This window comes from Scyliorhinus canicula, chromosome 1 (assembly GCF_902713615.1).
Source record: "Scyliorhinus canicula chromosome 1, sScyCan1.1, whole genome shotgun sequence".
Taxonomy (NCBI): Eukaryota; Metazoa; Chordata; class Chondrichthyes; order Carcharhiniformes; family Scyliorhinidae; genus Scyliorhinus; species Scyliorhinus canicula.
The window spans coordinates 280,319,242-280,548,237 of record NC_052146.1 but is presented as its reverse complement, the minus strand read 5'-3'; the positions used below and the strand labels follow the sequence as shown (position 1 = coordinate 280,548,237).

Here is a 228,996-nt window from a genome sequence, read left to right as displayed (position 1 = left end):
TCCTGCCAGTTCCCCAATGTGCTGTACTGCTTTCCTTCTTTAAACTTCCGCATGCATAGATATCCACCTACTAATAAGTTAAACGTCTCCCAATCCTTTGCTGCTTTCATGAGGACTATCAAAATTAAATGCCCTGAATTAAGTCATCTGTGTCAGTAATCAATTACTCGATCCAACATCATTTAGTGATTATTATCTCATAAGTGCTGCTTCCGGCCATGTAACATTTATATAATGCCACTAAAATTATAATGAAGGGGTATTTAGACCAAAGAAAATAATAATGCATTTAATAATTACACACTATGGGAGATTGTGGTATTAAATTCTAAAGACTTATTGTTGCAGCGATAGACAACTGATGATTAAACATCTTATCCAAAGTGTCATCCTCCCTCAGTGCTACAGCAGGTGTCCCCGCTGGTCCATGTGCTCACATTTTCCCAGTAGGGTTTAAACCAGGACATTGTCACAGGTGGTCCTGGGAAGGCCATATAACCCAACCAATTAAAATTCAGACCTTGCCAAATGTGGCCTTGTGTGAATGTCACTCAGGCAAAAGGCAGAGGAGCGTAACATAGATTTCCTCCAAATTAATCACACAAACATATTTGTGACGCCCAGCTTTAAAATACAGGCAATAAGGGAGACTGACACAGCAGAAAAAGAGATGAATAAAATGTGTAGGCCTGAGTCAAAACTCCATATGCAATGTCCTGTATTTTTAATGCTTTATCATCAAGTCTGTTGGGGTTGATGGGGTGGGGGCAGCATATAAAACAAAGTGGCAACTTGAGTTATTCATGTATAAATAATTGTATAAATAATTTGTCATGATGTCAGACCTTTGCCATAGCCTATCCACCATGAGCTGGGATGCACCCACATTTCTGTTCTTAGCCACAGCACAGGTTTAAACACAATCTTTTGACTTAACTGTCGTGCTACTCATAGTTCTAAGGCTGACACCTGTTTCACGCATTTCCAACAACCCTTAATCATTGTCTGAGATACTTGAGCTATGAAAATGCTGCACAGGAGATAATATCTTCTTGTTATGTCGGGCCGAATGGCCTTCTTCTGCACTTAGGGGCTGGTTTAACACACTGGGCTAAATCGCTGGCTTTGAAAGCAGACCAAGGCAGGCCAGCAGCATGGTTCAATTCCTGTACCAGCCTCCCGGAATGTGGCGACTAGGGGCTTTTCACAGTAACTTCATTGAAGCCTACTTGTGACAATAAGCGATTTTCATTTTCATTTAATTTAATTATGTTACATATCGAGATGTGTTAATTGTTTGTATTGCAGGATTTTGAGGCGGATAATAGCATATCATAGGAGGAGGCTAATCAGCCCATTGAGTCTGCACCGGCCCCTGGAAAGAGCACTCTACCCAAACCCGCGCCTCCACCCTATCCCTGTAACCCCACCCAACCTTTTTGGACACCTAACCTACACATCTTTGAACTGTGGGATGAAACTGGAGCTCCCGGAAGAAACCCACACAGGCATGGGGAGAACGTGCAGACTCTGCACAGACAGTGACCCAAACCAGGAATCGAACCTGGGACCCTGGAGCTGTGAAGCAACTGTGCTAACCACTGTGTTACCGTGCTGCACAGTCATTTTTGGAATAGATATATATTCAGGACTTGGAAGTTAATGGTGGAGGGAGCACAAACTGCCAGACTGCAAACTTGGAGAGAATACAGTCACTTCATTTTAGACATTTAACAGCTCTCACCATGTTCTGCCTGTACAACTTGCTTTTTTTTTGGTAGATGATATGCACATTAAACAGATGTTTAAAAAAGTGCTGTCCATATAATCATGTTAGTACGGAGGGGCGGCACAGTGATTAGCACTGCTGCCTCACAGCGCCAGGGACCCGGGTTCGATTCCGACCTTGGGTGACTGTCTGTGTGGAGTTTGCACGTTCTCTCCCTCTCTGCATGGGTTTCCTCCCACAGTCCAAAGATGTGCAGATTAGGTGGACTGGTCATATTAAATTGCCCCTTAGTGACCAAAACGGTTAGTCAGGGTTACGGGGATAGGGCAAGGGGAGTGGGCTTGGGTAGCACACTCTTTCAGAGGGTCCGTGCAGATCCGGCGGGCCGAATGGCCTTCTTCTGCACTGTAGGAATTCAGCGCATGGTCCTTTTTATCACCCCTGGTGACTTGAGGGGAGCTGGTCTGGCTCGCAATGCCAGGGGGAACCCAACCTTTTCTTTTTGCATTGACAATATTTTGAAAGGAAGTGTGTTTTGGAGAGAGCTGCGCTCGCCTCCCCGCCCCACGGGGATTGACCGACGTCACAGATGGGGGCCGATGTGACAATCAGAGGCTGGGCCGGGCCGTGGGTGCTGGGTTGCTCGGGGCAACGGGAGGCGTGCGCCAGCACCTGGGGGGGCCAGCGCCACGTGCTCAGGTGTCAATGGGTCCCCATGCTGGGCAATGCCTCTTCCATCTTGGTGCCATCCTGACTTTGCAACCTCATCCAAAACCCACATTGCGCTCAATCCCCAAAGGGCGATTTCATCTCTCGGGGAGGAAGGGGAATCGTGGAATAGTCATCCTTCTGTGAAACCTAAGGGCGGGTCAACGAGAGCAGGCTAAACATGTCGGTGGATAATTTCGTAGATCACGGCCTGGATGCACCATTCCTTCTGCCCATATTCAAGGAGCGTCTGGATCAATTCAACAATCTGATCGCATTGATAGTGCGCCAGATAAAAATGATTGACAGCAATAAAAGGACACCAGAGTTAGGTGAGCAAACGTGCATTGCAATAATTCCAATGAATATTCATCCATCCCTTAGTTTAGGAATGGAAATTGGGTTAGGTTCTACGGCACCAAAGATCATTCACATTTCCTACGAATATTTCGAAGTAGCCTCCCTGATCTTGCATGCTGCCCCCTCTCAATCACCCCAACTAATTCAGTGTTCCAAACAAAAAAGGTTTAGAGATAGGTACACAGGCAGATATACCTTTCGGCCCATGCACCCTCGTGTTATCCGTCTCTTATCCTTATTCCAAACATCTTTCTCAGTGGTCGACAGATCTCCTTCGTTTTTCTTCGAAGGCTGGACATCCCCTTTTCTGTTAACTTCTTGGGACTCGAAGTCATTCTCCCCTTTCCACCTCCTGTGTGGCATTCAAGTCAGTTCAGCTTTGCGTGGTCCTGGATGCGAACAGTTCAGGGTTTTAGACACCCAGGACTAAACCCCTGGAAATTTCTGCCCTCTGTCAGAAATTGTAAGAATGAGGGAGATGTGGAGATTTCTGCTGCTGCCTCCTTCTCACCTGCATTTTTGCCTGTCTGAGTCAGCAGGTTATGCGTTGAAGGACCTGGGTATAAAAATCAAGGCTCGCAGTGCTGCATTTTTTATGTGAGTCGCGTGTCAGATGAAAAATGCTGAACTAAAGCACTCTCCAGTGAGAGTAAAATATGTCATGGCAGTATTCCAAAGAAGAACAGCAGTGTTCTGCTGTCCTGACCAATATTTAGCCTACAATCAACATCACAGAAACAGATGATCTGGCTATCATCACATTGCTGTTTATGGGAGTTTGCTATGCACAAATTGGCTGTTACCTTTTCTACATTACAACAGTAACTACACTTCAAATGTGTGACTCCTCAGATAATGAAGCAGTTCATATCCAAATGCAGCAAGGCATGGACAGTATCCAGACTTGGGCTGACAAGTGGCAAGTTACATTTGTGCCACACTAGTGCCAGGCAATGACCACCTCCTACAAGAGAGGATCTAACCACCGCCCCTTGACATTCAATGGCATTATCATCGCTGAATCCTCCACAATCAATATCCTGGGGCTTACCATCTATTAGAAACAGAACTGGACTAGCCATATTAACACTGTGACTTCCAGGGCAGGTCAAAGGCTAGGAATCCTATGATGAGTAACTCACCTCCTGACTCCCCCCAAAGCCTGCCCACCATCTACAAGGCACAAGTCAGGAGTGTGATGGACTATTCTCCACTTACCTGGATGAACACAGCTCGGTCAATGCTAAAGAAGCATGACATCATCCAGCAGCCCACTTATAGCTCCCCCTTTCACAAACATTCAAACCCTCCATCACCGACGAACAGTGGCAGCCGTGTGTACCATCTACAAGATGCACTACAGGAACTCACCAAGGTTCCTTAGACAGCACCTTCCAAACCCACGACCACTACCATCTACAAAGACAAGAGTAGCAGATACCTGGGAATCCCACCACCTGGAAATTCCACTCACCACCGTGACTTGGAAATATATCACCATTCCTTCACTGTCGCTGGAGCAACATCCTGGAACTCCCGCCCTAACAGTACTGTAGGTGTACCTATTCCTCAGGGACTGCAGCGGTTCAAGGATGCAACTCACCACCACCTTCTGAAGGGTAACTAGGGTTGGGCAATAAATGCTGGCCTAACCAATGATGCTGTCAATGATGTAAAAAAATATGTTGTTGGCTGTAAATTGCTTTTGAGATGTTATGAAAGGAGCTTTATAAATAGAATTTACAGTGCAGAAGGAGGCCATTCGGCCCATCGAGTCTGCACCGGCTCTTGGAAAGAGCACCCTACCCAAGGTCAACACCTCCACCCTATCCCCATAACTCAGTAACCCCACCCAACACTAAGGGCAATTTTGGACACTAAGAGCAATTGATCATGGCCAATCCACCTAACCCGCACATCTTTGGACTGTGGGAGGAAACCGGAGCACCCGGAGGAAACCCACGCACACACAGGGAGGATGTGCAGACTCCGCACAGACAGTGACCCAAGCCGGAATCGAACCTGGGACCCTGGAGCTGTGAAGCGATTGTGCTATTGACAATGCTACCGTGCTGCACTGACTTTGTGAAAAATTTGTTGAGAGGAGGGCTCCACACAGAGGAACACTGGACTATTTAAACAGTTAGAATTTTTGTATGTGAAATGTGTTGGCTTCTGTTGTGTCTGGAAACAAATATGTTTATTCGCCACATTTTTGAGAACACCTCTTTGAAACAAATCTGACTGTGATGCATTATGCGGAACCAAATTATACTATGTAATCGTAACATAAATCTGTTAACATCTTGTACTGGAATTGCTTTTCTCTTTTAATGAAGTTGGATACTTGTTTAAAAAAGTACCTCCATTAAAATCAAATTACTCGTAACTTGATTGATTCCCCATGCATTGCATCTAAGGAGTCAAGACCGAAATGCAGTTCTCTGTCTAAAAGACAGTGGGTGGGGATTTTTGGGTGAAAGGAGGAGGCAGTTGAGTGAGGATGGTGGGGGTGGAGGGGGGGGGGGGGGGGGGGGGGGAGAAGATGCGGATAACTGGATCCAGGCAGAAAAGGAAGTAATGGATGAGAGAAGTAGACGAGGAAGAATACAGGATGGGAGGAGGGGAGGCACGATTTGAAAAAGTGTTCTCTGAGTCCTGGACAACAATTATTCCTCAAACAATGCTGGTAGAAGCAGAGTTTTAGTCATTTACCCAATTTCTGCTTTGATATTTGCAAGTTGACTGCTAAATTGCCTGCATGGCAACAATGACTACATTTTAAAAATATTTCACTGTTCATAAAGCACATTGGGGGCGACTTGAAATCATAAGTGTTTTTCTTTTTTTTCTATTTAAAATGTTTTTAAAATAGCAACTGTGATTATTTTATACATGACTTTGATATAAGTTTCTTGTGTATACATATGCAAACATCTTACAATGTATTGTTTTCACCAGAACCAATGACGTATGATGAGTTTTATGATACAGTACAAGATCTCTTTCATGATGAATTGAAATCTGAGTACATAAAGGCCATTTTTAAGAAGATTAACATTAATCTCGAAGCACCCATAGACTGGTGTGAAGTAAGTTTTTATGGCAGTTAACTTTATTCAAGCTGTTATACATTCTCCTTTAGTCTTGTTGATGGAAATTTCCACACTAGCTGTAAGTAGAAGACTTGAGTGATCAGTTCTTTCATTATTTCCCAACAAATGTTTCAGCATGATGTTTTGGGTAGTGATCTATGAGCAGCACAGCTGAACATAGATGTAGGCTTTCATTGCAAAAATTCTTAGTAATGGTAGGAACCGGCATTTGTGAAATTCATGATGCAAAATTGTCTTTATACATTAGAAGAGTAAGACACTCGGGTGGGTGTCGGTAGCACAGAGAATGGAAAGTAGTGGACAGGAATCATAGAATTTACAGTGCAGAAATAGGCCATTCAGCCCATCGAGTCTGCACCAGCCCTTGGAAAGAGCACGCTACCCATGCCCTCACCGCCACCCTACTGTAACCCTACCTAACCTTTTGTTTGGACATTAAGAGCAATTTAGCTTGGCCAGTCCACCTAACCTGCACATCTTTGGGCTGTGGGAGGAAACCGGAGCACCCGGAGGAAACCCACGCAGACACGGGGAGAACGTGCAGATTCTGCACAGACAGTGATCCAAGCCAGGAATCGAACCTGGGACACTGGAGCTGTGAAGCAACTGTGATAACCACTGTGCTACCGTGCCGCCCAGTCAGGAAGACCAATGCAGCATAGACGACAGGATTTTTCAGTCCCATACAGTGCTGGGATAATCCAGACCCGCCGAATGTCAATGAACTTTTGGTGGTCTGTCGAACATCCCGCAGCGAGTCCTGCCATGACAGGGCCAGGAAACCCCAGCTAGAAATTTAAGGGACTAAGCCAAGAACAGAAGGTGAGCACGAGCAGGTCAAGGCCTTGGGAGAGCAAACATAAAGAATTCTTTTGAATTCTACATTTTTATATAAGAAATGAACCTTTGTGTGCACTGTTACAATCCGCATAGAGGCCAGTAATCTGAAAAGAAAGGAATCAACAAACAACTCTAACAAAAGGAGCTGATGTATAAGATTTCATTATTTGAAAGGTTTACCATATCAGTGTCACGAGGCTGTGCCCCATTATATCTGAAAATATGACTTTTGAACTTTCAACTGGCTGGAAATTCTGCAATTTGAAATGGGAAAGAACAAACTTAAAAATGCAAAGCCACCTTCCGAGGTGAAATTGAAAAAAAACAAACAAGACATCCCTCATGGGAATGTGAAGAGATGGACATTTCCTGTAATTCAAAGATCCATGAAAACTCATCACTGTCTAAGGTAGAGACATTAACATGCAAACTACTGAATAATGAAAAACAATGGCTGCCACAGATAGACCCACACAAAACATCCTTGGAAATACACAATGGGTGAAGTATAACAGGCCAATCCGCCGCTATTTCTGGGAGATTGCAAGTGACAAAGTGGGTGGCTTGAGTTTTCAGCAGGGGAAATAGGCTGAAAAGCTGCACTCTCTCCCTCTCCATTTTTAGAACAAGAGTATTAACTGGTTTGGAAGACAAATTTACTAAAAATCTACCATCAAACTGAGATCTTGTAATTATTGCAACATTTTCTACATCTGGCCAATCCGTGAAACCACCTATTCCAAATCAGCCCAACGTTTAACAAGCAACTCCCCCCCCCCCCCCCCCCCCCCCCACCACCATCAACAGCGAGGCTGAATGCAAGGTTTAGCAGTTGGCAGCAGGCGGGGTTTGAGCGTTTTGGGAACTTGTTTATAGGGGCAAGTTTGCGGGGCTGGAGGACTTGGAGGAAATGTATGAGTGGCCCATGGGCCATGTCTTTAGGTACCTGTAGGTTTGGGACTTTGTGAGGAAGGAGGTATTGTTCTTTCCAGGGCTGCCGCCCCTGGGGTTGCAGGACAAGGTGCTGTCAAAGGATGAAATGGGGGAGGGGGGTAAGGGGGTTAAAATGGGGAAGGCAGGGTATGGCGTGGGGTTGGTGTCAGAGGGGCTTGTGGTTGTTTATTGAGTTGTTTTGTTCTTCTGATATCTTGTGTATATATGTGAAAATGCCAGTGAAAGTTAAATTATGCATGCATTGACAGACAGAAATATAGGAAAATTGAAGTTCACTTTAATTAGTCAATGCAACAAAGATGATTCTCACAAATGTCTCAGTGTCAGTCTCACAACAGATTTCACATAACGTGCCTTTAAAACTCTTGCTCCTGTAGGCAAGATCTCGCATTGGTTTTGCAGGATTTGACCCTGGAGTCACTTTTACCAGCAGCGTTAGTCCTTTAACGTCTGCAGATACATTAACCGCAAGAAGGTATACTTCTGTGAACCCAGTTTCCCTTTGATCACGACAGTCCCGTTGGTATAGCTTTCCAGACTCCTTTTCATCCGACAATCCAGCAACACCCTTGTTCAGGGCCTGGTCACCGCTGGAATGAACAGGAAGCTCTTCAACATGTCTCAGCTATTCACACTGCTTTTTGGTTTCAGCCCCTTTAATTACCTTGCACAGAACTCTAGCTTTCTTCTTGCTGCCAAACAGAAAACTGACCTATGTGTTACTGGGATTTGCTTCTTCTCCTGATCACCAAGAGTTCTGTGTGCCTGTGTTCTGCACACCCTGCCTCTTCCCCCCCCACCCCCCACTCCCTCCCACTGCCAACCATTAGCTTCTACTTTCCATTTTGATTGCCCAGCTGTCATCTCCATTTCTCAGCTCTCATCTTTGTAACAATGTCAAGTCAAAAGGTCACTTCCCGGAAAGGACCTCACAGCTAGGAAATCTAATTTCAGTTTCATTTCCCAGAGCTACAGTTTGGTCGGAAGAATGAAGAGAGACAACATAAAATAAAAGCAGCAGAGTGACTTTGGCCTGTGCGAAGTTGGCAAGATAGGTTGAGAAAGTGGTAAATAATGCACACCACATCTTTGTCAATCGATTCATAAGAGTATAAAAGCAAGGAAGTTATGTTCAACTTGGATAAAATGCTGGTTCAGTGTCCACTGAGGTATTACGCCCGGTCTGGGCATCACACTTTAGGAAAGATGTGAAGGCATTAGGGAGCAGATAAGATTGTTCTCCTTGGAGAAGAGAAGGTTGAGAGTAGATTTGATGGAGGTGTTCAAAATCATGAGAGCTCCTTTTTATTTTATTGGAGTGCAGGTACCTCTGGCAAGGCCAGCATTTGTTGCCCATCTCTAATTGCCTTTGAACTGAATGGCTTGTTGGGCATTTCAGAGGGAAGTTAAGAGCCAACCATATTTCTGTGGGCCTGGAGCCGGATGTAGACCAGAACAGATAAAGATTGTGATGATATGATCTGCATACTCGTCTGCCATTGGGCCAGAACGTCGGCTAACCATTGGCCCTGGTCGGTCATGTGCCTCTCGACCGATTGGCCGAGAGGCTGAGTTAACCACGCCTCTATCAACGAGGTATAAATGCTCAGAAGCCTGACGATCGTCCCTTTCCACTGTAGACGATCGCCAGGCTGTGTTCTAGTTAATTAAAGCCTGACATTGGTAAATCACTCGCCTCGCGTGCAATCGATGGTACATCAAAGATGGAACCTTTTCTTCCTAAAGGATATTAGTGAATCAGATGAGTCTTTACCACAATTGATAGTTTCATGACACACTACTGAGACTAGCTTTATATTCCAGATTTATTAACTGAGTTCAAAGTGCATCAACTACCATGGTGTGATTTGGACCCATGTCCGTGGAGCATTAGATGGCTCTCCGGATTACTAGTTCAGTGACATGACCTATTATTTATTCTTTCATGGGACACAAGCTGTGCTGGCAAGGCCAAAATCTGTTTCCCATCCTTAATTTCCATAGAGAAGCTGGTGGTTAGTCACCTTCTTGAACCTTTATCTTCTGCTGTAGATCCCCCACAGTGCTGTGTGAAGGTACAGTGATATATTTCCAAGTCAGTGCAGTGTTTGTCATAGAGGCAGATTGTGGTTTTGGTATCTGCCGCCTTTGTCCTTCTAGGTGTTAAGGACATCTGGTTTGGAAAGCACTGTCAAAGGAGGTTTGGCAAGTTTCTGCAGTACATCTTGTATATGTGGCATACTGCTGTTACTGGGGTTTGGTGGTGGAGGGAGTGAATGTTTCAGTCGGTGGATAAATGAGGTGCTAATCAAGGGAGCTGCTTTGTCCTGGGTGGTGTTAAGCTTCTTGAGATTTGTTGGAGTTGTGTTCATCTCGATAAATGGATTACTACAGCTCCACATACTTCTTCTAATGTGTGCCTTGTAAATGGCAAAAGGCAGGCAGGCCTTTTTGTGTGTGTGTGTGTTGGGGGGGGGGGGGGGGGGTTTGCAGTAAATTACTTCCAGCCTCTGACCTGCTCTTATAGGCATCACATCTATATGGCTCATCTAGTTAAGCTTCTGATTAATGATAATCTCCAGGGTTTTAATGGTGGGGGCTATCTTCTCCATCAACATCCCACACATCCAGACTGTGGAATAGGTATCATGGGCAAAATTCTCCGACCCCCCCGCAGGGTCGGAGAATCGCCCGGTGCCGTCATAAATCCCGCCCCCGCCGTGGCCGGAATTCTCCGCCATCCGGGAATTGGCGGGGGTGGGAACCGCGCGGCGCCGATCAGCGTGCCCCCGCGGCGATTCTCCAGCCCGCGATGGGCCGAAGTTCCGCCACTGAGAGGCCAATCCCGCCGTCGTGGTTCCAACCACCTCTGGTGGCAGCGGGATTGGCGGCCCGAGCGGGCCCCGGGGTCCTGGGGGGGGGGGGGGGGGCGTGGGGTGATCGGACCCCGGGGGGTGCCCCCACGGTGGCCTGGCCCGTGATCGGGGCCCACCGATTGGCGGGTGGGCCAGTGCCGTGGGGGCACTCTTTTTCTTCCGCTGCTCTCCACCATGTCAGCGGCCGCTGACGCACCGGCGCATGCGCGAACCGGCGAAGGCCTTTCGGCCAGCCCCGATGCCGGCCGGCGGGCGTCAAAGGCCGTTGGCGCTGGTTTTGGCGCCAGTCGGCGTGGCGCCAACCACTCCGGCGCGGGCCTAGCCCTTAAAGGTGCGGAGAATTCCGAACCTTTGGGGAGGCCCGACGCCGGAGTGGTTGGCGCCACTCCGCTACGCCGGGACCCCCCGCCCCGCCGGGTAGGGGAGTATCCCGGCCCATGTGTTGGAAGCGTGGAGGTGTGATTTTCACTGTCTGCAGTCATCTTCAATGCCCAGAAAATATCATCCTTTGTCCTGGGCAGTGTTGAGCTTCTTGAGTGTTGTTGAAGCTGTGCTTATCTAAACAAAGTGGATGAATACAGCTTCACACACTTCTAATATGTCACCTTGTAAATGGCAGGCAGGCTTTTTGAGGGGTGGCTGGAAGTTGTCAATTGCAGGCTATTAAAAGCCGGTTTAGCTCACTTGGCTGGACAGCTGGTTCGTGATGCAGTGCCAGGCCAGCAGCGCAGGTACAATTTCCACAGCGGCCAAGGTTATTCATGAAAGCCCGCCTTCTCAATTTTGCCCCTCGGCTGAGGTGTGTTGATCCTCAGCATAAATCATCACCAGTCAGCTTCCTGCCTCAAAGGGGAAAGCAGACTATCGTCACCTGAGATTTTACCTTCACTAAAAGCTATTTATCTTTGAAGTGAAAAGAAGCTTTGCAGATCAAAAGATCTGAGGGGATTAAAGCCTTGTGATGCGTTTTTGGCTTTCTATTAAGTTACAGGTGCTGCTTTCAGACATCTGTCTGAGGCAGCAGGTGTAAAGCATAGGTGAGTAGAAAAGCAATTTAGTTTTTCACTTTTTCTGCCTTGACTGCTCTTTAGCTTCAAGGCAGGGGTGACTTGTTTACAGGGAGGGAAGGGGTCTCTGTTATGGGGATTATAGGGGGTTCTCTGAGATGGTGGGGTGGGTTCCTGTTATGGGGAGTTTCCTGTTATAAGGGGGTTTTCTGCTTTGGGGGGGTTCCCTGTTTGGGGGGGGGGGGGTTCCCTGTTATTGGGGATTCTTTGCTCTGGAGGTTCCCTGTTATGGGCGGGGGGGGGGGGGTCTCTGATGAGAATCTCAAGTGGGGGTTTCAATGGGGTTTCTGATGGGGGTGGTCGGCTCACTCTCATGCTGGGGGAGGAGAGAGGGTGCCTGTATCTGTCGCAGAGGTGTGTGTGTGCAAGATTTGCATTATAGTGAGTGGGGGAGGGGGGGGGGGCGCAGCCGCTGGATCTTGCTATAGGGCCACACACTCATAATAGTAGCCCGATAGCGGATTTGCGACAGAATCCTTGCATGGCAAGGGACACTGACTCTCTTCTGGGCATCATTCCCCACGCCAGTGTGAAACAGAAGTGAGAGAACCTTGTCTTCTGAACGGAGAATTCAATGGCAGATGTTTAGCTTGGGCAAATTAGTAGCACTGGGGGACAGAACATGATTGGATTTGAATACGTTGTTAAGGGTTTAAAGGAAGATAAATAAGATGTGAAAGAAAGGTATGAAGAAAGGTTCATAAAGAGTATACTTTGTTTTTGCACTTTAACTGAATAAGAAATTAAGCTAATATATCTGAGTTCTAAAGAAATTAGGTTATATTAGGTAAGACGAAAGGAAAACAGTATTTAAGGAGATGATTAAAACTATGCAGAGAGTTGTGTACCTCCCAGCAAGAAGTGTCTGTGAAGAAACCCTGTCTTGAAAAGTTAGCTGCTGGTTTTACCACAGAAGCGACCCCGAAAAGATGAAACAGCCTTGGGTGATAACAATTGCTGGATTTTTAGAGATTCTAAAATGTATAGGGTGTTGTGGAACAATTTGGGGAAAGTTACCTCTGAAGATAGTTAGGTTAACATTGTTTTGGATCTGTTTAAATTAGTGATACTGTGTATAGCCATTGGCTGATTTAATGTGCCTTTTCTTTAGTTTACTTTATTGTTGCTTCTTAAAATCATCAGAAAATGTCGGGGATGTCTTTCACTGGATTTTGAATCTTTCCACATACTATACGGCGGATTTATGCAGGAGTAATGTTTCATAGGACAGGGAGCCCAGGGACTGGTTTTGAGCAACGTGTTTCTGTAATGACACGCATGGTAACATTCAACTAGGTGTCAACTGTGTATGTGTGTGTGTGTGTGAGATGATCTTGACTAAACAGGGGCATGGTATTTTGAGGATGATAGCAGGAGTGCTGAGGTTCAGAGGGTGTTGGGAACAGCACCCTCCATGTTGAGACTGCTAGTTTGGCAATCAAGTTGTTTCTGGACATGACCTTGGCTGCAGTTAGTTTTAGATGTTCCCAGAAGGTCAGTGCCCTCTCTAAGGTCACTCCGAGGTATGTTGGAATTGGGTGGTGCTTTAACTTGTAGCCATTCATTTGGATGTTCAGCTCTTTATTGGCTTTTGCATTGTAAAGATGGAATAAGCCGGATACTGTTTTCCAGGGCTTGGCTTGAGTCACCATGTTTTGCAATATGGTTCAAGTTTTGACAATTCTTCGTTTAGGGTCTGGTCCAGGTTTGAGTTGCAAGAAAAATGTTGTCGGCATTTTTGAACTTTTGGAGGTAGCTTTTGGGAGATAATTTGTGTACAAGCTGAATAGGGCTAGTCCCAGTACTGAGCCTTCGGGAGTCCATTGGTGTATCTTTTCTTTGTATGTTTTGCCTGTCCAAGGTGAACACTGAACCTTTGATTGTTCAACAGTGTTCCGATGCTGTTAGTACACACAGCCACACACAGTAAATGTGTGTGGGGGGGATAGAAACAAAATAATTTTACAGAAATTAATATTAGTTCACATATTTTCCAGAGTCTAAGTGTCAAAGACCAGAGGGTGTTTCCTTTAAAGCAGAGTTGTTCTGACGAATTTCCGCTTGAACTTAAATCCGGAATTCTTCTTGTGACCATGGAGTGATTGGTCACATAAAGGGTTGATCTTGTTCAAAATCACAGAAAAGGGTTCTAGATCCAGGTGGAATTTTGATGAAAAGGCGTAGGTGAATGTTAGAGGAGTAGTTTACCCCTGGAATGGTTTGTCTTCTGATCACCGGACCCGGCAGAAAACAGTGAGAGGTTTGGCTGGAAAGTTGAAACAGTCTTGTGCTTCACAGACAGTCTCTTCTAGCATGCGGGAGGGGGGGGGGGGGGGGGGGTCAAGCTGTAAGGCCCCAGATACAGGAACTGATGAATTTATCAAGGAGGAATTCCATAAACAGAGGAAAGAAATGCATGAGAATCCTGCAATGGCCATTGCAGAAGCTGTGGCACCCCTGAAGAGTACTTTGGAGCGGATGGAGAGGTGTTTGGAGATGCAGGGGTCACAGATTCGGGAGATTGAAGGCGTGATCTCAGACCACAGCGATCGTGTGGTGGCTCTGGAGGCAGAGGTGGGGCTCCTAGGAGACCTCTGTAAAACGCTGAGGGCAAAAGTTGAGGAGCAAAAGAATACCTCGAGAAGACAGAACCTGTGAATAGTGGGCCTGCCTGAAGGAGTGGAAGGTGTGAGTGCCACGAGGTACGTCCCGAGGATGCTGGCGAGACTGGTGGCAGAAAGGGTGCGAGATAAGGCACCTGAAGTGGACCGAGCGCATTGGTCTCTGTGGCAAAAGCCTAGAGCTGGGAAGCCGCCGCGGGCGGTGATCGTGAGACTCCATAAATTTGTGGAGAAAGAGTAAATTCAACGGTGGGCCAGGCTGAAGCGTAGCTGCGACTGGGAGGAGGGGGGGGGGGGGGGTAGATGGAGGGGGAGGTCATTAGGATGTGCCTTTGGGCAGCGGCAGCCACACTAGGCTGGTGAACGGAAGTGAGGTGGTGGGGGAGAAGGCCAAGAGGGGTGGCCAGGGGGAGGGGGGAAGGGGTAGTTGGGGGGAAGAAGGCGAAGGGGAAAAGCCGGTGTGGGGGGGTGGTTTCTGCGACGTGGCAGGGGGTGAGAGATGACATGGTCAAGAGCGAAGAAAGGGGCCATATGTGATGGGTTAGGTACAGAGTGGAATTAAAGGGGCAGGAGATAAGCGGGGAAGATGACGGACGGTAGAGGGATTGGAGGCGCAAGCCTCCGGTAAGGTTGGTAACGTGGAACGTCCGTGGGCTGAATGGGCCGGTTAAAAGGTCGCGGGTGTTCGCGCACCTCAGGAGCTTGAAAGCGGGGGTTCACCTCCGTGTGAAGGACCAGGTTAGGTTAAGGAAGGGGTGGGTCAGGCAGGTTTTTCACTCGGGGTTTGATTTGAAATCGAGGGGTGTGGCGATTTTAATGAGCAAAAAAATGGGATCATGAATGTGAAGGAGGTGAGGGATCCAGGTGGGAGATATGTGACTGTGAGTGGGGTATTGGAAGGGGCACCTGTAGTGTTGGTAAACGTGTATGCCCCAAATTGGGATGATATGGGTTTTATGAGGGGGTTGCTGGCAGCAATCCCGGATTTGGCCATGTTCCAGTTGATCATGGGAGGAGATTTTAACTGGGTCCTGGAGCCGAGGGTGGATAGATCGAGCCCAGGTCGATGGGTAGGGTATGAATGGCAAGGGAGCTGGGGGGGTTTATGGAGAGGATGGGTACGGTGGATCCATGGCACTTTCAGAACCCAGTGGGAAGGTACTATTCCTTTTCACACGTCTATAAAGTGTATTCGAGGATTGATTACTTTGTAGTGAGTCGGGAGATTTTGGTTGGGGTGGAGGAGGCAGAGTATGCGGGGATAGTTATCTCGGACCATGCACCCCACTGGCTGGATATTCGGTTCAGTACGGGACGAGAACAGAGGCCGGGGTGGAGGTTTGACTCGGGGTTGTTGGCGGATGGAGGTTTTTGTGATGAGGTGCGGTTGGCGATTAGGGATTATGTGGAGTTCAATCAGAATGGGGAGGTGTCGGCGGGCATGTTTTGGGAAGCACTGAAGGCAGTGGTCCGGTGAGAAATTATCTCATTTACGGTTCTTGTGAATAAGGAAAGGAGGGCGGAACATGACCGTCTTGTGAGCGAGATAGTGGAGGTGGACAGGGAATATTCGAGGGTGCCCACCGTGGAGGGATTGGCGAGGCAGAAAAAGTTGCAGGGGAAATGTGACAGGCTGACAACGGGGAGGGTGGTAGGGCAACTGTGTAGGGCAAGATGGGTGCAATATGAGTATGGGGAGAAGGCGAGCCGCATGCTGGCGCACCAGCTGCGGAGGCAGGCTGCGTCCAGGGAAGTATTGAAGATCCGGACTAGGGCTGGGGATGTGGTGTCAGAGCCAGGGAAGATAAATGAGGCATTTAGGAAGTACTGCCAGGGACTTTATGAGGCAGACCCAGGAGGAGAGGAGGGGGACATGGGATGGTTCCTGGACGAACTGGAGTTTCTCCAGGTGGAGGAAGCAAAGAGGCAGGCATTGGAGGAGCCCCTGGGGCTGAGCGAGGTGCTGGATAGTATTAGGGGTATAAAGTCGGGGAAGGCCCCTGGGCCGGATGGGTAACCGGCAGAATTTTATGTGGAATTTGCGGCGGACCTGGCACCACATCTGTTGGCGTTTAATGAAGCACTGGTGAAGGGGTGTTGCCGGAGATGAGGAAGCAGGCAGTAATCACACTAATCCCAAAAATAGGGAAGGATCCAGTGGAATGTGGGTCATATAGACTCATATCACTATTGAATACGGATGTGAAAGTATTGGCTAAGTTGTTGACGGGGCGGATGGAGGGGCGGGGTGGTTGCAGAAGATCAAACAGGCTTCGCGAAGGGATTGCAGCTCGCGAGTAATATAAGACGGCTGTTGAATGTGGTGATGAATCCGTCGAGAGCTCTGGTACCGGAGGTGGTGATGTCCATGGACGCGGAGAAAGCATTTGATCGGGTGGAGTGGCGGTACTTGTTCGAAGTTTTGGAATGTTTGGGTTTGGGGCGAGATTTGTGGCATAGGTGCGGTTGCTGTATGTGGCACCAAGAGCGAGGGTGAGGACAAATGAAATGAGCCCACGAAGCTTTGACTTACACAGGGGTACGAGGCAGGGGTGCCCACTGTCGCCGCTGCTGTTTGTGCTGGCCATAGAGCCATTGGCGATGGCTCTCAGGGGATCGGCAGAGTGGCAGGGGACAATGAGGGGACAGAGGGCGCATCGGGTGTAGCTCTATGCCGATGACCTCTTGCTGTACGTTTCAGATCCGTTGGAGAGTATGGGAAGGATTATGGGCCTGTTGGGGAGGTTTGGAGGGTTCTTGGGATACAAGCTGAATGTAGGGAAAAGCAAGGTATTCCCGGTGAATGAGCTGGCACAGCGGGCTAATTTAGGGGGCTTGCCATTTACGGTAGCGAGGGATAGGTTTAGGTACTGGGGGATTCAGGTAGTGAGGGAATGGACAGGGCTCCATAAGTGGAACTTAACGAAGCTGGTGGAGGAGGCCAGGGAGGATCTTAAGAGGTGGGATACACCGCACTTAACATTGGCAGGGAGGGTCCAAGTGGTGAAAATGAATATTCTGCCATGGTTCTTGTTTATCTGTCAGGCTTTCCTGATCTTTATACCAAAGGCCTTTTTTCGGAAAGTGGACACAATCATCTCTGACTTTGTATGGGCGGGGAAGGTGCCGAGGGTGGGGAACACCCTGTTACAGAGGCAGAGGCAGCGTTACCAAACTTGCTTCATTATTATTGGGCGGCGAATGTGGACAAGGTGCGGCAGTGGTGGGAAGGAGAAGGGGTAGACTGGGTTTAGGATGGAGGAGGAATCTTGTAAGGGGTCTAGTTTGAGGGCTATGGTGACGGCAACATTGCCAATGGCCCATTCAGAGAGCCCAGTGGTGCAGTCCACGGTGAAGATATGGAATCAGCTGAGGAGGCATTTTAGGGTGGAAGGGATGTCGGTGCTAACGCCTCTGTGCGAGAATCATGGGTTTGAGCCGGGGGGGGAGGGGGGATGGAAAGTGTATACAGGAGGTGGAGGGAAGTGGGGCTGGTCAAGGTGAGGGATTTGTATTTGGAGGAATGGTTCGCCAGTCTGGAGGAGCTAAGGGAGAGGGTAGAGCTGCCGAGGGGGAGTGAGTTGGTATCTACAGGTTAGGGACTTTGCACAAAACGTCTGGAAGGGGTTCCCTCGATACACCCTGCAGGACCTACTGCTGCTTCCGGATGTGGAAGGGGAGGGAAGAATTGGGGATATATATAAGTGGCTGGGGGAGCAGGGAGGTGAGCGGGTGGTGAAGATTAAGGAGAAATGGGAAGAGGAGTTGGGAATGTAGATCAACTGGGGAGTATGGAGTGAGGCACTGCGAAGGGTAAACGGGACCTCCTCTTGTGCAAGGATGAGCCTGATACAGTTTAAGGTGGTTCACAGGGTGCATATGACTCGGGCGAGAATGAGTGGGTTCTTTCAGGGGGTAGCAGATGAGTGTGAGAAGTGTGGGCGGGGGCCAGTGAATCATGCGCACATGTTTTGGGGTTGTGAAACATTGGGAAGATTCTGGGCGGGAGTGTTTGCGGTCTTAGCCAGGATAGTGGAGGAGGGAGTGGAACCGGACCCGTTGGTGGCGATATTTGCGGTTTCAGATAAGCCGGAGCTCATGGAGAGGAGGAAGGCCGATGTGATAGCCTTTGCCTCTCTGATTGCACGGCGACAAATTTTGTTGGAGTGGCGGTCAGTTTCACCACTGGGGATAGCAGCATGGTTGGGTGACCTGTATGACTTTATGTGGTTAGCGAAGGTAAAGTATGAGTTAAGGGGCTCAGTAGGGCAGTTTGAGAAAAGGTGGGGGATGTTTGTGACCGTGTTTGAGGAACTGTTCATCGCAGAAGGGGTGGGGGGTTGGTGATGGGGAGGGTGTAAAAAAAACCAATACGTAAATCCTTGAAATGAATGATGCTGCAGCACAATGGGCTTTCTGTGCTTAGATCCCTTGGCATGTATTGATCAGAAACTTTTAAAATCACGCAGGCATTGTGTTATTGAGAGATGGTAGCCGATTGCTTGTTCAGCATGTTTCTGCAGTCCTGTCCAGTTGATGGTGAAACAACAGTCTGAGTGCTTCTCAGTTCTCAAAGACCTATAGAGATTTCGATATGGTCACTTGGGTCATCTGACTTCTTTTTCCACAATGACTTCAATCGGGATGTTTATCCAGTATCTGGAACTGGCTTTCATTTCAGGACTCATAACATCCCAGTCATTAGTTGTTGAAAGAGTTACCATCCATGTTGAGGGAACTGGTGTTGGAAAGCCATTATCTGGGCAGACCTACTGACTCCTGTAGCAAGGTGAGCTTGTCAAGTGCAAATGACATCTCTTTGAAATGAGCTTGGAAAGTCACAGGTTGACAAATGTGAGGTTATCCATTTTGGTAGGAATAACAGCAAACGGGATTATTATTTAAACAATAAAATATTAAAGCATGCTGCTGTGCAGAGAGACCTGGGTGTGCTAGTGCATGAGTCACAGAACGTTGGTTTACACGTGCAACAGGTGATTAAGAAGGCAAATGGAATTTTGTCCTTCATTGCTAGAGGGATGGAGTTTAAGACTAGGGAGGTTATGCTGCAATAGTATTTTTTTTTAAAAATAATTTTTATTGGAATTTTTTACAGAAAATATAAAAATATAACAACAAGTATAGCAACAAGCAGTAATATGCAACTAACAGTCCCATAACACCCACAATTCCCCCCAAACCGTAACATCACATGTATCACACTCCCCCCACCTCCCCCCCCCCCAACAAGAGAACTTAACCATAAATTTAAATTAAATAAATCAAATTTAAATAAAATAAGCAAACATAATCACGTCCGTTCCCCCCCCCCCCCCCCCCCCCCCGGGTTGCTGCTGCTACTGTCCCAATACCCTATCGTTGAGCCAGAAAGCCAAGGAAAGGTTGCCACCATTTAAAGAACCCTTGCACCGATCCTCTCAGGGCGAATTTGACCTTCTCAAGCTTAATGAAGCCCGCCATGTCATTGATCCAGGTCTCCACGCTTGGGGGCCTCGCGTCCTTCCACTGTAGCAAAATCCTTCGCCGGGCTACTAGGGACGCAAAGGCCAGCACACCGGCCTCTATCGCCTCCTGCACTCCCGGCTCTACCCCAACCCCAAAGATCGCGAGTCCCCATCCTGGCTTGACCCTGGATCCCACCACCCTTGACACCGTCCTCGCCACCCCCTTCCAGAACTCCTCCAATGCCGGGCATGCCCAGAACATATGGGCATGGTTCGCTTGACTCCCCGAGCACCTGACACACCTGTCTTCACCCCCAAAGAACCTACTCATCCTCGTCCCAGTCATGTGGGCCCTATGCAGCACCTTGAATTGAATAAGGCTAAGCCGCGCACACGAGGAGGAAGAATTTACCCTCTCCAGGGCATCAGCCCATGTCCCGTCTTCGATCTGTTCCCCCAGTTCCCCCTCCCACTTCGTTTTCAGCTCCTCTACTGACGCCTCTTCCACCTCCTGCATAAGCTTGTAGATATCGGATATTTCCCCTCCCCGACCCAGACCCCAGAGAGCACCCTGTCACTCACCACCTCGCGGGGAGCGCAGGGAATCCCTCCACCTGCCGTCTAGCAAATGCCTTTACCTGCAGATAGCTAAACATGTTTCCCGGTGGGAGCCCAAATTTCTCCTCCAACTCCCCCAGGCTCGCAAACCTTCCGTCGATAAACAGGTCCCTCAGCTGTCTCATGCCCGCTCTATACCATCCCTGAAATCCCCCATCCATGTTCCCCGGGACGAACCTATAGTTCCCCCTTAACGGAGCCTCCATCGAGCCCCCCACTTCTCCCCTATGTCGCCTCCACTGCCCCCAAATCTTGAGGGTAGCCGCCACCACCGGACTCGTGGTATACCTCGTGGGAGGGAGCGGCCACGGCGCCGTTACCAGGGCCCCCAGGCTTGTATCCCCACAGGACGCTCTCTCCATCCATTTCCATGCTGCCCCCTCCCCTTCCATCACCCACTTACGCACTATCGACACGTTGGCCGCCCAGTAGTACCCCGAGAGGTTGGGCAACGCCAGCCCCCCCCCATCTCTATTCCGCTCCAAGAAGACCCTCTTCACCCTCGGGGTGCCATGTGCCCAAATAAATCCTATGATGCTGCTGGTCACCCTTTTAAAAAAGGCACTTGGGATAAAGATGGGCAAACACTGGAAGAGGAATAAGAACCTCGGGAGAACCGTCATTTTGATGGATTGCACTCTGCCCGCCAGCGATAGCGGCACCATGTCCCACCTTTTAAATTCCTCCTCCATCTGTTCCACTAGTCTGGTGAAGTTAAGCTTATGAAGAGCCCCCCAACTCCTGGCCACCTGCACCCCCAGGTACCTGAAACTCTTCACCGCCCTCCTGAAGGGGAGCCTCCCAATTCCCTCCTCCTGATCTCCCGGGTGCACTACAAATACCTCACTCTTTCCTAAGTTTAGCTTATAGCCCGAGAAGCCCCCAAATTCCGCTAACAGCTCCATCACCCCCGGCATTCCCCCCTCTGGGTCCGCCACATATAACAGCAGGTCGTCCGCATACAGCGATACCCGGTGCTCCTCCCCACCCCGCACCAGACCCCTCCATTTCCCTGACTCCCTCAACGCCATGGCCAGCGGTTCAATCGCCAGTGCAAAGAGCAGGGGGGACAGGGGACACCCCTGCCTGATCCCACGATAGAGCCTAAAATACTCCGATCTCCTTCCATTTGTGACTACACTCGCCATCGGCGCCGCGTAAAGCAGCCTCACCCATTTGATGAATCCCTCCCCAAATCCAAACCTCTCCAGCACCTCCCACAGGTACCCCCACTCAACTCTATCAAACGCTTTCTCTGCGTCCAGCGCCACCACTATCTCCGCCTCCCCCTCCACTGCCAGCATCATGATAACATTGAGCAGTCTCCGCACATTCGTGTTGAGCTGCCGCCCCTTGACAAATCCTGTCTGATCTTCATGAATTACCTTTGGCACACAATCCTCTATCCTGGTAGCCAGGATCTTCGCCAGCAACTTAGCGTCTACGTTAAGGAGCGAGATAGGCCTATATGATCCGCACTGCAAGGGGTCCTTATCCCGTTTTAGGATCAAAGAGATCAGTGCCCGCGACATCGCCGGGGGCAAAGCCCCCCCCTTTCCACGCCTCATTGAAAGTTCGCACCAGCAGGGGACCCACCAGGTCCGCATATTTTTTGTAAAATTCTGCCGGGAACCCGTCCGGCCCCGGGGCCTTACCTGACTGCATTTGCCCGATCCCCCTGACTAGCTCCTCCAACTCTATCGGCGCCCCCAGCCCCTCTACCAGCCTCTCTTGAACCCTTGGGAAACATAGCCTGTTCATGAAGCTCTCCATCCCCTCTCTCCCCCTCGGAGGTTCCGACCAGTACAATCCCTCGTAAAAGTCCCTAAAGACCCCGTTTACTTCTGTCCCCTTCTGCAATACATTTCCACCCCCATCCTTCACTCCCCCAATTTCCCTAGCCGCATCTCGCCTACGGAGCTGATGCGCCAACATCCTGCTCGCCTTCTCTCCATACTCATATACCGCGCCCTGCGCCCTCCTCCACTGTGTCTCCGCCTTTCTGGTGGTCAACAAGTCAAATTTGGCCTTCAAACTGCGCCATTCTCCCAGCAACCCTTCATCCGGTGCCTCCGCATATCTCCTGTCCACATCCAGGAGCTCTCCCACCAGTCTCTCCTCTCCTTCCTCGCCCTCCTTCCTGTGGGCCCGGATGGAGATCAGCTCTCCCCAGATCACTGCTTTCAGAGCCTCCCAGACCATCCCCACCCGGACCTCCCCCGTATCATTGGTATCCAGATACCCCTCAATGCTTCTCCGAACCCTCTTACACACCTCCTCCTCCGCCAGCATCCCCACATCCAGGCGCCAGAGCGGGCGCTGGTCCCGCGCCTCTCCCATCTCCAGGCCAGTGCGGGGCATGGTCCGAAATCGCTATGGCCGAGTACTCGGCATCCTGCACCCTCGGAATCAATCCCCTGCTCAGGACAAAAAAGTCTATCCGGGAATAAACCCTATGGACATGAGAGAAAAAGGAATACTCCCGCGCTCTTGGTCTCCCAAACCTCCAGGGATCCACCCCTCCCATCTGGTCCATGTATCCCCTCAGCACTTTGGCCGCCGCCGGTCTCCTACCCGTCCTTGAACTGGACCAGTCCAGTGTGGGATCCAGCACTGTGTTAAAATCTCCCCCCATGATCAGGCCCCCTGCCTCCAGGTCCGGGATGCGGCCCAACAATCGCCTCATGAAGCCAGCATCATCCCAATTCGGGGCATATACGTTCACCAGCACCACCTTCTCTCCCTGCAGCCTACCCCTCACCATGATATATCTGCCCTCCTTGTCCGACATCACCTCAGCCGCCTCAAACGCCACCCTCTTCCCCACTAGAATCGCCACCCCCCCGGTTGTTCGCGTCCAATCCTGAATGATAAACCTGCCCCACCCACCCCTTCCTCAGACGGACCTGGTCTGCCACCTTCAGGTGGGTCTCCTGGAGCATAGCCACGTCCGCCTTCAACCCCCTTAGATGGGAGAACACCCTGGTTCTCTTAACCGGCCCGTTCAGCCCCCTCACGTTCCAGGTAATCAGCCGGATCAGAGGGCAACCCGCCCCCCTCCCCCGCCGACTAGCCATAGCTTGGCAGATGTTCGCCCCAGGCCAGCACACCCCGCTCGACCCGTTCCCCATGGCGATAGCGCCTCTCCTCTTCCCCCCCGGCCCCCATCGGCTCCTTCCTAGTCGTTCCAGCAGCAACCCGGTATCCCCCCCCCTCCCCCCCCACCAGGCTAGGACCCCTCCTAGCTGCGATGCACCCTCCATGGTACTTCCGTGAGTTAGCTGACTTCTGCTGACCCCTCCCGCCAAAACCTATCCCCTCCCGGCATGGGGTCATCCCCCTCTTGCCACACCTCCTTGGCATTGCTGCAGCGCGTGAAAGAAAACCCGTAGAGGCCCCGCCCCCACCGCAAGCTCCACCCCCCCTGCCCCGCAGCGCGGGAAACCAGAGGAAAGCCCGCGCTTTCACACTGCCACACCCCACCCTTCTGACGCAGTTCCCCAAAATCCAGTTTCCCCTCAATCCCCAGCCCCGTACAGAAGAGAACATATAGAACACAAACCCCCAACATTCCCCACTTAACCCACAACCATGCCCAACAAACAAACCCACCCGTAAACAGAGCAAACAGAAAAGCAGCATACATAACACACATGTCGAAGTTGGAAAAGTTGACACAGTTGGAACAAAACAGCCACAGCGGAAACAACGCCGGCCAAAGTATGTCCCCAGGCCCTAGATCGAGTCCAGCTTCTCCGCCTGTACAAAGGCCCAGGCCTCCTCCGGGGACTCAAAGTAATGGTGCCGGTCCTTGTATATCACCCACAGGCGCGCAGGCTGCAGCATTCCAAACCTGACCTGCTTAGCATGAAGCACCGCCTTCGTCCGGTTGAACCCGGCCCGCCGCTTAGCCACCTCCGCACTCCAGTCCTGGTAGATCCTCACTACCGAATTCTCCCATTTACTGCTCCTCTCTTTCTTGGCCCAGCGCAGCACACACTCCCGGTCACTGAATCGGTGGAACCGCACCAGCACCGCCCGCGGGGGTTCATTTGCCTTGGGTCTCCTGGCCATCACTCTGTGCGCTCCCTCAAGCTCCTGGGGCAAATGGAAGGACCCCGCTCCCATCAACGAGCTCAACATCGTGGTCACATACGCCGGGAGATCCGACCCCTCCAGCCCCTCCGCCAGGCCCAGGATCCTCAGATTCTTTCGCCTCGTGCGAACGTCCAGCTCCTCCAAGCGGTCCTGCCACTTTTTATGAAGTGCCTCGTGCAACTCCACTTTCCCCACGAGGACCACGGCCTCCTCCTCTCTTTCAACGGCCAGCTGCTGCAACTCCCGAATAGACACCTCCTGGGCCGCCTGGGTCCCAAGCAGCTTGGTCGTAGTTGCATTCATGGAGTCCAGCAGCTCAGCCTTCAGCTCAGCAAAACAACGTAGGAGCAAGGCCTGTTGCTCCTGCGCCCACTTCCACCAGTCCTCGGGTATTGCGCCGGCCGCCATTTTGTTTTTCTTCCCCCGTTTTTTTGGGGGAGTTACTGCAGCCTTTTTCACCATATAGTGTGGGGCAAGTTCTTCCAGGCACCTTCCCCCACCGGGATGCGTAGAAACAGCGCCGTTTGGAGCCCTCGAAACGGCCCAAAAGTCCTTAAATAGCGGGAGCGCCGGCCGCCATTTTGTTTTTCTTCCCCCGTTTTTTTGGGGGAGTTACTGCAGCTTTTTTCTTCTTCCCACTCCGGGTGAGCACCATATAGTGTGGGGCAGGTTCTTCCAGGCACCTTCCCCCACCGGGATGCGTAGAAACAGCGCCGTTTGGGGCCCTCGAAACGGCCCAAGAGTCCCTAAATAGCTGGAGCTGCCGAACGTGCGGCTTAGCTCCGCATAGCCGCAACTGGAAGTCCTGCTGCAATAGTATAAGGTGTTAGTGAGGCCACACCTGGAGTATTGTGTTCAGTTTTGGTCTCCTTACTTGAGAAAGGACATACTAGCACTGGAGGGTGTGCAGAGGAGATTCACTAGGTTAATCCCAGAGCTGAAAGGGTTGGATTACGAGGATAGGTTGAGTAGACTGGGATTGTACTCGTTGGAATTTAGAAGGATGAGGGGGGGATCTTATAGAAACATATAAAATTATGAAGGGAATAGATAGGATAGATGCGGGCAGGTTGTTTCCACTGGTGGGTGAAAGCAGAACTAGGGGGCATAGCCTCAAAATAAGGGGAAGTAGATTTAGGACTGAGTTTAGGAGGAACTTCTTCACCCAAAGGGTTGTGAATCTATGGGATTCCTTGCCCAGTGAAGCAGTTGAGGCTCCTTCTATTAAATGTTTTTAAGGTAAAGATAGATGGTTTTTTGAAGAATAAAGGGATTAAGGGTTATGGTGTTCGGGCCGGAAAGTGGAGCTGAGTCCACAAAAGATCAGCCATGATCTCATTGAATGGTGGAGCAGGCTTGAGGGGCCAGATGGCCTACTCGTGCTCCTAGTTCTTATGCTCTTATGTTCTTATGTATGATGTGAGCCTGTCGACAGCTCTGTCAGCATGAAGAGCATGCTATTGGATTCTTTAATTTTATAGTTTTCATGCAGTATTATGATATGTAACATGGATTGAGGACAGGTTTAGGCAACATGGAGAGAACTTTAATTAACTTTATGTCAGGACAGAAATGCATTAGTTTTGAAAGGAATTGTCATGTTTCATTTGAGAATAAAGAATTATTTATCTTCTCAACTATCATCAGGCATTTAAATCATGTATTATAACTACAGCAATATTTGTAAAAAAAAGTGCACATTAATAACAATGTAATTTTTTTGTTATGCAGCTTTTTGGGTATTTTCCATCAGATGACAGTAATATCTTTGACATACCACCTGTATTTTTGGTTTCCAAGCGACAACAAGTTGAACTGAGAGAAGGTATTGCAATGATTCCTACAAAATGTAATTGGTTATTCAATTATGTTGATACTCATTTTGGTTTGAACTGCTGATAAATAGCTAAATGTAACAGCCTAATTTTCCGTTTCTAAATTATAAAATTATGCCGAATTAGACATGGTTTGGACAAGAAATGGTGCTTAATTTACAATGAGTTGCACATGAAGATCTGAAATATGTTAATATGTAAAACTTTATTTGTAACTGAGTAGTATGTTTTGATAACTTACCTTACATGAAACAAACAATCACGGGTAATTTTTTCATCACGGTTTAGCTCAGTGGGTTAAACAGCTGATTTGTAATGTTGTAAAGCCCAGCAGCATGGGTTCAATTCCCGTACCGGCTTACCCGAAGAGGTGCCCGAATGTGGCGACTAGGGGCTTTTCACAGTAACTTCATACTTGTGACAAAATAGTCTAAAAAAAATAAAAGAAATTGTCTTTTGTATGAGCGATCTGCCAAAAGTAACTTGAATCCATAGAATACCTACAGTGCAGAAGGAGGCTATTCAGCCCATTGAATCTGCACTGACCCTCGGAAAGAGCACCCTACCTAGGCCCATTCCCTCCTCCTATCCATCCCCGCAACCCAAGTAAAACTGCACATCCTTGGACACGATGAGGCAAGTTAGCCAATCTACCGAACCTGCACATCTTTGGACTGTGGAAGGAAAGTGGTGCACCCAGAGGAAACACACGCAGATGAGGGGAGAAGGTGCAAACTGCACAAAGGTTGTAATTGAATCCGAGTCCCTTGGGCTGTGAGGCAGCAGTGTTAACCACTGTGCCACCCTGGAATATGAGGACATATTCAATTGTAATTCAATTGATTGGTGGTCAAGGTTGAAGGAGGATCAGAGGGTGGCAGGGTAGAATTCCAGGACTTTGAGCGCAAAAAGAAAAAACTTGCATTTACATAGCACCTTTCACAACCACATCATGTCACAAACTAATTAAGCCAATTGAGTTTTTTTTTAAAGTGTTGTCACTGTTGCAGAGTGGCAAAGGTGGCACCCAATTTATACAAAAGAATATGCCACAAACAACGATGAGATAATTAATGGCCAACTAATCTGCTTTGGTGATGTTGGTTGAGGCATAAATATTGGTCAAGGCGTTGGGAAGAACTCTCCTCTTTGTTGAAATAGTGTTATACGATTTTCTACCTCCATCCAAGAGTGTAGATAGGTCTTGGTTGAAAGTTGCATATGAGAGACGGCATATCTGACAGTGCAACACCACCGGAGTCCCACACTGAAGTAGTTATTTGCCCGTTATTTTCAGTAGAGGTCTTTTTTTTGCCTTACGAATTTGGGTTTACGAGAGTGTTTTTGTTTTTGCTTATAAAACACTGCCAAATGTTTCAGTTCAGCAGCTGAAGTCAGCCAGCACAGCAGAGATGAGAGATAAAAACTGGGACCTTCTTTGTCTGTGTAATTTAAAACAAAATGGCTAGGTCAACATTCTCATCCCTATTCATCCTTGAGAAGGTGGTGGTGAGCTGCCTTCTTGAACCGCTGCAGTCCATTTGGTGTAGGTACACCCACAGTAGTAGCAGGGAGGGAGTTCCAGGATTTTGACCCAGTGACAGTGAAGGAGTAGGAGTGGCAATATATTTCCAAGTCAGGATGGTGAGTGACTTGGAGGGACATTTCCAAGTGGTGGGGTTGCCATGTATTTGCTACGCTTGTCCTTCTCAATGGTAGTGGTCTTGGGTTTGGAAGATGCTGCCTAAGGAGCCTTGGGTGAGGTGCATATTGTCTTAGAGCAGCTGAACCATTGCAAAATGTAATTGCTAATATATTAACTCCTATTTTAGTGAAGTTTTGGAAAGCTTGTGTTACGTTAAAGATTTAAGATTGGTTAATCTGTCTGTGTCTGCATTATTTTGGAATTGTTGCTGTTGTCAGGACTCAAAGCTATGTTAAATCTTTTTTCTTTATTTGTGAAATCCTTGCTTCTTAAGATGATTGAATTTAGCACAATGGGGCGGGATTCTCCCCTAACCAGCGGGGCGGGCCGTACCAGTGCCGAGGAGTGGCGTGAACCACTGCGGCATCGGGCCGACCGGAAGGTGCGGAATCCTCCGCATCTTCAGGGGCTAGGCCGGCGCCGAATGGCTTGGCTTGGCGCCAACCGGCTCCGAAGGGACTCCGCCAGCCAGTGCGAGTTGGCGCATGCATGGGAGCACCAGAGTGTGCAGGCGTTATTCCAGCGCATGTGCAGGGGGGTTCTTCTCCGCGTTGTCCATGGCGGACTGTTACACTGGCCGGCGCGGAGGGAAAGAATGCCCCCATGGCACAGGCCCGCCTGTGGATCAGTGGGCCCTGATCGCGGGCCAGGCCACTGTGGGGGCACCTCAAGGGTCCAGATCCCCCCGCACACCCCCGAGGACTCTGCAAGCCGTCCGCAGAGCCAGGTCCCGCCGGTAAAGATCTGGCGTGATCTACACTGGCGGGACCGGCCAAATACGGGCGGCCACTTGGTCCATCGCGGGACGGAGAACTGCCGGTGTGGCGTGATTCCCACCCCCGCCGAGAAACCGGCGCCGGAGAATCCGGCAGCCGGCGTTGGGGCAGCGGGGCGGATTCACGCCACCCCCGGCAATTATCCAGCCTGGTGGGGGGGGGTCGGAGAATCCCGCCCGTGGAATGCAAAACTTTCAGTTTGAAACAGTTGCCTGTGAGTGTTCATTCTCTTTCATTGCCTGTTGTTGGCAACAGTAAGAGAGTTAGTCAATTAGCCAATCTTTCACCTCATTGCTGTTTCTTGGAATTCTGGGGTCCCCCGGCAATGTCAGGAGATGTCTGCACACCTTTAAGTGAGCTTATTCAAACAACATATATACGTTTTTCTTCATGAATGCCTTGCCAAAGCTGTCAGTACTGTGGGTGCACCAGATGAACTGCAGCAGTTCAACGAAGTAGCTCACCAGTCCACCGCCCTTTCAAGAGCAATTGTGGATGGGCAATAATTCCTGGCCTTTCTGTCAACGTCCACATTCAATGTAAGAATGAAATGGGCAGCAGGGTGGCATAGTGGTTCGCACCACTGCATCACAGCGCCAGGGACCCGGGTTCAATTCCAATCTTGGGTGACTATGTGAGATTCCACGTTCTCCCCATGTCTGCGTGGGTTTCCTCTGGGTGCTCCAGTTTCCTCCCACAGTCCAAAGATACGCAGGTTAGGCGGATTGGCCATGATAAATTGCCCTATAGAGTGGGCTTGCAGGAATAGGGCGGGGGATTGGGCCTAAGTGGGGTGGTCTTTCAAAGGGTCAGTGCAGACTCAATGGGCTGAATACCCTCCTTCTACACTGTAGGGATTCTATAATTCTATGGGAAGGAAGGAAGCCATTTAGCACATTGCTTCTGAACCAGCCATGAAAGAGCAATCCAGTTTAATTGCACTTTCTAACCATTGGTCAGTAATCCTGTGGGGTGCATAGCCAAGCATTTCTCAAATGTGACAAGGATTTTTGCCGCAGCCAACTTTTCAGACAGAGTTCTAGACTCCGACCATCGTCTGGTTAAAAACATTTCTCCTCAACTCCCCTCAAATCCCTCAAGCGATCACTTTAAATCCACATCCCCTGGTGATTGATATCACTGCTCAGGCAAACAGATCCTTCCACTCTATCTGGGCAAATTGATTATTTTATAAATATCAGGGGTGGCGGGACGAGGCTGTTGACTCTCACAAAAGACCTCTCGCATGATTTGCGATGCTCGGAATGTCTCAAGATTTAACAGAGTCTCGCGAGATGTTGCAAACTGGGGGCGGGATTCTCCGTTGCCCGTCGTAACGCGGGTTTCCGGCGAGAAAAATCGGTGTTAATCACTCCGGCGTCGGGGCCTTCTTTTAGGCCGCTATTCTCCGTTCCCGGAGGGGCTAGCAGCTGACTGACGCGATACGCGTCAGTTTCACCAGCTGCGGAAGTGGTGAGACCCGGCGTTTTTTGGAGGATAAGGAGGAGAGAGACAGACCCAGCATTTGGGGGGGGGGGGGGGGTTCCGGCATTTTGGGGGGGGGGGGGTTCCGGCATTTTGGGGGGGGGGGGTTCCGGCATTTTGGGGGGGGGGGGGGTTCCGGCATTTTGGGGGGGGGGGTTCCGGCATTTGGGGGGGGGGTTCCGGCATTTGGGGGGGGGGTTTGGGGGCAGCACCGTGCAGAGAGGGGGGGTGACGGAAGCCCGGGGCCAACGCACCGTCGCCCCCCCCTCTGAACGCCGCTGCCCCCTAACCCAACCACCCCCCCCTCACCACCCCTACCTCCCTCCCCACCACCCCTACCTCCCTCCCCACCACCCCTACCCCCCTCCAACGCCGCCCCCCATCTCTCGCAACGCCGCAACCCCCCACCCCAACGCCGCAACCCCCCACCCTCAACTCCGCAACCCCCCCCTCATCGCCGCAGCCCCCCCTCTCAACGCCGGGTCCCCCCCCCTCAACGCCGGTACCCACACCCCGGCCCCCTCCCTCTGAAGGCCGGTACCCACACACACCCCCCCCCTCTCTCCTCCCCCCCCCTTCCTTCCTCCTCCCCCCCTCCTTCCTTCCTCCTCCCCCCTCCTTCCTCCTCCCCCCCTCCTTCCTCCTCCCCCCTCCTTCCTTCTCCCCCCCTCCTTCCTCCCCCCCCTCCTTCCTCCTCCCCCCCTCCTTCCTTCTCCCCCCCTCCTTCCTCCTCCCCCCCTTCCTTCCTCCTCCCCCCTTCCTTCCTCCGTTAGTGGGGGGTGGGGGTGGGGGGGTGCGGCGTTGGAGGGGGGTAGGGGTGGTGAAGGGGGTAGGGGTGGTGAGGGGAGGGGGTTGGGGTAGGGGCAGCTGCGTGCAGAGGGGGGGCGACGGTGCGTTGGCCCCGGGCATCCGTCGCCCCCCTCCTCTGCACGCCGCTGCCCCTACCCCAACCCCCTCTCCTCACCACCCCTACCCCCTTCACCACCCCTACCCCCCTCCAACGCCGCACCCCCCCACCCCCCACCCCCCACTAACGCCGCACCCCCCCACACCCCACCCCCCACTAACGCCGCACCCCCCCCCCCACTAACGGAGGAAGGAAGGGGGAGGAAGGAAGGGGGGGGACGGAGGAAGGAAGGAGGGGAGGAAGGAAGGGGGGGGACGGAGGAAGGAAGGTGGGAGGAAGGAAGGGGGGGGACGGAGGAAGGAAGGGGGGGAGGAAGGAAGGGGGGGGACGGAGGAAGGGGGGGGACGGAGGAAGGAAGGGGGGGAGGAAGGAAGGGGGGGGGACGGAGGAAGGAAGGGGGGGAGGAGGAAGGAAGGGGGGAGGAGGGAGGGGGGAGGAGGAACGAAGGGGGGGAGGAGGAGAGAGGGGGGGGGTGGGTACCGGCCTTCAGAGGGAGGGGGACGGGGTGTGGGTACCGGCGTTGAGGGGGGGGGGACCCGGCGTTGAGGGGGGGGGACCCGGCGTTGAGGGGGGGGGACCCGGCGTTGAGGGGGGGGGGGGGGACCCGGCGTTGAGGGGGGGGGGGGACCCGGCGTTGAGGGGGGGGGGGTTGCGGCGTTGCGAGAGATGGGGGTGGCGTTGGAGGGGGGTAGGGGTGGTGGGGAGGGGGGTAGGGGTGGTGGGGAGGGGGGTAGGGGTGGTGGGGAGGGGGGTAGGGGTGGTGGGGAGGGGGGTAGGGGCGTTGGAGGGAGGTGGGGTGGTGAGGGGGGGGTGGTTGGGGTAGGGGGCAGCGGCGTACAGAGGGGGGGGCGATGGTGCGTTGGCCCAGGGCATCCGTAGCCCCCCTCTCTGCACGCCGCTGCCCCCAAGCCCCCCTCCCCCCGATGCCGCAACCCCCCCCATGCCCCCCCCCGATGCCGCAACCCCCCCCATGCCCCCCCCGATGCCGCAACCCCCCGATGGCCGCAACCCACCCCCCCCAATGGCCGCAACCCACCCCCCCGATGCCGCAACCCACCCCCCCGATGCCGCAACCCACCCCCCCGATGCCGCAACCCCCCAATGGCCGCAACCCACCCCCCCCGATGCCGCAACCCCCCAATGGCCGCAACCCACCCCCCCGATGCCGCAACCCACCCCCCCATGCCCCCCCGATGCCGCGACCCCCCGATGGCCGCAACCCACCCCCCCGATGGCCGCAACCCACCCCCCCGATGGCCGCAACCCACCCCCCCGATGGCCGCAACCCACCCCCCCGATGCCGCAACCCACCCCCCCGATGCCCCCCCCGATGCCGCAACCCCCCGATGGCCGCAACCCACCCCCCCGAATCCGCAACCCACCCCCCCGATGCCGCAACCCACCCCCCCGATGCCCCCCCCGATGCCGCAACCCCCCGATGGCCGCAACCCACCCCCCCGATGCCGCAACCCACCCCCCCATGCCCCCCCGATGCCGCAACCCCCCGATGGCCGCAACCCACCCCCCCGCTGCCGCAACCCACCCCCCCGATGCCGCAACCCACCCCCCCCGATGCTGCAACACACCCCCCCTATGCCGCACCTCACCCCCCCGATGCCGCAACACACCCCCCCCAATGCCGCAACCCACCCCCCCCACCCCCATGCCGCAACCCACCCCCCGACACTGAACGGCGTCAACCATCATCAATGGTTGACGCCGTTTTAAAGCAACTGTGATTTTCGCCGACGTGACCCGTGGCCACGTCGGCGGGACTTCGGCCCATCCGGGCCGGAGATTTGGGGAATCTAAAAATATAATGACATCCCGCCGGCGCCAGCTGTTTTCAGAGGCTGCCGGCGGGATTTGCACAACGCCGGTTTTTGGCCGGTGGGAGATTTAAAAACCCTGCGGGAGCGGGAATAATGCCGCTGCCGGCCGATTCTCCGACCCTGCGTGGGGTCGGAGAATCCCGCCCCTGATCTCGCTCTCACAAGGCGTGACCCAGATCAGCGTATTTAAATGAGCCATTAGGGGTATTCCAGGAGGCCTCCCCAAGGTTGGGATGGAGGAGGCAGGTGGGCACAAGATTGGAGGGGGGGGGGGGGGGGGGGGCAGCTGAAAAGTGGAAAGGGGGGGGGAGAGATCAGGGCAGCCAGACAAAATGTCGCCCCGGTCTGCCGGGAGCTTTTCCTGCTCGGGTAACCGGCAGGAAATTACTCAAATGTGGGCTCGGTGGAGAGAAACTTCCCAAAGCCAAAAATAATGGCAAAGTGCCATTGAATAGCATGGTGTTTCTTGGCACTGCAGCTGCTGAGAAATACCCCGTTAGACGTGCCCAAATCCGGACATAGATTTTTTTTTTTCTGTTGCATTGTGTCCCAGATCTCTGTCGCAAGAAAACCACTCCAGCAGTTCCAATATATCCTCATAACTAGAATTGTCCATTCTGGGCTACATCCTATTAATATGTTTAGTGCTGTCTCCAGTACGATCAAATCTGTCCTGTAACCTGGCGACAACAGCTGCCTGCAGTCCTCTAACTGTGGCTGAACTAGTGTTTCATATGGTTTTAGTTTAACCTCCCTGCTCTTATATTCTACAGCTCGGCTAATGAAGGAAAATATCCAGCTTACATTTTTTTTTTCCAGGTTATGAAAATAAATGTTTATTGACAATAAATCTTAAATGGGACTTCACGTCATTCCACAGAATTATAAAATAACAAATACATAAAAGAATCCTGGACCTTCTTCTGGGTGACGGCAAAGGCAGAAACAGCCTCACCTCCTCTTCTGGAAGATGCTTCCATGGCTCCTCCCACGACCTCGTCCTTGGGCAGCCACTTGAGCTTTGAGGATTGCAGCTTTCCCTCGGCCAGCCCCTGTTCCTTGGTTTTTATTCTTCATGCTCTTTAACATGGGGGCATTTTTCAGCATGTCTGGTAAGATGAGGAAACAAATCTTGCTGCCATGGATGTAGACCTGCTCCAGCTGAGCCACACGTCCATCGCGATAGGTGACTGTGATGTTAGACATCTGACAGTTCGTGTTGTCCTCGGCCTCGATGAGCTTTCCCCGGTAAACCTCTCCGGTGTTGGTCTCGCAGGTTACGACATGGCCCTCGGCCCCATGCAGCACTTTGATGGGGACTCCGATCGACATAATTCAACCTTAGAGCAACTGCACCGCGCGCTTACCCAGCATGCATTTTTAACCACCCTATCTACCTGGCCTGCTACCTTCAGGGGCCTATGGTAATGCAAACCAAAGTTCCTCTCTTGCTGCTATCCTTTTCATTATTCCACCAATTATTGCAAATTCCCTTGCCTCATCCGGAGAGCTGGTGCAGCCACAATGGGCCAAATGGCCTCCTAGAGTGCCACAGCAATTCTCAGATTCTGTTTGCTCTCTCCAAATGCATCACCTTACTTTTCTTGGGAATAACATTGCAAAGAAGGCAAAGGGCATAAAATTTTAGGGCTGGATTTTTCGGCTGCGTCGGCCACAAGATCGCCACGGACATGTCGGGGACCATGCAAAGGTCAGTTGACTTTGGGCTGGAATTTCCAGTCGTCAGCGGGCGCGGCCGAAAAATCCTGCCCTTCGCGTCGCAGAGTACAGATGATTGTGGAGTGATTGATTGTGCTCAGTCAGTGCACCAAATTTAGACATAGAATTTACAGTGCAGAAGGAGGCCATTCAGCCCATTGAGTCTGCACCGGCTCTTGGAAAGAGCACCCTACCCAAGCCCATACCTCCACCCTATCCCCATACCCAGTAACCCCACCTAATACTAAGGGAAATTTAGACACTAAGGGCAATTTAGCATGGCCAATCCACCTAACCTGCACATCTTTGGACTGTGGGAGGAAACCGGAGCACCCGGAGGAAACCCACGCACACACGGGGAGAACGTGCAGACTCCACACAGACAGTGACCCAAGCCGGGAATCGAACCTGGGACCCTGGAGCTGTGAAGCATTTGTGCTAACCACTATGCTACCGTGCTGCCCACTTTCAAGTTCTTAACATTTAAAGCTTTGATGGAGATAACTAGATGCATCCATTGCTGCAGATTGACAATATCGCCCTGCATCCCATCCAGCCCCGGTGCTGGGTGAATTCAGGTGGGATTACCGTCATAGATGAAAATTTTGGCTGCAGTATCAGCACCCAGCATTCCCAAATAGTACTGTCATTGGTTAAGCTCATTAAATCACTATATTATTACACGACCATTTCTACTTTCGGGGCAACAGAGCGTTGGCAAAATTATTGATCTAAAAACAAACCCATTGATAGACAGTAGTATTTGTCGACAAAATGCAAAAAATGTTTTTTTTAAATGGATTATCTTTATTGAAATCTGCTGTTTTTGTTTTGACAGAAGAAAAAAGGAGGCACGATCATATTCAGTCCATAGTTAAGGTGCCCCAGCTTGATCAAGTGTTAGCAGCTACACTAAAAGGAATGATTTTACTTTACAGCAGCCAGGTAATACTGAAAGTCATTGCCGACGTTTGCAGGGCACTGTCAAGTAACTGTCTGGTAAAACTAGTCAAATGCAAATTTAAAATGTAATGGATTACTTACTCAATGGTCCTCCGTTTGTAACATCAACAATCTTCCATGCCAGGGAGGTTGAGTGTTATGGGTTACAGGAAGATAGATATGGGATGGTCAAATGAGTGGATAAGTGGCAGAGGTGATAGACTTTGGTAGGAGTAATTTGACAATCTGACACTGGGAAGTTCCGAAAAACAAAGGGACCTTGGCATGTTTGTCCATAGAACTCTGAAGGCAGAAGGGCAGGTTAATAGGGTGGTGAAAAAGATATATAGGACACTTGCTTTTATCAATCGTGGCATAGATTACAAAAGCAGGGAGGTCATGATGGTACTGTTCAGATCTTTGGTGAGGCCACAGCTGGAGTACTGTGTGCAATTCTGGTTGCCACATTATTGAAAGGATGTAATTGCACTGGAGGGGGTGCAGAGAAGATTTACCAGAATGTTGCCTGGGATGGAACATTTAAGTTATAAGAGAGGTTGGATAGGCTTGGGTTGTTTTCTCTGGAGCAGAGAAGACTGAGGGGTGACCTGATTGAGGTGTTCAAGATTATGAGGTGGATAGGGAGCAGCTGTTCCCCTTAGTTGAAATATCAGTTACGAGTGGACACAAGTTCAAAGGGAGGAGTGGGAGGTTTCAGGGGGATTTGAGGAAAAACCTTTTTACCAAGAAAGTGGTGACAGTCTGGAATAAAGTGCCTGGAAGGGTGGTAGAGGCGGGATGCCTCACATCCTTTAAAAAGTACCTGGATGAGTACTTGGTACGCCATAACATTCAAGGCTATGGGCCAAGTGCTGGCAAGCGAGATTCGGTGGGCAGGTCAGGGCCTTTCATGTGTTGGTGCAGACTCGATGGGCTGAAGGGCCTCTTCTGCACTGTAGTATTCTGCGATTCTGCCGTGGCCATTTTGTGACTCAGCTGTGGTCATATATTGCTGTTCCTTCATTGTTGCGTTGTCAGATTGCTGGAATTTTTTCCTAAGAGCATCGCAAAGGCACCTACACAGACTGACTGCAGTATTTCCATGTAGAAAGCTCAGCATGTTACGTTAGTAATGGGCAGCACGGTAGAACAAGTGGATAGCACTGTGGCTTCACAGTGCCAGGGTCCCAGGTTTGATTCCCCGCTAGGTCACTGTCTGTGTGGAGTCTGCACGTTCTCCCAGTGTCTGTGTGGGTTTTCTCCGGGTGCTCCGGTTTCCTCCCACAATCCAAAGATGTGCACGTTAGGTGGATTGGCCATGATAAATTGCCCTTAGTGACCAAAAAAGGTTCGAAGGGGTTATTGAGTTATGGGGATCGGGTGGAAGTGAGGGCTTAAGTGGGTCGGTGCAGACTCGATGGGCCGAATGGCTTCCTTCTGCACTGTATGTTCTATGTTCTCTTTTCTATGTTCTGATGACCAATAAATGCTGACCTTAGCAACATTGTCCACACCCTCAGAACATTAATGCAGCTCATGTTGGGCTGGGCTCCAAGAAAGTGATAATTTTAGTACAAAATCAGCATGAGTGTGAAATACGAAGCCCTGTTCTGTAGTCATGATGATGTTTTTGTTAAGTCTTTTGTCAACGATGTCAGCAATTTTTTTTCTCTTGGTCGGATTTTTGCAGTGACTTCTACAATATTCCCAACATAGTCAAGTATTTGTCAAGACACCCCTTAAATGTCACTATCGTACCTGCTTCCACTACCTCCTCTGGCAGCGAGTTCCAAGCACCCATTACCCTCCGTTTAAAAAACCTCTCTCGCACATCTCTAAACTTTGCCTCTCGCACCTTAAATCTCTGCCGCCTCGTAATTAACTCTTCCATCCTGGGATCAAGCTTCTGATTATCCACTCTGTCAATGCTCTTCATAATTTTGTAGGTTTCTGTCAGGTTGTCCCTCAACCTCTGTCATGCCAGTGAAAACAAACCGTGTTTATTCAACCTCTCCTCATAGCTAATGCCCTCCTTACCAGGCAACATCCTGGTAAACCTCTTCTGTACACTCTCCAAAGCCTCCACATCCTTCGGGTAGTGTGGCGACCAGAATTGAACACTGTACTCCAAGTGTGGCCTAACTAAGGTTCTATATCATTGGTAATTACTCGTGAAGTTAATTCTTAGAAGAGTTGTAACTGCACCAGGCCTAGAAAATCAGTTATGTGGAGGACTTGTATTGTTTAAAAGTGATTTTGTTGAAAAAAGGGATTCAAAAGAAGCTTTTTTGAAAATTTTATGTACCCAATTTTCTTTTTCCAATTAAGGGGCAATTTAGTGTGGCAAATTCACCTACCCTGCACATCTTTTTGGTTTCTGGAGGTGAGACCCAAGCAGACACGGGGAGAATGTGCAAACTTCACATGGACAGTGACCCGGGGCCGGGATCGAACCCGGGTCCTCGGTGCCATGAGGCACCAGTGCTGACTACTGTACCACCGCACCACCCCAAAAGAAAGTTGTTTTGCAAGCTTACGAATGAATCTTTCACTGTAATCAATAGGTTAAAATAAAAGTGACGTCTATTTGCACTTGTTTAACATTGAGCCGAGCACTGACAACATGTTCCGGAATGTGTTTGAAATAACACTTGTAAAATGAAATTAAGGAAGACTTGATGAGTTGTGTGCAATTTTCATTTATTGAATCTTCCACATTCTTGAGAGAACGGCATATACTTTTGTCAGGGTCACAACCAGTAATTAATTATATATTTTTCATGATCAAAATATTCAGAATGATATTGGATCACAGATTTTACACTATAATAACACACCATCTGCTAGAATTAATTTTCATTTCACAATTTGTCTCAGCAAAATATATTAATCTCTTTTACGTGATCTCATTGAAGAGACATCAATAAATTGGAAATAGAACCAATTAATGCCCGTATCAAAGAAAGGAGAAAACAAACTCAGACACTGGAGACCAATTACTCTTACTTCCATTCTGTATAAAATAACGCCGTTGACACAATTGACCACACCATTCTCTTCCAGGACCTCTCACTTATTGCCAAGCTCAGTAGGATTGCATTTGCATGGTTTCCTCCTTATCTGTCCAGTCACAGATAAGAAATCAACTGCAATGGCTTCTCTCTTTGCCCTGCCCTGTTACCTCTGTTGTCTCCCAAGGATCTATCATTAAGCCCTTCCTTTTCTCATCTGCAAGCTGCCCTTTTTCCGGCCTTAAACAGGGACACACAAGCCCTCCAAAATGGAGCAACTGTATTTAGATAAAAGAAAAGGCTAAGAGCCCATGGTTTTTCTCCGTGATCAAAACGTCTTGGTTCTGATGCTTATTAACGGCAAGTAACTTGGTTGTGTTGTCGCTCTACAGTGGTAGACGTGTCAGGCGGTAAGAGGAAATCAAATTTGGTTCTCAACATCCTTTAAACAAAATGTTTCTAAAAAAGGGGCAATTTTAGCGTGGCCAATTCACCTACCCTGCACATCTTTGGGTTGTGGGGGTGAGACCCACGCAGACACGGGGAGAATGTGCAAACTCCACCTCGGGAGTGACATGGGTCCAGCATCAAACCATGGTATCGCCCTTAACTTTCTTTTTAAAAACAATATTGCTGGCGGGTTTGGGTTGTCGCATGGGCAGTGTTTCCAGAGGATATGAGAAATGTATTTACTTTTTAGCTAAGTCCTTCATCCTTTGATGCTTTAATGACTGTACAAATCGCTCTGCCAATTCATTGGTGGAAGGATGATAAGGCACAGTTTTTATATGCTGTATACCGTTGTTTCTTAGGGAGTCCACAAATTCCTTTGACATGAATTGAGTCCTGTTATCGCTAACTAACTGTTGCGGTTCACCAAACCGTGCAATGGTCCCGAGAAATAAAAATGTGCTCTTTACCACGGCTGTTTTGGCCAACCTCAAGAGTGAGGTGGTTGAAGAGGTGGAGTATTTCATATCCTAGCTCAGTACCGACATTGACCTACTCTTTCTTCAATCTGTGAATCTAGCCTCGGCCACCAGAAATAACTCCGTGGAAGCTCTTGCATGGGTACAAGTCCTGGATGTCCTTTGTAGAGTTGATCCAGTATCCAAACCCACAAGCATGGAAGAATGATGAATCGGATTCCCCATAGAAGTACTCCGTTTTTTCTTGTTAATTCAAGTTTCCTTGCTCGGTACAGCTTAAATTCCAGAACCCTCCTCTGTTTATCTATTGGTAAACCTTTCAAAATCATGCCCTTGACCTTCCCCGCCACCGGATCTGACTTTGCGTGTCTTTGCACCTGAGAGGCTGTAATAAGTACACTATCCACGTGGAAAAAATATATACAGTTTAAATAGTTCTTCTGTGATTCAGCTTTGTACAGAATTGGTAGACATTTTATAGCTTTGCCGTTCACATGTGGCTCCGATCTTCTTTATTTCATCTCATAATTTTGCTTTGATAAGTTGAGGGACCATCTCCGCAAACAACTCGCAGTTAGAGACGGTGTTTCTTTGTACAGTGATTGTTGTCAAAGGCCTGTGGTCTGTTGACAAGGTAAAACGTCTTCCATACAGAAAGTGATTAAGTCGCTTGATTCCAAAAACTATCCTCGAGGTTTCCATTTCCAATTGAGCATAATTCTGTTCAGTGCTTGTCAATGTTCTAGAAGCAAAAGCTATTGGTCTTTTGTCTTCAGTTTGCATTATATGAGAGACAACTGCACCCACCCAAAGAGGCAAAATGTCACATGTGAGCTGTATTTTTAAATTAGGGTCGAAATGCATTAAGATTTGTCCAGAACATCTTTGACTTTGTTATATGCCTCTTTGCAGTTTTATGTCAAAGTTGATTCGCGTATTATAATGTATGAAGTACACAGAGCTGGCCTCGCTCTGCAACATGAACCAGCTGCCGAACCAAGTGAGCTATTGCAATGTACACTTGATTGGCCTCCCATATTTTATCCTCTATAAACGAGGTCATTCAAACCTTTGCTGGGTCCTAATCTGCACCATTCTCCCGTTCGCCCACCACCCTGTGGTGGCTGACCTCGGCTAAGCAACAACTCAATTTTAAAATCCTCATCTATGTTTTCAGATGCCTGAGTCATCACCTTCAGCACCATCACCCTCGTATATCTTCACTCCCCTTGCATCAGCTAAAGTCCTAACTTCCAGAATTCCCTCCCTGTGAGCAGCAGGGTAGCACAAGTGGATAGCATTGTGGCTTCACAGTGCCGGGTCCCAGGTTCGATTCCCCGCTGGAACACTGTCTGTGCGGAATCTGCATGTTCTCCCCGTGTCTGCATGGATTTTCTCCGGGCGTTCCGGTTTGTTCCCACAGTCCAAAGATGTGCAGGTGAGGTGGATTGGCCATGATAAATTGCCCTTGGTGTCCAAAAAGGTTAGGAGGGGTTATTGGGTTACGGGGATAGGGAGGAAGCGAGAGCTTAAATTGGGTTGGTGCAGACTCGATGGGCCGAATGGTCTCCTGTACTGTATGTTCTATGTTCTAAACTTCTTTGCCTCTCATTCTCTCTCTTTTAAGAAACTGCTTTGAACCACCTGTCAGACTCTTTTTCTGCTCTTAAATCTCTGAGTAGCTCAGCATCAACTTAATACTCCGGTGAAGCCCCGAGGGACATTTTACCAAATCAAAGGTTCTGCACAAGTAGAGATTGTTGTTGGAATTAAACAATCACAGTTCTCTAGTCAGACTATACCTTGTGTATTGTGTCCACTTGTTGACAATGAAACAGAAAGAAGACAATCAAGCATTGCCTTGGAGAATCATGAAGTCAACTTAATATCAAAGGTGTGGGTTATAAGGGAAGGTTGGGGAATCAGCATGAAAAAGAGGTGTCTGATCCATGACTGTGAAGAGATACACAAAATGTTTAAGATTATAGAAAAGTTGAATCCAGTGTATTGAGGGTAGGATTTTCCGGCGAGCTATGCAAAAGCCCATAGACGTCCATGGAGCTGGAAAACCCTGCCAGCAGCCAATGGCTCACCACTTCTGTTGTGGGAAAACTCATTGCCCAGAGGTGGGGCGAGCGCTTTCGTTGTGGGGGGAGAGAATTCTGGCCAATGAGCGGACACAGCCTTAAACCAGATTATGGAGATGGGTACGAGAAGTAGGGCGGGATTCTCCCGCAACTGGCCGGATGGCCCGACGTCAGTGCCAAGTGCGGCGCGAACCACTCCGGCGTCGGGCCGCCCAGAAGTTGTGGAATCCTCGCCAACTGCCTCCGAAGGGCCACCGTGGGCCGGCGCGAATTGTCGCATGCGTAGAACCGCTGGCGTGTTTCCTGCGGCCATGGCGAAGCCGTACAGAGGCCGGCATGGAGGGAAAGAGTACCCCCACGGTGGGCCCCGATTGTGGGCCAAGCCACTGTGCCCCCCCCCCCCCCCGGGGCTGGTTCCCCCCTTGCCCCCCCAAGGACTCCGGTAGACAGCCGACAAGCCAGGTCCCGCCGTGATGGACCATGTCCATTTCATGCCGGCGGGACTGGCCGAAATTGTGAGGCCACACGGCCCATCGGGGCCTGGAGAATTGCCAGGAGGGCTGCTGCCAACGGCCCCCGACCGCGCGGCGTGACTCTGCCGAAAAATCGGAGAATCCCGCCCGTAGTTTACACTAATAAATGACAATATTTAGAACTGGTATCAGGAAGCTTTTCACTCAAAGAATTAATAATTAAAACCTATCCTTTGAGGTGTGGCAAATTACATTGACAATTTCAGTGGAAGGAATATTGAGATTGGGCCTGATGTGGCTATCATTGTTGTTTGTGCAATGGTCAGTACCTCATCTGTGAAGTTTGGATGCTATGTTATATTTATTTTCTATTTCCCAGAAGCACCACTGAGAAAGGCGGAAAAGCTGAGACCCGGCCAGCCTCCAGTGAAGCCCAAATAGTAAAAGCAAAATAGAGAGGATGCTGAAAATCTGATATAAAAACAGAAAATGCTCGAAAGACTCAGCAGGTCTGGCAGCATCTGTGGAGAGAGAAACAAAGTTAACATTTTGAGTCTGCATGCCGGCAAGGTGGCTAGTGGGCTGCCCTCCAATTCTCCCACCGGAGACAGCACTTCCTGAAAACAAAGTCATACAATTCTGCTCTCTGTCTTCCATTAGTTAGCCAATCCTCTATCTCTGCTAATATACTACCCTCAGTTTATTTATGTCCTCTTGCAATTTGTTGCTGCCTTCCAAAATGTTGACTCGTCTTCCAAATTTGATGTACTCCACAATTTTAAAAATTGCATTTTTAATTTCAAAGCCTAAATCATGAATATAAATTGTGAGGAAAAGTAGTGCCTGGCCAGATCCTTGTGGGACACTTTCCTCCACCTGGCACTCTGAATAGCTATCCTTTACTCTTACTCTCTGCTTTTTCTCTTGCAACTATTCTGCTATTTGCCCCATGACCAGGCCTGCTCTGATGTTATTCATCGGTCTATTATAAGTTATCTTATCAAAGGCCATTTGGAAATCTAAATATATAACATCTAATGCATTACCCTTGTCTAATCTCTGTTGTGTCTTCAAAGACTCACTGACATTAGCCAAATGCGACTTCATCCGTTTTGACTTATATATTTTGTTTCTAGACGTTTTTCTATTTTTTGCCTTAGGGATTGTATTATTTTTCCTACGACCGATGTTAAACTGACAGTGTGACTGATTTATAGTTCCCTGCACTAGATTCTTTGTTGGCGATCAGTTTGATTTTTCATTGCAGTTTACAATTTGTTTTCCAGATGAAGCTTCAGGCATATACTGACATTGGCGTGAGTATCGTATGTTTCCACTTACTTGAAAAATGACAGTCATTTACGTCCAGTCCAGCAGCAATAACATGCTGTGCGGGTGCTTTTAAGCAGGTGAGGGTCGGATCTCCGCTGTTTAGTGAGAGGAGGACCCGACCTTGCTGTCTCAGCAGCGCCAGAACTCAGTAGTGGGCACTCCGGGTGCTGCAAGAAGGCCATGGCAAAGATCTTTGGTCCCGGACGAAGGTAATTTTAGTGCTTTTAGAGTAGGAAGGAATCAGAGAACCTCGGGTCAGTATGAGGAGAGTGGATGGCAGGTTTTGAAGGCTAGATTGGGAGGAACAATGTGGTGGTAACATTTTACAGGGAGGGGGAAGGTTGCAAAGGGCTGCATCAAGAGGTGCAACCCCCCCCCCCCCCCACACTTACTTCCTGCATTTTCCAGTTATTTAAAAAGCAGCCTTCTAAATCTCGCATGTCTGTGACCGTTTAATGGCATGGGCAGTGTATTATTCAGATCAATCGACTTGTCAACAGGTTCAACACCCTCCTACCTACTGTATAATGCGACCAGCTCAGGGGTGGGTGGGCTCACCACCTGCCATATCTTCTGTGCCCCATCGTCAAAAACATCTCCAGCAGGGGGCTGCAAACTCCAGCGTACTGTGTCTATGGCCAGAAACAAATAATATCCAACTGCCTAAACACTGCAGATTCAAATGTTTGAAAAGCTTTATGCTTTTTATTACAGTTAGGCTCACTTCATTTAAATCCAAATTATTGATTGTGTAAATACATTATTCACCATTCCTGCCTGCGCTGAAAATGTTGTTGCAGTTTAGGTCCATTTTGCTAGCCTTCACATGGTGGTGAGCCTGGACGTTTGATCATACTAATTTATGTGTTGGTGTCCATACAACACATTTAACTTCCGTGCTGTGAGTAAAATTGTTCACTTCCAAAAACAGTCACTAGATGACTACCTCGGTGCTTCCTGTTTGTTAGCTGAGAAAATGGGGAAGGGTACAAGCTTCATATGCAACGAGCAGGATCTTCTGGCTGTTCACGCCAGTGAATTATCCGGACCCGTCGATGGCGCACCCCCGTTGCGAGTTTCCCGGTGATGTGGGGTGGATTCAATGGGAAATTCCATTGACACGGTGGAACCAGGAGGCCAACGGCGGGCTGCCTCCTGCCGCTGAGAAACATGCTGTGGGAGCCCAGAGAATCTTGCCTAACATCTTTCTGCTGGGTTCCCTAATCTGAATTCCATTATCAGAACTCAGCAGCCCTCCAGAGTGGAATCCTGTGGAAGCGACAGGGGTCTCAACGTTGGCAGGAGAACTAGTCAGACCCTTGCGTTACCTTTCTTTGGGTCAGCCTACTTCATCTTATGCCATTCAGGCAGCAGGCATTCCACTGGGATCAACAACCCCAAGGTCGTCAGCTCTTCTGTAGTTATAATAAATCCCCTAGTCGCCACACTCCGACGCCTGTTCGGGGACACTTAGAGAGAATTTGGAATGTCCAATTTACCTAACAGCACGTCTTTCGGGACTTGTCAGAAGAAAACGAGCACCCGGAGGAAACCCACGCACACATGGGGAGGATGTGCAGACTCCACACAGACAGTGGCCCGAGCCGGGAATCGAACCCGGGACCCAGGTGCTGTGAAGCAGCAATGCTAACCAATGTGCTACAGAACCCCCACCGGGAAGGCTACTGCTGGATTGAGGATGAACCCTAGGCAAAGGTGAGTGATGGCGCAAAGGGGGTCACAGTGTAAGAGCATCGGCAGAATGATGACACTTAGGGGTCTTCTCCTACTCCTGGTGCCAGATCCTTCGATCTAGGCAGAATAGCTATGCTTGCGACATGCTCCTGGGAGCCTGCAAGTAATCACACCGGAGTTTGTTTATCATGATCCCTGCATGTCAAGCAGCCCCCCCCCCCAACAACCTTCTCCCACTACCTCACCCTCCTCCACCTCCCAGCGCTTGGTAAATGCCAGTGGGTGCAGGATGAAGCTCTTAGGTGGACATTAATGGAACATTTAAGGGTCTTAGTTGGTGGGGCTGGGGAGGAGGCTGTCCTCAGGCCTGCCTTTCAGACTCAATCAGGGTGGAGGTGGGAAAGTGTCGTGCAGATTCCCCAGTTGCCACACTCCTGCCTTATTAGAACTCAACGCCAGTCCACCATCTATAAGGCACAAGTCAGGAGTGTGATGGAATCTCCCCACTTACCTGGATGAGCACAGCTCCGATAACGCTCAAGAAGCTTGACAGCATCCAGGACAAAGCAGCGTGTTTGATCGGCACCCATTCCACAAACAATCACCTCCTCCACCATTGATGCACAGTGCCCACATTCCATAACAAAAGGGAGAGGTTGTACGATTGTGGTACCCTGGTTTCTTTTCATCTGTTGATGTGGGATGAATCTGCCAGAGGTTGATGTAAGTGTATATAGGACCTTCACTGGCCAAAGTGTGTAATTATAACATGATGAATTATATCGGGTGCAATCTTCCTTAAATTGCACAGTGTTGGATTGGCTGTGAAATGCTGTGTGAAACTCGCTGGCTTCACAGCCGCCTTTCTTCACAGCCGCCTTTTTTCGGATGATTCAATGTCACTCTGCGCAATTTCTGAGTACTGGCGAGGATAAATAAAGCTAGCTGGAGGGGCGGGGCCAAAACACACCAAAAATGTCGGTATCTGAAATAAAAGACGCCCCACCTCAAAGTTAAATTTAAGGCCTCCCCCACCCCAATGGACATCGCGAACCTCCCCCACCCCACACCGCCCTAAGGACATGGACAACCCTCCCCCCCCCCCCCCCCCCCCCCAAAGGACATCACCACTCTGGCATTAGGGGGAACATTCCCCAACCCCCACACACAGAAGGGGAACTCCCACCCATACGCTCTGCCTGATTCATAAGAGGGAGCCACCCCACAACGCAGAGATGAGAATTACCCCCCCCCCCCCCCCCACCACCTCCATGGAGGAGTGTAACTTCTTGGCATGGCCTCTTCCCAGTGCCCCTTGGAATTTTCCTTAATAGTTGTCAAAGGCACTGCCAGGGTACTAGGGGACAATGCTCTGGCATGTACCTAACCCCCCTGGGACTACAGGCACCTTTCCGCCTCTGACGTGGTCATCACAACTGGTTTTCTCTTTTGAAAACCAGTAGCAATTCGCGCTGGCATGCTACCATGTAACAAGGGGTTGGGGGGGGGGGGGGGGGGGGGGGGTGCGGAGGAAACATTGTGGGCAGACGTTATGGTGTCAAGCCCAATGATTAAATGTAATTTATGAAAATTTATAGAAATGTGGGTCTCACCTTTTCACGGCCAGTTCAACACGCTGCAATTTGGGGAAGATTGCACCCGATGTAAACTGATCACATCACTGATGGAAGAGGGAAGATCTCAAACTGAGACCTCGCTGGCTGAAAATCCCCTTTTTGTCCGCTTACGAGATTTAGCGGCCATACGGCGTTTGCGCCCATGGCTAAAGGGGCTGCTCGATTGCGTCCATGGTGTGAGATTCCTGGGAAATCTCTAGCTCAGATTTTCTAATCAATGAAAACTAAAATATGATGAATCTTTAATGCCATTGTTCTATAGAGTCTTAATGAAACTTAATTGTTCCTGCTTGTAATACATCCTGGGTAAAAGTGGTTGAGAGGTAACCTGAAGGACAATTGTGGTTTGAACTTCCTTGACCAAGTGTTTTTGACCCTGAAGGCATTTAAAGGGGCCAACTCATAAAAAGAAAACTCCAATTGGAAACCGACAGCATGCCGGTTGACAGCTAAAAGCTAAGTGCTTTAGCAGAGTCTCAGAGGTACAAATGTGTATTGAGCTGAGACAAAATAGCCCGGTAGCAAGGCCATTATGTTTCCCTTGCTTTAGTCAGGCACTAACATTGAAATGCTGATGAACATCCGAACGGACAGAGAAGCCGATCCGGCTTGGGTGGGCAGATGGGTAAATGAGTCATCTGCCCCAGTAACAGTGAGGGTAAAGATTGGGTTCAGCTGGCCTCACTGCAAACAGAATGTGTCGGAAGGGACCCCTGAGCTTGGAGATTATAGAGGCATTAAATGTTGTATTCACTGACCCAAAGATAGCCGAGACATGACCAGGGAACAGCTGCATAGAGGTTGTGCTTCTTCGCAGGATGAAATGTTTATACAGTTGTGTCCGGAGATTATTGCTCTGACATTAGCGTTTCTATCAAGTCTTACTTAGATTGAACACAATATGACTACTGTCACTTTAAATTATTTTGGAATCTGGGAATAAAGGCTTGAATGGTAAATTGACTCTGCTATTCTGAATTTGAAAAATAGACAATTTCCATTTATATACCTGAACCTTGAAATTGAATGAGGAATATCGATAGGAAATGTGTGCAGGTGTAAGATTTTATATGTGTTTGTGTATACTATAGAATCCATGTTTTGGTAGCACTATACTTGGAAATCAATATCAAACCCAGGATCAGGTCGAGCTGAGTTAAGAGCAGGCTGGTATTAACTCATGGGGAGTAAGGAAGGGCAAGTGCAGAATGAAAAGTCAGGGGAGGGAAATGATGAAGGCGGGTGGAGTGGTGGAGGGTTGCAGGACAGGAGAGGAGGATAGGGAAAGGAAGGTGGAGAATGGAGGAGAGGATTTAATGGGCAGACAAGAGGGTTGAGTTGTACTGGAAAGTTTATTTTCCAGTGTGCCTTTCTTTGCAGAGAGGGAAAAATGGGAATCAGCCACCGGGAAGCCAAGAGGGGTTGAGTGGCATTGGGTCGGCCTGTTTTCACTTTGTGGTGATTCTAGAGGACCAGTCTATATGGAGACTGGCGAAGAAGGTCAGAGGCAGAGGAGGCTGAAGGAAGGAATGGCTGTAGAAGAGAGCAATGACTGGAGGATGGGGATACAGTAGAAGACATGGGGGTAGGGGATTATATTGGGCACAATTCTTCCACCACTTTACGCCAATCCGGGTGTGCTGGGCAAATCACAGGAGAGGCCCAAATTGAGAGTCATGTCGGACGCAAACCATTTTGTAATTTACCTGGCCTGGATTGGGGCCAAAATTGGCAAGAAGATCATTAAGCCTAATTTGCAATCATTTCAATCTCATTAGCGAGATTGTGGTCAAATGCCAGACACAATGCACAAAACCCTGCCCAAACCCAAACCGCCCCAAAACCTCCCACTCCACCTGATAAAAGGTCTTCTCTACATCCATGGCAACCACCACCTCCACCTCTTGTTCCTCGGTCCCATCATTATCGCATTTAGTAACCTCCTGATATTAGCCACCTGATATTAACCACCCTGAGCACACAGTCCTCAATTCTCGAGGCCAAGATCTTTGCCAATAATTTGACAACCACATTTAACAGTGAGATCAGCCTATACGACCCACATTCCTTATCCTGCTTCAGAATCAAGGAGATTGAGGCCTGTGATAACGTCGGGGGGAGCACCCCCTGCTCCCTCGCCTCATTAAACGGCCTGACCAACAAGGGCCCCAGGACCCCTGAGAACTTTTTAATAGAACGCCACCGGATTTCCTCCGGGCCCGGGACCTTGCCCGACTGCATAGCCTCCCCAGCCCCTCCACCACTTCTACCAGCCCAATGGGGGTTTCCAATCTTTCCACCAGGTCCTCCTAAACCCTTGGGAACTCCAACCCCTCCAAATACCGCCTTATCCCCTCCACCCCAGCCGGGGCTTCCGACTCATACAGCCTATTGCGCAAATCCCTAAACAGCCCATTCACCCACACTGGGATTCCCCCCCCCCCGTCCTTCACTTTCCCGATCTCCCTCGCTGCCTCCCGTTTCCTCAATTGGTGTGCCAGCATCCTGCTCACCTTCTCGCCATGTTCATAGTCCGTCCCTCTCGCCCTCCCCAGCTGCCCAACCGCCTTCCCTGTGGATAATAGCCCAAACTCCATCTTCCGCTTCTGCCTCTCCTTCAACAGCCTCGCCTCCGGGGCCTCCGAGTACCTCCTGTCCCATTGCAGAATTTCCTCAACTAGTCTTTCCATCTCCACCCACTCCGCCTTCTCCCTGTGTGCCCGTATCGAAATGAACTTCCCTCTCACCACTGCTATCAATGCTTTCCACAAAGTGGCCGCCTCACTCACCCGCTCACACACTTCTTCGAATGACAGAGTCCCACATCTAGCCTCCATTGTGGGCGCTGGCCCCCATCCTTATTCACCCGCAGGTCCACCCAATGCGGAGCATGGTCTGAGACCACCATCACTGAATACTTCACATTGACCACCCCCACCAACAGCGTCCAATCTAGGACAAAAAAGTCATTTCAAGAGTACACCCTGTGCACGTGCGAGAAGAACAAAAATTCTTTCACTCTCGGCCTCCCAAACCTCCACGGATCCACTCCCTCGATGTGCTCCATAAACCCCCGCATCTCCTTCTCTACCGCTGACACCCTCTCTGACCTCGAACTTGACCGATCCAACCTCGGGTCTAAAACCATATCAACCGATGCAAATCCAGATTGGGGATCATCCCCAACACCCACCTCATAAACTCCACATCGTCCCAGTTCGGAGCATAAATATTCACCAGCACCACCGGCATCCCCTCCAATTTCCCACTCAGCATCACGTATCTCCCCCCAAAGTTGGCCACTAGACTCCCCACTTCGAATGCCACCCGTTTGTTAATCAAAATTGCCATCCCCCTCTTTTTCGAATCTAATCCCAAATGGAATACCTACCCTACCCACTCTTCTCTCAATCTAGTCTAATCCACCACCTGTAACAGAGCTACATCCGCCTTTAGACTCTTTAATTGTGCGAACATACGGGATCAGCCTCCAGCCCACGTCCCGCACTTCCTCAGGCCCGCCCTCGAGTGCCCACCATCATCGACCCTCTCCATGCCACGTCCGAGCAAACCCTCCCCTGCCAGCAGTCCCCCCCCCCACCGCAAAATAACAACCCCAATCCCACCAACACACTAACCACCTGCTACCCCCACTGCACTTCCGTGAACAAGCCCACCCAGCTAACCTGGTAGCCCCCGCCCATGGCGCCGAGCATCCTACCTCCCATTGATTCCCTTCCCCCTCCGGTCAAACACTATCCGGGTGCACAGTTAACAACACCCACCCAACACAAAGAAAAGAGCAACCCACCACCCCCACCAAGAACACACACAGAGCAATGGCCCCAACACGGCACCAAAATAACCCAAAAAAACCCAAAGGAACAGAAAGAGAACCTCTCCTCCAAAGTTCAGTGTCCTCCATCTCCTGCCAGTTCATTGTCCCTGACAAATTCCATTGCCTCCTCAGGCGTCCAGAAGTACAGCTCCCGACCCTTATAGGTCACCCACAGGCGTGCCGGGTACAGCATGCCAAATTTCAACCCCTTCTTAAAGAGGGCCGCCTTCACTTTGTTGAAGCCCGCCCTCCTCTTGGCCAGCTCCGCACCCAGGACCTGATACACACGCAGCTCATTACCCTCCCAGATACAGCACCTCATCTGCCTGGCCCAATTCAGGATCAGCTCCTTGTCCAGGAACCGGTGCAGGCGCACCACCATTGCCCTTGGGGGCTCATTCCCCTGTGGCTTCCTCATCAGCGCCATGTGCGTCCGGTCTACTTCCAAGGGTCGTTCAAATTACCCCTCACCTAGAAGCTTCTCAAACATCCGAGCCACAGGCGCGCTGGCGTCCGCTCCCTCGCTACCCTCCGGGAGGCCCATGATCCTCAAGTTTTGCCTGCGAGACCGATTCTCCAGGTCCTCCATTTGCTCCTGCAGCTGACTTTGTTCATCCCGCATCACCCCCATCTCCGCTGCCATCGAAGCAAGCTGTTCTTCGTGCTCCCCCCACCATCTTCTCCACTTTCTGGTTTGCCTGGCTCTTGGCCTCCAGTCTCATCTCCAGGCGGTCGATCCCTGCTTTTATCGGGTCCACGACCCTTGCCAGGTCCTCCAAATTCTCCTTCCTCTGCTGGGTGAACTTCTCGTTAAGGAAGCCCACCAGCTGCTCGGTTGACCATTGAGAGGGCAGGGCCGATCCCTGACCCTCCGCCATCTCCCCTGTGTTGCAGGCACCACTCCAGCAATCTCCAACTGTTCCTTTCTTTTTCGGCCACTTCTGTTCCAGAAATCCATCCACCAGTCGGACACTCTCTCCTACCACCCATCCTGCGCCTTTTTAAAATCAACAAATCCACCTGTTAGCTGGGGAAAATTCCACCACGAGTGACCACTCACAACATGGCCACCACTGGAATTCCTTACAAAGGGTCCTGAAATAGCACCTTTCAAATCCGCGACCTCCACCACCTAAAGGACACGGACAGCAGATGCATGGGAACACCATGGCTGTAAGTTACTCTCCAAACCACACACCATGCTGACTTGGAACTACATCACCATTCCTTCACTGTCCCTGGGTCAAAATGCTGGAAGTCCCGTACCAGCCTCCCCGGACAGGCGCCGGAATCTGGCGACTAGGGGCTTTTCACAGTAACTTCATTGAAGCCTACTCATGACAATAAGCAATTTTCATTTTCAGTCTTTTTTTTTAAACAAACAATTTTATTGAGGTATTTTAGGCATATAGAAAAAGTGACACTGTACAGTACAAAAAAAACCAAGAAGTCAAGACACAAATTAAACATAGTGCAAACCACGGCTCTGTTCACGCACAGACCTGCCTCAATATTCCCCCTACACCTACACCCCCCCCCCCCCCCAACCGCTTACTCCTCTGCGATGAAGTCATAAACGGCTGCCACCTTCGCGAACCTCTCAAGGCGAACTTGACTTTCTCCAGGCCAAGAAAGCTTGCCATGTCCGATAGCCATACCTCAGCCCTCAGGGGCTTTGAGTCTCTCCATGTCAACAATATTCGTCGCTGGGCTACCAGGGAAGCAAAAGCCAGAACGTCGGCCTCTCTCTCTTCCTGGACTCCCGGGTCCTCCCAAAGATTGTCACCTCAGGGCTCATTACCACCCCAGTTTTCAACACCCGGGACATGACATCTGCAAATCCCTGCCAATACCCCCTGAGTTTAAGGCACAACCAGAACATGTGTACATGGTTAGCCGGCCCTCTGGCGCATCTAGCACACTTGTCCTCCAGCCCGAAGAATCTGCTCATCTGGGCCCCAGTCATGTGGGCCCGGTGCACGACCTTAAACTGGATCAGACTGAGAATGGCACATGTTGCGATGGTGTTCACTCTGCTCAGGGCTCCTGCCCAGTGGAAGTCCCTTTCTAACAGTGCTCTGTGATTATCCACTCCACATGGATTGCAGCTGTTCAAGAAAACAGCTTACCACTCACTACTCAGGGGCAATTATCGATGGGCAATAAAACGAACAATGCCTGCATCCTGTGATGGAATATTTTAAAAGTCGCTTCATTCAATTTTTGATGTTACATTGTGTTTTACACTGCCACCTACTGAATTAATGAAATCTTGAGTTTTTCCTATATAATGGATATTTCTGTATGAAATTCCAATCACCAGGAGAGAAGCTGGTTTACCCGGTTAACTGTAAATGTGCCTCGCCTTATTGTGGCCTGTATTCATACCAACTTGTTTCCCATTTGGGGTTAACAATTTGGACTTTGATTATGTTAAGTAGTTCAATCATTACATGGCGGCCAGTGTGGGTGCCAGCATGTGGTGCAGAGTGGGGGTTTGGCTGGCCTCGGGCGGGGGGGAGGGGGGGGATTAGTGTGCCAGGGGCACAGTGCTGCCTACTCACCCTGGCCGCCTTGAGGAGATTGTGCAGTTTCTTCCCGCACAGCAGTCTGGCCCGGACAGTGTTACTGACGGCACTGACACCTGCTGCCACTAGCACCCAGGCATGGCGAACGGCTGCGGCTGGCAGCCTCCTTCCCAGGCTGGGGTACAGGGTCAATCGCCTCTCCTCCATGCCATCCAACAACAGGGTCTTGAGCTCAGTATCCGTAAAACAGGGTGCCACTCTCCTCACTGCCATCATGTTGGTTGGGATGGTGTTTGTGGGGAGTGAAGTGTGTATAAGCGGCTGCAGCTTGTCAGCCATCTCTGTGCCAATCGCAAATCCGGAAAATCCCACACCGTTTTCCATTGGAATCGATTATGTTCCACGTGGCATCGGTGCTAGCCCCTCAACAGCCGTTGAATCGGTCCAGGTTCAGCACCAGTTTTGCTGTCATAGAAGTCCACAAAACCCGCCCTGGCATCAACACTTAGTCTCAGGAATGGCAATTCTGCCGAATGACTTTGTTCTTCCCAATGTTTAACTGGAGGAAACAATGGCATACCTCAGGCTTCATATCAGATAAGTAGACTGGCAATTCATGGTGCAGCAAGGGGTTTGAGAGAAGTGATGGAGAGGTTAAAGCTGGGTGTCATGAGATAGCAAGATTGAAGTTGTCTATGAATATGGATATGAGAGGTTATACGGAAGAATTATTGAAGAGGACAGGGGGGTTGTGTAAACGATAAGCCTCTCTCTCTCTCTCTCTCTCTCTCTCTCTCTCTCTCTCTCGACATGTTATGTTGATTGAGGGACACCCCCTCCACATCAAGTATGGGGCAAGGCAAGGAAACAGCCACCATAAAGTACCACAGCCGGTAGAGGGATCAAACCTGTGTCGCTGGCAACATTCTACTCCACATGCCACTGGAGCTCACCAACTCCCACTGTGAGATAGGGAACAGGACAGCTAATATTCCATTGAGCATTCAGTTGCTGTACAGACCACCCTTCTCAGTGTGTAGTCCCTTCAATTTCTTTTGGTGCTGCTTTGCACTGGCGCTGTTTATTCCAGAACAAGCCCCACGTGGTACCTTCCATACTGCTGCATTATTGTACATCACATAGTTTAGTGGGAACATAACAGCAAATTTGCACATGGAAAAGTTCTACAGAGGGCTTTGTGGTAATAACTGCTCCCTTAGACATGTTGCTTGAATGATAAATATTGCCCAGGACATGGAAGAACCTCCCCCCCACCACACACGCTTCTTATGCTATATCACCCATTTTATAGACAGACAGGTGTGGACTCAGTTTATGTTTCATCACAACCTTCTGTCTCCCATCCAAAAGCACGACTGCTGAACCAAGGCTGAACATCTAGATTTCAACTCAGCGAGCAGGTTATCAGTAATTGCGTTATGGAACATTTTCTGAGCAGCTTGTTCAAAATTAGTTTTGCATACAATGGTTTGCTTGCTTAATAAATGTTTGTGCCAAGTAGTGATAAATGAGTAACTGTTCCGCTCCGTCAATGCTCGACACTGGTTAAGGATTAAAGCAAATTACTGCGGATGCTTGGAATCTGCAATAAAACCAGAAAATGCTGGACAGACTCAGCAGGTCTGACAGCATCTGGGGTGAGAGGACGGTGCTAACGTTTCGATCATGGTTATTTGTAGATATGCTATTCATTTCTTCACATTCATGTAGGATATTTCCCAAGTGACTGGCTGCGATTACCTCAGCCAGCTAAAAAGAATCATAACCGTTACTGAGACAAGTATCGTTATCTGGGATCATAAACCAAAGACTAAAAATCAGGTAAACCTTCTTGTTTTTCCTACTTAATGGAGTGTAGAGTTCTTTATAACAATCATAGAAAGGTAGCACACAAAAGCATGACTTAGCCTATTGTTATTATATTAGTACTAATTGTAAACCGAGTCTGGTTATTCATGGAGGCCCCGCCTCACAACCCCCCCCCCCCCCCCCCCCCCACCTTCTCAACCTTACCCCTCGTCTGAGGTGTGGTGATCCTCAGGTTAAACCACCACCAGTCACTTCTCCCCTCTCAAAGGGGAAAGCAGACTATGGCCATCTGGGACTATGCCGATTCTAGCTTTACCTATAAACAGAGTCATCAATTTTATCCACCCTGCCACATTTTCCTAATATCTTTTGAGAATTTTCTTCTAAATACTTATTCAATTTTCTGTTACATTATGTTATCGACTCCGATCCAATGGTCACAAGTAGAGAAGTATTCTGAAAGGTGGCGGGGGGGGTTCAATGCTTGTCATAGATGGACGGAGTTATTGAACATAAGTAACCAGCTACCTCTTGCTATCCTTGCCCCCCCTCCCCAAACTTACCCAGAAGTACATTAAGAAGTCTTACAACACCAGGTTCAAGTCCATCAGGGTTGTTTCAAATCACTAGTTTTCGGAGCACCTGAGGAAGGAGCAGTGCTCCGAAAGCTAGTGATTTGAAACACACCTGTTGAACTTTAACCTGGTGTTGATAAGGCTTCTGACTGTGCTCACCCCAGTCCAATGCTGGCATCTCCACATCATGGCTACCCAGAAGTAGAAAGAGGAGATAGTATTTGTGGGAACATGGTATTAAGACATGTAAATTGATCAGATGCATTTTGGAATTCACTGTAATAAAATAGTGGTACCTTGATAGTAATGGAGCTGGAATCATACAAGCAAAAAACACACTTAGTAGTGGTCTCACCTTCACTTTGTTGGCCACAATTAGCCATATTGGGGCAAGGATATTTGGGGTGATTCTCCGGGCCGTTAGCCCAAGCCAGGATTCCCACTGGCCCATTGAATCAGGCATGCGTCCCAAAATGGGATTCCCGCCGGAGTCCCATGGCCCGCTCCCCCTGGTGAGAGCAGGTTCTCGCCCAGAAACGGCGATAACCTGATCAGTACCCATTAACATCCATATAAATCTCATTAGCAAGATTGAAGTGAAATTCTCAGGCCTCCCGTCATTCTCCCGGCCCCCCAGCTGGATGTCTACTACTGCTCCCTGAAAGCGGAGACCAGGCACCAGGGTCACTGAGGGGGTGCAAAGGGGCGAGTACCCTGTCTACACTTACCCTCAGGGTTCTGAGGGGGGGTCCTTCAGGGAAGGTGGGGCTTGGGGGGTTTGGGCTGGGCTGGGCTAGGCTGGAGGGACTGTGATCCACGGTCTTTCCCGGGACAAGGGTTGTGTGGGGAGTCTTCCCTTTGCAGCCTTAAAAATCTTTAAAGTCTCTGCCAGCCTGTCAATTTCAATGGTCTGTTGGATGAAGGTAAAAGTTTGCCTTCTCTGGCCTTTAAACCGTTGATATCCATCCCAGCATGTAAATATCAATGATCTATCAGATGAAGATGTGTTGGGAACCTTTAAAGCATTTTTTGCACATTGGATTTCTTTCCCCTTTAGCTTTTTCAAGCCTCTGGGCTTGCAGAGAAGTCTAAAAGCTTTGTGCTGCATTATTTACATTCAATTTCATATTCCATTCCCTTTTATACGCCTCTTGATTGACAGGTCCAGACTATTTCAATGGAATGGTTTGCTTTGATTGTTTTGAAAGCTCTTCACAGTCCATTGTCTTTAAAAAAAAAAAATATACAGAACCTAATTAATTTTTTCCAATTAAGGGGCAATTTTAGCGTGGGCAATCCACCGACCCTGTACATCTTTTGAGTTGTGGGTGTGAAACCCACGCAAACACGGGGAGACTATGTAAACTCCACACGGGCAGTGACCCAGGGCTGGGATTGAACCTGGGACCTCGGTGCTCTGAGGCAGCAGTGCTAACCACTTTGCCACCGTGCTGCCCAACGGTCCGTTATCTTTTACAAGCCTCTTTATTGACAGGGCTAGGTTATTTCAAAGGAGAGTTTGGCTTTGTTTCTATAGCTCTTCACAGTCCATGAACTCCGAATACTTCTTCTTTTGAACAGGTATTGTTTCTAAGCGTAGTTATTTCATAAAAACATTTTATTTGTTCTGAAATGTTTCCCAGAAAGAGCCAGTGTTGTTTCTAACCACACTTTTTTTAAAGAGGCTGTTTTTTGGTTCTGATCCTTATTAGAAAGACCAGGGGTGGGATTCTCCGACCCCACGCCGGTCCTCCGGTGGCCGGCGTCCTGGCGATTCTCCCAGCGTGATGAACTGAGTGCCGGCCGATTTAGGCCGAGTCCCGCCACCGCTGTTCTTGTGTGGTCCTACCCGGCGGGACCTCAGCATTCATGTTGCGGGGCGGCGGCCTGGTGGAGGGGGGTAAGGGGGAATCTAACTCTGGGGAGGGGGGCCTCCATGGTGGCCTGGCCCGCGATCGGGGCCTACCGATCGGCGGGCGGGCTTATCTGGGTGGGGGCCTATGTTATTCCGCTCCGGGCGCCTGTAGCTCTCCGCCATGTTGCATCGGGGCCGTCGTGGAGAAGGCAACCCACGCGCATGCGTGAACTCACGCCAGCTGTAGCACGCATGCACGGTCCTGGGGCGCCCGTATCAGCAGCTGGAGCAGCGTGAGGCACTCAAGTGCCGTGCTGACCCCTTGTGCGGTGCAGGATCGCTGCTCCCAGGGGCCTGTTGAAGCCGTCGTAAAATGTTCCGGCGTTTACGACGGCGTCAACAATTAGCCCCACGATCAGAGAATCCCGCACCAGGTGCTCTGTCTGACTGCTTTTTTTTTGTACTTGGATTTCCTCTGTTCTGAAGTCCTTCCTAGAAAGACCAGGTGTTTTGTCTGAGTGCCACCACTGGCAACCTGACAGTGCCAGTGTGGCAGGGGCCAGTGTCAAGTTGCCATTGCTAGGATGCTATGTTGGCACTGCCAAAGGGTGAAGCATGAAACAGAGGGGACTGAGGGAGGGGCCTGAAGGGGGAGCCCTGAAGAGGGGTTCCTTTGGCAAACCCATAGCAGGGTGTGGCTCACTTGAGGGGTCCTTGCCAGTGATTTGGAGGGTGGAAGCTGTAGTGTTAATCTGTGATTAGGGCCCACTTTCAAAATGGTGCCCCAATCTCTGAGGGTCCAGCCTTGCCGGCCTTTTTGGTTCCCACAGCGTGAATTACCCCGGCATCAACATTTTTTAAAGTGTGGGTGGATTGCGATCTGGATCACGCTGATCCACCCAACGGGCATTGTACTACTTTTCCAGCCGGAGACCACACTTAGAAATTTTTTGGAAGCATTGTGCCCACTGTTCATGATTTCAGGAAATTTGCAAGAGAGGGAGGCTGGCTGTGGCGGACTTTGTTCTGCAGAAGGAATAAATATTTTACTGATGAATTTTGCTTTGGTACCTTTTTGTAGTAAATCTCTATTGCTGCATCCTTCACCTCTTCCATGAAAATCGCATACAGCTAAATACCCGTATCCTCAGAAACCCCTCACAGTGGGTAAGGCGTTGGGAGTGTGGGGGCGTCCGAACACCTGCTGTTGGTCTGACTCTGAGAAAATTGTCTGCTATCTGTGGGTAAAAGTGTCAAAGAAAAGCATTTCAAAAACAATTTGCCAGAAATCCAAACTCAAAATCTCTGGACTATTTTGAGTCAGGAATCCCCGACCTCGATCCCATTAGCCAGAGCACCTTAGAACGCTCAGCCAATTCCCTCTACTGTTTCAGGAGTTTAAAGCTAGGAACATAAGAACTAGGAGCAGGAGTAGGCCATCTGGCCCCTCGAGCCTGCTCCGCCATTCAATGAGATCATGGCTGATCTTTTGTGGACTCAGCTCCACTTTCCGGCCTGAACACCATAACCCTTAATCCCTTTATTCTTCAAAAAACTATCTATCTTTACCTTAAAAACATTTAATGAAGGAGCCTCAACTGTTTCTCTGGGCAAGGAATTCCATAGATTCACAACCCTTTGGGTAAAGATGTTCCTCCTAAACTCAGTCCTAAATCTACTTCCCCTTGTTTTGAGGCTATGTCCCCGAGTTCTGCTTTCACCTGCCAGTGGAAAGAACCTGCCTGCATCTATCCTATCTATTCCCTTCATAATTTTATATGTTTCTATAAGATCCCCCCATATCCTTCTAAATTCCAACGAGTACAGTCCCAGTCTACTCAACCTCTCCTCATAATCCAACCCCTTCAGCTCTGGGATTAACCTAGTGAATCTCCTCTGCACACCCTCCAGTGCCAGTACGTCCTTTCTCAAGTAGGGAGACCAAAACTGAACACAATACTCCAGGTGTGGCCTCACTAACACCTTATACAATTGCAACATAACCTCCCTAATCTTAAACTCCATCCTTCTAGCAATGAAGGACAACATTCCATTTGCCTTCTTAATCATCTGTTGCACCTGTAAACCAACTTTCTGTGACTCATGCACTAGCACACCCAGGTCTCTCTGCATAGCGGCATGCTTTATTATTTTATCGTTTAAATAATAATCCCGTTTGCTGTTATTCCTACCAAAATGGATAACCTCACATTTGTCAACATTGTATTCCATCTGCCAGACTCTAGCCCATTCACTTAACCTATCCAAATCCCTCTGCAGACTTCCAGTATCCTCTGCACTTTTCGCTTTACCACTCATCTTAGTGTCGTCTGCAAACTTGGACACATTGCACTTGGTCCCCAACTCCAAATCATCTATGTAAATTGTGAACAATTGTGGGCCCAACACGGATCCCTGAGGGACACCACTAGCTACTGATTGCCAACCAGAGAAACACCCATTAATCCCCACTCTTTGCTTTCTATTAATTAACCAATCCTCTATCCATGTTACTACTTTACCCTTAATGCCATGCATCTTTATCTTATGCAGCAACCTTTTGTGTGACACCTTGTCAAAGGCTTTCTGGAAATCCAGATATACCACATCCATTGGCTCGCCGTTATCTACTGCACTGGTAATGTCCTCAAAAATTCAACTAAATTAGTTAGGCACGACCTGCCCTTTATGAACCCATGCTGCGTCTGCCCAATAAGACAATTTCTATCCAGATGCCTCGCTATTTCTTCCTTGGTGATAGATTCCAGCATCTTCCCTACTACCAAAGTTAAGCTCACTGGCCTATAATTTCATGCTCTCTGCCTACCTCCTTTTTTAAACAGTGGTGTCACGTTTGCTAAATTCATAAAGATGCAGCTACCAAGGCACTGGCTGTTTTCTGACACTTGGAGATCAATCTTTTGGGAAATTGGTGGAGTTGCTTTAGAGATGTCAGGAAACCTGGGAATTTGTTACCATACAAAGATGACTTTTATCCCAATTTCTTCCCGTTCACCCTCTTTATGCATTGTTAATGTAGATAAAATAGCAAGCAAATGCATCCCCAGCATATTTTCGGCAAAAGGACAGAGATTAAATAGCAAAATTCCCAGTGGGGTGAAAGATTGAAAGGATCCAGGGGTTTAAATGCATAAATGTCTAAAAATAGGATTTACAAACACTAAAGGCCACCAAAAGGATAAAGTAGATTCTATTTTTTTATACACAAGGGTGTTGAATTCAGGAGCAAAGAGGAGACAATAAACATATATACTTGACCTTGCAGCACAGAAAGGATATAATAGCCACAAAATATTGCATCCTATATGCATTTAAATAATATCAGGGATAAGAAGGCATTTATGATGAGATTTGGCAAATGGTATTCGCTGGAGCAGAGAAGGTTAAGGATGAACCCAACAGACCTGGAACATTTGAAATGATAATTAGCGGAAGATCATTTCCACTGATAGATGAATCTATGGCAAGTGGGCAGAAGCAAGGAACAAACACTGGAAGCATTTTCGTGAGGGAATAAAATATTTTTTCATGTCATTTTATTAGAATATAGAATGCATTGCCACAAATAACTATTAAAGCCATGTCAGTTACACTATTTAAGACAATTAGATCAGAGGCAATTGAAAATAATATTAATGGGTACAGGAAATAGTTATGGAAGTAGGAATTGCAGTAGTCATTTCAATTCTAAAATGAACACTATAGTAAATAAGGGGTCAGATCTTCATTACCGAGGTGGGCAACTCAAGTGGCGAAATTTCATGGGCAACTCAGTCTCAAAGCCAGCTAGTTTAAAGGCCTAACTTTGTCCAAGTTGTTTTGTTAAATTTTAAGCCCTCTGGAACTCATTCCTCACAACCTATAACTGTGACATCCATTCCTCATCCCAAACCAATGGCCTCCATCCCCTTCATGTCATCTCCAGACCCCACCCACCCAAGTGGTCCCTTATGGACCCTATGATAACTCAATACCAACCCATGCCAACACCTGTCCCCCCACCCACCATCCTTGGCCCTTGTATCCTTGATGCCAACTCACCCAGAATCCACCTTGGGTAGACCTCAGGAGCCATTTAGAGATTAAATAAAATAAGTCTAAATATCTATTGGAGCCTTCACCAAATTTTGAAAAAAAATTCTCATTCATGAAAGCCCATTCAAAATTCTTAAATGTCCTCAAGTGCTTAATACTTTATAAAAGCAAACAAGGGGGTAATTTAACAGCCTTGTCGCAGGACTCTTCCAGTGCCCGGGACCTAACGGCCGTGCCTGGGAGACCTCGCCAGGGTGCCATTTAGTACTGGTTTCCGCAAACATGGCCAAGGTATGGCACCTGGGGATGTCTCCCAGGCCATTGAAGTCCTCCAGAATGGCTGGTGACAGGGCAGGGTAGCACCCTGGCAGTCCGTCTGACACCTTGGTACTGCCAGCCTGGCAACATCAGCCTGGCACCATGGAAGTGCTTGCTTGACACTGCCAGGGTTGCTGAGTAGCAATGCCAGACTGGCAGGGACAAAGCCAGGGTGCCAGGTATCAGGTGGGGGGCCTTACCAGGTGGAGGGTGGGAGAGGGGGTGTTTCCGGGGTTCCCCCAGAGGTTGGGGGGTTAAAAATGGGGATGGGATGCTGAAAGGAGGGTGAGATCAGGCTAGCCCCGATCTGCAAGGAGCCCTTCCTGCTGGCGAGCTTCAGCTTGTAAGTCAAACTGAGAATTTATGATCCCACTGCTGAGTTAATTATAGCCTGTGGAAAGCAGCCAAGTATGCTTCATGACAGCTCATTGGGAAATGTCAACAGACAGCTGTTGTAACCACTGGAACAGAGATTTTCAACTATCATTAACACAGGCAACCTGATTTTTTTTTTCATTTTAAAGAACTGTGGGTTAAAATAACTTCAAGACCGTTTTACATACATCATTCACCCTTTAAGAGCATTTACATCTACTCTAAAAATGTGTGACTATGGATTAAAGCACTTGTTGCAACAAAAATGGGGTTTGCTCGCAGCTGCTTCAATGGTCTTTTATCCCGCCCTTGGATGAGGAAATGCAAATATCCTAATGGGCGGCCAGAAGTTTGCTCGTGCGATGAGCATGGCATGTGCAGCGAAACGTCCCTGTTGATTGGACTTTTAATGGCCTTAGTTGGTCTTTTAATTGTCGGTGGGTGCGCATCCAATGCGTGCTTGTGTCTGCCAAAATTGAAAGCACCTGTGTGTGTGGGCGCAATGATATTGGGTAATTCTCCCAATGTCTTCTCACAAGATTTTATGCACTTCTGGGACATGCCCAGACACGGGCAGCATTGAGATCTATAAAAATATGGGAGGCATAGATAGAGTAGACAGGAACAGACATTTTGTCTTGGTGGTGGAGTCAAAGACCAGGGGCATATATTTAAGGTGAGGGGCAGGAGGTTTAGAGGGGATGTGAGGAAAAACGTTTTTACCCAGAGGGTGGTGGGAGTTTCGAATTTGCTGCTTGAAAGGGTGGTGGAGGCAGTGACCCTCATAACATTTAAGAAGTATTTAGATATGATCCCAGGGCATACAAGGCTGTGGGCCTTCAGATTAGAATGATTAGGTGGTTGTTTTTGATCGGCGCTGACGTGAAGTGACTTTTCTGTGCTGTGTGACTCTATGTAGAATTCTGACCCCACTCTATTCCTCAGGTGTGTGGAGGGATTTAAATGAATGACCTTTTAAGCCTTCTTCAATTTATGCAATGATTCGTATTCTTCAAACACTTTGAACTCACTCATCTTTCCTCGTTGATCTTGCAATTTTTGTTTCAGAAAAGTCAAATGATGCAGTAATATATGTTATTTATAACAGTGTATAAAGAATCTTGTGGCATCACCTTTTTGCATATTTAAGGAAATATTTTCATTTGCATAATCTGCATTTGGATAATTGCCACTTTGTGATCAATATCTGCTCTTCTGACATTTTGGGCCCAATTTCAACTCAATACAAGTTGGTAGGTTTTGAATAGGTCATAATTGAGCCTGATGAGCCATAGCTTTCTCCAGCTGAATAGTGGTGCAAGGTTGAGGAATTGAATAATCTACTGTTCCCAATACAGATGTTATTGTTCTCAGCCGTCAACATCACTTCTGCATCACTGGCACTAGTTCAAGATCACTTCCCTGCCTCAGTCTGTGTGCGAGAAGCCATGACATCCTACTACAGTCCAAACGGAGCTTCGTCCCCCAAGTCCTTTTCATCCAAGGATTGGCTTTTTCACTTTTGCAACATAGAATCCCTACAATGCAGAAGAAGGCCATTCACCCTATCGAGTCTGCACTGGCCCGGCCCTTGGAAAGAGAACGCTACCAAGCCTTCACACTGTCCCCGTAACCCAGTAACTCCACCTAACATTTTGGACACTAAGGGGCAATTTAGCATGGCCAATCCAACTAACCTACACATCTTTGGACCGTGGGAGGAAATCAAGCACTTGGAGGAAATCCACACAGACACGGGGAGAAGGTGCAAAGTCCACACAGACAGTCACCCAAGGGCAGAATTGAACCCGGGTCCCTGGAGCTGTGAAGCAGCAGTGCTAAGCACTGTGCCACTATGTGGCCCTTCTTTTGCCCACTTCTTTTCCTACTTCCGCCCATCTGCTGCATAAACTGTCATTCAACCCTGTTTTCCATGGCTTTAGATTTAGAACTCTCATCCTTGTTTTTAAATTTGTTCAACACATTTAAGATGATACGCTGATGGAGATTGCCTTGTATTGAATCTTGTGCATTTTATTGAACAAGGTATATTAAATTTTAACACGAGTCTCAAATGATATATTGTTCTTTTCCACCTTCACAAAATATGCAAAACATCTGAAGAGCTTTTGACTGGTCTTTACAATTTTCAACAGACTAATTTTTTGACGATTAAACCGATGAAAAATATTATACTTTGTATCTGTACGGTGAACCTGCCTGAGTATCTGAATGAAGATTGCATGCTGATTGGTGATGATGCTGGGTTTCTGAATCAAATCATTGTGGGAACTGAAGACCTCAACCTCCAGAAATCCAGAATGGAAAGTAATGTTCTGCAATCCCAGGCCCTGGATCCACGCCTTCTTCGTCGGTAGGTTATCACATGCATTTAGATAGTTTTAATTTGTCTTTGAAAAGTAGAGGTTTAGCTTCTGGTCATTTGTAAAACTCTGAAAGAGCCAAATCATTTTATAATACAGGCTTCTTTCAATGTTGATTATGTTAATCCAAAGCTTGTAATATGAATTTATAATGACCCGTCAAATATAGGGCCTGCGAACCAAGCAAATTAAGTCAATGGAACCAATTTGGTGGGAGGGGACAAAACTTTAGTGCCCTTCACAAAATTACAATATAATTACGTGGTACGGTGGCACAAGGGCTAGTCCTGCAGCGTGAGGGATCCAGGTTCGATTCTGGCCTTCGGTGACTGGAGTTGCAAGCTCTTCCCGTGTCTGCGTGGATTTCCTCCAGGTGCTCTGGTTTCCTCCCACAGTCCTAAGATTTGCAGGTTAGGTGGGTTGGCCATGATAAAATTGCCCCTTGGTGGCCAAAGATGCACACGTTAGGTGGGGTTACAAGGTGATGGGTTCAGACGAGGGCACTATCAAAGTATGATCCTGTGCAGGAAAAAAGCTCAATGCGTGCAAGTTCATGTTAGGACAATTCAATAGGCTGAATGGCCTCTTTCTGCACTGTAGGGATTCTATGGATATGGAGATGAGAAAGATCATTCAACCCACATTAGTTCTTCAATCCTGCAGCAGTCTGCTATTTCCCACTTCTTCACTCTGCCCCATACCCATTGAAAAACCTAGAAAATGCATAAATGCATCCACGGTTTTCACTGCCACTGCACTGCTGGGAAGTTGGAAGCAATAATGTAGGACTAGTTATGTTATTGGACTAGTAACCCAGAGGCCTGGACTGATACACTTGCTACTGCAGTAAATCTGCATCTCTGTAAAATAGGCCTCCATCTTTGCGAGGTGCTAGAACAAAACCAGATATTTTAAAATGTTGAATGAAAGAAGATAAGTGGCAATATATTTTTCAAAGAGTTTAATTGAAGCTTTACTACTTTGCCTGACCCGGTAAAGTCATGAAACCTTTTACAGTTTTCAGTACATTTGAGGACCACAAAAGTGGTATATACTGCTGGTACAACCCCTGATGTGTTTGTGCCGTTCATTTTCATGCCTGTGACTCCAGTAGCATCCGGATCAATCATCAATACTACAACATATCAATGACCCAACACTAAGCTGATTCAGAGAGGCACTGGGGTGATCTTTAAAAATATGAAGGGATTTGATAGGATAGACATGGAGAAGATGCTCCCATCTGCAGGGGAGACCAGAAGTAGGGGCCATTAATTGAAGATAGTCACTAAGAAATCTAATAGGTAATTCAGGGGGAACTACCCTTCATCATTAAAATGGGGAGTAGTTGTGGCAAATGGTATTGACAAATTTAAAGGGAAGCTTGGTAAACATATGAGGGGCAAGGAATAGAAGAATATATTTTGAAGAGTTTGATGAAGATGGGTGGGAGGTAGCTTGTGTAGAACATTAGCACTAGCATGGAACTGGTGGGCCAAACATCCTGATCTAGATTGCTTGTAATCAGGTGAGGAGGTATTAGGAGAGGTGGCCAAAGGCTTGGTCAAAAAGATGGATTTTAAAGAGAGCCTTAAAGTAGTAGAAGGACATGGAGAGTTGGAGGAGTTTGCAGAGGCACTTCAAGAGCATAGTTGATGGTTGACGGCACCTCTGCCAATGGTGAGAAGGAGAAGGCAAGGGATGGGGGACACACATAAAAAGCTATAGAATAGGTGTATTAGTATGGCTGGAGGAAATTACAAAGATAGGGAGGATCAAGGCCGTGAAAGCATAGAATCATAGAATCCCAATAGTGCAGAAGGAGGCCCAGCGAGTCTGCGCCAATCCTCCGAAAGGGCACCCCACCCAGCGCACTCCTCCACCCTATCCCTGTAACGCCACCCAACCTTTGGACGCTAAGGGGCAATTTAGCACTTCCGACCCACCTAACCTGTACATCTTATGACCGTGGAAGGAAACCGGAGCACCCGGGGGAAACATGGGGAAACAGGGAGAAGGTGCAAACTCCACACAGACCGGAATTGAACCTGGGGCTCTGGCATTGTGAGGCAGCAGTGCTGACCACTGTGCCACATTCACAAGTGAGGAAGAACATTTTAAATCTGAGGCAGTGGGGGGGGGGGGGGGGGGGGGACATGATGGTGATGGATGAATTTGGTGATGGCACCATTTCTCCCAGTCTCCAAAAATATTACCCTTTTTTCAAAAACGCAGCAAGTGTTTAGGACCTGGAATGCATTACCCGAGAATGTTATCAGTGCAGATTCAAGCGTGACTCTCAAAAAGTAATTGGACAATTACCTGAAGAGAAAATACTTTCTGGGCTATGAGGAAAAGGTGGTTGTGTGGGACTAGCAGAGTTACTCTTGCAGAGAGCCGGCACAGACCCAAGAGGCCGAACAGCAAGCTTCTGGACTGTAACAATTCTGTGATTCTGCGGAGCTTACTTTCATTGGTTTTAGCGACATGGACAATCTAGCAATTATGACCAGTGAAGAAATGACTTCCATTTATATAACATGTCTTCATATCATCCCAAAGCTCTTTAAAATAGCTAATGCAGCACTATATGGAAATGTGACAGTCAGTTTGTACACATCATAATTTCACGAACAGCAATGACCAGGTGATCTATTTTAGCACTGTTGGTTGAGGGATAAATATTGGCTTGGACAGCAAGGAGTACCTCTCTGATATTCTTCAAAACAGCATCAGTGCATCTTTTTTATCCACCTGAGGGGGCGGGCGGAAACCCTAATGTCTTACCCAAAGAATGCCACCTCTGACTTAATTGCACTGAATGTCTGCCTATCACCATCTGCAGCCATGATCAGCAGGACCACGACGCTAACCTCCACAGATTTCTCCAAACCGCCCAAACGCTAAACCTCACGTACAACAAGGAGAAATGCATTTTCTGCACAACCAGACAAGCCATCCTCGGCTATGTCGTGGAAAATGGGGTTCTAGGACCCGACCCTGACCATATGCGACCCCTCCTGCAGCTTCCCCTCCCCCACTGCCCCAAGGCCCTTAAGAACTTCCTCGGGTTCTTTTCATATTATGCCCAGTGGGTCCCCACCTATGCGGCCAAAGCCCGCCCACTAATGAAGGCCACCATCTTCCCACTGGCAACTGAGGCCCGCCAGCCTTCAGCTGCATCAAGGCGGACATCGCCAAAGCCGCGATGCACGCGGTGGAAGAGTCCGTCCCTTTCCAGGTGGAGAGCGATGCATCAGAGGTCGCTTTCACCACTATCCTCAATTAAGCAGGCAGACCGGTAGCGTTTTTTGTGCATACCCTCACCACCTCCAAAATTCTGCACTCCTCAGCCGGGAAGGAGACCCAAACCATTGTGGAAGCCGTACGGTACTGGAGGCACTACCTCGCTGGTAGGAGGTTTACCCTCATCACTGACCAACGATTGATAGCCTTCATGTTCAACAATATGCAGCGGGGCAAAATCAAGAACGATAAGATCTTGAGGTGGAGGATCGAACTCTCCACCTATAATTACGATATAGTATATCGTCCTGGGAAGCTCAAAGCCCCCAGATGCCCTGTCCCGCGGCAAATGCGCCAGCGTGCAAGATGACCGACTACGGGCTATCCACGATGACCTCTGCCACCCGGGGGTCACCCGGCTTATCCACTATATCAAGGCCCGCAACCTGCCCTACTCCACCAAGGAGGTCAGAGACATGACCAGGGACTGCCAGATCTGTGCGGAGTGTAAACTGCACTTCAATCGACCAGATAAGGCCCACCTGGTAAAGGCATCCCGGCCCTTTGAGCACCTCAGTATCGATTTCAAATGGCCCCTCCCCTCCAATACCCGCAATACATATTTCCTCAATGTTATTGATGAGTTCTCCTGCTTCCCCTTTGCAATCCCCTGCCCCGACATGACCACGTCCACCGTCATTAAAGCCCTACATAGTGTCTTCACCCTGTTTGGTTTCCCCAATTATGTCCAAAGTGACCGGGGCCCGTCGTTCATAAGCGCCGAACTGCGTCAGTACCTGCTCAGCAAGGGCATCACCTCGAGCAGGACTACCAGTTATAACCCATGGGGAAATGGGCAGCTGGAGAGGGAGAATGGGACGATCTGGAAGACCGTCCTACTGACTCTGCGGTCCAGGAATCTCCCAGTTTCCCACCGGCAGGAGGTTCCTCCCCGATGCGGTCCACTCTATTAGGTCCCTACTTTGCACTGCCACAAACGAGACCCCTCATGACCGCCTATTTATTTTCCCTAGCAGATCCACCTCAGGGGCCTCGCTTCCGGCCTGGCTGAAGACACCGGGGCCAGTCCTACTCAGAAAGCATGTCAGGAGCCATAATTCCGATCCTCTGGTAGAGACGGTCCAGCTCCTACACTCCAACCCCCAGTACGCTTATATCGAATACCCCGATGGCCGACAGGATACGGTCTCCCTCCGGGGCCTGGCGCCCGCGGGTTCCACCACCACCGCCCCTCCACCATAACTCGCCCAACCTACCATGACCAGCGCCCCCGCCCCTATATGGCTCCCGCACTCACTCCCGCCCGCCATCCCCCTTCACCGATCCACAGGAATGAAGTTCCAGAAGAGATGCTCCCAGAGTCCACGTCTGTACTCGCACCGGCGCTCTCACTACTGTTGCCAGCATGGAAGAGTTAGACACCCGGGCCAGCAACAACGCCACAGCTTCGGCGATCACAGCGCACAATCCGTGCGCCGGACCGGCTAACCTTATGAGCCCGTCAGCCCCGCCGGATTTCATTTTTTTAACAGGGGGTGAATGTGGCGAATGTATTATGCCAATAATCCACCATTGTATTTGTATCTGTGCTGTTGCCCTTGTGGGCTCATCCTATGGGCCATTGTATGGCATTATCCATAGGGGAACATGTTGGGGCATGTATGGGCTCCACCCATGACTCCTCCCCTTGAAGGGAGGTACAAAGAGCAGTCGACCTGTCGGCGGTTCTCAGTATTGGAGCAGTCGCAGGCAGGCACTGTTCTAAGTTGATTAAAGCCACGGTTTACTTCTACTCCTGTCTCGAGTGAATTGATGGTCACATCATCTTCTGTTATCATTTTTCTTTTTCAGCCCTATTTTGCGTCGAAAACTGCATGACGGCTGGGTATTGAGGGTGAAGTACATTCCCCATTTGAACTGCTTTGCATGCTGTTCTCCAGACAGCATTCACTCTCTCGTCCTGGATGACATCCGCAAGCTTGGAGACTGCCAGTGAGTCACAAACATATCTGCACAAAACTGTAAATTGGCTGAGTAGAAATATGGGGTATTCAGTGATGTTAGCATTCAGACATGTCAGCTCTTTCAGGATGACGGCAAGGGGGACAGAACCAAGCCTGTTTCATGATCTGGTGAGAGAACTCGGAAAACTTGGGATTTTTCCGTCGTGCATCCATCTTGGGAGAAGGGGGCGTAAAAACGCAGCGTCCTCTGTGGCAGCTTGTCTTTCTTTTAGTAAACATTTTTTTTTTTTAGGGAGGGAGGGGGATGGGAGGGAGGGAGGGGGATGGGAGGGAGGTAGGGGGTGGGGAGGGGGATTTATTTTAGTAAACATGTTCAACTCAGTGTGAGGGTCCCGGCCAGCACAGTCAGATCTCAGGGCCGGAAGTGCGGCGCTGGAAGTAGGGCTTTTCTGGGTACAGACAAAGAATCAGTCAGTCTCCAGTATGCCCGCCCCACTCGCCGGCAGCCTCCTGTGTTGAGATGGCAGTTGTTTTTGTTGGTTTGGCAGCAGCATTTGAAGACTATCATGCTACGCTGCCCATTAAAGAGCCTGATACTGGAATGCAAACCAGAAAGATCTCTTTGCAAAAACAGGTGCCACTGCTCAGAATGCAGACCTGAGCCCTATTGTCAAAGAATTTCAGACGGCTTGCATGGGTTCAAAAGCAATTGTTCGAGTTTTTGAATTTTTTTGCTGCTGGTAATTTAATTGTGAAAGAAATAGTAGGATTTAGATCTTAAAAAGTATGATCCAGTGCAGGAAAGAGGTTCAATGCGTGAAAGTTCATGTTAGGACAATGTTGAAGGGTTGATGAAGATGTGCATTGGATGTGGCACACATGCATTATAGCAAGGCACTTGACAAAGTTCCTGTGGCAGATTTGTCAAAAAAGTGAAAGTGCATGGGTTACAGGGCAATGTGGAAAAATGGGTAAAATGTTGATGTAGTAACAGGAAATTAAAGGTGATGGTCAATGGCTGCCTTTGCAAATGGAAAGTTGCTACAACTGGTGTTCCACATAACTCGGTGTTGGGACCCTTACTGTTTGTGTTATATATTAACGATTTGGACGTGAATGTGGGGAGCCTGATTGGGATTGCAGATGTCGTAAGATTGGACAACTGGTGGACAGTGTCGAGGATAGCTAAATTCTCCAAAATGATATAGAGGATTAGTGGAGTGGGCGATTAAGTGGCAGATGGAATTTTACACAGAGAAGTGTGCGCTCATGCATTTTGGGAGGGTCTATTCTGACCCTCCAAAAGAGCATCAACTAGGCCCACTGCCCCACCTTATCCCATTGATCATGGCCAACCCACCTAACCTGCATATCACTGGACTCTAAGGGCCAATTAAGCATGGCCAATCTACCAAACCTGCATCTCTTTGGACTGTAGGAGGAAACTGGATCACCCGGAGGAAACCCATGCAGACACGGGGAGAACTTAGAAACTCTACACAGCCAGTCACCCAAAGCCAAAATCGAACCCAGGTCCCTGGTATTGTGATCAGTGGTCGTCAGTTCTAATCACTGTGCCGTCTCAAGTGCAAAGGCACACAAGGTCAGATCCAGTGGTGGGGAAGGTCATGGGCATGATTTTGAAAAGTAGACCACTGGATGAACAAAGGAGGACTCCGGGATTCAAGCCGTACTGAACCTGAATTAACCATACAAAATGGAATAGTTCTATGGGGGACGAAAACAGAAAATGCTGGAAAATCTCAGCAACTGTGATAGCAACTGTGGAGATAGAACAGAGAATATAGCTGATGTTTCGAGTCTGGATGACTGTTCGTCAGAGAAAGGGGGCTCAGGGTTTTCATTCCTCCATGCTTGCGGAGTTGTACACTGGATCAGCTCCACGAAGGACATCCAGCAATCGTACTGATGAAAGAGCTTGCAAGGAGTTATTTCTGGTGCCTGGTACTAGACTCACAGATTGAAGGAGTAGGTTAATGTCAGTCGTGTGCTAGGATATGAAATGCTCCATCTCTTCAACCACTTCACTCTTGGGATTGGCTAAAACAGCCGTGCCAGAGTGTATGTATTGATTTCTCGGGACCAACTGAAGGTTATATGTTCCCCGCCCTGGTGGATGCACATTCCAAGTGACCTGAAATAACGATGATGAAGCAATAACTAATGAAAAGACAATTGAATGAAAGGACAGAGTATTTGCATGGTTTGACAAACCAGAAGTTAGTTAGCGATAACAGGACACAGTTCACATCAAAGAAATTCATGGACTGCCTTAGAAATAATGCCATGCAGCATATTAAATACTGCTCCTTATTATTGTTGATCAAGACCCTGCTCGATCGGCTTAGACAGACACAATAAAGATACCTGAATTTGATACAACTCTACTCTATTTAGAAGGGCTAGCTTAATCGCAATTTCTGAGAATGCAGTACAGAGTCCAGACTCACCACTGAGATCTAGATATTACCCACACTAGTGAAGGAGCTGGTCAGGTGGGGATCACTCAATGTGGATGTCTTCTTCTCTCAGCCAACAGCTCAGAGTGCCTCTTCTGCAATGGTTGCTCCCAGGTTTCCAGTTTGTCGCTGATTATGTGTTCCGATATCCCTTTTATACAGGTTCTTGCAAGTGCTGAGACATGATTCACACATAAAGATTGCCTGAGTTCCATCGTCTCATCAAGACTTAAACTGATTAACAGAAATAAACAGGATACTCCTGTTCAACCAGGGTGATTTAATCAATATCCATTGTCTGTTGAAGCACTCTTGTCTGACCAGCTATTAGCCAATTATAGATTCAGATGGCCTCTTTGTTTATCGTTCTTCCTGTTGCAAAGTTGATCTTTACTGTCTTGAAATTAGTTACATATATATAGCATGGTCTTTCTGTCCTTTTGTGTTAATGTGATAAATATTGTAATTGGGTGATCATTATTGGCAATAATTAGTTTCTGTGCTGACTTGAGTGGGTTGGCAGACAGCCAATATCAATCCCAATCAGGGCCTTATTTGGTTGTTTCTGTTTTTGGCCTATATGTCTTTTCCCCTCTGTCAGCCTGGCTTCGGAACCACATCATCTTTCCACCAATGGATTGGTGGAGATATTGGTGCAGTCAATGAAGATTACCATTAAAGCATCAAAGGATAATGGACTGTTCAAGTAAATAAATTTCTCATATCCTACAGAAACACTGCCCTTGCAACAATACCAAGTTACTTGTTGTTAACAAGCATCAAAACCAAGACATTTTGATCACGGAGAAAGAGTTTTAGCAAGAAACTACTCATGAACTGAGAAGTGGGTACCTGCCACAACACTCTTATACGGTGCAAACCGGTGATGAGAGAGTTTGGAGGAGACATACCGATCGAATCCTCGCGTCAAAGCGAGAATTTGCAGAGTGGGTGTCTGAAAGACCAACATTGGACACTCAATGTTGGAACATTCCTGAACCGATAATCATGACTGAGCTGAATTCAGATTCTACACCAGTTGAACCAACGGCATATGGAGAAGCTGAAGAAGAACCAACTTTATCAGATAATGTGCCTGAGCCATTGTGGAACAGACTATCAAGAGTGTGAAAACAAAGACTCCTCAACAACGGATTCTGCCAAGGCGGAATCCATGTCCACCCAAAAGACTCTTGTAGTGATGTATATATATGTATATTTAACTGTGTATAATGATACTTGGTAAAATAATTATTGTTCGGAGTAAGAGTTAAAGATTTTAAAAAATTTTTAAAGATTAATTTGGAGTACCCAATTCTTTTTTTCCAATTAAGAGGCAATTTAGAACACAGAACACAGAACATACAGTGCAGAAGGAGGCCATTTGGCCCATTGAGTCTGCACCGGCCCACTTAAGTCCTCACTTCTACCCTATCCCCATAACCCAATAACCCCTCCTAAACTTTTTGGACACGAAGAGCAATTTAGCATGGCCAATCCACCTAACCTGCACGTCTTTGGACTGTGGGAGGAAACCGGAGCACCCGGAGGAAACCCACGCAGACACAGGGAGAACATGCAGACTTCGCACAGACAGTGACCCAGCAGGGAATCGAACCTGCGACCCTGGTGCTGTGAAGTGGACAGCACGGTAGCATTGTGGATAGCACAATTGCTTCACAGCTCCAGGGTCCCAGGTTCGATTCCGGCTTGGGTCACTGTCTGTGCGGAGTCTGCACATCCCGTGTGTGCGTGGGTTTCCTCCGGGTGCTCCGGTTTCCTCCCACAGTCCAAAGATCTGCAGGTTATGTGTATTGGCCATGCTAAATTGCCCTTAGCATCCAAAACTGCCCTTAGTGTTGGGTGGGGTTACTGGGTTATGGGGATAGGGTGGAGGTGTGGACATTGGGTGGGATGCTCTTTCCAAGAGCCGGTGCAGATGCGATGGGCCGAATGGCCTCCTTCTGCACTGTAAATTCTATGAAGCCACAGTGCTAGCCACATGTGCTACCATGCTGCCCAATTTAGCGTGGCCAATTAACCTACTCTGCACATCTTTGGGTTGAAGGGGTGAGACCCACGCAGAGATGGGGAGAATGTGCAAACTCCACACGGACAGTGACTCGGGGCCAGGATTGAACCCGGGCCCTTTGTGCCGTGAGGCAGCAGTACTAACCAATGGGTCAGCGTACCGCCCAGTAAGAGCTAAAGTTCATGTTATTTGTCGTAACACTGAAGTAAAGAGGGAGGGATGTTATGAATTGTAAACCAATGCATCTGTGTGTAGTGTGTCACATGATTACGTGGTGACATCATCAGAGGAACTTGGGAGATTTTCCCTCACTGTCACTCTGGACTGTGAGCAAACAATGACTCACGAATGCCTAACCCTAGCTGCAAGTAACCTTTCATCCTTTATTTCTACTGTAAGTAAGAACAGAATCCCTAAAATACAACAATAAAGAATAATAACACAAATGTGGCTCGAGTGTTCTTCAAAATTAAATTTCAGTTATAATATTTCATATCATTTTGGTCGCAATTTAGTAGTATGTGCATCGTCAATATTTAATGAGACAGGGCAGCACGGTGGCACAGTGGTTAGCATTGCTGCCTCACGAGCTGAGTTCCCAGGTTCGATCCTGGTTCTGGGTCACTGTCACTGTGTGGAGTTTGCACATTCTCCCCGTGTTTGCTAGGGTTTCGCCCCTGTGGTAAACCACAGTTGCACCTGTATTAGGTGATGTACGGTAGGACCTGTACTACAGGTTCGCCGGTAGCCTCTGCCTGCTGTATAAATATGCGTGTCCTCCAGCAGCCATTTCGCCAGCTGCTGTGGGAGGCCACACATCTTATAGCAATAAAGCCTCTGTTGGATTCAACTATCGTCTTTGTCCAATTGATCGTGCCTCAATTTATTGCTATAAGATTTTCTAAAAGATGGACCTCCAAATCAAACCACATCGCCTGCAGTTGGATCCGCAATCAAGCGACGCCAAAAAGGACTTTAATCACTGGCTAGCTTGCTTCGAGGCCTACATCAACTCAGCGACCACCCCTGTTCCGGAGGCTCAGAAGATACAGATCCTGTACTCAATGTTGAGCTCCAACGTGTTTCCGCTGATCCAGGATGCCCCGAATTACGCCGACGCCATGGCACTCCTCAAAGAAAACTACGCACAGAAAACGAATACGCTCTTCGGCAGGCACGTACTCGCCACTTGCTCTCAACTCCCTGGTGAGTCCATAGAAGACTTCTGGTGGGCCCTAATCCCACTCGTCCGGGACTGTGACTGTCAGGCCGTTACGGCCACCGAACAATCTTATGCGCGATGCATTCGTAACGGGGATTGGGTCGGACATCATAGGCCAGAGACTGCTGAAGGGGCCACGCTCGACCTAGCTTAGACAAAGAAGCTAGAGCTCTCCATGACAGTTGCCTCATGTAACATTCAGGCCTACCCCGCCAGCTGCGTGGCCCACCCCTCCTACCCCTCGTCGACCCCACAGACACCCGCCCCAGCGGGGGCCTTACCCAGCCAGTATGCCTGCGCCACACGACAGCCCGCGCATCCCCGGGCGTCCCCGATGTTACTTCTGCGGCCAGCAGAAGCACCCTCGCCAACGCTGCCGGCCCGCGCTGCCCTTTGCAAGGCTTGCAGCAAAAAGGGGCACTTCGCCGCGGTGTGCCAGGCCCACGCAGTCGCCACTATCGCCCCCACCCCTCTAGTCTACACACAATTGGCGCTGCCATCTGCATCTCCCCGGACCAAGCGCGGCCAGTGGGCACTGCCATCTTCACCTCCCGGGGCCACACGCAGCCAGGGGGCGTCGCCGTCTTCACCTTCCGGAGCCACGCGCGGCCAGTGGGCGCTGCCATCTTCTCTCCCCCAGTCCACGTGCGACCCATGGGAGCCGCCATTTTGTCCCCTGCAGGATCTTCAGGCGCCGCCATCTTGTCTCGCCCAAGGGACATGGACACCGGCAGCATTCCAGGACCTGGGCCCCCCAGACTCCCCATCATCCGACGTCAGCGACGACCGACCACGACTCGCCTCAGTAACGATCGACCAGTCTCGTCCGCACAACCTGGCCACCGCGTCGACCAGTGTGAAAATCAACAGCCACGTGACATGCGTGCTGGACTCAGGGAGCACCGAAAGCTTCATACACCCGGATACGGTAAGGCGCTGCTCCCTCGCGTACATCCCGCCTATCAAAGAATTTCCCTGGCCTCCGGATCCCATTCCGTCGCAATCCGGGGGTACTGTACTGTCACACTCACGGTCCAGGGCGTAGACTTCAGCGGCTTCCGCCTCTACGTCCTCCCTAACCTCTGCGCTGGCCTGCTCCTAGGCCTGGACTTCCAGTGCAATCTCCAGAGCCTAACCCTCAAATTCGGTGGGCCCCTACTACCCCTCGCTGTGTGCGGCCTCGCGACCCTAAAGGTCGATCCGCCTTCCCTCTTCGCCAATCTAACCCCAGATTGCAAACCCGTCACCAGCAGGAGCAGGCAGTACAGCACCCGGGACAGGACCTTCATCAGGTCCGAGGTCCAGCGGCTGCTTCCGGAAGGCATCATCGAGGCCAGCAACAGCCCCTGGAGAGCCCAAGTGGTTAAAACTGGGGAGAAACACAGAATGGTCATGGACTACAGCCAGACCATCAATCGGTACAGGCAGCTCGACGCGTACCCCCTCCCACGCATATCTGATATGGTCAATCAGATTGCACAGTACCGGGTCTTCTCAACGGTAGACCTCAAATCCGCCTACCACCAGCTCCCCATTCGTAAATCGGACCGTCCATACACCGCTTTTGAGGTGGACGGTCGTCTCTATCACGTCCTCAGGGTTCCCTTCGGCATCACTAACGGGGTCTCGGTCTTCCAAAGGGAGATGGACCGAATGGTCGACCGTTACGGTTTGCGGGCCACCTTCCCGTACCTAGACAACGTCACCATCTGCGGCCATGACCAGCAGGACCACGATGCCAACCTCGCCAAATTTCTCCGCACGGCCACTCTCCTCAACCTCACCTACAACAAGGAGAAGTGCGTGTTTAGCACGACCCGCTTAGCCATACTCGGCTATGTGGTCCAGAACGGAGTTCTGGGGCCCGATCCCGACCGCGTGCGCCCCCTCATGGAGCTACCCCTCCCTCACCTCCCCAAAGCCCTCAGACGCTGCTTGGGGTTCTTCTCGTACTACGCCCAGTGGATCCCAAACTATGCAGACAAGGCCTGCCCACTCATTGAGTCCACCCACTTTCCCCTGACGGCCAAGGCGCAACAGGCCTTCGCCCGTATCAGAACCGATATAACTAAGGCCGGGATGCACGCAGTAGACGAGACACTACCCTTTCAAGTAGAGAGCGACGCATCGGATATCGCCCTAGCCGCCACCCTCAATCAGGCAGGCAGACCCATGGCATTCTTTTCCCGCACCCTTCATGCCTCAGAAATTCGGCACTCATCCATCGAAAAAGAGGCCCAAGCCATCGTTGAAGCGGTGCGGCATTGGAGGCATTACCTGGCCGGCAGGTGATTCACTCTCCTCACTGACCAACAGCCGGTAGCCTTCATGTTCAATAACACACAGCGGGGCAAGATCAAAAACGATAAAATCTTGCGGTGGAGGATCGAGCTCTCCACCTATAATTATGAGATTTTGTATCACCCCGGCAAACTCAATGAGCCCCCAGATACCCTATCCCGAAGTGCATGTGCCAGTGCACAAGGAGACCGACTCCGGGTTCTGCACGACAGCCTTTGTCACCCGGGCGTCACACGTACCACTTCATTAAGGCACAAAATTTGCCCTACTCCGTCGAGGAAGGCCGGACAATCACCAGGGACTGCCAGGTCTGTGTGGAGTGCAAACTGCACTTTTACCGGCCGGACCGTGCACGCCTGGTGAAGGCCTCCCGCCCCTTTGAACGCCTCAGCGTTGATTTCAAAGGGCCCCTCCCCTCCACCGACCGAAACACGTATATTCTCGGTGTGGGCGATGAGTACTCCAGGTTTCCCTTCGCCATCCCATGCCCCGATATGACGTCTGCCACCGTCATCAAAGCCCTAAACAATATCTTCGCTCTGTTCGGTTTCCCCGCCTATATCTACAGTGACAGGTGATTCTCGTTCATGAGTGATGAGCTGCGTCAGTTCCTGCTCAGCAGGGGTATCGCCTCCAGCAGAACGACCAGCTTTCACCACCGGGGAAACGGGCAGGTAGAGAGGGAGAATGGAACGGTATGGAGGGCCGTCCAACTGGCCCTATGGTCCAGGAACCTCCCAGCCTCTCGCTGGCAGGAGGTCCTCCCTGATGCACTCCACTCCATTCGGTCACTGCTGTGCACCGCTACGAACAGCACACCCCATGAACGTCTGTTAGCCTTCCCCAGGAAGTCCACATCCGGTGTGTCGCTCCCGACTTGGCTCGCAGCTCCAGGACCAGTCCTGCTCCGTAGGCACATCCGACTCCACAAGGCGGACCCGTTGGTGGAAAGGGTGCAATTGCTCCACGCCAAGGCGTTCCCCGACGGCCGCCAAGATACTGTCTCCCTCAGGGACCTGGCACCAGCAGGTTCCACACACACCAACCTCTCCGGCCCAGCGCCACCCTCCCCTCCCCCGGCGCTCCCAGCATTAACCCCACCAGGACCATCCGTCCTTCCCCTGCCCAGGCCAGAGGATGAAGAGGATTTCGGCACGCTCCCAGAGTCACCGAACATCAGGCCAGCACCGATATTGCCGACACCACTTCGTCGCTCTCAGCGGAACATCAAGGCACCGGACCGGTTAAATCTCTAACTGGCACTATACTTCAAAAGACATTTGTTTTGATCAAATACTGTAAATATTAACTCATTGTTGTATATATGTTCTCCACCACCCCCGCCAGACTCAGTTTTAAGAGGGGGTGAATGTGGTAAACCACTGTTGCACCTGCATTACAAAGAACAAAGAGTACAAAGATAATTACAACACAGGAACAGGCCCTTCGGCCCTCCCAGCCTGCGTTGATCCAGATCCTTTATCTAAACCTGTTGCCTATTTTCCAAGGATCTACTTCCCTCTGTTCCCTGCGCGTTCATATATCTGTCCAAATGCATCTTAAATTATGCTATCATGCCCGCCTCTTCCACCTCCGCTGGAAAAGCTTTCCAGGCACCCACCACCCTCTGCGTAAAAAAACTTTCCACGCACATCTCCCTTAAACTTTCCCCCTCTCACCTTGAAATCGTGACCCCTTGTAATTGACACCCCCACTCTTGGAAAAAGCTTGTTGCTATCTACCCTGTCCATACCTCTCATAATTTTGTAGACCTCAATCAGGTCCCCCCTCAACCTCCGTCTTTCCAACGAAAACTATCCTAATCTACTCAACCTTTCTTCATAGCTAGCACCCTCCATACCAGGCAACATCCTGGTGAACCTCCTCTGCACCCTCTCTAAAGCATCCACATCCTTCTGGTAATGTGGTGACCAGAACTGCATGCAGTATTCCAAATGTGGCCTGACCAAAGTCTTATACAACTGTAACATGACCTGCCGACTCTTGTACTCAATACCCCGTCTGATGAAGGCAAGCATGCTGTATGCCTTTTTGTCCACTCTATCGACCTGCGTTGCCCCCTTCAGGGTACAATGGACCTGAACTCCCAGATCTCTCTGTACATCAATTTTCCCCAGGACTCTTCCATTGACCATATAGTCCGCACTTGAATTAGATCTTCCAAAATGCATCACCTCGCATTTGCCTGGATTGAACTCCATCTGCCATTTCTCTGCCCAACTCCAATCTATTTATATTCTGCTGTGTTCTCCTCAGTCCTCCTCACTATCTGCAACTCCACCAATCTTAGTATCATCTGCAAATTTGCTCATCAGACCACCTATACCTTCGTCCAGATCATTTATGTATATCATAAAAACAACAGTGGTCCGAGCACGGATCCCTTTTGAACACCACTTGTCACCTTTCTCCATTTTGAGACACTCCCTTCCACCACTACTCTCTGTCTCCTGTTGCCCAGCCAGTTCTTTATCCATCTAGCTAGTACACCCTGAACCCCATACGACTTCACTTTTTCCATCAAACTGCCAAGGGAAACTTTATCAAACGCCTTACTGAAGTCCATGTATATGACATCTACAGCCCTTCCCTCATCAATTAACTTTGTCACTTCCTCAAAGAATTCTATTAGGTTTGTAAGACATGACTTTCCCTGCACAAAACCATGCTGCCTATCACTGAGAAGTCTATTTTCTTCCAAATGTGAATAGATCCTATCCCTCAGTATCTTCTCCAACAGTTTGCCTACCACTGACGTCAAGCTCACAGGTCTATAACTCCCTGGATCATCCCTGCTACCCTTCTTAAACAAAGGGACAACATTAGCAATTCTCCAGTCCTCCGGGACCTCACCCCTGCTTAAGGATGCTGCAAAGATATCTGTTAAGGCCCCAGCTATTTCGTCCCTTGTTTCCCTCAGTAACCTGGGATAGATCCCATCCGGTCATGGGGACTTGTCCACCTTAATGCCTTTTAGAATATCCAAAACCTCCCCCTTCCTTATGCCGACAAGACCTAGAGTATTTAAACATCCATCCCTAGCCTCAACATCCATCATGTCCCTCTCCTTGGTGAATACCGATGCAAAGTACTCATTAAGAATCTCACCCATTTCCTCTGACTCCACGCATAAATTCCCTCTTTTGTCTTTGAGTAGGCCAATCCTTTCTCTAGTTACCCTCTTGCTCCTTGTATACGAATAAAAGGCTTTGGGATTTTCCTTAACCCTGTTAGCCAAAGATATTTCATGACCCCTTTTTGCCCTCTTTATTGCGCATTTGAGATTTGTCCTACTTTCCCGATATTCCTCCAAAGCTTCATCAGTTTTGAGTCGCCTCGATCTTATGTATACTTCCTTTTTCATCTTAGCTAGTCTCAGAATTCCACCCGTCATCCATGGTTTCCTAATCTTGCCATTTCTATCCCTCATTTTCACAGGGACTTGTCTGTCCTGCACTCTAATCAACTTTTCCTTAAAAGACACCCACATTTCAAATATGGACTTACCCTTAAACAGCTGCTCCCAATCCACATTCCCTAGCTCTTGGCCGTTCCCCAATTTAGCACTCTTCCTTTAGGACCACTCTCGTCTTTGTCCATGAGTATTCTAAAACTTATGGAATTGTGATCGCTATTCCCAAAGTAATCACCGACTGAAACTTCAACCACCTGGCCGGGATTATTCCCCAATACCTGGTCCAGTATGGCCCCTTCCTGAGTTGGACTGTTTACATACTGCTCTAAAAAAACTCTCCAGGATGCTCCTTACAAATTCTGCTCCATGTACACCTCCAACACTACATGAGTCCCATTCAATGTAGGGGAAGTTAAAATCTCCCATCACAACCACCCTATTGCTCCTACATTGTTCTATAATCTGTCTACGTATTTGTACCTCTACTTCACACTCGCTTTTGGGAGGCCTGTAGTAAAGTCCCAACAATGTTACTTCACCCTTCCTATTTCTTAGCTCTATCCATATTGCCTCAGTGCTCGAATCCTCCATCATGCCCTCCTTAATCACAGCTGTGATATCATCTCTGACTAGTAATGCAACTCCTCCACTCCTTTTACCTCCCTCTCTATCCCTCCCGAAGCATCTATACCCTGGGATATTTTGTTGCCAGTCTTGCTCTTCCCTCAACCAAGTCTCAGTAATACCAATAACATCATATTTCCAGGTACTAATCCAAGCCCTAAATTCATCTGCCTTACCTGCTACACTTCTCACATTAAAACAAATGCACCTCAGACCACCTGTCCCTTTGCATTCATCATCTCTTCCCTGTATACTCTTCCCCCTAGTCACATTGAGTTTATTATTTAGTACCTTTCTGGCTTTAGTTGCTGCCGCTTTACTGACCTCTAACTTCCTAATCTGGTTCCCATCCCCCTGCCACATTAGTTTAAAACCTCCCCAACAGTGTTAGCAAAAGCACCCCCGAGGACATTGGTTCCAGTCCTGCCCAGGTGTAGACATTCCGATTTGTAATGGTCCCACCACCCCCAGAACCGGTTCCAATGTCCCAAAAATCTGAACCCCTCCCTCCTGCACCATCTCTCAAGATTCTGAGAGTTACCATTCTGACTATTCTTGAATTTCTACTCTGACTGTCTCGTGCCACTGGTAGCAATCCTGAGATTACTATCTTTGAGGTCCTACTTTTTAACTTATCTCCTAACTCCCTAAATTCTGATTGTAGGACCTCATCCCGTTTTTTTACCTATATCGTTGGTATTAGATGATGTACGGTAGGACCTGTACTACAGGTTCGCCGGTAGTCTCTGCCTGCTGTATAAATATGCGTGTCATCCAGCTAGCAGCCATTTTGCCAGCTGCTGTGAGAGGCCACACATCTTACAGCAATAAAGCCTCTGTTGGATTCAACTATCGTCTTTGTCCAATTGATCGTGCCTCAGCCCCCACAACCCAAATGTGCAGGGTAGATGGATTGGCCACGCTTAATTGGAAAAATGAATTGGGTGCACTAAATTTATGAAAAAAAAATATATTTAATGAGACTATCTTAGTCAGAGAGCTAATTGTGCTGGCACATCTCATGTTTGGCACACACTGATGGTTCGAGGGACATTACCTTTATTTTGTTTTAAACAATTTTTATTCAAATTTTTCAACAACAAATTTTCTCCCAACAATAAAATAAACAAGGTATAGAAATAAACAGAAAGAAGGACCCCCCCCAATACAAAGCAATAAATTAACAACAATACAAAAAAGAAGAAAGTAGCAAACAAACAGTCGCAAAAACAAACCCCTTCAACAGACCCCTAACCCCCACCCCCCCCCCCCCCCCCACCCCCGGGTTGCTGCTGAGATTGACCACCCTCTAACCCTCTGCCAGAAAATCGAGAAAGGGCTGACACCGCTGGAAGAACCCTTGTACCGACCCCCTCAGGGCAAACTTGACCTTCTCCACCCTGATGAACCCAGCCATGTCGTTAATCCAGGCCTCCGGGCTCGGGGGCTTTACGTCCCTCCACTGCAAAAGAATCCTACGCCGGGCTACTAGAGGCCTCTCTCGCCTCCTGCACTCCCGGCTCCGATGCTACGCCAAAGATCACGAGCCCCCAGCCTGGTTCCACCCTGGAACCGACCACCTTGGACAAGGTCTCCGCAACACCCTTCCAAAACCCCTCCAACGTGGGACACGTCCAGAACATGTGCGTGTGGTTCGCCGGGCCTCCCGAACACCTCCCACACCTGTCCTCTCCCCCAAAGAACCGGCTCATCCTGGCCCCAGTCATGTGCGCCCTATGCAGCACCTTCAGCTGAATTAAACTGAGCCGTGCACAAGAAGAGGACGAGTTAACCCTCCCGAGGGCGTCCGCCCATGTCCCCTCGTCGATCTCCTCCCCTAGCTCCTCCTCCCACTTCGCTTTCAGCTCTTCCACCGAGACCTCCTCCTCCTCCTGCATCACCTGATAAATTGCCGGACATTACCTTTATTGTGGAAGAAACAATGTTGTGTTTATTTTTTTGTTCACTCCTTATTGAATGTTCATTTTAGTGTCCAGTGTGTTCGCCATTCTGTGGGACTTTGCTGAATTTTCAGGCTCAGCTGGTCCTTCTATGCATTGGAAAGGACATTATCCGTGATCACTTTCAGCAGGTGAAATGAAGTATTATCAGTGAACTCAAAGCCTGTGTGGACTCTACCAGCCAGCATCCTGAGACAGACACATATTTGGACAGGACTGACACCCCCACCCCCTTTTAAGCCCAGCATTACCTTACCTTGACTAAATATTCCCACCACCCCTCCCTCCACCACACCATGGACATTAAGCCCTTCTGGTTTTACCCCTCCATGCTGGTGGTGGAGACTGGTAGTGATTCCTGCCAGCTTTAGCTGCAGCGACGGGGTGAGGGGGGTCAGTGGATGGATGGAGAATCCTGGGAGCCGGCAGAATCCAGCTTTAAATTTACCAATAATATTTAAATACTTATTTAAATATGCTAATCTGGTTCATGCCCTCGTGTGAGCAAGTACGAAACAGTAAATTCCACCATATGTGACCTTTATTATCAAATAAATATCCTCAACTACAAAATAATATTCCGCTACATTTGTTCTGGCTATGTAAATTGCACGGCAGTTGCTATTCTGTTGACATATTCTTTATCTTCAACTACAGGCCAATTAGAACACTTTCAACCCCAAGAGGTGTTAATGCATTTGATTATTGTGTGAAAGCAAATACCATTGTTACTGGAGGTAAGTGCCAAATTAGATTTTTTTCAGAGGTTCAATACAGCTTCAAAATTTGTTGACACTATCCTCTCACTGTATTTGATCTAATGTGCATCCATTTTATCAGCAGGGTCAGTTAATTGTGGCTCGTTAATTGTGACTGCTAAAAATTGCAATCTAGAATCTTTTACGTAATTCCTTATTTAAAAATTACTCGAGTCCAAAGATGTACAGGATAGGAGGAGTGGCCATGATAAAATTGCCCGTTTGTGTCTGGGGATGTACAGGTTAGGTGGGGTTCCAGGGATAGGGGGGGTGGGCCTGGGTAGGATACTCTTTCAAAGGGCGCTGTTGCTGAAAAAAGAAACACGTTGAGGCTGTTCACCGTACACTCATCAAGGTATGTGCAAGGATACCAAATGTAAAGGGAACAACAATTTATACTTCATGAGAAGAGAGTGCAGATTGGTTGACAGGCTGACTCTGATTGGTGGAGGTGTTGCCACGGAGAATGCACCAGTTAACTGAAGACTGACAGTCAATTGCCAAGTTTTGTTTTAATTCAAACCAGGCAAGTTGACTTGGATTGATTAAGTCATTGCTCTCATTACATCTTGCCTGAGGACAGGTTGGGTGAAGTACAGAGAAAATTGCATTTGAGCTGAATACACGTGTGTTTCTGTGTTCAGTTCATACCATAGACCTGATGTCCTCCTGCGAAAAATGCCAATTAAAAATGTGGTTCATAAAAAAACAGGAACCAACTTTAAAATAAGGATAAGAACTTTTTAAAACTTGGATGCCTTTCTGGACCAGGAGCCAATGAAGATCATTGAGCGCAGGGGTGATGAGTGAATAGAACTTGGTGTCAATTGGGATACAGGCAACAGAGTTTCAGATGAGCGCAGTTTTATGGCAGTGGAAAGTGGTCACTCAGTGAAGCAAGAACCACAAAAAGAGGAGGGAATCCAGGGAGTATGAGTTTGCATGTATTGACACTGATTTGTAATGAGGCTAATGCACTCAAAGCACTGCTGTGGAATTGTCAGGTCAGCATCACATGTGCTCCTGCATACCTCCCCAAATCTTCACATTACATACCTTGTTGGAGAGGGATTGCGGTATAATCATTCCGTATTGGAATTTTTCTCTGTATCCCCAGTCAAGCAAAAATTCAACTTCAGCTTATATGATTCAAAATTTGAACATCTCATATTTCCTATCCAGGAGAAGATAAAATTCTCCGCCTTTGGAACCCTAATATGTTCTCCAAACCAAAGGCATTGTTGTATGGCCACAGCTGCATCATTACTGAAGTGGTAATCAATGAATCAGATCAACATATCATCAGCCTGTCCACTGAAGGGGTGAGTGACTAAGGGTTAGATGTTGCCAATGGCGTATTCGTTTCCGAGTCAGTATATAAAATGAAAAAACTGCATGTATGTCCACTGACCGAGCTGACATTCTAGAACAGTACAAGGGAAGGAGGCGCCACAACATGTGAAGTGCTATTTTTCGGGTGAGATATAAAACCGAGGTCTTGGCGACCCTTTCGGATGGATTGAGTGGAGTGAGCGAGTGCCTTTGGCATCTGACCAATATTGATCGAACTGCCAGAATCATCATGAACAGACAGGCTGGCCATCTAAATCATGTTGGTTATGGGAACTTGCTGTGAGCAAATTGGACATATGGTTCCCTACATTCCGACAGTGACTGCACTTGAAAGTGTGAAGTGCTTTGGGATGTTTTGTCATTAAAGACACTATCAAGTGCAAGTAATATTCACTATTGCATGTGAGTTCTTGTTTTTGATATTTTTGATTCGTGGATCTTTAAATTCTTCCCCCTTTTATCTCTATTTATCCATACTTAATAAAATGACAGTTGTCCTTTTAGTCTAGAGTCTGATAAAGGGTGCATGTCTGAAACATCACAACCTACCTTTTCTCTTTATAGATGCTGTCTGTCCTGTTGTGAATTTACAATGTTTTTTGTTCAATCACTCATCAGTGGGAATTCACACCAGTGCTTTGTACAAGCAAACATTTCAAAATGTATTTTCAACTATTTCCCTTTCACCTTTTAAAATGTCATCAATAACTCCTATTAATATAACGTGAAAGAAATTTACTTGTTGAATTAATTGTTGGTTAGCTAACTGGATTCAAAATTGACTTGGCAAAAAGAAACTGATTATGAAGACAAAACCGTGAAAGGTGGAGTTCGGTAGCTTTATTCCCTAGGCTCTCAATTAATAGTAGACTATAGGGAGAAAGACGCTTTTTGCATTATAATTGTGAATACTATAATGTGCTTGAACAGCAAGTCATGTGGTGGGGAGACAGGGGCCTGAACTAATTAGTAGGTGTTAAGAGTTTAAAGATATGAGGTTGCTAAAAATTGGGAAGATTCTGGGTGGGAGTGTTCGCGGTCTTAGCCAGGGTAGTGGAGGAGGAGGTGGACCCGGACCCTTTGGTGAAAAAGGGGAAAATCTGTACAGACTGTATAGTTGATTGTTGGGAAGTATGTTTCCTGGAGTGTTTATTGGCTGTAACCTGCTTTGATACATGTTTGTAATAAAATACATTTTTTTAAAAAGAGTTTGAAGATAGATTTTAATGTGAACAATTCAGACGGATTAGCCGTCCTTGAAAAGGCCAATTCCATCAGGTCCAACCACAAAAGATTTGTTCCAGAGGGGACACTGCAGACAATAACAAGGGCGCTGTATTGGAAGCAATCCTAAAATAAACATAATGGGCAGGAATTTTGTTCCCGGGTCCCAATCCCACTGTTAGGATGAAATGCAGGTTGAGAACTTGTGAGTGGCAATGTTGAAGATGGGGGGAGGGGTTATGCACAGAGGATCATTTTGCAGGAGACAGCTATTTAAGTGGCCAACTCCAGTAGCCCATTAATTTAAGGTTCTCCAGCATCAGAGGTGGATGCAGCATTAGGCTGCCTTCATTCTGCAAGAGAACCAAAAACGAATGGCCATGGGCGAAAGAGCTGCCCACATTTACGGGCATTGCCCTGGTTGTGATCAATTTTTGGCCTTCCACTTGCCTTCCATTTTGAATGGTGCTCTAGCTACCATGGCTAATCTGCCACTTGGCACGTAATTGTTCTACGTGTCTCTAGGGGCTTAATGGTTTACCATTGTGGTATAATCCTCTAGAAGTGGAAATGTGTCACGGAGCTGGCCAAGATTTCCCTCTAGCTTTGGACACCCCTCATCTCCAATGGCCCAGTGTTTGCTGAAGTTTGTGTTTTTCACCCTCACCCTTGAGCTCCAAACATTTTCGGTGGAAATGCAGATGATAACAGCTTGGTAAGAGTAAAGGGGCGTCTGATACCTTGGCAAATGTTTAGTGCAGTAAGAATTAAGGAATGAAGAAAGATCAAAAAATGAAGGAGGAAATGGGGGGAATTAGAGTCAAATAAAGGGTGTAATTCTCCCAAAAGTGTGGTCTCTGGCAGGAAACATGGTGCAATTCCCATTGGGTGGTTAGCCGTAATTCTGATTGCAATCCACCCACACTTGGACAATATTTTGGAGGTTTGCGTGATTTACGCCATGAAAGAGATGTACGCCCGCACTTCAAAGATCACAAGGCACCCCAATCATAAAATAATGTCCCCCCCCCTCCCCGTTGACTGGCTACTACAGAACCCCCCACCCCCGCCAATCCCGATCACCATCTTTAGGTCCCCTCAAGTGAATGATACCCTGCTATGGAGTTGCCGGTGGACTGGGGTGGCTCCAATGGGCGTTCCCTTTGACAGCGGCAGGAGCAGAGAATCCCGCTGCCAGCGAGCAGTGCGCCATCTCCTGTTGCCGAGAAACACACAGTTGGGAGGCTGGAGAATTCCGCCCCTGCTCTCCATTTTTAGAGTCCAACCGGGATACCTGCCGGCTCCACGCAGGCAGTTAGGTGAATTCCAGGAACCGGGTGAATCTGGCTTAAAACAGATTCTGCATATTTAAATGTGGATTTAAATATGCAAATCTGGTTTATGCCCTCGCTGGGGTGAAGGTGAGCGTCGTGTGAGCCAGGAGTTGACAGTGGAGTGTGACCGCCATGTGGGGAGCATAGCGTGGCTTGGCTGTCTTACCATGGAGGGGCACATGCATGGAGTAAAACTGAGATCGATAGGAAGATTGCCAGGTAGATTAGCAGTTACCAAGGCAGGTGATGAGTGGCAAGTAAGTCAAGGATATTTTCACCAACTTGCTTTAAAAATGAAAACAACGCCTTCTGTGATTTCCAGGTCCCCTCATCCCCCCAATACCAAACCTAACTAATGACCTTTGTAGCGTGGCAAAAGCTTAAATATTTGCTTCTCTTACTTTACACATCATGCCTCTGCTGCATTTATTTTTAGATTGGCAAGCTGCAGGCCTCAAGAAGCATACAACCATATTACTCAAGGACTTTAAGTTCAGCATTTTTTTCCGTATTATTTGCTTATCGTAGTAGCATACAGCATTCACCTTAGTGGTTTATAATGACTTGCATTGGTCTAATAATAACTTCTGAAATGAGAATTAGTTTCCCTACTTTTGGAGATGCTTTCTCCTGTGTTGTATATTTTTCCATTTTAGCTGTTAAAAATGCAAGCCAAACATTTGAAATGTAACTGATGTCAGCTTCCTTTTCTCCATTCCTAAAAGATGTTCAGGATCTGGGATGTTCAGACACTTGCAGTGCTGCAGGTCTTCTCACTGGGTGAACGTAAAGGAGATCGGCACTTTAACACAATGATCTTTGATAGTAAAACTAAGAGATTAATTACTGGTAGGTTTCCAAGCTATCAAAAATTAATCACAGACGATCCATTAGATAGTTGAATTATTCAAGTTACTTTAGTTCATGAGCATTTTAGAAATTATGGCTGCAGGTCGCTCAATTTATCACATACTTACCCCAAAGCTGAAGTTCATTTACCTTTTCATAGAAGGGAAGTAAACTAAAGTTGCCATGGTCCCAGATGACCATAGTCTGCTTTGCCCCTTTGAGGGGGAGAGCTGACTGGCGTTAGTGATTTAACATGAGGATCAGCAAACCTCAGGCGAGGGGCAAGGTTGAGAAGTCATGAATAACCTCAGCCGGAACGGGAATTGAACCTGCGCTGTTGGCCTTGCTCTGCATTAAGAATCAGCTGTCTATCCAACTGAGCTGAACCGGCCCCCACAGAAGAGAAACTACTTGAGGCAATGATTTTTTTTTTTTGCAGGCACAAGTTTTTAACACTGCCGGCAGGGGGATTCATCTGGTGAAAATGTGTATTGAAAATGTATGTGAATATAATTTCCCAACCATTCAAATGAATGATGCAAAATAAATCAGTTTCACAGTAAACTTGCAGCTTGTGAGCCTTCCCGAGGGAATGCAGATCATCTCTCCAAAAGAGAAATCCAGTTTTCCAAAAGAAAACTTTGCATTTGCTGAATGCAATTTGACACCAAGTTTTCTCCAAAAAGACAGCAGGCGAAGGATGGACTTGAAGCCAAACTTTAGACAATTTTACATTCATTTAAAGAGTTGTATATTACAAAAAGACACGCCCTAAACTAACAAACACATTTTTGCTTGCGTCTATTCACAGTGACCCAAGTAAATCATGAGTTAATGCCCACACTTGCATGAAATGAACCACAATTATAAACAATTTATAGTAAGCACTATCCATCAATGAAGTCATTTCTTTTTCCAGACTGTCTTGAATTCATATACCCCTACCTCCATGAAATTGCTACAAATAAACATTAAAATATTATATCTCCATCTTCCAACAGTACAGGCTCTCCACTTTTTCACTCAACAGAGGCCGAAACCACCACCACATTCCTATGCCTGGCTCCTCTTCTCTCATTCAATAATAACTCCTTTAACTTGTCTCACTTTCTCCAAATAAAAAGTGTTGCTATGGGTACCCACATGGGCCTTGGTTATGCCTGTCCTTTTGTGGGGTATGTCCTAGTCAGCCCCTCAACATTTGTTCCCAGTACAGCGATGACTGCAATGGTGTCGCTTCATGTTGTTACTCGGAACTGGAAGAATTAATCGACTTCGCTTCCAATCCATCTCTGACACTTGTCTTCCTTTCTTTGACTTTTATGTGTCTGTTAGTGGGATATTCATGACAAATCCCCACAGCTTCCTTGAGTGTACTTTCTCATGCTCTGCTTCCAGTTCCTCCATTTCTGTTGCATGTGTTCTTCCACAATGGATCGTTTGGCATTTCTTCCCTGTTCCTCAACTGAGGAATGACCTCCCCACCTCCCCCTCTCTCCCCGTCATTATGGTTGACAAGCCCCTCAGTTGTGTCTTACCCATTTTCTGCACTTCTGCTCTCACCTTTTCCCTTCCACCCAAAAAACTTGTCCCCACTTTACACCCCACCTGCCTCTACATTCACAAGGTTCATCTTCTGCCATTTGCACCACCTCCAGCGTAATGCCACTACAAAAGACACCCCACACTCCCCCACCACTCCAAAGGGACCATTCCTTCCACTGGTCCACCTCTCTATCAGCCCCAACACCTCGTCCATTTCCTTCAGCATCTTCCCATTGCAATCGCAGAAGCTGTGTCGTATTCAATATTTTCCCCGCTTCTTGACTGTGATAGAGAAATACAAACATGATTCATTAGGTAAGCAAAACTGAACTTTATTTCCGAATTAGAACTGACTGCTAGCAGTAAATGGCTGAGACTTGAATTCGGAAGGCAGTCAATTACAAACTGCTGAGTCCGTCCCAAGTCTGCGATAGTACAGAAGAATAAGGCGATTTTTATACATTATAGGATCAAGATAACATGAATACAACTTGGTCAGGAATTTGATTGAAAGTAAAACATAAGTAATAATCGTTACAATGGCGTCACCTTGCTGACCTTTAGGGGACTGGAGTCTCATATCATTATCTTGTCTTTGTTTTAAGAACTGGACAAACTTGTTTACATACAGGCAGAGACAGTTGTTCAGCTTGCTATTTATTGAGACTGCTTCTAGGTTCATGACGAACATTTTGTATTTTGTATCTGTGTCTTAGGTTAAATTCAATTGTACCAAGAAGACTTGACTAGTTTTCCCATCATGCCATTATTTGCTTCACACAATACCACAGCTGCAACACCTGCCCTTTTCTCTCTACTGTTCTCAATGTTCAAGGCCCCAACACTCCCTCCTAGTCAAGCAGTGCTTTGCTTCAGTCCACCTTTTCAATCTACTGTTCACTGCTCAAAACTAGGTCTCCTCTATACTGGGGAGACCAAACGCAAAACTGGATGACCACATTGAGGAATAACTCAGTCCACAATCATTACCCTGATCTTCCAGTGGCTTGCCACCACCTTGTCCACACGCACAAATTTTTGGACTCGGCCTGTTGCAATGTTCAAGTGAAACTCAGTGACAGTTTCAGAAAAAGCATCTTGTCTTGTGATACGACGCTTTACAACCTTATGGACTCAACTTTGAGTTCAACAACTTTGGACCGTGAACTCTGCCCTCAGTCCTGATTTGATATTTTCCTGGCCACTGCCAGTCTGTATCTTGTTTTCATGGTTTTGCTTTAAAGCCACGAACGCTCAAGGGAGGATTTTCTGCCCTCGTTTGCGGTGGGTGGGAATGGCGATGGGGACAGAGAATCCAACGGGAGTCCTCAACCAGCTTTTACGCTGTCTGGGTTTCCTGTTCCAATTGTCCCCACCACCCACAAATGATGTAGTGGGGTTCCTGCCATGAAAGGTCCGGAACTCAATTACCATACAAATTAATATCACTAGTGGGCTTCCCCACTCTTTTGTGTCTCCATGTTAATATTTTTCAGCGGGGTTTAAAACAGCTTTTGGCAAATAGGGACCTCGCCCTTGAGGGGCGCCAAGGGTGGAGTGTGGTGAGGCCTTATATATGCTGGGGAGGGAGGGCTGATGCCTGTGGGGAGGGGTGGGGGGGAATGCCTTGATACTTCTTTGGTAGGGGGGTGCAGGTGTGGAGGGGGAGAGAGTGTCCCCGATACTTTTGTAATGAGGAGCGGGGTGGGGGAGAGGGTGCCCTAGATACTTTAGGTGGGTGGGGGCATTCGCCCCAATGCTTCTGGAGTTGGGGGAATCCATGAGGAGATGCGGGAGAGTTTACTTTCCGTACAGATTGAGGCACCCTTTAAAGATGGTGCTCCAATTGCTGGAGCAGGCCTTGTCGGCTCTATCAGACCCCACCCCACCAGAGTGATGGCATAAACCACACCCCCAGATGTTCTGTGCACCGTTCCAGAAAATCTGGACTGAAAACTTGGCAATGCATTTGGAGAGATACATGCTGGTTTCAGTCAGAACCTGACGCTCTGACATAGTTTGCTAAAATTCCCCCCATTGATTTCTATTCAAGGAACCTTCTGGAATTTGCACCAAGTTTTGTTATCTTTAAACTGTTCTTTGTCCACCCTATTTTTCAGTCTTTTTAATGTCAATTTTCTTTTCTCTCCACCAATTTCTGCTCTTCTTGATGTATCACCCTTCTGATTGTTTGCTTCTGCGCACAGGGCTCTACCAAAAACCCTTACTCTCCTCATCACCCTGTCTACAACTTCCAGCACATTCCATCATAACAATAATCTTTATTATTGTCATAAGGAGGCTTACATTAACACTGCAATTAAGCTACTGTGAAAAGTCCCTAGTCGCCACACTCCGGCGTCTGTTCGGGTACACAGAGGGAGAATTCAGAATGTCGAATTCACCTGACACGCATGTCTTTCGGGACTTATGGAAGGAAACCGGAGCACTCGAAGGAAACCCACGCTGACGCGGGTAGAAGATGCAGACTCCACACAGACAGTGACCCAAGCAGGAATCGAACCTGGGAATTTGGCGCTGTGAAGCAACAGTGCTAACCTCTGTGCTACTGTGCCGCTGACTCCATTGACCTATCTCCTTTCTCGGGGCTCTGCCTCAGCCTTGTCCTTGTTCTAGTCCACCTGTCTCTAATTTCAAGAACAGGATTTCACAGTAGGTGATGTCTGTTTCAGCAGTATTTCCACATGCGCATAGTTTGCATGAGACACTGGAGGACTACATGCATCTATCGATAAGATCTTCTTCCTGTATGAATTAGCTCATTTTGCCAAGAAAGGGCGACATTTATTAAAAATAAACTATTCCACTGTTATTAATACAAACTTCAGCAAATTCATGTAAATCAATCTATGTGTTTGCTTGATTATGCAGGTTCCAACGCAATAGATCTTATACCTTTAATGTCTGCTGTACATGATACTATGCTGGTGCCTCTTTCCCATGAAAAATCCATCAATGTTCTGCTCTATAACAGGATGAATAGCAAGGTGGTCTCCATTTGCAGTAAATCTGTAATTATGGTAAGTGTGTACTTTAATGTGAGATTAATAGTCGAATCATAAAAATGTGATTTTCGGCTTCATGAACAAAGAAAAACATGTGCATGGTAATGAAACCAATTTCTAAACATTATCTCCAATGTCACTTTAAACTGGGCTTTGTTGGTCTTGTGAGTCGAGCTCTGAGGGTGGTGCGTAGAAAGTTCTCAAGGTTGATTGCTATAGTGCTGAAAAACTGATTTACCAAGAAAGGTTAGAAAATAACTTGCAATTTCCATTCATTGCTCTTTAACCTCCAAACCTTCGCAGAAATTTTGTGTTGTTATAATAATATAATACCTTGTGCTTATTTAATAATAATAATTGCTTATTGTCACAAGTTACTGTGAAAAGCCTTGTTCGGGGAGGCCGGTATGGGAATTGAACCCGCGATGCTGGAATTGTTCTGCATTGTAAGCCAGCTGTTTAGCCCACTGTGCTAAACCAGCCCCTCATTTATTGTAAAAGATGCAAGCACCAATCACAAATAAGGAATTGGGTAATCATGGTATGGATTCACATATCAAGATTAGGCACATGAGAACAATTATACACCGGTATAAGGACTGAAGGCAGCAGAGCTGTGTGTGTGTGCTCTGCTCAAAGCAAAAGTGAATCTAAGACTACATCACATGGCATATTTCCCCTCTAGTGATGCCATGCTAATATCCCTCAAAGGCTTATTCCAACAAAAGGTAATGCCCACAAATAATTTAAGAGCATTTATAGATTGTGATGGGCAAGATCATTGGAAGTGTTGAAATGCCTTCTTGAAATGTATTGCTACCTCATAGAATCTTAAAAACCCTACAGTGCAGAAGGAGGCCATTCACCTTCCAAAAGAGCACCCTAGCCAGACCCAACCCCATCCCCCCCCCCCCACACCCTCCCCCACCATATCCCTGAAACCCCACCTAACCTTTGGACACTAAGGGGCAATTTAGCATGGCCAATCCACCTAACCTGCACATCTTTGGACTGTGGGAGGAAACCGGAGCACCTAGAGGAAACCCACGCAGACAAGGGAAAAATGTGCAAACTCCACACAGGCAGTCACCCTCAAATGGAATCGAACCCTGGTCCCTGGTGCTGTGAGGCAGCAGTGCTAACTCATCTACAATTTGCGTTGAGTGCCATTTGCTTGCTGGATTGCTATGCTGCTCTCCATGACGTCAGAATTGTTCTGTGCTAATTAGTTACATCCTTCACTTCCTGGCATTGTGGAAAAATAACTCCTGCACATCTCTCAGTGCACATGTGGACCTGCTTAACCCCAGGTTATGACAGTATTCATAAATGCTGAGTTTCATAACTTCTTCACAATCTGTGATATTAAATGTGGGACCATGTCTAATCCACGCCGGCGGGACTGGTCAGAAACAGATGGGCCGCTCGGCCCATCGGGACCGAAGAATTGCCGGGGACGGTGCCAAGAGCCCCTGACCGATGTGGCGTGAACCCCGCCCGAAAACCAGCACCGGAGAATACGGCAGCCGGCGTCGAGGCGGGATTCGCTCTGCTCCCCGGGGATTCTCCGATCCGGCGGGGGGGGGGGGGGGGGTCGGAGAATCCCGCTGAAGAAACTGCAGTAATGGATCAAGCTAGATCCCCGGAATTGTTCTATCATTGTACTATCACAGAATCCCTGCAGTGCACAAGGAGGCCATTCAGTCCATCAGGTCTGTATTGACCCTCTGAAAGAGCAACCTACGTAGCCCCGATCCCTGGCCTGTCCCTGTAACTCCGTAACCCCACCTATCCCTGTAACTCCGTAACCCCACCTAACCTTCAGACACTGAGGGGCAATTTAGCAAGGCCAAACCATCTAACCTGCACATCTGGATTTTGGGAGGAAACCGGATCACACAGAGGAAATCTACGCAAACACGGAGAGCACACATAAACTCCACAGTCACTTGAGGACTGAATTAAACCCGGTCCCTGGCACTGTGAGGCAGCAGTGCTAACCACTGTGTCACTATGTGACCTGTCATTGATGCAACTGTTGTCTCTGCAGAAGCAAATAGTGTTGAATCGCCTGTGCCGTTAATGCAGTTCCTGTGAATGTCGATCCTGTGGAAGCATCTCAGATAACAGAATTATGCTGCGCCGCAAGGAACAGAAAACCCCTCAAAGACTCTATTTATAATTGTCCAACTCGTACATAATATTTAGTTAATATTTAGGACTGAGTGAATTAGTTATTGAAGATTGTGTAGAGGATTTTAAGGGGGAGATATGTGCTGATTGTCTCTTTAAGGACGGCGCAGCAGGATAATGGTCGTATGACCTGTGTGACCAGACCAGACTCAGAGTGGAATCAATTGTGAGAAAGTCTCCAAAGCAGAGGCATTTTGAAAGCTCGTTACAACCCAGGAAATTGCTGTTTTCTTATTAATAAATAGCTTTTGTATTTATTAATGATGAAGTATGACAGTGGCACCTTTACAGAAAACCTTGTAGGAAACGCGCTGGGACCAATGTACCATATAACTAGGGCTGCAGGGAGGATTGTAAATAGTGGGGGAAAGATTCACATGAGGGGATATTTGGAAAGTTAAAGAGAAATGACAAGGCAATAGTGCACAGTAGTGTAATGATAACCAGACTGTGACAGGACGGGACAGACCATACAGATAAATGAGTTCCAATTCCAATTCTCTTCCCACACCTAGTGGTGCACTAAGGCAGACTTTTGTCTGTTTGTACAGCTATAATTACCACAGTAGGTCGCTAGACTGTTGCCCGGAGCTTCTAGCTTGAGGGGCGCCACTCCACATCAAGAGAGGCTGACCAGGTGCCTCCGCCACTCACACCACTAGCCATTGGCATGTTGGAAGGATTTGCAGGTTGACACACTCAACCTACTTGACTGCATTAAGAACGCACCTTCCTTGGCCATTCAGCCCTGGGCTGGGAGTCAAATCCGGAGCTTCTGGCGCAGAGTTAGGGGTGCGATCACTGCGCTACAAGACCTCCTCAAATGTAAGAGTGCCCCAGCAAATAAGGTCAGAGTAGGGAAATATGATAAAAAGACAGAGTAGGAGTTATTTAACTGAATGCACAGAGAAGCCCTAACAAGATGGTTAAATTGATAGTGGGACCAGAAATGAATGAGTATAATGTGATAGCTATTACATGATTGAAAAGTGAGCATGTCTGGGACCTGAATATTCAAAGTCTTTTGTCATTTTTCAAGGATAGGAAAAAAAGGAAAAGGAGGTGGGGTAGCTCTGTTAATAAACTATGTGATCAGTACAGTGGTGAGAAATGAATTTGGTTTAGAAGATCAAGATATGGTAAAGTAAAAGTAGGTAGTCACCATAGTCAGAGATGACCATTGGCTGAGGAGGAGACCTGACTGGTGGTGATTTAAACTGAGGATCACCACACCTTAGGCAAGGGGTAAGGTTGAGACGTTGGGGCCTTCATGACTAACCTCAGCTGGTGACGGGAGTTGAACCCATGATCATGGTCTTGGTCTGCTTCATGAACTAACTGCCCAGCCAACTGAGCTAAACTGGCATCCTTGATGTAGAATCCATCACTGTCGGGAGTAATTTCTCGGCCCCCTGAAAGTAATTACACTGTAGGGCAGAGTACAAATCAAGAAATAATGAGGCTCATAAGAAAGCTACTGCAATAATCGGGAGTGATGTAATTCTTTATATAGATTGGACAAATCAAATTGGCAAAGGCAGCCTGGAGGATAAGTTCATAGAACATAATCCGGAGAGTTTCTTGAAATGATATGTTCTGGAAGCAACCACAGCACAGCCTATTTTAGACCCGGGAATGTGTAATGAGACTGGATTAATTAATGATTTCATAGTGAAGGATCTTCTTGGTAAGAGTAATCATAACATAATAGAATTTTACATTTAGTTTGAGAATGAGAAATGTGGTTGTGAAACGAAGAATCTTAAACATAAATTAAGGCAATTAAAAGGTGTGGAAGGCATAGTTGACTTTGTCTACAAATTTATGAGGGGCATAGACAGAGTGGATAGTCAGAGGCTTTTCCCCAGGGTAGAGGGGTAAATTACTAGGGGGCATAGGTTTAAGGTGCGAGGGGCAAGGTTTAGAATAGATGTACAAGGCAAGTTTTTTTACACAGAGAGTAGTGGGTGCCAGGAACTCGCTGCCGGAGGAGGTGGTGGAAGCAGGGACGATAGTGACATTTAAGGGGCATCTTGACAAATACACGAATGGAATGGGAATAGAGAGATACGGACCCAGGAAGTGTAGAAGATGGTAGTTTAGTTGGGCAGCATGGTCAGCGTGGGCTGAAGGGCCTGTTCCTGTGCTGTACTTTTCTTTGTTCTTTTTTTTGTTCTTTTAAACAGGCTGGGAAAATAGATTAAATTGTAAGTTGGGAGATAAACAATAACAGACATTTAAGAAGATATTTCATAACTCTCAACAATATATTGCAAAAAGAAATTCTACGAGAATGGTGAAACATCTGTGGCTAACTCAGGAAGTTAAGGGTAATAGCAAATTGAAAGAACATACATCATTGCTGCTATTTATGGTTCTTTTGTGTAAAAGGGATCTATGTTTTTGCTTTTAGCTTTAGGATAAGTGGCATTAAGAAAGCGCTTTGGTTCTTTTGACAGGTATGGGAACTGCAAACTGGACAGAAAGTGTATCAAATTGTACATCCACATGGACATGCTATAGAGGTGACAGCTGGGGCAATAGATCCACTTGGAACACAACTCATTACTGGAGCAGTTGATGGTAAGTATTTTTTGACTGTTTTTGATTGGTAGAACACTTGGGGCATTTTCACAGTTGCTGTAAAATACTAAACGCTTTTTCCATGACAAACCATTTAATGTCCCGAAACATTTTCCCATCCCAGTCAATTCACTCGCCTTATATCCCTCAGGATTCAGCCGATCAATCACCACCCTTTTCTGTCCTTTCTTCCAGAATGTCCATTCACTCCTGAACAGGCCTTTTCCAATGGGGAACAGCTATGGCTCTCTTTTAGGATCTGACAGGTGGTAGTTGCCATATAAATCAAATCCAAAGGGAAATATGACAAATTATCACAGCTCTGTTATTTTTGTATTCTATGATGTGGAGATGCATTGGACTGGGGTGGGCACAGTAAGAAATCTTCCAACACCAGGTTAAAGTCCAACAGGTTTGTTTGGAATCGTTAGCTTACAGAGCGCAGCTCCTTCATCGGATGAGTGAGGAGGTGGGTTCCACGAACACATATATAGACAAAGTCAATGATGCAAGATGATACTTTGAATGCAAGTCTTTGCAGGTAATTAAGTCTTAGATCTGAAAAGACGCATTTGTCTTGCATTATTGACTTTGTCTATATAAGTGTTTGTGAAACCCACCTCTTCACTTGCAAATTTCTATCCATGTCTTATTTAATTGTGGAAGATTGCCCACCTACCCGACAACCCCACCTCTCACACACACAACCCCATAACGCTCCACACACATACAACCCCTCAACCACCCCCCACACACAGCACACCACAACCACCTCCCCACACACAGAGCACCTTATAACGCCCCTCCCCCCCCCCCCCCCCCCCCCCCACATACACACAATCTACAGACTTGAAAATGTCTAGATAAACTGGTTAAGCCTCCTGCATCCAGCACAGTGGTTAGCACTGCTGCCTCACACGCCAGGGACCCAGATTCGATTCCAGCCTTGGGTGACTTTCTGTGCGGAATTTGTACATTCTCCCCATGTCTGTGTGGGTTTCCTCCGGGTGTTCCGGTTTCTTTCCACAGTCAAAGATGTGCAGGTTAGGTGGACTTCCCATGATAAATTGCCCTTAGTGACCAAAAGAGGTTAGAAGGGGTTATTGGGTTACGGGGATAGGCTTAAGTGGGTCGGTGCAGATTCGATGGGCCAAATGGCCTCCTTCTGCACTGTATGATCTATGTAATACTTTCTTGCCATGATAAATTGTGCATTAGTGTCCAAAGATGTGCAGATTAGGTGGGGTTACAGGGATAGGGTGGAGCAGTGAGCCTGGGTAGGGTGCTCTTTCAGAGGGGTGGTGCAGACCCGATGGGCCGAATTACCTCCTTTTGCACTGCAGGGATTCCATGGATTTTTTTGTATAATTGTAAAGTAGCCAATTCCTTTTTTTCCCATTGACGGGCAATTTAGAGTGGCGAATCCACCTAGCCTACACGTCTTTGGGTTGTGGGGGTGAGACCCACGCAGACATAGGGAGAATGTGCAAACTCCATACGAACAGTGACCCAGGGTTAGGATTGAACCCGGGTCCTCAACGCTGTGAGGCAGCAGTACTAATCACTGCATCACCATGCCACTCTGGATTCTATGGATATGATTCAACTGTGTTGCTCGTTCTGTGTGAGTGTGCTTAACACTCAATTTGGCTCTGTTTCATTACTTAGCTTTGGAGTCGCCAGGTATCGTTAAGATACCACCACAAGTTTCAAGGTCAAGTTCAAAGCAATAAAACCATACACCAATTAGAAAGTTCAAACAAATGAGTTTATTATAATACAATTATAAACTACTCATGCACACGCTAAGATGACTAAACTATTCCTACCACTAAATAGACCAATACTTATCTGAATAAGGAACTGCCGGATCAGGGGGACAATGGCCTCTTGCTCTGCACTGTGTCCACAGACTTCAGGTACGGGTTAAAAGGGGTCAGGAGTGTCTATCTCTGGTAGCGATCGTTGTGAGACACTTACTTGCTGGCGGCTGCTGTCCGAACCGAACCTCTCTCTCGGTCAAGGTCTTCTTCGGTAAAGGCTGGTCGAGAGGGCTGGTCAAGAGAGGAGGGCTGGTCAAGAAGAACGAACTGAGTTTGGGACCTGTCTTTTATAGGTCCCAGGGCTTCGCGCCCTTTTGGGCGGACCCTCTATCTGCTGGGATTCAATTGGGTCTCTTCCCAATCGATTTGTTTGAATCCCCCCAAAACTGAGACTGTCCCTCGACTACTGGGCGGGCCTTCAGGTGCTTTGTCTTCGAACCCCGCTGGTGCCGGGGTGTCTGGCTTCCCATACAATGTGCAATCACTTCCCTATTTGTGTCCTTTGTCCCTGGGATCGTTCCATTACTATGCTAACTGTCCCGGAGATTGCCTCATTAGTATGTGGAATGTTTGTTTCGGTGCTGTCTGCTCTCTTAGCAGACAGAATACACAGTGGCTTGTTGCAGCCTGCTTGTGCTGCAAACTTTGTCCATTTTACCCTGCAAGCTTTGCGTTCCTCTATTTTGTATTGAGGGAATGGCCAACTTCGGTGGCGGCAACTGCATGAATTGGTGTTACTCCACTCTAACCCAAACTATTCACTGTTGCAGAACTATCCTGCAGAGCAAAGATGATACCTTAAATCCTTCCGCCCTTCCCTCGAGACGAATGTTCCAATGCAGTACAGACCAATAGCTGCTCTGTCAAATGTGCTGTCTTTCAGATGGGATTAGATGTTATACTGTTCTACTTTCTGTCCAAGATAAATATAAAAGATTCCACAGAGTTATTTGAAGAAGAGCAGGGAAGTTCTCCAACTTTCTTTATTCTTTCACGAAACACGGGCTTTGCCGGCTAGGCCAGCATTTTTACTGTCTATCCCTAGTTGCCCTTTAAGGTGGATGTCAGCTGCCATCTTGAATTGCTGCAGTCCATGTGGTGTGGGAACACCCTCCGCATAGTTAGCGAGAGAATTCCATGATTTGACCCAGCAACAGTGAAGGAATGACATTATAATTCAAAGTCAGGATGGTGTGTGGCTTGGAGGGGAACCTGCAGGTGGTGGTGTTCCCATGAAACTGCTGCCATTGTCCTTATAGATGGTAGAGATCGTGGGTTTGGAAGGGCATTTGAAGGTGCCTTGTTGAGTTACCGCAACGCATCTTGTAGATGGTACAAACTGCTGCCACCAAAGCATCAATGGCGGTGTGAATGGGTTGAAGGTGGTGGACGGAAGCCAATCCAGCAGGCTTCTTTGTTCTGGATGGTGTCAAGCATCATGAGTGTAGTTGGAGCTGCATTAATCGAGGCCAGTGGAGAGTTTTGTCCTTGCCAATGTTTATTCTTCACCACCAACCAGATAAAAAAAATGTCATTTGATCCATTGCTTTTTTGTAGAATATTGGCCAAATTCACTGCTATGACCCCTCTATTGCAGTAGTAACTTCACTTCAAAAAGTGCTATAGTGACGAGGAAATTCTGTGGGATAGCCCAATGTTATGAACCTGCAATACAAACACAAAATATATTTTTTTAAATAATATTTTATTGAGATATTTGAAAATTTTTAGAAGAGTAACATAAACAATGACATCAACATGGTAAAATAAAATAAACATTTCCCCCCCCTCCAGCCCAATCTTCACACACCTCAACCAGACAACAACAATCCGCATGCCCCCCCCCCCCCCCCCCCCCCGAAATACTGCATTTGCTTACATTTTAATTTCCTCGAGAAAGTCGACGAACGGCTGCCACCTCCGGGAGAACCCTAACATTGACCCTCTTAAGGCAAAATATATTTTCTCGCGACTGACAAAACCCAGCCATGTCACTAACCCAGGTCTCTACACACAGGGGCTTCGAGTCCCTCCACATTAACAAGATCTGTCTCCGGGCTACCAGGGAGGCAAAGCCAAGACGTCTGCCTCTTTCGCCCCCTGAACTCCCGGATCTTCCAAGACTCCAAAGATTGCTACCTCTGGACTCAGCACCAACTGTGTTTTTAGTACCGTGGACATTGCCTCAGCAAAATCCTGCCAAAATCCTCTAAACTTAGGGCATGCCCAGAACATGTGGACATGATTTGCTGGCCTTCCCGCGCACCTCGCACACCTGTCCTCAACCCCGGAGAACTTACTCATCCTGGCCACTGCCATGTGTGCCCGGTAGACTACCTTATATTGTATCAGGCTAAGCTTGGCACATGATGAGGAGGTATTAACCCTGCTTAGTGCATCTGCCCATAGCCCCGCCTCTATCTCTCCTCCTAGCTCGTCCTCCCACTTGCCCTTAAGCTCCTCCACCGGAGTTTCCTCTGCTTCCGAAAGATCCTGGTAAATATCCAATACCTTCCCCATCCCATCCAGGTACTGGAAACTACTCTATCATATATCCCCCGTGGTGGCAGCAGCGGCCGGCACCTGTTTTCTCAGGAAGTTTCGCACCTGCAAATACCTAAAACCATTCCTTGCTGGCAATTTAAATTTGTCCTCCAAAGCTTTCAAGCTGGGAAAGCTCCCATCTATAAATTGATCCCCCATCCTTCCAATTCCTGCCCTCTGCCAACTCCGGAACCCGCCATCTAGCCTACCTGGTACAAACCTGTGGTTGTTATAAATCGGGGTCCAAATCGATGTTCCCTTCACTCTCTTATTTCTCCTCCACTGCCCCTAGATCCTCAGAGCCACCTCTACCACCGGGCTTGTGGAGTATTGGGCTGGCGAGAACGGCAGAGGTGCCATTACCAATGCTCCCTGACTGGTGTCTTTACATGACGCCGCCTCCATCCGCTCCCATGCTGACCCCTCCCCCACTACCCACTTCCTAATCATGGCTATATTAGCCACCTAGTAGTAATTGCAGAGGTTCGGCAGCGCCAACCCACCCTCCCCCCGACTGCGCTCCAGCAGTCCAGAAAGTGCTTCTTCACACGCGGGGTTTTACTCGCCCACACAAAGCCTGAAATAATATTATTCACCCACTTGAAAAAGGCCGTAAGGATGAAGGTGGGGATAAACACAAAATATTTAGTTTGACTTCACCTTAAACGTAAGCACAAGAAGACTTTTGCACTAAATTAAGGAATATCCTTTCAGTTGACTCAACCGCTTTTCCAGATGCCCTTTCTGTTCAGGCGAAACTCCCTCCAAACTCAGCTCTTTTCTAATCTTGAACACATATCTTTCTCTAGTTTATTATTTGTCAGTCCTCAAGCCCTCTCCGAGTCCATTTGATCCATGGATTCTACATCACACTCCCTTGGCACCGTTCCAAACAAGCTACTTAGCCTGACCACCATACTAGCTGATATTTAAATAATTCCTTCCCTGCGGATACTGACGACTCCTCTTTCAAAGTCAATATCCTCACTCCCTGTTCAAGACAAAAAGCAGATTTATGCCCCATATGAATTTGTCTCTTAATGTCATTTTACTTCATTAAAGCTCTATGGAAATTCATTGTTAGTATTGAAAGAATAATTGAGCTTTGCAAAATCTAACTTTGGAAGAACAATCTCAGTATCTATGTCAAACTAGCAAAATTAAAATGGCTTTAACCGATGATTTTTATTGCTTATTTTGCACTTCATATCTCTGTCTATTTTTTCCATTCCCCTTTGACTATAGGTTCAGTGACGATGTGGGATTTTTATACCGGGGAGAAATTAAAAAGCTTTACTCCACTGACAGAAAACAGTGAAGAAGATAACCGCATTTCACAACTGTTTTTTCTGAATGATGGTATTCCGCAGTTGATACTCATCTTCGGTTGGAAGAACAAGATCAAAATGATTCAGGTTTCTAAGATTTACCAGTACATTTGTTTTGCTTCCCTGTATGACACGAAGATAGCAGGATCGGTTGCGTGTACGGTGCAGAATACTGTCCATAATCTGGAGAGATCAGAGAAGCTTCACTTGTTTTCTTCACAGCAGCAAAGGTGAAGGCAAAAGTGTTATTAGAGGTTTCAAAATGGTGATAGGTTTCATAAGAAAAGTTTGGGGAAACCTCTTTCTGCTGGCAGTAGGGTCAGTAAACAGAGGACACACACATGTAAAATAACTGAGTAAAATGTCAGGTAGGATATGAGGCACGTTTTTCACTCAATGTTATCTGGAATTCATAGTTGTGGTAGTATGACTAGAGGTACTACGGTACCTGGGAGTCTGAGCTACCATTGGTGGAGAAGGCTCGCTGCTCATTGGCCCAAGTGTTTGCATTTCATTGGTCGGAACGTAAGATAGCTCTGCCCAGTGAGGCGGGGTATAAGAACCCGTGTTTTCAGCAGCCACACTTCTTTCTGTACTCGAGCTGCTGGGGAAACATCTTGTTGATTAAAGCCTTCAATTCGGACTACTTCCTCGTTTCAGTAGTTATTGATCGCGCACCAATTTAATCAACAAGATTTTAAAGGATGGAGTTTGCATCAAGCCGGAGTGTCTGCGACTCAGTCCCCACGCAGCTAACGCAGCAGCTACGTTCAAGCACTGGCTACCTTGTTTTAATAGCTACCTCAGCACGGCGGAAAATGTACCGACGAGGGAGCAGAAGCTGCACATCCTTCACTCGTGCGTCGGCACTGCCATCTACACGCTCATCGAGGACACGTCCGACTACGACTCCGCCATGGAACTGCTTAAAGGACACTTCATCCGGCCGGTAAATCAAGTTTACGCTCGGCACTTGCTGGCTACGAGGCAGCAGATCCCTGGTGAGTCATTGGACGATTTTTACCATGAGCTCCTTGTACTGGGGAGGAACTGCGGCTGCCCGCAAGTTTCTGCTAATGAGCACACCGAGCTCTTAATCCGAGAGGCCTTTGTTGCGGGTATGCAGTCCCCACAAATCCGCCAGAGTCTGTTAGAGAAGGAAACTTTGAGCCTCACGGAGGCACGGGCCCTCGCGAACTCTCTAGATGTTGCGAACAGAAACGCCCGTTCATACGCCCCCGACCGCGCGGCAGCCCCCTGGGCAGCGTGGAATTCAGCCTCCCCTTCCCCTACGGACTCTGAATCGCCTCAGGCCTGCGCTGCAAAACACCCTGGAAATCCCGTTGGGCCCTGTTGCTATTTTTCTGGACAGGCAAAACACCCCCAACAGCGTTGCCCAGCCCGATCGGCAATGTGCAAGGGCTGCGGCAAGAAAGGCCATTTTCTGTCCATTTGCCAGGCCAAGGCAGTCGCTGCGGTCCCGGGCAGCGACTGCGGGACATCACCCCGTCTCTCTCCAAGGGCCCCGTGCAGCCCACAAACTTCTCTGTGTGAATCCCCCAACGCCACGTGCGGCCTCTGGGTGCCACCATCTTGTGTTTCTGACGCCACGTGCGGGGGACGGGCGCCGCCATTTTGTCCATCCCGCCATGTGCGACCAGTGGGCGCCGCCATCTTGGATGGGCTCCGAGGACCCCGGCGCGGGTGACTACGCTGTAGCGCTAACAATTATACTCAAAGACGAGAGACTAGTACAATCGAGGCTTTATTGCTGTGCGATGCTATTCCTCCATCTGCAACTGTAGACTAAGGTCTGAGTGACTCACATGCATATTTTTACACAAGCTCCCTGTGGGCGGAGCTAGCCGGCAGGGGGTTACCGGAGGAACCTGTATTACAGGTACAGGCATACATCCCCCTACTGCAAGTACACATAACTACAGTGGTTATATCACCACATTCACCCCCTGTAAAAAATGAGTCCGGCGGGGGTGACGTGTAACTATAATACAAAGGAGACTTCCGGTTGCGGCTATGCGGAGCTAAGCCGCACGTTCGGCAGCTCCCGCTATTTAGGGACTTTTGGGCCGTTTTGAGGGCCTCAAACGGCACTGTTTTAATGCATCCCGGTGGGGTAAGGTGCCTGGAGGAACTTGCCCCACACTATATGGTGCTCACCCGGAGTGGGACGAAGAAAGAAGCTGCAGCAGCTCCCCAAAAAAAAGGGGGAAGGAAAACAAAATGGCGGCTGCGCAACACCCGAGGACTGGTGGAAGTGGGCGCAGGAGCAGCAGGCCTCTCTCTTGCGTTGTTTTGCGGAGCTGAAGGCTGAGCTGCTGGACTCCATGAATGCAACTACGACCAAGCTGCTTGGGACCCAGGCGGCCCAGGAGGTGTCTATTCGGGAGTTGCAGCAGCAGGCAGCTGAGCGGGAGGAGGAGGCCGTGGTCCTCGTGGGGAAAGTGGAGTTGCATGAGGCACTTCATAAAAAGTGGCAGGACCGCTTGGAGGAGCTGGACGTTCGCACGAGGCGAAAGAATCTGAGGATCCTGGGCCTGGCGGAGGGGCTGGAGGGGTCGGATCCCCCGGCGTATGTGACCACGATGCTGAGCTCGTTGATGGGAGCGGGGTCCTTCCATTTGCCCCTGGAGCTTGAGGGAGCTCACAGAGTGATGGCCAGGAGGCCCAAGGCAAATGGGCCCCCGAGGGCGGTGCTGGTGCGGTTCCACCGATTCAGTGACCGGGAGTGTGTGCTGCGCTGGGCCAAGAAAGGGAGGAGCAGTAAATGGGAGAATTCGGTAGTGAGGATCTACCAGGACTGGAGTGCGGAGGTGGCTAAGCGGCGGGCCGGGTTCAACCGGATGAAGGCGGTGCTTCATGACAAGCAAGTCAGGTTTGGAATGTTGCAGCCTGTGCGCCTGTGGGTGACATACAAGGACCGGCACCATTACTTCGAGTCCCCGGAGGAGGCGTGGGCCTTTGTACAGGCGGAGAAGCTGGACTCGAACTAGGGTCTGGGGACATACTTTGGCCGTCGTTGTTTCCGCTGTTGCTGTTTTGTTTCAACTTTTTTAACTTCGACATGTGTGTTATATATGCTGGTTTTCTGTTTGCTCTGTTTACGGGTTGGTTTGTTTGTTGGGTATGGTTGTGGGTTAGGTGGGGAATGTTGGGGGTTTGTGTTTTATATGTTGTCTTCTGTACGGGGCTGGGGGTTGGGGTGAAACTAGATTTTGGGGAACTGCGTCAGAAGGGTGGGGTGTGGCAGTGTGAAAGCGCGGGCTTTCCTCTGGTTTCCCGCGCTGCGGGGCAGGGGGGGTGGAGCTGGTGGTGGGGGCGGGGCCACTACTGGTCTTCTTTCCCGCGCTGAAGCAGTGCCAAGGAGGTGTGGCAAGAGGGGGATGACCCCATGCCGGGAGGGGATAGGTTTTGGCGGGGGCTGCCGGGGTCAGCAGAAGTCAGCTGACTCACAGAAGTACCATGGAGGGTACGTCGCGGCTAGGAGGGGTCCTAGCCTTGGGGGATACAGGGTTGCTGCTGGAATGACTAGGAAGGAGCCGGTGGGGGCCGGGGGGGGGGGAAGAGGAGAGGCTATATCGCCATGGGGAATGGGTCGGGCAGGGCGTGCTGGCCTGGGGCGAACATCTGATAACCTATGGCTAGTCGGCGGGGGAGGGGGGCGGGTTGCCCTCTGATCCGGCTGATTACCTGGAACGTGAGGGGGCTGAATGGGCCGGTTAAGAGAACCAGGGTATTTTCCCATCTGAGGGGGTTGAAGGCGGACGTGGCTATGCTCCAGGAGACCCACCTGAAGGTGGCGGACCAGGTCCGTCTGAGGAAGGGGTGGGTGGGGCAGGTTTATCACTCAGGATTGGACGCGAAGAACCGGGGGGTGGCGATTCTGGTGGGGAAGAGGGTGGCGTTTGAGGCGGCTGAGGTGGTGTCGGACAAGGAGGGCAGATATATCATGGTGAAGGGTAGGCTGCAGGGAGAGAAGGTGGTGCTGGTGAACGTATATGCCCCGAATTGGGATGATGCTGGGATTGATGAGGCGATTGTTGGGCCGCATCCCGGACCGGGAGGCAGGGGGCCTGATCATGGGGGGAGATTTTAACACAATGCTGGATCCCACACTGGACCGGTCCAGTTCAAGGACGGGCAGGAGACCGGCGGCGGCCAAAGTGCTGAGGGGATACATGGACCAGATGGGAGGGGTGGATTCCGGAGGTTTGGGAGACCGAGAGTGCGGGAGTATTCCTTTTTCTCTCATGTCCATAGGGTTTATTCCCGGATAGACTTTTTTGTCCTGAGCAGGGGATTGATTCCGAGGGTGCAGGATACCGAGTACTCGGCCATAGCGATTTCGGAACATGCCCCGCACTGGGTTGATCTGGAGATGGGAGAGGCGCGGGACCAGCGCCCGCTCTGGCGCCTGGATATGGGGATGCTGGCAGAGGAGGAGGTGTGTAAGAGGGTTCGGAGAAGCATTGAGGGGTATCTGGATACCAATGATACGGGGGAGGTCCGGGTGGGGATGGTTGGGAGGCTCTGAAAGCAGTGATCCGGGGGGAGCTGATTTCCATCCGGGCCCACAGGGAAAGGAGGGAGAGGAAGAGACTGGTGGGAGAGCTCCTGGATGTGGGCAGGAGATATGCGGAGGCACCGGAGGAAGGGTTGCTGGGAGAACGGCGCAGTTTGAAGGCCAAATTTGACTTGTTGACCGCCGGAAAGGCGGAGACACAGTGGAGGAGGGTGCAGGGCGCGGTATATGAGTATGGAGAGAAGGCGAGCAGGATGTTGGCGCATCAGCTCCGTAGGCGAGATGTGGCTAGAGAAATTGGTGGAGTGAAGGATGGGGGTGGAAATGTAGTGCAGAAGGGGACAGAAGTAAACGGGGTCTTTAGGGACTTTAACGAGGAACTGTACCGGTCGGAACCTCCGAGGGGGAGAGAGGGGATGGAGAGCTTCATGAACAGGCTATGTTTCCCAAGGGTTCAAGAGAGACTGGTAGAGCGGCTGGGGGCACCGTTAGAGCTGGAGGAGATAGTCAGGGGGATCGGGCAAATGCAGTCAGGTAAGGCCCCGGCGGAATTTTACAAAAAGTATGCGGACCTGGTGGGTCCCCTGCTGGTGCGAACCTTCAATGAGGCATGGGAGGGGGGGCTTTGCCCCCGACGATGTCACGGGCACTGATCTCTTTGATCCTAAAACGGGATAAGGACCCCTTGCAGTGTGGATCATGCAGGCCTATCTCGCTCCTTAACGTAGACGCTAAGTTGCTGGCGAAGATCCTGGCTACCAGGATAGAGGATTGTGTGCCAGAGGTGATTCACGAAGATCAGACAGGATTTGTCAAGGGGCGGCAGCTCAACACGAATGTGCGGAGACTGCTCAATGTTATCATGATGCCGGCAGTGGAGGGGGAGGCGGAGATAGTGGTAGCGCTGGACGCAGAGCAAGCGTTTGATAGAGTTGAGTGGGGGTACCTGTGGGATGTGCTGGAGAGGTTTGGATTTGGGGAGGGATTCATCAAATGGGTGAGGCTGCTTTACGCGGCTCCGATGGCGAGTGTAGTCACAAATTGAAGGAGATCGGAGTACTTTAGGCTCTATCGTGGGACCAGGCAGGGGTGCCCCCTGTCCCTCCTGCTCTTTGCACTGGCGATTGAACCGCTGGCTATGGCGTTGAGGGAGTCAGAGAGATGGAGGGGTCTGGTGCGGGGTGGGGAGGAGCACCGGGTATCGCTGTGTGCGGACGACCTGCTGTTATATGTGGCGGACCCAGAGGGGGGAATTCCGGGGGTGATGGAGCTGTTAGTGGAATTTGGGGGCTTTTCGGGCTATAAGCTAAATTTAGGAAAGAGCGAGGTATTTGTAGTGCACCTGGGAAATCAAGAGGAGCGAATTGGGAGGCTCCCTTTCAGAAGGGCAGTGAAGAGTTTCAGGTACCTGGGGGTGCAGGTGGCCAGGAGTTGGGGGACTCTCCATAAGCTTAACTTCACCAGACTAGTGGAGCAGATGGAAGAGGGATTTACAAGGTGGGACATGATGCCACTGTCGTTGGCGGGCAGAGTGCAGTCCGTCAAAATGACGGTTCTCCCGAGGTTCTTGTTCCTCTTCCAGTGCTTGCCCATCTTTATCCCTAGGGCCTTTTTTAAAAGGGTTACCAGCAGCATCATGGGATTTGATTGGGCGCATGGCACCCCGAGGGTGAAGAGGATCTTCTTGGAGCGGGGTAGAGATGGGGGGGGCTGGCATTGCCCAATCTCTCGGGGTACTACTGGGCGGCCAACGTGTCGATGGTGCGTAATTGGTTGAAGGAGGGGGAGGGGGCAGCATGGAAACGGATGGAGAGAGCGTCCTGTGGGGATACAAGCCTGGGGGCCCTGGTAACGGCGCCGTGGCCGCTCCCTCCCACGAGGTATACCACGGGTCCGGTGGTGGCGGCTGCCCTCAAGATTTGGGGGCAGTGGAGGCGACATAGGGAAGAAGTGGGGGGCTCGATGGAGGCTCCGTTAAGGGGGAACCATAGGTTCGTCCCGGGGAACATGGATGGGGTATTTCAGGGTTGGCACAGAGCGGGCATTAGACAGCTGAGGGACCTGTTTCAGCGTGGCGGCAAGTGCAACATCAGAAGCGTCGCTTTCTACTTGGAAAGGCAGTGTCTCGTCTACTGCGTGCATCCCCGCCCTGGCTATGTCAGATCGAATGCGGGCGAAGGCCTGTTGTGCCTCGGCTGAGAGGGGAAAATGTGTGGACTGGATAAGTGGGCGGGCCTTGTCCGCGTATTGTGGGACCCACTGGGCGTAATAAGTAAAGAACCCAAGGCAGCGTTTGAGGGCCTTGGGGCAGTGGGGGAGTGGAAGCTCCATGAGGGGGCGCATGCGGTCGGGGTCGGGCCCCAGTAGTCCGTTTTGGACTACGTAGCCGAGGATGGCTAAGCGGTCTGTGCGGAACACGCACTTCTCCTTGTTGTATGTGAGATTAAGGAGAGATGCGGCGTGGAGGAATTTAGAAAGGTTGGCATTATAGAACATAGAACAGTACAGCACAGAACAGGCCCTTCAGCCCTCGATGTTGTGCCGAGCAATGATCACCCTACTCAAACCCACGTATCCACCCTATACCCGTAACCCAAACAACCCCCCCTTAACCTTACTTTTTTTTAGGACACTACGGGCAATTTAGCATGGCCAATCCACCTAACCCGCACATCTTTGGACTGTGGGAGGAAACCAGAGCACCCGGAGGAAACCCACGCACACACGGGGAGGACGTGCAGACTCCGCACAGACAGTGACCCAGCCGGGAACCGAACCTGGGACCCTGGAGCTGTGAAGCATTTATGCTAACCACCATGCTACCGTGCTGCCCTATAGTCCTGCTGGTCATGGCCGCAGGTGGTGACATTGTCGAGGTATGGGTAGGTGGCCGTACCGGTCAACCATTTGGTCCATTTCTCGTTGAAATATCGAGACTCCATTCGTGACGCCGAAGGGAACCCTAAGAAATTGGTACAGACGACCGTCTGCCTCGAAGGCAGTGTAGGGACGGTCCGATTTACAGATGGGGATCTGGTGGTAGGCGGATTTCAGGTCAATAGTAGAGAAGACCCGGTATTGTGCAATCTGATTGACCATATCAGAAATGCGGGGGAGGGGGTACGCGTTGATCTGCGTGTACCGGTTGATGGTCTGGCTGTAGTCCACGACCATCCTGTGCTTCTCCCCGGTCTTAACCACTACCACCTGGGCTCTCGAAGGGCTGTTGCTGGCCTCGATGATACCCTCCCGAAGCAGCCGCTGGACTTCGGACCTGATGAAGGCCTTGTCCTGGGTACCGTCTGCTCCTGGTGGTGACGGGCTTGCAATCTGTGGTCAGATTGGCAAAGAGTGAGGGAGGCTCAACCTTGAGGGTCGCAAGGCTGCAAACGGTGAGGGGAGGTAGGGGTCCGCCGAATTTGAGGGTGAGGCTCTGGAGATTGTACTGGAAATCCAGGCCTAGTAAGAGTGACGCGCAGAGATTGGGGAGAATGTAGAGACGGAAATGGTCGAATTCCACACCCTGTACAGTAAGTTTAACGAGGCAGAAACCCCGGATCGGGACAGAGTGGGAACCGGAGGCGAGAGAGATCTGCCGGTTGGCGGGATGGACCACAAGGGAATAGCGCCTTACCGTGTCCGGGTGGACGAAGCTCTCGGTGCTCCCGGAGTCGATGAGGCAGGAGGTCACGTGGCCGTTGACCAGCACCGATGTGGAAGAAGGTGCCAGGTTGCGAGGACGGGACTGGTCGAGCGTCACGGAGGCGAGTAGTGGGCGATCGGCAGTCGACGGTCGAGTCAGATTAGTCCGACGAGGACCGGTAGCGACCCGTGTCCCGTGGCCCCGTCCCGGGGGATCAAAATGGCGGCATCTGGAGTACCTGTGGGTAAAATGGTGGCGCCCATGGAGCGCACGTTGTGGGGTCGGGACAAAATGGCGGCGCCCATGGAATGCACATGGCGGTGGTGGATGAAGATGGCGGCGCCCATGGAGCGCACGTGGCGGGGGCGGCAAAAGATGGCGGCACCCACTGATCGCACGTGGGGTCGGGGGAAACGAACGGCGGGGCCCATTGAGCGTGCGGCTGAGGCGAGGGGACCGGGGGCGCGATAGCGGCAACCGTCCGGGACTGACACACTGCTGCAAAGTGGCCTTTCTTGCCACAAGCTTTGCAGGTCGCGGTGCGGGCCGGGCAGCGCTGGCGGGGGTGCTTCTGCTGACCACAGAAGTAACAGTGGGGACCCCCAGGGAGCGTGGTGCGGCGAGCAGTGCAGCCATAGTGAGTGGGGGCGGCTGCTGGGGGGGCCGTTTGCGGGGTCCACGAGGGGTAGAACAAGTGGGCCTGTGGGGCCGTTTGCGGGGTCCACGAGGGGTAGGACGGGTGGGCCGAGTGGCTAGCGGAGTAAGATCGCGCACTGCGGGAGGCGGCCATCATGGAAAGCGCCAGGGCCTTTGCGGCCGCGAGGTCGGGGGCGGCCCCTTCCAGCAGTCGTTGCCGGACGGGATCCGATGCAATGCCTGTAACAAAGTCATCGCGCATGAGTAAGTCAGAATGTTCCGTGGCTGTGAGGGCCCAGCAGTCGCAGTCTCGTACCAGAGGTATACGGGCCCTCCAGAAGTCCTCAATCGACTCACCCGGCTGCTGGACGCGAGTAGAGAGTTGATGCCTCACAAACAGGGTGTTCGCCAACTGTGCATAGTTCTCCTTGAGCAGTTCCATAGCTCTGGTGTAGTCAGTCACATCGCGAATTAGCGGAAAGACACTGGAGCTAAGTCTGGAGTACAGGAGTTGCTTTTTCTGAGCCTCCGTCGGGGGAGGGTCCGCTGAAGAGATGTAGGCTTCAAAGACTGCAAGCCAGCGAACAAAGTCTTTTCTGGTGTGAGGCGACTGCGGATCCAGCTGCAGACGGTCAGGCTTGATTCTGATGTCCATGGTGAATGGAAAACCGCACAGCAATAAATTGTAGCTCTAACAATTATACTCAAAGACAAGAGACTAGTACAATCTAGGCTTTATTGCTGTGCGATGCTATTCCTCCATCTGCAACTGTAGACTAAGGTCTGAGTGACTCACACGCATATTTATACACAAGCTCCCTGTGGGCGGAGCTAGCCGGCAGGGGCTTACTGGAGGAACCTGTATTACAGGTACAGCCATACATCCCCCTACTGCAAGTACACATAACTACAGTGGTTATATCACCACATACGCACCGCCCGATGACGACTCTGATCTTCTGCCACGATTTGCTTCAGTTACCTTGGACCAGTCTCGACCCCGCACCCTCTCTACGGCAACGACGAAGGTCCTGCTCAACGGGCACGAATCGACCTGCCTGCTGGACTCAGGGAGCACGGAGTGTTTCATACACCCTGTCACGGTAAGACGCTACGCTCTTCCTGTCTGTTCCGTAAAGCAAAAAATCTCCCTGGCCTCTGGCTCCCATTCGGTTGAGATCACAGGGTATTGTATAGTGGACCTCACGGTCCAGGGGAGAGAGTTTAAAAATTACTGGCTCGACGTCCTCCCCCACCTCTGCGCGGCCACACTCCTGGGGTTAGACTTCCAGTGTAACCTTCATAACCTAACATTTAAATTCGGAGGCCCTATCCTCCCCTCACTGTCTGCAGCCTCGTGACCCTCAAGGTCGATCCCCCGTCCGTGTTTGCAAACCTCAACCCGGACTGAAAACCTGTATCCACCAGGAGTAGACAATACAGTGCCCAGGACCAGATCTTCATCAGGTCCGAGATCCACCGGCTTCTGAAGGAAGGGGTCATCGAGGCTAGTAACAGCCCCCCGTATATCCAACCTGGTCAATAGGATCGTACAGTACGAGGTCTTCTCCACGGTAGACCTGAAGTCGGCCTACCACCAGCTCCCCATCCGTGCGGGCGATCGCAAGTACACTGCGTTCGAGGCGGACGTGCGGCTCTACCACTTTTTAAGGGTTCCCTTCGGTGTCACTAACGGGGTCTCGGTCTTTCAACGAGAGATGGACCGAATGGTCGACTGATACGGTTTACGGGCAACCTTCTTGTATCTCGATAATGTCATCATCTGCGGCCATGATCTGCAGGACCATGACACCAACCTCTGCAAATTCCTCCAAACCGCAAAACTCCTGAATCTGACCTATAACAAAGACAAATGCGTGTTCAGCACCGACCGCCTAGCCATCCTCGGCTATGTAGTGCGAAATGGAGTGATAGGCCCCGACCCGGAACATATGCGTCCCCTGATGGAGCTCCCCCTCCCTCACTGCTCCAAGGCCCTGAAGCGCTGCCTCGGGTTCGGATCCCCCCGCACCCGCCCCCCCCCGCCCCCGACCCCCCCCCCCCCAAAACGGACGGCCGCTAGGCCCATCAGGGCCCGGCGGGGGGTGAGGAGAATCCCGCTGTATGTTCTCAGCAGTGGCCAGTCATTCTGTACATCACTTGCACATTTATTTTAAATGGCTTGTAAATTACACACATCACGTGTCTAACTTTCTGATATATATTATTGGGTAATCAAAGCCCTACTGGGAGTGCAAAGTTGGAAAATTAGCCTTTAGTGTGCCACAAATAGGTAGAGTTCAGATATGAAATTCACTTTGCATGGCAGTTAAACATTTAATGGGCAAATGTTAAACATTTAACAGGAAGGGTTGGGCCCTTAACTAGCTTGGCACAGGACTTCTACCTACATTGGGGAGGAAGTCCTGATTCCAAGAACTCAGCCAATCAAATGGCTAGCAGCTCACTTGTGCCAGCGGTGCCACTGGGAGTGGTGACCACTGCTGGTACAATTGCAAGTTTCTGGAGATGTGGAGCCACGAACCTGGAGCAAGGTCAATCCCAAGTTTTGTGGGGGGCCTGGATGGCAGTCCGTGGCAAGGGCTGGTTGCAGGCAGGTTGGGGGAGGGGAAATGCAGGGGTGGAAGGAAACCTTGGAGGGGACTTTCACTGTGCACATGGGACCAAAACAATAATTGGCCACCAAAGGGCCTCAATTGATGCACAGGCGAGCTAGCAGTTCAGCACCCCTCCCATCGCGGGAGGCCATGATATTCAGCCTCATGTTTAATTGAGGAGTGGCTAAAGAATCAATATACCACTGATCCTGAGTCTTTGTTGATAATCTTGATGGTAACTAGTTTGTAGGTGCCTTGTTCTGTTGCAGAATAAGTATTTTCTCCAGGCATCTCAAGAGATTTGATTGAACATGACAGAATTCAGTGATACACCTTCAAAATTTTGGCTCACAATAAAACCAGCTCCAAGATAACAATGGTACATGTTGAAGTTTCATTGGATAAACAAGCAGAGAACCCTTGATACAGTGTATTCAAATTCCTGATAGATTTCTTTCCCCAAAGGATACACCAGAGGAATTGAACCTAACAATGCTCGGACAATTTCCAGATATAATCACTGCAGCATGTAACAACACTTCATTCACTCGTAAGGAACTGCAAGACCTCGGTGCAGAATTTAATCCTGGGAAGGAGGTAAACTTTACTTTATTGATGTTTTGTCAATTTAGTGACAGATATGGTTATGGCATTCTCATCTGCATTTCAGGATAATATATTGTGCAATAATTGAATGGAATCAAATGCACAGTGATGAAACATTCCCAGTGCAGAATTTCACGTGTGAAGGATCTCAGCCTCCTGTGCTATGGTATTGTGCCTGTGAACAGGATATTAAGAAAATGCAAATAAGCCCTAACCTGCTGGATAAAAATTGATTTGTGCATGAATCCAATGGCAGCACCAATTACACTGAAAATGAAGCTCGTGAGAGGACCACACAAAATTAATCCTGTTGTCAGCAGAATGCGACCGACATGGAGGAGGAGCTGGCTGTGCCCTAATCGGCACAAGGTCACACATAGCAGCCTGGTTAAAAACATAAAAGCCGATGGCCACAAACGTTCTTGGAATCTAAGAGGCTGTTTGGATTTTCATTTTTTCTGCTTTCATGGGATGTAGGCATCGCTGGCTGGGCCAGCATTTATTGCCCGTCCCTAATTGCCCTTGAACTGAGTGGCTTGCCAGGCCGATTCAGAGCCAACCACATTGCTGTGGATGTGGAGTCATATGTACGCCTGACCAGGTGAGGGTGGCAGATTTATTTCCCTCAAGGATATTGGTCAACCAGATGGGACAACAATCAGCAATGGCCATCATTAGCCTTTTCATTTTTATTGAATTCATATGTAATTATCTGCCTTTGTGGTATTCATTTGGACCTGGGCCGTCAGAACATTACCCTGGGTTCCTGGATTACAAGTCCAGTGATAATACCACTACGCCATCACCTCCACAGGCACTGGGCCTATGGTAAGTCAGTGGAGGAGGGAGAGATGAATAGCAGCCTATGATTTCAGTGTGGAGTACTGCTCTTAGTTTCAAAACCAGGAAAGAAATTATTAATTATTGCCCATCCAGTTGCTTGATGGCGGACACCGGCCCCTCCCCACCTCCTTCCCTTCCCCATGACCACTTTAAGGACCACGGCCTTGGTTGCTCCAGGCCTGAAAAAAGCTGATCATTACATGCACAGCACGTGCTGCTGCAGTTGGATGTAAAGAGGGTCTGAAGCAGATGCATGGCCCACCATTTGCATTGGCATTCATTTCAGAGTTACACAGGACAACTAAGGATGTGCTGACTCAAACGGCAACCTTGTATGTTCCAGTCATGTGTGATCAGCAACATAGTTGTGTTGGTCATTCTCTTATTTTGAGCTCATATAATGAGCACAGCAAATTCTAATTTCCCTTTTATAAACTCTTAGGAGCAAACTTATTGTTATGTTACGGTACCCCGACCAGACCCCAATGTGTATTAGGAAACCGGACAAGACCACAACAATTTTTTGATTCCACTGAAACCTAGGGATCCTTTATATTCAAACTACTTCATTATTATTCCAGGATTAGTCCAATTAGTATCCATGGAAAAAACAACTTTTTCAATTTGCACTTCTTAAAATAAAAAGGGGGCTGGATTCTCCGTCACCTGACACCGAAATCGTGATCGGGCGGAGAATGGATTCTGATGCCGGAATCAGAGCCAGCACCGGTTTGACGCTCTGCCCCCTCCATACCGGCGTCACTGTGATGCGTACTGCGCACTGTCGCAATGCCGTTGGCGCATCACCGGCTGGCCCACCCACGATGCTCCGCTCCCGGTGGGCCGTGTTCCCGACGGTGCAGGCCACGTGTGGTCCCAGTGTTCGGGAACCTGGCATGCCCGGTTGTGGACAGTGTCCAGCGCCGCCACACCCGTCCAGGATCCGGTGCGGGGGGAGCTTCTGCTAGGGCTGGGGTGGGCTGTTGGCTCGCGGTTGGCGAGTTTGGTTTCGAGCACGGCCGGCGCTATGTTTTACATTACGACCAGTGCAGGTCGTCAGCCCTGCCCAATCATGGCCCGGGACCATTCTTCGGCAATTTTCAGCATTTCGCGTGACGCCAGTACTAGCCCCTCACCGGTACCGGAATCGGTGAGGGGTTTGCACTGATTTTCCTATCGTGAAACTCCTACGGATTCTCCACTCACACCAGCACTTAGCCTCATGAACGGAGAATCCAGCCCAAGGTCTTTGAGCTTACTTCCCCATTTACTTCCAAACCTTCAAATAAGCAAAATCCACAAACACAGGTCAAATGCCACTTATTAATAAAGTTAACATTTGTTTGCTTACCTATTTGTTCACAAAGTCCTTGGGAGAGAAGCTTTTAGAAGCCAGTCTGCAAAATACACCTCCTGTCTTCAGAAACTTGAACAGAACTCTAAAAATGAAACTAAAAGCAGCAGACATGGGGCAGGGCTGAAAAAGAAACTAAAAATAGACCCAGCCCCTCCCATGTGTGACATCACAGCTGGCCTTGCTGTTAACCTCTTAATCACAGTTTGAGCACACGTCTGGATACCTTAACCTAAGTTATTTCAATAACATTACTGCAACAGACACATAAAAATGTCCTATAATCATCACAGTTAGTAATTGTGTAATATATGGATTAATGTCAGTTCATCAAGTTACAATCATTTGTTTTACATTATTACAGGGTGACCTGGCTGACATGGGATTTAGTGGCATTGATTTTCTAAACGTCAATGAGGACGGTTTGTTAGCAATTGGGTGGCTCAACTTAATCATGTTATGGAATTTAGAATCGGCATCCCTCTTGCAAATGTAAGCAAAGCAAAGTTTCTTACATGGTTGAATATTCAAACATTTACCCCAAATTTTGGACAGAACCTCTGATGATTCATGAGCTTTTCACAAGTTTTGGTAAAATCCAAAACTGATTGAGGAGAAAATATTGATACCACAATATGTATTTTACGGCATGCGATTGGAAATTAATATGTGACAGGGTGCATGGAAATACTTTGTACCTGGGTACTTTGCCAACCTTCTGATGGTTATTTGCTTAAGTTCTGTAAACCTTTTGCCAATTTGGAGACAGTTTTTTCCCCAGTCTTATGGGGAGGTTAAATGGCACATGTCCACCTGTACCTGGCACCCGCATTATTTAAAATGTTTAAGTAGGGGTCCTGTCATCAAACAGGTAGAAACCACATGCAAATTTTCAGGCAATTTAGCAGGACTACTGCTGAATGCGGAACCCACACCCAAAACTGGGCTTTGAAGGAAGCTGAGAATATCCTTGGAGCACTCTGTAGAAGCAGAGGATTTTATGGCAGAATCATAGGAGTTTATTGCAGAGAAAGGAGGCCAGTCAGCACATTGTGTCTTTCCAGCATTTGGACCATAACCCTGCAGGGTCCCGCACTTGAGGTGCAGATACTGACAGCTTTAAACAAATCAAGGGTTTCTGCCTCCGCTACTATTTCAGGCAGTGGGTTCCAGATTCCACAACCGTCTGGTAGAAAAAAAACCTTTCCTCATCTCCCCTTTAATCTTTCTACCAATCATTTAAATCAACACCTCATCGGCATTGCCTCTCTGCTAAATTAAATAGACCGTTTCCCACCCACTCTATCCAGGGTTTTGCACAATTTTGTGGCTCTCAATCAAATCTCCCCTCAGTCTGTTCTGCTCCAAGGAGAACAACCGCAGCCTATCCACCCTTTCCTCATCGCTGCAATTTTCCAGTCCTGGCAACATCCTCGTAAATCTCCTCTGTAACCTCTCGAATTTAGTTACATCCTTTCTGTAATGTGGTGAGCTGAACTGCATACAGTACTCATGTTGTGGCTTAATTAGTGTTTTATATAGTTCCAGCACAACTTCCCTGCTTTTCTATTCTATGCCTTGGCTAATAAAAGGATTCCATCTGCCTTCTTAAACACCTTGTCAACATATCTTGCCACCTTCATGGATCTGCGGACATTCACTCCCTCTACACCTCTCATGATCCTCCCATTTATTGTGCAATCCTTTGCCTTGTTTGACCTCAAATGCATGACCTCATATTTCTCCAGTTGAATTCCACTTGCCACTTTCCTGCCTACCTGACCAGATCACCAATATCTCCCTGCAGCCTAGAGCAGTCTTCCTTGCTATCTACTGTGTCGTCAGTTTTTGTGTAGTCTGCAAATGTCCTGATTTTTCCCCCCGATATTTATGTCCAAATAATTAATATATACCCATAAACAATTTTTACCAAGTAAAAATTTAATGCGCTGTGTCTATGGGTGGCACAGTGTTTAGCACTGCTGTCTCACACGTTCAGAAACCCAGGTTCGATTGCGGCCTTGGATGACTGTGTTACGTTTGCTTGTTCTCCCAGTGTCTGCATAGGTTTCCTCCGGGTGCTCCGGTTTCCATCCACAGAGGGTAGAAAGAGATGTGTGAGGCTTAGGACAGTCTGCCCAGTCCAGGCAATTGTGGTCCAAAGTGACTAATCATTGGCCATTTCCTGATGGGAAGGATTTAAGGACAGGGCAGAGGGAAAACGACATCACAGGACACCTTTTCAGGTCAGGAGCCCCCCCTCCTCCAAACCCTAAGGTCTGCCCCTTCTCCCAGGTTCTCTCTTGCCAACAGGCCCTGCCATCACAACCCCGACCAGCACCTCACCTCACTCCCCGGGTCTCATGACCGTGCCACAAGACCTGCACCTGTATGGTCCTTTGGGTTCCGCCGGTTGGTCTGGTGAGACCCTTTTAGTCCCGGTAATGGCCACCACTCCCTGTAGCCATTTAGATGGCCAGCAGCTCTCTGAAGTGGGATCTTGTGAACCATGAGAACATAAGACATAGGAGCAGAATTAGGCCACTCAGTCCATCGAGTCTGCTCCGCTATTCAATCATGGCTGATATTTTTCTCATCCCCATTCTCTTGCCTTCTCCCCATAACCCCTGATTCCCCTTATTAATCAAGAACCTATCTATCTCTGTCTGAGACACACAGTGATTTAACCTTCACAGACTTCTGCGGCAAAGAGTTCCACAGATTTACCACCCTCTGGTTGAAGAAATTCCTCCTCATCTCTGTTTTAAAGGATTGTCCCTTTAGTCCGAGATTGTGTCTTCTGGTTCTAGTTTTCCCTACAAGTGAAAACATCCTCTCCACGTCTTGCAGTATCCTGTAAGTTTCAATAAGATCCCCCCTCATCCTTCTAAACTCCAACGAGTACAGATCCAGAGTCCTCAACCGTTCCTCATTTGACAAGCTCTTCATTCCAGGGATCATTCTGGTGAACCTCCTCTGGACCCTTTCCAAGGCCAGCACATCCTTCCTTAGATACGGGGCCCAAAACTGCTCACAATACTACAAATGTGGTCTGACCAGAGCCATATACAGGCTCAGAAGTACATCCCTGGTCTTGTATGCTAACATTGCATTTGCCTTCCTAACTGCCAACTGAACCTACACGTTAACCTTAAGAGAATCGTGAACAAGGACTCCCAAGTCACAGTGTGCTTTTGATTTCCTAAGCATCACCCCATTCAGAAAATAGTCTGTGCCTCCATTTCTCCTTCCAAAGTGCAAAACCTCACACTTTTCCACATTGCATTCCATCTGCTACTTCTTTACCCATTCTCCTAACCTGTCCAAGTTCTTCTGCAGCTCACCTGCTTCCTCAGTACTACCTGTCCCCCTACAGATCTTTGTATCATCTGCAAATTTAGCAACAGTGCCTTCAGTTCCTTCTTCCAGATTATTAATGAATGGCAAGGCTGTTGTCCCCTCAGTGTCCTCCCTTGCTGCCCGCCTGAAAAGTCCTGCTCTGTATATTCACATACAGAGCATTTTCCATTTATTACTGCAAGTTCTGCCAAACAAGTTCTAAATTCACCAAACAAATTTTGTAAACTATTAACGGACCTTAAGCATCCTTACTAGCTTATTTTACATGTGTCATTTTTTTAAAGTGTTGGGTCTTGATGTGACCTTCACTGATTATGATTGGTCTTATAAGGCAGTCGGTCCAAACTCTTGAACTCTCTGCTGACCCAGTATTGTAAGTCTGACTTCATTTGGAGAAGTTGTAATTTAATGGATATTCATGACACACAAATGGATAAAGTGGATGCCATGAACAAAGAACAAATAACATACAGTGCAGAAGAAGGCCATTCGGCCCATCGAGTCTGCACCGACCCACTTAAGTCCTCAATTCCACCCTATCCCCCTAACCCAATAACCCTTCCTAACCTTTTTTGGTCACTAAGGGCAATTTTTCATGGCCAGTCCACCTAACCTGCACGTCTTTGGACTGTGGGAGGAAACCGGAGCACCCGGAGGAAACCCACGCAGACACAGGGAGAACGTGCAGACTCCGCACAGACAGTGACCCAGCAGGGAATCGAACCTGGGACCCTGGCGCTGTGAAGCCACAGTGCTAATCACTTGAGCTACCATGCTGCCCAATGAGTCACATCCCAAAGATGAAATGGCACCAATTTAATCCCTTAAACTCAACCAATCATCAAGAAATCTTGATTTTGGCTGCTGCCTGATTAAATTTGATCCGGTGATGATCTCTTCTTGGGCTGCTGCATTCTGTGGCCAAGGGGCTTTTACAAGGCTGTTTTGTAGGTAGTTTGATCATTTTTGATCTAGTCATAGTGAAGGAACAGCAATATATTCCATAGAGTCATAGAGCTTTACAGCGCAGAAAGAAGCCCTTCAGCCCACCATGTCTGTGCCAACCATCAGTACCCATCTATTCTAACCCCATTTGCCAGCACTTGGTCCTTAGCCTTGTATGCTATGATGTTTGAAGTGCTAATGTAAATGCTTCTTAAATTCTGTGAGGGTTCCCGCCTCTACCACCCTTCAGGCAGTGATTTCCAGATTCCCTCCACCCTCTGGGTGAAAAGGTTTTTCTTCAAATCCCCTTTAAATCTCCTACCACTGACCTTAAATCTATGCCCCCTGTTTATTGACCCGGGGAAATATTTCTCCCCTATCTATGTCCATCATATCCAAGTTGGAATGGTGCATAACTCGGAGGGGGACTTGGAAGTGATGATGTCTCCTTGCACCTTCTGCCCTTGATCTTTTGGTTCTTGGATTTGGTAGACTCAATCAAAGAAGCTGTGACAAATTGCCACAGCACACCCTAGAGGAGTAACATACACTAGTTATGCTAATGGTGGAGGGAATAGATGTTTAAACTGGTGGACTGGGTGATAGTCAAATTTGTCTGTGGTCTCCCAACTTCTTTAGTGTTGCTATAACTGCATCCATCCATGCAAATGTAAATTATGTGCCTTGTAGGTCGTGGCGATGCTCAGGGGAGTCAGGAGATATGAAATTCACCACCAAAAAGACCGCCTCCAACCTGTTATAGTACCCTAGGCTATTCTTGCCAACTGGCCCTTCCATTACAACTCCCACCAGCACCCCACCTCACTCCCTGGGCCTAATGACCCTGCCACGAGACCCTATCTTGGTCGATGGCATGATTGGGAGATGGCCATTGCCCGCCATTTGTTACTTGCCGCCTGTTACTTGAGGGGTCGGTTCTTTGGCTCGTGATGCAGAGCGATGCCAACACCGCGGGTACAATTCCCGTGCTGACTGAGGTAATCCATGAGGCCTCGCCTTCGCAGCCTTGCTCCATCGTCCGAGGTGTAGTGACCCTCAGGTTAAATCACCACCAGTCAGCTCTCTCTCAAAAAAGGGAGAGCAGCCTATGAGTCTCTGGGGCTATTGTGACTTTCATTCAATCACTTGCTACATAACCACCCCAAGCCTGGATGATATGCAGGTCTTGCCCAATGCAAGCTTGGACTTTGTCCTTATTTGAGCAATTGCAAATAGAACTGCAATCATCTGTGAATAGCCCCACTTCTGGGGTGGGATTCTCCGACCCCCCGCCGAGTCGTAGAATCGCCGGGGGGCGGCATGAATCCCGCCCCCGCCGCATTCTCCGGCACCGGATATTTGGCGGGGGTGGGAATCGCGCCACGCTGGTCGGCGGGCCCCCCCCCGGCGATTCTCTGGCCTGCGATGGGCCGAAGTCCCGCTGCTGTAATGCCGGTCCCGCCGGCATGAATGAAACCATCTCCCTTCCCAGCAGTACCAGGCGGCGCGGGCGGGCCCCAGGGTCCTTGGGGGGGGGGGGGGGTGCGATCTGGCCCCGGGGGGTGCCCCAATGGTGGCCTGGCCCACGATCGGGGCCCACCGATCTGCGGGCGGGCCTCTGCCGTGGGGGCACTCTTTTCCCTCCCTGTGGGCCATCAACCTCCGCGGAGGTGACCCCCCACCCCTGTGCATCTGCGGGGATGACATCAGCAGCCGCTGACGCTCCCACGCACGCGCGGACTCCCTTCGGCCCCGGCTGGTGTGGTGCCAAAGGCCATCCACGCCAGCCGGCGGGGCGCAAACCACTCCGGCGTGGGCCAAGCCCCTAAAGGTGAGGGCTTGGCCCCTAAAGGTGCGGAATCCTCCGCACCTTTTGGGCGGCCCGACGCCAGAGTGGTTCACGCCACTCCATCCTGCCGACCCCCCGCCCGCCGGGTAGGGGAGAATCCTGCCCCTGATCTTATGATATAAGGAAGGTCATGAAATGAAAATTGCTTATGGTCACAAGTAGGCTTCAAATGAAGTTACTGTGAAAAGCCCCTAGTCGCCACATTCCGGCGCTTGTTCGGGGAGGCTAGTATGGGCATTGAACTATGCTGCTGGCCTGCCTTGGTCTGCTTTAAAAGCCAACTCTTAGCCCTGTGCTAAAGCAGCCCCAAACCATTGATGAAGAAGCTGAAGATACTTATGCCTAGAGTGCTGCCCTGAAGAACTCCTGCAACAGCGAATAAGATGATTTCTAACCAATAACTGCAGACATCTTCCTTTGTGTTAGATATGACTCCAGCTAGGAGAGAGTCTAACCCACCCTCCCCCAGTCGCCATTGCTACCGGGGCCAAGGTTGGTCGAGTTGAGCCTTGATTATGGGAAGCTACTCTCACCTAATCCAATGAAACTATACCAACCGGATAACCATGCATGTATAGGAAACATAAAACCATATCAGGAAATGTCAAGTGCATCCCTTCAATGTGAGATCAGGAAAAAGTGCTTAGTGATTATTCAGTATGCACAGTTCGCAGATGAGCTTTCTGCTGCGAGGAAGATTTCATTAAATCTGCTCCGACTTACCTGTCATTATTTACATTGAATTCCAGATTCAACAAAGGTCAACTTCCGGAAATGTCAAATGATGTTGGAGAGCAGGACTTCATGCAGGATGTGAAACCATCAAAGGTTGAACTCGTCAAATTTGTACCCCTCAAACTTAAAAAGGCTGACATAGAAATTATTGGGATTAGTGGGTAAATGTGCCAATTACTTCAAAATACATTTTGATCATTGTAGTTTTTATTGTGTGAAATGCTTGAAAGTAATTCAGTTTATCGGTAATCTGTTATGCACCCTAGAGTTTTATCAGCACACTAAAATTGCTGTCTTTTGATGGAATTCCACCCTTTATTGACTTAAGTCCATAGGAATCTATGCAAGAGTGAGTTAGAAGTAGGGGATGTTTGCACCTCCCTTTCTTACAATAATGAAGACATGCAAAAAATATATCTTTTTATTGAAAAATAATTCAGTGTAAGATGTTGTGGGAAAGAATGGCACTGAGAAACAAAATGATTATACAACTCTTAAACAGTTGGTATTCCATTGGTACAGTCTGATAAAATATCATAGCTGAGATTATCAGATAGCACAGTTCATACCCAAATGTTATATATAGGGTTGCACTGCTTTCAATCAGGTTTTCTGACATAGCTCATTGACACAATGGCCTGAATTGTATGGACAGCCACAACAGGCTGCTGCTATGCCGCCCCGCCTATTTTTTGGACAAATGTTTCTCAGATCAGTTCTGCGCTGGCTGTTACCTGAATGGTTTCAGTCTTTGTCGGTCTCTCTTTATGCTCAGATCTCTATAGAGCAAACTAGGTTAGTGCACAGAAAACTAGAACACTTCGAGAAGAAGAGCTTCCTGAATAAAGTTGAAAAAAAGTTTAGTTTGTTCTTCCATAACTATACTCATGAGGACACAATCAATAGGATGCAGCTTGACTCGGAAACCAGACTCCCAAAAGAAGTTTAACATATAGAAAATTGGGAACTGGGGAGAAGGGAAAGCTCCCCTGATTGACAGCTTTTATTTTGCCAACGGATTGAATACTATTTGCACAAAATAAACAGGTGGCAATTGCTTGTATTTTCTGTGATTGATAGTTGTGTCAACAGCACTCAGAAAATTGTGAATGGGTGTTGTTGAGTAGTTTCACACATAGCCTTGTAACTCCAGAGTTGGGGTGGCTGGAAGTTCAGGAGTTAACATGGAAGTATTGGGGACCATTGGGTTGAGATGTGATGCCTGGAGGGCCTAAAACATAAGCAAACAATTGGTACGAAGTTCCAGAGAATCAAGGCGAGCCCTTTTCAACACAGCTATCCAGATGCCACCTTTAAACCGCATCTGAGAGAGTGTTGAACCAACTCTATTCTGTACACTGACCTATCCACACACCCTCCCCCCAGGAGCAAAAATTGGATCTGATCGATTGCTACTGGATATTTTTTAACTACCGCTACCTATCTCAGATTAAAATTCAACCCCTGGCTTGACCCTCACACATTAAAAGATCTTGAGATCTCCTCTGTCATGCTTTTCCATAAGAAAAAGCAATAGTGCCCTAATCATATAATCGGGGTCTTTTAATGGCCTTCCTTTGACTAAACTGTGTCCATTATACTAAATGAGACTTCATGAAATCCTTGTACAAAAACAGTATTTGTATTCATAGTTTTGCATTTAAATATTTTGACAATAAATTTAACTTCCATAACATATAAGAATTCCGGCCTCTCTCAAATTGTGCACAACTGTCCTAGGGGGTGCTTTTGCTAGTGCTGTTCGGGAGGTTTTAAACTAATGTGGCAGGGGGATGGGAACCAGATTAGGAAGTTAGAGGTCAGTAAAGCGGCAGCAACTAAAGCCAGTAAGGTACTAGATAATAAACTCAATGTGGCTAAGGGGAAGAGTAGACAGGGAAGAGATGATGAACGCAAAGGGACAGGTGGTCTGAGGTGCATTTGTTTTAATGCGAGAAGTGTAGCAGATAAGGCAGATGAATTTAGGGCTTGGATTAGTACCTGGGAATATGATGTTATTGGTATTACTGAGACTTGGTTGAGGGAAGGGCAAGACTGGCAACTAAATATCCCAGGGTATAGATGCTTCAGGAGGGATAGAGAGGGAGGTAAAAGGGGTGGGGGAGTTGCATTACTGGTCAGAGATGATATCACAGCTGTGATTAAGGAGGGCACGATGGAGGATTTGAGCACTGAGGCAATATGGGTAGAGCTAAGAAATAGGAAGGGTGCAGTAACATTGTTGGGACTTTACTACAGGCCTCCCAAAAGCGAGTGTGAAGTAGAGGTACAAAAATGTAGACAGATTATAGAAAAATGTAGGAGCAATAGGGTGGTTGAATGGGACTCATGTAGTATTGGAGGCGTAGATGGAGCAGTAAGGAGCATCCAGGAGAGTTTTTTTTAGAGCAGTATGTAAATAGTCCATACTGGACCTGGTATTGGGGAATAATCCCGGCCAGGTGGTTGAAGTTTCAGTCGGTGATTACTTTGGGAATAGCGATCACAATTTCGTAAGTTTTAGAATACTCATGGACAAAGACGAGAGTGGTCCTAAAGGAAGAGTGCTAAATTGGGGAAAGGCCAAGTATAACAAAATTCGGCAGGAGCTAGGGAATGTGGATTGGGAGCAGCTGTTTAAGGGTAAATCCACATTTGAAATGTGGGAGTCTTATAAGGAAAGGTTGATTAGAGTGCAGGACAGACATGTCCCTGTGAAAATGAGGGATAGAAATGGCAGAATTAGGGAACCATGGATGACGGGTGGAATTGTGAGACTAACTAAGATGATAAAGGAAGCATACATAAGATCGAGGCGACTTAAAACTGATGAAGCTTTGGAGGAATATCGGGAAGTAGGACAAATCTCAAATGCGCAATAAAGAGGGCTAAAAGGGGTCATGAAATATCTTTGGCTAACAGGGTTAAGGAAAATCCCAAAGCCTTGTATTCGTATATAAGGAGCAAGAGGTAACTAGAGAAATTATTGGCCCACTCAAAGACAAAAGAGAGAATTTATGCATGGAGTCAGAGGAAATGGGTGAGATTCTTAATGAGTACTTTGCATCGGTATTCACCAAGGAGAGGGACATGACGGATGTTGAGACTAGGGATGGATGTTTAAATACTCGAGGTCAAGTCGGCAAAAGGAAGGGGGAATTCTTGGATATTTTAAAAGGCATTAAGGTGGACAAGTCCCCAGGACCGGATGGGATCTATCCCAGGTTACTGAGGGAAGTGAGGAACGAAATAGCTGGGGCCTTAACAGATATCTTTGCAGCATCCTTGAGCACGGGTGAGGTCCCGGAGGACTGGAGAATTGCTAATGTTGTCCCTTTGTTTAAGAAGGGTAGCAGGGATAATCCAGGGAATTATAGACCTGTGAGCTTGACATCAGTGGTAGGCAAATTGTTGGAAAAGATACTGAGGGATAGGATCTATTCACATTTGGAAGAAAATAGACTTCAGTGATAGGCAGCATGGTTTTGTGCAGGGAATGCCATGTCTTACAAACCTAATAGAATTCTTTGAGGAAGTGACAAAGTTAATTGATGAGGGAATGGCTGTAGATGTCATATACATGGACTTCAGTAAGCCGTTTGATAAAGTTTCCCATGGCAGGTTGATGGAAAAAGTGAAGTTGTATAGTGTTCAGGGTGTACTAGCTAGATGGATAAAGAACTGGCTGGGCAACAGGAGACAGAGAGTAGTGGTGGAAGGGAGTGTCTCAAAATGGAGAAAGCTGACTAGTGGTGTTCCACAGGGATCCGTGCTCGGACCACTGTTGTTTGTGATATACACAAATGATCTGGACAAAGGTATAGGTGGTCGGATTAGCAAGTTTGCAGATGATACTAAGATTGGTGGAGTTGCAGATAGCGAGGAGGACTGTCAGAGAACACAGCAGAATATAGATAGATTGGAGTTGGGCAGAGAAATGGCAGATGGAGTTCAATCCAGGCAAATGCGAGGTGATGCATTTTGGAAGATCTAATTCAAGTGCGGACTATATGGTCAATGGAAGAGTCCTGGGGAAAATTGATGTACAGAGAGATCTGGGAGTTCAGGTCCATTGTACTCTGAAGGTGGCAACGCAGGTCGATAGAGTTGTCAAGAAGGCATACAGCATGCTTGCCTTCATCGGACAGGGTATTGAGTACAAGAGTCGGCAGGTCATGTTACAGTTGTACAGGACTTTGGTTAGGTCACATTTGGAATACTGCGTGCAGTTCTGGTCACCACATTACCAGAAGGATGTGGATGCTTTAGAGAGGGTGCAGAGGAGGTTCACCAGGATGTTGCCTGGTATGGAGGGTGCTAGCTATGAAGAAAGGTTGAATAGATTAGGATTGTTTTCGTTGGAAAGACGGATGTTGAGGGGGGACCTGATTGAGGTCTACAAAATTGAGAGGTATGGACAGGGTGGATAGCAACAAGCTTTTTCCGAGAGTGGGGGTGTCAATTACAAGGGGTCACAATTTTAAAGTGAGAGGGGGAAAGTTTAAGGGAGATGTGCGTGGAAAGTTTTTTTACGCAGAGGGTGGTGGGTGCCTGGAATGCTTTGCCAGCGGAGGTGGTAGAGGCGGGCATGATAGCATAATTTAAGATGCATCTGGACAGATATATGAATGGGCGGGGAACAGAGGGAAGCAGATCCTTGGAAAATAGGCGACAGGTTTAGATAAAGGATCTGAATCGGCGCAGGCTGGGAGGGCTGAAGGGCCTGTTCCTGTGCTGTAATTTTCTTTCTTCTCTTTGTGTTGAGTATGATTGTTTACCTATGAAATTGTTACTGGCCATAGATTCTTGTATCTTAGAGCCACATCTTCAACAGCACATGTGGCGAGTGTTTCTGGGAAGGAGGATGGCCCAAACATTGATCTCTGTGTTGTGCTTCTGGAAAGGAGGATGGCCCAAACATTGATCTCTGTGTTGTATTTCTTGAAGCAAGCTATACAGGCATCTTTTTGGGAGCCTTCCTTGAGCTGGGCAAAGAAGATTAGCTTTGGCAGTTGGGACTCTGACGTCATAAGCACATGGCTGTGGCTTTGGATCACCATGGCCTCGATGCTGCAGCTCATGGCTCCTTCAAGGACGTATATTGGTTTGCCGGTTCTCCCAGCTGATGCGCAGAATCCATCTGACAGCATTGATGGCACTTCGCCAGGGTCTCGAGGTGGCGGCGATGTCTGTATGTAGTCTACTTTTCTGAGCCATATAGAACAGTTGGGAGGATGATCACCTTGTATATGAGCATCTTTTGTCAGCACAGATAATAATAATAACCTTCATTATTGTCACAAGTAGGCTTACATTAACACTGCAATGAAGTTACTGTGAAAATCCCCTAGTCGCCATATTCCAGCGCCTGTTCGGGGACACTGAGGGAGAATTCAGAATATCCAATTCACCTAACAACACGTCTTTTGAGACTTGTGGGAGGAAACCGGAGCACCTGGAGGAAACCCAGGCAGACACGGGGAGAAAGTGCAGACTCCGCACACAAGTGACTCAAGCCAGGAATCTAACCTGAGACCCTGGTGCTGTGAAGCAGCAGTGCTAACCACTGTGCTACCGTGCCGCCTATTTTGCAGTCATCAAAAATAAACACTCATCCTTACGCTACCGAGGGAGCTGCTCACGGATTGGACCTCCGCATTGATGTCAGCCTTAAGAGAGATGGCTCCCCATGTACGGGAATGTTCCACATTTGGAAGGGAAAGACCGAACGGCTGGTAAAGGACTGAATCTTTACGATTGAGGCAGAGACAGATTATTTGGTATGCTTCCATGAAGATGTCAAGCATGGCTCGGAGAATCTCTTCTGAGAAGAGTGGAGATGGCGATGTCGTCCACGTAGTGAAGTTCCACAAGCGATGTTAGTGTTGTTTACTTCTTGGATTTCAACCGGTTGAGATTTCAATGGCTTCCGCAGAACTCTCTTCAAAGGTTACCCTGAGGAATCAAGAAAGGCAAGTGTCAGTTCAGGGTCAGAAATAGGGGTTCTAACCATGAATAGAAGATTCAGAGCCTCCCACAATTAACAGGGGTTCTGTCAAAATATCAGTGAAAGACGAGATCAAAGGGAATTCTGGATCTTGATGGTTTTATTGTGTGCACATGTTGAGTGTTGTATTCTAAGTGCACTGCTGGTGTACGGTCATAAATTCTCCTTCCCCAAAAACCTCGCACCAGGAGATGAACCGTAACCCCCAAATATGGCTGAGCCAGAATCAGATTAACCCTGTTTAAACTTCCCTTCCAACCTGCCCACTTGTGGGTTTAATGGAGGCTGGAGAAGGGGCAGACAGAATCCTCTCCAAGAGGTGGGTGGATAATTAAATATTTTAGTGAGGATAGCTGCTGTAATCCACTTTGCTGATTTAATGAGTTTTCCAGGCCTCAAGATGCCCAGCAGGACAGCCTTGGGGAGAAGGTAAGTACTTCTCCTCAGCTTCTTTACCATCAGATTCCCCCTTTACACTACACTCCCCCTCCAGGACAGGGATTGAATTTTCCTACACCATTCACCACCCCCCGCCCCCTCCCAATTCATATACTCTTGCCTGCTACTGTGAGTAACCTGCCTGCCACCTCTCCCAGAGAGTTTTCCATTTGACTGGAAACCAAGCCTGTCAATTTGACAGACTTTCAGGTGGTGAACTTGTCAAAGCAAAACCAAAGCAGATGGTGTTGGTAAAACTTCATAACATGCAAGATTCCGCAAACCCCTGGCATTTTCCAATAGAAATGCCATCCCCATGCAGCCTATCCCGGTCAAGATTCAACTCCCATGTTTCACCTGAATGTTGGAATATCAGCACCAGCGTTGCAGCTCTAATATTATTAAATGTTCATATTTTGTTTTGTTGATAGGTACTTGAAAAATTCCATATCACATTATTTTGTTCTTGTTGCAAACTCTAGAACTGGATCAGTAAATGATTCAAAACCAGGCTGCCAGCCCACCTTTATGTTCTGATTGCTTCCCCCACAGGACAAACATGGAATTTCACTCACAGGCTTCAAACATGACTGTCGCCAAGTTGTCAAAACTCAGCTTAATGTTTAAGGTAGGCCTTTATGTCAATCATTATATGTGCAGTCTGTCGTGTTAAGCACACTGAGATAACACGGGCTGCAACTGGATGCAGCTATAACTGAAATATACTCCAGACCTTGGAAGTTAGTTCAATTTGATTTATTGAACCTGTCACACAGTTAGCTCAGTTCTCTGTGAGTTCGACGCTCTGCTAACCCAAGTGTGATTACACTGTCTGACTGAACCAAACTAGCTCTTAAGCTGTAGGTGTTATGTGATATATACACCTGACTCACTCTGTAGATGTCCCCAGAGGAAAGAGGCGGAATGTGAGTGCCTTGTGCCTTTTATAGCGGGAAACTACCCCCAAGTGTTCTACCTGCTGATTGGTTATGTCCTGTTCTCGGTGTTCAGCCTGTCTGTATCTCAATATGTGCATGTCTGCATATCATGACACAGTCCTGCAAAGATTACAGTTTATTTTCTAAAATGAAGTTGGAGGGGAAAATTTCCCTGACCGAATTTACACAATATACTCCAAGGTATTTTCTTCCCATGCCCACACCTGCACCTCCACAGTGCATTCTTGGGACCTCAAGATACAGGAACAGAATTAGGCCATTGGCCCATCGCGTCTGAAACGAAAGAGAAAGAGAAGACTTTGTCAGCTATGACAAAGAGTCATTGGACTCTTAACGTTAGCTCTTTTCTCTCCCTACAGATGCTGCCAGACTTGCTGAGATTTTCCAGCATTTTCTCTTCAATTTCAGATTCCAGCATCCACAGTAATTTGCTTTTATATATTGGCCCATCGCGTCTGCTCCACCATTTAATCTTGGCTGATATGTTCCTCATCCCCATAACCCCCAATTCCCTTATCAAATCAAGAACACCAGATTTGTGCTGGAGGTGCTGCGACCTACAGGGCTACAGACCAGGAGTTGGAAGGTGGAATTCGAATAATTCTTCTGTAGTAGAACCAAGCAGAATAGAACAAAGAGCAGGAGGAGGCAATTTAGCCTCTCGAGCTTGCTCCACCATTCAATACCGTCATGGCTTATCTCATCATGTCCTCAACTCCACCGTCTGCCAGCTCTCTGTAACCTTTCAACCCATTCCTTTTTTATAAAAAATAATTTTTATTGAAAAATTTTGAATTTATACAACATCAAACCATACTAAAATACCAACAATAACAATAATGAGAACAATCATGAACCTTTGCCCCCTCCTCAATGAACAACCCAACATATTAACAACTTAAATTAACACAATGTTAAGTTACATAACCGTAGCGAAAAAAAAATAGAAACTATAATAAGGAACACCCCCCCTCGCGCCCCCCTCATGCCCCCCCTCCCTCGCGCCCCCCCCTCCCTCGCGCCCCCCCCCCCTTGCGCCCCCCCCCCCCCTCGCGCCCCCCCCTCCCTCACGCCCCCCCCCCTCCCTCACGCCCCCCCCCCTCCCTCACGCCCCCCCCCCCCCCTCCCTCACGCGCCCCCCCCCCCCTCTCTCTTCTCTCCCCCCCCTCTCTCTTCTCTCCCCCCCTCTCTCTTCTCTCCCCCGGGTTGCTGATGCTATTGACCAAGATACCTATCTCTGAGCCAGGAAGTCCAGAAAAGGCTGCCACCATTTATAGAACCCTTGTACTGATCCTCTCAGGGCAAATTTGACCCTTTCCAACTTTATAAATTCCGCCATGTCATTGACCCAGGTCTCGACACTTGGGGGCCTCACATCCTTCCACTGCAGCAAGATCCTCCGCCGGGCTACTAGGGACGCAAAGGCCAGGACACCGGCCTCTTTCGCCTCCTGCACTCACGGCTCCACCGCAACTCCGAAAATCGCGAGTCCCCACCCTGGTTTGACCCTGGATCCCACCACCCTCGACACCGTCCCCGCCACCCCCTTCCAGAATTCTTCCAGTGCTGGGCATGCCCAGAACATATGGGCATGATTCGCTGGACTCCCCGAACATCTGGTGCACCTGTCCTCACCCCCAAGGAACCTACTCATCCTAGTCCCGGACATGTGGGCCTGGTGCAGCACCTTAAATTGGATGAGACTAAGCCTCGCACATGAAGAGGAAGAATTGACTCTCTCCAAGGCATCCGCCCAAGTGCCGTCCTCTATCTGCTCCCCAAGTTCCCCCTCCCATTTAGCCTTCAGCTCCTCCACTGACGACTCCTCCACCTCCTGCATTACCTTATAGATGTCAGACACCTTCCCCTCTCCGACCCACACCCCGAAAGCACTCTGTCCAACGTCCCCCGCGAGGGCAGAAAAGGGAATCCCTCTACCTGTCGCCTAGCAAACGCCTTTACCTGCAAGTATCTGAACATGTTCCCTTGGGGAAGCCCAAATTTATCTTCCAGTTCCCCCAGGCCCGCAAACCTCCCGCCAATAAACAGGTCCCTCAATTTACTGATGCCCACCCTTTGCCACCCCTAAATCCCCCATCCTTGTTCCCCGGGATGAACCGGTGATTGCCACCCAATGGAGCCTCCATCGAGCCCCCTGTTTCCCCCATATGCCGTCTCCACTGTCCCCAGATTCTCAGGGTCGCCGCCACCACCGGGCTCGTGGTATACCTCTTAGGGGCGAGCGGCAACGGCGCCGTTACCATGGCACCCAGGCTCGTACCTCCACATGACGCCATCTCCATTCTTTTCCACGCCGCCCCTCCCCCCTCCATCACCCATTTACGCACCATTGACACATTGGCCGCCCAAAAGGTTGGGCAGCACCAGCCCGCCTCTATCCCTCCCTCACTCCTGGAAAACCCTCTTCACTCTCGGAGTCCCATGTGCCCACACAAAGCTCAAGATACTGCTAGTCACTCTCCGAAGGAAGGCCCTGGGGATAAAGATGGGCAGGCACTGAAAGAGGAACAAGAACCTTGGAAGCACCGTCATTTTGATGGACTGTACCCTCCCCGCCAACGACAATGGCAGCATGTCCCACCTCTTGAACTCCTCCTCCATCTGATCTACAAGCCTGGTGAAATTATGTTTGTGATGAGTCCCCCAGTCCCTGGCCACCTGCACCCCCAGGTACCTAAAACTCTCCCCTGCCCACCTAAGTGGGAGCCTACCAATTCCTTCCTCCTGGTCTCCAGGGTGCACCACAAACACCTCACTCTTGCCTAAATTTAGTTTATAACCTGAAAAGGTCCCAAACTCAGCTAGCAGCTCCATCACCCCCCGGCATCCCTCCCACCGGGTCCGCCACATATAGTAACAGGTCATCGGCATACAACGACACCCTATGTTCCTCCCCACCTCGCACCAAACCTCTCCACCTCTCTGAATCCCTCAACGCCATCGCCAGTGGCTCAATTGCCAATGCAAACAACAAGGGGGACAGGGGGCAACCCTGCCTGGTCCCTCGGTAAAGCCGGAAGTACTCCGACCTCCTCCCATTCGTGGCCACGCACGACATCGGGGCCTCATATAGCAGCCTCACCCATCTAATAAACCCTTCACCAAATCCAAACCTCCCCAACACCTCCCATAAGTACCCCCACTCCACTCTATCGAAGGCCTTCTCCGCATCCAGCGCCACCACTATCTCTGCCTCCCCCTCAATCGCCGGCATCATGATGACATTCAACAATCTCTGCACATTCGTGTTCAGCTGCCTTCCTTTCACAAACCCTGTCTGGTCCTCGTGTACAACCCCTGGCACACAGTCCTCTATCCTGGTGCCCAGGATTTTTGCCAGCACCTTGGCATCTACGTTGAGGAGAGATATGGGCCTGTATGAACCACACTGCTGGGGGTCCTTGTCCCTCTTTAAGATTAACGAGATCAGCGCCCGCGACATTGCCGGGGGCAAAGTCCCCCCTTCCCACGCTTCATTAAGTGCCCGCACCAGCAAGGGGCCCACTAGGTCCACAAACTTTTTATAAAATTCCACCGGGAACCCATCCGGCCCCGGTGCCTTCCCTGACTGCATCTGCCCGATCCGCTTAACTAGCTCCTCCAGCTCAATCGGCGCATCCAACCCTTCCACCTGCTCCTTCGGGAAAGAAAGCCCGTCGAGGAACCCCTCCTCTCCCCCGTTGGCTCCGACCGGTACAGTTCCCCGTAAAAGTCCTTGAAGACCTCATTCACCTCTACCCCCTTCCACACCACATTCCCACTCTTGTCTCTCACTCCAGCAATTTCCTTAGCCACATCCCGCTTGCGGAGCTGATGAGCCAGCATCCTACTCGCCTTTTCACCATGTTCGTACACTGCCCTTGTGCCTTCCTCCACTGTGCCTCCGCCTTTCTAATGGTCAGCAAATCAAATTTAGCCTGCAGGCTGCGCCTCTCCCCCAACAGTCCCTCCTCTGGTGCCTCTGCATACCTCCTGTCGACCTCCAGCATCTCTCCCACCAGTCTATCCCTCTCACTCCTCTCCCTGTGTGCCCGGATGGATATCAGCTCCCCACGAATCACTGCCTTCAGGGCTTCCCAGACCACCCCCACCTGAACCTCCCCCGTATCATTCACCTCGAGGTACCCCTCAATACTTGCCCGGACCCTCCTACACACCTCCTCCTCCGCAAACAACCCCACATCCAACTGCCACAACGGGCGCTGGTCTCGCACCTCCCCCATCTTCAACTCTATCCAATGCAGAGCGTGGTGGGAGATTGCAATGGCCGAATACTCGGCCTCCTCCACTCTCGGAATCAGTCCCCTACTCACCACGAAGAAGTCTATCCGAGAGTAAACCCTATGTACGTGGGAGAAGAAAGAGTACTCGCGTGCCCTCGGCCTCACAAACCTCCATGGATCCACCACACCCATCTGGTCCATAAACCCTCTCAGTACCTTGGCCGCCGCCAGCCTCCTACCCGTCCTAGAGCTGGACAGATCCAGTGAAGGATCCAACACTGTATTGAAGTCCCCCCCCACGATCAGACCTCCCGCCTCTAGACCCGGGACCCATCCCAACATACATCTCATAAAGCCCGCATCGTCCCAATTTGGGGCATACACACTAGCAAGTACCACCTTCTCTCCTTGTAGCCTGCCCCTAACCATAACATACCTACCCCCCTTATCCGCTACCACCTCCGATGTCTCAAACGACACATTTTTCCCCACCAGAATCGCCACTCCCCGGTTCTTCACATCCAACCCGGAGTGGAAAACCTGCCCCACCCACCCCTTCCTCAGACAGACGTGGTCCGCCACCTTCAGGTGGGTCTCCAAAAGCATTGCCACATCTGCCTTTAGCCCCCTCAGATGAGCAAGTACCCTCGACCGCTTCACCGGCCCATTCAATCCTCTCGCATTCCAGGTGACCAACTGGATCAGAGGGCGTCCCGCCCCCCTCCCCGTCGACTAGCCATAGCCCGTCGACTGCCCGCCCCAGGCCAGCACCCCCCGCCCGACCCAGTCCCCACAGCGACAACACCTCACCTCTGTCCCCCCGGCCCCCACCAGCTCCTTCCTGACCCTGCCAGCAGCAACCCGGTATTCCCCTTTCCCCCCCCACTCCCTCCCCCTCCCAAGGTTAGGAACCCTCCTAGCCGCGAACCGTCCTCATTGTACTTCCGTGGGTCAGCTAACTTCTGCTGACCCCGGAAACTCCTGCCAATAACCCGACCCTTCCCAAAGTGGGATCATCCCCCATCCTATCCCTCCTCCAGGCACCGCTCCAGCACGGGGAAGAACCAGTTAAGGCCCCGCCCCCCCCCGTCATCGTCTCCACCCCCCAGCCCCACAGCGCGGGAAACCAGAGGAAAGCCCGTGCTTTCGCACTGCCCCACCACATCCTTCTGACGCAGCTCCCAAATACCAGCCCCACTCCATACCCCCAACCCGACATAGAATACAACAAACCCCCCCAACCCTCCCCGCAAGATACAAAACTCAAACAATGCCCCACAGCAAAGAAAACAGAACAACACCCCCATAAATAACCATATCAAAATTGCAAAAGTACAGAAAAAGAGAACACAGCAACAGCAGAAACCAGCAATAAAGTATTACAACCGACCCCGCAACCCCCAACCCCTAGTTCAAGTCCAGTTTCTCTGTCCGCACGAAGGCCCACGCCTCCTCCGGGGAATCGAAATAATAATGCCGGTCCGAGTAAGTTACCCACAGGCGCGCAGGCTGCAACATTCCAAACTTTATCTTCTTCTTGTAAAGCACCTCTTTTGTCCGATTAAACCCGGGCCGCCGCTTAGCCACCTCCCCACTCCAATCCTGGTAGATCCGTACTACCCCATTCTCCCAGTTGCTGTTCTTCACCTTCTGGGCCCAGCGCAGCACACACTCCCGATCACTGAACCGGTGGAACCTCACCAGCACCGCACGCGGGGGTTCATTCTCCTTAGGGGTCCTGGCGAGTACCCTGTGGGCTTCCTCCAGCTCCAGGGGCAGATGGAAAGACCCGGCCCCCACTAGCGAGTTCAGCATCGTAGCCACGTAGGTTGTCAGGTCCGACCCCTCCAGCCCCTCCGCAAGGCCCAAGATCCGCAGATTTTTCCACCTCATGCGGTGATCAAGCTCCTCGAAGCGGTCCTGCCACTTCTTGTGGAGTGCCTCATGCCCCTCCACCTTACTCACAAGGACCACGGCCTCCTCCTCTCGTTCAGTGGCCTGTGTCTGCAACGCCTTGATGGCAGCACCCTGGGTCATCTGAATCTCCGAGAGCCTTTTGTTCATTTCCTGCAGAGAGCTCAGTGCCTCAGCCTTGAAATCTGCAAAACAGCGCAGGAGAGCAGCTTGTTGCTCCTGGGCCCACTGCTTCCACTCCTCTGGAGCTCCGCCGGCCGCCATCTTGGATTCCTTCCCCCGTTTCTTCTGGGGAGCTGCTGCCGCTTTTCCTCCTTTCCACTCCGAGTTCGAGTCATGAACTGCGGAGAAAGTCGATCAGCACACCTTCTCCCACCGGGAGACGTCGAAACATTTCCGTTTTGGGCTCTAAAAAGAGCCGAAAAGTCCGTTTGAAACAGGAGCTCCCAAATGTGCGGCTTCCTACGTCATCGCCGCCACCGGAAGTCCCTTCAACCCATTCCTGATTAAAAATCTGACTACCTCCTCCTTAAATTTACTCACTGTCTCAGTATCCACTGCACTCTGGGTAGCAAACTCCACAGATTCATGATCCTTGGGAGAAGTAGTTTGTCTTCATCTCAGTTTTATTCCTCAACAGGTTGCCCCTTGCTGATATTATCCACATGGGGTCAGCTTTTCAATGTGGGTAGAGGAGACACACCTCTACATTTACACCATCTACCTCAACCCCTCCATTACCTCTTCAGAGTTTTCCCACATCCAGTTGTGCTTACACCAAAACTTGCTCCAACAATGTATTGGGGAGACCAAAATCCTCTGCTTGGCCCCATCATTATCTCTGGGCGTCCACCCATTTGATGCTGAAACCAGCACTAATGCTTTGTTCCTGCTATACTCCTGACAAAAAGAGGCAATAAGAAACAGCCAAAAGGTCCTGAAGTAAAAACTTCTATAACACTAAGATAATCATATTTGTTAACAATGATACAGTTCTGGAACACTGAACAGCAATCTCCTGACTGCACTTCCTATCTTCTGTTGTAAAATTGATCTCAGTGTTGAATGCAAAACAATTTCTTCAACAGATTTACTTTCCATTGCTTACAATCTCACTATTTGTAGTGGAGGTCATGGTGTAGTGGTATTATCACTGGACTAGTAATCCAGAGACTTGGGTAATGCTTCAGGGACCTGGGTTCAAATCCCATCACAGCAGATGGTCACATGCAGGGTTATGTACAAGGAAGTGACTGACATTCAACTCCAATTTTAGATACATTAACAGCATTCAAAAGGCATCTTGACAAATAGATGGATAGTATGGGGATAGAGGTATAATGCACTAGGAAGTGCTGAGTGTTTTGGCCAAGGGTGGTATCATGACCGGTACAGGCATGGAGGGGCAAACAGCCTTTTCCTGTGCTGTATTGTTCTTTGTATTCCCAATCCCCGAGCTGCTCAATTTTCCCATTCATTGGACCAAGAAAATTAAGCCACCTGTTAAATTAAGCCATCTGTGATCCAAATATTGAGATTTAACATGGATCTTCTGTTGTTGCTTGGAAGGCTGTGTTAAAAAAGGGCTGGGGATCATGATAGGCAGGATGGGGCCACTCAATTCAATAGCTCACACAGTTGCCCAAATACTGAATGGTTATTTAAAGGTCTTCAGATACTCTGCAAAACAGAAAAAGGGAAATAAATACCCAGCTCTTCTTTGCACCGAGCTTTACACGCAGTAGAATCCCATTTAAACTTGGAGAGCAAATTAATTTCTCAGGGAAAACTCAACACAGTACATAACAACAGTCAGATTACTAGTATAAATTCTCATACAAGCCAAAGTTCAATCCAAGTCAGAGTTTCATAGAGTCCAAATTCAGCAACAAACACATGCTATGCCCACAGCAAACTCTTCACTTCCCCAGGTCACCTTCCTTGTATTCACTAAGCTGACTTCCCCGAACACAGCTCAGTGCTATGCTTATTTTCGAGTGATACAGCTACACAGCTGACCCTCATTGCACTGATTCATAATAGGGTTTTTCTTCAGTCTGTCATGTGACTTCCAGGTTGACTTCCAATGGCCATTTTAGTAGCTATGATTCTTCCACAGATTAGGAATGAACTGATCATATTTATTAATCATCAGCTACCTGACCTTACGCATGAATGAACCTTGATCAAACTGCGTTTATAATTCATCTGAACCACAAACACCTTGGATTCATCAATGAAATATATTCACATTTTTCAAATATCAATAAACTACGCCAATTATCCAATTCAACCAATTATGAACTTGAGTACTTAAAATGGATTATATTATGCTTTTCAAAAAGTGGAATTATTTTAGTAAATAGACAAAGGTTTTTCTGGTAAAACCTTAGTAAGTACAAATTAAATATCGCCCAAGGTCAATATTCAAATTACTTTTTTTATTTAACTTGGGTACCAAAATGAATTGTAAAAGCTTTTAATTGGTAAACATTCAACATTCTAACTTTATTTTACTTCCTACAGTTCACTGATAGCTATGCCCCTTCTGAATACAGTCAGTCAGGTAAGGATTATTGGAGTAAAACAGAAAATGCTGGATTATCTCAGCATGTCTGGCAGCATCTTGTGGAGAGAAACAGAGTTTAACGTTTTGAATCTAAATGAGCCTTCTTCAGATTATTGGAGGGTCAGTTCATTTGTTAATGCATTAAAATTGTTTAATAATTTTGTATACATAGTTTGAATCCAAGTCACTGAAGAACATCAATTGAAATGAAACATTTATTTAAACCTGATGAGACCATCAATTCACGAGACACGTGCTTTAAGATATGAACAGTGGTTTTAATTTACTTACAACAGAGCCAGCCTGTAACACGATGAACCCTGGATGAACTGGTCGGCTGGCTCTGGGCATCGATCTTTATACAGCAGTCCAGGGGGAGGAGCCATGGGTGGAGCCAAGGGTGGAGCCCTGTACAAACTCCTATGCATTCCCAGTGCTACTCCCCCTAGTGGTCGGGAAATACAACTGCGCTTACAATAATATGGTATATATATTACAGTGTGAATTACATTCACCACAAAACCTAATTAAACAAACAACCTATTACATAAAAACTGTAAAGACATACAGCACAGAAACAGACCAATTGACTCATCTGGTTTGTGTTGGTAACATGCTCCAATGTACTATTCTTCTATTCCTTTAATTCCAGCTTTGCCTTAATTGCATCTATACTATTTACCTCAACTATTCTTGTGGTAACACATTTCACATTCTCACCACTCTCTAGTTAAGAAGGTTTCACTGAACTTTAATTGGATTTACTGGTAACTATTTTCTATCAATGACTCCCCAAATTTTGGACTCCTCCGCAAGTGGAAATACCATCTTCAATTCTATCCAATCAAACTCCTTAACGTTTTTAAAGACAACTAATATATTATGCCTCAGTCTTCTCTTTTCTAGAGAAAAGAGGCCTACTATGTCTATCTTACCTGGTGAACGTAAACACTCAGTTTCTTGTACATCCTTTTTTATAATACAGAGGCCAATTGTAAATTGAGGATTAAATTCAAATAATCTCTCTGCAGCTCGTGGTGCTGACCCTGACCTCAGGAGAGATGTGGTACGAACATGATCCGTAGCCTTCCTGACCTGCAAACAGGAAGGCTCCCAGTCTCCCATTGGCAGGATGTCCTCCCAGACGCGCTCCACGCTATTAGGTCCCTCTTATGCACCGCGGCCAACCAGACCCCTCACGAGCGGCTCTTTAGTTTTTCCAGGGGCACTACCACGGGGGTCTCTCTCCCGGCATGTCTGAAGACACCGGGCCCTGTACTCCTCAGGAAGCACGTCAGGGCGCACAAAACTGACCCCCTTGTAGAGAAGGTGCGCCTGCTTCACTCAAACCCCCAGCACGCCTTCGTAGAGTTCCCTGACGGCCGTCAGGACACCGTATCCCTCCGGGACCTAGCACCCGCAGGATCCAGCACCCCCACTATCACTGCAGAGGTACCCCTCACTCTACACCCCACCAAGCCGCCCCCTCGCCCCCTTCGAAGGCTACGGATCATGTTCATACCACATCTCTCCTGAGGTCAGGGTCAGCACCACGAGCTGCAGAGAGATTATTTGAATTTAATCCTCAATTTACAATTGGCCTCCGTATTATAAAAAAGGATGTACTGGAAATCTACAAAAATGATGTGCGTTGGGAAGGCACTGCAAATTTAAAATTATTGCAAGGAGTTTTAAGTTATTATCATTCCTGACCCCATCAACAGACAAAGGCCTGGCCCCAGAAACATCCAAAGAACTATCCAAGGTTTGCACTGGAGTGCTGCTTTGGCCTATAGTTGAGTGGTTAAGTTGGAGTTTGGTGACTGAGGGAGTTCGGTGAGTAGGTGATCCTTTCGTTTTCTGCCTTTCGTTGAAAAGGCAAGCGGTGGCCTTGGTAAGTAGGACGTGGATGCTGTGAGGCCGAGGCCTTGAACATTTTCAAGGCTGAGATCGACAGGCTTTTATATGCTGGGAGGGGAGACAGCCGGACCTGTGGGGGACACCCTGTACTGCGGCAGCGGGCAGTGTTTGAAAACGAAATACAGGTGCAACATCACAGGAAAGTCCATTGGTTGGTGAGAAGCTGCTGTTAGGGTCTGTGTTTAACTAGCTTTAACTAGAGAAATGAAGCATATATAAAGAAGTAGCTCCTTGAATTTCAGTAAGGAACACTAGCAATAGGGAAGTAAAATTGAATCAAGTTAAGGTGAAATAATGTAATAAATTAAACGAAAGATAAAGTTAGAGAGTGGAGCAGATAGATAAAGGAGCAAGAGCAAGACTGCAATCGGATCCAGGAGGATAGGGGAGTGACAGAAAGAGTGAGATTGAGAGTGGAGCCGGGGGTGGTAAAGCAGCATAAGAAACAGTGAGACTGAGAGCAGATTGCTAGTTAGGTCCCCTGAAGTGATGCCAGGATTCAAAAGTGACGAAGGGCAAGTGAAAGCAGCTGCTTGTGTGAGCACATGTGGGTAAGTATTTACAACTTTATCGCTTATACTTTTTAAGGTCTTATTTTATGGTTCCTCGTTTGTAAGACCAATATTCTATAGTGACGAGGACCAGGGAAGAAGGGCCCCACATTAATTAATATTATTTGATATTCAGTATATTTGAATTTAAAGAGGCAAGTCCAAAGATATGCAGGTTGAGTAGATTGGACATGCTACAATTGCGTCCAAAGATGTGCAAATTAGGTGTGGTTATGGGATTACGGGAATAGAGTGGAGGAATGGGCCGAGGTAGGGTGCTGTTTTAGAGGGTTGGTGCAGAATCAATGGGTTCGCTGAATGACCTCCTTCTGCACTGTAGGAATTAGTCATGAAGAAGAGCTCAATGCCATTGTGTGCCCTTGCTGATCTATGTGGGAAGCTGGGAACAATTCCACTGCCCAGGGCCTGCAAAATGCAGGACGTGTCTCCAGCTGAAGCTCCAGGAAGCCTGGGTTTTGGAGCTGGTGTGGTGGCTAGGAATACTGTGGAGCATCCGCAAGTTAGAGAGTATCATGAATAGTACATATAGTGAAGTTGTCACAAAGCAGTCACAAAGCAGTCTCAGAGTCCACAGGCAAGAAGAGAATGGGTGACCACCAGGCAGAGCAAGAGGACTAGGCAGGCAGTGCAGGAACCTGCTGTGGCTAACCCCTTGCAAAATAGATATACTGCATTGGATACTGTTGAGGAAATGGCCTCTCAGGGGAAAGCAGCAACAGCCAAATTTGTTGCATCATGGTTGGCTCTGCTGCAAGGGAGGAGAAAAATATGGGAATGCAATAATTATAGGGAATTCAATTGTAAGTGGAATAGATAGGCATTTCTGTGGCCACACACAATATTCCTAATGGTATGTTCCCTCCCTGAGGATGTCTCAGAGTGGTTAAAGGGCATTCTGGATGGGGAGAGTGAACAATTGTGCACATCGGTACCAACAACATAGGTTTAAAAAAAAGGGATGGGGTCCTAAAAGCATAATATAGGGAGTTAGGAAGCAACTTGAGAAGTCGGACTTCAAAGATAGTGATCTCAGGATTACTCCAGTGCCACGTGTGAGTCAGAATAGAAATTGCAGAATATATCAGATGAATACGTGGCTGAAGAGGTGGTGTGAGGGGAAGGGTTTCAGATTCCTAGGACATTGGGACTGATTTCTGGGACATTGGGATTGGTTCTGGGGAGGTGAGAGCAGTACAATTGAGATAGGTTAAGTCTGGGCAGGAGTGGGACTGATGTCCTAGGGGGAGTATGTGCGAGAGCGGTTGGAGGCAGATTAAAATAAAACGACAGTGGGGTGGGAACCTATGCAAGGAGTCAGAGGAGGGGGAATCAAGGACAAGAAAAAAAAGGGTAAGGGAAATAAGAAAAGTGATAGGCAGAGAAATAAAAGGCCAGAATCAGATCAGAACAGAATCAAAATAGGGGAAATGGGACAATAATGTTTTTTAAAATCCTTATGGCTTTGTGCCTTAACGTGTGGAGCATTCGCAATAAAGTGGGTAAATTAATCGCACAAATAGATGTAAACTTAGAAAGAGTCAAAATTATGAAGACATGGGGCACAATCTGTTTCATGGCCTCGCTGGGTGTGATCCAAATCAGCATATTTAAATGAGCCATTAGATTCATTTGAATAACTGGACACTGCTTTCACCCACCGCACAGGAGTCAATGGCTGTGCCTGCGAGACCTCAACCGGGCTCCGTTTAGCACTGGTTTCCACAAACGTGGACCAGGCTTCATGGCACCTCAAGGAGGTCTCGCAGGCTATTAAAGACACTTGGGTGTCTGGGGACAGGGCAGGATGGTTCCTTGGCATTGGGCACCCCAGGAGTGCTGACCTGGCACTGTCAGGGTAACTAGGTGGTACTGCCACATTGGCAGTGTTAAGGTGCCCTGGTGCCAGTTTGGGGGGCTGGGCGGCATTGCCCATTAGAGGAGGGCTCGGGGGGGGGGGGGGGGGGGGGGGGGGGGGGAGAGGAGGGTTCCAAGGGCCAAGAGGAGGGTCCAGAAAGTGGGGGTGGGGCATGAAATAGGGTGTGTAGAGATTGGGGCTGCTGTTTAAAATTTGCGAGGAGCCAGTCAGTGCAGGAAATCTACTGAAGTGTGGTCTTGCGGGAAGAAATTCCCCAAGGCCCAGAAAGCTGGCAAACTGCCGGTGAATCTCGGTGCTGAAGCCACCAAGAGGCACCCCATCAAATGCACCGCTGTTGAGGTGCTGGAGCATTGCGATTTGGCGTCAAATCAGCAATTACCACGATTATGCCGTCGGAACGGATTCTCCGCCCAATTGCCTTTCCCGATTTCGGCGTCGGCTAATGGAGAATCCGGGCCAATATGTCTCATTTCAAGTTGATCAAAAACTTATCATCATGCCTGCAATCAGTCATTTTAGCACAACAGGCCTGATCAGTACAGGGTAGCATATTGAGATGGATAGAAAACTGGTTCTCAGACAGGGTCTCAGACAGGAAACAAACAGTAGGAATAAATGGGTCTTGCAGAGGTGCTTCAGTGTGATTTGAACATGCTGAGTGGGAAAATGTATGGTCGATGGAGTATAATGTAGATAAATGTGAGGTTATCCACTTTGGTGGCAAAATCAGGAAGGTGGATTATTATCTGAATTACTATAAATTGAGAGAGGGAAATGTGCAATGTGAGATAGGTATCCTCTTACACCAGTCGCTGAAGGTTATCATACAGGTACAGCAAGGGGTAAAGAAGGCAAATGGTATGTTAGTCTTCATAGCAAGAGGATTCGAGTACAGGAACAGAGATATCTTGCTGCAATTATACAGAGCCTTGGTGAGACCACACCTAGAATATTGTTTGCAGTTTTGATCTCCTTATCTGAGGAAGGATGTTCTTGCTACAGAGGGAGTGCAGCAAAGGTTTACCAGACTGATTCCTGGCATGATAGGACTGACGTGGGCGGAGAGATTCAGGTTCGGATTATATTCGCTGGAGTTGTTTGTTAGTTTATTATTTACAGGAACAGAAAGAGGCCATTCGGCCCATCGTGTCTGCACCGGCTCCCAAAAGAGCAAACTAGCTACTCCCATTCCTCAGCCCTCTCTCCGTAGCCCTCTAAATCAGGGGTGGGCAAACTTTTCCGTGCAAGGGCCACATTCAGAAATTCACAATTCACAAAGGGCCGCATAGTATATTAAGTAAAATAATTACTTCACCCGGTTATGATTCTGGGCGCCTCATATAGAACATAGTACAGCACAGAACAGGCCCTTCGGCCCTCGACGTTGTGCCGAGCAATGATCACCCTACTCAAGTCAACGTATCCACCCTATACCAGTAAGTAACCCAACAGCCCCCCCCCCCCCCATTAACCTTACCCCATGCGGCCCGCGGGCCGTAGTTTGCCCACCCCTGCTCTAAATTAATCACTTTCAAATATATATCCAGCTCTCTTTTGAAGCCTCCTATGGAATCCATCTCCCCCACTCACCCGGGCAGTACATTCCAAATCCCAATAACTCTCTTGAGTAAAGAAGTTTCTCCTCATCTCACTCCTAGCTCTGTTGCTGATCATCTTGAAATTGTGACCCCCTAGTCAGTGAAATATCAACTCGTGAAAAGAGAATATACTTCTTTACCGTGTCAAAATTGTTCAGAATTTTGAAACCTCAGTAAGGCTGCCTCTTAATCTTCTCTGCTCCAAGGAGAACAAGCCCAATTTCTCCAATCTTTCCTTGTTTCTAAAATTCCTCATTCCTGGTATCATTCTAGTAAATCTCCTCTGCACACTCTCCAGGGCTTTAAAATCCTTCCTTAAATAATGTGCCCAGAGCTAAACACAATACTCCAAATGTGGTCTGACCAATGTTTTGTAGAGGTGTAGGATAATTTCCTTGCTTTTATACACACTCTGCCTCTATTTATAAACCCAAGAATGCTATAAACCTTCTTAACAACTGTTTCAACTTGCCTGGCCACCTTCAGACAATTATGCACTTTGAACCCCAAGGCCCCTCTACTCCTGTACTCCCCTCAAAGTTGTACCATTGAGCCCACATTTTCGTCCCATGTTTCTTCTACCAAAATGCATTACCTCACATTTTGCTGCATTGAAATCCATCTGCCATATGTCTGCCCATTTGGCCAACTTGTCAATGTCCTTCTGAAATCGCTCAGCGTCATCCTCACAATACACTATTCTCCCCAGCTTAGTATCATCTGCACATTTAGAGATTTTGCCCTCAGTATCCACTTTCAAATCATTCAGAAAAAGCAAGGGTCCCAACACTGAGCAGGCGGTGGCGTAGTGGTATTAACATTGCACTAGTAAACCAGAAATACTCTGGGGTCCCAGGTTGAAATCCTGCACTGCCGATGGTGAAATTTGAATTAACCATGAAACCTTTGATTGTCATAAAAATCCATCTGGTTCACTAATTTCCCTGCCACCTTGCCTGGTCTGGACTACATATGACTCCAGGCCCATAGCAATGTGAGGACTCTTAACTGACCTCAAGAGCAATTAGGTATGGGCAATAAATGTTGGCCCAGCTGGCAGCGCCCACGTCCCATGAACGAATTTTTAAAAACTGAGCCCTGGGGAAACACCACTTTCAACTCGTCTCAAGTCTGAGAAATGCCCATCTGTACCTACCCTCTGTTTCCTATCTCTCAGCCAACATCTAATCCATGCTCACAAAGACCCATCAATCCCAAGCAATTTTAGTTTGCTGGCAGCCCAACGCTCCCTCCCAACCCCCCCCGTAGCCACCCACCCCCTTTCATTTACCCCCTACGTGACTGGGCCATGCTCTGGAGCACCCCAGTAACATCTATGTGGCCCTGGTACATAGCTGCCTGTGACATGGCTGCCCTGCCCTACGCCTCAGCCACTGCCCTCAAGTGTGCCCCAGGCCTTGGACATCCTGACCATGGCCTTGACATTCACATCCAAGATTTACAGCGTGTATGCCACCTGTGCGGTGTTGGCCTGGGTGGCACGCATTGTTGGCATTGACTCCTCCAACTGCACCTGCAGGCGGTTGGACTCCTCCAACTTCACATACACTTGGTTGCTGACAGCCCCTCATGTAGTCCCTTGGTTGTCCAATGTCGACCTCCGCCTTTACGACAGTCCGCTCTCCCATCCTATTAATCAGGGCCCGGCCATGGCGGGCAGTCTGTATATTGGCATGTGGTGCAGGCTGGAGTGCGCACGGACTGCCGGCGAGTGGGCTTCAAGGAAGTGGGGTTGTGTCAGGTGTGCCAGGTGGTGGTGACTCACCTTGGCTGGCCGGGCGGGGGGGGGAGCCCATCCTCAGCCAGCACTGCCTACTGGTCAGCCTGGTGTGGCCGCATGGGGCGGAGGCAGAGAGTGGGGTTGGGGTGCGTGGCACAGGAGTGTTGCCAGGGCACGGAGCTGGTGACTCGCCTGGGCCGTCTTGAGGAGGTTGTGCAGCTTTCTTCTGCACTGCTGTTTGGCCCTCACAGTGAGGCACATGGTGCTCATGGTGTCTGCCACCACTGCCCAGGCCCTAGTGGGCGGCAGTTTCCTTCCCACCCCGGGGAACAGGGGCCGGGATTCTCCACTACCCGGTGGGGTGGGGGGGGCCCGGCGTGTCAGAGTGGCGTGAACCACTCCGGCGTCGGGCTGCCCCAAAGGTGCGGAATTCTCCGCAACTTTTGGGGCCAAGCCATCACATTGAGGGGCTAGGCCCGCGTCAGAGTGGTTCCAATCCGCCGGCTGGTGTGATCGGCTTTTGGCGCCACACCAGCCGGGACCGAAAGGACTTCGCCGGCCGGCGTAAGTCCGCGCATGCGCCGGAGCGTCAGCAGCTGCTGACATCATATCGGCGCATACGCAGGAGAGGGGGTCTCTTCCGCCTCCGCCATGGTGAAGGCCATGGCGGCCACAGAAGAAAAAGAATGCCCCCACGTCACAGGCCAGCCCGCCGATCGGTGGGCCCCGATCATGGGGCACCCCCGGGGTCAGATTGCCCCGCACCCTCCCCAGGACCGCGGCGCCCGCCTGCGCCGCCTGCTCCCGCCAGTCAGGTAGGTGGTTTAAACCACGTCGGCGGGAGAGGCCCGTCAGCGGCAGGACTTCGGCCATTGCAGGCCGGAGAATCGCCTTGGGGGGCCCGCCGACCGACGCGGCGCAATTCCCGCCCCCGACGAATCTCGGGGGGCGGAGAATTCAGGATACGGCGGGGGCGGGATTGACGCCGGCCCTGGGCGATGGGGTCGGAGAAACCTGCCCAGGGTGTTCTGCCTGTACTCCACGGGCATCCAGCAATATCTCGAGCTCTGTGTCCATGGACCTCAGGGCCTCACTCCAGGGTGCCATCTTCTTGGCTGGAATGAGAACGTGAAGGGAGTGGATTGCTTATATGCAGCTTGTCAGGCTCTCGAGTGACATTTCCGACTCCAGCGAATCACACGACGGCATGCACTAGTTCCATGTGGCACACATCCATGCTCATTTGCCTTGCCTGAATGGCTCCACCCCCATCGGGACCGTGGAACACTTTCCAATTAGCTCTGGCGTCAGCCTTAGCCTCTTAAATGGAAAATCCTTCCCACGGTCTTTTGAGCCAGGGTTCCGTTCTGGGATCTTCCCACATCAACGTCGATCGTAACATCTACTCTCTGTTTTCTATTCTGTAGCCAGCTTGCTGCCCATTTTGCTTTTTCTCTCCCGACTCTCGAAGTCCTAACCTTAATTACAAGTCTACTTTGTGTTACCTTATTACGGATCTAAATTAAAATTACTTTACATCTATTGCATTATCCTTGTTTCTTCTTTCACTTATTTTAGTATGGTTGCCCAAGCACGACCTTCCCACCATTGTCCTATCTCTTTGTCAATCTTATTTTTGCCGATCCCATTCTCATCCATTCTCTCCCTCTAAAAACAGTTCTTTTTCCCATACTATTTGGTGCACAATCAATGGACACGAAACGTAGATGAGATCCAAACGATAGGCTTTAATGCACAAGATGTGTGCCCGGCAGCAGACGCATAGAAGAAAGGCCGACCGCCGCCTCGTAGGCGGAGCTACCTACCTCTCAGCCAATCGGCTGAGAGGCACCTGACTTACCTGGGCCAATGGGCAGCGAGTCCTCTGCACCAATAGCAGCTCACTTCCAGGTACCGTAATACTCCTAGTTATACTACCACATTCACCCCTTGTTGAAAAAGCCGGCGGGGGGGGGGGGGGGGAGGGGGGGGGGGGGGGGGGGGGAGGGTGGTATGGGTAATGCGTACATGAGGGAGAGCGTGTCCCATGAGTACATGAGACTAGTAGTATGACTAGAGATGTTTAGGTCATACCATTGCATCGATGGCTGCCCACTGGCCCACAACTTATGTGCAAAATACAGCAACTATGTACAATGTATAAAATTGGGGGGGGGGGGGTGGGAGGGGAGAAAGAAAATGGGGGACAGGCCGGGGGAGGGGCGTCCTGTACATAGAACATAGAACATAGAACGATACAGCGCAGTACAGGCCCTTCGGCCCTCGATGTTGCACCGACATGGAAAAAAAAACTAGAGGCCATCTAACCTACACTATGCCCTTATCATCCATATGCTTATCCAATAAATTTTTTAATGCCCTCAATGTTGGCGAGTTCACTACTGTTGCAGGTAGGGCATTCCACGGCCTCACCACTCTTTGCGTAAAAAACCCACCTCTGACCTCTGTCCTATATCTATTACCCCTCAATTTAAGGCTATGTCCCCTCGTGCTAGCCACCTCCATCCGCGGGAGAAGGCTCTCGCTGTCCACCCTATCTAACCCTCTGATCATTTTGTATGCCTCTATTAAGTCACCTCTTAACCTTCTTCTCTCTAACGAAAACAACCTCAAGTCCATCAGCCTTTCCTCATAAGATTTTCCCTCCATACCAGGCAACATCCTAGTAAATCTCCTCTGCACCCGTTCCAAAGCTTCCACGTCCTTCCTATAATGAGGCGACCAGAACTGTACGCAATACTCCAAATGCGGCCGTACTAGAGTTTTGTACAACTGCAACATGACCTCATGGCTCCGGAACTCAATCCCTCTACCAATAAAGGCCAACACACCATAGGCCTTCTTCACAACCCTATCAACCTGGGTGGCAACTTTCAGGGATCTATGTACATGGACACCGAGATCCCTCTGCTCATCCACACTACCAAGAATTTTACCATTAGCCAAATATTCCGCATTCCTGTTATTCTTTCCAAAGTGAATCACCTCACACTTCTCCACATTAAACTCCATTTGCCACCTCTCAGCCCAGCTCTGCAGCTTATCTATGTCCCTCTGTAACCTGCAACATCCTTCCGCACTGTCTACAACTCCACCGACTTTAGTGTCGTCTGCAAATTTACTCACCCATCCTTCTGCGCCCTCCTCTAGGTCATTTATAAAAATGACAAACAGCAACGGCCCCAGAACAGATCCTTGTGGTACGCCACTCGTAACTGAACTCCATTCTGAACATTTCCCATCAACTACCACTCTCTGTCTTCTTTCAACTAGCCAATTTCTGATCCACATCTCTAAATCACCCTCAATCCCCAGCCTCCGTATTTTTTGCAATAGCCGACCGTGGGGAACCTTATCAAACGCTTTACTGAAATCCATATACACCACATCAACTGCTCTACCCTCGTCTACCTGTTCAGTCACCTTATCAAAGAACTCGATAAGGTTTGTGAGGCATGACCTACCCTTCACAAAACCATGCTGACTATCCCTAATCATATTATTCCTATCTAGATGATTATAAATCGTATCTTTTATAATCCTCTCCAAGACTTTACCCACCACAGACGTTAGGCTCACCGGCCTATAGTTACCGGGGTTATCTCTACTCCCCTTCTTGAACAAAGGGACCACATTTGCTATCCTCCAGTCCTCTGGCACTATTCCTGTAGCCAATGATGACCTAAAAATCAAAGCCAAAGGCTCAGCAATCTCTTCCCTGGCTTCCCAGAGAATCCTAGGATAAATCCCATCCGGCCCCGGGGACTTATCTATTTTCACCTTGTCCAGAATTGCCAACACTTCTTCCCTACGCACCTCAATGCCATCTATTCTAATAGCCTGGGTCTCAGCATTCTCCTCCACAATATTATCTTTTTCTTGAGTGAATACTGACGAAAAGTATTCATTTAGTATCTCGCTTATCTCCTCAGCCTCCACGCACAACTTCCCACCACTGTCCTTGACTGGCCCTACTCTTACCCTAGTCATTCTTTTATTCCTGACATACCTATAGAAAGCTTTTGGGTTTTCCTTGATCCTACCTGCCAAATACTTCTCATGTCCCCTCCTTGCTCGTCTCAGCTCTCTCTTTAGATCCTTCCTCGCTTCCTTGTAACTATCAAGCGCCCCAACTGAAACTTCACGCCTCATCTTCACATAGGCCTCCTTCTTCCTCTTAACAAGAGATTCCACTTCTTTGGTAAACCACGGTTCCCTCGCTCGACCCCTTCCTCCCTGCCTGACTGGTACGTACTTATCAAGAACATGCAATAGCTGTTCCTTGAACAAGCTCCACATATCCAGTGTGCCCAACCCTTGCAGCCTACTTCTCCAACCAACACATCCTAAGTCATGTCTAATGGCATCATAATTGCCCTTCCCCCAGCTATAACTCTTGCCCTGCGGGGTATACTTATCCCTTTCCATCACTAACGTAAAGGTCACCGAATTGTGGTCACTGTCTCCAAAGTGTTCACCTACCTCCAGATCTAACACCTGGCCTGGTTCATTACCCAAAACCAAATCCAAAGTGGCCTCACCTCTTGTTGGCCTGTCAACATATTGTGTCAGAAAACCCTCCTGCACACATTGTACAAAGAACGACCCATCCAATGTACTCGAACTATATCTTTTCCAGTCAATATTAGGAAAGTTAAAGTCTCCCATAACAACTACCCTGTTACTTTCGCTCTTTTCCAGAATCATCTTCGCCATCCTTTCCTCTATATCTCTAGAACTATTAGGTGGCCTATAGAAAACTCCCAGCAGTGTGACCTCTCCTTTCCTATTTCTAACCTCAGCCCATACTACCTCGGAAGAAGAGTCCCCATCTTGCATCCTTTCTGCCACCGTAATACTGTCCTTGACTAGCAGCGCCACACCGCCCCCTCTTTTGCCCCCTTCTCTGAGCTTACTAAAACACCTAAACCCCGGAACCTGCAACAACCATTCCTGTCCCTGCTCTATCCATGTCTCTGAAATGGCCACAACATCGAAGTCCCAGGTACCAACCCATGCTGCCAGTTCCCCTACCTTATTTCGTATACTCCTGGCATTGAAATAGACACACTTCAAACCACAGACCAGAACACTGCCGCCCTCCTGCAAAGTCAAATCTGTGCTCCTGACCTCTCTATTCTCAATCTCTTGCACCCCAAAACTACAATCCAGATTCCCATGCCCCTGCTGAATTAGTTTAAACCCCCCCAAAGAGTACTAACAAATCTCCCCCCCAGGATATTGGTGCCCCTCAGGTTCAGATGTAGACCATCCTGTCTATAGAGGTCCCACCTTCCCCAGAAAGAGCCCCAGTTATCCAGAAATCTGAATCCCTCCCGCCAGCACCATCCCTGTAGCCACGTGTTTAATTGCTCTCTCTCCCTATTCCTCATCTCACTATCACGTGGCACGGGCAACAACCCAGAGATAACAACTCTGTTTGTTCTCGCTCTGAGCTTCCATCCTAGCTCCCTAAAGGCCTGCCTGACATCCTTGTCCCCTTTCCTACCTATGTTGTTAGTGCCAATGTGGACTACGACTTGGGGCTGCTCCCCCTCCCCCTTAAGGACCCGGAAAACACGATCCGAGACATCACGTACCCTTGCACCTGGGAGGCAACATACCAAACGTGAGTCTCTCTCGCTCCCACAAAATCTCCTATCTGTGCCCCTGACTATTGAGTCCCCAATTACTAATGTTCTTCTCCTTTCCCCCCTTCCCTTCTGAGCAACAGGGACAGACTCCGTGCCAGAGGCCCGTACCCCATGGCTTACCCCTGGTAAGTCGTCCCCCCACAAGTATCCAAAACGGTATACTTGTTACTCAGGGGAACGACCGCAGGGGTTCCCTGCACTGACTGCTTCTTCCCAGTCCCTCTTACAGTTACCCATCTATCTCCAGTCTTTGGTGTAACTACTTCCCTGAAGCTCCTATCTATGACCCCCTCTGCCTCCCGAATGATCCGAAGTTCATCCAGCTCAAGCTCCAGGTCCCTAACACGGTTTTTGAGGAGCTGGAGTTGGGTGCACTTCCCACAGATGAAATCAGCAGGGACACTGACGGCGTCCCTCACCTCAAACATTCTGCAGGAGGAGCATTGTACTGCCTTCCCTGACATGACCTCTAGATTAAAAAAAAACAAGAAAAAGAAAAAGAAAGGAAGAGCTTACCTGATATTACCTCAAACCCTGATCCCGCTGAAAGGTAAGCAAATTTAAAGGCACTCACCTTCACGACAGGCCACTGCTCCCGCTTCCCAACCACCGTGGGGTGGGGGGGTTGGTTAGAGGAGGAGGTAGGATGGGAAACACTCACAAAGTGTTTCGGGTTTAACTGTCACTTGCCAACAGCCCCTCCACAAACCACCTTCAACTTAGGCTGACCGCACTGCACGTATGCAAATTTCCCCAGAACAGCTGATCAGTAGCTCTGCTCTGCTGCCCTCTGCTGGTTGCTTGCCTTTACTCAAACTCCTTGGGTCTCCTTCGCAGGTTCACCTTCAACTTAGGCTGACCGCACTGCACGTATGCAACGTCCGCTGGGCCGTGGGGGTGTCGGTGGGGCCGGGGGGGGGGGGGGGGGGGGGGGGGGGGGTGGTTGCTGGGGGCAGTTGAGGTTGGGGGGGGGGGGTGTGCTGGTGCGTGTGGCCGAGATCCGGCGGGTGCCAGGTCCCGAAGGGAGACCGTGTCCTGTCGGCCGTCGGGATACTCCACATACCCGTATTGCGGATTTGCGTAGAGTAGCTGGACTCTTTCGACCAACGGGTCCGACTTGTGCACCCACACGTGCTTCCGGAGCAGAATGGCCCCGGGGGTAGCCAGCCAGGTTGGGAGCGGGGTCCCCGAGGAAGACTTCCTGGGAAAAGAAAGAAGATGTTCGTGAGGCGTTTGGTTAGTGAAGGTACAGAGAAGTGACTGGATTGAGTGGAGGGCGTCTGGGAAGACCTCTTGCCAGTGGGAGACTGGGAGATTTCTGGACCGTAGGGCCAGCAGGACGGTCTTCCAGACCGTACCGTTCTCCCTCTCAACCTGTCTGTTACCCCGAAGGTTGTGACTGGTCGTCCTGCTGGAGGCGATGCCCCAGCTGAGCAGGAATTGACGCAGCTCGTCACTCATAAATGAGGACCCCCGATCACTATGGATGTATGCGGGGTAACCGAACAGGGAGAAGATGGTGTGTAGGGCTTTGATAATGGTGGTCGTGGTCATGTCGGGGCAGGGGATGGCGAAAGGGAAATGTGAGTACTCGTCAATCACATTGAGGAAGTACGTATTACGGTTGTTGGAGGGGAGGGGACCTTTGTAGTCCATGCTGAAACGTTCAAAGGGGCGGGAAGCCTTAATCAGATGCGCTTGTTCAGGGCGGTAGAAGTGCGGCTTGCAGTCCGCGTAGATGTGGCATTCCCTGGTCACTGTCGTGACCTCCTCGATGAAGTAGGGCAGGTTGCGGGTCTTTATAAAATGGAAAAAGCGGGTGACCCCCGGGTGACAGAGGTCTGTGTGGAGGGTTCGAAGGCGGTCCACTTGTGCGTTGGCACAGGTGCCGCAGGACAAGGCATCGGGAGGCTAGTTTAGCTTCCCAGGACGATACAAGATGTCGTAGTTGTACGTGGACACCTTGATCCTCCACCGCAAGATCTTATCGTTCTTTATCTTGCCCCTCTTGTGCATTATCGAACATGAAAGCCACTGACCGTTGGTCAGTGAGGAGGGTAAACCTCCTGCCTGCTAGATAGTGCCTCCAATGTCGCACAGCTTCGACTATGGCCTGTGCTTCCTTCTTGACCGAGGAATGGCGGATTTCTGAAGTGTGGAGGGTGCATGAGAAGAAGGCCACGGGTCTGCCCGCTTGATTGAGGGTGGCCGCCAAAGCTACATCGGATGTGTCGCTCTCGATTGAAAGGGGAGGGACTCGTCGATAGCGCGCATCGTGGCCTTTGCAATGTCTGCTTTGATGCGGCTAAAGGCCTGGCGGACCTCCATCGACAAGGGAAACGTGGTGGACTGGATGAGTGGGCGGGCTTTTGTCGGCGTAATTGGGGACCCACTGGGCGTAATATGAAAAGAAGCCCAAACAGCGCCTGAGGGCTTTGAGGGAGTGGGGGAGGGGAAGCTCCATCAGGGGGCGCATGCGTTCGGGGTTGGAGCCCATCACTCCGTTACGCACTACGTAGCCGAGGATGGCTAGACGGTCGGTGCTAAACACGCACTTATCCTTATTGTAGGTCACGTTAAGGAGTTTTGCGGTACGGAGGAATTTGCAGAAGTTGGTGTCGTGGTCCTGCTGGTCGTGGCCGCAGATGGTGACATTATCGAGATACAGGAAGGTTGCCCGTAAACCGTTTTGGTCGACCATTCGGTCCATCTCCCTTTGGAAGACCGAGACCCCGTTTGTGACACCGAAAGGAACCCTTAAAAAGTGGTAGAGTCGCCCATCCGCTTCGAACGCAGTGTACTTTTGGTCACTCGCGCGGATGGGGAACTGGTGGTAGGCGGACTTAAGGCCCACCGTGGAAAAAACCTTGTACTGCGCGATCCTGTTGACCAGGTCGGAGATACGTGGGAGAGGATATGCGTCCAGCTGCGTAAACCTGTTGATGGTCTGACTGTAGTCTATGACCATCCAATTTTTCTCCCCAGTCTTAACCACCAGCACTTGTGCTTGCCAGGGGCTGTTGCTAGCCTCGATAACCCCTTCCTTCAGAAGCCTTTGGACTTCGGACCTGATGAAGGTCTGGTCCTGGGCACTGTACCGTCTGCTCCTGGTGGCGACGGGTTTGCAATCCGGGGTGAGGTTTGCAAACAAGGATGGGGGATCGACCTTGAGGGACGCGAGGCTGCAGACAGTAAGGGGGGGCCGCCGAATTTGAACGTTAAACTTTGGAGGTTGCACTGGAAATCTAACCCCAGGAGGGCTGCCGCGCAGAGGTGGGGAAGGACGAAGAGCTTATAGTTTTTAAACTCCCTCCCCTGGACCATGAGGTCCGCTATGCAGCACCCTGTGATCTGGACCTAGTGCGAACCGGAGGACAGAGGGATTCTTTGTTTTACCGGGTAAACGGGAAGTGCGCAGCGTCTTACCGATGCGGGGTGGACAAAACTCTCTGTGCTACCGGAGTCCAGCAGGCAGCTCGTCCCGTGGCCGTTGAGAAGAATCTTTGTGGTTGCCATGGACAGCGTGCGGGGCCGCGACTGGTCCAATGTTACTGAGGCGAATCGTGGCAGGAACTCCGAGTCGTCATCTGGCAGAGAGCAGTCGCCTGCGGGGTCCTCGGTGCCGATCGAAGATGGCGGCGCCCGTCGGCCGCACGTGGTGGAGGGTGAACAATATGGCGGCGCTCGGGGATCGCATGTGGAGTCGGGGGTCCAGAATGGCGCCGCCTGGGGATCGCACGTGGCGTTGGGGATCCAAATTGACGGCGCCCGGGGAAAACTCGTGGCGATGGGGGGTGGGGGCAGCGAGGTCCGCGGGCCGCGCGGGGAGCGCGGGGGGGAACCCGCGGTCGCTGCTCGGGACTGCAGCGACCGCCTTAGACTGACAAACGGTCGCAAAGTGGCCCTTCTTGCCGCAGCCTTTACAGTTTGCGGTGCGGGCCGGGCAGCGCTGGTGGGGGTGCTTGGCCTGGCCGCAAAAGTAGCAGCGGGGCCCCGTGGGTTTATCGGGGCACCCTGCGGCGCAGGCCTGGGGGGGTCCAAGTCTGCGGAGGTGAGGGGGGTTGCGTTCCATGCCGCCCAGGGGGCCGCCGCGCGGTCGGGAGCGTATGCTCGCGCATTGCGATTAGCGACATCTAGGGAGGAGGCGAGGGCCCGTGCGAGGCTTAAAGTTTCTTTCTCGAAGAGTCTCTGGTGGATCTGGGAAGAATGCATACCTGCAACGAAAGCGGCTCGGCCACAGAAACTTGTGGGCAGGCGCAGTTTCTCCCCAGTACAAGGAGGGCCCGGTAGAATTCGTCTAAAGACTCACCAGGAAATTGCTGTTTCATGGCCACTAAGTGCCGAGCGTAGACCTGGTTCACCGGCCGGATGAAATGTCCTTTAAGCAAGTCCATGGCCGCGTCGTAGTCTGTCGTGTCCTCTATGAGCGTGTACACGGCGGTGCCCACGCACGAGTGGAGGATGTGCAATTTTTGTTCCCTTGTCGGGACGTTTTCGGTTGTGCTCAAGTAGCTATTGAAGCAAGCCAGCCAGTGTTTAAATGCTGCTGTTGCATTTGCTGCGTGCAGGCTGAGCCGAAGGCACTCCGGCTTGATAAGGGGCTGGTTTAGCTCACTGGGCTAAATCGCTGACTTTTAAAGCAGACCAAGCAGGCCAGCAGCACGGTTCGATTCCCGTACCAGCCTCCCCGGACAGGCGCCGGAATGTGGCGACTAGGGGCTTTTCACAGTAACTTTATTTGAAGCCTACTCGTGACAATAAGCGATTTTCATTTCATATGAAGCCCTATCCTTTAAAATCTTGTGCATTAAATTGATGCACAATCAATGGACACGAAATGTAGATCAGATCCAAATGATAGGCTTTAATGCACAAGATGTGTGTCTGGCAGCAGACGTACAGAAGAAAGGCCGACTGCCGGGAAGCACGGGTTCTTATATCCCGCCTCGTAGGCGGAGCTACCTACCTCTCAGCGAATCGGCTGAGAGGCACATGACTTACCCAGGCCAATGGGCAGCGAGACCTCTGCACCTCACCAATAGCAGCTCACTTCCAGGTACCGTAATACCGCTAGTCATACTACCACACTATTCTATTGGTCCTCGTCGTTGCCTTAAACCTTGTAGTGTAATTGATACAGCCCAGATGTTCCTCTGCGCCTTATTTTCTATTTGCTCAGGTTTATTTCCCATCTCCAGCAGTTTACTTCCTCACTTGGCGTCTGACTACCCTGTCCACATTACCTAGATTGACATTCACTCTTCTTTCAAACAATTATTTGGCTTTTTAATCAGCAAAAGAATGATAGAAACAAGGTTCATTAAAATAATACATTTCATACCCTTCTGACTTCTGGTCAAATGGCAAATTTAACAAACAATTCAAATTTTCAATAGGAAAGCATTTTTTAATATAAATTTAGAGTACTCAATTCATTTTTTTTCCAATTAAGGGGCAATTTAGCATGGTCAGCCACCTAACCTGCGTATCTTTGGGTTGTGGGGGCGAAATCCATGCAAACATGAGGAGAATGTGCAAACTCCACATGGACAGTGACCCAGAGCCAGGATTGTACCTGGGACCTCGGCGCCACGAGGCAGCAGTGCTAACCACTACACCACCGTGCTGCCCCCCCCAATAGGACAGCATTAAGATAGGTCAGGAAATGCAGGATCCAATATCTCTGAAGATATAATAGGCAAATGAAGAGAATTATTAAAAATAAATGAGACTATTAAAATTAGTCAAAATATTCTCTTAAATTTTCTGAGAATATTAAAAGCTTGCCAATCAATAACTTTAGACTTCGACATGCATTCCAGACACCCATGCTAACCTATCAGGAAACATGTTTTAATAGGTCTTTAGCGATCATAAAAACCTAACTAGAAAATCATTCGTTTTTAAAAACTATGGGGCAAGACAGAGGGAGACAAGCGCCAGACAAACATTAAATGAAAGGCAGACCAAGGTGGTAGGGCCACTAAATGAGTCTATCTGGAAATTAGAGAGTAAAGGTAATGGGCTACATGCATGCAATAGCTGGAAGACAAATTTCCATCTTTGACACGGCTAGGAACCCTTCCCACAGAATAGCAGGGGTGTAATAGTAATATCACTGGATTAGTAATCCACAGGTCCAGGCTAATGCTCTGGGAATATGGGTTCAAATGTAAAATAAAGTAATTAATAAAAATCTGGAATTGAAAGATGGCCTCAATAAGCACAAAACTACCATCAATTGTTGCAAAAAACCCATTTGACTCACTGATCCCCTCTTGGGAAGGAAATCTGACATCTTTACCTGGCAATTGTTGCATTCTTCTCTTCAACATAAATATACCATTCATAAGACAAGGATTGGTAAAACTATAATGTGGGTCCTTCATTTGAAGATAATGCTTACCATATTAACTTGGAGGCTAGGTATGCATGTCTGACTTCTACAAGCTGCTCTGTGCTGAGTTGGGTCATGGGACAATTGCATCACACTGCCTCAGTGGTGGTGATTGCCAGCAGGTCAAGATATGCACCCTTAAAGGTGCATGCGCATTATATCATAACAAATGGAATTCCCACGTCCCATGAAAGAATATAAAAGAAACTCACCGATTAGGAGACAGAATGTTGTTATGCACTTTTGACAGCCTCTTCACCTGAGTAACGTTGAGTGCTGTGACTCCTTTCCACTTATCAGTTTGTCACCCCTTGAAAAAGAGGTCTGTGCTATTTGCTTGGCATATGTTATGATTGGTCTGAAGGGTTCAGATGGAGTAAATGTTCATTGGAGATAAGACCTTCACACCCATGCCAAAGACATGCCCTGTGAAAACCCACCTGGGATTAAAAAAAATATCAGAACGGGATAAAAATGAACGCATATATCGGATCACATAGATAGTCACACATGCCTTGTCTTGGTCCCTAAAGAACAGCTTATCACCCTCCAAGTCGAGAAGTGTCATGTGGAGTGCTCCGAAAAGGACTCCACGCTTTGCCACTTTGATGCAAAGTGATCAAATAGATGGAACTGAAATGAAATAGTACATTTTCCAAGGACTCACCGGTGGAAAGGTAGCTTGCTGACAACTCTGCTTGAACAAGATATGCCTTAAAGCTTGACCATGCAAAAGCAGCAAAAACTACTGGATTTTTAAAAATGTAGATGATGCACTAAATAAGCAAATGCACTTAACCATCTAACCAAAAATGGAAAGAGATACCTAGAAGAAGCCTGCTCCTAAGGCCAAGTGTATCCGCAGTTGTTGTTGTCTGCACCTTGGAAACACACTCTGATTCACTGTTTCTTTTTTAATTGCTAGACATGGACATGCCATCAGTAGTTCCACACGAGGATCTTAATATAGCAGTGGCCACTCTCTTGCAACCTAACCCCATTCTATTGTCTGCACATCAGGATGGTTCCATTCAATTTTGGAGTACAGAGGTAATGGAAACAGAACGTGAGCTATTTTTATCTATTGATCTATTGTGGCCAAACATTGACTGAATGCATGTTGACTGGCTTTGCCCATTTGGAGCACTTTGTGAAACCATAGGCATGATACTGATATCCCATGGTCTTCCGGATTTTAAAGTTAATCGAAAATTCGAGAAAGGTACTTTTTCCAAAAGGAATTGGCGTAGATGAAATTAAGTCTGTTATTCTGGGTTTAGTCCTGAGCTTCCTGTCCGGCCCTAAATATTGTTTGTAAGACTTATTGACTGGTTTTTTGGAAAGCTGTCACTACTTGTTTGAAGCATTGTAGCTGAAAGGTAGGCCAACCCCTTGCGGTCAAAGTTAGAGAATCTCTCTTCGTATAAAGAGTCATCTCTGTTGATATCTTGTGAATGTCCCTTTACTAGTGTAATCTCAGGGACCATTCTTCCTCATCTTTGTTTTTGGAAAACATTTTATTGAAGGCATTTTTAAATATTTACAAACACAAAATGACAAAAAGGACAACAGAAATACAAGCCCCAACCAAATACAGGGCCACAAAACCCCGTCTTCCGCTCAGAAACCATCCCTTCACCTGCCTACCAACCCCGACAACCATCTTCCTTTTCCAACCTATCATCTCTCCCCCCCCCCCCCCCCTCCGCCCACTGTGGCGCTAACAATTGCACTCAAAGACGAGAGACAAGTACAATCAAGGCTTTATTGCTGTGTGATGCTATTCCTCCGGCTGCAACTGTAGACTAGGGTCTGAGTGACTCACACGCATATTTATACACAAGCTCCCTGTGTGCGGAGCTAGCCGGCAGGGGCTTACTGGAGGAACCTGTATTACAGGTACAGCCATACATCCCCTTACTACATATCTACAGTGGTTATCACCACATTCACCCCCTGTAAAAATGAGTCTGGTGGGGGTGACGTGTAACTATAATACAAAGGATGAAATATGTACAAAAGGGTTCAAACAAAAAAAACCAAGAGTCCATCTGGTTAGCAGGTTACAGGTTGAGCCGAATCGGCGGTTGAACGTTCCGCTGTGATCGGCGTAGCTGTGGTGGTTACGTCGGTGCAGGTGCTGGCGGTGTTGGTGCTGGCTGCTGGCGGGTGACTCCGAGAGCGAGCCAAAATCTTCCGTGTCCTCCAGTGTAGGCAGGGGGACGAGGGATGGACCTGGTGGGGACGAATAGGGGGGCGCTGGGGAAAAGGAGGGTCGCGCGGGGGGGAAAAGGGGCGTGGGCATGGGATCGGCACCTGAGGGAGCCTTGTGGTGCCGGACATGCCTACGGAGAAGGACTGGGCCCGGAGTCGTGAGCCACGTCGGGAGCGACACCCCGGATGTAGACTTCCTCGGGAAGGCAAAAACACGTTCATGGGGTGTACTGTTAGTTGCGGTGCACAGTAATGCCCAAATGAAATGGAGCGCGTCAGGGAGGACCTGCTGCCAGCGAGCGGCTGGGAGGTTCCTGGACCGTAGGGCCAGCTGGACGGCCCTCATTACCGTCCCGTTCTCCCTCTCTACCTGCCCGTTTCCCCGGGGGTTGTAGCTGGTCGTCCTGCTGGAGGCGATACCTCTGCTGAGCAGGAAATGACGCAGCTCATCACTCATGAACAAGGATCCCCTGTCACTGTGGATATAGTTGGGGAAACCGAACAGGGCGAAAATGGAATCCAGGGCCTTGATGACGACGTCATATCCGGGCATGGGATGGCGAAGGGGAACCTAGAAAATTCATCGACCACACTAAGGATGTAGGTGTTGCGGTCGGAGGAGGGGAGGGGCCCTTTGAAGTCCACGCTGAGGCGTTCAAAGGGGTGAGACGCTTTCGCCAGGCGCGCACGATCTGGCCGCTAGAAGTGCAGCTTGCACTCGGCACAGACCTGGCAGTCTCTGGCGACTGTCCGTACTTCCTCGACGGAGTAGGGCAGGTTGCGGGCTTTGATTAGATGGTACAAGCGAGTGACCCCCGGATGGCAAAGGCTCTCGTGCCAGGCAGGGAGCTGGTTCATTTGTGCGCTGGCACATGTACCTCGGGAGAGGGCGTCTGGGGGCTTGTTGAGCTTGCCGTGGCGATACAAGATCTCATAGTTAAAGTTGGAGAGCTTGATTCTCCACCGCAAGGTTTTGTCATTCTTGATCTTGCCCCGCTGCGTGTTGTTGAACATGAAGGCTACCGACCTTTGGTCAGTGAGGAGAGTGAATCTCCTGCCGGCCAGGTAATGCCTCCAGTGCCGCACCGCTTCAACGATTGCCTGGGCCTCCTTTTCAACAGAGGAATGCCGAATTTCGGAGGCGTGGAGGGTGCGTGAAAAGAATGCCACGGGTCTGCCTGCCTGATTCAGCGTGGCGGCAAGTGCGACATCTGAAGCGTCGCTTTCTACTTGGAAAGGCAGTGTTTCGTCTACTGCGTGCATCCCCGCCCTGGCTATGTCAGATCGAATGCGGGCGAAGGCCTGTTGTGCCTCGGCCGAGAGGGGAAAATGTGTGGACTGGATAAGTGGACGGGCCTTGTTCGCGTATTGTGGGACCCTCTGGGCGTAATAAGAAAAGAACCCAAGGCAGCGTTTGAGGGCCTTGGGGCAATGGGGGAGTGGAAGCTCCATGAGGGGGCGCATGTGGTCGGGGTCGGGCCCCAGTAGTCCGTTTTGGACTACGTAGCCGAGGATGGCTAAGCGGTCTGTGCGGAACACGCACTTCTCCTTGTTGTATGTGAGATTAAGGAGAGATGCGGTGTGGAGGAATTTAAAAAGGTTGGCGTCATGGTCCTGCTGGTCATGGCCGCAGATGGTGACATTGTCGAGGTACGGGAAGGTGGCCTGCAGTCCGTACCGGACAACCATTCGGTCCATTTCTCGTTGAAATACCGAGACTCCATTCGTGTTGCCAAAGGGAACCCTAAGAAATTGGTACAGATGACCGTCTGCCTCGAAGGCAGTGTAGAGACCGTCCGATTTACGGAAGGGGAGCTGGAGGTTGGCGGATTTCAGGTCAATAGTAGAGAAGACCCGGTACTGTGCAATCTGATTGACCATATCAGAAATGCGGGGGAGGGGGTACGCGTCGAGCTGCGTGTACCGGTTGATGGTCTGGCTGTAGTCCACGACCATCCTGTGCTTCTAACCGGTCTTAACCACTACCACCTGGGCTCTCCAAGGGCTCTTGCTGGCCTCGATGATACCCTCCCGAAGCAGCCGCTGGACTTCGGACCTGATGACGGCCTTGTCCTGGGTGCTGTACCGTCTGCTCCTGGTGGCGACAGGCTTGGAATCTGCGGTCAGATTGGCAAAGAGTGAGGGAGGCTCAACCTTGAGGGTCGCGAGGCCGCAAACGGTGAGGGGAGGTAGGGGTCCGCCAAATTTGAGGGTGAGGCTCTGGAGTTTGCACTGGAAATCCAGGCCTAGTAAGAGTGACGTGCAGAGGTTGGGGAGAATGTACAGACGGAAATGGTCGAATTCCACGCCCTGTACAGTAAGTTTAACAAGGCAGAAACCCCGGATCGGGACAGAGTGGGACCCGGTGGCGAGAGAGATCTGCCGGTTGGCGGGATGGACCGCAAGGGAATAGCGCCTAACCGTGTCCAGATGGATGAAGCTCTCGGTGCTCCCGGAGTCGATGAGGCAGGAGGTCACGTGGCCGTTGACCAGCATCGATGTGGAAGAGTGTACCAGGTTGTGAGGACGCGACTGGTCGAGCGTAACGGAGGCGAGTAGCAGGCGATCGGTGGTCGAGTCAGATGAGTCCGACGAGGAGCGGTAACGACTCGTGTCCCGTGGCCCCGTTCCGGGGAGGACAAAATGGCGGCGTCTGGAGTACCTGTGTGGGAGAAGATGGTGGCGGACAAAATGGCGGCGCCCATGGAGCGCACGTTGTGGGTTCGGGACAAAATGGCAGCGCCCATGGAATGCACATGGTGGTGGTGGATGAAGATGGCGGCGCCCATGGACGCACGTGGGGTCGGGGGAAGCTGATGGCAGAGTCCATTGAGCGATCGGCTGAAACAAGGGGAACGGGGGCGTGATAGCGGGAACCGTCCAGGACTGACACACCGCTGCAAAGTGGCCTTTCTTGCCACAAGCTTTGCAGGTCGCGGTGCGGGCCGGGCCGCGTTGGCGGGGATGCTTCTGCTGACCGCAGAAGTAACAGTGGGGACCTCCAGGGAGCGCGATGCGGCGAGCAGCGCAGACGTAGTGTGCGGGGGCGGCTGCTGGGGCGGCCGTTTGCGGGGTCCACGGGGGGTAGGACGGGTGGGCCTGGGGGGCCGTTTGCGGGGTCCACGAGGGGTAGGACGGGTGGGCCGAGTGGCTAGCGGAGTAAGATCGCGCACTACGGGAGGTGGCCATCATCTCCGCTGAAGAGATGTAGGCCTCGAAGACTGCAAGCCAGTGAACAAAGTCTTTCCTGGCGTGAGACGACTGCGGATCCAGCTGCAGACGGTCAGGCTTGATTCTGATGTCCATGGTGAACGGAAAATCACACAGCAATAAATTGTGACGCTAACAATAGCACTCAAAGACGAGAGGCAAGCTTTAGTGCTGTGTGATGCTATTCCTCCGGCTGCAACTGTAGACTAGGGTCTGAGTGACTCACACGCATATTTATGCACAAGCTCCCTGTGGGCGGAGCTAGCCGGCAGGGCTCACCGGAGGAACCTGTATTACAGGTACAGCCATACAACCCCTAATGCAAGTATGCATATCTGCAGTGGTTATCACTACACCCACCCATCCCCACAACCAGAGACTACAACCCAAACCAAATGAAACCCACAATCAACCACCGCCCCATCCTCCTATCCCGTCGATGCCTTAATCTGCCTTAAAGTCAATAAACAGCTTCCACCTCGAAGTGAACCCCTCGTCCGCCCCATGAGGGGTGAACTTGATCTTTTCCAGCTGCAGACATTCTGCCAAGTCGATCGCGCATACCCCGGCCAATGGCGACTCCGAGTTCCGCACAACAAAATCCGTCTCCAGGCTATCAGGTAAGCGAAGGCCAAAACATTGGCCTCTTTCCCCATCTGCACTCCTGGGTCCTCCGCCACTCCAAATATCGCTATCTCTGGACTGTGAGTTATCTCTGCCCCCAAAACCGTTTGCCATAACCTGTAAAAAGCCCTTCCAGAAACCCCCCCAAATTCGGGCAAACCCAGAACATATGGACATGGTTCGCTGACGCCCCCCCTGCACACCGCCTACATCTATCCTCCACTCCCAAGAAGAACTGACACATCCTCGACACCATCATGTGGGCCCTGTGCGCCACCTTAAACTGAACAAGGCTTAGCTTCGCACATGATGAGGACGCATTCACCCTCCGTAAGGCTTTCCTCCACACTCCAACCCCCAACTCCTCTTCCAGCTCCTCATCTTACTTATGCCTCATCTCCTCCACGGGGGTGCTGTCCCTCTCCATCAACTCCCTATACATATCCGCCACTTTGCCATTCCCAATCTCGTCCTCGGATAAAAGCTCATCCTGCAGCACCGCGGGAGGCAGTCTCCGAAATGACGGCACCTCCTTCCTAACAAAGTTCCTAACCTACATACCTGAATCCATTCCCCTGTGGTAACTAATATGTCCCCTGAAGCTCCTCCAGGTCTGCAAACTTTTCCCCAATGAAAATATTCCTGAAACATTCTATCCCTACCTTCCTCCACCTCTGGACGCTCGCGCCAGCCCCACTGGCGCAAGCCTATGATTATCACAGTTTGGCGCACACAAAGACATGCTTTCCAACAAAAGTGCTCTCTACACTGGTTCCAAACCCTCAGGGCTGATACCACCACCGGCCTCATGGAGTACCTGACAGGCAAGAACGGAAGGGGCGCCGACAACAGTGCCCTCAAAATGGTCCCTTACAGAAGACTGCCTCCATCCACCCCCAGACCTACCGCTTCTCCTTCACCCATCTCCTAACCATAGGAATGTTTGCTGCCCAGTCAGAGTTCATCAGATTCGGCCACACCAAACCCGCTGCCCCCTCTCCAGGAACACCCTCCTAACCCACAGGGCCCTCCCCGGCCACACAAACCTCAAAATCATACCATTCACCTTCTTAAAGAAAGACTTGGGGACAGAAATCTGGAACACAAAAAAAAACTTTGGCAGCACCGCCATCTTCACTGTCTGAACCTGACCCGCCAAAAACAATGGCAACACATCCCACCGCTAAGTCCTCCTTTATACCTTCCACCAGCTGCACTAAATTCAACTTGTGCAGCTGGGCCCAATTCATGCCACCTGTATCTCAAGGTATCTCAACCGAAGTGGCCGTTCCCCCAGCCTCCTCACCTGCCTCCATGCGTTGATTGGAAACACCTCGCTTTTCCCCATATTCAATTTCTACCCCAAAAAGCAGCCGAATTTCCCCAGTATCCCCATAATCCTATCGAAGTACCCACTGTGTCCGAAATATACAAAAGGAGACCATCCACATCAAACAAAAACCCGGTGCTCAACCCCCTCTCCAATTGATGCCCCATTCACCCTTCAATTTCATAAGTGCCATTGTCAATGGCTCAATCGCTAAGGCAAAGACCTGCAGGGAGAGTGGACACCCCTGCCTTGTTCTCCAGTGCAATCCAAAATAATCCGAGCTGACCTTATTTGTTCGAACAATCGCCTTCGGCGCCTTATACAGCAGGCGCACCCAATCCACAAACTTCTGTCCAAACCCAAACCTACTCAACACCTCAAACAAAGCAGGTGGCAATGGCAGGCCAACTTGAAACTTCTATGCAGCCTCAGACAATAGACCCTCAAGGGGCTGGTTTAGCTCACTGGGCTAGATCGCTGGCTTTTAAAGCAGACCAAGGCAGGCCAGCAGCACAGTTCGATTCCCGTACCAGCCTCCCCGGACAGGCGCCGGAATGTGGCGACTAGGGGCTTTTCACAGTAACTTCATTGAAGCCTACTCGTGACAATAAGCGAATTTCATTTTCATTTTTTCAATTGGCGGTTTACTCCCCTTAATTGGATATTCAATGCTTGTGGGGAAAATTCACCTTCGACTGGGTAAATAGCCCAATTGTTCGAATTCATCTGCATCCGTGCTTGCCCAATGCATGCTTATGAGTTGAGTATGGTATTGGAACCAAGCTTCGTTGTTCTTCAAACTGAATTTACTTCTTTCCTGTTAACAAATTTACAGTTTTTTCCCAGTCATCAGTACTAGATGTTTTGTTTTGCAACAGCACCATCTACAGCCTTGCAAAGATGTTTCTATTTCTCTCCCTTCTGCCCTTGTCCTTATGTTTGATAGAGGTCATGGGCGGGCTTCTCCAATAATGGGGCTATGTCCCTACACCAGTGTCAAAACGCGGGTGTTACACTCTGGACTTTCCTTATGCCCAGTATCCACGGATACTGGGCCGTGCACTTCCACTCGGGAGTCCGCGCATTCTCACGGGGGCAGCCTGCGACAGCCGTGGACTGAGTCCGCAGCCGCCAATGGCCATTCCCGACAGGCAAATGTGGCTAGAACCACGCCGTTGTGAACTCGGCCAGTTACCCTCAGTGAATCGCGCGGGGGGGGGGGGGCTCTGTTATGGCCCACTACCCGTGCTGCGTAGACCGCGCCTGCGCGATTTGCGGCGATTCGACCGGAGAATCGCGGGAGCGGCGTCAGACCGGATTTCGGCATGGCCATCCATTCTCCGCCCCCACGCCGATCGCGATTCCGGCGTGGAGGCCCGGAGAATCCAACCCCATAGCTTTGAAAGGTGCTGTGGAAAAAGCGTTGGCAAGTGCTGCACCGCACCGTGGAGATGGTACACACTGCTGCCACTGTGCGCAGGCGGTGGAGAGAACGAATGTTTCACATAGTGGATGGGGTGTCAATCAAGTGGGCTAATTGTCCTGTGGAACACCAGACCAGTGGAATGTGTTCCATCAGACGTCTGACTTGGGCCTTGTACACAGTGGACAGTCGCTGCCATAGAATTTCCGGTCTCCGATGTGCACTGGTAACCACAGAATGTATGTGCTGGTTCAGTTATGCTTCTGGCCATGCCCAGTGGACCATTTAGTACCAAAGATTAAACCTGGACACTCTACATGGCCACCAAATGCCACACAGAAACCTGCAACTTGGCTGGGGGCGGGGAGCGGGGCGGCTGCTGCTGCTACTGCTGTCAGAAGGATGTGCTCAAAACTGAATAGGGATGGGTGAGTCCTGGAATCTGGCCTCCTCAAGCAAACCTTTGAAAGGAATGTAACACATCTAGTTGCTGGTAATACTCTTTGATCTAAAATATTCTGAGTGCTGTGATACACTCATCCTGATCTCTGCCGTTGATCCACCTGAAGCTTCCAGATTCAGGGGCAGTTCATCTGATTCACATTGTATTGTCGCTGGACTCGTAATCCAGAGACCCAGAGTAATGATCTGGGTACCTGGGTATGAATCCCACCATGGCAAAAGGTGGACTTTGAATTCAATAAAACTCTGGAATTAAAAGTCTAATGATGACCATGAAACCATTGTCGATTGTTGTAAGACCCCATCTGTTTTAATAATGTCCTTTAGGGAGGGAAATGTGTCATCCTCACCTGGTCTGACCTACATGTGACTCCAGATCCACAGCAATGTGATTGACTCTTAAATGTCCTCAGGGATGGGCAATAAATGTTGGCCCAGCCAGCAACGCCCACATCCCATGAACGAATAAAGAAAAAAAAACATTACATACTTTGATGACCTGGTTGTGTACTGGGGGAACTCAACTGCACCCCACTGACAAAGCAATCCAAAGTCTGCTCAATTGTCCTGATTTGTGTGGGAGGCAATGTCTCTTATCTGTCTCCCAACCCCCACCTCCTCGCTACCAGAAAAACAACTCAGGAACCCCTAGGGCCCCATACAAAAAGAGGTCAAAGATATAACAAAAGAAAGTAATTATCAGGTTGTGGGTGGCACAGTGGTTAGGATTGCTGCCTCACAACGCCAAGGACCCGCGTTCAATTCCAACTTTGGGCAACTGTCTTTGTGTAGTTTGCACTTTCTTCCCATATGTCTGTGTGGGCTTCCTCTGGGTGCTCCGGTTTACTCCCACATTCCAGAGATGTGCAGGTTAGATGGATTGTGCAAGCTAAATTGCCCCTTAGTGACCAAAAATGTGCAGGTTAGATGGGATTACAAGGATAGGGCAGGGGAGTGGGCCTAGGTAGTGTGCACTGTCAGAGGGTCAGTGCAGACTCAGTAGGCCAAATGGCCTCCTTCTGCATTGTAGGAATTCTACGGTTCTTCGTTGCCCATGAGAAGGTGGCGTGGGTCCTTCTTTTCCAGCTGCTGTAATCCGGCTGGTGAAAGCCCTCCCACAATACTGTTGGGTGGTGAGCACTAGTATTTACATCCAGCAACAACAAGTTAATGGTGATACATGTCCAAGTCAGGATTGGGAGTCACATGAAGGAGAACCTGGTGTTCCCAGTCATCCATTGCCCTTAGCCTTCCATGTGGTGGAGGGAACGTGTTTGCTTCACTTCTGTACATCAAGGAGCAGACCGGCATAATTCCTGGTGATCTTGCTTCCCATCATGTTGCATGAGTCAAAACTCTTCCATTTCTCTTTCTTTTACAGGGTAAACAATTAGCAAAAATCTTGCCTACGATACAGTTTTCTAGTCCTATTATTGCAGTCTGTGTAGATGATCATTTGACTATACTTATCGCTGGAAATCAGAGTAAGTTGATTCTTTTAATATAGTTTTCTTTACTGAGGAAGTTATCTGCTATATTTCTTTTAAGCAAGTGCATTTTGTCCAGGTCATCAGCTTGCCTCAAGATGAGGTGATGTAACAGAAATGATGGTACCGATAGGCCTCATCCTGTGTGTCAGATAGTATTCAATTGGGAGCATGTGAAGTGTTAAAAATCAAAAATTGGAGATCAAGCCTTCAACCACCATGTATATGGCTGCCGTTATGTTTCTGGTGGCGGATCCATGTCCCATTGTAGAGAAGTAAAACACTTTATTGTCATAGAACATAGAACAGTACAGCACAGAACAGGCCCTTCGGCCCTCAATGTTGTGCCGAGCCATGATCACCCTAGTCAAACCCACGTATCCACCCTATACCCGTAACCCAACAACCCCCCCTTAACCTTACTTTTTTTAGGACACTACAGGCAATTTAGCATGGCCAATCTACCTAACCCGCACATCTTTGGACTGTGGGAGGAAACCGGAGCACCCGGAGGAAACCCACGCACACAGGGGGAGGACGTGCAGACTCCACACAGACAGTGACCCAGCCGGGAATCGAACCTGGGACCCTGGAGCTGTGAAGCATCTATGCTAACCACCATGCTACCCTGCTGCCCTGTAAAATATGCTGTCATATTTTGGACTTGCCCTGTTCTACTGGGAGCTGGGAAGTCCAGCCGGGAAACGGGGATGCGAGCTGCCAGTTGCAGTGGGCTAGTGCTTTTTACGGGACAACCTGTGAACCAGGAGAAGTTTGAGTGCTTTGAGTGCTCATCTCCAGTCCCTCAGGAGGTCTTCACCTCCTTTCATGGTTTCTCTTCTCTTTCATGATTGTGAATCATCCCACGACAGCGCCAAGCCATGATCACTCTGCAGCTCCCTCAGCTCTTTCCCTGCCTCTGGCCTGTCACTCTCTTCTCCCCAACCCCACCAAGACTCAGTCCCTATGATCATCAGAGATTAGCCTCATCAGTCCCTAGTTCTGATCTCCTTCTGCTAATTTTCCCACCCAGGGAAAGCCTTTTAATCTACCTAACTAATGGTAGATGAAACTTTTAATGAGTTTCTGTAGTTCAATTCAGTAGGAAAGCCACGTCCCTGGCAACACTGGGTTTTAGATGCATTACGATATTCCCCACATCCTCCCCACTCCCCCTCGGGGCCAATGAGTTTTATGCACTTGTCACCATCCCACTGACTTTGGGTCAGGGTCAACAGGTGGGAGAAGATTTATTCTGTTTGGTCATCCCACACTGAAAATGGCAATCCAGGTATGGGAGTAGGAAATCAGCTCTGTTCAAAATTCATTAACAATGTTCTATAGTTTCCTGTTTTAACTTTGCTCGCGAGTTGTGCATGTCACCAACAATTATTGTCCATTATTAGTTGCTTTGAGAAGATGGACAGCCTTCTAACTGTCGGTTTAAAAGCAGAGTATGTGGTAGAACAGAGGCAGATTGGCAAACTGCTCACATGCAAGGATAAATTAAACAAAAGTACTTCCATTCACTTAAAGATGTGGGCGGACAGTGTGGAATTGGCCCGGCCAATAATGTGCATATGTTTTCGGCATGTTCTCAGCTCCTGGGATTTTGGGGTCTCCATTGGGCCGGCCCTTCTACAAATCAAATTGAATCCCTGATGTCCTCTGGTAGCAATCATAGAATCATAGAATTTACAGTGCAGAATGAGGCCATTCGGCCCATCAAGTCTGCACCGCCTCTTGGAAATGGCACCCTACTTAACCCCACACCTATCCCCGTAACCCTGCAGCCCATCTAACCTAAGGGCAATTTAGCATGACCAATCCAGCTTTAGACTGTGGGAGGAAACCGGAGCACCCGGAGGAAACCCATGCAGACACGGGGAAAATGTGCAGACTCCACACAGACAGTGACCCAAGCGGGAATCAAACCTGAGATCCTGGCGCTGTGAAGCCATAGTGCTAACCATTATGCTACCGTGCTGCCCTTACTTGGTGTATCGGACTTACCGAAACTGCAGACTGAATCCAGAGCTGCTGATGTTCCCTCCTTCAACTCACGAAGCTCATAGGCTAATACTGATGAGGTGGAGATCATCTTCTCCGCCCAGTGCCTCAAAATAACTCGGAGACCTTATGGAACTTTTCTATCTCTAGAAAGTTAAGTACACCATGAAAGGCTCAATTGATGGGTTCTGGCAGCCGTTCAATTCATACTTAAATATTTGATCACCATTAGCTGTTAAAGGAATGGGTGGGGGATAGAAGTGGGGGGTTGGTTATTGGACGGGCAGCACGGTGGCACAGGGGGTTAGCTCTGCTGCCCCACTACGCGAAGGTACCAGGTTCGATCCCGGCTCTGGGTCACTGTGTGGAGTTTACACATTCTCCCCGTGTTTGTGTGGGTTTCGCCCCCACAACCCAAAGATGTGCAGGCTAGGTGGATTGGCCATGCTAAATTGCCCCTTAGTTGGAAAAAATGAATTGGGTACTCTAAATTTATTTTAAAAAAATTTTTTAAACTGTTATTGGAAATAATTTATTGTGTTTATGTATAATTTTAAAGAACAATAAAAATATTTTTTACAAAAGGAAACAGTTTTCAGGATAACAGCTCAGCATTGAGCTCAGTTAAGACAATGAAAGCTGCAAATTGAGCAGTCAAAGATTCATTGGTGGAGAAAATTGTTAAAAGCTATGCGAGCAGCGGCTGAAGGATTCCTCGAGGCAGATCCGAGTGGTCTGCCCAAGAAAGCAACGGAGGCTGGGTCATTGAATATATTCAAGGCTGAATTAGATAGATTTTTAATCAATAAGAGGTTCGAGGTTGGAAAGTGGTGTTTGAGGCTATAATCATCCATGATCTTATTGAATGGCGGAGCAGGTTCAAGGGCCGCATGATTCACTCCTGCTCCAAACTCTTGTGTTTTTCTGGTTTCTCTCGATATAGCGAAGGTAGTAGTCCTCACTGCATAAAATAACATAATCTGATCAGGTCACACCACGCAACTCCGCCCCTCCAATATGATCTTACATGGCCCAACAAATTGACTCACTCCTAATTCCTGACCTGACAAATCCCCCTGACCCAACCCGAATAAACCCCATCTCCCGACCCACTCATTCACCTGCCACCCTACCTGACTGCCATGCTACCCGGCTGCTACCATACAATCTCACCCTCCTCCCACCCTAGCCCATGACCCACTTTCCTTACCCACCCGATCCACTTGCCTTACTTACACAATCCCTAATGCATCCTACCCTCTCATCCACTTACCTTACCCATCCCACCGCTTCATCCATCCCAACCCCTTACCCACTTACTTTACCCATCCTACACACTTGGCTTCCCTCCGTAGCTTTTCAAAGAAGCGTTGGACCATTTGAACTAATTACTTAGAGAATACAGCAGCTAGTGCCATGAGAAAGGGAACGGCTTCAGTGCAGATTCTCTCAGGTGCTCCCTCCGGGTTTCCTGCACTGAGTCAGTTCTGCAGGATCCTCCATTGTCAGACTGTCCTCCGACCCTGAATGGAAGATTCAGGCCAATATAAGATTGAAAGAGGCGAATTGGATGCGGACATTGTTCTGGCTATAACAAGGGGTCCGGAAGACACTGACGCATGGTTTTCAATGAAATGGGAGCTGTAACTACGGAACCCCTATGCTCAAATATTGAATAATGTATCGGGGCTTGAATTGTTTTTACAAATAATAAGTAGGCTTATGCACAGTGAATCAGACACTGAAAATTATTGGCTCCTTTGTTGGACTTCAGTCATGGCCAAGTTACTAGATAGTAGCTCTGTTTCTCTCTCCTCATATTCTGCCAGACGTGCTGAGTATTTCCAGTGTTTCATGATTTTATTTCATACAGAACGTTAAAATCTCGGCAATGATTAATCAAGTACTAACGTAGGTCAGCAAACACAATTATGATAAGTGAACAGGACTTAGTGTGGTTAGAATAAGGGCAGCAAGTTTTGGATAACCTCACATTTAGGGAGGGTAGAATGAGAGAGATTCGGCAAGATTACATTGTGATGGTCAAGTCTAGGGGTAGAAAAGGCAGTGGTTGAGAGTTCCAGCTGCAGATGAACTGAGGTAGCAAAGGAGTTGGTCAAGGCTACAGCGGTGGAAATAAACACTCTTAGTGAAGTTGTGGATATGTGATCAGTAGCTCATCTCAGGATCAAATATGACACCAACCTTTTGTACTGTGGCCAACCAGGAGGTAAGGACGTCTTAGTCCAGACATGAGAAAAAACTCCTGCACTCAGGCTGTGAGTTCTGATAATATCTTGGCTATGCCAAACTTTTCCAGTTGAGTTGTGTCATTGGCATTTGCCTGACAATGTGGAACATTGTCCATGCATATCTACACTGTCTGTGTGGAGTCTTCATGTTCTTCCTGTGACTGCATGGGTTTCCTCTGGGTGCTCCGGCTTCCTCCCACAGTCCAAAGATCTGTAGATCAGGTAGGGTTGCAGGGACAGGGCAGAGGAGTTGGCAGAAGTGGAAGGTGCCCTTTCAGAATCCGGTGAAGACTTAATGGGCCGAATGGCCCCCTGCTGTACTTTTGTGATTCTATGGTTTCTATGGACCAACAAAAAGCTAAAGAAAAACAAGAGAGACTGAAAAACAGGGAGCGGTCCCTTGTAAATAGCCACAGAAACCTAATGTGCGATATCTAACGCACCAAAGGATTCAGCAAGGAGCCCATCATTCAATACATTTGAGGCTCGGGAGCTAAAATTGCCCAGGCCTACATCGTCAGGGGTGAAGTATTAGATTTATTCAGTGAGAAGCTTCTGTCCTCATTTCTAAGTGCAGAGGTGGGGCAACAAAGCATACTGGGAGGAAACAAGATTAAGATCTCACTTTCATTAGAGAACCACACCTTATTTAAAACAAGAAGCTTTGGAAAAAGAGCCTCACAACTTGCTCATGAGGCCAGGATTCTCTGTTGTGAGTCCGCTCCCGCTGCTAGTGGGGACGGAGAACTTTACGCTCAGCCAAATCTCCCATTCACCGCAGCGGGACTGGAGAATCCTGCTGCCGTTAACGAGCGGAGAAAGCTGCCTCTTGTGGTTAACAGTTTGACACAAAGGAGAGTAACCACTTGGGGACTGTATACACTATTGCATTTACGACATGCACTCGAGTTCAAAAGTTTATCATAAAATTAAACAGTTTATGTTCTCATGCAGGAGGACACATAATAATCTGGGATATTGCAGAATTTCTGGATGAACCATACACATCAAATAAGGTACATTTCAACTCAAGCAGTTTAACTCAAGCAAAGAATTTGGAAAGTAATAATATTCAATGAGAAGTTGTTGCTTGAGAAAAGAAGTGATGCAACAGAATATGTAGAGTTTGAACTATCTCATCCTGACGCAATCTCCTGGGGGGATAACCATCCAAGAAGTTAAAATTTTGTGAAACATTTCTCTGATCACAATAATGATTATGAATTGTGCAAGATTCATATATTGACCGCTGCATTGTTGAATCCTAAATGCTTACACATTTTATTGATAAATGGGTTACAGCGCAGGCAACTCTCTTGTAATTTGCAAATTGAAGCATTTAATGACATGTCAATTTATTCAAAATCAGATGAAAGCTCTTCAAAATAAATTTGTATAACAACGTAATTTTCTGACTTTGTACTTACCTGGAGCAGAAATTTTGACATTTTGCTATGTGTGATTTTCCAGTATGCATTATTTCTGGGGAAAGGCTCCCCACCTAAAGTTTTAGCATTTCTACATTAATTTCTCATGTTTATTTGTTTTTGGCCAAAGCACTGCATAAATGCAAGTCTTTCTTTTCCTCAAATAAATTATTTCCCCTGGGCTGGCTCAGTCTGGCCTTTGGTCCCACATGCGCCAAATGATCTCTGGTCCATCGGCTAGTTGGTGGACACTCATAAAAATACAACCCTTTCTTAATCGATTGTTCACTTATTGCAGGAGCCAGTAACTATTAATCAGGAATGGAAACCTTGCTAAGATCAAGGAGAACCATTTTATCATACCCGTGGTGACTTTGCTGAGGTGACTAACTTTTAGGAGTTAAATCAACCACCTCAGTGGTTAATATCCTGATGGATCCTCATCATAGTGGTATTGAACCACAGGGGATGCGGAGGTGCTCGACAATAATGAGATGTGTGTGTGCATTTGACTTCACTTGCAGTAGATTGTTGGATAAGTTCTCCTATCACATGCACAGTGAGGAAGAATGCCCAAAGGGGTTGAAAGAGGGTCAATTGGTGTTCCGCTAACTCCTGCTTACATGTCCTCTGAGCAAAGAATCAGCAAATCTAACTACTGTGATTGACATAATTAACATTTTATTATGTTAGCTTCACAGTTAACACTAGAGCTTGAATTTTCATGGAGTCAAGAAGGACCTGTGGATCTTTAAAGCTGAGGGGTAGCGCCTGGATGCACAAACCCCAGCCCCATTTCCAATGGCTCTACATTTTGCCAGCAGATGAATAAGGGGGTGAGTTACACAAGAAGGAACTGGAATCTCAGTGCAGACCCCATTTTGGCTGTTGCAACCTTCAGTTTGGGAGTTATGATTTGATGGAGAAAACATAAACGCACTTGAAGGCCAGATAAGCCAATTTAACTATTCCTGACCTTTAGTTATTTAAATGCCCCATCCTTTAAACTTAAACAAAATAGGTTACAGCTGTCAGTGAATTTAAAAAAAACTTCTGCTGGACTACTTTGATTGACATGCATGGGTTAACCAAACAATTGTAGCATCTGGTCATACAGTTTTGATGGAGTTCTTCGTTAACATTTCTCAAGGGTCATCATTATGTTATTATGAATGCTAAGATAAGTTTGAAAAGCGATAATTATATCAGCATGGAGTTTTGATATCACAGTTGGATGGATATTTTTAAAGGTCTATGATATACCTTCAATTCACAGAAGAGGCAGAGAGAGCGAATGAACAGTAGGCTTTATTAGTCATGAACTTGCCTAGCCAGAGTCAGTTTTACAGATGAATGCCACCCACAAGAGGCCGACCTAAATATGGCCCCGGTGTGGGCGGAGCCAGAGACGGAGCCATACCGGGGTTACAGTATAGTACCTGGAAGCAGTTCATATCACCACTTCCATGTCATAGGTCACAGATTATGGTATCATGCATGCATTATGGTGAATACATTCACCACATTCACCCCCTGTTAAAAAAATCAAGTCCGGCGGGGGTGACGTGGGGTCATCACATATTCAGTTTATCTGGAGGCCGGATCGTTCTCTTCGACCTCCACAGCCTGCAACATAGTCGGGTCCTACAGGGATCGCGACGAGGGTGTCCACGAGGGGTTCGGCAGGCCCGCGGGAAACGCGCTGAAGTTCTGGTAGGCCACCTCTAGTGAGGTCGCTAGCTTTACCGTTTCCCGCAGGTTGGAGATCCCGTTTTCCAGCAGACACTGCCTGATGTAGTTCGAGCGGACGCCCGTCACATAGGTGTCCCGGATCTGTGAGTTCATATGTTCCTCCGCCATCACATCTCGATAGCTGCAATTCCTCGTGAGTAGAGTCAGGGTTTCCAGATACCAGTCCAGTGATTCTCCAGCACGTTGACGGCGAGTAGTAAGGAGGTGTCTGGCGAACACCTCATTTACGGGCTTCAAGAAGTGTGCCTTGAAAGTTGTGACCGCCGCCTCGTACGTGGCCGCTTTCTCGATCATTATGGAGATTTGATGGCTCACCCGGGCGTGGAGGTGTCGCAGTTTGAGAGTCTCTGTGGGAGGCGTTGTGGAGGAGTCGAGGTAGGCCTCGAAGCTGTAGCCACCTGGGTTGGCCACTTCCCGATTCCAAAATGGAGGCCCGCAAAGAATACAGGGAAAAGTGGTCAGGCACAGGGAAACAAGCAGGTGCAAGGTTTACTGTGTATTAAGACTTGCAAAAACCCAGACAGAACCGAAACCAGCAACCATCTACATATTAATGAGCAATCCCCAGGAACAATTGAAAACATTAAATCGATCGGGACCAAACCAGACTCCCCGGCGCTAGCGGGAGCCAGGACAAAGGAAGGCCAATGGACACATAGGAACCGCCCAGCGATCAGGGAACAGCTCCAGTATTGGAGAAATCAATTGAAATGATTGGGACTTGGTCCAATCAATTGGAACCAGGTACGGGGTCTGCCCAAAAGGTGCAAAACCCCTGGGGACTATAAAATAGAGTCCCCAAGTTCAGTTTGTTCTTCTTGGCAGGGTCTCTCAGCAGCTCGAAACAACTCTTGACCGTGACTCTCAACAACGAGAGACCTGCCTAGCAGCTGCACCAACCAAGTAAGTCTCCAGTCAACGCACGCTACGAGATAGGTGCTCCTAGCTACTAGTCCATACCAGCTTGAAGCCTGCAGACTCAGAATCGAACAAAAGGCCATTGTTCCCCTGACCTGGTGGGCCATTTCCAAAGCTAAGTATAGGCCTTTTAGTGTTAGTGATAGTCTAGTAAGTAGAGTTTTATGCATGAGTAGTAAGTAACTGTATGCATAATAAATGTGTTTGATTTAAAACTTACTAACTGGTGTATTGAGTTATTGATCAGCACTTGGCTTTGAACCTTGTGGTGGTATCAGAAAGATACCTGGCGACTCTAGAGCAAGGTTATTGAAACAGCAAAATTGAGTAAAAGCACAATGAGCAACAAAGCATCGGAGCCAATGTTCGAATATTTCCTTGGCTTCCGACGCTCGGGCATCGAGTTCGAGCCTGTCTGGCTTCAGAGTGGCTTCCATAGTGCTGTATATGACTAATAAATTGATATGCCTTCAATTCACAGTGAGGCAAAGAGAGCGAGTGAACAGTAGGCTTTATTAGTCATGAACTTGCCTCGCCAGAGTCAGTAGTACAGATGAATGCCGCCCAGAAGAGGCCGGCCTATATATGGACCAGAGGCGGTGAGCCAGAGGCGGAGCTCAACTGGGGTTACTGTACAGTACCTGGAAGCAGTTCATATCACCACTTCCAGGTCATAGGTCACAGGTTATGGTATAATGCATGCATGATGGTGAATATATTCACCACAGTCTATTATTCATTTGAGGCTTAAAAGTTTTGAACGGCGTTTAGGATTGAAAGCTGTATTTGATTATTAGAAGCTTTAAAAAAAAATCCACAAAGCTCTGAAGGTCTGTCCGGGGTAGATATTGGGTGAGTAGGTCTGTAGGTCGCATGGGGGTACAGGGAGCCATGCGGGGGTGGGGGGGGGGGCATCAGAAGAGCATAAGTTGGAATTGAGATGACATGGTGAGTATGAGGGGACATGAGGGGTGGATGTGTGTGGTGGGGGGGGGGGGGGGGGGGGGGGGGGGTGCACGAGTTGGCATTGAGTTGGCATGGAGATGGAATTTCCTGACTCGAGATCTCCACCTTCCTATCCAAAATCTGGCCCCAGACATTTTGTGCAATAAAATAGGAATGGCTAAGTAGTAAGGCAAACTCATTTCTCGGCAGAATAAAATAGTTAGTATTCACATTATTTTAATATAAAGTTTTTTTTTAAGTGGTTTGGAAATGCAATTCGATTCAACACATTGAATTGAAACAAAAGAGTGCTGTGATAAAACACATCTGCAAAAATCAGGAGTGAAAAATGTAGCAACAAAACCCAGCAACAAATTACATACTGAATTACACACGCAATAAGACATCGAGGACTGTTCCCAGCCAATGAAAGAAAAATAAATTGATCTTGTGATAGAAGCACCATAGATTGGGAAGTAACTATGAGGCATGCTGAATATTCTGCACAATTTATGATGTAATCATTTGTACTGAAACAATGAAACGATGACATTTCCATCCTTTTTTTTAATATCATTTGCCAACAGTTTTGCAGTTATCATATTTACTCCATCTTTACAGGATTCTATCAACCGCCTAATTAGCTGGAGAGCCCATACTTTGCACATAGTGAGCCTGTTCTATGTGGAAGAAACATCTGTTGTTGTTTCTGCATCCATAGATTGTTCTATCAGGTATAAAATATGATTTATATTAATAGAGCTTTGTTAACATTTTTTGAAAATCATCAGCGCTTGTACCATTTGTATGATACGTTCAATACATTACTGATTTCAGTTTTTATGTTACGCTGGTTGGGTATTTCATGTTATTCTTCAATTGGGGATGTCCAGAACCAGGGGCGGAATTCTCCGGCCCCCCTCTGGGTCGGAGAATCACACGGGGCTGGCGTCAATCCCGCCCCCGCCGTGTCCCGAATTCTCCGCCACCCGAGATTCGGCTGGGGCGGGAATCGCGCTGCGCTGGTTGGCGGGCCCCCCGCGGCGATTCTCCGGCCCATGATGGGATGAAGTCCCGCCACTGACAAGCCTCTCCCGCCGGCGTGGATTAAACCACCTACCTTACCAGCGGGAGCAGGCGGCGCGGGCGGGCGCTGGGGTCCTGGGGGCGCAGGCCGATCTGACCCCAGGGGGTGCCCCCACGGTGGCCTAGCCCGCGATCGGGGCCCATAGATCGGCTGGCGGGCCCAGCCGGCGAAGTCTTTTCGGCCCCGGCTGGTGTGTCGCCAAAGGCCATTCACGCCAGCCGGCGGAGCGGGAACCACTCCGGCGCAGTCCTAGCTCCTCAATGTGAAGGCTTGACTCCTAAAGGTGCGGAGACTTCCGCTCCTTTGGGGCGGCGCGACGTCGGAGTGGTTCACGCCACTCCAACACGCCGGGACCCCCCACTCCGCTGGGTAGGGGAGAATCCCAGCCCAGAGATCACAGTTTGAGGATACGGGGTAGACCATTTAGGACTGAGTTAAAGGGAAATTTCTTCACCCAGAGAGTAGCCGGCCTGTGGAATTCGTTACCACATGAAGTAGTTCTAAGTAGCAGTTTGTTATAGAATTTGGGGTGAAGTGGACTAAAGGATATGGAGGGAGGCGGGATCAAGCTAGTGAGTTGGATGATCAGCCATGATCATAATGAATGGTGGAGCAGGCTCGACTGGCCGAATGTCCGCCTCCTGCTCCTATTTTCTGTGTTTCCATGTTACACGTTTCTATATCTATTTAAAATCTGTGCCCTTAGTTGTTATTTAGTTTTTGGATTATGGGCATTGTTGGCAAAGCTTTGTTTTCCATCCCTGGATGCTCTGAGAAAGTAATGAGTACACCTATTTCCTGAAAGGTGCAGGCAGTTTGATACAGCAGATTACAAAGAACAAAGAACAAAGAAAAGTACAGCACAGGAACAGGCCCTTCGGCCCTCCAAGCCTGCGTCGACCATGCTGCCCATCTAAACTAAAATCTTCTGGGGTCCGTGTCCCTCTATTCCCATCCTATTCATGTTTTTGTCAAGATTCCCCTTAAACGTCACTATCGTCCCTGCTTCCAGCACCTCCTCCGGCAGCGAGTTCCAGGCACCCACTAACCTCTCTGTAAAAATATCTCCTCTAAATGTTGCCCCTCGCAGCTTAAACCTATGCCCCCTAGTAATTGACCCCACTACCCTGGAAAAAGTATCTGACTATCCACTCTGTCTATGCCCCTCATAAACCTCTATCAGGTCGCCCCTCAACCTCCGCCATACCAGTGAGAACAAACCAAGTTTATTCAACCTCTCCTCATAGTTAATGCCCTCCATAGCAGGCAACATCCTGGTCATTCTCTTCTGCACCCTCTCTAAAACCTCTACATCCTTCTGGTAGTGTGATGACCAGAATTGAACACCATACTCCAAGTGTGGCCTAACTAAGGTTCTATACAGTTGCAACATGTCTTGCCAATTTTTATACTCAATGCCCCAGCCAATGAAGGCAAGCATGCCATATGTCTTTTTGACTACCTTTTCCACCTGTGTTTCCCCTTTCAGTGACCTGTGGACCTGTACACCTAGATCTCTCAGACTGTCAATACTCTTGAGGGTTCTACCATTCACTGTATATTCCCTCCCTGTATTAGACGTTCCAAAATGCATTACCTCACATTTGTTCAGATTAAACTCCATCTGCCATCTCTCCTCCCAAGTCTCCAAATGATCTAAATCCTGCTGTATCCTCTGACAGTCCTCATTGCTATCCGCAATTCCACCAACCTTTGTGTCGTCCACAAACTTACTGATCAGACCAGTTACATTTTCCTCCAAATCATTGATATATACTGCGAACAGCAAAGGTCCCAGCCCTGAATCCTGCGAAACACCACTAGTCACAACCCTCCAATCAGAAAAGCACCCTTCCATTGCTACTCTCTGCCTTCTCTGACCTAGCCAGTTCTGTATCCATCTTGCCAGCTCACCTCTGATCCCGTGTGACTTCATCTTTTGTATCAGTCTGCCATGAGGGACCTTGTCAAAGGCCTTACTGAAGTCCATGTAGACAACATCCTCTGCCATGCCTGCATCAATCACCTTTGTGACCTCTTCGAAAAATTCTATCAATTTAGTGAGACACAACTTCCCCTTCACAAAACCGTGCTGCCTCTTGCTAATACGTCCACTTGCTTCTAAATGGGAGGAGATCCTGTCTCGAACAATTCTCTCCAGTAATTTCCCTACCACTGCCGTAAGGCCTGTAGTTCCCTGGATTATCCTTGTGATGTACCATCAATTCGACTCAAGACACATTTAGGATCCGAACTGTGGCTTTAATCAGCTAGTTGTTAGCCCGGTGGTCGCCTACAGAGAATGGCCGACCGCCGGCAACTCTGGGTACTTATAACCCGCCTCGGAGGCGGGGCCTACTTGCCTCTCGACCAATTGGAGAGCAGTCATATGACTAGTCCCAACCAATCGGTCAAGAGGTACATGACCAGCCAGAGCCAATGGGAAGCCAGTGCTCTGCACCAATGGCAGTGCTCATATCCATACCACCACATTCACCCCTTGTGGACAAAGAAGGGGGGGGGTAAGTGGGAGAGGGGGGGGGGGGTGGTCCGAGGACTGGTGGTATGAGCAGCGAAAATCGATAGGGGTGAGCTGCCCACTGGCTCGTGGCAAAACAATACTTCTACTACTAATAACAACAGAAGAACACAAAAATGTCCAAAAAAGTGGCAAAACAATACTACTACTACTAATAACAACAGAATAACACAAAATGTCCAAAAAAAAGTCCCATGGCCGCATTAGATGGAGACGATCAGCCTGTCGGGTGCCCGTGGTGTTCTGGAGGACCATCGCAGTGGAGCCGGTGACGTCGGGCCGATGGTCGTCCTTGCCTCCGGGAGCGTTGGTCGTAGATGTGTCTCCGTACCCCGAGCCGGTGGTGGAGACACTGTAATCGGGGAAGAGGGGGCATGTGCGCTGGATCGTGGGGGCGCTGGGGGGAATTGGGGTTGGGGGTGAGGTGTTGGTGTAGGGGAAGAAGGCCGCACGCCGGCGGGTGCCAGGTCCCGGAGCGAGACCGTATCCTGCCGACCGTCGGAATACTCCACGTACGCATATTGCGGGTTGGCGTGGAGTAACTGGACTCGCTCAACCAACGGGTCGGTCTTGTGCACCCGCACATGCTTCCGGAGCAAGATGGGCCCGGGGGTGGCCAGCCAGGTCGGGAAAGGGAATCCTGAGGATGACTTCCTGGGGAAAACAAGAAGACGTTCATGAGGTGTTTGATTAGTGGTAGTACAGAGGAGAGACCGGATTGAATCCAGGGCGTCGGGAATGACTTCTTGCCAACGGGGAATAGGGAGATCTCTGGACCGTAGGGCCAGCAGGATGGTCTTCCAAATGGTGCCATTCTCCCGCTCGACCTGACCGTTACCCCGGGGGTTATAGCTAGTCGTCCTGCTGGAGGCTATGCCCCTGCTGAGCAGGAACTGACGCAGTACGTCACTCATAAAAGAGGACCCCCGGTCGCTGTGGATGTACGCGGGGTAAAAGAACAGGGAGAAGATGGATAGGAGGGCCTTTATGACGGTTGTTGAGGTCATGTCGGGACAGGGACTGGCGAAAGGGAATCGAGAGTATTCGTCGATAACACTCAAGAAATAAGTGTTACGGTTGTTGGAGGGGAGGGGACCCTTGAAGTCTATACTGAGACGTTCAAAGGGGCGGGATGCCTTGATCAGATGCGCTCGTTCGGGGTAGTAAAATTGCGGTTTGCACTCGGCGCAGACGTGGCAGTCCCTAGTGACAGTCCTGACTTCCTCGACGGAGTAGGGCAGGTTGCGGGTCTTAATAAAATGGTAGAAACGGGTGACCCCTGGATGGCAGAGGTCCGTGTGGAGGGAGCAGAGGCGGTCAATCTGCGCGCTGGCGCAGGTACCGCGGGATAGGGCATCGGAAGGCTCGTTGAGCTTCCCACGACGATACAAGATATCGTAGTTGCACGTGAACAACTCGATCCGCCACCGCAAGATCTTGTCGTTCTTGATCTTGCCCCTCTGTGCATTGTCGAACATGAAAGCTACTGACTGTTGGTCTGTGAGGAGGGTAAACCTCCTGCCGGACAGATAGTGCCTCCAGTATCGCACAGCTTTGACTATGGCCTGTACCTCCTTTTCCCCCGAGGAATGGCGGATTTCGGAAGCGTGGAGGGTTCGTGAAAAGAAGGCCACGGGTCTGCCCGCTTGGTTCAGGGTGGCCGCCAGAGCTACGTCAGATGCGTCGGTCTTGACCTGGAATGGGAGGGACTCGTCGATAGCATGCATCATGGCCTTTGCAATATCCGCTTTGATGCGGCTAAAGGCCTGGCGGGCCTCCATCGACAGGGGAAAGGAGGTGGACTGGATGAAGGGGCGGGCTTTGTCGGCGTAGTTGGGGACCCACTGGGTGTAGTATGAGAAGAAGCCCAGGCAGTGTTTGAGGGATTTGAGGGAGTTGGGGAGGGGGACTTCCATCGGGGGCGCATGTGTTCGGGATCGGGGCCTATCACTCCGTTACGCACTACGTAGGCAAGGATGGCTAAACGGTCGGTGCTAAACACGCACTTATCCTTATTGTAAGTTAAATTAAGGAGTTTTGCGGTTCAGAGGAATTTTTGGAGGTTGATGTCGTGGTCCTGCTGGTCGTGGCCGCAGATGGTGACGTTATCGAGATACGGGAAGGTGGCCCGTAAACCGTGCTTGTCGACCATTCAGTCCATCTCCCGTTGGAAGACCGAGACTCCATTTGTGACACCGAATGGAACCCTGAGGAAGTGGTAGAGGCGCCCATCTGCCTCAAACGCGGTGTACTTTCGGTCACTCGCGCGGATGGGGAGCTGGTGGTAGGCGGACATAAGGTCCACCGTGGAGAAGACTTTGTATTTTACGATCCTGTTAACCAGGTTGGAAATACGGGGGAGAGGATACGCATCCAGCTGCGTAAACCTGTTGATGGTCTGACTGTAATCGATGACCATCCGGTTTTTCTCCCCAGTCCGAACTACCAGCACTTGGGCTCGCCAGGGACTGTTGCTGGCCTCGATCACTCCTTCCTTAAGGAGACTCTGGACCTCGGACCCAATGAAGGTCCGGTCCTGTGCACTGTATCGTCTGCTCTGAGTGGCGACAGGTTTACAATCTGGGGTGAGATTAGCAAATAAGGAAGGGGGGTCCACTTTGAGGGACGCGAGGCTGCAAACAGTAAGAGGAGGAATAGGGCCGCTGAATTGAAAGGTCAGACTCTGCAGGTTGCACTGGAAGTCAGGCCCAGGTGTGCCGGAGCGCATAGAATGGGGAGAATGAGGAGGTTGAAATTTTTGAAAACCCTCCCCAGGACTGTGAGGACCGCTATGCAGCACCTGGTGATTTGGACGGAATGCGAACCTGAGGCCAATTCAATTTTATGTTTAACTGGGTGGATGGGGAGTGCGCAGGTTTTTACCGTGTCGGGGTGGATGAAACATTCCGTGCACCCGGAGTCCAGCAGGCACCTTTTTTTGTATCTGTTGAGATGCACCGTCGTTGTAGTCTTGGCGAGCGTGCGTGGTCACGACTGGTCGAGCTTGATGGAAGCCAGTCATGGTGAGTGTTCCAGATCCTCTTCGGTGGCAGAGTAGTCGCTTGCAGGGCCTTCCGAGTTGGCCCAAGATGGCGATGCCCAGGACCTGCACATGGAATCGGGGTCCCAAGATGGCGGCGCCCATGGCCCGTACATGGTGTCCGGGGCCCATGATGGCGGCGCACGTGGGAGCCTCGTGGTGGCTGGGGGCAGTGTCAGCGGCGTCCGCGAGCCGGTCGGGGCAGCTGGGGGCACGGGTCGGGAGGAACGTGCGGCCGTTGCGGGAGTCGGGAGGCAGGCCGGAGAGGTCGGTGCGCGGCGTGGGGCCCTGGGGGGGGCCGGGGGGGGGGGGCGATCCGCGGTCGCTGTGCGGGACAGCAGCGACCAACTTGGTCTGGCAGACCACCGCGTAGTGGCCCTTCTTCCCGCAGCTCTTACACAGAGCGGAGCAGGCCGGGCAGCGCGGGCGGGGGTGCTTTGAGAGACCACAGAAATAGCAACGGGGCCCCGCTAGTTTATCGGAGCGACCCGCGGCGCAGGCTTGGGGGGGGGTCGGGGTCCAGGAAGGATGGGGGTGGCACGTGCCATGAAGTCCAGGGGGTTGCTGCACGGCCGGGGGCATATGCGCGGGCGTTCAGGTCAGCAACCTCCAGGGAGGTTGCAAGAGTCCGTGCCTCAGCTAGGCTGAGAGTGTTCTTCTCTAGCAATCGTTGGCGGATAGAAGGAGACTGCATGCCAGCAACGTAAGCGTCTCTGATTAGAAGTTCCATGTGCTCCGTCGCCAAAACTTGGAGACATGCGCACGTTCTCCCTGGAGCTTTGAGGGCCTGGTAAAACTCATCGAGGGACTCACTAGGGAACTGTTGTCTGGTCGTCAGGAGATGCCGTGCGTATACTTCGTTGACCGGCCGGAGAAAGTGTCCTTTGAGAATCTCCATGGCCGCATCAAAATCGCCTTCGTCTTTGATCATTGCGTAGACCGATGTCCCACGCATGAGTGGAGGATGTGCAGTTTCTGCTCCTTGGTGGGCTTGTCGGCTGCAGTCGTCAGGTAGCTATTAAAACACGCCTACCAGTAATTAAAAATTGCAGACGCATTTTCAGCATGCGGGTTGGTGGGGAGGCAGTCAGGCTTGATGCGTAGCTCCATTCCAAAATTCTAGCAGATTAAATTGATGTACCATCAATTCGACTCAAGACACATTTAGGATTCGAATAGTGACTTTAATCTGCTAGTTGTTAGCCCGGTGGTCGACTACAGAGAATGGCCGACCGCCGGGAACTCTGGGTACTTATAGCCCGCCTCGGAGGCGGGGCCTACTTGCCTCTCGATCAATTGGAGAGCAGTCACATGACTAGTCCCAACCAATCGGACGAGAGGCACATGACCAGCCAGAGCCAATGGGAAGCCAGTGCTCTGCACCAATGGCAGTGCTCATATCCATACCACCACACCTTGCTACCCTTCTTAAACAAAGGAACAACATTGGCTATTCTCCAGTCCTCCGGGACATCACCTGAAGACAGTAAGGATCCAAAGATTTCTGTCAAGGCTTCAGCAATTTCCTCTCTTGCCTCCTTCAGTATTCTGGGGTAGATCCCCTCAGGCCCTGGGGACTTATCCACCTTAATATTTTTCAAGATGCCCAACACCTCGTTTTTTTGGATCTCAATGTGACCAAGGCTATCTACACACCCTTCTCCAGACTCAACATCCACCAATTCCTTCTCCTTGGTGAATACTGATTCAATGTATTCATTTAGTACCTCGCCCATTTCCTCTGGCTCCACACATAGATTGCCTCCCCTGTCCTTCAGTGGGCCAACTTTTTCCTGACTACCCTCTTGCTTTTTATGTACGTGTAAAAAGCCTTGGGATTTTCCTTAACCTTATTTGCCAATGACGTTTGGCTTGCTAAACCATGCCAGGAACAGTTACGTGCCAACCACTTGGAGTGCAATGGAGCTGTGCAAAGGCCAGTCTGGGAGAGTATTGAAGGTTCCCTTCCCTAAAGGACAGCAAAGAATCAGTTGGATTTTGGCAGAATCATATTCTCCAACCAACAGTGATGTAATCTCGTCAGTTTTACACTTCCGTGACTTCATCAGTCCACAATTCTCAGAAAGAAGAACGCTCTGAAAAATTCTATTGCCCGTAATTTTAAATTTGTTTGAGCTAATATGAAATCATAATATATATTATGCTAAGGATAGAATGTACAACTTGAAAACTAGGATTAAATTAAGTCTGCATTCCCTGGTTCATGCTTTCTTCATTCTTAAACCCTGCTTCAACTAAGGACTGTACTTAGTTTTTATCATCTATGTTCACATTTTCGGGAGATCAACTGGTTTATATTTAAAGTTGTACATATGGTGTGCATTATCTATGAGTCTGGGTCTTACTTCCTTCACATTTTCCTGTCACACTGCTTCCTTCACACTGCTTCTGCCGTATCTGTCCTTCATGTTTACAAACTTGCCTATTTCTTATACTTGTTCCTTATTGAGTTTTGCACACTGTTTTTTTAAATGGTACGTCTACATTGTTGGGTCCCTTGAAATGCATTAAAGAAGAAATTGCAGAGTAATAATTAATGACACCACTAAATTTTACATTGGGACTTCTGCCCCTCTCTGCCATTACCCCCCCCCCCCCCCCCACCTTGCCACCATGAACAAACTACTAAGAAATATATAATTTCTCATTCCCTAGCATGTCTCTCTCAATAAGACATTTTCCCTCTCTTATTTTACTCTTTCTGTTCAGGTGATGGGTTGGTGCAAGGGAAAGGGGTCATAACATGGTAGAGGGTAGATGGTAGGTGCAGAAAGCACTTGGGTGCCAGAACAATTGCAGCACAGTCACTGGCTTGCTCTGGAATGGCGGGAATACAGAATAATGTTTAAGGTTGCTCACGGAAGCTACAAGCAAGGCTACAAGCAGGTTTCCGATTGTCGGGGGGAGGGGGAGAGATCGGGGCTGTGCATCAAGTCCTACCACAAAGCAATACCAAAGCCCTGGAGCTCTCGCTGCCTTGCAACATAGAATCATAGAATTTACAGTGCAGAAGTAGGCAATCTGGCCCATTGTGTCTGCACCGGCCCTTAGAACAAGCACCCCACTCATGCCCACACCTCCACCCTACCCGTACACCTCCACCCTATCCCCATAACCCCACTTAACCTTTTTGGACATGGCCAATTGACCGAACCTGCACGTCTTTGGCCTGTGGGAGGAAACCGGAGCACCCGGAGGAAACCCACGCCGACACGGGGAGAGAGTGCAGACTCCGCACAGACAGTGACCCAAGCCGGGAATCGAACCTGGGACCCTGGAGCTGTGAAGCAATTGTGCTAACCACTATGCTACCGTGCTGCTCTGATTCTGAGATCTACATCGCGGTGCCTTTCTCTCCCTCTCAACCTTGTAATCCCCTTGATCCCCTGTCACCTTCTCCCACTATGTTTGTCTCCTTCAATACTTTTTTTTGGGAAATCACAGCCACGCTTATGAGCTTGATATATGGGGAATTATGATGTGAGCCTATTCATTTTGTTACAGGCATTGGAGTTCTCTTACCCAGTGCCATCACTGCAGCTCATTTTCTTGGCAAACCCTGCGACTGTTCTACTTTTCGAATGAGAAATATTGAAAAGGGGCAGTGATTGACTGTTTTATTGTTATTCAGGGTTTGGTACGCACCAAATGGCCATTACATCGGGTACTTTGGACAACACAGCCTCCTGGTATTAGTGAACCCGAGTGATTTTGCTTTACCCTGTGACATAACTGAAACACCCGTGGAAAGCAAGTCAAAGAAATCTGGCAAGAGTGACGAGTTGGACTATCCCTTGATGTTTGATTGGGAAAGGTGAGATGGCAAATAATACCTGAATTTTGTTCCACCAAATTGTACCTTGAACCCTACAGAAAACATGGAGAAAACTATGATGGAAATGGGGAGCAATTGATAAAATATAATTATTTTGTGTCTTTTATGGTATGTATACAAAGTTCAAAGTTTGTTCATTTGTAATAATCTGAAAATAACCTCACATGCATCATGAATGATAGCGATTGTTGGTGGATAAATGATTACGGGTGCGCTGCATTGTGCAGTATGTGAGGTTAATGGTGCATTTAACGGAAAAATGGCGTTTGAAGATACATTCACTGACCTTAACCACTCAACTGAGATTCCTAAACATTATGCGGCATTCCATCCATGTCCTTGCGCTAGAACCCGCGCATTGACTGCAACAACTCCTTGCCCCACTGCCTTTGGATGTTTATCTTGAGGATCTCCTGGTCCCTTCTGGGTAGAGGACCTCTGTCCTCCTCTCCACCTCCTGCACCAAGGTGCCCAGTGTAGTGTTGACTGGAATCCTGGAACTTACTCTCTGTCACCATATTTGTCACCACCAGGGGCTGGTTTAGCTCACTGAGCTAAATCGCTGGCTTTTAAAGCAGACCAAGCAGGCCAGCAGCATGGTTTGATTCCCGTACCAGCCTCCCCGGACAGGCGCCGGAATGTGGCGACTAGGGGCTTTTCACAGTAACTTCATTGAAGCCTACTCGTGACAATAAGCGATTTTCATTTCATTTCATTTCATTTCATTCATTTCATTTCATTCCATTTCATTTCATATGCCATTCTTCCCTCCTTCCCAGAACTGTCAAAGTCAGTTGTGGAATGGCTTCCAACACCTGCTACAACCACAGTAGACCGCCCCCTTGAAGAGATGTAGACCAGTGGAGTGCATGGTAACTATAAATCGTGCTAGCCTCTCACGATTTTGTGACGTCTATTCAAACATGTAGGCACTAGACAGAATGCTTAAAGTTGGCTGCAACCCAATTTTATTAAATAAGCAGACAGCACCAAGTTTACATCGAGCCTGCATCAGAAACATCGAGTGTGGGATAGTCCTGCATCACAATCCACGTGGCGTTTTCAGGGCCAGCAGAATGTTGTGGTCAGTCCGTATATCAGTGTTGTTTCTGTAATCTACAAGTTACCATTCTAGTGCTTAAAATAACTTCACGCTGTGGCAGTGTTTTATCTGATTTTTGAAGTTCTGTTTTATTTCAGGCTTTTACTCACCAGAAGGGGAAAATAAACTGAGTGCCTTGATAACAGAAAGCTATGCCTTTATAGGCACCATGTATTGGTTAACCTGCCCACATTTCATAATTAACCTTATAATTATCCCTGCTGCTACTGCCCTCTAATTCTATGGACATCAATTTTGCTAACTTGTCTGATGTTCAGTGTTCATATGAACCATCCCTAATGTGCCACAATAATATGCGCCCACCCCATTATGTGCATTCTGTGTATATCCCCTTCCAGTGATACACGTGCTATTCCTTCGACCGCCTTGTTTTTTTGTGATGCATGCAGACTTGTCAGGGGTCCAGCTACCCTCCACTTGGTCTTCCTTCTGCCATCTATTGGTTGTCTTCTTCATCCACCTCCTTGTCCTTCTGGCTGGGTGGGAGGAAAGGGCAAACACTAGGGGGGCAGCTCCCTTTCCACACTGCCCCCCCCTAGTGTTTGCCCTCCCCCCACCCCCTCCTAGCGCAGCCCTCCTTCCGTGTTGCCCCCCCCACTAGTGTTTGCCCTCCCACCCCCCCCCCCCCCCCCCCACACACACACACACACCCTTCTAGCACAACCCTCCTTCAATGTTGCCTCCCTGGTTTTCGTCAGCCCACATGTCCCCAGGCTCATCTTACACCACGGCTGAATTTGTGCCCTATGGTTCTGCAGCACCGTACTGCCCCAATAGGCACTGGTGTGTAGGACCCAGGGGAAGGAGACCACTGTTCTCCCCAACCCCAGGTACAGCGCACTGATCTGACTCGGTGACACAGGAGAGTCCATGGGTCTGGCAGCACGGTGCTGTCCATGAAGACCAGCTCAGGATGGAGATGGAAGGCACGGCTCGGTCTGCCCCTGCGGGATGGCGTACACAGTGCATCAGGGGCAGCGCAGCACTGTGGCAGGTAGCCTTTATTGCACTTGCCTCAAAGTCTCTGGCAAACTGAGGGCTGCCTTGTACATGCCATTCTTTACCAACTGGGCTTCAGACCAAAGCAAGTTCACATTAGCATGAGACAAGACTGGAAGGCCTGACGGAATTCCGGGAGGGAAGCTGTTTTAATGAGCATTCATGAGAATGAAATGCCGATCACTCCAAATACCAGTGGGAAGATTGACCTGCCGTTGGGAGAATTGCACCCTGATTTTACGCTGGCAGGTTTCTGACTGCTCCCATTAGATTCTCTGCGCCCGCCCGCCACCAAACCCACCATGGATGGGATGGGAGAATTCCTTTTCTCTAGTGTTAAAATGGCAAGTTCAAGCATTTCATTGGAGTTGAAGCTGGCAAATTTCAAATGAATGATAAAGAAAATGTAATCTGTTACTTTCAGTAAAAGGAGTTACCTGAGAGATTTATCATGCAGCTTGGAAAGAGTTAATGCACAGAACAATAAGAGAAGTTGCATCTCATAAAATCCTGCACCTGGTTCTTACTTCCTCATCTCTGGAGCCATCAATGATCTCCCTCTCCAAGGTTGCAAAGACTCACAAGAATGATTAAAATCCAGGTTCGCCCTGGAAGTTATGGCAGGACAGCACGGTGGCAGAGTGGTGAGCACTGCTGCCTCACAGTGCCAGGGACCCGGGCTCAATTCCGGCCTTGGGTGACAGTATGTGTGAAGTTTGCATGTTCGCCCTGTGTCTGTGAGGGTTCCCTCCAGGTGCTCCGGTTTCCTCCCACAGTCCAAAGAAGTGCAGACTCGGTCGATTGGCCATGATCAGTGCACGGGGTTACGGGGATAGGACGGGGGAGTGGGCCTAGTTAGGTGCTCTTCTGGAGGGTCGGTGCAGATACGATGGGCTGAATGGCCTCATTCTGCATTATAGGGATTCTATGATTTCATAATTCATTTCCAGTGGTGCAAAGACTATTCCATCTTTGTTTCACTGGGATCTTACCTGGGAGGAAAATATACTTTAGTTCTTTTGCCAGTCAGAAAACATTTTAAAGTGCCAGGACTTATTTTATCCATTTTAGTTGTTCTATACAATTGACTGCAGCTGAAGTGACCACAGGATGCACCTTAATTTTACTCCTCTTAGATGGTAAATTAATATTATCATGTCATTTATTTTTCAATTGCTATTTTTCAATTGCTTATGGTAGATGGAAGCCATTTGATCGTGATGCATATAATCTAAAGCTGACGCAACAGCGGAAAGTTCTTGACCTGGATCATGATAAGAAGCTCTTTAAATCAGTGACTATACCTCGGGTAGGAATGGATCTTTATTTTTACATAATACACTGGCACTTCTTAAGTGCTCCTCTGAGCACTGCGAGGAAACCTCAGTGTCTCAGATCTCACCAGCCCTCAGCTTTTCCCCTTCTCTCTGTTGCTTTCCTTCAGCTGCGAGGCCATTCCTGGCAACCTATTTCTGTGGAGCTGTTGACTCTGGTGGCCGCTGTGTATGTCTAACCGCTACATTTAGCAGCTGGGCAGCCACTTCCCGTCAAATTAAAGATCAAAGATCATAGGCCTACTAATGAGGTCCACCCGTTACAGTCAGCTGGGCCTTCCCACGGTCATCTCTGGCAGGGCTGGCTGAGAGTTAAAATTTGGCCCTTAATTTGAATCAGCTAGGCCACTGAAATAGGACTTTGACAAGCAAATATCAATACCTATCTCCTACTTGGAAACAAATTTCCAATTAAACAGATATAGCAGTTTCCACACGATCCTTATAGTTGAATTTAATGTCAAGGCCCCTGTGCTTCAGCCTGAATGGCAAGGCCAAGCAACTGCAGTTTTACTTCCTCAATTGCATCTGATCCCAGTCAATTTGTTGGTAAAATGATAAAGTTAATTAATCTTCATCAAAGTATACGTTGCCCAGTAAATAATTTGTTGAAATGTTTATTGGAAAATTATTTTCAATCAGAATGCCTACCAATAGAGGTTTGCTTTCTCTACAATATTACTGCTACTGTAAACTCACGAGCAGTGAGGTAGTTCTTGGACCCAATAGGATATATTTTATTGCCCAACTTTGAACACCGCAAAGGCAGTGGCTTAATTAAGAGCTTATTTTCTGAATATAAAAGCAAAATACTGCAGATGTTGCGCATCTGAAATAAAAACAAAAACGCTGGATAAATCCAGCAGGTCTGGCAACATTGGTGGAGAGAGAAACAGAGTTAATGTGTCAGGTTAATAAAGGGATTAAGGGTTATGGTGTTCGGGCCGGAAAGTGGAGCTGAGTCCACAAAAGATCAGCCATGATCTCATTGAATGGCGGAGCAGGCTCGAGGGGCCAGATGGCCTACTCCTGCTCCTAGTTCTTATGTTCTTATGTTCTAGGTCCTTATGACCCTTCTACAGAACTGAAAAGGACTGGAAATGTGATGAATTCTATACTTGGGAGAGGGGGAGGGGTGAGACAGAATGGAAAGTCAGTGATTGGTCGAAGCTAGGGAGAGATTGGCAAAGATGTCATGGAGATGAGACAAAGGGGCTGTTATTGGTACCATTAGGTATTGAAGAGTGTTAATCGTGGTAAAAGTAGGATACCAGAATGTGTTGACAGGAGAACAAAGTTCATTGCTCAGAGGGGAGCAAAACTGAACAAGAGGCAGTGGTCATGCGGGGGAGCGGTGGGGTTGTGTTGGGACATGCCAGGGGAAACTGAATTCAGAATACAAACATGGGAGAGGGGTAGAGATGGAGGGGAAAGTTTACCGTTGAATGTTGTTGAACTCAATGTTCAGTCCAGAAGGCTGTAGTGTTTTCTGAAGCTGTTGACATCCAACACCAGTTTCAGTAGTTTTCTGTTCAATGGTTTGATTTCTTTCACTCATCATTCAATTTCCAATCATTTAGACATATTGTAAACTCAGTAAATACCAGTGAATAAAGATGCAAGGAATGATTCACTTCTGTGTGGTTCCTGACAGCTCAAATCAAAACCAATTGAAAATTCCATATCGGGTACTAGAGCAATGGGTGCTGTATTTCGAGCTCTTCCAGTGTACACTGTAAGTTAATGCTTCTTATTTCCTCCACAAAAAATAATAATGTGCTTGATAGGCTAACCAATGAAATGTAATAAATAGCAGTTTAGCTGCAAATACAAAATGTAATGTGAAGCAACTGGCATAACAATATGAATGCTGTCGGGTTGTTTTCAATGAAGTTTCTTTTTATCTGCAATCATTATTTCTGTTGAAAATATCAAAACACTGATTTCTCATAGACCTTTTGAGCCTTATCTAACAATTTAGAAGTTGATTCAGCATTGTCTTCAACTTCATTGGTCATTGGATAGGCATATGGACGATAAGGGGATCGTGTAGATGGGCTTTAGAGTGGTTTCACAGGTTGGCGTAACATCGAGGGCCAAAGGGCCTGTACTGCACTGTAATGTTCTATGTTCATTTTTCACACATGTGAGGAAATTTCAAGGAGAAAATTAGGTGGCCATTCCTTTGGCCATTCCTATTATCACATCTCGGGGAGATCGATGAGGAAGAGTTCCATAGTTCGGAAGAGAGGCAGATGCATCTGGCGGAAGGCTGAGCAAACCCCACAGCTATCCATGGAGCCACCGTGTAGCTTACTCGAGCAGCTTTGAGAGTTGTGTCATCATCACTTGCATTTCACTAAGGAGGGTGATTCATCATTGCTGTCTCGCACAGTTAAACTTCCAAATTTCCTCAATGACTGGAATTGAGCTGCCTCTGAAAGTTTTGGCACTTAACTTCGATGCAAATGTCCCTTTTGAAACTTCCATAGACATTGAGGTTTACAGCATGAAAATAGGCCCTTCGGCACAACTTGTCAATGCCGCCCCGTTTTTACCACTAAAAGACTTCTCATTATTTCATCCATTTTTGGACAGCATGGTAGCATGGTCACAGAGCCAGGGTCCCAGGTTTGATTACCCACTGGGTCACTGTCTGTATGGAGTCTGCACGTTCACCCTGTGTCTGCGTGAGTTTCCTCCGGGTGCTCTGGTTTCCTCCCACAGTCCAAAGATGTGCAGGTTAGGTGGATTGGCAATGGTAAATTGCCCTTTGTGTCCAAAAAAAGGTTAGGAAGGGTATTGGCTTACCGGGCTAGGGTGGAAATGAGGGCTTAAGTGGGTCGGTGCAGACTTGATGGGCTGAAATAGCCTCCTTCTGCACTGTATGTTTTATGTTCTTGAATGACATCATGAATGAGGAATGCACCCCATGGTTTCCAATCATATCAGTGGAGAATTGCTTCATGTATCTATCGTACATAATGTTGACTTGCAAGTGCCTCCAATGAATAATATTATGCAGAGAACAAACTAACAAAGGGTGACTGTGTACCAGCATGTCTCTTCCAACAGAGTTATGGAAAATTCAGTAGAAAACACATTATAAACCATTGTGTTTCACACTATGACTAGCTTTTAAAAATAAGTCAGTGTGATTCAGGATAGTGGCCTGGGATTTTATCTCAAGAGATCCTGGACTGAAAAGGCAGTCAACAAAATCATGGGCGGAATTCTCCGCACTCACGACGGGGCGGAGAATAGCGGGCGACGTAAATTTTTACGGCCACGCTGATCCGACGCCCTCCCGCTATTCTCCCCCCCCCCCACACACACACCTCCCGACACGAATCGCTGCCCGCCGTTTTTTTACGGCGAGCAGCGATTCACCCCTGGCCGATGGGCCGATTTCCAAGGCCTTTACGACCGTTTTTATGAATGTAAAACACACCTGGTCTGACCGTTCGTAAAAACGGCCGTAAAGTCCCGATCTGGGGAACCATGGCACTGATTAGCACGGCAGTACCACAGCCGTGCCAAGGGTGCCATGGGCCCGCAATCGGTGCCCACCGATCGCGGGCAGCGGGTACTTACCCCGCGCACTCTTTCTCCCTCCGCCGCCCCGCTGTATCCATTCACGGGACGGCTGAGGGGCATACCGGCCCGCGCATGCGCGGGTTTCACACATATGCGTGATGACGTCATCCGCGCATACGCGGGTTGGAGTCGTCCAATCCGCGCATGCGCGGCTGACGTCATCTGACGCGTCAGCCGTCGCTAACTCTGGTTAGCGGGCTTAACGAAATTCGTTAAGCCCGCTATGCCGGAGGTCACGGCCGCGCGATGCTAGCCCCGACTGGGGAGCAGAATCGGTTCCCGGTCGGGGGGGAACCCGCCCGTTTTTGACGCCAACTTCGCGATTTTTCGCGGGTGCGGAGAATCACGCCCCATGTATTGTTAAAATTGAAAGGGCAATGAATGAAAGTGATTCTATGCAAGATAAATTGATCTAAGCAGAGCAGGATTTTATCTCACCACTGTTGATCTTAAAAAGGCTCTAGCTGCATTTACATTTCACTACAGCGACCTACCTGAGACAGCCGAGCTCATGAATTAACCCAGTTCCATAAATTAATAACATATGCTTATATCTGCAGTAAACCATATAGGAAGCTGTCAAATACTGGCACCTAAAATGAAAGCATTATTGTCACATTATTGAAACCTGTATGTGGACTGTAGTTAGTTTTCTCCTATAACAACTTTTTGTTTTAGGAAGAAATGTTTCTCTTAAGGCAAGCACATCTGTTAGGCCAAATATAATGTGTCAAAAAATTAAATGTCTGCTAAATATTTAACAGTATTTTTTGATTTAACCTAACATTTCAACAGTAACATTCATCAGTTCTCCAACGTAAATAGCAGGTCATTTGATGTACAGGGTCAAGGATCTAATGGAATGGGGGACCAGGAGAGGGAGATAGGGGAGCTCCCGTTGAAGAGGGCGGAGAGGGCAGCATGGTGGTGCAGTGGTTAGCATTGCTGCCTCACAGCGCTGAGGTCCCAGGTTCGATCCCGGCTCTGGGAGTTTGTACATTCTCCCTGTGTTTGCGTAGGTTTCACCCCCACAACCCAAAGATGTGCTGGCTAGGTGGATTGGCCACACTAAATTGCCCCTTAATTGGAAAAATTGAATTGGGTACTCTAAAAAAATTTTTAAAAGAAGAGGGCGGAGTGGAGCTTTAGATATCTTGGCGTCCAGATAGCTAGGAGCTGGGGGGCCCGACATAGGCTAAACTTTTCGAAGCTGGTGGAACAGATTGAGGAGGAGTTTAGGAGGTGGGATGTGCTGCCACTCTCCTTGGCGGGCAGGGTCCAGTTGGTTAAGATGATGGTGCTCCCGAGGTTTTTGTTTCTCTTCCAGTGTCTCCCCATCTTGATTCCGAAGGCTTTCTTTAGGAGGGTGAATAAGAGTATTCTGGGGTTAGTGTGGGCGCGGAAGTCCCAGAGAGTGAGTAGGGTATTCCTGGAGCGAGGCAGGGAGGTAGGTGGTTTGGCATTGCCCAACCTGTGTGGGTACTACTGGGCTGCCAATGTAGCAATGATTCATAGGTGGGTGATGGAGGGGGAGGGTGCCGCATGGAAGAGGTTGGAGGTGGCGTCCTGTGTGGGCACGAGCTTGGAGGCACTGGTCACGGCCCCGCTCCCACTCCCAACGGCAAGGTATTCTATGAGACCAGTGATGGTGGCTTCCCTCAAAATTTGGGGGAAGTGGAGGCGACATAGGGGGGAAGTGAAGGCCTCAGTTTGGACCCCTATACGGGGCAACCACCGGTTTGCACCAGGGAGAATAGATGGTGGGTTTTTGAGTTGGCACAGGTCAGGCATCAGGTGGACGGGGGACCTTTTCCTGGACGGGAAGTTTGCGTCTTTAGAGGAGTTGGAGGCGAAGTGGGGTCTCCCCCCTGGGAATACTTTCGGGTTAATGCAGATTAGGGCGTTTGTTAAGCGGCAGGTGGCGGAGTTTCCACTACTGCCGCCTAGGGGGATGCAGGATAGGGTGCTCTCGGGGACGTGGGTCGGTGAGGGTAGGATCTCGGCACTTTATCAGGTGATGCAGGAGGGGGAGGAGGCCTCGGTGGAAGAGCTGAAAGCGAAGTGGGAGGAGGAGAGAGGGGAGGAGATCGACGAGGGGACGTGGGCGGACGCCCTGGGGAGGGTGAATTCGTCCTCTTCTTGCGCATGGCTCAGCTTAATTCAGCTGAAGGTGCTGCATAGGGCGCATATGACTGGGGCCAGGCTGAGCCAGTTCTTTGGGGGTGAGGACAGGTGTGGGAGGTGTTCAGGAGGCCCAACGAATCACACCCACATGTTCTGGGTGTGTCCGGCGTTGGAGGGGGTGGCGGGGACTTGTCCAAGGTGGTCGTTTCCAGGGTGGAACCGGGCTGGTGGTTCGCTATCTTTGGGGTAGCATCGGAGCCGGGAGTGCAGGAGGCGAGAGAGGCCGGTATTCTGCCCTTTGTGTCTCTAGTAGCCCGGCGTAGGATTCTTTTACAGTGGAAGGACGCGAAGCCCCCTGAGCCCGGAATGCTGGATTAACGACATGGCCGGGTTCATCAAACTGGAGAGGGTCAAGTTTGCCCTGAGGGGGTCGGTGCAAGGGTTCTTCCGGCGGTGGCAGCCTTTTCTTGATTTCCTGGCGGAGTGTTAGGGGGTGGTCAATCTCAGCAGCAACCCGGGGGGGAGGGGGGGGGGGGATTATGGGTCTGTTAAGGGGGTTTGTTTTTGCAACTATATGTTTGTTACTTTCTTTTTTGTTATTAATTTATTGCTTTGTATTGGGGGGGAGGGGCTTTTCTTTCTGTTTTTTCTATGCCTTGTTTATTTTATTGTTGGGAGAAAATTTGTTGTTGAAAAATTTGAATAAAAATTATTTAAAAAAAAAAGGATTTAATGGAACTGATTTTCACGATGCCATCCACTTGGGTGTGCTGCACCTTACCAGAGCAAGCTATTGCTGCATTTAGTAGACCAGTGAAACCTACAGACAGCCTTTGGCTTCTCAGCTTCCTGAATCCATTGGAGAAAGCAGTCAAAATGCCTCCAAGCTCAAGGATTTACGGATTCCCTAAAGGTAAAAGTAGGACAGTTGCTAACTCCACTGTCTTGACTTGATGAGTGGCCCTCTCGGATCAAGGTGCAAAGGCCATTTTTCTTGGACAACCATTGACAATGAGCTACTCTTAGTCATATAACCAGGGTAAATTGAAGCATTATCATGAGCAGTGATCAATGTGGCTGCCTTAAACTAGCAGCAAGAAACCCAGCAATGCTGTTGTCCACTGGATGACGATTGAGAAAATTAAGTGTCACTTCCCATGCCTGCTGACGTTTTGCTGAAGTCAGGAGGAACTGCTTTCATGTGAGGAGACTGCCATGTAAACCCTGGTCGTCCCCAGCAGGTTCCAGAGGGTGGGATGGAGAGGGGACCACATTTATCGCTGCTCCATGGTCTACAGAGGGATCCTTCAACCCCACAGGTATGGTGCCACTGCTTAAAGGTCCCCCCCCCCCCCACTCTTAACAAGGCCAGGCTGTTGAGGAAAACACACATGTGGCAGCACTGTGGCACAATGGTTAGCACTGCTACCTCATAGCGCCAACTACCTGGGTTCAATTCCGCCCTTGGGTGAAGGTTTGTGTGGAGTTTGCATGTTCTTCCCGTGTCTCTGTGTGATTCCTCCGGGTGCTCGAGTTTGCTCCCACAGTCCAAAGATTCCCGTACCAGCCTCCCCAGACAGGCGCCGGAATGTGGCGACTAGGGGCTTTTCACAGTAACTTCATTGAAGCCTACTCGTGACAATAAGCGATTTTCATTTCATTTTCATTTTCAGATATGCAGGTTAGGTGGGATTACGGGGATAGTGCAGGGGAGTGGGCCTAGATAGGGTGCTCTTTCAGAATGCCAGATCACACATGATGGGCTGAATAGCTTCCTTCTGCACTGTAGGGATTCTATGTCTTTAGGGTTTGCAATTGAATGAAATGAAATTAGAACATTTTAGACATTTAGTTTATTGGAGTTTTATGCTCTTGGACTGAACAATTACCCCAATCTAAGCATTTGATTTGTTCTCACAAGAAAACCCAAACTCCATATACGACACAGGGCTTTGGCTCATTGTACAGTTTACTTTGTGTTAGTTCCTTCAAGAAGCATCTTATAAAAACAAGATAGATGTAAATAATGAAAGGTAGTGGACGGGAGCTCCATGTCTTCATGCCTCCATGGCATACATTGTGATGACAGCCAATGTTAATTGTTGAGCAAACCAAATCCCATAAGGAAACTTGGCTCATGGGCCATACTTTTAGTTTTTGTATTCTGAAAATGAAAATACTGATCTTAGCAGAAGGAAGTTGAGAAAACGTTTGAGATGTTAAAAATTAAAAGCTTTATTAACAAGAAGAAAAGAAAATTTAAGCACAAAAGATTACAGTTACATAGTTAAAATTAGTTTTACAAAACAATCCCCATAACACCTTCCAGGCAACATTCCGTTGTAGATGCTTAACTATAAAAATCCTAATAATATAACCACAACAAAGTTGCTGTCACTTTAATAAACATACACCACACAACCTCTCAATCTCGCTTCCATTCTGCTGTGGAAATCCAAGCAACTTTTAGACACAAGACTGCTTTGCGAAGCCCAAGATTTTTCTGACTTGACTGGAAGGCTGAAACAAACTGCACGTTCTCCCAGCTCAGAATTGTTTTTGGGGGCCTTCCCCATATAGCCAACAACTAATCCTTCCAAAGTCTCTCCATATGAAGCCTTTTTCGCTTTTATCGGTGATTACATTATCCTCAGCACCTGTGAACTAAATATGTCCGAAATATAAAAATCTTTAATGTTTCCCTATGTTTGACATTTTCGTGCCAAATAAAATTGAACAATCTTCCCTTGCTTACTTATGAAACCTTCGCAAGTTGCAAAGATTCCTTACTCCCCTTTAAAATTGAACAGCTGGTCCCTAATTCAAATTTCTACCCTTTACATGTTTACTGATAAGAACACTGGACCATAGCTTTCATTACAAATGCATGCATTTAGCCCCTAAAGCCTTCATCCCTCAATTCAGTTCAGCCCGCCACCCAGAAAATGGATTCTGGGCAGGAGCATAATATTCTGGCCATGAAAAAATGAAGTACAATTATAGGATAGCTGCAGGGATGCAAAAGTTGAAGGCTGTATTTCAGACTGTAGGATGAGGAGTTGGGTTGATACATGGTACTTATTGTATTTTTAATGTATTATCTCCACAGATCGATCCTTTATTCCAGATAAACCCATTTGATGATATTTCGGTTACTCCAAAACAAGGAGGTCAAGATTCCCTCCATAATTTCTTTGCAGGAGAAAGGAAAGTCCTTACAAATGTTAAAAAGGTAAGTAACTCCAAATAAGAGTGAATTGACAGAAATGGGTGGCACCTGGGCGCCCTGGCAGTGCCAGGCTGGCACCCATTTGGCTCAGCCATGGTATCTGGGTGGCACTGCCTGGATGCCAGGCTTGTGTCAAGGCCCAGGTGGCATCAGCAGTGTCGGGGTACTCCACCCTACCCAGAGGCCGACCACCCTGGGGCCACCGATCACCTGCAGATGTGAAGTGCCGTTCAGCATGGTCCACGTTTCTGGAGACCTATGCTAAATGGCATTGGCTCAGGGTCTTCACGGCGAGGGGATTTGATCACGGGACTGGGTACATCCAGCAAAGACACTTTTAAGTGAGGCTATCCATTCACTTGAATATGCAGATTGTGATGCCTCGCAAAATCCCATAAGATCTTGCGAGGCATAACGAGCTGGGTAAACTTTGCGAGAAGCCTCTCGGAAAATTTACCAGCCACGTTGTGTCCTGAGTCTGGTGTGGCATGGCTGTTAGATCACACCCAATACCTTATAGTGCATTTGGTTAGGACATTAATATTAGCCAGGACACAGAGAATCATAGAATCATAAGAAGGAGGCGAGTCAGTCCGGTGATTGAAACATAAAAGATTCTGAGGGCAGGTAACAGAGTAGTTGATGGGAGGATGTTTCCTATCATGGAAGAATCTAGAATTGTACAATCTGTAACCTCATGGCCTGGTATATCCCCCAATCTACCATTTCCACCAAGCCAGAGGATCAACCCTGGTTCAGTGCAGAAATGCATGCCAGGAGCAACACCAGACAGACCTAAAAATATAGTGTCTACCTGATGAAGCTACAACACAGGACTACTTGCATGTCAAACAACATAAGCAGCAAGTAATAAACAGAGCTAAGCAATTCCACAACTGATGGATCAAATCTACTCTCTGCAGTGCTCCCACATCCAGAAGTGAATGGTGGTGGACAATTAAACAACTTATTGGAGGAGGAGGCTCCATAAATATCCCCATTCTCAATGATGAAGGAGCCCAGCACAACTAGACAAAATATAAAGCTGAAGCATTTGTAACAATTTTCAATTGTCAACTTCAACAGAAGTGCCGAGCGGATGATCCATTCTGGCGTCTTCCAGACGTCCCCAGCACCACAGATGCCAGTCTTCAGACAATACAATTCACTCCACGTGATATCAAGAAATGGCTGAAGGCACTGATACTGCTAAGGCTATGGGCCCTGACAATATCCCAGTAATAGTACTGAGGACTTGTCCTCCAGAACTTGCCGCATCCTAGCCAAGCTGCTCCAGTACAGCTACAACACAGGCATTTACCTGGCAATGTGGAAAATTGCCCAGATACACCCTGTCCACAAGAAACAGGACAAATCCATCCAGCCAATTAACTCCCTATCAGCCTACTCTCATCAGCAAATTGCTGGAAGGGATTATTAACAGTGCTATCAGGGAGAATTTACTTGGCAATAACTTGCTCATGGATGCTCAGTTTGGATTCCGCCAGCGTAACTTAGCGCCTGACTTTATTAAAGACATGGTTCAAACATGAATGTCAGAGGCGAGGTGAGAGCGACTGCCTTTGACATAAATGCAGCATTTGACTAAGTATGGCATCAAGGAACCCTAGCAAAGCTGGAGGCAATGAGAATCGGGGGCAGGACGGGGCGGGGGGGGGGGGGGGGGGGGGGAACTCTCCACTAGTTGGAGTCACATCTGAAACAAAGGTAAATGCTTGTGGTGTTTGGAGGTCAATTGTCTCAGCTCTAGGATATCACTGCAGGAGTTCCTCAGGGTAGTGCCCTAGGTCCAACCATCTTTAGCTGCTTCATCAATAACCTTCCTTCCATCATAATGTTGGAAGTGGGGATGTTTGCAGGTGACTGTATAATGTTCAGCACCATTCATGACTCCTCAGATACTGAAGCAGTTCATGTCCAAATGCAGCAAGACTAGGACAATATTTAGGCTTGGGCTGACAAGTGGCAAGTGACCTTCAAAGAACAATACAGCACAGGGAACAGGCCCTTTGGCCCTCCAAGCCTGTGCCGGTCATGATACCAACCAAACCCTCAGCACTTCCTTGTGCTGTATCCTTCTATACCCACCCTATCCGAGTTTGCCAAGATGCTACCGACGTGAGGCTCACTGGCCTATAGTTTCCAGGATTATCCCTGCTACCTTTCTTAAACAGCGGTACCACATTAGCTATTCTCCAGTCCTCTGGGATCTCACCTGTCGCCAATGAGGATACAAAGATGTCAGTCAAGGCCTCAGCAAATTCCACCCTTTCTTCCCTCAGTATTCTGGGATAAATCCCATTACGTATCTACCGTAATATATTTAAAAAGACCCATTACCTCCCCCTTTTCAATGTTAACATGATCCAAACTGTCCACACACCCTAGCCAAGAATCAACTTCCACAAAGTCCCTTTCTTTAGTGAACACTGATGCAAAGTATTCATTTAGCACCTCGCCCATTTCCTCTGGCTCAACACATGGATCCCCCCATTGTCCTTAAGTGGTCCAATCCTTTCCCTGACCATACATATGAATAAAAAGCTTTGGGATTCACGTTAATCCTACTTGCCAAGGACATTTCATGACCTCTCCTAGCCCTCCTAATTTCCCGCTTCAGTACTTGCCTACTTTCTTTATACTCCTCAAGCCACCCAGACCGTACAAAAGTCTCCTTTTCCTTTTTGACAAGGTTCACAATATCCCTCATTATCCAAGGCTCTCTAAACTTCCCATACTTATCCTTCATTCTCTCAGGAACGTGGCTTTTCTGAATCCTAATCAACTGTCACTTGAAAGACTCCCAAATGTCCGATGTTGATTTATTATCCAACAGCCGCACCCAATCCAAATTCTTCAATTCCTGTCCAATGTTATCGTAATTTGCCTTTCCCCAGTTTTGCACCTTATCGTGAGGGTTACCCTCATCCCTGTCCAAAAGTACCCTAAAACATACGGAATTGTGGTCACTAATCCCAAAATGTTCCTCTACAGAAATCTCAGCCACCTCTCCTGGCTCATTCCCCGATACCAGATCCAGTACTGCCCCTTCCCTAGTTGGACTATCTACACATTGCATCAAGACGGCCTCCTGGATACCCCTTACAAACTCTGCCCCATCCAAACCCCTAGCACAAAGTAAGTCCCAGTCAATATCGGGGAAATTAAAATCCCCTACCACAACAACCCTGTTACTTTAGCACCTTTCCAAAATCTCTCTACCTATCTGCTCCTCTATCTCTAGCTAGCTTGTAATAAACGCCTAACATTGTAATAGCCCCCTTCCTGTTCCTAAACTGTACCCAGATTACCTCATTGTATGAGCCCTCCAAGGTGTCCTCCCTCAGGAGGGCTATAATATTCTCCTGAACAAGTAATCCTACTCCCCCACGCCTTTTACATCCCCCTCTATCTCTCCTGAAGCATCTATATCCTCCAACGTTCAGCTGCCAATCCTGCCCTTCCTATAACCATGTTTTTGTGATAGCCACATCGTAATTCCAAGTACTAATAAGCATTCTAAGTTCATCTGCTTTACCCGCTATACTTCTGGCGTTGAAACAAATGCACTACAAACCACTGTTTTTGAGCAGACAGGGTGAGCAGACAGGGTGACGTTGTTCTATTATTTTTGTGCTCTATTTCCCCTGCAGTTGTTACACTTTCTAAGCTAGCACTCTGGTTCCCACCCCCCCTGCCATATTAGTTTAAATCCTCCCGTGTGACTCTTGCAGACATCCCAGCCAGGATATTGGTGCCCCTCCAGTTTAGATGAAACCCATCCTTCCTGTACAGGTCACACCTGCCCTGGAAGAGATCCCAGTGGTCCAGAAATCTGACACCCTGCCTCCAGCACCACCAGCTCAGCCACGTATTTAGCTGCACTATCCTCCTGTTTCTAGCCTCACTGGCATGTGGCACAGGGAGTAATCCTGAGGTTACAACCCTAGAGGTCCTGCTTCATGCCACACATGTGCCAGGCAATGACCATTTCCTACAACAGGGGATCTAACCATCTTACTTTGACATTCAATGGCATTATCATCACTGAATCTCCCACTATCAACATCCTGGGCATTACGATTGACCAGAAACTGAACTGGACTATCCATATAAATACAGTGGCTACCATCGCAGGTCAAAGTCCAGGATTCCTGAGGCGAGTTACTCACCTCCTGACCCCCCACCCCCTAAAGCCTTTCCACCATCTACAAAGCAAAAGACAGGAGTATAATGGAATATTCTTCACTTGCCTGGATGAGTGGAGCTCCAACAACACTCAAGAAACTCAACACCATCCAGGACAAAGCAGCCCGCTTGACTGTTACCCCTTCTGCAAATATTTAATCCTTCCATCACCGACGAACAGTGGCAACAGTGTGTACCATCTACAAGATGCAGTGAAACTCGCCACGGTTGCTTAGACAGCACCTTCCAAGCCCACGGCCCCTACCATCTAGAAGGCCAAGAGCAACAGATACCTGGGAACCCCACCATCTGGAGTGTCCCCTCCAAGTCACTCACCATCATGACTTGGAAATATATCGCGGTTGCTTCATTGTTGCTGGGACAACATCCTGGAATTCCCTTCCAAACAGCACTATGGGTGTACCTACACCTCAGGGATTTCAGTGATTAATGAAGCCAGCTCATGACCATCTGAAGGGCAACTCAGCAATAAATGCTGGTCTATGAGAAACATGGGGGGAAACATCCCGTAAATGAATTTAAAAAAAAATCCTTAGCCCATTTCTCCAAAAATAAACTGAGGTCAATATCCTTGAGCAACTCTATTCGGATAATTCTATTTTTGGAAAAAATGCCTTTCATCCTGCAGTCCCACATGGCAGGCCTGTGGGAATGGCTTTGATGATTTAGAATTGAAGTGAGTGTCTTGTAAAACAAAGGGTTCACAGCAGGTTGTGAAGTTTCCTGTAGTCAAATATCTGGAAGGTTGGCTCTCAGGTGAACTTTTAAACTGGAACAGGTTAAGTACTTTGGCTGCATGATGAGTTCCAGCTCATCTCAGAGTCTGGTTCTCGGACTGGCTGATAACTAACGGTTCTGATTAATCTGCTGAGTCCTGGGGTAATAAAGATGAAGTTCCTGAAATGAGCTTTGATCACATAGCTGCTGGGTTGACATTTTTGAGGATAACCCAATCTGGTTTAGATGGAGAATTCAGTCTTGATCTGTTGGGAGTTGAAAGTAGCCATCGGGTTTTGATGTTCCCTTAAACCTAGTATGATACATGGAGACTGGAAACTCCATTGTGTAAGTGTTGGCCCATCCTTAAACAATGAGGTGTATGAATTTCACAAATATTTATGTAATATCCTCACCTATATCCATACTGAATTAGATATTCATAGGAGTCTTTGCACTGTCTGCAGTCCAACTGCCAAACTTCACATGATTTGTGGCACCCTTCTAAATATCTTGTTTTGGTCCCATTTTTAAAAGTATTGTCTAAAAGTTGTCTGAAATCACTAAGTGTCTTTAAGACAGAGACAGATAGGTTCTTGATTAATAAGGGCATCAGGGGTTGTGGGGAGAAGGCTGGAGAATGGGGATGAGAAAATATCAGCCATGATTGAATGGAGGAGCAGACTCGATGGGTCGTGTGGTCTAATTCTGCTCCTATGTCTAATGGTCTTATGGTCTAAAGTTCGCAATATGACATGCCTCTAATGGGCATGATGATACCTAGTTTCACATTACAATCAGATGATGGCTGTTGAAAAAGATGTCCCACCAGCAGATATTCTCATTCTGATGAACATGAACAAAGGATACAATAAAAAAAGTTTTAAAATGTTTTAAGGCTTCAATTTAAACTTATATTTTTGCCTTACAGGAAACGAAGCTTACTACTCTCAACCCAATTAAGACTTGTCACATTTTCAATGCCAGTCCTAATCCACCCGCTTACGTAATGCTCTGAAAATAAGAGGTTTCAGCAGGTGCTCTTCATCCATGTCAAGTGGCTCTCTGAGGTTTTAGGAGAACAAACTGAATTTGTTCTATGTAGGATAAAAAGGACTACATAGTTAAGCTCATTGGAATCATGTGGCTCACCTGAAGTAAAGTTACTGAGTAATGCATTGCTCCTACTCATCTGCTGTTTACCAATTTACTTTTCCAGGATAGATTTGAAATATAGTTACGGGAAGAAAAAGAGGCTAGAATTTTTCTGGTAGTCAGTTTCATGCCTACCTACTGCTATGTGAATCTTATTAGCTTTGTTCAGTTAGATGATAGTCGCACGGGTTCATCTTTGAAGGCAAAGGTTCAACAGGTCAGCAGGAATTGATTCAATTCTTGGGGGAGTGATCAAATTAATTTTAGCCAGTGGAATTTGCCTAATTGTGGCAATATGATTAGCAGGATTTTTAAAATCACGTCAGGGCAAGCTTCAACAGTAAACAGTCCAATGAAAAGCATTTTAATTGCTATTTTGACATTAGACACCAATCCAGAGGTTTGAGTTGTGTGGCTCCACACCTAATGTACATTATCCTAAAGACACGTTTAGTGACTGGATAATTATGGATCATTTGCATGGAGAATGCAGTCGCACTTTTACAACTGATTCAAGGAGAAATACCCTTGTAAGAATATTGTCACATTATCTAGGCTGACCAGGAGCAAAGGGCACCAAATTGTACTGCGCATTTTAGAAGAAGTCCCAGTTTCCACCCACCATGTGTGTAGTCAACATGCTGAAGGATCCATTTATGACCCAGATTTGCCTTGCAGAAGAAAATGAAGCAACTGAGACGAATTAAACTTTCTCTTGTTGTGACAACTGGAATATAAATAGATAAACATGCTGGTTCTCCAGGCTCGTACATGACATAACTGTTATTGATCGGAGAGGAAACCCGCACTTTGTTGAAGATTTCATGAGATCTTCCAGCCCTAATTTACCAGTATCAAACACTCCCAGATGTGCCCAACACAGGTGGAATCACAGCCGGCACAGGAAGGTTATCATTAAATGGTTAACATTATTCACCAGAGAGAAGTCTAGTGCTTCCACCTGGTAATAAAAACATTCCAATTCACCCGGCAGAATGTTCAGGTATCTCAGCCATAAAAACTGTGGTCACCTTGGCTTAGGGTGAGATTGGACACGGGCAGCAAGGGTGCACAGGGACAAACGATTGAGGAGAAGAATGCACATAACAGGGGTCTGTGGGGAGAAGGTGCACAGCAACACATGATGGATGGGACGAGGGGGCACGGGAGTTAATCGGGGCCAGAAGACATAAACTGTCCTAGGCAATAACATATCAATTTAAAGGCAGGCCTGTCCTAGGTCCATTACAAGGAATGGTCTGATGCTCCACAATCTTCAAGGCTGTGCTGCCACTGCAGGGGACAATCTGGGAGATGCTTATAGCCACAAGGTTCCAGGACGAAGATGATGACTAGCTCAGAGGAGCCTCTTTTACCTGTGCCCTCCATGTTGCCTCACCTTTAACATCTTGGTGCTATCTTCAGCATCTCAATGAGGGACACCAAACTCAGAATGAGCAGTCACAATCTTGTATGATGATAGCCGCATCCCTGGACTGCTGGGGAGCCCCTAGAGCATTTGACCATTCTGTTATCGGAGCATAACTCGGTGCATTGTGAACAGAGTCAACATGATGTAGTCAATTCAACCATCTCACCAACATTCCACTGCCACTGGCAGCAAACAAGAGGCAGGAGCTATACTGCCAACCTCGGTGCACTCGTGGCAGTAAGTCTGGAGTGTTGTTTGGCGCCTCAACAAAGGTAATTAACACTCACTGGTTCCCGCTTTGATGCCTGAGCCCAATCTGAATCCGGACTGCAGGGTCTCTCCACAGGCAGTTGCTCATGCAAGATTAGTGCTCCGACCTCATCATCATACTGAGTCCATTGCTTCAGATCGTTCTTTACGTCGCAGTGTGCTATCACACTCTCGGATGGATGCAAGCCTTCAAGTTGGGTCACCTTTGTCTGCTCTGTAAGAGCTTCCACAGCAGCATCGTCTGATCATTGACAATCACTCATGATCTTGCCCTCGTCTGGAGTATCCTAACTCCCTGTATAGCCCAGCCTTTGCATCTGTGGCCTGGGAATGCAGATTCTGCATTTTGACATTAAATAGTTAATTCTTTGTTAATAAACAACACAGGTCAGATGTAGTAGAGTTGAGCTCTGATCCCATTCGAGACCTCCACATTTTCATTTCCGAAGTTTCAGGAGTCCATACGGAAACCAGGCACACTGATGGCTTCTCCCGATCAGGTAACCGTGACGATTGCCCATCAGAGAATGGCCTTGGGAGTTTGGGAAAGCCACACTCACCAGAGCTACACGTTCTGAGTGGCATCCTCCCATGTAATAGTCTGACATCTGAGGCCTTGACATCTACTTCTATTCTTGCATTCTCATTGCCCTTTAGCAGCTATTTTAGGAGTCACCGAGTATTAACTAGGTCTATAGGTTCTGCATTAGGCAGGTGGACAAGTAGGGACTTGTGAATGCAGACATGACATAACACTGCAGGCTCTCAGGAGCGCATAAAATCCTGGTAGATATGTAACCCACACTAAACGTGACAGCCATTACATGGAGGCCATTTGTGATGGTATGAATGTGAGCACTGCCATTGATGCAGAGCATAAATTTCCCATTGGCTCTGGCTGGTCATGTGCCTCTCGTCCGATTGGCTGGGACTAGTCATGTGACTGCTCACCAATTGGTCGAGAGGCAAGTAGACCCCGCCTCCGAGGTGGGGTGTAAGTACCCAGCGTTCCCAGCGGTCGGCCTTTCTCTGTAGTCGACCACCGGGCTAACAACTAGCTGAGTAAAGCCACAGTTTGGATCTTCATCGTGTCTCGAGTCCAATTGATGGTACATCAATTTAATCAGCTAGAATTTTAGAATGGAGCTACGCATCAACCCTGACTGCCTCCGCACCAGCCCGCATACTTCAAATGCGCCTGCAATCTTTAAACACTGGCAGGCGTGTTTTAATAGTTACCTGACGACTGCAGCCGGCAAACCCACCAAGTAGCAGAAACTCCACATCCTCCACTCATGCGTGGGCACAGCGGTATACTCAATGATTGAGGATGAAAGCGATTATGATGCGGCCATGGAGATTCTCAAAGGACACTTTCTCCGGCCGGTTATCGAAGTATACGCACGGCATCTCCTGACGAAGAGACAACAGTTCCCTGGTGAGTCACTCGACGAGTTTTACCAGGCCCTCACAGCTCTAGGGAGAACGTGCGCATGTCTCCAAGTTTCGGCGACTGAGCACATGGAACTGTTAATTAGAGACGCTTACGTTGCTGGCATGCAGTCTCCTTCTATCCAACAACGATTGCTGGAGAAGAACGCCCTCAGCCTAGCTGAGGCACGGACTCTTGCAACCTCCCTGGAGTTGCTGACCTGAACGCCCGCGCATACGCCCCCGGCCGCGCGGCAACCACCTGGACTTCATGGCACGCGCCACCCCCGTCCTCCGTGGACTCCGACCCCCCCCCCAGGCCTGCGCTGCGGGTCACTCCGACAAACTAGCGGGGCCCCGTTGCTATTTTTGTGGTCTCTCCAAGCACCCCCGCCCGCGCTGCCCGACCCGCTCCACTCTGTGTAAGAGCTGTGGGAAGAAGGGCCACTACGCGGTGGTCTGCCAGACCAAGTCGGTTGCTGCTGTTACGCGCAACAACCGCGGATCCCCCCCCCCCGGTCCCCCCTAGGGCCCAGCGCCGCGCACCAACCTCTCCGGCCCGCCTCCCGGCCCTCGCAACGGCCCCACGGTCCTCCCGACCCTCGCTCCCAGCTGCCCCGACTGGCCCGCAGACGCTGCTGACACTGCCCCTTGCCGCCACGTGGTTCCCACGGGTGCCGCCATCTTGGGCCCCGGACACCATGTGCGGGTCATGGGCGCCGCCATCTTGGGGCCCCGGCTCCACGTGCGGGTCCTGGGCGCCGCCATCTTGGGACCCCGATTCCACGTGCGGGTCCTGGCCGCCGCCATCTTGGGCCAACACGGAAGGCCCTGCCAGTGATTACGCTGCCACCGAGGATGATCTGGAACTCTCACCACGACTTGCTTCCATCAAACTCGACCAGTTGCGACCACGCACGCTCGCCAAGACTACGACAACGATCCAGCTCAACGGACACAAAGCGAGATGGCTGCTGGACTCGGGGAGCACGGATAGTTTTGTCCACCCCGACACGGTAAGACTCTGCGCGCTCCCCATCCATCCAGTTAAACATAAAATTGCATTGGCCTCAGGTTCGCATTCCGTCCAAATCACCGGGTGCTGCATAACGCACCTCACAGTCCTGGGGAGGGTTTTCATAAATTTCAAACTCCTCATTCTCCCCATTCTCCACGCTCCGGCACTCTTGGGCCTGGATTTCCAGTGCAACCTGCAGAGTCTGACCTTTCAATTCAGCGACCCGATTCCCCCTCTTACTGTTTGCAGCCTCGCGTCCCTCAAAGTGGACCCCCCTTCCTTGTTTGCTAATCTCACCCCAGATTGTAAACCTGTCGCCACGGAGCAGACGATACAGTGCCCAGGACCGGACCTTCATCGGGTCCGAGGTCCAGACGCTCCTTAAGGAAGGAGTGATCGAGGCCAGCAACAGTCCCTGGCGAGCCCAAGTGCTGGTAGTTCGGACTGGGGAGAAAAACCGGATAGTCATCGATTACAGTCAAACCATCAACAGGTTTACGCAGCTGGATGCGTATCCTCTCCCCCGTATTTCCAACCTGGTTAACAGGATCGCAAAATACAAAGTCTTCTCCACGGTGGACCTTAAGTCCGCCTACCACCAGCTCCCCATCCGCGCGAGTGACCGAACGTACACCACGTTTGAGGCAGATGGGCGCCTCTACCACTTCCTCAGGGTTCCATTCGGTGTCACAAATGGAGTCTCGGTCTTCCAACGGGAGATGGACCGAATGGTCGACAAACGTATCTTCCCGTATCTCGATAACATCACCATCTGCGGCCACGACCAGCAGGACCACGACATCAACCTCCAAAAATTCCTCCGAACCGCAAAACTCCTTAATTTAACTTACAATAAGGATAAGTGTGTGTTTAGCACTGACCGTCTAGTGCGTAACGGAGTGATAGGCCCCGATCCCAAACGCATGCGCCCCCTGATGGAAGTCCCCCTCCCCAACTCCCTCAAATCCCTCAAACGCTGCCTGGGCTTCTTCTCATATTATGCCCAGTGGGTTCCCAACTATGCCGACAAAGCCCGCCCCCTCATCCAGTCCACCTCCTTTCCCCTGTCGATGGAGGCCCGCCAGGCCTTTAGCCGCATCAAAGCGGATATCGCAACGGCCACGATGCATGCTATCGACGAGTCCCTCCCATTCCAGGTCGGGAGCGACGCGTCTGACGTAGCTCTGGCGGCCACCCTGAACCAAGCGGGCAGACCCGTGGCCTTCTTCTCACGAACCCTCCACGCTTCCGAAATCCGCCATTCCTCGGTGGAAAAGGAGGCACAGGCCATAGTCAAAGCTGTGCGATATAGAAGGCACTACCTGGCCGGCAGGAGGTTCACCCTCCTCACAGACCAACGGTCAGTAGCTTTCATGGTCGACAATGCACAGAGGGGCAAGATCAAGAACGACAGGATCTTGCGGTGGCGGATCGAGTTGTTCACGTACAACTACGATATCTTGAAAATGAAATGAAATGAAAATGAAAATTGCTTATTGTCACGAGTAGACTTCAATGAAGGTACTGTGAAAAGCCCCTCGTCGCCACATTCCGGCGCCTGTCCGGGGAGGCTGGTACGGGAATCGAACCGTGCTGCTGGCCTGCTTGGTCTGCTTTAAAAGCCAGCGATTAGCCCTGTGAGCTAAACCAGCCCCTTGTATCGTCCTGGGAAGCTCAACGAGCCTCCCAATGCCCTATCCCGCGGTACCTGCGCCAGTGCACAGATCGACCGTCTCTGCTCCCTCCACACGGACCTCTGCCATCCAGGGGTCACCCGTTTTTACCATTGTATTAAGACCCGCAACCTGCCCTACTCCGTGGAGGAAGTCAGGACCATCACCAGGGACTGCCACGTCTGCGCCGAGTGCAAACCGCACTTCTACCGCCCCAAACGAGCGCATCTGATCAAGGCATCCCGCCCCTTTGAACGTCTCAGTATAGACTTCAAGGGTCCCCTCCCCTCCAACAACTGTAACACATACTTCTTGAGTGGTATCGACGAATACTCCCGCTTCCCTTTCGCCATTCCCTGTCCGGACATGACCACACCAACCATCATAAAGGCCCTCCTATCCATCTTCTCCCTGTTCGGTTACCCCGCGTACATCCACAGCGACCGGGGGTCCTCTTTTATGAGTGACGAACTGCGTCAGTTCCTGCTCAGCAGGGGCATAGCCTCTAGCAGGACAACCAGTTATAACCCCCGGGGTAACGGTCAGGTCGAGCGGGAGAATGGCACCATTTGGAAGACCATCCTGCTGGCCCTATGGTCCAGAGATCTCCCTATTCCCCGTTGGCAAGAAGTCATTCCCGACGCCCTGCATTCAATCCGGTCTCTCCTCTGTACTACCACTAATCAAACACCTCATGAATGTCTTCTTGTTTTCCCCAGGAAGTCGTCCTCAGGATCCCCTTTCCCGACCTGGCTGGCCACCCCCGGGCCCATCTTGCTCCGGAAGCATGTGCGGGTGCACAAGACCGACCCGTTGGTTGAGCGAGTACAGTTACTCCACGCCAACCCGCAGTATGCGTACGTGGAGTATCCCGACGGTCGGCAGGATACGGTCTCACTTCGGGACCTGGCACCTCCCCCCCAACCCCAATTCCTCCCAACGCCCCCCAGACCCAGCGCACATGCCCCCTCTCCCCCGATTACAGCATCTCCACCACCGGCCCGGGGTACGGAGACACTTCTACGATCGACGCTCCCAAGGCAAGGACGATCATCGGCCTGACGTCACCGGCTCCACTGCGACGGTCCTCTAGAACACAACGGGCCCCTGACAGGCTGATCGTGTCCATCTGATGCGACCATGGGACATTTTGGACTTTGTTGTTATTCTGTTGCACCTTAAGTAGTAGTAGTAGTATTGTTTTTTTGCCACGAGCCAGTGGGCAGCCCACCTTTCTCGATTTTCGCTGCTCATACCACCAGTCCTCGGACCCCCCTCCCCCACCCTCTCTCTTCCAGTTACACCCCCCCCCCTCCCAGCCTTCTTTCTCCACAAGGGGTGAATGTGAGCACTGCCATTGGTGCAGAGCATGGGTTTCCCATTGGCTCTGGCTGGTCATGTGCCTCTCGTCCAATTGGCTGGGACTAGTCATGTGACTGCTCACCAATTGGTCGAGAGGCAAGTAGACCTCGCCTCCGAGGTGGGGTATAAGTACCCAGAGTTCCCGGCGGTTGGCCTTTCTCTGTAGTCGACCACCGGGCTAACAACTAGCTGATTAAAGCCACAGTTTGGATCTTCATCATGTCTCTAGTCCAATTGATGGTACATCACCATTGAAAGATGCACGGACTGAGATTGACTCCAATGTGATCTCAACATTAAAACATAAGCGGACCACATGGACCATTTCTCAGTGCAGAAACATCAGGTGAATAAACCAAACTGTAACATCTATACTCATGGGGCCACACGATATGATCCTCTCATGCAAATCTCAGATTTGCATTTCCCAACCACTATTTTTCTGGAGCCAGAGGCCTTACTCATGTCCCTGTTGAGTACAGAGAGGCGGCACACTGTAAGGAGATGGTGTGAGACGCCATGGGCCTGAGGCACTCAATGGGAAATATGTGAGGAGGGGCTGTCTTGGCACCGTTTGAATGACCCTGGAACATTGCATCAGTTAGATGAGCCATTCACTAGATGAGAAACTATTTACATATGGGCAATATATATACAGATTGTAAACACCAATGCCACACTAATCTCAAAATTTCTCAATTTTCTTAACCTACCTCTATGTCTAAGAGCATCCCTGACATCTGCAGCAGAGATGGAGGCACCCTGCTAATTGCCAAAACCTGTTGTCAGTGATTACCTTGGCAGGCACCCTCTGGAGGGCCCCAGCCTGCTTTGGATCTCCAGCTCTGGCTGGAGTTAATGGGATGACAGGCAGAGGGGACTTGGAGAGGACGGACAGCCCAGAAGTGCCCTGGTGGATGGTTGCGGGGAAACTGCTGGTCCAGCATCTCCATGGAGGTCTCTATCGTTTCAATAGTAACCACAATGCGATGGCATGTCAGAGCCAAGACATTAGACTGAACGTTGACGGATTCCTCCATCCTGTGTTCTAATCTGTTAATGGCCTCTGGCAGCCATGTCTGATGATTCCCTGCCTGTCTTTGATGCTCTAAAGGCTGAGTCCAGAGGCTTATCATTGGTCTCGGACCCGGTCTCAGCAGGATCCTGGTCTCCAGCAGTCCCCCGAGTGTCGGTGACCTTGGCTGTCCCTGTCTCTGTCTGTCGTGGATCAGAATCTGTGCTGTGCCCATCAAATGGTGACACCGAGGTGTGACTCTGCTCTGGTGGAGGGTGTAGGTAAACATTGTGACAGCTCTACATCGACTGACTCCATGTGAGGTGATCTGGAGCTTACGTCTGATGGGCTGGATCATCCCTACCCCGTAAGACCCATGCAGGTCATAACATGATGCTGTTTACAAACTTCCCCTTCTACCCCGTCCACCATAAGTCTGTGGTGGGATAAGGAGACAATAAGCTTTTTAACAATCAATCAATCAACTTCAATACCATGCCCCTCAGCCATTGACAGAGTTGTGGTTAATTCAAAGGAAATATTTTGATGTCAACAAAGAAAGCTTTGAAGAAAATAGATAATTTGGGGCTGAGAAACAACACGACTGTCTTTATTTTCATCATTCCAGACTCTTGCACAAATAACATCCATTTGTATTCTGGGGGAGGGGGGAATACAGATTTTATTTGTGAAACAATATTTGGAATGTTGGAGTTCTAGGGGCCAAGTGATACCCTTTGTGCAAAGCTTCACCTGGCTGACCTAAAAATTAACAGTTCTTAATTGAAAAGGTGCCATTGTTAATACCTTAAATGTGAAACATGTCTGAAATAAAGCTATGAGATTATCCAATTTGTTTCAGTGTAGGGAAATATACAAGGAAACTTGAACAGCCAACCCTTCAGATACACACTAATGAATTGCACTATCTCTCCAATTATTATCAATACTTGGTAACTCTCCATAGCTCCGTACGAGGCAAATAGCTTCGCATTTGATTCAAGCTCAAACCTGAAAATGTGGGAATTAAAAAGTTAAAAATCTAATTCAACAAGAGTAATCATGTTTTCAAATACCTATTTTCTGATGTTCTGCATTTGTTTAAAATCTTTGTTAGACATTAATGGTCCAGTGGGAACAGAGCAGGCCAGTGGTTAAAATGCCAGCCCGCCATTTACTGCTACATTCCCAACACATTTGGCGCTGCTGTTGCTTAAACATTACTAATTTTGGTGTCGAGGGGTGGTTTGTACCACAGGCAGATTTAAGCCTCCATTAATCTGTAAAAGCCTAGTTGCTATGCCAATTAGGTTCCCACCACAACTTTACCCTTGCATGTAAATAAATGGGTTATATGAACAACAATGGTGGTCAAATGGAACTCCCTCCCTAACAGCACAGTGGATGTACCTACACCTAAAGGACTGCAGCGATTCAAGAAGGCAACTCACCACCTTCTGAAGGGCAACCAGGGATGGGCAATAAATGCTGGCCTAACCAGCGACGCCCACATCCCATAAATGAATTTTTTTTAAATGATAGCTGAGGTTAAGGAAAATGCATCCAAAATGCTGTGCTGTTCAATCATTGTATCGTCATGATGTGGAGATGCAGGCGTTGCACTGGGGGGGGGTGGGCACAGTAAGAAGCCTGACAACACCAGGTTAAAGTCTCATACTGGCTCACCTGATGAAAGAGCTATGCTCCAAAAACTAGTGATTTGAAACAAACCTGTTGGAATTTAACCTGGTGCTGTAAGACTTCTGAAAATGAAAAATTAAATGAAAATCGCTTATTGTCACAAGTAGGCTTCAAATGAAGTTACTGTGAAAAGCCCCTAGGCGCCACATTCCGGCGCCTGTTGGGGGAGGCTGGTTTGGGAATTGAACCATGCTGCTGGCCTGCCTTGGTCTGCTTTCAAAGCCAGCGATTTAGCCCTGTGCTAAACAGCCCCTTATTCTATAGTCAGTTACAGGCAAGCAAATATTTCAAGTATAGCCTTTCATGTCAAGACAAAGACATCATGTGGATCCTGATCAACGATCCCAGCATTGATCCTGATATAATTCAGCACAGATCCTGATATAACTCAATCCTGATATAATCTAACCCTGATCCTGATATAACCCAACACAGATCCTGATATAATCCAATCCTGATATAATCCAGAAGAGATCCTGATATAATCAAACCCTGATGTAGTCCAGCACAGATCCTGATACAATTGAACCCTGATCCTGATATAATCCAACACATATCCTGATATAATTGAATCCTGATATAACCTGATCCTGGTCCTGATATAATCTATCATAGATCCTAATACAATCCAATTATGATATAGATATAATACAGCATAGATCCTGATATAATCCAACCCTGATATAGATATTAACCAACATAGATCCTGATATAATTGAATCCTGATATAATATCCAGTGCAGATTCTGACATAATCTAACCCTGATCCTGATGTCATAGCCAAAGCGGTCGACAACACAGAAAATATCCTTCGGCCCATCACATTTGCGTTGGTCAAAAACAACCACCTAACTATTCTAATCCCATTTTCTAACACTTGGCCCATAGCCTTGTATGCTTTGGCATTGCAAGTACACATCTAAATACTTCTTAACTGATATGAGGGACACTGCCTCCACCACCCATTCACACAGTGACTTTCAGACTGTCATCACCCTCTGGTTAAAAACGTTTCTCCTCACATCCCCTCTAAACCTTAAATCCATGCTCCCTGGTCATTGATCCCTCCACCAAGGGGAAAAGTTTATTCCTTTCTACTCCATGCATGCCCCCATAATTTTGTACATCTCAATCACTAGCAGGTGGCATTGGAAGTAACCCAGAGATTACTACCTTCTGGATTCTGCTTTTTAATCTTTTTCCTAGCTCCCTAAATTCTGCTTGCAGGACCTCATCCCTTTTTCTACCTATATCATTGGTACCAATGTGTACCACAATTGCCCTCCCACTTCAGTATGCCCTGCAGCCATTCAGTGACATCCCTGACCCTGGCACCAGGGAGGCAAACTACCATCCTGGAGCCTCTTTTGTGGCCTCAGAAACATCTGTCTGTTCTCCTTACAATTGAATCCCCTACCACTATAGCCCTGCCATTCTACCTCCTTCCCTCTTGTGACATCTGCAGAAAGTGTACCCAACTGGGGCTCCTCACAGACAGCATGGTTCGGTAGGAGCAGCAGTTGGATGCATTTAGGAGCATGCAGGTGGCGGAAAGCGTCAGAGGTGGCAGTTATATAGATGTGGCAACATCCAAGGTGCAGGCAGAGAGATGGGTGACCACCAGAAGGGACAGACAGTCAGTGCAGGAATCCACTGTGGTTGCCCGCCTCTCGAACAGGTATACCCCTTTGGATACTGTCGGGGGGAATAGCCTATCAGGGGAAAACAGCAGCAGCCAGAGCAGTGGCATCACGGCTGGCTCTGATGTTCAGCAGGGAGGGTCAAAGCGCAGAAGAGCAATAGTCATAGGGGACTCTATAGTCAGGGGCACAGATAGCCGCTTCTGGGAATGTGAAAGAGACTCCAGGATGGTATGTTGCCTCCCTGGTGCCAGGGTCCAGGATGTCTCAGAAGGGGTAGCGGGCATCCTGAAGGGGGAGGGCAAACAGGCAGAGGTTGTTGTACATATTGGTACTAACGACATAGGCAGGCAGGGGGATGAGGTCCTGCAACAGGAGTTCAGGGAGCTAGGCAGAACGTTAAAAGACAGGACCTCTAGGGTTGTAATCTCGGGATTACTCCCTGTGCCACGTGCCAGTGAGGCTAGAAATAGGAAGATAGAGCAGGTAAACACATGGCTAAATAGCTGGTGTAGGAGGGAGAGTTTCAGTTATCTGGACCACTGGGAGCTTTTCCGGGGCAGGTGCGACCTGTACAAGAAGGACGGGTTGCATCTAAACTGGAGAGGCATAAATATCCTGGCCGCGAGGTTTGCTAGTGTCACACAGGAGGATTTAAACTAGTATGGCAGGGGTGGGTACCGGAGCAATAGGTCAAAAGGTGAAAGCATTGAGGGAGAACTAGGGAATAGGGCCAATATGGCTCTGAGGAAGAGCAGACAGGGAGATGTTACTGAAAAGAGCAGGACTGGTGCCTGAAGTGCATATGTTTTAATGTAAGAAGTATAACAGGTAAGGCAGATGAACTTAGAGCTTGGATTAGTACTTGGAACTATGATGTTGTTGCCATTAGAGACCTGGTTGAGGGAAAGACAGGATTGGCAGCTAAACATTCCAGGATTTAGATGTTTCAGACGGGATATAGGGGGAGGTAAAAGGGGTGGAGGAGTTGCGCTACTGGTTTGGGAGAATATCACAGCTGTACTACGGGAGGACACCTCAGAGGGCAGCGAGGCTATATGGGTAGAGATCAGGAATAAGAAGGGTGCAGTCACAATGTTGGGGGTTTACTATAGGCTTCCCAACAGCCAGCGGGAGATAGAGGAGCAGATAAATAGACAGATTTTGGAAAGGAGTAAAAGCAACAGGATTGTTGTGATCGGAAACTTTAACTTCCCCAATATTTACTGGGACTCACTTAGTGCTGGGGGCTTGGACGGGGCAGAGTTTGTAAGGAGCATCCAGGAGGACTTCTTTGACAATATGTAGATAGTCCAACTAGTGAAGGGGCTATACTGGACCTGGTAATGGGGAATGAGCCCTGCCAGGTGGTAGAAGTTTCAGTAAGAGAGCATTTTGGGAACAGTGACCACAATTCAGAAGTTTTAAAGGCTGGTGGACAAGGATAAGAGTGGTCCGAGGGTGAATGTGCTAAATTGGGGGAAGGCTAATTATAACAATATTAGGTGGGAACTGAAGAACCTAGATTAGGGGCGGATGTTTGAGGGTAAATCAACATCTGACATGTGGGAGGCTTTCGAATGTCAGTTGAAAGGAATTCAGGACCGGCATATTCCTGTGAGGAAGAAGGATAAATATGGCAAATTTCGGGAACCTTGGATAATGAGAGATATTGTAGGTCTCGTAAAAAAGAAAAAGGAGGTATTTGTCAGGGCTAGAAGGCTGGGAACAGACAAAGCCTGTGTGGAATATAAGGAAAGTAGGAAGGAACTTAAGCAAGGAGTCAGGAGGGCTAAAAGGGGTCACAAAAAGCCATTGGCATATAGCAGGGGTGGGCAAACTTTTCCGTGCAAGGGCCACATTCAGAAATTCACAATTCACAAAGGGCCGCATAGTATATTAAGTAAAATAATTACTTCACCCGGTTATGATTCTGGGCGCCTCATATAGAACATAGAACAGTACAGCACAGAACAGGCCCTTCGGCCCTCGACATTGTGCCGAGCAATGATCACCCTACTCAAGTCAACGTATCCACCCTATACCAGTAAGTAACCCAACAGCCCCCCCCCCCCCATTAACCTTAAAAAAAATTAAAAAAAAAAAAAAATTTTTTTAAAAAAAATTTTTTTTTTTTTTTTTTTTAATGACTTGGTGGGCCGCAGAAATACCTTTGGCGGGCCGCATGCGGCCCGCGGGCCGTAGTTTGCCCACCCCTGGCATATAGGGTTAAGGAAAATCCCAAGGCTTTTTACACCTACATAAAAAGCCAGGGAAAGGGTTGGCCCACTGAAGGACAGGGGAGGGAATCTATGTGTGGAGCCAGAGGAAATGGGCGAGGTACTAAATGAATACTTTGCATCAGTATTCACCAAGGAGAAGGAATTGGTGAGTCTGGAGAAGAGTGTACAGATAGCCTAGGTCACATTGAGATCCAAAAAGACGCGGTGTTGGGCGTCTTGAAAAATATTAAGGTGGATAAGTCCCCAGGGCCTGATGGGATCCACCCCAGAATACTGAAGGAGGCTAGAGAGGAAATTGCTGCGACCTTGACAGAAATATTTGAATCTTCACTATCTTCAGGTGATGTCCCAGAGGACTAAAGAATAGCCAATGTTGTTCCTTTGTTTAAGAAGGGTAGCAAGGATGATCCAGGGAACTACAGGCCGGTGAGCCTTACATCAGTGGTATGGAAATTACTGGAGAGAATTCTTCGAGATAGGATCTACTCCCATTTGGAAGCAAGTGGACGTATTAGCAAGAGGCAGCACGGTTTTGTTAAAGGGTGGTCATGTCTCACTAACTTGATGAGAGTTTTTCAAGGTCACAAAGATAGCTGATGCAGGTCGGGCAGTGACTGTTGTCTATATGTACTTCAGTAAGGCCTTTGTAAGGTCCTGAATTCCTTTCAACTGACAAGGTCCCTCATGGCAGAGTGGTACAAAAGGTGAAGTCACACAGGACGAGAGGTGAGCTGGCAAGGTGGATACAGAACTGGCTAGGTCATAGAAGGCAGAGAGTAGCAATGGAAGGGGTGCTTTTCTGATTGGAGGGCTGTGACTAGTGGTGTTCTGCAGGGATCAGTGCTGGGACCTTTGCTGATCATAGTATATATAAATAATTTGGAAGAAAATGTAACTAAGGTTGGTGGAATTATGGATAGTGATGAGGACTGTCAGAGGATACAGCAGGATTTAGATTGTTTGAAGACTTGGCCGGAGAGATGGCAGATGGAGTTTAATCCGGACAAATGTGAGGTAATGCATTTTGGAAGGTCTAATACAGGTAGGGAATATACAGTGAATGGTAGAACCCTCAAGAGTATTGACAGTCAGAGAGATCTAGGTGTACAGGTCCACAGGTCACTGAAAGGGGCAACATAGGTGGAGAAGGTAGTCAAGAAGGCATATGACATGCTTGCCTTCATTGGCCGGGGCATTGAGTATTAAAATTGGCAAGTCATGTTGCAGCTTAATTAGGCCACACTTGGAGTATAGTGTTCAATTCTGGTCGCCACACAAGCCGAAGCTTTAGAGAGGGTGCAGAAGAGATTTACCAGGATGTTGCCTGGTCTGGAGGACATTAGCTAGGAGGAAGGTTGAATAAACTCTGTTTGTTCTCACTGGAACGACGGAGTTTAAGGGGCGACCTGATAGAAGTCTACAAAATTATAAGGGGCATAGGCAGAGTGGATAGTCAGAGGCTTTTTCCCAGGGTAGAGGGGTCAATTACTAGGAGGCATGGGTCTAAGGTGCGAGGAGCAAGGTTTAGAGATGTATGAGGCAAGTTTTTTTACAGAGAGCGTAGTTGGTGCCTGGAACTCGCTGCCGGAGGAGGTGGTGGAAGCAGGGACGATAGTGACGTCTAAGAGGCATCTTGACAAATACATGAATAGGATGGGAATAGAGGGCCGAAGGGCCTGTTCCTGTGCCATACTTCTCTTTGTTCTATTAACCAACTCTGATCCTGATATAATCTGGCCCTGATCCTGGTACAATTCGACACTGATCCTAGTACAATCCAACTCTAACCCTGTTATAATTAAACACTGATTCTGATACAACACAGACATGATCCTGATACAGTCAATAAACCACCCTGAGATCATCATATACTGATCTTCTTTCTCATCCAGAATTGATTCTGATATCATCCAGTTCAGATCCTTAAATAGTCCAGAACTGGTCCCGATTCACTGATACAGACTATTGATCCAGTAAGATAATCCAGTAGGGATCCCGATAAAAACCACTGAACAAACCCAACCCCAAATGTAATTGGTGATAGTGAGGGATATATTTAACAGTAAGAAGTCTTACAACACCAGGTTAAAGTCCAACAGGTTTGTTTCAAACACAAGTTCGGGAGCATGGAAAGGAATAGTGCCGGGGTGGGGGTGGGGGGGGGGGGATAGAGCATAGGGTGCCCTTATGTGCCGATGACTTGCTGCTGTATCGGAACCGAGTGCGTCGATAGGAGGAATATTGGAGCTACTGAGAATATTTGGGTCTTTCTCGGGGTACAAGCTGAACCTGGACAAGAGTAAGTATTTTGTGGTGTCTCGGCCGGGGGTGGGTGAGCCATTCCTTAAGGCAAGGACTCACTTTAGGTATTTGGGGGTGCAGGTTACCCGAGAGTGGGGAAGGCTCCGCAGGCACAACATCACTAGTTTGGTGGGGAGAGTGAAAGCTGATCTGGCAAGGTGGGATGGTCTCCCTCTGTCACTGGCGGGCCGGGTACAGGCGGTTAAAATGAATGTGCTGGCGCGATTTCTGTTTATTTTTCAATGCCTACTGATTTTCCTCCCAAAGGCTTTTTTCAGGGAAATTGAGGGAAGGATTACCTCGTTCATATGGGGAGGGAAGGTGGCCAGAGTGAGAAAGGTGCTGCTGCAGAGGGGAAGGCAGGCAGGGGGTTTGGGTCTCCCGAACCTGATATACTACTACTGGGCGGCAAATGTGGAGAAGGTGCGGAGCTGGGTCAGAGGGGTTGATTCCCAGTGGGTCAAAATGGAGGAGAGTTTGTGCAGGTGGTTGGGACTGAAAGCACTAGCAACAGCGCCGCTCCCGATAGCTCTGGGGAAATACTCAGGGAGTCCGGGAATAATAGCTTCACTGAAAATCTGGAGGCAGTTTCGCCAACACTTCGGGTTGGGGGTAGGGTCAAGGGAAATGCCGATTCGGAGGAACCACAGATTTGAGCCAGGGAAGTGGGATGGAAGTTTTCGGAAATGGGAAGAGAAGGGGATTAAGACGCTAAAAGATTTGTTTCTCAGGGGTCAGTTTGCAGGATTGAGAGAGCTGGAAGCGAAGTATGGGCTGGAGCAGGGAGAAATGTTTAGATACATGCAGGTTCGAGATTTTGCCAGGAAGGAGATACAGAGCTTCCCGGAGGAACCGTCAAGGGGGTAGTGTCAGTGGTATACTGAGCTATTTTGGAAGAGGATAGGCACCACTGGAAGGGATCAAAGCAAAGTGGGAGGAAGAGTTGGGAGAGGTTATAGAGGAGAGGGGTCTGGTGTGAGGTGCTCCGGAGAGTGAATGCCTCCACCTCATGTGCAAGGTTGGGGCTGATACAGCTGAAGGTGGTGTACACAGCACACATCACGAGGGCGAGAATGAGCCAATTCTTTGAAGGAGTAGAAAATGTGTGTGAACGTTGCGGGGGGGGGGGGGGGGGAGGGGGGGGCCCCGCTAATCACGTTCAGATGTTTTGGTCCTGTCCAAAGCTAGGGGAGTACTGGAAGGAGGTTTTTAGAGTAATTTCCAAGGTGGTGCGTGTGAAACTCGACCCGGGTCCCCGGGAGGCCATATTCAGGATGTCGGATCAGCCAGGGTTGGAAACGATTCTGGAGGCAGATATCGTAGCCTTCGCCTCGTTGATCGCCCGAAGGCGGATCCTGTTGGGATGGAGAGCGGCCTCTCCACCCTGTGCCCTGGCGTGGCGGGGGGGCCTGTTGGAATACTTGACCCTTGAGAAGGTTAAGTTTGAACTGAGGGGAAGGACGGAGGGGTTCTACAATTCATGGGCATTATTCATTATGCATTTTCAAGAACTGGATAACATCGAACATTATTTGGGGGGTGGGGGTGGGGGTGGGCGAGTGGGTTGGGGGGAGGGGGACTGTGTATATTAAGGATGACTATGAGTAATCCCTGATACCTTTTTGTCATTTGTTTATGGGGGTTGGTGGGAGGATGGGATCGTTGTTATTGTTATGGGGATTGACAAATCTGTTGCTGATTATTGTTTGTTGTTGGTGGGTGTAAATGTGAAAAAGGAGGAGAATAAAAAAATTTAAAAAAAAATTATGTCCCCTTGTGATAGCCATTTCCGCCCTGGGGAAATGTATCTGGCTCCCCACTCTATTCATGCATCTCATCACCTTGTACACCTCTATCAAGTCACCTCTCTTCCTCCTTCACTCCAGTGAGAAAAGCCCTAGTTCCCTCAACCTTTCTTCATAAGACATGCCCTCCAGTCCAGGCAGCATCCTGGTAAATCTCCTCTGTACCCTCTCCAAAGCATCCACATCCTTCCTATAATGAGGCAACCAGAACTGGACACAATATTCCAAGTGTGGTCTAACCAGCGTTTTATAAAGCTGCAGCAAAACCTCATGGCTCTGAAACTCTATCCCCCTGTTAATGAAAGCCAACACACCTTATGCCTTTTTAACAACCCTATCAACCTGGGTGGCAACTTTGAGGGATCTATGTACGTGGACCCCAAGATCCCTCTGTTCCTCCACACGTCCAAGAATCCTGCCTTTAAACCTGTATTCAGCATTCAAATTCGATCTTCCAAAATGAATCACTTCACATTTATCTAGGTTGAACCCCATCTACCACAGCCCAGTTTTGCATCCTGTCAATGTCCTGTTGTAACCTGCAACAGCCCTCGACACT

The 228,996-nt window shown here is 48.8% G+C and overlaps 2 protein-coding genes across 3 annotated transcripts; one reads left to right on the top strand and one right to left on the bottom strand.

The window, feature by feature from the left end:
* The first annotated feature begins 2,412 nt into the window (after positions 1–2,412).
* Positions 2,413–210,578, top strand: LOC119974773 (WD repeat-containing protein 64-like). 2 transcript variants are annotated; one of them, XM_038813996.1, is made up of 28 exons: positions 2,413–2,769; positions 5,759–5,889; positions 26,184–26,277; positions 35,550–35,656; positions 43,440–43,469; positions 54,915–55,025; positions 64,349–64,566; positions 69,695–69,835; positions 84,521–84,600; positions 85,804–85,943; positions 89,258–89,381; positions 93,819–93,967; positions 98,605–98,728; positions 104,341–104,510; positions 116,326–116,457; positions 119,028–119,155; positions 125,567–125,713; positions 132,550–132,625; positions 141,641–141,680; positions 162,388–162,512; positions 172,107–172,209; positions 177,429–177,490; positions 182,138–182,250; positions 191,835–192,017; positions 195,361–195,469; positions 197,149–197,229; positions 204,325–204,447; positions 210,323–210,578. In XM_038813996.1, exons 1-28 carry the CDS (start codon positions 2,619–2,621, stop codon positions 210,407–210,409), a joined length of 3,279 nt encoding a protein of 1,092 aa, XP_038669924.1. In that variant the 5' UTR covers positions 2,413–2,618; the 3' UTR covers positions 210,410–210,578. The 2 variants fall into 2 exon arrangements, with proteins under 2 accessions (XP_038669924.1, XP_038669935.1); XM_038814007.1 differs by lacking the exons at positions 2,413–2,769; positions 5,759–5,889; positions 26,184–26,277; positions 35,550–35,656 and adding an exon at positions 40,522–40,593.
* On the bottom strand, positions 33,929–34,350 carry LOC119974782 (small nuclear ribonucleoprotein Sm D3-like). The gene has a single exon (XM_038814031.1). It carries the CDS (start codon positions 34,322–34,324, stop codon positions 33,944–33,946), a length of 381 nt encoding a protein of 126 aa, XP_038669959.1. The 5' UTR covers positions 34,325–34,350; the 3' UTR covers positions 33,929–33,943.
* Positions 210,579–228,996: the final 18,418 nt, after the last annotated feature.

Excerpts from the sequence above, each read along its gene's own strand:
- LOC119974773 (XM_038813996.1), top strand. The coding sequence starts at position 2,619 with ATGTCGGTGGATAATTTCGTAGATCACGGCCTGGATGCACCATTCCTT. Across the intron at positions 119,156-125,566 it reads TCGGCATCCCTCTTGCAAAT|ATTCAACAAAGGTCAACTTC; the intron begins GTAAGCAAAGCA and ends ATTGAATTCCAG. Across the intron at positions 195,470-197,148 it reads AATCAGTGACTATACCTCGG|CTCAAATCAAAACCAATTGA; the intron begins GTAGGAATGGAT and ends GGTTCCTGACAG.
- LOC119974782 (XM_038814031.1), bottom strand. The coding sequence starts at position 34,324 with ATGTCGATCGGAGTCCCCATCAAAGTGCTGCATGGGGCCGAGGGCCAT.